Source organism: Cydia amplana, chromosome 18 (genome assembly GCF_948474715.1).
Source record: "Cydia amplana chromosome 18, ilCydAmpl1.1, whole genome shotgun sequence".
Lineage (NCBI taxonomy): Eukaryota > Metazoa > Arthropoda > Insecta > Lepidoptera > Tortricidae > Cydia > Cydia amplana.
The window spans coordinates 14,196,190-14,430,785 of record NC_086086.1 but is presented as its reverse complement, the minus strand read 5'-3'; the positions used below and the strand labels follow the sequence as shown (position 1 = coordinate 14,430,785).

The 234,596-nt window shown below is 39.1% G+C and overlaps 10 protein-coding genes across 13 annotated transcripts; 6 read left to right on the top strand and 4 right to left on the bottom strand.

Moving 5' to 3' along the window:
- Positions 1–9,933: 9,933 nt before the first annotated feature.
- Positions 9,934–77,613, bottom strand: LOC134656341 (tumor necrosis factor alpha-induced protein 8-like protein). Of its 2 annotated transcripts, none has more exons than XM_063511856.1 (5): positions 77,256–77,613; positions 11,763–11,896; positions 11,451–11,609; positions 10,829–10,926; positions 9,934–10,295 (listed from the first exon to the last, which is right to left on the bottom strand). In XM_063511856.1, exons 1-5 carry the CDS (start codon positions 77,332–77,334, stop codon positions 10,124–10,126), a joined length of 642 nt encoding a protein of 213 aa, XP_063367926.1. In that variant the 5' UTR covers positions 77,335–77,613; the 3' UTR covers positions 9,934–10,123. The 2 variants fall into 2 exon arrangements, with proteins under 2 accessions (XP_063367926.1, XP_063367927.1); XM_063511857.1 differs by lacking the exon at positions 77,256–77,613 and adding an exon at positions 48,317–48,373 and having other exon boundaries at positions 9,935–10,295.
- Positions 77,614–80,243: 2,630 nt separating this feature from the next.
- Positions 80,244–121,681, top strand: LOC134656627 (OTU domain-containing protein 7B-like). The gene is made up of 9 exons (XM_063512183.1): positions 80,244–80,468; positions 96,968–97,022; positions 104,236–104,367; positions 109,793–109,943; positions 111,883–112,133; positions 113,554–113,798; positions 115,318–115,523; positions 117,421–117,858; positions 121,381–121,681. The coding sequence occupies exons 2-9, from the start codon at positions 96,980–96,982 to the stop codon at positions 121,679–121,681; spliced, it is 1,767 nt and encodes a 588-aa protein (XP_063368253.1). The 5' UTR covers positions 80,244–80,468; positions 96,968–96,979.
- A 5,904-nt stretch (positions 121,682–127,585) lies between these two features.
- On the top strand, positions 127,586–146,723 carry LOC134656355 (protein arginine N-methyltransferase 5). The gene is made up of 11 exons (XM_063511874.1): positions 127,586–128,085; positions 128,507–128,644; positions 130,294–130,434; positions 131,971–132,150; positions 133,328–133,496; positions 134,531–134,707; positions 135,068–135,221; positions 136,356–136,588; positions 143,117–143,245; positions 145,993–146,121; positions 146,545–146,723. The coding sequence occupies exons 1-11, from the start codon at positions 127,682–127,684 to the stop codon at positions 146,698–146,700; spliced, it is 2,010 nt and encodes a 669-aa protein (XP_063367944.1). The 5' UTR covers positions 127,586–127,681; the 3' UTR covers positions 146,701–146,723.
- Positions 146,724–152,607: 5,884 nt separating this feature from the next.
- LOC134656231 (ubiquinone biosynthesis protein COQ4 homolog, mitochondrial) lies at positions 152,608–154,712 on the bottom strand. The gene is made up of 3 exons (XM_063511733.1): positions 154,190–154,712; positions 152,830–152,992; positions 152,608–152,712 (listed from the first exon to the last, which is right to left on the bottom strand). The coding sequence occupies exons 1-3, from the start codon at positions 154,694–154,696 to the stop codon at positions 152,630–152,632; spliced, it is 753 nt and encodes a 250-aa protein (XP_063367803.1). The 5' UTR covers positions 154,697–154,712; the 3' UTR covers positions 152,608–152,629.
- Positions 154,713–155,169: 457 nt separating this feature from the next.
- Positions 155,170–166,610, top strand: LOC134656381 (mucin-5AC-like). 2 transcript variants are annotated; one of them, XM_063511896.1, is made up of 8 exons: positions 155,170–155,348; positions 155,425–156,360; positions 156,570–156,671; positions 157,626–157,697; positions 159,394–159,500; positions 160,884–160,939; positions 164,689–164,776; positions 165,149–166,610. In XM_063511896.1, the coding sequence occupies exons 1-8, from the start codon at positions 155,262–155,264 to the stop codon at positions 166,506–166,508; spliced, it is 2,808 nt and encodes a 935-aa protein (XP_063367966.1). In that variant the 5' UTR covers positions 155,170–155,261; the 3' UTR covers positions 166,509–166,610. The 2 variants fall into 2 exon arrangements, with proteins under 2 accessions (XP_063367966.1, XP_063367967.1); XM_063511897.1 differs by lacking the exon at positions 157,626–157,697.
- A 1,257-nt stretch (positions 166,611–167,867) lies between these two features.
- On the top strand, positions 167,868–172,636 carry LOC134656626 (V-type proton ATPase subunit D-like). The gene is made up of 7 exons (XM_063512182.1): positions 167,868–168,003; positions 169,728–169,864; positions 170,333–170,571; positions 171,428–171,509; positions 171,779–171,927; positions 172,027–172,040; positions 172,485–172,636. The coding sequence occupies exons 1-7, from the start codon at positions 167,868–167,870 to the stop codon at positions 172,634–172,636; spliced, it is 909 nt and encodes a 302-aa protein (XP_063368252.1).
- Positions 172,637–173,362: 726 nt separating this feature from the next.
- LOC134656307 (uncharacterized) lies at positions 173,363–176,643 on the bottom strand. Its single transcript, XM_063511816.1, has 4 exons — positions 176,304–176,643; positions 174,844–175,013; positions 174,057–174,137; positions 173,363–173,464 (listed from the first exon to the last, which is right to left on the bottom strand). The coding sequence occupies exons 1-4, from the start codon at positions 176,563–176,565 to the stop codon at positions 173,381–173,383; spliced, it is 597 nt and encodes a 198-aa protein (XP_063367886.1). The 5' UTR covers positions 176,566–176,643; the 3' UTR covers positions 173,363–173,380.
- Positions 176,644–177,050: 407 nt separating this feature from the next.
- Positions 177,051–179,292, top strand: LOC134656508 (NADH dehydrogenase [ubiquinone] 1 alpha subcomplex subunit 13). The gene is made up of 3 exons (XM_063512068.1): positions 177,051–177,175; positions 178,298–178,518; positions 179,153–179,292. The coding sequence occupies exons 1-3, from the start codon at positions 177,076–177,078 to the stop codon at positions 179,288–179,290; spliced, it is 459 nt and encodes a 152-aa protein (XP_063368138.1). The 5' UTR covers positions 177,051–177,075; the 3' UTR covers positions 179,291–179,292.
- A 4,112-nt stretch (positions 179,293–183,404) lies between these two features.
- LOC134656330 (very-long-chain (3R)-3-hydroxyacyl-CoA dehydratase) lies at positions 183,405–191,919 on the bottom strand. Of its 2 annotated transcripts, none has more exons than XM_063511843.1 (6): positions 191,692–191,919; positions 191,336–191,467; positions 185,749–185,872; positions 184,863–185,068; positions 184,367–184,506; positions 183,405–183,902 (listed from the first exon to the last, which is right to left on the bottom strand). In XM_063511843.1, the coding sequence occupies exons 1-6, from the start codon at positions 191,884–191,886 to the stop codon at positions 183,578–183,580; spliced, it is 1,122 nt and encodes a 373-aa protein (XP_063367913.1). In that variant the 5' UTR covers positions 191,887–191,919; the 3' UTR covers positions 183,405–183,577. The 2 variants fall into 2 exon arrangements, with proteins under 2 accessions (XP_063367913.1, XP_063367914.1); XM_063511844.1 differs by having other exon boundaries at positions 184,863–185,065.
- Positions 191,920–192,723: 804 nt separating this feature from the next.
- On the top strand, positions 192,724–222,063 carry LOC134656360 (phosphatidylinositol 5-phosphate 4-kinase type-2 alpha). The gene is made up of 10 exons (XM_063511878.1): positions 192,724–193,119; positions 195,392–195,489; positions 197,208–197,318; positions 206,677–206,815; positions 214,662–214,792; positions 215,311–215,479; positions 216,182–216,339; positions 218,460–218,581; positions 219,395–219,465; positions 221,930–222,063. The coding sequence occupies exons 1-10, from the start codon at positions 192,991–192,993 to the stop codon at positions 222,050–222,052; spliced, it is 1,251 nt and encodes a 416-aa protein (XP_063367948.1). The 5' UTR covers positions 192,724–192,990; the 3' UTR covers positions 222,053–222,063.
- The last annotated feature ends 12,533 nt before the right edge of the window (positions 222,064–234,596 follow it).

Sequence of the window (234,596 nt, the reverse complement as noted above, 5' to 3'; positions counted from 1 at the left end):
AAGTAAAATTAGTTCAAGCGGCTGCCGCTAGTACTAATATCGGACATTCCATAAGATTACCTGTGTTTGTGACGATACTCATACCAGTAAACATTATTGGATGTTGACTGTACCAGTATAATTAATTGACTGAGTGGCAAATAACATTATGTGCCATTCTACTTATCGTTGGCGTTTGAAATATCTCGTGGTTGACGAAATGTTGAACGGCCCAAGTTACTCTGTGCCCAAAAACATGTAAAGTTACATATATTTACGTTTTCTGGCCCTTTCTAACTAAAATACAATAATCATGTCATAGCCGATCATTGTTGTCTATGCTTTATGGATGGGTTTAAGAAATGGTTACATAGTTGAGAACTTTCAATGGTCATAAATGCATTCCTTTGTGTTACGAAAGTTACCCATAATACATGTATGATTCCTTGTCGTTATACAAAGGTATCTAATAAATACAATATACTATACATGTATATTAAATACTCTAAAAGGGTTAAGGGTTTTAATACTCTTACGAGGGCTGTTTGATAAGTACCCGTTTATGAAAAAAATTATCAGTTGTTTTGGTTTATATGCATTTATTTTTCTTCATAGTCTCCTTTTAGCTCTATACACTTGTTCCACCTATATTCAAGCTTCAATAAACCATCCAAAAAGTATGATTTCGGAAAGTCATTAAAATAGGCCTCTGTGACGGCAATGACTTCGTCATTTGATCCAAATCACTTACCACCGAGCCATTTTTTCAGGTTGGGAAACAAAAATAAATCGCATGGGGTCAAATCTGGAGAATACGGGGGGTGAGGCAATAGGGCATAGCGTAATTGTGTTAATTTAGCCATCACAACTCTAGACGAATGAGCTGGTGCGTTGTCGTGATGAAACAGCACTTTTTTATTTTTTAAATGGGGTCGTTTGTCCTTCAACACAGCGTCAAATTCATCCAATAAATTGGCATAGTACTGCCCTGTTATCGTTTTCCCCTTTTCTAAGAACTCAATATGTATAATACCCTGCGAATCCCAAAAAACGGTCGCCATGACCTTTCCAGCCGTTGGGACGATTTTTGCTATCTTTCGAGCAGGTTCACCCGGTAAAATCCACTGCTTCGACTGCCCTTTCATTTCCGGGGTGTAGTGGTGAACTCACGTTTCGTCTACGGTCACGAAACGACGCAGAAACTCCTTCGGGTTACGTTTGAACATGGCCAAACACTGCTCCGAAGTAGTCAGTCGGTTCCGTTTTTGCTCCTCCGTGAGTAAACGCGGCACCCACCTCGCCGATACTGTCTTCATACCCAATGTTTCTTCTAATATGTTTTGTACCCGCTCGATTGGAACATTTACAGCATCAACGATTTCTCGAAGTTTAATTCGGCGGTCGGCTAAAACGATATTTTCAATTTTCTTAACCATATCGTCTGTAGTCACCTCAATTGGGCGGCCTGGACGATCCTCATCAAAGACGGTTGTTATCCCCCGCTTTAACTCGTTAAACCAGTATCTGACGGTTGTCATAGAAGGAGCACATTCATGGTAAACAACTTGCATTCTTACTTTTATTTCATCACATGTTTTTCCTTCCAAAAACAAGAATCTAATTACAGACCGATACTGCTCTTTCTCCATTTTCACAATTTTAAGTTCACGCTTTCACTGAATCGCTGTCAAATGAGAAAAAAACAAAAGAATGCTGTTTTTTTAAAAAAAAATCCCACCTCTGAAAAATGGCTTAAAACGATTGTATAGATATTTTCGGCCCGTGATATTAATACATTTGGAAAACGGGTACTTATCAAACAGCCCTCGTATAATTAAAAAAAAATATTGTAATTAAATGGGGCCTCTGAGTCTATTTAAATGCGTTATATATTGAATTACGACTGTTTTTTTTATATAGGTACATATATGTACCTATAATTAATTAGATATAAAAAAATAAGCTTACGATTTATTTTAAGCCGTTTGAATGAATTAAATTAAAATTTCAATGTTAAACGTCCCGTTTAAGCATAGACAACATTTTTATATCTATTTATAATGTTTCAGGACTTTCAGGTAACTACATAAGTACTAGTTTAACATCAATACTCAATACTATCAGTTTAGTCAGAAGGAAATACTATGTATAGAGCTAGGATAGGGAAATCAATCTATTTTATACGTAGTTCGTGGATGTAGAATAAATATTTTACTTCTACAATAATTAAGTGTATATTTGTAAGCTCATTTAAATATCCACATTATAAAAAAAAAATCAATTTTAATTATTATTTAATCATGAATGTAAAAAAGCGTAGATCTGGTTAATAGTGGAAGATTGCAACTCATACAAATGTAAACGATAAACAAAACGGATATTAACAGAATGCCTGGAAATGTTTTAAAACCATTGCCTCATTAGGTAGGTTACGTGTTTACTATTTAGTGTCACAATTTGTCGTAAGTATGGTTAGAATATAACATAAAACAATTATGTTAAATAACTACCTAAACCTATCTAATCTTTCAAACTTAGAACGAAACAATTTGTGAAACAAACATAGATAGTGATGGTAATAGTCATGACCAATTATTTAATTACTTTTTCATGTTGTGACAATAAAATTGCACGATACGCAGCACAGCCAACAAATAGTTCACTCATTCTTAACACTTGATTCTTTTTCTTGATTTTTTTTGTTTTTCTTTATTCATTTGTATTTTAAGTAAAAGTACAAATGATAGGAAGATTATGCAAGAAAATCTTAATAGCTATATTGGTATGGTATGAAATTGAGCTTGATTGAATGTACCTGCCGAAAGCACTAGGTAATCAAAGTTCTGTGTACACGATTATCTTATGCCTGTAACGAACTGTCTTGTATGATACTATTGATACTCCATACTTCAACATTCCTTGGTGTAAATGTAAATAGTCATGCTTTAGTGTTTAATAACCATTGCATTCTAATCGTCATCGTAAGTAGGTACACACTTATGAACCTAAACATAACGAATTCATAGATTATAAAGTAATTATGATTTAAAGCTTGTGACACAAATGAACGCCCTTTTCGAAATTTGATAGATTAATAAAAGTTATTATAATTAACGCCTTAATTATGTCTACTTTTGAATTGGTTCCACTGTGTAACGAAAAGTTTCATATACCTAAATTGTGAGAAACATTTATGTAACACAATGGAACAAATTAAACTGAAGACATACTTGGCCTTAATTACGAGTAAGTACCTACCTATCTATCGTGTTTCTTTAATAACCAATAACGTAATTAGGATTAAATTCGAAATGACCTTAATCGTTATATAATGTGAAAGTTATGGAAATAACTATCTCGTGAACTGCAACGATTGTTTTCTTATTTTTAAAATAAATAAATGTTCGAGTGTGTAGCGAAGCTCTTAAAAAGAGCTAGTCTATGTAATAGTTCATAAGTTTGAAAGTGTTTGGACTTGGAAATAATTAGTAATTCTAATAACTAAACAACATCTTGTATTGTGATTATACTGGAAATGTGACACCAAAGTTATAGTTCGTTTTTTAGCATTAGAAAAAAGGTAAAAAATCGTGACGTGTACTTCTATTGAAAAATAAGTCATGGCAAACATGTAACAATTATGAATAAAATACGATTATTTACATTCTTTTGCTTTCATAAGTAATAGTTACTGATTTTAAAAAAGCGTTTTTCAATTGAAAGACACATCAAGATCGCGTAGTCTTTTTCTAATTAATGCTAAAAAATGAACTATAATAGTACATTATTGTCGAGGTTCGGAAGTAGCTACTTGCTGGCTGAGGATTCGTTTTAAACGGACGACCTTGGGAGTCCGTTTAATTGAATCCGAAGCCAGCAAGTAGCCTTCCAGCCGAGTCATATATAGTGCTTTTCTCAAAAATGGTGCAAGAAATAGAAATATTTTACAGAACTTACAGAAGCAACGTTCTAATTTTCCATTAATTTTCACAGAAAAAAATACAACCATTAAAAAAATTAGCTTGCCGCCTTTAAAAAAAAAAGAAGTGTATTTTTCTGCTGAAACTACGCCAACCTATTTGAGATACCTAAATAGTCGCGGTACCAACATTAAGCCTGTAACAGACTATCGCACCGCACCGCGACCTTGGAGCGTCGCACCCATAAGTGAGAGCGAGAAAGAGATATCTGTTTCTCGCTCTCACTTATGGGTGCGACGCTCCAAGGTCGCGGTGCGGTGCGATAGTCTATTATAGGCTTTATAATAATAAGTGCTGATCATCTGTTTGGCTGTTTAAGGGACCTAAGCCTTCATTTGATATGGCCATTTGAAGTTTTAAAAAGTTTGGAACTCGTTAAATAATGGAATTTGTATGCGACATTGCAGTCCCGAAATCGAGACTGCAATGTTTTTAACTTTTTAATTTTTTGAATGACCATAAACTACGCACTTCGCGACCTATTTTTTAAACGGCAACGTCGACTTTGCCGTCCATTTTTGAGAATAGTACATTATTGTCGAGGTTCGGAAGTAGCTACTTGCTGGCTGAGGATTCGTTTTAAACGGACGACCTTGGGAGTCCGTTTAATTGAATCCGAAGCCAGCAAGTAGCCTTCCAGCCGAGTCATATATAGTGCTTTTCTCAAAAATGGTGCAAGAAATCGAAATATTTTATGGAAGCGACGTTCTAGTTTTCACTGAAAAAAGTGAACCATTAAAAAGATTTGCTTTGCCGCCTTTAAAAAAAAATAGAGGTGTATTTTTCTGCTGAAAATACGCCAACCTAAATAGTCGCGGTACCAACATTATAATAATAAGTACTAATCATCTGTTTGGCTGATGGACCTAAGCCTTCATTTGATATGGCCATTTCAAATTTTAAAAAGTTTGGAACTCGACAAATAATGGAATTTGTATGCAACATTGCAGTCCTGAAATCGAGACTGCAATGTTTTTAACTTTTTAATTTTTTGACTGACCATAAACTACGCACTTCGCGACCTATTTTTTAACCGGCAACGTCGACTTTGTCGTCCATTTTTGAGAAAAAGTATTTTGATTGGTAAGCTTGATTTGCTCTTGTTTGAAATGTCACAACTCTTTGAATGTCACATATATATAAGACGATATTTCAAGAAATAATGTCTTGCTTACTTTTTCAGCGTAGTCCAAGACAACACTTTCGTGCGTCGTAACGGGTCCGGATCCGAAATGTATGAAATTATCCGGATCTGGATTAAATACGCGGATATTGCCATACATTTCGGATCCGTCGTGCAAACCCTAGTTGTATTTTTTTATTCCACGGCATTCAAAGGTAATCCAAAGAGCTAAGCTAGATACAATTTGATGGTTAAAAAAAGTCCAAGTCCGAACACAGCTCGAGTAATGTCCCGCGTTCGCCGCACGTATATTGTATTAGTGTCGATGTCACCCCACGGATATCTACCATGTTTGTATACTAAGAAATTTTAGTGAATAAATTATTGACTGGTGCTTTCACAATAATTGTGCCTTTTATTACCTATTCCACAATAAGTTCCTTAAGTTTAAAATCCCGGTATTCACATACCTGTGAGTGGATGTACAGAGACATACCTACCATACTGTACCATACTTTATGAGGTATGATTGGTGGACTTGGTGGTGGTGAATACGCCCATTGTCCAACCAGATGTACGCCTCCATTCCACCCAAATGTCCATATCCAGCTATCCAAATGGAGTTAGGAGTAGTAATAGTAAAACAAATCACATATCTTATCAATTGTATATTTGATATCAAATCTTAATACATATAACACAGCTTAACAAATTTGAAATATACAGTTAGTTGAGACCAATTTCACTATAGTGACAACTTTTAGATCGATATTCGAGTTTGATCCAATCAAAACGACAAACATATCTGAATTGGTGACAATTTTGAAACGTATTTTTAGAAATATGATGAGATTATAGCGGCACCTTCAAAGTCGCAAAATTTAAAGTGGTAACACACTATCGCGCCGCACCAAGGTCACGGTGCGGTGCGATAGTGTGTTACCACTTTTACATTCGAAAGTACAGTTCACTTCAGTTTCACGCTTTACAATAAACTACCTATTTAACCGAGCAAATTGAAGAGCCTCGTTTCATCTTATGCTTTCATATAGCCTCTACAGGTGTCATTTCTTAACCACTACTCATGAATATGAGGAAACTTTTTTTTTTTTATTTAGTTTTTGGATATTTTCAAAATGGCGGAGTTAAAGAGCTCTACAGCTCAAAGAGACACTTGTAAAAATAGAAGGTAGTGTAACGAAAAATAAAGATACATTCATCCCCGAAATATCCCTAAAGGGACCCACAGATTACCCGCTCGCCGGACGATATCAGCCTGTCAGTTAAACGCAAAAGGTGACAGTTTCGAACAACTGACAGGCTGATATAGTCCGGCGAACTGGTAATCTGTGGACCCCTTTGAAGCAATCTAGGATAGATTTCTGGTGTCACTATATCACAATATCAATCTAATATTTGTACAGTTTTGTTATTCGTGTTTCCGTTTATGCTCAGTGCTTTCTACGTGTTTTCTTATCGTTATTAATGCAAGTTAAAAATTTTGCGACTAGCGAAAACATAAAAAAATTATAAATGTAATATTTAAGATTTTCGCTAGTTGCAATACGAGTACGACAGGTGACGCTATGAAACTATGTTTGTCGACGTGTAAAAAAGCGATTCGTGTAAAATATATGAGATAATAAGCGTTAAAATTACCTTATCAATTACCAATCAGACAGGACAATGATACAAGAGTACTCCAGTCAACGAGACCACTGTATTACTTGATAAAGTCGCTCCGCGACATGTTTATAATAACGAAGATTGAAGTATCTCATTGATCGGAGTAAAGGCCAATCCAGACGGGACAATTTGTCGCCGAATCTGATGAAATTGCCAATTTAATCAGGTGGTGTGGACGCAAAAAAAGGAATTCAAGGACATTTGCTCGCCGATTCCATTATGAAATTGTGTGCATGTGGACGCTGGATGAGATTGACCACAATTTATTTTCTGATCAAACTGTCAATTTCATCAACCCGTCTGGACGTGCCTTAAGATTAAGATACACCACGTAGAGAGTAACAAAACTAAATTAAAGTATTACTACACATTTATATTGTCACTTTAATACAATCCCTACTTGGACGTCTTTGATTTCATCTAGCTATGACAGCTACCTGTAGCAGGTTACTGTGCAGGCGAGTGGGTATTTACAAAAACAATGTTGTAATATTACACGACTTCGTGGACATAGATAGAGGACCAAGTAACTATCAGAGATATGTTATAAAGTAATATGCTAAAAAATATAAGAAACGAGATTTTTTTCCAAGTAGTTTTCTGACACTTACTAGTAACCTAGTGAAAACTACTAAAATAGTAAAACGTGGCAAGATTTTTTGTGCAATAATTATAAATATTTTGAACACTTTTAAATTCTTCCTTCTAAACGGCACAGATATATTCTTTAGAAACGTTTGACTCTTTCCTTTTACTGTATTTTGTGTTACTCACCAATGTAGAATAAAATACAATTTCAATAAAAATGTCTTATTAATCTTTTGCGTGTAATATTCCATTAGTAACACTCCCGTCTACGGTCAGCATAGCAAGGTACAAGCCATGGGAAGTGCGAAAATGTGGACGTTTAAAAATCTACGCCTGGGCTATAACCACGAAAATCGAAGTTTACAAATTGCGGGTATCTGTCTCTCTAATTAGTCTAATTACGCCTTCATTGCAGTAAAAGAGAAAGATTCCCGCAACTTGCGAATTTCGGTTTTCGCGGTAGCCCCTACACACCTACCCCCGGTACACAGTAATTGACACGACCAGGCTACAGTTTGACATAGCAAGTGCTTTAAGTTAAAAGTAGTTTTAAATAAATTAATTGCTCGTATACTGTGATGGTACAAAGTTTAAACACATACACTGATGGACAAATTTAGAGGAACGCAAAAAAGTTTGATGACTAACTTTAAAATTACTTTAGGTGCTGTAATACAGTAATTAACCTTTTGTTCGAGTTCCTTTAAATTTGTCCATGACTATATTAAAACGTGATTTCGTTTACAATTTAATTGGTTCCACTGTGTAACGAAAATTAGTCATGTTTATTTTTCGTTACACAAAGGAATGAATTTGGAATGAAAATTCTGACCTACATCATATTGCATTATATTTTAGGTGTTATCTTTAGCGTTCTCTTGTAACGTCTTAGTATAAAAAAATAACAGTATAATGCCATAAAAATATGCAACCGAAATAAATCATTTCGATTACAGTAAGTTAAAATAATTATTGCTAATACAAAATCAGATATGACTGTTAGATCAGATATGTTGACTGCGTGGCGATATAGTTTTGGTCCGAATATAGTCGATATAGAGAGTATATTGTACACAAAGCTATGGATATAATGATTGATACAATATAAATACATTAATCAGTTCACGCTATTATATGTAGACGTAATATCGAAATATACTGTGTATTATTTGGACAACATTTTTGTATTTGATAACACTATAATTATGACGCTATTATATTTTTATAATTAGGTATTGTTATTAAATTAAAATATACACTTAAATTATTTTCGGATAACTTAGACAGTTTCGTTAGATCAGTTCAGTTTATGTCATGTTTTAGGCTATCTGGTAACTGGTCTTACAGTCTAACATAAATCCGTTAAAACCTACGCTGATATACATTAAAATCACATTTAGGTACAGCTATTAAATGCATTCTAACCTTAATTAACATTAACCCATACAACAAACCGACATCACAACATATATAACTAATAAATTATACAGCATTCAAAACAATTATACCTATTATTAATGTCATTTTATAAACTTATACTACGTCATGTTAGAATACTGGCAAACGATACGGCAAGCCTTGTGTAAAAAAAAATCCTTAGATTTCGTGGTTTTTAGTATATTCCATTGTGTAACGAAATTAAAGTTATCCATAAAAATGTATGACTATACTTTTCGTGATACAATAGATAGATTCAAGTATACTGTAGAAGAATTTCTATACATAAAATTCTTATATAGATTGCTTGAGATTAGCAGGTACAAACTGTTTTCATTTGGAAAGTTTTGAATTGACGAAAGGTGTCAACTTTTAGATCATCGGTAATGAATAAAATACCGAGTAAAGATATGCACTGCTTTTTGCCCTGTCTCGTCTTGGCGGGAGCACGGCCGTGCCCCCAGGTACAAGCCAGATTAGATAAGGTCAGAGTATGACAACCCCTTGATTTCAGCAAAAAAATATTGTTTTTGTTATTTTCGTCCATTAATTAGTTTTACAAGAGATATGTCACAGTGAAACCGTCGACAGAAATTACATTCATCTACCTAAAAGATATGTGTAATACTTATACCAATGTAATACGGATATTACGGATTTCATTTATACTGAAAATAATTCAAAAATGTAATCGGAACAAAATTATTTTGTGCATAGCCTATACCAATGAGACTAAATCGCCTTTTTAAAATATTTTACGAGTATTCAGATTTCATTAAATAAATGCACTCATCATTTCGTCCTAATATTCAATGTTAAAAAAAAACAATAATTAATGGTAAAAATAGTAATTAGTAGTTCCAATTTATATTATAATTAATTTTCGGTCTAAATTACACCTTATTCAAGCAGTGAGTATAAAAATTAAAAACCAACCTAAATTAAGAACACGTGTAAAAAATAACATATAAATTAGTGAGATTAAACTCAAGCAAGATCTATTCAGTGTGGCAATGTTATGTCATCGATGTGAAATAAGCTGCTACAATTTGATTGGTTCTAAATACAATTTGGTAGTTCCCATTCGTCCTACAGACTGTTTTTTTTTTTAGGAATAACTCAAACTCGTACGAAAAGTGTTAATAGAACTATCTAGAGAGAACCTGTCGCAGCGATCTCCACCCGCAACGATACACTACAGTGCAAAAACTTCGCCTTATAGAAAACCAAATCCCCATTTGTGGGGATAACGTGCTCCCACAGACGTCTGAAGTGACGATTCGGGAATATTCCCGCGGAAAATTGGACACAGACCTTTGGGACGGTTGGATTATAGGAGGCCGCGGTCGAGTTCCTTGCGTAGCATGCGTGCTAGTTTGAGGACATCCTCGTCGACTTGGCCAGCGAATAGCGAGTCGAGTAGGTCGGCGCGGGAGACGAGTGCGAATACCCCCGCGAGCCGAGACACGGACTTGTCGGAGAGGTGGCGTTCCACCACGGATCTGGAAAGTGTATAGCATGATGTAGAAACTGAGTTATAGTTTGTAGCCTTCTAGTAGACCCCGAAGGCTTATCCTATTGTCTATTGTTCAGTAAAACCGCACGTGCTACTTACCTGCAAAAAAGGGTCCTAATTATTCTATTTGGCACCTGAGCGCGGGCTAGTCCAACGCTCAAAAAACCAGTGTAGGTGCGCTCTCCGATAACGCGCCTTTGTTACGCATCTCGATGACACATTTTAGACTGGTTCTGTAGCGTTCGACTCGCCGGCACTCAGTAACCGAAGTACCGATTTTTTATGCAGGTGGTTGTGGCACGTGGCACGAGCGGTTTTTCTTAACAATAGACAATAGGATTAGCCTTCGGGGTCTATTAGAAAGCTACAAACTATACTTATTCGTCTATTAGCATCGTTTCTCGACTTGTTATGAAGATTTAAAAGCATTGGTATATTTTGTACAATTAATTTTCGTATAAGTTTGTTTCGACTTATACCAACAGAATTATAATATTTATGATCTGAAATGAAACTCACTTTAGCGATTGATGCGACTCACGGAGGGCGTCCTGAAGGAACTCCCGATCGTAGGAGAACTCAACTTCGCAGAAAGATACCACCGCCATTAGCACGGTCTGCAAAAAAATATAAAGATATCAAGCAAAGCTTTTTTTACGTCTATTCTTCCCTACTTATTTACAAAAAAGTATTTAGTGCTCAAAGTCTGGAAAACCGGTGTTTCCAAAGGAATCAATAATTAAAACCACATCGAAATGTCAGTAAATAGTTGTCTCGATTCCTGACGCTCAGCACCGAATTGCTATAGCATAGCCTCAATCGGTACACAAAAGCTAGACGTGTTGCCTCCCTGTCACACTTACGTACGAATTTACAAGTGCGACAGGCGACAGAGAGGCAACACGTCGAAGTCCCTCTGTACGCTTGAGTTACGAGGTTACGTCATCTGCAGTTTGTCTTCGTCCTGCTCACTAAGAGCTGACTGCATGTTTATTTTCAAACCTGATGTAAGAGGTACATCATGCCTAACCCCTGCTGCGTCGACAAATTTAACGAATTCTGTTATGATATCTTGTTCAATATTTTTTTTAAGGAATGATTGCAGTTTGAGGTTAATTTGTTGGTTGACTTTAAAACTCACGTGGAACTTGGCCCGGAAGGCGTCGAGCGCGCGGTCATCGGCGGACAGCAGCTGAGAGTGCCGCCGCAGCACGCCGAGCTTCACCGCCGCTTTGATCACGTGCTTCACCATCTTCTCCGCTTCGCGCTTCTCCACGCGCGACCGCAGCACGCACAGGAACTGGAATCATAGACATGTTTTTTTTTTCGTCGCTGTCAAACACTATCAAAAAGGGAAGGAACATAAAAAGCAGCGATCGCTGTTTCAGGAGAGCTCTTTGACACTTCAGGATCTTAAAATGAACGCACACACTTTTTGAGGCTTTTCTCTTACCTGGTCGAGGAGCTTGGCAGCATGCTCGTCTAGCACGAGTGCGCGCGCGCTGGCGGAGCCGCCGACGCGCGACAGGAACTTCTTCTGCGCGCGCAGCGATATGTCGCGGGCGCACCACGCGCCGCCGTCCATTGCTGGAACAAAGAATTTGAAAGTTAGTGTCATTAAAATATCTTACCACTATGTGCCAGTTGCACCATCTGCACTTGACAGACTGATCAACGTCACCCGGCGCGCCGCGGCGGTTTACTATGAAACTTTCCATACAATAAAATTTAGCGAACTCTTTAACGGCGACAAACAGTTTGGTGCAACCGACCCTGTGACAGATAAATACATGATCCTGAAATTAGCAAGCCTCTTTAATTTAGAGCATTGTTCTCAAGTTCTGTTTATGTTTTAAAATAGGTAATTCAAACACTTTTCAAAACCAAGTCTGGAAGCCTGCAGTACTTACGATAGGTCGAGAGTATTAATTAAAAGGTTGGCTGTGTAAAAGTTTTAACGATACTGCTAATAATAAATTAAAGGAAAAAAATCACCGCTTCGGCCAAGGTTTGAACATGCGACCTTTTTGAACACCAGTAGCCGTACCACGACACGAGTTGATACTTGACGTTTACGTTAGCGATTCTGTAAACTCGATCGCACTCCATCTCGCTCGCACTGATGGATTGGAGTTCACGCCGTCGTTAACGTAAATGGCAAATGCCAATTCGTGGTAGCCGTGCGGTTTTTGACTGTTGTTGTCGTGTAGACATGTAGAATTTGTGATAAACTTCATTTTATAAATAAAGAAAAGTCACAATTAAATAACACCCACACCCGCGACCCAGAAAAGGTTACGTTAGTTCAACTCAGCCGAAGCGAGTTTAGATAATTGAAGGACAACAAAGCAAAGACAACAATAAATGCCGTTGAACCTTTTAACCGAAATAACCGTGCCCACGCGTGTACTTATACCGAACACACATTGACAAATGAAATTGTATATTGAATATTGAAATGATATAATATTATTTATGGTAATACGATACGATGGAGGTATGTTGCCAAGCAGTATGATGGAAGGTTGATCAAAATGTTGACACGATATTTTTCTAGTAGGACCGAGAATAAAGGGCAAGATTGATTGAACTGAGATTATTTATGCAATTAGGTACATTTGTTGTTTAATTTATCAGCACTCCAATTTATAAAATATGACGGACAACTCTCTCAGACTCCTACTCATATTATTACCTACACACTATCATTTTTAGGGTTCCGTAGCCAAATGGCAAAAAACGGAACCCTTATAGATTCGTCATGTCTGTCTGTCTGTCTGTCCGTCTGTCCGTCTGTCTGTCCGTCCGTATGTCACAGCCACTTTTCTCCGAAACTATAAGAACTATACTGTTGAAACTTGGTAAGTAGATGTATTCTGTGAACTGCATTAAGATTTTCAGACAAAAATAGAAAAAATACAATAAATTTTTGGGGTTCCCCATACTTCGAACTGAAACTCAAAAATTTTTTTTTCATCAAACCCATACGTGTGGGGTATCTATGGATAGGTCTTCAAAAATGATATTGAGGTTTCTAATATCATTTTTTTCTAAACTGAATAGTTTGCGCGAGAGACACTTCCAAAGTGGTAAAATGTGTGTCCCCCCCCCTGTAACTTCTAAAATAAGAGAATGATAAAACTAAAAAAAATATATGATGTACATTACCATGTAAACTTCCACCGAAAATTGGTTTGAACGAGATCTAGTAAGTAGTTTTTTTTAATACGACATAAATCGCCTAAATACGGAACCCTTCATGGGCGAGTCCGACTCGCACTTGGCCGCTTTTAAATTTAGTAACCACCAATTTAATTCCAACTAAAATTCGTCGCGTTCCTAGACATTTACATGTTATAAATAAATACAAGGGAATTAAAGTCTGTGCGGAAAGAGAAGAATCGTGGAATGTATTGAACATTGAACCCCATATATTCCACGACTCTCCTCTTTCCGAACAGACAGAGAATTATATTGTTGATGTTGTGTGTTGACGATTCTTATTGGGAGATATTATTTTATACCTACTCTTATTAACGACTGTTCCAATTGGAAATTAATTGACTTTTATTCATTGTTTTTATTTTTTCTGTTCTTGTATTCTCGCAAGTTCTGACATTGTAAATTTATATTTTGGATTTGTAAGTATTTACCTACTTACTCTCATCCTAATTGTGTTGACAATCCTTATTGGAGCTATAATTTTATTTCATTAGTATTGTTATTATTTTCATTTTTATTTTTAATTTTTATTTTGACGATCATGATAGAAATTCTTATATTTTTGACATCAATTCAAACTTATTATGTAATTGTCTTTCATGAAATAAATCATCTATCTATCTATCTATCAGACTATAACCAGGGGATAAGGTATTTCATTTCATTCCAATACTTCAAATTCTTGCGTCAAAACAGACTCTCAGACACGTCAAATCTTTCAAGCAACAACTTACTTATCCACATGATGTATTACCAAGCAATTAGTAAAACTGACAATTTCAAAATACATAATCAAATCTCCTTATGGCAGCTATCGCTTAAGACCTTACAAGTTACTACCGGTATAAATGTGACTGTAAAACGACTTAAGCGTACGTTATCAGATGGTTTAGTTAGAGGACGGGATTATTGCAATACCGCGGTGTTATTGGAGCGGCGCGTTCCGAACGATTACCTCGAGATGCGATGCGATTTCATTAAATTTCTGTTGAGTACGAGCTGTTTTGTTGCATGCATGTACCTATGTACTATATATATATTATGATGGGTTTGTATAATACTTAAATCGTTGTGTACTACCTACGTAGACATTACTTACCTTGTAAGTGGGAAAAGGAATTTAAAATTGATTGATTCCTGTGTGTTACGAATTGTCTTTAATTTATATCATTTATATAGTAAGTTTCGTTACACAATGGCGTTAAATGCTGAAAAATTAAGGTCCTAAACTAGGGTCATTTTTAATGATGTATTATTTAACAGTAGTTGCGAAAGATTGTTGAATTCAGCTTTATTAAACAAAACGTTGCAAGCCCGCCGGTTTCCAATCATACAGTTTTTTAATGTCTTTTATTTTTAGTTAATATTTTTAATCCTATTTTTACACAACTAATTACATTTCTCAATTAAATGCCTAATGTTATTTGTGTCGTTCGGACCAACAATTGCGAACAAGGCCATAAATATTAATGTCCGAATTGAGCGAAATATGTTGTGTGGTGTATCAAACTCCCAATAGACAATTGTCTCAATTGAACATTTAGCGTGGTGAACTGGGCCAAGCCAGTGCATCATTACATCATCGGCATAAACGTACCATTTTAAACCTTATTGCCAGGGTGTAAGATATAACGATGGTCTATAATTGTTGATGTTAACGTGCATAAGCTAATCATGTCACAAGACGTTTTGAAAATGAGACTTCACGCAAACCCTGGTTTAAATTCGTGTGTGTTTACAAGGGTTTAGGTTTATTCTGATTATCTTGTACCACAAGTACACAAGTTCACAAGTTCATACAGTTGTACCTAAAGGAAATATGTAGAAGTTTTATACGGAAGGAAAATTACAAGTTGTATAACTAAACAAAAATTAATAACATGTGTTGTTCTCATTTTCCGTAAACAATGCAACATGCATTTATCGTTCAGTTAAATTTAATTATATTAAGGAAAAACAGCTTATTAAACAGTAAATTAATGGAAGTAATTTTATACAGTTATGATATATGTAAATCATATTTTAGATATTTATGGGTTGAATCCTTTTCCCTAAATTGCGTCCAAGTAAACATAGATAAGTCCACGCACAAACGACCCCATTAAATTTAAATATGTATCAGTATTTATTTCAAAAAATATCATGATAAATGACGGTGCTTAAGTGTCATAAAGTTAATATCCTACAATCAGAGGTTCAATGACCATGGCACCAGGCGAGGGCCAAAATTAGTCGCCAGCTAAATTTATGTTCGGCGATTCATCTTCTAAACGCCCGACTGATGAAATATGTCTCAACAAAAATGGTGGACTCGAATTGAACTACAGAGGGTTTTGCATTAATACAGTAAATGTATAATATATAGTCCATGCCTTATGATCCGTCTTTTTGAGCTGAGAAAACTGAGGGCCTATATATGTACGAGGGTTACACGAGTATGCCTCTCCATCAATATTGCATATTCGAGCGAAAGAAAACCAGATAACGAAGTTTTCTCTCTGGGGGTTGGCAATAGCGAGTCTCTTTTTATTATAATCTCTAAGTAAGTGACTCTATACGTAACAGACTGCAGCGAATTACACTGCATGCATATAGTCAGCTACAGAGATAGTTGACCCACCGTTTGTACATTACACTGCAACACTGGCGGGAAAAATACTACTTCTTATAACTTATAATATTGTCAGTAAGAGATTACAGGTAAGTAAAAGCAAAGCGCAATTACTTTTTGATACTTACTCGATAATTACGTATTATTGTATCGTATTCCAATCTGAACAAGACCTCTTCCTTGCGGACCTCACGAAGATTTGCAAAAAAATTACATTTCAAATATAATCTGTATGCCGGACTAGCTATAAGCTTTTATAGCTAATCTCTTTGTGTACCTTAACCGTAATGGCTAGATTTAAATAGCATTAACGCAGAGGACATAGTCCCAGTTTCTCATAATTTGTTTCAGCGAAATTTCTATCCTTAATTACAAAATAGTGTCCGGGTCACAACCACTCCTAACTGACCATTTGTATACCTTACGACTTTGAAATAAGGTTCAAAATTTGGCATAAAACTCGGTGGTCGTGAGTATGTGGAACCATAATGGAAACGGCGCGGATTTTCCAGCTTAATGTTCCGGAAAATATGAAATTCGTTTCAGCTAATGAAAGTCTGGATTACGGACGCACCCAGAATGTTTCGGGCTAGACAAATGCCAGTTTATGTTTGTTCGTGGAAATCAGTTTTTCCAGCTTATGTTAATTTCGTCAGATTTCGAGCATTTCGTTTGGGTTTACGTTGGATTTTGGTTGAGAAGTACACTTTGACAAATGTCTTGTAGTTACAAGTTAATTCTGTTCATGATTCTTCTAACAACAAAATAATCTTACTGGCCCTTGACCGAGAAAAGGTTGAGAGCCGCTGGACTACGCAATTTATATATATTTTTATAAGGAAAACTCGTTTCCTCGAAACGGGGGATGAATTGTAATGGTGCTCCTTTGTCGTGACGCTATTTATTTCTGACCATATTTTTACTCCCTTTTAATTTGTGATCGGACATCGATTTTTTTAAGACTTATTTATTTTCTCACTGAAAACATGATACATACAGAAATATCCGAGAGTCATTCTCATTTCTGTTGCTCTTCATAAAGGCAGCGGTCGGACCGGCGCGGCGGCAGGAAAGTGACCAGTGATTATTTTCTCACGCAAGAAAGCTATGAAGAAAAGATAATCATTATTTAATCGGTGCTTAACTGACTGACAAGAACTTCACACTACCGGCGACAACTCTTTCTGTTTGAAGAAAAATCCTACATATAAATAAAACGCTACTCGCTTCTCGAACTGACTTAAAAAGTTAAAAGACCTAGACCGAGAAATCTTAACTTGACATAACTTAATATGACAATGACAAGCTACATCTAAGTATGCTCAATATTGCCAAGGATTATCACTACACCTTAATAAAACAAAGTCCCCCGCCTCGTCTCTCTGTTTGTGTGTTTGTATGTTCGCGATAAACTCAAAAACTACCGAACGGATTTTCATGCGATTTTCACCTACTTATCAATATCATATTCTTAAGGAAGGTTAGGTGTACAATTTGTTAAGGTTTTATGAAACCCGTGCGAAGCCGGGGCGGGTCGCTAGTACATAGATATATATTACATGACAAACTAGTATCACGATCATGTGACGACATTACACCATTGTTTGTCTTCAATGTGTTTAGTAATTCTGCGCGGCAAACAAATCCATCCCCTAGGACCGCCGCTTACAGACGAAATACCTGCTGTGGCGTTTCACACGCTCACCGAGTACTAGCGAACCAGTGGTATGGACTAACAGCGGCATACGTAATTGACCGAGAATCGCGATTTTAGGGTAAATACGGTAGACAAATCCATGGTTTTCTTAAGAGAACCGCAACGAAACCTCTGTCTAGTGTCTTCATCGCGCTAATATGGAGGGATAGAGACAATAGCGTTTTGTTTTCTAAAAACGATTGTCATCTTTGCTAGGCCCCAAAGCCCATGCAATCAAAGCCGAAGACAGGTGACCAAAGCACAGCCAGCAAAGCGAGCCACCACACTACGTTCTACGGCCAGCTGCGTCCACGTGGAGTCGACTGGCTACCAAGCTGTGTTGTCTCATTTAAACATAAAATCCGACGCAAGTAATACTGGAGGGGTATTCGACAAGCGACGTTTGACGTATCGTGTTGAACTCCCGTTGAATCGGAACAATCCTGTATCAAAATTTTACATTAGCAATCCACAGTTAGGTGACAACCAAACCAAACCATTATAAACCTTAAAGTAAGTACTGTGAGGTGGGGATTAAGACAAACAACTGCTTGCTATGATATTGGTATAATGCGCCTCAAATGATACATGTGTAGCCTTATATACTCTAACACTGTATATGTGTGGGTAAGGTATAGCACACACTACACCTTCCCTCCTGGAGAAAAAAAAATAGATTACTGTACCTAAAACAGAAAAACAATAATCTATTTTTTTTTCTCCAGGAGGGAAGGTGTAGTGTGTGCTATACCTTACCCATGTGAGGTGGGGATTAAGACAAACAACTGCTTGCTATGATATTGGTATAATGCGCCTCAAATGATACATGTGTAGCCTTATATACTCTAACACTGTATATGTGTGGGTAAGGTATAGCACACACTACAGTACCTAGTAATAAAACGAAGTTGATTTTTGTTGAATTATTGGTTGTAACAAATTATATTATCCGCAGTTGATGAACATGCGATTCAATCAACTGTTGAATTGAAGTGGACCTGTAATCTGACAGTTGTACATCTCTAATACGGGCCCTGAGCCCCTGAGTTTCATATTCTCTTCCCGTCTAGTAAAACTGACTCGGTTTCGTCAATGTGAATCGTCCAGTATCGACTCACCTCGGGGTAAAGTTATACCGGTTTATAAACTAATCTCGTGCTCGTACCAGCAATAACGATACACGGCGGTGTGGCACGTAGTCTTATCAAGCAAATTGAATCTGGCTATTAGCCTGAGGTCTGAGCCCTCGCCTAGACCTTGGCTTCTAGCGTCGATCAAGCAAAGTCATTGCATATTATATTTTCATAAACGGATATTTTGCTGTAAGTGTTTTTCTTTGCGGCCTGCTCGTATCAAGGTCACCGCTAATATGACGTAAGCTACCTTCGTGATGTTTTGAACATAGAAATTTAAAACATTTTGTATGAACCGGCTTCGATACATATACACATTAAACGGGCCACAGAACGATAAAGGGTCATACTCATTTCATTATATGCTTAATTCGTTCGTGTCTTTCCTGTAGACATCGCAAAGTTTTCTGTATGCTGCACCCCTACGGGCGGGATACATTTTCAGCAGTTGAGACTCAAATAAGAAAAACGCGTTATGTAATAGATATATGAATATGTACAGTCACGCTCCGGGATTGTTACGCTATTTAGGGTTCTAGTAAAATTGGACATTCCATAGGGTATATGGAACAACCAATTTAGCTAGGACCCTAAATGGCGTAGCTTTACTAATGGTACGGTATGGTACTACGGTTTACTAATGAATGGGCCAAAAACGTTTCCCAAAGTATCACATCCCAAACTATGTTTCCCAAATTATCATTTCCCAAAAAAATGTTTGGCAAAACAACTTATCGCAATTTTTCAGTTAGCAATAGTCTTTTTTGGCAAGTTATTGTTTAGCAAATAATTACTTGGTCAATTTTCATTTTACCAAGTATTATTTAGTCAAATGTATCATTAAGCATAACTTACATGTCCCAAAATATTACATGGCGTACAATTTACATACCAATAGAGGGCCTGCAGTATTTTTATTTTTGCTTTCATTTGAAATACTTTATCCCGACCTTGGTTTTTTTTTTATCATTTTGGTTTTTTATGTTTTACGCAAACGGATGTAATTTAATAAAAATATAATTCCTGACCTGTTAAATTGATTTTTTTTTTCAATCCCAATCCACGCCTTTTCTGTTACATCTTTTCTGACATAATCTGGCAGCTTATAATTATACAAACATGGATAAGTTTCCACCTCCTGAACAAAATTAATAATAAAAGTTTGTTCCGCCGTCGTTTTGTGTACGACGCGTATACGACTGGAGTCGCGTGCGACCAGACTACTGTCTTAGTTAGTTAGTTAGTTTTAGTTATTTATTACACAAAAGTTACAACTTTTTTGTTAAGGACAAAGCTCCACAAAACTACATTTGTTTGACTGTGGAGTCGCATTATTCTATACTTAAATAAATTGATGTTATAAGTAATAAGGCTTACATTGGGAGTTATAATACTAGGTAATGTCAAGAATACTCTATAGGGCAACACATTCCCCTATAGTGTATTCAAGAGATACATTTTAAGACTCTTTTTTAATCTACTTTTTTTGGGTTCTTTTACTATGTCTGCGGGCAAAGTATTCAGTAAATAGGGTAACCGTTTCTTAAGTGTCCTATCGCCATAATAATTATACACCCTAGGTACTTCATATTTGCCCGCCGTTAATGCTCTGGTGTTATGACTATGTTTGACTAGATCCCTGTGTTCCTGGCTGCCATGACTGTTTATAGCTGACATATATTTAAGTTTTAATCCCACTGGTAAAATTTTACATAATTTAAATAATTGTCTGTAGTCAGTTTTGCAACTGTGTTTTATCTTTTTATTAACTAGTAGTTTTAGAAAACGGATTTGTAACAATTCTAATTTATCTATGTTAGTTTTAAACGTGAGGCCATAGCAGTCAAGACCATAACTAATAATAGACTCTACTAAACAAGTATAAATACATTTCAACGTGCTAACAGGAACTTTAAAACTAAGATGGTAAAATATGCTTAAAAGTATTCTTAATTTATTACAAATGAAATCTACATGAGTTGTCCAGGAGAAGTTTTCGTCGATTTTCATGCCAAGATACGTAAAACTGATAACTCTTTCTATGGGCTGGCATTTACAAGTTACGGAATCAATACTATGTATACAATGGAAACTATGTGTGAAAATGGACGGGATATCGTTTTTAGGTACTAAGTATGGAGAATGTATTAGCATAAGTTTTGTCTTATCGGCATTTAATACGATTCCATTATCATGAGACCACTTGACAACGGCATCGACGTCCTCCTGTACAAGCCTGCAGGTCTGCTCGAGGTCGGTGCCGGCGCGCAGCACGCACAGGTCGTCCGCGAACATGTGCGCGGAGCAGTGGCGCAGCACGCCGCACAGGCTGTTCACGTGCATCAGGTAACAGAGGGGCCCGCAGCCCGAGCCCTGCGGCACTCCGCAGCGGACGGCCTGCTCGTCACTGAGCGCCGACCCGACCTTCACGCGGAAGGACCGCATGGTGAGGTAGTCGCGGAACCATTGGTTCAGCGGCCGCCCCACCCCGCACTCCTCCATAGCTTTCAGCAAGGTATCGGTCTCTAGGGTATCAAATGCCTTTTTAAAATCAAAAAAGATAGCTACCACAAACTGTTTCTCTGCTAAGTAATTGTTAATCTCATCTGTAAAGGCAGATAATAGAGTATTCGTACTTCTCTGTTTTTGGAATCCATGCTGACGACTATTTAGAATATGATTAGTTTGTAGATAATGTGATATGCGGTCGGTAATACATTTCTCTATTATTTTGTCAACACTAGATAGTATAGATATGGGTCTGAAATTAGAATAATTTTTAAAACTGCCTTTCTTATGGATAGGACGCACTATTGCCTGTTTTAGTTTTGTAGGAAACTTTTGTTGATTAACTGATAAATTAATTAGTTTGGCTAGTATCGGGCTTATTTTATCTATAACTGTTTTTAGGTCAGACATGCGTATGAGATCGCTTCCTGGTGATTTATTACTGTTCATGTTTCTAATTACTCGATTAACATAATCACTAGATACCGGTTGCCATCGCATACACATGCCGGACTCCTGTACATAGTTTTCCCTAGTCATCCATATGTCGTTACATGAGTGTTTTATATTGTCTATTTCTGTTATAAATGAGGTTGCAAATTTATCACATATATGTTTTTCGTTACTTTCATCCATGTTTGTTAATATCTTAATATCTAATGACTGTTTTTCCTTTCCCATCATAATATTAATCCTATCCCATATTTTTTTAATATTTTTATTACAGGCTAAAATACTCTGCTTATCATTATCATTCTTGCTTTTTCGTATAGCTTTATTGCACTTGTTTCGATATTTAGTATATTCTAGCCTTTTTAACATGTTTTTTGGATCCATGCTCCACATATGAAATAATCTATCTCGCTCAGCTATCATCTTCTTTAAGTTGCCGGTTATCCAAGATTTATTATTCCTATTACTATTATTTATTATAACCTGCTTTTTATAACATTCATTGTAAATATTTTCAAATAGTTGCCTAAAAGCTTCGTACAGTTTAATAGGGCAGTCTATTAACATAAGGCTATTAAAATCAGTTGCAAGTAATTTTTCTCTTACTAATCTATTATCTAATACAAGCCGCGTAGCGGTGGCGGGGGAAGCAGGCACGCCGCCGCGAGCGCGCCTTACGCGCGCGCGGGGCTCTTCTTGGTTGGGAACGGTTGCGGCCGTGCTTCGCCCGCCGTCGCCAACACCATCGCGTGTGTGTCTCCACTCCACTGCAATCGATACATAATAGTGGTCCGATAGTTTGTGTTGAATAACAGCCGAGTTGATAGATGCTAAAGGTGCTCTTAGATAAATGTGGTCTAGGCAGGATTCTACTAAGTTTCCCATTAAGACTTCTCTCCGTGTAACTTGAGATATACATCTGGTAAAGCCATATTCACATAAAATAGTTTCGTATGTAGATACTGTTTTATCATTAATATTTAATAAGTTAATATTAATGTCCCCACAGAGCACTGCTTTTGTGTTTTGAGGTATGCTATTAAGTAGTGCTCGGAGCTCTGCAAAAAATTGTGTTAGTTTATCCTGTTTGTTTATTTTAGGTGGCCTATAGATTGCTATAATATTGACAGTCTCTCGATGGTTGGTTAGTGTAATGGAGACGCACTCAGCCGCGCGCATGGCGGCCGTGGTGCCAAGCAGCGGCGCGCAGGAGCGGACCGGGAGTGAGGCGCGAGAGTACACAATCACTCCGCCCCCGCTTCGCCCCGCGCGAATATAACTATTAATATTAAAGCCATCAATCTTATATAAGTTTAATAAATTAAAATGTATGTTTGGTTCCGTAATCACAATGATATCGAGATCGGTAATATGACTATTTAATGTAACTAGTAAATCATAAAAGTTTTTCTTTAATGATCGTATGTTGACATGTAACAAGTGAAACGTGCGATTGATATCAAACGTGTCGTCGACGCGACGCGGCTACTCACAAGCGACGCGTAGGACACGCGTACGAAACACAAATCGCTTGAAAGTAGCCTCGTGAGAGAAGGGCCTAAGAATGGAGAAAGCCACTGATTCTGAGTAGTAAATATTATATAAATTCAAAATTCTAACAGAACGAATTTAGGTTCAAATTTAAATAGAGATGCCTATTTGCCAAATTTGCGAAGTGACAATTTGAGCAAACATCTTTTTGGAATATAATATTAGCCAATAAAAAACGTTTGCTAAATAAGTTTTTGTCCTAATAACATTTGACAAAGTAAAATCATGCCAAATGATAATTTGACCAAATAAGTTATATGCGAAGTGTAACTTTGCTAAAGGTTTCTTTGGGAAATGAAACTATTGCGATAAGTTTGTTGGGAAGTGAAATTTGGCGAAATGTATTTGGGCCAAACGGAAGTACACCGACTGCTACATAATGAGAGGCATTAAAATACGAGTGTGGGTTTAAGAAACGAACGCCAGTGAGAGTGATGTTTTAATGCCTAATTATGTACAGTTACTTACACTACTTTATCTAAACACATATTTAAAAGTAATTAAAAGATAAACTGTACGTCAAATGGCGGTGAATGAAAACTTTTTTCACGCATGTCACGCATCCGTAGTTTTTTTAAATTCCTAGACAAACGAATGAAGACAATGAAGTCCCTATTCTCATGTCACTTGCGATCAAATATCGTGCGGTTTAAATATAAAAAACATACTACATTGACGTTTCGTATTGATAACTGTTTTAATGTCTATGGATACTAGAATAGAGACCCACTTGAGTTTTGACTGCTATTCCAAATTTAAACTCATAACGTTACAAAAAATCTGTATCGTTATAACTACTTATAACATTAAAGTACAGATTTAACTACCACCTACGACCACAGATAAGAAAGTTCTCATAGTAAAATTGGTTGTAATAAAGCTTGTCAATTGCTACAGTTTCTGAACGCATTATAGAGCACTAATGACATGTGTGTAGATAAATAAATATAAGTACCTATAATTAATGTTTGGTTCTAAGGACATTTAATTATTCAGATGTAATTTAATAGAGCGTTTCTCTGGCTCTCGAATCTAGAGCAACTTCATCGGGAAATAAGTAAAATTGCCAGTTAATGCTTATGAGAATCAGCAAACAGCAAACACGTTAAATTAATAAAGAACATTTTATTATCAGACTAAACTGAGTAATTTATAACAGTTTGAAATCAGCAAAGCAGGTTTCGCCAGATGAACACACGCATGGAATTAAACTGCTCCGAAAGCAGACCCTATAAAGTATAAGCATTCATAGAAGGCCCTATAGCCTAGAACAAATCCAAATGAAAGGGCGGAATATAATTTATCAGAAGTCTCAGAATAAACCTTACATCACTAAAGGTCACCCATTGCCTCACCTGCCTATAATTCCACCAAGGCAATACGCGGTGAAACCTACCTATTACCCCTCAACTCAACAACAACAAGTCGTAAGCGTACAGAAAAGTTAATGCACTTACGACTTTTTGAATCGTTAGTATTACTAACTCACTGCGCCATTTTGTACGGAAGTACCCCCCTGGGGAATCATTAACCCCTCAAAAGTGTCTGCCGAATGGGCAGGTTTAACGAGGAACGTAAGTAATGGACGAATGAATGGGATAGGAATGTAGTGTCACTGTTGGGTTATGACTGTTATGAGGTGAAAGTCTCAGACATTTGTTGCTTTCAATGTTTGGGTAAGGTTTTGTGCTTACTACATCGGTGACAAACAAGCGTACGGCCCGCCTGATGGTAAGCAATTTCCTTAGCCTAATGGACGCCTGCAACTCCAGAAGTGTTACATGCGCGTTGCCGACCCTAACACTCCGCACCCTCGTTGAGCTCCTGTTCTTCTTAGGGACCACTAGGTCTGTTTTGGAGATAAAAATAAGTATTTAAAGATTTTCAAAAATTAAAGACATTCAATCGGAAAATCCTAGAAGCTCTAAGATAAGGACGAAGACAATCTAAAGTTTAAGGAATATTGGATATTAATATGGGATGGTACATTTAGATAGGGATATTCATAAAAAAAATCTGAATAACTGATAGTTTTTCTCTAGCCCGAAGATCGGCCTCGATATTTCTTGGAAATGCCTCTATAATTTTTACCCTCAGCAGTATACGTAGAATACACACCCTTCATATCCACGGCAGTGTACATTCGGCCATTGTATTGTGCCTATAAAAACAGAGTGGTCGTTATCAAGATCCAAGATTACCTCAGACCTTGGTCGAAACACTGACATTGCAGGAACTTGACATTGGCCGTGGTCTAATTCCTATCACTTAGCTAACACGGGTCGTAAAGTCAACCAGAATAAGTTCGCTCATTGATAGTTTAATAAGTCAAGATATAGTTTTGTTGTTGTTGATGACCAGTCCGCCGGACGATATCGGCCTGTCAGTTAAACGCAAAAGGTGACAGCTCCGAACAACTGACACGCCGATATCGTCCGGCGCGGCCCGCGCGGCGGACTGATCATCAGTGGGCCCCTTTAGACCGTACATATATATGTACGAAATAGCATTAAGACGAAACAGGAGCTGAGATTTAAATATTTTAGGTAAATATACCCGTCTCGCTAACGGAAGCGGCTCCTAAAACTAGTGCGATAAGGACAAGGCGAAAAATCCTGCGTAAAAATCTCAATAATCGAGGTTCCGTACTCGACTGTTTCCTCCTCCAAAACTTAACCAATCGTAACCAAATTTGGAACTCTAAATGATTATGAAATTATCTGTGTCGGACCGTTTTGCTTCTTTAGCTAATCGATATAAATTTTGAATACCACGCCACACATTGCGGCATAGTCAATTAGGTCATTTTGGCCATTTTTGAAGGGCTCTAGCGCCTTAAAAAACAAAAATATAAAAAAAAGAAAAACGGTCAGACACAGATATTGACAATATTAATCTGTGTTGAAAAAAATCACTGCTCTAGCTTCAAAACCCACGGAGGAAACAGTTGAGTACGTTTGTATGGAGAAATGACCACTCCTGTTGGCTCTTAAATTGCATAATAACTATTAACAGCGTGTAAGCTAACGTTTAAAAGTCACGAGAACTAATTTGTCAGTAGAAAAATTCGCGAAATTTATTGCGAGTTTGACCCTCGCGTCTACTTTTTTCAAAATTACCCCTCCAGCTAGGCTTTCAACGCAGTTCCGACGGTAAATCTCCTGAATGACTCATCAGGTTTATGATACTCTCTAATGTTAGTCTATGTTGCCTCTCCCTGTATAGTTTCCCGATGTCTCATCAGGGTACTGGTTGGGACTCGGCCACTGTCCCGCACTCTGCAATCCACGGGTATTGTCGGCCATTTTGGCAGCCTTCCAGCTAGGCTTTCACACGCGATATGCTAATAATACACGGCTGTCGCAGCCCTGTCAGGAAATTGCCTGGCTGACTCATCAGCTTTGTGTCGTGGACTCTCTAATGTTAGTCTATGTTTGTTCTGCCTCTCCCTGTATAGTTTCCCGATGTCTCATCAGGGTACTGGTTGGGACTCGGCTACTGTCCCGCACTCTGCAAGCCATGGGTATTGTCGGCCATTTTGGCAGCCTCCCAGCTAGGCTTTCACACGCGATATGCATTAAGCATGTATTACACGGCTGTAGCAGCTCCGTCAGGAAATTGCCTGGCTGACTGATCAGCTTTGTGTCGTGGACTCTCTATTGTTAGTCTATGTTTGTTCTGCCTCTCCCTCTCTCTCTCTCTGTATGTTTCCCGATGTCTCATCAGCAGGCATCGCAGTTTTTGTCGCATGGTAAGACTAATAGCAAGCTATGGAGTCGACATTTGCCATAAATGTAAACTCTTATTCATACTCATACTCATTTATTTAATTTATCTTAAAATGCCTTTAGAGCGGTCGGTCGTGTATATTACCTTAATCGTAGTAAAATATTTTTCTATTACATTATGAATTCATAACTTCAACTATTTTAATATACAACTATACAAACTACATCGCTGCGAAAGACCTAATGTCATGTAGGTACTGACCGCTGATAAAATTGATTAGTATTTGTCATGTGTCAATCACTGGTGATTGAAACGTAGTAGTTATTTATATCTAACACGATATCTTCACCATCCACATCGACTTCATCGTCCATTGAAATACGTAATTCATACCTATTATATTTTTATTTTATTTTATTTTATTTTTTATGTATACATTGTTTGTATATCCATAGTGTTTTGTATACATATGTATTAATATTATGTTCCTCTCGTTCTTGTACCAAATCGCACATCTGATTAATCTTTCCAATTTCTCGTTTAAATAAGTATGAAAGTATAGACGGACACATGTTGAAACGTAAAATATCTTTCAAGTAAACAACTAATCAATGACAGTAGTGATAGAATTACCTAATTCATAAGTTTTTTTAATTGCGGAAGGTTAATTTCTTAGGTGACAGTTCCATTCACTTTCGGCTCTATTGCAACAAATGAGGTTTAATAAATAAACTCATATACGTAGTAACTATTTAGTAATCTGTTCTCATTTTAAATAAAATTAATCATGAGTATGAGTATGAATAAGAGTTTACATTTATGGCAAATGTCGACTCCATAGCTTGCTATTAGTCTTACCATGCGACAAAAACTCCGATGCCTGCTCATCAGGGTACTGGTTGGGACTCGTCCACTGTCCCGCACTCTGCAAGCCACGGGTATTGTCGGCCATTTGGCAGCCTTCCAGCTAGGCTTTCACACGCGATATGCATTAGCATGTATTACACGGCCGTCGCAGCTCCGTCAGGAAATTGCCTGGCTGACTCATCAGCTTTGTGTCGTGGACTCTCTAATGTTAGTCTATGTTTGTTCTGCCTCTCCCTGTATAGTTTCCAGATGTCTCATCAGGGTACTGGTTGGGACTCGGCCACTGTCCCACACTCTGCAAGCCACGGGTATTGTCGGCCATTTTGGCAGCCTTCCAGCTAGGCTTTCAGCACGCGATATGCTAAATACACGGCTGTCGTAGTTCCGTCAGGAAATTGCCTGGCTGACTCATCAGCTTTGTGTTATCGACTAGCTAGCCTATTGTTAGTCTAATGTTCAATAGATCTAAAGCATTACAAGATTTTATTTAGCTTCGCCTGTGCCGTTGTCTGTATGTAACAATATGTAACCAAATCTTGCAAGCCTGATAAAACGACGATATTTTGAGGTCCTGTCAGGGTACAATATGAAACTGTAATCTTGGTTATAGCGGCTACAAGTTAAAGATAACGACCATAATTTATGTCCCTTGTTTAACATTAAGATTCTTGATCATATATAAATAAAAAGTAATTAGGGATGTAGCATTTGTAATTTCTTATTCAAATCTGGGAATTGCTTATCTCAAAATTCCCATCCTTACGGTTGTATTACACGGGTCACGTCCTAATCAGAACCCTTGTACTAAAGTTACTGCTATTAACGTCCTGGATGACACGGGTTAGGGTCAATGGCCTCGGCCAATTAATAACCTTTTGTTAATTGGGGGCAACTGAAACTGGGGGAATTGTTAGAGTACTGTTTAAAATGGGACTTAAGTTTAAAGCAATATAATTGGAAATCGAATAGATTAGGTATTTGAACTTTTCAAAATTAAATGTTGTTAGCGCATAGTTGACCGGGGAAAAGCGAATATCGCCGTTTCAGCTTGGGCTAAAATTATTTCGTCCACAGGTCGCATTTTTCAACCGAGTTCGGGCTAAATTTGGTGGTTATATGATAATGTGGAATATGTTGTGTAAATAAATAATCTTTAATCTTTATAAAGTTTGTTTGTCGATTCTGTTTTAGGAAATACTTCAAAATGGCAGAGCTATGAAGTATGAAGATTGGCAAGGTCTATAGCTCAAAGAGTCATTACTTATATTAAGTTGCTTCATATTACACAAAGTAAAACTTAAACGGCTTCCACACGCGCACAGGAACAATGATGAGAACATAATAATAGAACTCTAGGGCAGCGGTCGGCAACCTGCGGCCCGCGGGCCACTTGCGGCCCGCGAGCCTCCCTGGCTATTCAGTATGTAATATTGACAAACGACAATGTCTGATAAAGTCATAAATATTAACAAAGTACGGCCCGCGTGCACTTCGTTAACTACTATGTGGCCCTTGGCTGCTAAAAGGTTGCCGACCGCTGCTCTAGGGCATTTAAAGTCAGACGAAGAGAAGGCTTTAATAAACGTGCTATATTAAAAAAGTTTGCGGCAGTCGTACTTGAGTTGTCTAAGGTCAAACGGAAAAATTATTATTATGAAACATGTCAGTCAATTCTGTCCGAAAAACACGCACCGTAAGTGTAAGGCCTGAGTGGACGCTCGAGTAGGGCGTGCAGCGGGGCGGGGCGTGCGGCGTGCATGTTAAACAAACGCAAACGTATAGGAGCGGCCTTAGTGCACGCTGCTCAAATCACTTGGGAGCTCGACGCCACGCTGCACGCCCCGCCGAACGCTCCGCTTCGAGCGTCCACTCAGGCCTTACACTAATGGGCACTTAAATAATTCCCGACTCTAGATCTGATTTATTATTTAGAGCCACTGCGTACAAAAGGCCGAATGAATTTTTGAAACGTGTCACGGTCAGTTCATGACAAAATTGTATGTAAGCAGATGTTCCAGTGAAAAAAACAAGAACTAATATTCCGCTTATATTTTAGTTCAATGATTTGTCATAATGGAGTATGCTACATTTCGTACCTAGTACCTAAATATTAATAAAAACATTAGGTATTTTATTATATCGCAATAGTTGGAATACGGGCATGTGATGCGGAGGGATGAAAGTCATGTGACGAGAAAGGTATTACGAATGAATGTGGAGGGAGGTACGAGGAAAGGAAAACCGAGGAAAAGGTGGATGGACTGTAGATGATATGAAACGAACGCAAGTGAATGATGAGATGATGAGCGACAGAGAGGTATGGAAGAAAAAGACTTGCTGCGCAGTGCGCAGACCCCAAGTTAATGAGACAAGGGCAACCGAATGATGAGTTGGCATAAATGTTTTTTAACTCTTTTTATAATGTTTCCCAGCTGATGGTTCAAGCTATTCGGACTCGAGATTGTCTAAGAAAAACAAGTATCTAAATATAATAAACTTTTGGTAACAAGATCGGCTACGTCAGCCACATTTAAGGTAGATATTTATTTTATTTTCTTTATTGGAGAAACAATAACATGATGAGCTTTCTGTAAGACTAGCGACCCGCCCCGCCCCGGCTTCGCACGGGTTGATAAATTATACATTTAAATTAAACCCTCCTTAAGAATAACTCTATCGATAGGTGAAAGCCGCATTAAAATCCGTTCAGTCGTTTTATCGCGAACATACAAACACACAAATAGACAGACGCGGCGAGGGACTTTGTTTTATAAGGTGTAGTGACAAGTGACGACGAATCCTGTGCTGTGGGTCTGAATTACGAATTAATTATTTTGTTTATTATATATCAAAATTAGAATAAAATGTAAACCTAAACTTAAAACTTAAAATTAAGCACCTAAATTACATCCCTAAATCCTAGCTAGATAGACAAAGTTTTACAAACTACCCTTCGAAAAGCTGTTCTGGTAATAATTTTCGAAAGTGGTTTGTGATAGTGAATATTTAAACAAGCGACCCTGCATGGCATTGAGGTGTATTTCGGGACGAATATTAAAGTACGTAGTTCGAGTGTTAAATAATAACTAGCGTGGCACAACAGTGCGCAGTGGCGTGGCGTGGTTTTTTTACCCGATTCCGGCAAATATGAAGGGTTCTGATTTAAGCAGTCATGTGTCTATACTCGTACATATGGTTTTGGGCCTTAGAATGTATAAAGAGATAAGTTCTCTCGATAGCGTTTGTCTGTGCCAAATTGGTGGTAAGCCACAAAGTTGACCATTCAACATGAAATGAAACCTTAACTCTGGTATATATGTATGCATGTATGGCAATGTCTAGAGCACTACATTTGGATTGATAGGAGCGGTAAAAATGTGCAAAGAATAAATTTGAAAAACAGGTACACCTACAATTTTATAATTTTTATAATATACTCAATAAATACAGACTCTTTCTTACGACGGCAGAACTGGCAGAAGACTCAATCCAATTCACTTAGCCAAGTTATTTACTGAGCTCGCTACGCCGTAGCGAAGTTTCGTAGCGGTGGCTACGACAGTCTCTTTAAAAGTTGTGTTTACCAGTCATACAAGCCAATCCGAACGTACACTGACATCAGATTGATATCGGAATGATGTTATTTCGTTATCGTTTCGCTCTTACTTGTTCGTACAGTCGCTATCAGATATATCGAAGTGGCCAAGGTGTTCATAATATCTGAACAAGCACTCTAACGCCTTGACAATAGAGGCGTGCTCAGATATTTGTGAGCACCTTGGTCGCTCCGATATATCGGATGGCTACTGCACATGTAATGACGCGGGCGAGACGCACGATAACTTTAAAGGGGCCCACAGATTACCAGTTCGCCATCAGCCTGTCAGTTGTTCGGAACTGTCACCTTTTGCGTTTAACTGACAGGCTGATATCGTCCGGCGAACTGGTAATCTGGTAATGAGGTAATCCCTTAAATAACATGATTCAAATGTCATTCTGATGTCAATGTAAGTGCGAATTGGCCTGATACACTCGAGACCAATCAAAACCGGTTCAAACAAACCAACAACTTTTCTAAACTAGTTAAAAAACGTACAACTTTCAATATCAAACTTATAACCAGGGGTCGGACAAAAAGTGCGGATGACGTAAAAATGACGTAATCTTGCACACAGGATGATGTTTAAGTTTGTATTTAAACTTCAGTGTGACATGTAGTAACAAAGTAGTATTAATGAAGTAACAAAATAATCGTAAATAAATCCATGGAATTAATAATACAGGTGGTAGGGTGATGTAGTGAATAAAATAAATTTCACGAAACTTGCCACAATATTCGAGTAAAGATGACATTTTAGAGCGTTTTCTTTTATACATTAGTAAATATAAATTTTAGCTAAATATAATCGTGAAGATACCATAGCTAAACAATAACGAAGTCAATTTATTGTTCATCTGATTGACAATGTGTCAGTCAAAAACGTACATACTCATTTCAAGTGGCGATATCGTTTAATAAAGAGGTTGATAAATGATAAGTGATAATTGTTTATGAAAATCAAAAATACTATTTGAAATCATCCTATAAGTGGTTTGACGTCATCCGCACTTTTTGTCCGACCCCTGCTTATAACCAATCAAATTCTTCAACGAAATTTATTATACTCGTTCGCAACCTAAAAAATACCTATCAAAATCATTGCCCGATAGTCACGTCACTTTGATATGATATGACTTTAATAAGGTTTCGTATTGAAAGCGTATAGAAAATCAATGAAATCAGGGTCACCTTGACGTCGAGAAAAATATCAAGCTACTGAGACTGATTCTGTTTTTTTGACAATTAGGTAAGGTTTTGACCTTGTTCTGATACGACCTATAGGCATCTCACAAGCACCAATAAGTGGGAGCGAAATGCCTTATGAGACGACTCCTAGGGGCCTCTAGATGATAATCGTTGGTTGACGTCGATCGAAATTTAAATAATGTATGAAAATGTGACTTTTCGTATCACCAGTCATCCCGACACATTTGTGACGTCCCACGGTAAAGGTACCTTATGGCGGTTGGTGCTTACGCTATTATTAACGCCGCTCCAATACTATCGCGGTCCTATGCGACGTACCCGTAACGTAACCTTTACCCGTGGGTCGTCACATTTTTTCATTTGGCGTTTGTTGATGTACGAGTACGATTGTCTTCTTTACTATAGCTCGTTTTTTTTAGCATTAGAAAGAACTTAAGCGATCTTGACATGTCTTTTAATTGAAAAACGCTTTTTAATAATCAAAAACTATTACTTATGAAAGCAGAAGAATATAAATGATCGTATTAGATTCATAATTGTCACATATTTGCCGTAACTTATTTTTAAAATGTGTTTTTCAATTAAAAGACACATCAAGATTGTTTACCTTATTTCTAATGCTAAAAAAACGAACTATAGGCGTGGCAATTCTTAGCATGAGCGTGAGACGCTAACGCTGATAGGTGCTCACGAGTCACGGTAAATGGTCGTATCAAAACAAGGAACCCATATCAAATTGTCTAAACAGAACCGACCTTACTGAAAATTGCGCACAATATTTCAGGGACCCTGACTATTATATTTATAATGGTAAGGTTACCTGTCACATTCCTGTAAGGTTGGCGGCAATGGCAAATGCGAGTTCGGAGAAAGGTTTACGCGTGGGATTATCATTTTTATTAAGGTCTGGATCACGTTTCTATTATTAGTTACAAAAATCGCGTGCTTTCTAAAAGTAATTCAAAATAGGGCCGAATCCGCCGAATAACCGTGATTAAAAAAGTTTCTACAATATTAGGTTGCCATTTTAATGACAGATTTTAATTTCGTATATACTATAATGGAATGAAGCACACATTTGTCCCCTAGGTCCCAGAGATCTGTCCGCAAACACCTCTGCCTAACACCCGCCATACATTAACATATTTGTCCGCCGGACACATCTGCCAGCCAGATCAGATGGTTACGTATATCCCTAGCTAATGACCCATACAATGTGATATCTAATACCTTTAAACGAGCATTTCTTGTTTATTTATATATTTATTTATTTATATTATATATATATTTCGGGGATCTCGGAAGCAGCTCTAACAATTTCGATGAAATTTGCTATATGGGGGTTTTCGGGGGCGAAAAATCGATCTAGCTAGGTCTTATCTCTAGGAAAACGCGCATTTCCGAGTTATTATATGTATTCCGAGCGAAGCTCGGTCACCCAGATATTGTAATCATTATTGGTAGTGTCCAGCCGGTTTCGTCAGGTTTCGGCCGAAGGTTTGGGTTCGATAATGACTTAAGGCAGTCCGCCTTTGTACAGTTGCCGTCAGATATATCTGAGCGCCCGAGGTGTTCAAATCTGAACACGCACTCTAACGCCTTGACAATAAAGGCGTGTTCAGATATTTGTGAGTACCTTGGCCGCTCCGATATATCTGATGGCGACTGTACCTGATAGTCAATTTTTTTATTATGCAAAAAAATTTAAAAAAATATATATATTAATAAATATACAGGGTGCTTCCTGTAACAGGAGCAATAAGTTAAACTGTAGGCTGTACACCTCAAACTGACCAACATTTGTTCAGCAACTTTTGAAAATAACTCATGTTTTGATTTTTATTACACTTTAAAGTTTATTCTAAGACGCAATGTATTGCATATTTTGTTATGTTTAAAGCGTGACAAGCAACGTCAAACACACTGATGTCAGCGTACATTGAGGGTCATATTTATTTTGTATGAAAAATAGGAAGTCTAAAGGATTCATAATTTTTAAAAGTTGCTGAACAAATGTTTGTCAGTTTGAGGAGTACAGCCTTTAGTTTAATTTATTGCTCCTGTTACAGGAAGCACCCTGTATATAACTTAAACAGTTCATATTAGAAGTAGTCAGTAGTTGAATACACTGTAGAATCGTCACGAAACCATGCCAGTGGGCATTTTGTAGCGGCAGCCGTATTTAGTCCGCCAGATCGATGCGCGCGACACGCAACTCTTGTACTTTATTATGCTTTTTAGGGTTCCGTACCCAAAGGGTAAAAAACGGGACCCTATTACTAAGACTTCGCTGTCCGTCCGTCCGTCTGTCACCAGGCTGTACATCTCATGAACCGCGATAGCTAGACAGTTGAAATTTTCACAAATGATGTATCTCTGTTGTAGGGTTGCCAACTATTTTTTGGTAGAATATAGTATTTTCCAGAATAGGGCATCAAAAATATAGTACATTTAAAAAAAATATGGTACTTTTAGATAAAATACTAAACATAAGTGTAACATACGTTTAATCGGAAATATAGTATTATAGCGTACTATATATTTTTCCAAAAGTATATAGTACAGAGAGCCAAAATATAGTACAATACTATATAATATAGTACGGTTGGCAACCCTACTCTGTTGCCCCGCTATAACACGACACTTTTGACGACCGGACTGGCCTAGTGGGTAGTGACCCTGCCTGTGAAGCCGCGGTCCTGGGTTCGAATCCCAGTAAGGGCATTTATTTGTGTGATGAGCACAGATATTTGTTCCTGAGTCATGGTTGTTTTCTATGTATGTAAGTATTTGTATATTATATATATCGTTGTCTGAGTACCCACAACACAAGCTTTCTTGAGCTTACCGTGGGACTTAGTCAATTTGTGTAATAATGTCCTATAATATTTATTTATTTATTTATTTATTTATAACAACAAATACTAAAAATAAAATAAAATAAATATTTAAGGGGGGCTCCCATACAACAAACACGATTTTTTTGCTCAATTTTTTGTTGATGGTGCGGAACCCTCCGTGCGCGAGTCCGACTCGCACTTGGCCGGTTTTTTTGTTTATTATTATTACTTTAGAGAATAGGGTCACAACTTCTTTGTGGAAGGATATTGTTTTTGTATCTTAATCTATGATTAGTATGCTCATTTGTATTTAAGTATTAGCGGGCCAGTGTCTGCAATATTGCAATTTCCTTATCTGCCCTGCGGTCGGAAAACGACAACTTTCGTCTCGCTGCGCTTAACGAAATTGCCACTTTCCGGCTCCATCGCGCAGAAAAATAGTATACAAAACTCGGGCAGTAAATAAGAAAGCCTCAAATCACATGTTTGGCGACCTCGGATTCGTTTCGGCCGACAATTACCTACACGTAATCTGAGACATTTCTTACTTTACTACCTAGGTATGTAATATACTAATTTCATACTATTTCACTTCGTTCCAATCACAACAACTGTCAATAGTAATGTCATTTAGTGTCATTACTTTAAGTGAATACTTACCGATTACCTACTTAAATTTGTTTGGCCACTGACGTATACTTAATATCTAAGGACGGGCTAATGGGGCACTAAAAATCGTACTAGTTCAGCGGTGTTACTCACGAATTCCAGCCAATCGTGCAGTCTAACGCAACTACTAGTTGCGACCAATAGCGCGTGAAATGGCTCCTCTACACGATGGGCCAGCGCCGGCCACTCCAAGGGACGCAGCCATGCGGTAGAATGAGATAGCAATATCACTTGCTCCCTCTAACGCATAAATGCGTCCCTTGGAGTGGCCGGCGCTGGCCCATCGTGTAGAGGAGCCATAATGTGAACTCGTCAACCAATCGCGCGCGTGATGCGAACTCATCAACCAATCGCGTTGTACCGGTTTCACACCGCTGTACTGGCCCCTGTCATGCCTCATTTTTATTACCCGTAAAGCCAGTCCCTAGATATCTATGTCAATGTGTTCGGCACGCAGTTATCGTACCATCGCCCACACTATTAACTGACAGTTCGTAAACCTTATTACAAAAGGCATAAGGTCTACCGATGGACAGATGAGTGTTGCTGTTTGTCCGACGACATAATTAAGACGCTATTTTTCGTGTCTTGCTTCATTTTCCTGCTAAATATGTGATGCAGTTACCGAGTAAATAAGTACATTTATTACAATTTAAAATAAATACAACATCACGTTGGCAAATAATAACAATTTTGACATAGAAGTAGTTCGTAGGTACCTACTATGGGTAGGGCCGTGGGCCTTAAGGGACCACATTATGGTTAATCATCAATCAACCATTGGTAGGTATTTATGTAATTAAAGCGTCCTGGCTATAAAGGGCCCGTTTATCGCGGCAACACAGTAAGTCCGGTAGTAATAAAGACGATCGTAAACGTATTAACGAGCAGGTGTGTGCCGCTGTGTTTGAGCAGCTCATATGACGGGCACGTTCGTTGACTTGTTCTTACCTAGCCTAACCTACCCAAGCCTAGCCCTAGTCTAGCCCTAGTCTAGAAATATAGTAAGACAAGAGTGCTCAATCCATACATCAGTTTTGGTACCATCACAAAGCATCTTATGCTCAACAACATAAGACAATCCGGTCGCGGTCGGTGCTACATCTATTGTCAAGTAGCAGTACTGATAGTTCCGCTACTCGATGCTAGATGTAGACACTGAAATTAATAGTCTTTTTGGTACCAAAACTGATGTATGGAGTGAGCAATCTATGTATTTTTTTTCTCTATGGCCTAGTTAACTAGTGTACAGTTGACGTCAAATATATGTTTAGATTTCTTGCCGTATCAGGCCCACGATACGGCAAGAAATCTACCTCACCTCACACAATCTACCTATTGGATACCTCAAACGGAATTCTATAAAAATAGTAGGTAACAGTGAAGGATCTTTTGAAATTCATCCCCTAAGTGGGTGATAGTGCAATAGTGGGTTGAAAGTTTTAACTAAGTAATTCTAAGTGTACATGGACGAAGACCAATTTTAAAATAACAGACAAATAACATGTTATGAAAAAGAAAACAATAATTATTATCTCACATTTATAGACGGGTCTATCGCGAAATTCCTTTTACTACCTTTATTTACCGACGTTTTGACACAGGTTTCACTGGTCGTGGTCGCGGCTAACTGATGTCCCAGTGTCTGGGAAGTGGGAACCTGTGTCGAATTTCGCGATAGACCCGTCTATAAATGTGAGTTAATATGTGTTCAAAACGCGAAAGTTGTAAATAAGAAGAAAACAATAGACCAAGAGCTATCTGTTCGTGAACTTTATGTGCCAAGTCACAGGTAAATGTCAAGTCGCTCATTATTCAGCCGCGAGGTGTAATGAGGTCGGCCGAAGCTTGTAGAAAATTGGATCAGCTTTTTTATGGGACACTCAATTTATCGGAATCTTTTTTTTAGGGTTCTGTAGTGAGCGGGGCGCGCCGCTTTATATATAAAACGCTCACGCCTCGCCCGGAAAACGCGCCTGTGTGACGGAACCTTAATTTTAATTGATAAAATTGGCCAGACTAATCGTGCGTCACGTCCGCATGTTCTCGTGTTGAGACTCGTTATGCCGGCTACACATGGAACTGTATACTCGTCGTGATTAATCTATGCGCAGATTGATCTATCGCGATATGTATGACAAATCGTTCTAGATTATCCTTCATCGGTGGCACTTTCAATTTATATTAAACCTTCGATTTATCTGCACAGACTGAAATCGCTACGATTTAAAGTTACGTGTGTAGCTGGCATTAGAAGGGCCCGATGGCACTTGATGAAGAAAAAACATATGGCAGCCAAATTACGGAGCGGTTTCTTGGACTATGCTGAATTGGGCCAGTAAATACACGAGTTAACACTTATTTTGTTTACACGGGGGCGTAGATCGCGGCACGCGCCGAGATTTGTACGGCTTTATGAAATGCGCGTCACCTTGGCAACTTTAACTACAAAAATAACCTAACAAAAGAGGAGGAAAAGACAGATGGTTACCAAAATATGCAACGGTTTCTCAGGCTACATGGAATTGGGGTAATACTCGTAAATACAGTGAGTTGTCAATATCTTGTTTACACGCCGATCGAAGCACGTGCCGTGATTTGCTTTGTGCTTTTCGAGTAGTAATAAATTATACCTGAAGGTTGGGCGCTCATGGCTCAGCGCCACCCGCGCATTTTATTTTAAGACACATCGATTTCCTTTCTATTACAGTAATCACTAAGGTACACTCGTAACCTTATCTACTCGTATATATAGGTATCGTTGGAGGTAATTTTGGGACACTTTTTTTCTTCTATTAGGATCAAAAGGGCTCATTCTGAGTAGAAATACCATAAAAAAATCCAATTTTGAAAAAAAAGTGTAGGGGACAACTTTAAATAAAATGGCTCCTATATCTGTACGGATATATGATGGTCGTTCTTGTCTACGTGACAGTGTGAGTCACTTTCTATCTCGCGGTGTTAAAAAGTGACAGTTATTTTATCACGTGGATAAAACCATCCATAATACGCCGGCAGTTGACTAAAGAGGTTGACAAATGATTTATTATAACGAAAATACTAATTAGAATCATACTCTATGTAGCGTGACGTCATTTGTCTGTTATCGGCATGAAATGTACGCGGGCCCTGCAGTTATAAGGCCCAATATACACTTGTAAGTTTTACTTACGTAAATAGGGACACAGCTATACTACAGAATGAGAGATGAATATTGTTATCTCATTCTAACAAATAGCTTTGTCCCTATTTACGTAAGTATGGCTGTTAACTAACAAAAAGTTTATATGATTTAAATTAATATTTTATGTACATAGACAATTAATCGTTATGATGTTATTGTTATTGTTTTTTTTTGCATGCACTAGGTTAGTTTATAATTGTATGCCCGAAATGGGCAAGCTGATGGACTTCTGTGATATTTATAAGACCTAGCTATGTACCAACACAGTTTGACAATAAAGAAATCTTATTTTATCTTAAGTGTATCTCAGGCCTAACGTTAGGTTCAAAGCAAGCACTGCATAGTGCATATTGCATTGCAGTCTAACCGGCCTTAGTGCTAATCCAACGGCCAAGGATCTCCGAAGTGGGCCAAGGATCTCTGTAGCAAATCGTTCATGAAGCTATGAGCGCGGCATAGTTCATAGGAAAGTCAATAATGTAATTAGTTCACACAGGCTACAGACTAGTATCACAGATTATATAATAGTTCCTAGTATAAGTACACAGTGTTTTTTATTATTTCCGTTAATTTAAAGGGTGCATTCCTGAGCTTAGATGGCAGGATACGTATTAACAATTGTGATGCTTACAAGTTAGAGTACTTGCACTCCACTGACACATATACATTCAACAGAAATGTACAAGTCATGTGACTCAGAAAATCAGGCGAGGCGTATGAATCATGGAAACAATTAGCCGAACCGTTTAAAATAACTGGACAATGTGCGCGATGATTGGTATTAATTGTTTGAGAACAATACGGGCCAGTTGTTAAAAATATACTTGCAACTAAACTTAAAACTTGTTAGGTTCCAAATATACTTGTAACTGAAATAAATGAACGTCCTGTTTTTGAAGCCAGTTAAAAAGAAATTTTCAGACTCATAATCCATACTAATATTATACGAAAGTGTGTCTGTCTGTCTGTCTGTTACCTCTTCACGCTTAAACTGCTGAACCGATTTAGTTGAAATTTGGTATGGAGATAGTTTGAGTCCCGGGGAAGGATATAGGGTAGTTTTTATCACAAAAATCTCCCTTTATGGGGGTGAAAAGGGGGGTGGAAGTTTGTATGGGGAATCGTTAAAAAGCAGATTGGGTAAAAATAAGCTACCCAAATTACTAACTCCACGCAGACGAAGTCGTGGACAAAAGCTAGTTCCATATATATTTCCGATGTCAATGCAATAATATGTTAACATGGAGCTGATCTCATGATGTAGTCGGATCGGAAGGTAGCCAAAGGAAATCTTCCATTGAAAAAACATAAACACATTGACTTCAGGCTCATTTGAAAAGTCTCGAGAAGTACTTGATAGACATGCATGAAAGTTAAGAAAGTACAGTCGGCAATAAAAGTGTGTATCAAAAATATTGTATATATAATCCCACTTTTTATTAAAGAAAAGCTCACTTTACAACAACTAAAGCAAGTAACAATGGCAAAGATAACGAGCGAGTTTATTTTAATCTTTAAACATAATTATGCTCATAGCAGGAAGTTGACTAACTGCCGCTCTAAAATGAACTTTATCTTCATACAAATAAAGATCGTATTGTCTGAACAGTTTACACCTCATTATCATTTTTCGAGACAATCATCTACGTAATCTTGGATTATAAATTATGCCTGTTAGAAAATAATTTATGTGAGAAATGTCAGTAAGTTATATCGTTAAGAAAACTTATGTAAACGGCAAGTTTGTGCTTATGTTTAGCAAATAAATGTATCTATCGTTCCATGAACAAGGACTGTTCTTGCGTCGTGACACTTTTTAGAGCTTTGGGTTGACCTTAAGAAACTTAAGTTTATAATTAAATAAAACGCCTATCACGCATGGAAGGATGAAAATAATGATTTCCCTTACGTCAGATTGGGATCATTTGGGCCCATGGAGCATCCCTCGTAGACTCCACAATGTAAACCATTTACAACTCGCGGTAACATACAGTCACCACACGGGATTGTTACGCCATGTAGGGTCCTAGCTAAATTGGTTGTTCCATACTTTCGCTATGAATGTCCAATTTAACTAGAACTGTAAATGGCGTAACAATCACGGAGCGTGACTGTACCATAGGCGCTCTTTTACTCGTCAAAGAATCGCGAGCCGCATAACTCTGTTGCATTCTACACTACTTTACTCCGCAAAAACTCACGCTTAATGCTAAAACTCAATTTAAATTATAAGTAAAATGATTTACTTAAAGCTTAGAATAAATTTAAAAGTGGAAAGTTACTGTCTTGTGTGAGACTTGAACTCACGGCCCCCTTGATTCTGGATTGTCTGGGTCTGGCCCAAGACAGTAATTTTTCCACTTCAGACGTTTCTGCCTGTTAAAAATTAAAATGATTTTGTTTGTGGCCAGATAAAGGACAGCAGGTGCAAAGTATTGAAGTTAAATACTTGGTGAGCTGTTACATGAACTACCTATAGTTGTTAAGTGCTCTATGTTCGGGCCCTGACAGCTCGTTATCACGTATTTCCCTTCAAACGGAGCCTGATGGGGTCAAAGAACGCATTTTCCCGATTTTTCCAGCAAATTATGTTTCGACGCCCTATCTGTGAGTGTTCTGTACAGTGTACCAAGTTCATTATAGGCTACCTATAATGATGACTCGTGAACGTGAGCTGCCGCTACGTTAGTAGGTTGAGGAACTTTACTGTAGCACTCCAAATACGCAAAAATAAATAATATCTGGAGGCAATTCCCAATTGAGAATTTAAGTACCTAACTGTATGTAGATTAAGAAGTTACTAGTAGTTTATAGTTGGTAGTTAATTCAGTTGATTGGTAGAAAATCTTGCAAAAGCTCCTAACTATGGTCCAAAACTAACTCCCATATATCTTCGTTCAGGTATGAATATTGTTTTAATGTCGTAGTTATACGGCAAGACATTTTCACGAAAAGAAGGTAAAACTCAGACAAAACAAAAAACCGGCCAAGTGCGACTCGGACTCGCGCACGGAGGGTTCCGCACCATCAACAAAAAATAGAGCAAAACAAGCAAAAAAAAAACGGTCACCCATCCAAGTACTGACCCCGCCCGACGTTGCTTAACTTCGGTCAAAAATCACATTTGTTGTATGGGAGCCCCACTTAAATCTTTATTTTATTCTGTTTTTAGTATTTGTTGTTATAGCGGCAACAGAAATACATCATTTGTGAAAATTTCAACTGTCTAGCTATCACGGTTCGTGAGATACAGCCTGGTGACAGACGGACGGACGGACGGACGGACAGCGGAGTCTTAGTAATAGGGTCCCGTTTTTACCCTTTGGGTACGGAACCCTAAAAAGAACATTAGTATCAATACTTATTAGTTACGTGTTGAACTTGTGGACCATAGTTGTAGTACTGTGGCCCGTTTATCAAAAGCTTGTAACTGGTAATACAAGCGGAAGTCCCTTTCTAACAAATGCTGTCAAAAAGTGACATCCGCTTGTATTACAAGTTACAAGCTTTTGATAAACGGGCCCCTGGACTATATAGCTGAGTGGATTCACGGTAAGAAAGCTTTTATGTGAGTTCAATTACATTACGTATTCTGCGCAGACGAATTTGCGGACAAAAGCTAGCATACAAATAAACCGCCTTACACATGAAATGCCTCGAAAAGTGATTTTCCCTAACGTCAAAATCGACATCATTTGGACCCTCACGCCTCGTAATCACGTTTGCTTCAAACGGATGGAGGCAACGACCGAGCATATTTGCGATTTTTCTACTCAATATTATTTAGTCTTTCAGTAATATCATGATTCGAGACCATACTTAAACTGGGTAATGTATCCCACCAAAAAGATTTTCATGTAAAATGTTGCCAAGACGAGATCATGTGGCGCGCACTGTCAAAAAGTTATCAGATCTCTTGTAGAGCCAAGCTTAATTCTAACTCTACAAGCCTGTACTTCACAAACTCTACACCTTAGTCAAAATAAGTGTCTTTGCCGTTTCGCTACCGTCAGTACCGTCACATGGCGTAAGGTGTAAAAATTATTCACTGTTTATTACTTGTAGGTACATATTTTAACTATACAATAGTTCTTGTATAGTAAATAGAATACTTATCATTCAACTAGCGACCCTCCCCGGTTTCGCACGGGTTAACCAATTATACATAAACCTTCCTCTTGAATCACTCTTATCTATTAAAAAATAGTTTGCGTAGTTTTAAAGATCTAAGCATACATAGGGACAGATAGACAGCGGTAAGCGACTTTGTTTTGTACTATGTAGTGAAGTCATCACTTAAAAGGCAATTTCTACCAGCCAACATGAGGAAACAACTCAAAATATGCATCAAATTACTTTGCTACTCTTGTGGACAAAATGCGATGGTATCATCAGTTTTTGAAGAATAAAAATAGGTAAATTCAAATGGGAAAAGCTGAACCCACGGGACCTTACTTTTTTGGGTTTTCCTTTCAATTTGTCTAGCGTTAGAAAATACTTTTTGCCAATCCAACAGCTACGAATTCAAAGGTTTGTATTACCAACCAAATAAATAGTTTTGATATCTCATCCAAATTCATAATCCGCTTTAGTATAATCGGGGCTAAACTTACTGAAATTTCAAGCATCTTAGAGGATAAATCGCAATAAATTGGGTTCTTTATACCGTTGTGTACTTCAGCGGCCAAATGAAAACCGCCTAAGCCACTTTATGCCGTAAGCTCTCAGTATTACATAGATCTTGCAGTGTATTTACCGTGACAAAGCCGGATTACTTCTTTAAAATATTATACCTACATGTTTTAGGTTATTTCGTCATGTTTAATCTGAACTCCCCGAAACTAACAAGAAAGTAGGTTAGCTAATACGGTTTCAGGTGACTGGTTAGATCATTTTCCCAAAATCATAATTTACCTGTAGCATAATTTCTATTCGCATTTTTTCCTATTCTTAATTTACACCAGACGCATTAATTCCTAACATGATTTTTCCATTCGCATTTTTTCCTATTCTTAATTTACACCAGACGCATTAATTCCTAGGTTAAATTTTTCTCACAATTAATATTTTCCAAGTCGTTTTATTCGCATTCTTTTTATTTCTTAGGCGATAATATTACCATGGTCCCACCGCACTGTTTCTTTAAAAAAACATTTAGTTTACAACTTAGCTAGACGGAGCCCCGCTACTCCTATTTCTGGGCGGTTTGCCCTTCGGGCATCTGAAGCTACCTAACGAACCTAACCTACCTACACTTTTTTCCCCAAAGTGTAATGTTTTCATGGACGTCACACTAAATTAATAGGTTAGGTAGGTTAGGTTCGTTAGGTAGCTTCAGATGCCCGAAGGGCAAACCGCCCAGAAATAGGAGCCCCGCGAAGCGGGGCTCCGTCTAGGTAAGTTGTGAACTAAATGTTTTTTGAAAAGAAAGTGGGGTGGGGTAATCGATTTTTTGATTATAGAATAAACGCCGTAAGAAATATTTGTGAGTTGCTAAATAATTTGTCTAATGGGAAAATATGCGAATGGAAAAATCATGTTAGGAATTAATGCGTCTGGTGTAAATTAAGAATAGGAAAAAATGCGAATAGAAATTATGCTACAGGTAAATTATGATTTTGGGAAAATGATCTAACCAGTCTTTCAGGTTACGTTCCGTCCACGTGACTGTGTCATAATTGATTTCTAGAAAACTACAATATGAAGGAATTAAGTAGCAATTTTTGAAAATGTTAACCAAAATCATATCCACGCCTTAAATCCGGAACGAGTCAAACCAAAAACACTTCCCGTTACGCATCATACACGCTTTGTCAACTGTCACTTCCGGAAGTTTATTAAATACAAATACATGTGTAACCATGCCGGTCACGATTGTAAACTTTCCAGACAAATATTATTGCTTCTATTGTCGTTTTTCCTGTTACTTCTTGGAAACATTCGGTATAGAGACTAGAATAAATGTTCCTTGAGTGGTGTCACAAGCGCACTTTAACCTTTCGGACGCACGTGGACCGAAGTGTCAAAATTGAAATTGAACTTTATGCATGTGCACGTAGGTCTATGTTGCTCTGTGGTATGTGACCGATTAATCCGTCTTTGGCGTTGGACCTGCGGTGCTGGTACGAGTATATCCGTCATTGGCGTCCAAAAGGTTATGCATTCAGTCAGCATTCACCATTGTCAGTATGATCACTGTATAGGTACAGTCACCATCAGATATATTGGAGCGGCTAAGGCTCTCACAAATATCTGAACACGCTTCTATTGTCAGGGCATTAGAGTGCGTGTTCAGATATTGTGAACACCTTGGCCGCTCCGATATATCTGATGGCGACTGTACGAAAACTGTGCCGTCTTTAAATTAAGGTGGTTGCAAAAACGCCCCTTCAACGCCACGGCACGCCCCATAATGGAATATTTTTTAACAAGCTTTTATTAGGTCGACCTGTATGTAACTATGTAATGGAATCTTGCAAGTTAAATTTGATCCACTTCCCGGTTTCCGATTGACATGTAAGTCGGGTGACAATGCAATATTATGGTACCATCAAGCTGATCTGATGATGGAGACAGGAGATGGCCATAGGAACTCTGTGATGAAACAACGCTACCTAATTGTGTTAGGGGTTTTTAGAATTGTCTCGATGAGTATTAGTTGTCTGTCGTAAGAAAAGTACAGTCAGCGATAAAAGCTTGAACCAAAAATGAAATTTTTGCCAAAAACTTATTTATCCCAATGATAAAATATGATTACGTGAACTTACTATTACTTCCTGTTGTCCTTGCTATGTCCTAGGGAATCCTCGCTTCCTGAACAAGGACGTCGCGTCGCCATGGGAGCGCGATCAATATTGCAACGTTTATTAGGGACCCGCAACTATTTGCTTATACGACCTCAGAACGTATGACCGTTTTTAAAATAGGCCGCTAATAAATATATATTAGGAGACATCTTACACAGATCAACCTAGCCCCAAACTAAGCAAAGCGTGTAGTATGGGTGCTAGGTGCTAGGCGACGATATACATACTTATATATGTATCTAAATACATACTTATATGTATACATAGAAAACACCCATGGCTCAAGAACAAATATCTGTGCACATCACTCAAATAAATGCCCTTACCCTTAAGTAGGTATACATACTTCAAATAGTTCAAATCATAGATGACAAATGATAGATATATATATTTATTTGCAAGATTTTCAATTGGGCGACACAGAAAACTGTGTTCCCATTTAGAACAGCTAAAAAATGAAATACCCAACATACCTTCACGTACCAAAAATATCTATTCGTGGCACAGGCGTAGAGACAAAAATAATGGCCTGCCAACTTGTCGAGAACCACACCGCTCATTCCGCTATTTGAAATGAGATATATCTTCAATATTCCACTGCCTTGGGCCTTATTCTTCATTGTGTATTTTATCAAAATGATATCGTGAACGCATTGGGGTGTCCGCTAGCTGGCGCGGGTGCCATTCTGCCTTTGTAGGCGATGCTCATACCATTTTTCGTTACCCGCTCACCCGCGCCAGCTAGCGGACGCCCTAACAGCTCGGCCACGACATTGAGCGACTTGCGACGGCGGCAGCGACAACCATAGGTGGGAACGAAAGGTCCGATCGCTGTGTCTCGCTCCTATGGTTATCGCTGCCGCTGTCGCAAGTCGTTCAATGTCGTGGCCAAGCCGTACGTCTCTAGTCGTTTTTGACGTTGACGATAATGACGATATGCAGCTACCGTCCACGGTAAACTGCAAACTACTGCTAATCTCATGTGAGCGGGATGTCGCTATAATGCGTGTACAGCGTTGTCTCGCTCAAACATCGGAGCGACGTGCGAATCGTATCCAGTTTGCTAAGCACGTTAAATTGTATTATATTGTGCACGGTTTTCTTATTCTGAATACAACCCGTGTATTGGAACTGGAAAAGATATATCTACCGGGCATTAATGTATCCGAGGTAACCGATATCTCCTTCGTCGATACGAGATATTGTAGACCTTTACAGTTGATTATCATGCAGCGGTATCATGGTCGCATTTTTATCACCTGTCACGCCATGCGTCACTTTCGCACTTACTACATATCTATTAGAACGTGACAGGCATGGTGACAAATGATAAAGAGCCGACCATCTTAGCCCTACTGGAGTTTGTGGAAATTGCTTACGGGTTTCTTTTGTAAATGTCGCAAGGTGAATGAAGTTGTAGCAGATGTTTTATGGGGAGTCGTCCCTTTAAAGTGTCATTCTATGAAACTTGCTAACTATGTAAACAAACCGCCATATTAAAATTGTCTCTGAATGTCAATTTACTAGTGACTTTTGTTTACATAGTTAGCAACTTTATGGCGTCTACTAAAATAAATAGTTATAGTCATTCGAAGGGCGTTGGCTGGCGCGGTTGCAATGCAACTACTATAGAGTTAGACCAAGTAAAGTCTGCAACGATTTTGATAGCATACGCAGAGCAAGTGTTATTTGTACTTCATAATTTCATCGAAGTTTGACGATTAAAATAACACTTGCACTGCGTGTGCTATCAAAATCGTTGCAGACTTTTCTTGGTCTAACTATACATACTTACATGATAAAGAGTGCATCGCTGGTTGACTTCATTTCGTTCACATATTTCGTAAATTGTATAACATATGCAATAAATCAATATAAACAATAGCGCACAGAAAAATAATAAAACTAAAAGAACCAAAAAGAGAACTTACAGGTAGAAACCATGGAGGAAAGTCAAAAGTAAACTTCGTAGCGATCAACGAGAATCGGCCGCTCCTGTAAAAGAGAGAAAGTAAAAGTTGTAAAAAAAAAGAGAAAAAAAGAAAACACGAAAACACGAAGAGATACGTAAATCAAAAACAAAAAGAGACGCAAAATTATAAGTATAATGCAATGTCAATCAGCAATGCTATGCCCATCAGCGGCGGATCATGGTGGCATTTTTATCGCCTGTCACCATGACTGTCACGTTCTAACAAGTATGTAAGTGCAAAGTGACAGGCATAGTGACAGGCGATAAAAAATCATCTCGATGGTACCATAATCTCACTCGACGGTACCAAGATTCGGGCCTTGTTGTCTGATTCATATTTTAAAATAAATAAATTAATAATACTGCATTGTCACCCAACGTACATTACATATGAAGTTTCAGCTCAGTCGAATAATAGAAAGTGGGTGTAATTTTTCAAGATTTAACCCAAGCATACCTACATACACCAAACATTGCAAGTTAAAAAAAAGGCTTGTAAAATCGTCGATCGTGTCTCCAGCGGGCGCAGCGTGGTTCCATTTTTATCAACTGTCACTATGACCGTCTCTTACGCACTTACATACTTGTTAGAACGTGACAGGCAAGTTGACAAGCTATAAAAATACGACCGTACTACCGTCACAGGGGCGACATGTTAATCATCAAAAACATGATGGTAACTCAATATTTTTATTTTTTTACGATAAAAACACGGAATGTCCACATCTCCGCAATCTAAATTTAAATCCCTTTCATCTCTGCGGGCGACGATGCGTCCGGATGCCATGGGGAAAAGAATAAAAATGAAAATGTCCAACCACATGTGGTGCATGAACGCGTAATGCTATAATCCTGCCATCTCGGCTACTGAGACGTAATAAAGGAAATAAAATAACGCTTGATATTGTACGTATTTACGTTTGTCGTGGTTTTATAACAAAAAATATTCATGGTTTGATTTTGACTAGATTTTTGTAATATCTACAACACTTTGTCTTAGGGCACAAGTTTTGTACAAATATAATAAAGAATAAATAAATAAACATTATAGCCCATTCTTACACAGGCGCGTATTGGTGGCCTAGCGGTAAGAGCGTGCGACTTGCAATCCGGAGGTCGCGGGTTCGAACCCCGGCTCGTATACCAATAGCAAGAGATCTAAGGTCCACCACCTTGCATTTTGGAGACAAAGCAAACCGCTTGGAACAGGTGTTCCTGGGGGTGATTTGAGCTGATTTACCCCGGTTGCCGAGAGGTCCCCCCCAGCAGGTGGGCAGGGGAGGGGGGGCAAAAGTGCCTCCGGCGCGCATCACTCTAAATTTTATATCTGCATACATCTAGCAACTATATCAAGTTTGGTGTCTTTTTCGTATAATTCGAGGATGGAGAATTCATTTCTGTGACTAAACTTTCACTCACCCATACAAAAAAATCGAGAAATTCAAAATTCAAAAAAAATCTTTACACTTTTTTTTTTGAAAATCCTCTACAAAATTAAAACTACGAGGATTTGCTCTACAAAAAAAATACCTGTCAATAGCCTAGTTATCCTTATATATAGAATAGTAAACTTCTCAATCATTTTTCTTTTATAACTCTGTAAAAAAAAATATTTATGTCGCGCGGCGTACCTGCATTGTAAGAGCAGTATGCAGCTTTTAGGATTTTTAAGTATGTTTTGATGGTTTCTTATAAGTTATTATGCTTCTTTTTGTAGATTACATTAATATATTACTTCTGGACGTGATATATATGCAAATATAAATGAAATATATAAATAATAATAATAAGTGGCAGCACAATTCCAACAAGCCCTCGAGCTTGGTTCTCTCCCACCTTCCTTAACAACTGGTGTCACCTTCCTGCTCTTCAAGTCCGGTAGTACCACGGAAGCAAAAAACTACAGACCCATCACATGCTTGCCTACACTCTACAAGCTCCTTACATCCATTTTGAGAGCAAAAATCAATGCGCACATTGTCGCAAACAATATTTTGGCTTCCGCTCAAAATGGATGTAGGGTTGGGTCCCGTGGTACTAAAGAGCTCCTCCTCATAGACATGACCATATGCCAACAAATCCGGCGGAACAAGGGGGCCCTCTCTGCCGCTTGGATTGACTATAAGAAGGCCTATGATTCGGTGCCTCATTCATGGCTGGGGAGGGACTTAGAGCTGTATAAAGTTGATGCAGCTTTGAGAGCCTTCCTAAGCGCGTGTATGAGGCAGTGGACCACAGTCCTTCGTCAACCAGGAGGCGGGGATGACCGCTCTGGCCCGCAGGATTTTATAAGGATTGAGCGAGGAATCTTTCAGGGTGATAGTCTGAGTCCCCTGTGGTTCTGCCTAGCTCTGAATCTCCTCATGAACCTCACCCTGCTGAAAGATTTGGGACTAGGTTGCCGGCTTCGGTGAGGGAATGAATGAAGGGTGAAGTCATTTCTCACCTTTTGTACATGGATGACCTCAAATTATTTGCACAAAATAGCCAAGACTTGTTGGACCTACTGAAAACTACCGAAGTCTTCAGTAGTGCCATCAACATGGAGTTTGGTGTCGATAAATGTGCGGTTATACATGTAGAGCGGGGGAGGGTTGTAAATTCAACAAATTTACAACTCTCTGAGACAATGGATTTCAGATCTATCTCTGAATCAGAAACCTATAAATACCTTGGTATGTCACAGTTTCTGGGTATTGAGGACGAGGGTATTAGACGGTCGGTGAAGGAGCGCTTTTTCAGTCGGCTCACAAAAGTCCTTAACAGTCTTTTGTCAGGAGGCAACAAAGCGCGTGCCTTCAACGCCTGGGTAATGCCCCTACTCACATACTCCTTTGGCATACTAAGGTGGACTCAGACCGAACTGGACGCCCTAGATCGGAGGGTCCGATCACTGCTCACCATGCATCGCATGCTACACCCACGCTCGTCAATTATGAGATTGTACATCCCACGGAAGTGTGGAGGCCGAGGCTTCCTAAACGCTAAGGATCTCCACAACCGCCAGGTGTACAATCTCAGGAATTATTTCCTTAACAACGAGTGTGGGATGCATCGTGTTGTGGTGGCAGTAGACAGGAACCTCACGCCGCTCTCCTTGGCAAACGAGAACTGGCGCAAACCTGTGGTATACTAAGTACTGCGGATCGCAAGGCGGCATGGGAGAGTAAGGTGCTACACGGGCGGTTCTACAAGGCCCTCACGGGACCCGATGTGGACCTGCTCGGGTCGGTGAACTGGTTACGATTCGGGGATCTCTTCGGAGAAACCGAGGGTTTTGCCTGTGCAATTGCGGACGAAGTAATGATGACGAACAACTATCGGAAATATATCCTGAAGGACGGTACGGTCGACATTTGTGGGGCATGCCGCCGTCCCGGAGAGTCACTCAGGCATATCATTTCCGGTTGTTCTCATCTTGCTAACGGGGAGTACTTGCACAGACATAATCTGTGCAAGCTCGTAGCCAGGATTATTCACCAGCAACTTGCTCTTCTATATGGTCTTGTGGACCGCGAAGTACCGTACTACAAGTATTTACCTGCGCCTGTTGTCGAGAATGGTCGTGCCACTTCTATTGGGATCGATCTATCATCACTGACAGGACTATTGTAGCCAATAAGCCTGACATTGTGATAATAGATCGATCGCAATGTCGGGCCGTGCTCGTTGACATCACCATCCCCCATGATGAGAATCTCGTGAAGGCCGAGAAGGACAAGTCCAGTAAGTACTTGGCTCACGAGATAACCGCCATGTGGGATGTTGATTCGACGATCATTGTCCCGATAGTCGTTTCAGTGAACGGTCTAATAGCGAAGAGTCTCGACCAACATCTTGAGAGACTCTCGCTAGGTGGTTGGATCAAGGGCCAGAAGGCGCCAGATGCAGAAGGCGGTGATATTGGAAACGGCGCGGATAGTCCGCCAGTTCCTCTCTCTGCGGCCCTGACCACCGGCAGCTTGGGCCTTGCCCCGCTGCTGGCGGCACCCTAGGTTAGGTTTTTTTATAATGTGTTTATATGTATTTTTTATTGTTTTGTAAGTGTTTTTATATTTTACTTTTATATTCATATTATAAAAAACCTAACTTAAGATGAAAGATAAATAAAGTGAATAATAATAAAATGCTTTATTGCACACTACAAAAGAAATGTTACAAAAGTATGAACAGGTACAAAAATGTAGGTAACAACAGGCGGACTTATCGCTAAATAGCGATCTCTTCCAGACAACCTTCAGATAGTGAGACGGCGGAAAAGATTCAAGTTAACGGAAGTTAAATAAAGATGTTGGGAACTACTACCAACGGTCCCTGAGCGCGAGCGCCGCTGCACTGCACCGCATTCACCTCCGTTTAGATACCTACACTACACGCAAATTTAGTATAATTTTTATGTATACATAGATAAGTATCTCAAAAGACGTAGAAGATAAAAGGTCACAATAACTAAATAAAAAATTGATCTGTCGTGAAACTATCCAGTAGGTAGACAACTCATTCTGCATAGGATAATCCAATATTCAGTTATATCGTACTTATTGTAAATTCCTTTATTGTTTTAAATATTTACTTTCTGTGCCTACTTGCGTTATGCTGAATAATGTTTTGAAGTAAATGCGTGTCTAAACTAAATGCGTGTAGGTATACCTACTTCAGCACGGTTCGCCGTGCGACACAAAACATTTTTTTAAATACAATCTATATATATAAAATTGAAAAACCAGAACGGGATAAAAAACGAGGGAAGAAGCGAGATGGCGCCTTACAAATTTCTAAAAAAGTTTTTGACACGTTTCTCGAATACCACGCACGTATGATAAGAAAAAATTGTTTAAATCTATTATCTAAATATGAGAATAGAACTAGAGCATAAAAACTATCGCTTTCGATGCGTATTTAATTTACAATAAGCAAAAGAAATTTTCATAACAATCTTCATTTTACGATGATCGGCCATTTTCGGCAACTCTCGGTTGGTTTCGTTTCGGTGGTGCTACAGACAACATTATTTGATGTGGTGCTACAGACATACCAAATGATTTTGTTTGTCATGTTGGTATACAGTTATTGCGGCGTTTTATTACATGAAGTAAAATAAAAAGTGATGTCAACCTCAACCTTAGTCTGGGCTTACCATACGAGTGACTTATGCCATATATGACTTATCAATAATATCAATCAAATTAGTATTATCGTATGATTATCGTGTTAATAATTTGTATTTAATTGTTATACATTTCTTTTTGAGTTATATTATTCAGATTGACTTTTCACGGCTTCGGCAAACATTGCCATTCGTCCGGGGAACGGGCTGCGGCTGCCGAGATGGGCCAAAAATACAAAGTTGATAGCAATTAAGTTATTTAATATGAAGCCCATCAGTTTAAGGGATGGTGCCCGTAATAATGTGTGTATGATAATTATACTTTAATGACTTTACAGATATAACCAATTCGGGAACTGTTTTCTCGCGTAATACGATACGACTAGACCAGGTAGGATTTTTTCTTCATGCTGAACAGTCACCATCAGATATATCGGAGCGGCCGAGGTATTCACAAATATCTGAACAATGTAAATTATAATGTAGTTAAAGTGCATGTTCAGATATTTTTGAGCGACCTCGGTGGCTCCGGTATATATCTAATGGAGACTACAAATTCATGAAGCAAATGTACAGTCAGCATCAAATAAATAGTGAAGGCTAAAGTAGCCAAATATATCGTAATATAACTTTGTTGCATAGAAATAAGGATGTGTTCCGTTATAGTGGTGATGTATTTGGGCGTTGGAGAGACCAAAGCGGCTAAGCGCTCAGTGGCTCGGATACGAGAGAATGGGAGAGGATAGTGTCGTGAAGAGAGCGTACCTACTTGGGACAACGAAATGGGAGACGCCCGATTGGACGTCCTACAGGTATCGCTGGAACGACGTAGTTGCTAAAGATCTGCTCAACCTCGGCCATGGCGACTGGCGAGAGCTATCGCAAGACCGGGAAACATGGCGTGATCTGGTGTCGGAGGCCAGGACTCACTTTGGGTCGTTGCGTCACCGTAGCCGTCGTAAGTAATGTCAATATCCAGACAAGGAAATGGGGACTACTTACGTTTGTATGAAAATACGATTTATGGGCGGTGGTTTTTGCAATTGGGCTTATAAAAATAAATAATAATTTTATGTTGAAACAAGTTTTAAATAAATACCTACGTAGATGAAAAAATACAATCTTGCCTTTTATCAAATCACATCATTTTTTGAGAAATTTGCGAATAAAGTTATCCAAATAACGGTTATAAATAAGAAGTCCCTATCACAGTTTTATAACTGTGATAGGGACTTCTTATATAGGGTTTATACCCTGGCAGGGTTCAATACATCATAATATCGGTATCTAACTAAACATAAGACAAACTCTTTACTTCATTTACGCGAGCGGAGCTGCGGGCCCGTCTAGTTATTAGTTAAAAATGGTTGATAAGTTTATTATTCTATATAGTAGAATAACTGGGCTATTCACATGTAATTTTTTTTAGAGCAGATCCTCATAGTTTTAATTATGTAGAGGATTTTCAAAAAAACAAGTGTAAAGATTTTTTTTGAATTTTGAATTTCTCGATTTTTTTGTATGGGTGAGTGAAAGTTTAGTCACAGAAATGAATTCTCCATCCTCAAATTATACGAAAAAGACACCAAACTTGATATAGTTGCTAGATGTATGCAGATATAAAATTTAGAGTGAGGCGCGCCGGAGGCACTTTTCCCCCCCCTCCCCTGCCCACCTGCTGGGGGGGACCTCTCGGCAACCGGGCGAAATTAGCTCAGATCACCCCCAGGAACACCTGTTCCAAGCGGTTTGCTTTGTCTCCAAAATGCAAGGTCCCCTTAGAAAACGGGATCTTAGATCTAGTACTACCAATGAGTTTTTCGGAACTTATGTACGAAATATCATTTGATATTTACCAGTCGCTTTTCGGTGAAGGAAAACATCGTGAGGAAACTAAGGACTAATCCCAATACGGGCCTAGTTTACCCTCTGGGTTGGAAGGTCAGATGGCAGTCGCTTTCGTAAAAACTAATAGTGCCCACGTCAATTACTGGGATTAGTTGCTAAGCGGACCCCAGGCTCCCATGAGCCGTGGCAAAATGCCGGGACAACGCGAGGAAGATGATAATGATGAGGCCATTCTTACACAGATTGACTAAGTCCCACAGTAAGCTCAAGAAGGCTTGTGTTGTGGGTACTCAGACAACGATATATATAGTAGGTATACAAATACAGAAATACATAGTAAACACCCAAGACTTAGAAACTAATTTATGTGCTCATCACACAAATAAAAGCCGTTACCGCGAATAATATAAGAATAATTTGTAATTTAAACACATTTTGTTTACACATAACTTTTATTACTAAAAAAGATATAAAAAGGTTTAAAGAGATTATACGATCCTAAAGCCAGCTTAAAACAAATTTACTCCAAGTGTAAACAGTTGAAACAAACAAACAAAACAAGACCCACATCAACTGACAAATATTTGCGCATTTACCCAAAGGGGTTAAGTACCTCTACATAGCGACTTACGAATGGCTTTTTTAACCTTCTGTATTGAGCTCGCTCGAAGACTAGTCGACTACACGCACGCACACACACACACACACACACACACACACACACACACACACACACACACACACACACACACACACACACACACACACACACACACACACACACACACACACACACACACACACACACAAACACACACACACACAAACACACAAACACACAAACACACAAACACACAAAGCTACACTAGTGCCTTACTGAGCTGTAGACATCGCAAACCCCTCCGCCATTTTGAAAATTTTCCAGATAACGAATCGACAAATACTTATAGTTCGTCAAAGGACTGTCTCATTTCAAACATAGACATAGAGAATCATACTATCTTTGTCTTACACTAGTACTACTACTAGCACCCAAAAGAAAAGGATGAGTATAGTTTTTTGGTCTTATTTACTGACAATTTGGTTAGACCAACTATATTTTCACAAAATTTCACGAGACCCGATTGAGAAATGCGACCTGCCCTAGTAGCACGGTCGCATTTTTATCGTTTATCACCATATTCACCATGCCTGTTACGTTCTAACAAGTATGTAAGTGCGAAAGTGACGGGCATAGTGATAGTCGATAAAAATGGAACCGTGCAGAGCCCGCCAGACAACTTTAACTGACAGTTGCCAATTCGAGTTTTAGTTATTCGATCTGTTTCCGATATGATTCCGATCTGTCTTTGGCAAAAGTGACATTTCTTCAGCCAATAACGTCGCTTTCGACACTGACAAATCAGTATCATATCGGAAACAGATCGAATATAACTAAAACTCGAATTGGCCTATGAGAGTAGGTACAGTCACCTGCAGTAATATGTTACTCTTTGAAGGCCGCAAAAATATGTGACACGCTTTTATGGCTCTACAAATAAGATCGTGTCAGATATTTTTGCGGCCTTCGTTGTGTAACATATTATTGCAGGTGACTGTACGATGGAACAATGCAAACACACCCACATTCAATCAGAAATTTACCATCGACCCAGTAAGCTGATCAATTGTGAATCTTATTGCTATATGATAAGGTTAATTATTATGGTCAGTGTTGAAGTTATATAGTAATAAAATATGTATACACTTAATGCTTACTCATAGGTGTTTGTTCAAGCTTCATGTCTTGTTTTTGCGGTTAGTCCGTCTTGTTACATGGTTATAATTAGATTCTAGTCGTAATATGACCATTTAATTTTATTTGCTCATTTCCTGTTTAAATAATAAAATTATTTATTAATACTGGAACAAAACAGGAAATACTAAATATAGCCACATTATCTATATAGGTAAAGGTACCTAATGAATACCTGGTCCACGAGCCAGGCGCAAATTTCGTCAGTCATCGCCTCCCGGGTGAAAACTCGTATACTGGTTAACGGCCATATATGATGAACCCTCGTGGACGTCAGCTGCCGCTACGTTGGTGGGTTGAGGAATGGCAGCCACCGAAACACGTAAAAAAAAATTTTTTTTTCAGTCATCGCCTCCCGTTTGATACTTAGTCAGATGAAAGTTTAGGTGCTATTGTTAATAAAAACAATCGTCAGCCGGTTGTATCGCGGTGGAATCACCGTCAGCTGTACACATGAACATGTAAAAAAAAAATTTTTTTTCAGTCATCGCCTCCCGCTTGATACTTTGTCAGATGATAGTTTAGGTGCTATTGTTAATAAAACAAATCGTCAGCCGGTTGTATCGCGGTGGAATCACCGTCAGCTGGTCACATGAACATGTAAAAAAAAATTTTTTTTTCAGTCATCGCCTCCCGCTTGATATTTTGTCAGATGATAGTTTAGGTGCTATTGTTAATAAAACAAATCGTCAGCCGGTTGTATCGCGGTGGAATCACCGTCAGCTGGTCACATGAACATGTAAAAAAAAAATATTTTTTCAGTCATCGCCTCCCGCTTGATACTTTGTCAGATGATAGTTTAGGTGATATTGTTAATAAAAAAAATCGTCAGCCGGTTGTATCGCGGTGGAATCACCGTCAGCTGGTCACATGAATTTATAAAACAAATAAATAAATACAATCTAAAATTTAAAATAATTGGTTTCAGTCATCGCCTCCCGTTTGATACTTTGCCAGATGATAGTTTAGGTGCCATTATTAATAAAAAGAATCGTCAGCCGGTTGTATCGCGGTGGAATCACCGTCAGCTGGTCACATGAACATGTAAAAAAAAATTTTTTTTTCAATCATCGCCTCCCGCTTGATACTTTGTCAGATGATAGTTTAGGTGCTATTGTTAATAAAACAAATCGTCAGCCGGTTGTATCGCGGTGGAATCACCGTCAGCTGGTCACAAGAACATGTAAAAAAAAAAATATTTTTTCAGTCATCGCCTCCCGCTTGATACTTTGTCAGATGATAGTTTAGGTGCTATTATTAATAAAAAGAATCGTCAGCCGGTTGTATCGCGGTGGAATCACCGTCAGCTGGTCACATGAACATGTAAAAAAAATATATTTTTTCAGTCATCGCCTCCCGCTTGATACTTTGTCGGATGATAGTTTAGGTGCTATTGTTAATAAAAGAGATCGTCAGCCGGTTGTATCGCGGTGGAATCACCGTCAGCTGGTCACATGAACATTTTTTTTACATGTTCATGTGACCAGCTGACGGTGATTCCACTGCGATACAACCGGCTGACGATTATTTTTATTAACAATAGCACCTAAACTATCATCTGACAAAGTATCAAGCGGGAGGCGATGACTGAAAAAAAAAATTTTTTTTACATGTTCATGTGACCAGCTGACGGTGATTCCACCGCGATACAACCGGCTGACGATTTTTTTTATTAACAATAGCACCTAAACTATCATCTGACAAAGTATCAAGCGGGAGACGATGACTGAAAAAAAAAATTTTTTTTACATGTTCATGTGACCAGCTGACGGTGATTCCACCGCGATACAACCGGCTGACGATGTTTTTTATTAACAATAGCACCTAAACTATCATCTGACAAAGTATCAAGCGGGAGGCGATGACTGAAAAAAAAATTTTTTTTTACATGTTCATGTGACCAGCTGACGGTGTTTCCACCGCGATACAACCGGCTGACGATTTTTTTTATTAACAATAGCACCTAAACTATCATCTGGCAAAGTATCAAACGGGAGGCGATGACTGAAAATATTTTTTTTTTTTACGTGTTTCGGTTGCTGCCATTCCTCAACCCACCAACGGAGCGGCAGCTGACGTCCACGAGGATTCATCATACGTAGCCGTTAACCATTATAGGAGTTATCGCCTGGGAGGCGATTGGTCATGGAAACCTGTTCGTGGCTCGCGGTCTAACCGTTAATTTGAATGCAAGTATATTCATATTTATATGCCGCGAGGCTTTGCTTGTACAAGTTTTGACTTGATGAATTAAACTTCAATTTAGTTTGTATTCAAATGTTTGAACTTTTACCTCAAATACTGAAATCCCGTAGGTAAGTAAAATCTAACCATTACAAACGAAATGTTTGTGGAAATATCCAAGATTTCGCATTTACTCAACTCCAAAGATCAGCCACAGATTGAAATTCCATGTCATTCCAAGCTTTACTGTCTCCAACAATTAGATTTCTACAATAAATGAACAATTTCAATTATGTTTTTTTAATAACCAGCTTTAGTGTCCCACTGCTAGGCAAAGGCCTCCCCCCTTGATCTCCACAACTCCCGTTGTTGTGCTTTTTTCGGCCAGTTATTGATGAAGGCGTCTAAGTCGTCCCGCCATCTCTGTCTGGGCTTGCCACGTCCGCGGTTTTTTTGCGGTATCCAGTGGATACTATCCACTTATATATTCAATTACGTAGGTACCTATATTTAATTAATGATTACAGAAACAGACCTAAAAAGTGATGGCGGGACGACCTTGACCATGCAACAAACCGTCATAAGTGGCGGAGGAAAGGTGACGCCTTTGTCCAGCAATGGGTCACAAAATTATCTATTGGTTTAATGTGACTGCTGTCAAAACATTACACAGGAATATAACAATCTGCCTGATCTTACGATCGGCCGCCGACTCGAGTACTATGTTACATTTGAAATTTAAAGAATTTTTGGGATGCCCGGATTATATGCACTTGTCTCCGAAGTTGGCAATTTAGCGGTTGGGACACTGAAGCCCTAACCTTACTGGCAGTGCATTTCTGTTTTGTTTAAACAATGGTCTTGTCAACTCAGTTGTTATGTTATAAAAGTATGCGATATTCGCTAAACTGCGTCCAGTTTAAATTGTCATTATTATAAGTGTATAATTGCACCGGCTTATCAACGGAAACGATACACCGCACTCGTGATGTAATATCAACATCCAGTCGCAATGCGTTGGCTAATCCGAAGGTAAACAACGCATGAGTATTGTCAAACATTCTCGTAATGATGTCAATTACTCACCGACCGGCTATGAATAATTGTGTATTTAAGTGTGCAAGCTTAGTGGACGCTCGGCGGCCATGTTTTACCGGCTGTACAGTCCCCATCAGATATATCGGAACGGCCGAGGTGCTCAAAAATATATATGTAAGGCCTTGACAACAGAGGCGTGTTCAGATATATGGCTAGGTCTGAGTTAAGCTAGTAGTTCCGGTTTGTTTTATGACTTCATACGTAGCGTCATATCATGAGTGCTTCTACAGAAGTTAGGCTTAGGTTATGGTGCCGTCTCCTGCCGGAGGTTGGCTATCATTAGCGCTATTTTGACTTTTGACGCTGCAGCTCGAAACAGCGAGCTGGTGCTCATCTTGAACCAGCGCCTGAGGTTTTTGAGCCACGAGATACGTCTTCTTCCACGTTTTCGTTTGCCTTGGATTTTCCCTGTCAATCATTTATTTGCACATAAAAAGGGTTTTACATAAAAGGTTTTATAAAAAGTTACACCTTCGTGATTCTTCAACTCCTAGTTATTATCTATTATGCCACGACGTGGATCCGCGATATCTTAATGAATTCAAATAAATTAGATTACATACTAGATGGATCCACGTTCTCTTAAAGATGTTTGATTAGAAGATATTTTTGTTGTCTTTTACACTAAGTCGGTTAGCGAGCTCTACGAGTATCTCATTCAAAAAGAATAGTTATTTGTACAACAAGAGATCAAAGTCTGATATTTCTTCGAGTGCTTATTTTGAGTCCCGTGCAAGCGAAAGATTCTATAGTATTTTAGAATCTTGAGCGTAGTAAGGGACTTAAAAGCGCACGAGATGTAAATAACTTTGATCTCGTGTAGTTCATAAAACTTTTCACCTCAGCAGTGAGAACATTTAGACAACCCGAAAAATGTAATCCTTCTTCATCACTTATCTATTTAGTCATGTTTCTCAAGATATACTAACAATTAAGTATAATTACCACAATCAAACACAAAAACAAACAAACAAACGTAGTAAATTTCAGTAAAATAGGTAATATATGAAAACAACGACCATCAATTGATTGACATTTGAATGTGCAACTTTTTTTTGTAAAAAAAAACATTGTAAGATACGGTCCGAATTACGGATACTTACTATTTGTAAACTATTGTAGAGATTCTTAAAAGTATAATTATTTATTTTACGTGATATACTGTGTATTTTTTGAGTTCATTATTTTAATAGTACAATAAATTACGTAAAATATAGTGTTTTTATTAGTTTTTATCAAATCTGAAACTTTATTTTCATTAATTACATATTAAGAATTCATACTTGTATGTGTTTTGGAACGATGCGTTCTGACGTTTTTCGGGGGTCTATTATAAACCGTCAATATACCGTTGAATGTCGTTTGAAAATTTTTTTGTCTCTTTCTTTTTGCTAACGACGTGAAAGGGACAGAGATAATAAAATCCAAGTATTTCGAACTTGTATTAGACCCCGCATGTTGAAATGACATTTGAATATTAAGGTCAGTTGAATGTCATTTTGTCTCACTCAGTGAGCAAAATGCGATTTTGCTCAGTTTTTAAGTAGCAAAGTACCCTTGTTCGAGCTGCTGAGGTGAAAAATGTATTTTTGCTACCGTTTTAATCTGTCTAACGGGCCTATCATAAATAGCATCCCAAGAGTTAATATATTCATCAGCGATATCCATAACGCATTAATGTAGCCGATGGTAGATAATTAGCAGTTTTGTTCGGTACTAAAACTGGTCCAGCCGGTCGACTGTATTAGGATCTAGTCTCCTTTATAAATATACATACTCGTAAGTATGTATAAAGGGGATTTTTAATAACCTGCAATATTTTACGACGTGTAAAATAAATACATACATACAGTTTATAGGTCATATTGAATTAGGGCTAGGCTTGCACTGGCGGAGACTATTTTTCATTATTTTCTGACAGGCTAACGCGCAAGTGGAGCTTGTTTACCGTTCACGTAAACAAATTTAATGTGAAATGTAATTACGTTTGTCACGTAACTTTTTTATTTAGCTGGAACTTTGTGTTCAATTTAAACTGGAGTAGGTACCAAAAGCTGAAGCTTCTATTTAACTAGAAGTGTTCGGACTTCGGATAGATCTGGGGGCACGGCAGTGCCCCCGCCAAGTCGAGCGCGAAGCAAACACTGCCGTACCATCCTTTACTGGAACCATTTCGCCGCAATTTCAGGACCCTATTTGAGAACCTCTGTATAAGACCAGTAAGCTATAATCACATACTTAAAATTCAAAATTTCAAGTCTGTAGGTCATTTAGTTCCGAAGTTAAGCGAAAGCAAAGTTTCGCATTTATGACACTCATTCATTCACTCACTCATGATCATCAGAGTAGAACTAGTACTTCCCATAAACTCAGAGAGCTGAAATTTGGTACAGAGTTAGGGTTTAATGGCCACATAAATGGAAAACCTAGAAATATTGCAATATCAGTCACGTTTTAAAGATCTAAGAACTGCATAAGTAAGTTTGTAATCCCATATAAATATATGATGTTACAAAGTTACTGTTGCAGTTCCTACAAATAGTAGGTAAAGTAAAGGTACACTACGATGTACGATGTGAGTATGAATGAAGATATGTTTAGTTATGATATGTGTATACATAGTATGGGTATGAGTACCCGAAAAGAAGGACTGCCTACAAAAAGAGATGAGATCCCATCAAAAACATTACATGTAAAAAGGTGCAGTTCTCGCAACTCTTTTACTACAAAAAAGTTTTGAGATGTAATGTGAAACCAAGTCGGTTATTTTAATCAGTGCCAGGGGGTGTTAAAACCGTATCAATAAGATATCTTTAATTTGTAATACATATAATGACTTGGCAATCGCACACAATGCTTTACTCGTACCGTACTCGTAAATATGTGTAATGCTCAAACTGCAATTAGCGGTAGCGTTATGTTCAATTAGAAATATTTTTAATAGGTGACGATGATCCTTTTGTCATTATGCAGCCGTGCGATGGCCAAGTCATTATACGTATTACAAATTAAATATATCTTATTGATACGGTTTTAACACCCCCTGGCACTGATTAAAATAACCGACTTGGTTTCACATTACATCTCAAAACTTTTTTGTAGTAAAAGAGTTGCGAGACTTGCACCTTTTTACATGTAATGTACCTTATTTGAATTTTCTCGTTTAAACGTAAAATGTTCAGATACCAAAAACAACCGCTCTACTAAGTTTTTTTAAAGAACTTTTTTATCTTTGAAAATCTGTTAAAATATGGCCTTTGTCATCCGGGTCATGAAGACGTATCGGTTGACACCTCATTCATCATATAGATGGATCAGGGAATATGTACAAAATATACACACACACATAAGGGAAAACCCTTTACCCTTAGCTTATTTTAACAACAAAACTTCCGTGAGACACAGACATATTGACATATTATACATACTAATATCAAACTGGGTCACTCACGTATTTTAATTCGAAAATAGCTCGACATGTTTCTCTCTATAACGAGTAGCATCAACGCGAGCACGCGTTGGCGGACTGATACAGACTGAGTCGCGCAATCTTTGACTTAAAAATACGTGAGTGACCCGTTTACTCACGGAAGTTTTGTTGTTACACTCTGGCAGACCTAATTTGTCAGTAGATAAAGGCGCGAATTTCAATTTTTCTACGGGAGGGAGGTCAACCATTCGCGCCTAAATTTTTAAAATTTTCCGTCTTTTGTACTGACAAAGTGGATGTGCCAGTGTATAAAATCGCCTAATCATATTTTTTTAAATTAATCCACCAAAATAGATACGGAAGCACCGGACATGGCCAATTAGCGGAAACATCTTAATTAGCGACAAGCCTAAATAATAAATGATAAGTGATTCCCGCGGCTTTCGAAGTAAAATCGTGAGAGTCATAAAACAATAACCGATTTCAAGCGCGCGTGTCTAACGAAATGGCGTTACGTGCTGTGGCGTGATGCTGTGCTATCACTCGGGTATGGTATGGTAGGTAAGGCAATATGGGCCCGATTCGGATTTTGAAATAGACATCTATTAGATATCTTTTAGACATCACCAAGATACGATAACGATATGTTTAAGATCTAACCTGTCAAATTTGACATTTGCATGATTCTGGAGATACTCTTGAACGATTTCCACAGGATATGACTTAGAGATCCAATTCACATCTAATAGATATCTAACTCTATCTAACGTAATAGTGACATTGGTTGCCCGAATTGCGCTGCAAAAGAGAACTAGTTGATATCACAACTATAACGTACCTATCTAGAATGGATCTAGTACGTGTCGTCTCTTGTGAATATCTTGAAGTTCGAAAAAAAGCAGTATGGCTATACATATATACATGACAGATATTAAGATAGGTATCTATATCGGCAGTAGAACCTCGATTATCCGAACTAATTGGGACCGAGACAGAGACCGAGACTAGTTCGAGAAAAGTTCAGATAATCGGAATGGGGGGTTTTGGGAGCAAGACCAAACAGAAACCACCCTTTATACGTTAAAAATACAAACGAGTACTAGATAGAAATAAATAATTATTGGACATTCTTATTCTTACACAAATTGCCTAAGCCCCACGGTAAGCTCAAGAAGACTTGTGGTGTGGGTAGTTGGGTACCCAGACAACGATATAATAATATGTAATATACAAATATTTAAATACATAGAAAACATCCATGACTCAGGAACAAATATCTGTGCCCATCACACAAATAAATGCCGTTACCGGGATTTGAACCTAGGCCCATCGGCTTCACAGGCATCAGGGTCACTAAAACCACTAACTATGAATACTATGATGATGCTTTATATCGACATAGAGAACCAAAAGTAAGTTAAACAGAATTCAATACCAATCCCGGCTTAATGAATAAAGTCCTAAACAGACAAACAGGAAACTGGGCCATTGAAATGATAAAAGGGCGCGTCATTATGTGTTAAATATAAAAAAGCGGCCAAGTGCGAGTCGGACTCGCCCATGAAGGGTTCCGTATTTAGGCGATTTATGACGTATAAAAAAAAAAACTACTTACTAGATCTCGTTCAAACCAATTTTCGGTGGAAGTTTACATGGTAATGTACATCATATATTTTTTTTAGTTTTATCATTCTCTTATTTTAGAAGTTACAGGGGGGGGGACACACATTTTACCACTTTGGAAGTGTCTCTCGCGCAAACTATTCAGTTTAGAAAAAAATGATATTAGAAACCTCAATATCATTTTTGAAGACCTATCCATAGATACCCCACACGTATGGGTTTGATGAAAAAAAAATTTTTGAGTTTCAGTTCGAAGTATGGGGAACCCCAAAAATTTATTGTTTTTTTTCTATTTTTGTGTGAAAATCTTAATGCGGTTCACAGAATACATCTACTTACCAAGTTTCAACAGTATAGTTCTTATAGTTTCGGAGAAAAGTGGCTGTGACATACGGACGGACAGACAGACGGACAGACGGACAGACAGACAGACATGACGAATCTATAAGGGTTCCGTGTTTTGCCATTTGGCTACGGAACCCTAAAAATGGCGACGTATCGCTACCACGTTGATTGTTTACTCGTAACCCGATAAGCGTATCGGCGTATCGTTCGCCGCAACCCGTCCTGTCTGTGATTGAGTTACGAAGGTCCCTCCGACCTAGGCCGTTAATCCAAACACGAGCGAATCGACGGCTCATGGAAACCAATATAGTTTCACAGTCAGTTTACGCTTTGTTACGGAGCCTTAGGTCTTGTTAGAATGGTTCTGTCTGGAACTGAGATAGTGCATTCTTGCAAACGAATCCCTAAGGGCATGTACTGGCCGTGACACACTTATCAACAACGCCATGGGACATTCGGGATGTCACTTGCAAAAATAATATCTTCTTGTTGGGGTAAAAACTAAAGAATAACTCGTCTACGTACAGTCGAGTTCATAAATATGAATACGTTTCTTCACCTTAATCAATTGCGAAAAGCATGGGCTCGACTGTACAGGGGTTCAGTTGGGAACGATTTATGACTAAGCCTATTACAAATAGGTATGGAATGTGAAATTTTAAATATGTTTCGATAAAAACTCGCCATACTCAAACATCGGTGTTTAGCAGGTAAAGGCATACCACATACCTGTTTCAAAGGAATACCTATCAATAAACTAAAAATACTCAACTTCGATGATTCACGAATGTATGCGTGCCAATGCCGCATGAATTCATTCTTGCGGTTTTTAACTTACTTGCCGCCGTAGCCACCGTCTTATTTTATTACAAAAACTGACCAGCGATTGACCCTCTTACAAATAGTATTTAAATAACCTCATCATCAGCATCATAACTTAAGAGTTTTGCTCTTTTCGGTGAAGTAATCGCCAATCATTTCTTTCCTGTACCAGTCTTTTCATTTCCGCATATGACGCATTATTTTTTATAACCTAATATGAAGTTTATTATTTCTTTAACAGAGACCTAGATCGTATCTGTCAGGAAATGTAGACGACAGGAGACAATTCCATTTCATTCCTTAGCCTCGATAAATGGCATGTCGACAATATTATAAGGATGCGCTTCCCACGTACAGGTCTGGCGATGGAACGGGGAAGATGGAATGTGCCAGTTGCACCATCCGCACTTGACAGACTGATCAACGTTACCCGGCGCGCCGCGGCGGTTTACTATGAGACTTTCCATACAATAAAATTTAGCGAACTCTTTAACGATGACAAACAGTTTGGTGCAACCGACCCCTCATGACATCATAATGTATAGATTGTCTATAGATTGTCAAGCAAATCTTGTCAGTAGAAAAAGGCAGCAAATTTGAAAAATGTATAGGCGCGAAGGGATATCGTCCCATAGAAAATTTGAATTTCGCGCCTTTTTCTACTGACAAGATTTGTTTGACCATCTATAAGATTCAATTGCCTTATTTTTATGGGCTTATTAATAATTGTATGTTAATTTATTGAGACAAAACCTTTAATTATCAAGAATGTAAAATTATAAAAAAACAATATTAATAATTGTATGTGATGTTAGACCTTGTTAGCCATAGAAAAATAAAGTTAGTTCCGCCTTCCGACAAGCGAATAGTATTTATAATTGCATCAAGATCAAGAATGGCTGTGGCTTTATATTTCCTGATAGATGGTTTATAAAACAATTTATGTCGCTGGATATCGACATAAATTGTTTTATAAACCAGGAATACTTAAATTTTGAATCTTTGACAATAGGTATATTCTTGGAACGTTAGCTTGAATAATGTTTGTGAAACCGCCTGTAGGTACCTCAAATCATATCCATATTTCCGTATCTGAACAGGCCTCCTGGGCCGTGAGTCGAGTGACTCAGTGACTCAATTAACGGTGATACCCGTCCGGCGAGATGCCATTCCAATCATCCGCTTAAATTAATCGCTGTTCAATTGTCAACAGTTTATTGAACCTGGGTCGTATATTGCAAATTGCAATTATACCTTACATCAGCGCAAAATGGATACCAATTTGTTTTCTTAACGATATTTTTACTTGTATATTTGTTTTTTTTTTGTGATCTTTATTAATATTATTCCTTTTGTGTATTTTTGTAATGTTTCAAGTAATATGTATGTTTATGTGTTATCTGTCGTGGCATCACCGAATGGGCTCTACGGAAGACCAGCGCTGGCTTTATAGCTAGCATTATGCTGAGTTTGACGCACACTTAATGATGTCTTCTTTTCTTACTTTTGTTGTCTGTACATGTCCGTACATGTTCGTGATCGTCACGAATAAATTACTTATATTTTTTTAAATCTTTATCAAAATGTACCGAGTGTGGCCTGTAACAAGAGCAAAAAATTAAAACTGTTGGCTTTTAAAAATAAGTTTTTCCGTGTGATCAGATAAAAGATAAAGGCGTGTCCAGACGAAGACAATTTTGATTAAATTGTCCGATCAAATCAGGACGTGCGGACACAAACGCCAATTTGGCTCGCGATACTAGCGATAAAATGGGGTGCGGACGCAAGAATACCAATTTGTGACGCGGTTTTTATTTATTTAGAGCGGTAATTTGGTAATAGTGGCCAAAATTAGCGTTTGCGTCCGTATGTCCTGATTTGATCAGACAATTTAATCAGATTGGAGTAAAATTGTCTTCGCCTGGACACGCCTTAAAAGTTCTAACTTAGCAGACTTGGAATAAAAGTAAGGGGATACGAAGAAATCCACAAGCCGTTGACCCCTCCCCCCCACTGCGCCCACAGTAGCTCTGACCCTTCTAACTTCACTGAACATCCTTGTATTGTTAAGTTTAAGTGCTAGCAACATGTATAAAGTTGAAGTAAACTAATGGAAAATGGAAAGAAAGCAGAAAACCGGAAACCAGAAGGATATTAGGAAGCAATAGATAAGTAAACATATAGAATGTAGCCAGTAATTATTACTAATCCTTTAGTAAAACGCATTTATCAAAATTAAAATTATTATTGAAAAAAGCGCTGGTGGCCTAGCGGTAAGAGCGTGCGACTTGCAATCCGGAGGTCGCGGGTTCGAACCCCGGCTCGTACCAATGAGTTTTTCGGAACTTATGTACGAAATATCATTTGATATTGACCAGTCGCTTTTCGGTGAAGGAAAACATCGTGAGGAAACCGGACTAATCCCAATACGGGCCTAGTTTACCCTCTGGGTTGGAAGGTCAGATGGCAGTCGCTTTCGTAAAAACTAGTGCCCACGCCAATTACTGGGATTAGTTGCCAAGCGGACCCCAGGCTCCCATGAGCCGTGGCAAAATGCCGGGACAACGCGAGGAAGATGATGATCAAAATTAAAATTATTATCTAAATATATTAGACACATTTTCGCCCATGATACCATATCAGTTAATTTTATGACAACTTAGCCTTACTTATTGACCTCATTATACTATAAACAATATTGTCTCCAAGTGTGCAACGAGCTGCAAAAGTGCATACCCACTTTATGAATGTGCATTCATTCAAAGTGGGTAAAGTATGCACTATTGAAGCTGTGTGTACAGACGAGTTCATAAATTATGTATACATTTTTCACCTTTTATATGAATACATAAGTTTCCGACCCATTTCGTACCTTACCTTGTCACAGTGACAATCAATATGAAAGTCGCTAGAGACCTCATACTATTGTCTCTGTGATAGAACAAAATGGATAGGAAATAATTATTTGATTGTACATATCGATATAGAAACAGATATAGGACAAAAGAGACGGAGAATTCTTCGTTCTGCAGTTATTTATCACTTAATTAAACAATAAATGAACACTCAACAAAAGCATATTTGTAAGTTATCCTATCAATAATTCATTGCACAATACTCAACTGCGTGCCAACGAATGTATTATTCTAATGTGTCGCAGTTTTAACTGAACCCGTGTCTATATTGTCTGTCCGTAGAGGATTGTACAAGTATCATTAGACTTTATATCATATAAACAATTATTATATCATCATCACGAACATACCTATATTATTAAAAGGCGACTGATAGTTTTGGTGCGTTGTTTAATCTACTTAATTTAATATTACGTACTAGTACTAAGTACTAAGCACTTTCAATGTGGCATTTGTGTCGGTTCCTGACAGCATCAAAGTATTTAAATAATATACTTAGATATATATACTTTGTAACTACCTTCCTTAATTGGCTTCCCGTTTTTAATTAATCTTGTTGTCTATTGTAACTTGTAAGTTTTAAAGCTGTTGGTTCTCCTTAACATAAATAAATACTTAAATAAATATAGTTGTACTGATTCCCTTTTTTTTTTTCAATTTAACCAAAAAACATGCCACTATACTAGTCTAAATTTATTAGACAGACGTTTTTGACAGACCTCATGCGCCGGCCGTTACAAACATGGCGGCGAACAGCTGTGCACCCACCTGCCAGCGCACGCGCATCCTAACACCGACCTTAGAATATAAGCGTTAAGGATTATTATAACTTGCCTGTATCAATGCCTTATTCTTACAATACTTACGAACACGGGCCTTACAGGCCAATTCGAGTTATAGTTATTCGATCTGTTTCCGATATTATACTGGCAGTGTCAAAAGCGACATTTCTTCAAACAAAAACGTCACTCTTGACACTGACAGATCATTATCATAACGGAAACCGATCGAATTACTATAACTCGAATTGGCACATTATTCTTAAAAGGATCTGGTAAGGACAAGGACTTTAAAGTAAGGTGGTAAGAGCTTTTTTTGTAAAGCAACTTGAGCGAAGGGAGCGTATAACTCGTGCAAGTAAAGTGCGCAGGTGAGACAAATTTAACCTAACCAATGTTACTTTGACCTCAAGATTTTTAAAATCTACGAGTACCTAGGTGACTCTTCGTAATGTGATATTTACATGGTTATTTTACAAAAAATGGCCTTTTTGTTATATTTTTCTTTCTTAAAATACCTAAATTCTACAAATAAATAATCACTTGTTTTGAATTATGAAGATTAAATAATAATAAAATTATCTATGTATATTTGGGCTACCCCATATAGCTCAATCTATACGAAATGTACGTATATTTTTGAAACTTAGTCTGTTCGGAAAGAGAAGAGTTGGTGGAATGTATTGGAGTTTCCCTGGACCTGCTCTGCCCTGATGAACGCAGCCCAATGGGTGAAGAAACTAGATGTTAAACTATAGTACCTAATATCTACCTATTCAATAAGCTATTAATTATTAAGCGACCAGTTTGTAGCCATACGATTAAATAAATTGGACGACTCTTAATTAATATTTCACGACTCTTCTCTTTCCGCACACAGACTAACTCAAATACTTGGAATATCACCAAACACAAAATATCTGCATATTTATTGTTTCCTTCATTACGCATCCCTTAATGAAGTACCAACCCCCGTAAACGAGGAATGCAAGGCCACGATATACGACATACGTACTCGTTATACCAAACACCGACCTTGGCCTTCCACATATCCATATCCTACATTCCGATGCCTGGGGGAGGAGTGCCTTTAATAATAAAATTATTTTGCAGCGTCCATACATATAGACAGATGAACCTTTATAGTGTACTAGCGACCCGCCCCGGCTTCGCACGGGTTAACAAATTATACATTAACCTTCCTCTTGAATCACTCTATCTATTTTAAAAAACCGCATCAAAATCCGTTACGTAGTTTTAAAGATCTAAGCAATAAGCATACATAAGGACAGACAGTGGGAAGCGACTTTGTTTTATACTATGTAGTGATGGTTGTTATTGATTTTTAAGCCGTATACGTATTACCATAAGCTGCAAAAGTGCATGGCGACTTTTTCAATGAATTCATTCATAAATTCTCCATGCAATGTCGCAGCTCACTGTACTGTACGTTATTTTTTATACACTCCTAAACCAGAAAAGATATAGCCAGCCTTGTGTTACTAAACGGCCTCGTATCTTTCGCCCTTAAATCCCACTCTTCAATTTTATTTCTGGAGCCTTATAGTGTACTATTACTAATGGTCTTAGATAATACTTCAATAGTATGGTATGACGTGATAGAGTCCAGACGATCATTGCCGTAACGATGTTATCGAATCGATTTATCAAGTGGTTATGATTGTGGGCAAACTAGGGCACACGCTTCTCAGTTCTCACATCTTACGTCAGATTGGTCATCGCTTGTTATAGGTGTTCCCGCCATCACCGACTTAATTACAAGCTTTTACTTAATTTGCATTTTATGTAACTATGTATATTTTCGTAATTGAATCGTATCGTATATAATGTATATTTTAATCTGTGTATTCACGCGGCCATATTGGAATTCTTCCATTACTTACACCGACTGAATTAAGAATGTCTGTTCCGTCAAGCCCCCAATCCGAAGAGGCAAACACTTATCCGAAATGAATTGGAAATCTTGCAATAATAGAACATTTGTTGGTTTCGACGAGTGGAAATTGGGTAAGTAAGGATTTAGAGTAGTGTTGGTAAAGGGTCGAGTCTTGGAAGCCCTAATGAATAAGACTTTCAATAGCGATTGATTTTTGCCGTAAACTTCCTAAACATTTCCTTACAAGCCAAACATAGTGCGTTTTGAAAAAACTGCGAATCTCCATCAAATACTTTAAAGCAAAGCAAGTAGATTCAGATTGAATCATCAAACAAAAGTAGCAAACTGACTAGGAGATTTACACTTTACTTATAAGTATTACCTACTATTTTTTAATCACGCCGCGGCCACTGTTTAGTCCGTTATCCCTCCCAGATCATATGTTTGTCGACCTCGGCTTTGCCTCGGCCAACAATTCCATTAGATCTGACTTGATCTGAGACATTTCTTTCTTTACTGCCCCTAAGAAAAATCTTTCAGACTTTCGGTCTAGTTGGTTCCACAGCTTCCAACAAATTGTTTATGATAATTCAAAAATTTGTCTTAACAATTGACACAAGATATTACCTATACTCAGCTAATTTTTAAGAATACATATTGATATAGTATAAAGTAATACCTATTTCTTTTTTTCAAATTGAGACATTTCATTCCGTGTGCCTAAATCTGGTGCCCCTTAGATAAATGCTTTTATTTGCAACTTGATTTATTCCCACATACATAGGTATAATAGTCAAAGAATTTAATTTCCTACCCATTTTAGACTTTGTCACAGTTACAATAGTATGAGGTCTCTAGCGACTTTCAATATTGATTGTCACTGTGACAAAGTACGAAGCGCTGGTGGCCCAGCGGTAAGAGCGTGCGACTTGCAATCCGGAGGTCGCGGGTTCGAACCCCGACTCGTACCAATGAGTTTTTCGGAACTTATGTACGAAATGTCATTTGATATTTACCAGTCGCTTTTCGGTGAAGGAAAACATCGTGAGGAAACCGGACTAATCCCAATACGGGCCTAGTTCACCCTCTGGGTTGGAAGGTCAGATGGCAATCGCTTTCGTAAAAACTAGTGCCCACGCCAATTACCTGGGATTAGTTGCCAAGCGGACCCCAGGCTCCCATGAGCCGTGGCAAAATGCCGGGACAACGCGAGGAAGAAGAAGACTGTGACAAAGTACGAAATGGGTCGGAAATTAAATTCTTTGACTGTACTAATCCCAAAATGTATGAATATTTTACTAAAACATTAATGAAATTTGAAACAATCATCCTTTACCAGAGGGCCTACCGCGAACCACGTTCGACGTATTACCACCCTGTCACACTTAAGTAGGTACGAATTCACAAGTGCGCCAGAGAGGCAACACGACGAACGTGGTTCGCGGTAGACCCTCAGACCATACTTTGATATTAATGAATCCATAAATTAAACATTTCTCTCTGGAAACTTGTGAAAGTGGAGGTTCTCGACCTTTATGAAACTTTTCTTATTAAATCTATATCAATACAAAATCTTTTGGGCACAAACTAAGTAACAGTCGACGTTTAATTGTTTACATTGTTCGCCTTATTACAAAGGAGTAAGGTGCAAAAGTGTACACATATCTTTGACATCGCCTGAAGTTGCTAAGCGAACGAGGTGTTAAAATGTACATACATAACTTTACATACCTATTCAATTAGGAAATTAATCCATTTTCACTACATAGTATAAAACAAAGTCGCTTCCCGCTGTCTGTCTGTCCCTATGTATGCTTAGATCTTTAAAACTACGCAACAGATTTTGATGCGGTTTTTTTAAATAGATAGAGTGATTCAAGAAGGTTTACTTTCTAGGAAATAATGTATGGGGTAGCTATGTACATGTAATAGTTGTTTCAGAAGTTTTTCATGATCTTTCGGGTATAAATTTTGTCATAATCAAATTATGAAATTATCACTAATATAAATCTGTGTAAGCAGATGTTCCGCGAGCGGAACGTGGAAGAACATTCATTTCAGCGAAGTTTCATAACTTATGAGGTCGACGAACTGCAAAATCATGAATTTGTAATAGGGAAAGTTGAAATTCTGCGAAAAGGTATTTGCTTGTATTAACACAAGTACATGCAGTAGCAATAGTTGCTAAGCGGGCGAGGTGTTCAAAATTATCTTGACACGACTTTATTGTTAAGGGAATAAGAGCGCGTCAAGGTAATTTTGAACACCTCGCCCGCTTAGCAACTTCTGCTGCTGACTGTACAGCCGATTTAAATTAAAAAGGAAGCTTTGAAAGTACGAGTATTTGTAAGTAAAGCCTTATTGCAAATACTGTGGGACTTGTGTTACATTTGTTTAAGAGTTCCCAGCAAGCTCGGCCGAATTTCACCTTCCCATTCAAACGGAGTTTCAAATTTCAATCTCATTTTAAAACTACGTGTTGGATTGTAATGAAACTTTGCACATACAATGACAAGAGGGAACTGTCCTGTAATCACTAGTAATCAGTTTGTATAGCCAGTTTATAAAATAAACAAAATAGAGCAAAAACAAGTTTTGTATGAAAAACTTAAATTCGCCGTATTTTTGAACTATGGTATCTGAAGCTACATAAACTAATTACAGGACTAGATATACCTTATCCTAAAAGTTACTTTGTATGTAAAGTTTCAGAGCAATCTAGCTTTAGTCATTTTAAAATGAAAGCGTAATAACTAAGTCTGTTCCCCCAATACATTCCACGACTCTTCTCTTTCCCCACAGACTCTTTGGAGAACCAAGCTTGCCGGGGCTCTTAAGATTTATGTACGATTGATTTTTAAAATATGTAGGTATGTTAAAACCAAACTGATCAAGCTTGAAAATAAATGGGAACATTAATTTGAATGTAAAAACACAAACAGAAAAATCATAAGAGCCGCTCCTGATACCGTGTATAGTGTTTATACTTCATTGACGCTGAACAGACTAACACCAACATGTGGCTAATGATTATTAAGAAGAAACCATTACGTTAATTGAGGGACTGTTGAACTGGTGTGAAAGGGTCGCAGTTATGCGTGAGAGCGAGACGAGTTCTTCGAATCTTCGTACCATCCATGTTGATTGACATTTCGTAAACCTTATTACTAGGATACAAGGTCTACCTCCGCTATTGCAGCTGACTGTTTTGAATTTGAACCAGGGATGTTGCGGATGCCGATTTTTGACATCCGCGGATGCGGATGCGGATGCGGATTTTTAAAGGCTGACATCCGCGTCAAGATAGTACCATAAAAACATCAAATATTACATTTTAGTAATTTTTATTTCTTAAAACCGGCCAAGTGTGAGTCGGACTCGCGTTCCAAGGGTTCCGTACATTAAGTCCCACTCACGCTTGGCTGCTCATTTCTAATAAGTTTTTTTGGTTAATGACTAAATTACCTAGCAGTCTAGCACTTATGCCGATGCTAAGACGTTCCTGTACCGACCTGTTCCACATCCGCATCCGCATTAAATCCGCATCGATTTTATGCGGATGCGGATGCAGATGTTGAAAATAATGAGGAAGTTCCGCGGTTGCGGATTTTCGCAACATCCCTGATTTGAACAAGTGCGTACAGATGTAGTGCATGATTATTTTCCATCGTATTTTCACGGTAACGAACGAACGGTGTCTTGCTATTTCAGTCGGTCTCGGTACAAAAAGTACTGAGGTTGACTGAAGTAGCATGACAAATACGAACGTTTCCCCGAGAAAGTACGATGGAAAACAATTATGCACCACATCTGTACATTTTATTGTGCTTGCGTCACTTAACTTTTGAGGAAAACCACGATCTTTTTCGCAAGAAAGAGCAATACTAAAGGCTTCGTCGCACAGGCGCGTTTTCCGGGCGTGGCGTGAGCGGGGCGCGCCGCTTCACTCCATCACTATCACTACAAGTATAAAACAAAGTCGCTTCCCGATGTCTGTCTGTCTGTCTGCTTAGATCTTTAAAACTACGCAACGGATTTTGATGCGGTTTTTTTTAATAGATAGAGTGATTCAAGAGGAAGGTTTATGTATAATTTGTTAACCCGTGCGAAGCGGGTCGCTAGTTTACATATAAAACGCTCACGCCCCGCCCGGATAACGCGCCGGTGTGACGGAACTTTAAGTCTTTTCTGACCGAAAAGGCCTCAGCATAAAATTAATGTTTCGGCTAAACGTTCGGTCTCGGCCAAAAACCTGTAGAAACTTTTGGCCGCGCCGAAACTGTATTTTCGGTAATGTCCGACCGAAGTTTCAGTTTCAGTTTCGAGCCTATATTAGTTTCGGCAAAAAATCCGGATTCGGTCGGACACCAGAAGATAGGTACGTAACGTAACGTACTTAAGTATGTTTATGTAGTTTAGGTATTCGTCGGGTGTGATGCACCCGACGAATACCTAAGTTAGGCCTAACGGCTTAACGGATTTTAACGTAGGTACTTTTTAAGAGGTGCCATCAATTTTGTCTTTAATTTCGACATTAATATTTAGTCAATCTTACACAGAATTCCGAGACTGGTGGAATCATAGGAGATTGAAATGAAATTACCCCACAATGCCCCACATTCTTCGGAATTAACTGAACCGAAGCGTCTATTATTTTGTAGGTATACCAACGGATCAACCTTTGCTTTGTTGGATATGGATGTAAATAAATAATGTTATTATTTATTTGTTTAAAAGTAAACTTCTATCTTTAATTGGTTCTTGAGCTAGTTAGATAGATGTTGTAATAGGTACGTAAACCTTCTAAACGTTGGTACTTACAACTAAAATTATTTATAAGTATGCGAAAAATGCGAACGAAAGGATATTCCAAATTCATGTACTCTGTATATATTTGTGAAAAAATTTAAACTTAACCGCTATTTTCCTTAACAGACGTATTTGGTATTAAAAATAATTTGAATAGGTTTAGATACCTACCTAGTACTTCGGGAAACAAGTGGCGGAAGTTATTTTTTTCTAACTACAATTTTAAATATTATATGTTGTACTTACAGCTAGACACATGGCACTCGTTCAGGACACACTGGTAGATAATCCAGGATTCCAGTTCAATCATCGTAGAGGCCGTCATTTTCACGAAAACTCAATAATATCAATATTTAAACACAATCCAATTTGATATTTTCACCACCGAATGTCACTGTTATTCACAGAACACTATTATCTGCTAATAAATAATGTAAGCCGTTAAGTTTCAGTCAATTTTTTTAAATATTGTAAATACATGAGGTACGTTGTGTTTTGGTATCGCCCACGTCCAAAGCAAAGTCGAGTGGTTGTGCTTTCAAACGATTGGAGGGGTGTCCGTCCGGCGATCATCTGTGACAGGCGGGGAGATATTAACAATGTTGCCAGCAACCAAAATAATTTACCCGGAATTGAACGAATACAATAAAATATTTTAATCCAAATAGATATATATATAGTGTGTCAAAGGTCTGTTTGATTTCAAACATAGACAGAGAGAATCATACTATCTTTGTCTAACACTAGTACTAGCACCCAAAAGAAAAGGATGAGTATAGTTTTTTTTGTTCCTATTTACTGACAAGATTTGGTTGACCCAGTATAAATCATTTATAAAAATCATATTAAAAAGTCATTGATCAAAAGACATTTTTTTAATACGATTAGGTATAACTAGTTAGTATAACAGAGTAGGTATAAATGTTGATGTTGATGTTAATATTCATATATTTAATATAACCGTTTAAAAAATCACATTTTATAATAATTTTAATTAAAAAAAAGGCAGGCTTGATGCTAAAAAACGAAAAACAAATCACACGTAAAATTCAAAATTCAAAATTCAAAATGTTTATTGCATATCACATTACACATTATTAGGTGGAGCTTATGAGTAGGTGGGTTTACATGTGACACCCTGCAAGGGCACAGCAACATACTTAAGACTAACATGCATATAAAGTCCGTCAACCAAATCTTGTCAGTAGTAAAAGGCGGCAAATTTGAAAAATCGCGGGTTAGCAACACTGTGTTCGAATAATTCCAAAATGCGTGTCATCTGTGTTTTATCTGTGGAATGTGGATCGTGAACGACAGCCGTCACCTTATTTGTTTTCATTTGGTTTTCATTCTGAATCGTTTCTGTTTCAAGAGATATTTCTGCTGTCACCATTAAATACCAATACATTAAATAAGAATAAGCAAAGCTAAGGGGCCTACAATGTACAATCATGCTCGTTGACGGTAAACATTACTAAAAATTGAGGTTATGACAAGTACATACTGGAAGAACTCTTTCGAACTTTTAAGATTATGTTCAGTTTTTTTGTTTTAGGGTTAAAAGGCATAAATAAAATTAAAACGTATGCCTAAATCTATCCAACAAGACCATAAATTGTGCCCTGGAAACCGTCCATAGGCCCACATGTCTAATACATATTTTCAGCAATCACTTGTAACTATTTACAAAGATGCAATAATACTACAGAGTATTATGCTTGGTTGAAGTGACCCGGTAACATTGGTAACTTCATTATATTTTTTCAATTAATGACCTGAATTATAGTGTAAGCTAAAGTGACCCTTATCTTATTTACCTTTAAATTAAATAAACACCCAAATATCAGTTGTTTTATTTTTAATATGTAATCCTAATGTACAATATATACCAATCAAAAAAATTACACAGGTATGTCATATTCATCCAGAAGAGTACACTAATTTACATTAACAAGTGGCATATTATATTGTAAATAACAAATATATGCACTATCTAATTATCTGCATTTTGATATGATTTTATTTTAGTAAACATAGAAGACATAGATAGGGAACAAAGAGAATATAAGCACTACGATAGGCAGTTGTTTTTGATATCTTCAAATTTGTTCATCATTTTGATTAACATTGTTTTAACATCGCTTTTAAATTGTCCGTCCATGTTTCAAATTTTTTCAATAAACCGCGAGTGACAATTTGAATTAACGTACGCAGGGCGCGCTCAGCGGAAAAAAAAATCTTTTGGTTCGATGTACATTGCTGCTATTCTTAGCGCAATACTGCTCTTTGAGTGTTGCCCTACTTTAGTTTGCTTTACATTGCTACTGACAAGATTTGGTTGACGGACTATAAATTAACATTATGTGCGTATGTGCGGTAATTTACCCGATTGTGAGTAATCAGATTCAATAACGGCAACATTTATACCATAGACAAACAGTAGTGCTTTCATAAATTATCCAGTGTTTATCAAAGATGTCGATAATAAAATATACTTGGTCAACCAGATCTTGACAGTAGAAAAAGGCGGCAAATTTGAAAAATGTAGGCGCGAAGCGATAGCGTCCCATAGAAAAATTGAATTTCGCGCCTTTTTTTACTGACAAGATTTGGTTGACCAGCTTGTAGCATATAATCGATTTTGGTAAAATCCATGAACATATAAATTTTTGGTTAAATTAATTAAGTACTTAGGTGTAATACGACTTTCCCGGCTCCCGTGCCTTACAAAACTCACTCACTGGAATATGTACTAGATTAGTTATTAAATAAAACGTATTTTTAACAAATTATTCAAATTATATGTTGTTTAAACTTTTGTATGTTCAATTCAGACATATAGCCCCCTCCACACTCGTGCGCGAATCTACACAAATTTAGTAAATTTACACAAAACTGATTGTACCAATTTTGTTTTATCATGTATTTTATTAGGGATTAAAGTATCTTGACAGGTAAAATATAGTTTGACAAAAGCATTTTTATTCTACTGTTGCTGATAAGACTAGTTTCTTGTATTTTAGAGTAATCATCCAAACTAAAGTTAATAATTTAAAAGTATAACTGTTTACCAAAGACCTAATTTATTATAATTGTAACACTTTTTTGCACGTTAAGGCTTTCTAACTATTGCCTGTAAACTGATAATCATAGTTTTATTTAAATAGCTATTAAATATGTTCGACAACGTCGACAAAAAAATCAGCTATCGATAAATTGATCGATAGTGGAAAACACCGACATCACTATTATACCTGTCCCTTTCTTGCACTTCCGTCAATCATCTGTTTAGTCTATAGTTTTTCACAAGTGTCGCGCTGTGTAGAAAGTGGACTATTTGTAAATATTGTATAATTGTAAATAATCCGTGTTTCATGTTTTCAAATTATTAATTTACATATATAATTGTTCCTGTGAGTGCTTAATGGATGTGAAGGTGATATAAAGCTGATAAACTACGTAAGTGCTTTTTGCGTAATTATTTAAAACACCTGTCGCAGTTATTTGGTTGAAATGCATTGTCTAATTCCGTTTTTTTTTTGCGAAATGTGATTAGCAGCTTCGTAATTGGTGTTCTTATTTCGAAATGCGTTCTGGAACATTTCTGCTGCTCTAGTTGCGTGAAATCCTCGTAACCTTGGAAAATAGTGATGAAGTGTCATCGTCTAAAATTGGTAATCTAATACGGAGTTCGTATTCATAACCGCAGTGGGAATGTTATTTGCGCTAATTAGGACGTTACGCCAACGCTGAAAACGTTCCATACGACTTTAATAACGTTGGCTGAAGGCTGGGAAGTATTGTTTGTATTTTGTTATACTGAATATTGCATAAATATAGCAGGATTATCTAAACGATTGAGGTGTTCTTAATTAAGTCCAAAGTTGTCCTAAATTAACTCTAAAATGTCATTCAATAGAACTTGCTATAGTTCGTTTTTTTTAGCATTAGAAATAAGGTAAACAATCTTGATGTGTCTTTTAATTGAAAAACACATTTTAAAAATCAGTTACGGCAAATATGTAACAATTATGAATCTAATACGATCATTCATATCCTTCTGCTTTCTTAAGTAATAGTTTTTGATTTTTAAAAAGCGTTTTTCAATTAAAAGTCATGTCAAGATCGCTTACCTTCTTGCAAGTTCTTTCTAATGCTAAAAAAACGAACTATAACTATATAAACAAACCGCCATACTCAATATGGCTAAATACTTTTATAAATGGACGAAACAAGTCAAAGTACCAAATAAAAATGCACTTAACCTAGTGGCACCAGTGATCAACAGGAAACCAGTAACCTGCTGGTTCTCTTGTCGGTCACTGCCGTCACTAGATAATTAAGTTAATTAATTATGACATAATTAACTATCTTTAATAGATGCAACTATCATCTGCAAAGATGCTGTGGCCAATGATGAAGGTGTAGACCAGGGTTCACCAATTAGTCGGTTTCTACTTGAGTTTATTAAATAAATAAATAAAATATAGGTTGGCAATCCGGACCGTGGTCCGCCATTTGGTGACCCTTGGTGTAGGCCATAGTTTCTTTATCTATCATAGTTAAGTACATATGTTTCAGACCACAAAAAAAATTACTTTATAAATACCACATTCTAGAAGCATCCCACCCACAATGTAATTCAATACACAATATGATACCCAGTGTAAGAGATACTCTGTGGTTTTGCAGTTGACTCGTAATACATACAAATTGTTCATGCATTAAGAGTCACACAAACATTTTAAAGTAAAAAGTGAGTAATAATCATGCTAACTAATATTATTTCATTGGAGGACTGAGCTTTGCTCGGAAAACATATCACTCGTGAAACTCAAAAATGCGCGTTTTCCCAGAGATAAGACCTAGTTAGATCGATTTTTCGCCGAATCTGAGGGCTGTAAGCCGTTTCCGGTATCCCCGAAATGTATAAATAATATACAAGAATTGCTTGTTTAAAGGTATAATAAATATGATTGACCAAGCGAAGGTCTCTGTTTCAGCATGGGCAAAAATGCTTTATGTTATTTCTACTCAGAATCACGAGCTCTTTCTATCCTAATAGGGCAAAAAAAGTGTCCCAAAATCTCCATGCATTTTTCGGTATTTCCATTCCGCGACCGCCATACAAAGTCTATGAAAAATGGTGACGGAATGGAAATAAAAACCTTAGGACACTTTTTTTCTCCTATTAGGATAGAAAGAGCTCGTGATTCTGAGTAGAAATAACATAAAAAATCCCAAATTTGAAAAAAAAGTGTAGGAGACAACTTTAAAAAAATACGCCCTAGTATGTCCAGATGTTCAGTTATGTCCAGACCTGGAGTGGAAGGTCGTAATTCTCAACCAATTTTTGTGAAATTTTGTGTGCAGGTTTTTTATTTTGCTTTCCTATAGAAAATGGGGTTTACAATTACATGAGCATAGAAAATGTATCTTATCAGTTAGTCATAACAACAAATTACAACAATCTTTACAAATAGTTTGATAACAGTTATCAACTTATCAGTCAGCTATAGTTACAGTCTGTATTAATGTACAGTCAGCAGCAAAAGTTGCTAACCGGGCGAGGTGTTCAAAATTACCCTGACACACTCTTATTCTCTCAACAATAAAGTCGCGTCAAGATCATTATGAACACCTCGCCCGCTTAGCAACTTTTGCTGCTGACTGTATCAGTGTGTGTAATGTATGCTTAATGAATGAACAAAAAAAGGTCAGATGTGGTAAAACAAGACATAGTTTATTTTACTCGGGGCAAGAGTATCAGAGCGGTTTCGCATTACGTCCGATCCGAATCCGTGAAAATATGGTCCGAAGTACCCGCAGAACTATTTCTATGGTCATTTACGCACTCCGTCATCCGATTTCGGAAAGAAATCTGACGGATCTAGTGCGCAAATTACCATAGAAATAGTTCTACGGCTACTTCGGACCATATTTTCACGGATTCGGATCGGACGTAGTGCGAGACCGCTGTCAGTATTGGCAAGGTGCGAAGTCGGTGGAGGGGGAAGTGGCGCTGATCGTCAGAAACACAGGTAATCTTATGGAATGGCCGCCATAAGTACTAGCGGCAGCCGCTTGAACTAATTTTACTCCATAAGATTTAACGTAGAAAGTCTGCCAAAATGAGGGCAGCACCAGTCGTGCACCTAGCGAATAAGGATTCCCTACAAGTGTCACTCTTGTCCCAGCGTTTGTCTTACCCCGTCTGACCTTAGCAATGAATAAATAAAATAAAAAATACCTGCAACAATTTAACTACCTATTTTTAATTGTGAGGACAGTTACGATGGTGCAATAAAGGTTAATTGAGAGCAGTATATTGTTTAATGCATTGTATACTTGTATATGTATACTTGCCCTTTTATAATCATTATCCACTTTTGTGTTAGTTAAATGCAATACAGACACCTGGAATAATATTGCACAATGGTTTTGTCATAAAACTAAATTTATTTTGTCGAGCCATTATGTGTTAATACATATGGATGATATGGATATTTCTGTACTGATGACAAAATTCATAAAGAAATCAATCATAACTTCTGTACCGCCTTTGTCGCGAAAAGAGTCTCACCATATACGTCATATTTTCATAGAAAAACGTTTATGGTGACGCTTCCACACGTTATTACAAAGTCTACAGAGTTAGACTGCCTTTCCACTCAGGTGGAGAGTGGAGAGGAATCTACCAATAGCATTGGTTGTAAGACATCTCTTCTCCGCTCCGCTGGATTACAACCAATGCTATGGACGCTATATGGTTGATTCCTCTCATCTCCGCTCGTCTTCGCCTCAGTGGAAAGGCACCCTTAGTCCGACTCTAACACAATGCTGTAGTAGCTACATAATTTAATCGATTCGTAAACAATAAGCGACAGCAATCGAATCATAATTCCCGACATGTAGTCTGTAGTGAAAGTCGCCGTAAGTGTTTCGTTGAACTCTGGCCGTTACAGGCGGAATGTTATATGTGGCGTTCCACGACATAAGGTACCTTATTGCGGTCGGCACTTATGTCACAGAATAAATAATAGTACTAGGTACAGAAGATTCACTCTCTAACAAAATGCGTTTATACGACATATATGACCGCTAGGTGGTGCAAGCGCAAGCGGTGCGCGGCAACTAGACACCAAAATTGGTGTGGGCCTCATACATGAGGCATGAGTACATACATGTACTTGTAGCGGCGCGACGAAATCGCGGAGTGAGTCACGCCTGAAGGGTTACCGCGAAAACCGAATTTCCCAAATTGTGGGGATCTTTCTCTTTTACACCAATGAAGGCGTAATTAGAGTGACAGAGAAAAATGCCCGCAATTTGCGAAATTCGGTTTTCGCGGTAGCCCCTCTGCAGGTCATTCACCCAGCCGTACTTGCAGGTGGAATGCTAGTACAGGGCTTCGTCTTCTGTGTTTTGACAGCAAGTCTGGATTTGCCTTTATGCAGAATTGCAGATGTAGGTATTTGCCACTGACGATGTATACTAATGAATGGTGTTAGGGCTTATGTGGCGTCTTATTTTGACCCTTTTTAGTTGTTTTTATGAACATAGTGCGGTTCCACACAGGGCAGAACTGACGCAATAAAAAAATCTAATAGATCAACATTGTCCAAAGCTAATAAGCAAATATGTAGGTATGCTTTAAAAATATGAAAAAAATGTGTAGAACATTAGAAACGTGTGCAAATTTAATTTAATTTTAACCGGTATGATATAATGGTGTCTATATCAAGCAAGATACCAAAATAGGTAGCCGCATAACTAATTTGTGTTTTGTTTTTATGGAAACGACTTACGCTTTAACCATAAACAATCACGTGTGTTCGCGAATCTGCCCACACAGTTAAACTACGCAGTATTACGCATCTCAGAGTCAGCCCGTTACCTCTTCTACTATACATGGGCCATATCACTCATATCTTAATCTGACACACTCGAGTAACTTCATAAACCTCCTGGGCACCCGTACCAGTACTCCTCCTTTCGGGCAAACTCGGCTCTATTCGGCTCAGCATTGCTCCGAGCAATTATAAGGGTTGGCACCACTTTACGTCCTTTTGCGTGCACGACCACAGATAAGATAATGACTTGAATTTTGACAAGCCTAAATAGCCGAAAGGGATAGTGCCTACATTAGAAAGGGAGCATATTTCGTCCCTGAATCGCTACAGGAGCAATAAATTAAACTTAAGGCTGTACTCCTCAAACTGACCAACATTTGTTCAGCAACTTTTAAAAATTATGAATCCTTTAGAATTCCTCTTTTTCATACAAAATAAATATTGTCTTCAATGTACGCTGACATCAATGTGTTTGAGTGGTTTGATGTTGCTTGTCACGCTTTAAACATAACAAAATTTGCAATACATTGCGTGTCAGAATAAACTTTAAAGTGTAATAAAAATCAAAACATGAGTTATTTTCAAAAGTTGCTGAACAAATGTTGGTCAGTTTGAGGAGTACAGCCTACAGTTTAATTTATTGCTCCTGTTACAGGAAGCACCCTGTATATCCCACATGGTGATGGGGTCAGCTTTCTGCGTCTTTCGGTGCCACTTCGCCCTATCCTCGACGTCGCTTTCGGATACTTTGTTTGTACCCTAGTATCTATCTACAGGCTGAAATGTTAACCACCAGCCAGACTCAGCGTTCACTACGCATAGTATCGGGTGGTTAAAATTTCCCACAGAAATCAGCGGCCACATCAGCCGGAATGTATGAAACAGTCCATTTTTTTTGCGATATCGGCATTGGTCCCAGTAAAAGTTGTTCAGTATGATTATGATATGACCTATAAATTTACGCAGAGTATGGTTGGTGAAAAAAAATTCAGCCTGTAGGTCTCACTTGATGTATTACCAGACCCAATTCGCTTGGTATGCGGTTCCTCCTTTCGGGCATTCTCGGCTGCGTTCGGCTCAGCATTGCTCCGAGCAATTATTAAGGTTGACACAATTTGACGTCGCTTTGCTTGTACGACCACACAACCCGATAGCCGAAAGGGACCGCATGATTCGTCCCTGAATCGCTGTCAAACTTGTTTTGTAGGAAGTGTCCTTTCTGTAGGTACATACTATTACATATTTATTCTGTGGCAATATTATATAAAATCCATAGGGCTTCCCAGTGCTTGTTACTATATTAGCACTGAGTGGCTAATCGATGTCGGTGAGAAGTGTTTACATATTTTTTTATCGCGGACGCAGTTAAGTGACCATTCGTATGTCTTGGGGCAAAGAGTTAAAGAGCTGTTGCGACCAACTTGCAGTTTGTTTAAATTTAGAAATCCTAAAGATTCGTAATAAAATATGTGATCACATTGAATACCTAGCTGTCCTTAAAACCCTCCATTACATCACGCGTAAAAAACATTGACAAATAAATAATGCGTAACGCAAATTGACGTGTTCTTAAACTACATACTAACATCAACTTACCTGACCATACGTATACCTTAATCCCTTGAAATAAGGTTCACAAATGGCCAATTAACAATGGAACCTATAGAATTCCATCGCTGACTCATCTACACACCAAGACTGTCTGGCGCTACCTTCGTTTAAACTAAAACAGCCTTTATGGACTCGTGTGTTCAAGCTAGGGTTGCCAGATGGTCGGGATTCGGCGGGATTCTCCCGATTTTTAGCATGTGTTCCCGAGTCCCGACGAAGTGAAAATTGTCCCGAAAAACAGCTTCACGTTATAAAACAATAATTTCAAATTCCGAACTGTCGTCGAGCGAGCAAGCGACCCGCGTCGAGCCCGTCAGCGCGCGCGCGGGGAGCGCGTGGCGAGATTGGGCAGAGCAGCTGACGTAGTGCCAATAATGTAAAATATCGTTGTTTTTAATAAGTACAATTAATTTAACTTGATAGGGTTTTTTTCCCGACTTAAGGCCCAAAATCCCGAAAAATTGATATTTTTTCCCGATAATAGCGGCCTTCGATCTGGCAACCCTAGTTCAAGCACATAGGCCATTATAATTTTAAGCTCGTTAAAGTATGTTATCGCGCGTTCCGTTGATAAGAGTTACTCATAAAACGGGAAAACAATAGTATATTGATATCTTAATTCTGTTGAAGGCTTTTGAAAGGTCTGATTTCAAGGAATTATAGTACAGTGTACCCTTCTTACTATATTACCAAGGAATTATTATAGTAGTTAATACCCCTATTGTTATTGTTTAGGTATTAAAGTAACCGATAATTCTTGATAAAAAGATCGACCAGAAGGCAAAAATCTTGCCTTACATAAGGCAGGGTTACTCATCCGATCAATCCGATCCGCTTAAAAAAGCGAGGCCTTCCTCAAAAATCGAAAATGGCAACAATAGGGCAAAATGGCAACAAATCTGCATATGAGCAATAGGGAGGCTGATAACGAAATTTCGATTTTCGCGGTAGACCTTATGATGTGGCCTTATGATTCGCGGGCATCTGCTTTTTAGGTAGAGACATATTATATTTCGGTATTGAGTGAGCTGATTAATATCAAAAATAGCAGCGCTATACTTCTAAACTCCTTAGTAACAGTTGTAATCCTGTCGAATCCCTACTAGAAAACTAGGGAAAGTTGAAAACAATAAAATAGTTATTTACGATACATGTGCGGAAAAGAGGAAATTCGAAACGTGTAGCGATAAATTAAAACACGACCGAAGAGAGTGTTTTAAATCGACACGAGTTGAAAATTACATTTGGCACTTTAAACTTTGGACATACGCACGGAAAGTGATCTTTCCCGCACTAGTTCGGGAAAGTAGCACCATTTGTACTGTAATAAATATTTCCTGTGTTCACGAAGACTAGAAGAGCATTTAATCGTAAAAACGTACACGTGCCGTTGTTCTTATGAAGGTATAAAACGAATACTAAATTTTATTATTTTGAAACAGTTTAACCCATTCAGGGCCAGCGACTCAGCGTATGGGTCATGCTCAAACAGTTCCGCAGGGCCAGTGACTCACATGTGAGTCCTGAATAAATTCTGATTTAAACTTAAACGAAACTTAATTTGATGTAATAACGTAAGTAACATATAAGCTAACAATCATTTCTATAAGGCATATTAGGATAAAAATTATAGACACGTTTTTTTTAATGAAAACAGGGTCTCGAATATTCAAGTTTGGTTTACTATCAGTGCAATATAGTAAATATACTGAAATTCTAGATACATAATGCGATGCAAGCAAACAGAAAAATCTATATTGAAAAAATACAAAAAATATATATATTTCAGAAGTTATTGACAGGGCTCAAGGTATGGGTCACCGTGGCCTGGCGCTACTTGTAAAAACTGCTAATGTTTCCGTAGCAGGCTAAAATAAACTTTATTGGCTGGTTTTAAAGCTTATTTCATGTTGAAGCTGTTTGATATTGTACCATTTTACAACTGATTACTGTTTGGATGATGGTAAGCAACAATTTGTAGGAACCAAGCCGTAGTATAATAATATTTTGTTTTGTATGAGGGGTAAGGCAACGAGGGTTTTTTACCACTGTACTATTATGTCATAATATTTGGTGATCGTTGTATTGTATCTTAGGCAATTACCTACTAACAATGATGTTAAAGTTAATTTTTATTCGTTTCAATATAGAACAAGGCGGTTGAAACAGTCACCACTAACTAATATGTATTGTATAACAAATAGTTTGTGACAAATATTTACAAGTTTTTTCAAACATCGTGGTTTCTACGGCAGATTAGAAAGTAAGTACTATAATACATTTTAAGTTCTCTATTGTTACTAATATAATGGCGTTTACCAAAACAAAGATAATGACCGACCAGGTGTAAGCTTATCGGACACAATTGGACAATAAACAAGGAATGCATCCGAACGGCGGCGGCGGTATTATCTTTCATGTGGTATTTGTCACAAGAGTTCAAGATGTGATTCATCCCATCCCCCCTATTAGAGATGTATTTTGGAGTAACATGGAAAATATTATTTAGTCACGATTTATTCGTTGGCGACTTTATACTCCTCCTGTGCTGTTTAGTGATTTCGTATTTTGTGACCATGGCTATGGATTACCGGAATTTGAACCCGCCTAACCTGACCGACTGTGCTATGAACTGGACCCCGAACCTGCTTCATCCGAATGACCTAGCTACGAATTCTGGAACCCTGAACTCACCTTTGTTGAATTTAATCTAAATCGGGAAACGGTTCTAATTTAACTTCCAAGATTTGCCCCAAAAAACAACAACAAAAAACACGGCAAGTTAAATAGAATCAGACTAAGCTAAGTTGGCAGCGATTTTGATAGCACAGGCTGAGTACCTAAGTGTAATTTAAATGTCATACTTATATGAAATTATGACGTTTAAATTAACACTTGCACAGGCTGGGCTATAAAATTTGCTACCAACTTAGCTTGGTCAGACATTAAACGCTTGTAGAAAGTAAAAATATTCACTCCTACAAACTGCAATAATTAGTTTCTTTTTTGATAGGCACAGAAAATCGGTGGTTAGTAAAAATGTTGCATAATGCTGTCCAACTGGCCGGCTTCATAAGCGGCGATTTATTTACCGTTCGCGCCAGGCTCGAGACCCATAAGCTGAGTCATGCGTTTTAGCTAAAAACGATTTGTATGGTGGCCTGGCGTATTGTGTACGCTCGGCGGTTCGTGGCCATGAATGGGTTAAATACGAAGTAAAATTTTGCTCGCCTTTTGCCAATTAGATTAGAGCTGTAAACAAGGACCGGAAAACCCCTCTTTACGCTTAATCCTATCCATTCGGTAACCCAATCAATTCGGTTACCGTATCATTCGGTAACCCTATCATACTGTTACCTGATTGTAACGGTAAGCTTATTGAAACGGTAACCTTAACCTTTAACCGAGTTAATCTCAAAACCCCATCGCGTTAGGGTTTTTGTTAGGGGTTTTTAACCGGTTTTTATTCAGTTATGGTAACCTTTATTATCGGTTGCTTATTGGTTTGCTACATTCGTATTTAGTGATGTGCCGTCAGTCAAATACCTACTAAAAGAAAAAGTTAATTTATTAATAGAACTAATAGTTTATTTTGTTATTTTTGTATTTTTTTTTTAATTTTGCATATTTTAATGTTTTTGTTTATTTTACTTATTTTGTCTATTTTTTTATTTTGTTTATTTTACTTATTTCATTTATTTTATTTGTCATTAATTTTGTTAATTTTATTTATATAATTTATTTTGATTATTTTGATTATTTTATTTATTTTGTTTATTTTTGTTTATTTTTTTTTATTTTTTATTTTATGTATTTGATTTACTTTATTTACTTTATTTACTTTATTTACTTTATTTACTTTATTTACTTTATTTACTTTATTTACTTTATATACCTTATATACCTTATATACCTTATATACCTTATTTACCTTATTTACCTTATTTACCTTATTTACCTTATTTACTTTATTTACTTTATTTACTTTATTTACTTTATTTATTTATTTTATTTATTTTATTTATTTTATTTATTTTATTTATTTTATTTATTTTATTTATTTTATTTATTTTATTTATTTTATTTATTTTATTTATTTTATTTATTTTATTTATTTTATTTATTTTATTTATTTTATTTATTTTATTTATTTTATTTATTTTATTTATTTTATTTATTTTATTTATTTTATTTATTTTATTTATTTTATTTATTTTATTTATTTTATTTATTTTATTTATTTTATTTATTTTATTTATTTTATTTATTTTATTTATTTTATTTATTTTATTTATTTTATTTATTTTATTTATTTTATTTATTTTATTTATTTTGTTTATTTTGTTTATTTTGTTTATTTTGTTTATTTTGTTTATTTTGTTTATTTTGTTTATTTTGTTTATTTTGTTTATTTTGTTTATTTTGTTTATTTTATTTATTTTGTTTATTTTATTTATTTTATTTATTTTGTTTATTTTATTTATTTTATTTATTTTGTTTATTTTATTTATTTTCTTTATTTTGTTTATTTTATTTATCTTATTTATTTTATTAGGATAAAGTTCATTTATTTAACTTAAAAGGTAATAATAAAAAAACATTACAACTAACTATGAAATCTATAAATTAAAAATTTAAAACCTAAACTAAAATTAAAATAAACCTACTTAAAAATTAAACTAATACTTATAATATTATATAAAAACTAAAATGCAATACTAATAAAATAGATGTCAATAATATAATTTATTTGTTTTTTTTATTTATTTCATTTATTTTATCTATTTTATTTGTTTTATTTATTTTAGAAACTTACAAAATTAAAAGTAGTAGTATGTAACTACAAAAGTTAAATTAATTCAGAATAACATTCTAATTGAATAAAACGTTATTTAGTATAATCCTACATCTGGAATAAATATTCCGTTTTGTCTTTTTCATTTAAAATAAAAGTGTCATGATTTATTCACTTTCTATTTATTCTAAAATAACGAGTGCAAGAATTATTCTTATTCAAATCGATTGGAATAAGAATGAAATTTCTGTTTTTATTCTTATTCTTATTCAAGTTATTTTTTGCCCAACTCTGCTCTAGATTACTCTCGTGTTGTTGAAGGTGACTATTGAACAAAATCTGCAAAATATCTTTCATGTATGAAGTCAATTATTTGCACTTCCTAGTACCTAATAACATGAAGATAATAAATATACCTACACGGGCGAAGCAACATGCGTATTTAAATCGAAACGCTGCGCTCCGCTGGCACGCGCTACAACGCAAGTGCACCGAATGTTTAAAGGTCGTGGTATTTTCTATTGTATTAGGATATTTAGGATTAAGCAGAATGCGGTGAGAGTCATAGTGACAACAATAAAGCCTTATTATTGTACTACACTACAGTATTGTTATCAGTACTCTGCCGTGTCATGACTAATTGATGTAATTGTAGATACATGAGTTAGTGGTAACAAGGTTAAATGGCATTTATTTGGTCATATTATATGTAGTACAATGTATATAGATAGTAAAATGAATTTCACCCCTCTTTTCAATGGTCGGATTGATTTGAATTTTTTGAAGCCTTCGAAACGGTGATGATAATTTTATAATGAAGCTACATAGAAAGTAAACTGCGAAATTATAATTATGATGGTTCAATGTATATTTCTTTGCGTATTAAGTATGTATTTTGTTTATTATTCCTACCAGCCTTGAGGTCTTACGTATGCTATCTCTTTCACACCTACGGAAAGTGAATGAGATAGTAAATTACTGCAGGTAAGAAAAGAGTCCTACGCTTATCACTATAATTAAATAGATTTGCAGAAAGTTGCAGGCGTGTTTGCACTTGAGACCGTCATTCATTACTCATTGGCAATAACAATAGGATTAAGTCGTGGCGTAGTGAATTCTTTGTCAGCATTTGCTAAACACGTGCGGCAAGCGTTGTGTCAAATATACCTGTTAATTTCCGTCTAAATAATAAATGCAAATTTTAAATATCAGAAGAGCTTTTAAAAACACCATAAGTCTTGGTAGTAACTCGGATACTGAAACCACATACTATAGTTCGTTTTTTTTTTAGCATTAGAAATAAGGTAATAGTACATTATTGCAGAGGCCGGGAAAGGGCAATTCGTGGATGAGTTTCGATTCGTTCGAAGAAGACGAATCCACGAATTGCTATTCCTGCCGAGGCATATATAGTGCTTTTCTCCAAACATGCGAGGAAATAAGGTAAAATAATAATTATTTAAGCAGCAAGCATCACTCAAATCGAACCTTCACATCAAAAATGTCAAAAACAATTTCCCTCTAAAATATTTTTTTTTTAAGTTAAGGGCACAAACTTATTCTGCCATTCTACTGAATGGCAGAATAAGTTTGTGCCCTTAACTTAAAAAAAAATATTTTGAATGGTACTCCATTCAATATAATTGTGCAATATAGTTGGTCAAACCAATTTGTCAGTCAGTAAGAACCAGGAAAACTATACCCATCCTTTTCTTTTGGGTGCTAGTACTAGTGTAAGACAAAGATAGTATGATTCTCTCTGTCTCTGTTTATGTACACGGATGAGATCCTTAAAAAAATATAAAAATAATCTTTGATTTTATTAAGCAGTATTTGCACGATCATACACGAGCACAACGGTCTTGTAAGAACGAGACAAGTAAGGTCGTTTATCTTACTATCTCACTCTATCCTATAGTTTGAAATGATAGCTGATCGGGTCGTGTAGACGCGGCTCGCGGCTACAATAATTGGCTGTTTGCGTTTTTTATTTTTAAAAAGTAAAAAACACTACAGTAATAAGTCATTACTGTAGTGTTTTTTTCATTCCCGTCCGCTAGAACAGGACAGCGATAGTTTGATTTTTTTTAATTAGAGTTTGACAATAACGTAGAACTTCCCGTACTATTTTTGCTACAATAAGGTGAACATTTCCGAGCATATTGGAGAAAACAATCTTGATGTCTCTTTTAATTGAAAAGCACATTTTAAAAATAAGTTACGGTAAATATGTAACAATTATGAATCTAATACGATCTTTTATAGTCTTCTGCTTTCATAAGTAATAGTTATGGTTTTTAAAAAGTGTTTTTCAATTAAAAGACATGTCAAAATCGCTTACCTTCTTTCAAGTTCTTTCTAATGCTAAAAAAACGAATTATAAACATAATTCGAAAACAGAAAAAAATCATGAGTATTTTCCCCATTTGTTCCTGCCCAACGTGATCGCCGCGATACATGAGGCGGGGACATATGGGAATGATTTAACTGAAGCGCCTATTCCCATCTGTGCCCGGCGGGGAGAAATAGGAATACACCATATCAAGCCATTCCTTATCCTACCTTTAAAAACATCTTTTTTAGGGTTCCGTACCCAAAGGGTATAAACGGGACCCTATTACTAAGACTCCTCTATCCGTCTGTCTGTCACCAGGCTGTATCTCATGAACCGTGATAGCTAGGCAGTTGAAATTTTCACAAATAATTAATTTCTGTTGCTGCTATTACAACAAATACTAAAAACAGCATATAATAAATATCTAAGTGGGGCTCCCATACAACAAACGTGATTTATTTGCTGGTTTTTGCGTAATGGTGCGGAACCCTTCCTGCGCGAGTCAGACTCGCACTTGGCCGGTTTTTTATTTTTTACATTAATTTAGGCACAGTGAGCCATTGAAGAGTTTCGCTATCCACCATCCGTTCAGAGCAGCTGAATTGTACCTGATGATTTAGTTATCACATTAAAATAAATACGGGTATCGTCCAATACCAAGACTATGCGGCAGTAAATTAAATTTGTAAGATTTTATTGCATAAAATCAGGTATAAATTAGTCAAGAAACATAATAGTTTCTTGTCTAATTTACTTCTATCTATACGTAACGCCTATACGGCACCCATACTACATGTTTAATCCAGGAATATTATTTAGAATATAAAATCATGATTATATTTATTTGATTAAGAATGAGATGATTCTTATTCAATTTTTTCACATACGAATTATTTCCGATCAAAATTATTTGAATAATTTTGACGGGAATAAAATCAACATGATTTTATTCTTAGGAATTCTTATTTAAATAATGATTTTATTCTTGAATGCCCAACACTGCTTACTAAGTATGTATGTAATGTATGTATCTATTTAATTTAATCAAAACTATTTCACCTACCAATGTTATAGATACCCAATGAATATGTATAATGAATTCTGCCCTAGTAGCACGGTCGCATTTTTATCGTTTATCACCATGCCTGTCACGTTCTAACAAGTATGTAAGTGCGAAAGTGACGGGCATAGTGATAGTCGATAAAAATGGAACCGTGCTGAGCCCCCTGGTATTAATGAAAGATTTGTAGTATTAAAATAAGTTTATAACTGCTATAGATATATATTTTCTGATCGCTGCATTAAGCGGTACAAGGTAAATTACGACTTAGCTCATACAATACAACTCACCGCATCTGAAAACATTTTAAACTAAAGTCTATTTTTTATTCGGTAGACTAAAATGACATTTCGTAGTATGAACATCATGTGTCATTTCATTTCATACTATGAAATGTCATTTTAGTCTACCGAATAAAAAAATAGACTTTAATTGCTTATTATAAAATAAGCTCATAATAACTAGTACATATGTCATTTGTTAACAATGGTAAAATATCTACCACAATCCGCTAGCGCATGTATCTTTATCACAAAGTGTTTTTTTTTTAAATCACTTAAGATAAATTATACCTAACTAGGTACCAGTAAAATTACTAGTTAGGTGAAAATTTTTCTTTAAATCAGTCTTTAATCTGTAGGTACATATCAAGTGTGAACCCGAAAATAAAAATAATAATCTAAGTAGCATAAAATATATCTAAATAATAGCAGATATTACTAGGATAGGATGTTGTTTACTTGCAACCCCTTTTCTAAAAATTTCTAAACTAGAATTGACAAAAACAATAGGAACACACAGGTATAAAGATAAACAAAGGAATGGCCGCGCTGCGCCGCGGCTGTCGCTCTAAAAATAATACTGTAATCGCTCACTTGTTTTCAATTTTAGCTTAAGGACTCAAAGTGCAATATTGTTTGAATTGACAATAAGCGAAGTTACCGGCAAAAAAACTTGTTTGTGCTGGAGGCTTCATAGACCGCCCATGCCAACCACGGTTATTCAATAATAAGTTGAATTTAAGTCTGCGTAAAGTTTACAATCGTTTGAACTGGTTCAAAACCTTATTATGAGGTAACAGCATAGACGGGGTTTTTATTTCGGTTACCGGTAACAGGGGTTAACTCGATCTGATACGGTTACCGAATCAAAGTGTTACCTTATCAGACGGTTACCGTTATGGTAGGGGTTTTTATAACCACTTCTAAAATAACCCTATGAAAAACCCCGGTTAAGGTAACCGGTTCCGGTCCCTGGCTGTAAACAAAAATGTATCCTCTCAAAGGAGTCTTTTAATTAAGATATTATATCTGTATTGTACTGAAAACTTCGTCTAAATTATTAATTAAGGAAGATAAATTTCTCTTCTTTCGCGTCATAAGTTGTCTAGCGCTATATTCGCTCGTAGAATTTGAGTTCCTCTGTGTTTTGCTATACTTCAAGACGTTTATAACTCTATTTCGTCTGCGTAGATATAATGATGATTTCTGTGATAAACACTAAATGGTTTTTCTCCAAACATAATCCATTTCCATTCTGCTCATTACCTACACGTTATATTTTCATATCAAGAAGAAGATATCAAACTGCCACATCATACCGAATTTGAATATGTATTATAATTAGCTGTACTCATTCGCAAGTGGGCGGTAAAATTGTAAACAACATGTCCAACATATCCTGAGCTTTTTACGTAGTTTTAATTAACAAAATCCTATAGAAGAAGCCCGTTGACCCGGCTCTCGAAATTCTGGTGTTACGATGTGTTGCATTACTTGCATCCTATTTTAGCGTAGTGTAGGATGCATTTAGTCATTCGTTGCGTGTTGGGTTGAAAATTAAGACATAAATGTATATGAGTGGGTGAGTTGGTTGTTATAGCGTATTAATATGTGAATTTATTATTGTTATGTCGACATTCTTTTTGAGTAATTGTTCCCATTCTGGCCTTCTCCACATTGACCTTATATTCATTTTACGGTTTAACTAACGGATTTGTAGTCACTCGAGCCACATGTTTCGGAGAGCATACGTCTTTATTTTTAAGCACTAAAGGGGCCCACAGTTTACCAGTTCGCCGGACGATATCAGCCTGTCAGTTAAACGCAAAAAGTGACAGTTCCGAACAACTGACAGGCTGATATCGTTCGGCAAACTGGTAATCTGTGGGCCCCTTAAGAAAATGAATGTACCTACTTAGGTATGTTTAATGTTAGCGTCACGGCAGTTAAAATGCTGTTAAATATGTTGTTTTAATTTTGGCGTGTCTCAAATTTCTTTTTACAATTATTTCTTTGGTTTCAGGGTGAAATCGCAATGGTGATGGAAGCCGATCCAATTCCTGAAAAACACACGGACGGTAAATACTAACATTCATATACTACCTATACCTACCTGTAGAGTCCTATGACTCTATAGCCATTGACGGCGATGCAGGACCCCGTATGGCTCCTCTACACGATGGGCCATCATATTGGCCCGGCCCTCTAAGATGGGCAGTGGTATCGGATGCCTTATGGCGCGGCGGGATGGTGATGGGATGGCCACGGTGTCGGTTTTTCGTCCGCACATCAAAAGGTAGTGGGCCAGCGGTGGTGCGTACGCATCTACACGTGGCTCATTCCATAGTGCGTGCTCTCAACCATCGCATGGCCATCTCGCTGGTCCAGCGCTGGGCCATCGTGTAGAGGAGCCAGTAAACTCACAAGCGCCGCAACAAACATCTACAACAGATGCTGTGGCCAACGACGATGGAATACTTGTCCAAATAGATACGGGCCAGGCACTATCATGAATAATGACATCACTTTTATCTAACTTTTAACCGATTTTCGGTACCTAACTCCAACAAAACATTAATAAAACGCATTTCAGAAGGTATGGTGCAACTAGAGTCAGTCTTAACTAACTCTGTAGAGACTTTGACAGAACAAAGTGTAAGCGTCAGAATCTCATAGAAACTTTACGTTTCACTTTGTCACTGCAAAGTTAGCTCGGTCTGACTGAGCGTAATAATTAATAAAGAAACTGTAACAGCACACCCCTTTAGCATTACCCCGCAAACCCACAACCCCATTCATCTTAATAAATCCAATATAAGGTTACGAGGCCGTTTTCCAAGATTATTACGGGACTAGGTCACTAACGCTCCATGCAACATATCTACTCGTAATACATATCTCCAATACATCCATACATTTTGTACTTGATTGTGAGATAATTTTATAAGTAAAGAAATTTGTTTGAATACAAATATGTACAACATTTTTCGCCGAAATCTATCTTCATTTAATAATAACATAGCTTCTTAATAGTGAACTACTTTATATTTATACATTTAAATGGGCCGATTGTATCAGTGTTTAATAGTATACGTACTTAACGGACGTCCTGCAAACTATTTGGCTCAAATTTCAGGAAGCACAATACAGCCGGGCCATTCAATGACACTCTTCAATGTTGTTACCGTGTCTTTGTCAATGTCATACAAAAACGTTCTTTACATCTTGTGTACTGGATGTGTTAAAAATGTAAATCATAAAAACTTAATCCTTCCAACAAAGACGTCAGAAAACCGAGTCCTTAATCAACGACCAATATCCTCAACACGTCAAAACAATGCATTACGCTACTCGAATGACTGATGCGTCCCACGCGTCATCACTATGACGATTCGGTCTTTATTCGTCCCACCATTTTAATGTGATCTTCAAATCAGTAAGAACTATACGTAATCTTAGCTCTCACTTGTATTGGACCTGGTTGGAATGATTAGAACATTCCCAGATGGCAGATACCTAGTTTCACGTGGTGTAGTTGTGTATTAGTCTTTCGTAAACATCCCGTGAGTGTTGTTGTGCGATTGTCTTTTGTTTTACTATTGCAAAAAGTTGTGGTTGGTGGTTGTAAATATGCTTGTGTCTTGTAACTGAAGAGTCGCCAGATTTCGTTGTTTGCTGTTTTCTAAGGATCTTTATGATGGGTAAGAATTTAAATAGCGCGCTTCGTTTGTGTAGTATTAAGCTAACGTTTATTTACACGCCCGTTGACTGATAATACGTTGTTGTAACCGTAAATATCTTGGAAATTTCGTTCACAAATGAAGAAGAGCTGGTTGCTGGAAGAGCTGTAGCCAAAAGAAAAGCTTAGTGCCAGTTGCACCATCCGCACTTGACAGACTGATCACCGTCAGCCGGCGCGCCGCGGCTTTTTACTATGAAACTTTCCATACAATAAAATTTTGCGAACTCTTAAACAATGACATACAGTTTGGTGCTAATGTTTTACATATTTCACAAAAAGTGATCTGTCAAGGACCTCGAGTCAAAAAGTTTGGAGACCCTGACCAATGTAATAATTTTGGCTAGCATAGCAATATGCTATTTTACAAGCTTTTAGAGACAAACCAAAGAAAGTCTGCAGCGCAATCATTTGACATCGAATTAAAAAACTACATATGGCAATGTTTTTAAGCAGTCAGTAAACGTCATGCACTATGGTATGTGTTTGTCAAAATCGTTTAAATATTCATTGTGTTTTGTGATGAATGGAATAAACATGGTGAAACCTTACAAAACCGGCGTGCGGGAGTTACTTTTCCGCATGACGAATAATTTTACACTTGTAAAAAGTCAGCACGAAGCGATTCAAGCTGAAAAAGGACAATGTTTACAAAATTTGGAGTTGATGACGGGTAAGTGGAATGAAACATCTTAATACTTCACCATATGTAGGTACATATGGTGAAGTATTAAGATAGATAATATAATATTGGTTTAGACAAAGGTTTCACAGCAAATTGAACACACCTAATAGGTAAATATAACCATACTTATGAACTTCCTCTAACATTTCGAGAAACTCATTGGTACTAGCCGGGTTTTGAGCTCGAACCCACAACCTCCATGCTTATGCTCACGGCATGGGTACCTACTAGTTAAAGCTAAAATTAATTTTTAATATATGTTTATTGTTTTAATGGTTTATTTCGTTTTTCCGAAAACTTTAGTTCGCAAATTGCGGGCAATTTCTCTGTCAATCTAATTACGCCTTAATGGGAGTAAAAGAGAAAGATGCTCGCATATTGAGAACTTCGGTGTTCGCGGTAGGCCCTCTGTACCTATTTACCGCCGTCGCGGATATTACAAAAGCTTATTAATTTTGATGAAGCCAAATGTCACATTCTCCCAATATTATTTATCAATATTAGTATATGTCTACATATTAATAGTGACATCTATTGTTGGAATGAAATTTATTTTACCATAAAAATTAAGCTGTGCATACAGCTTAATTTTTTCATAGACGGTAAATATGGTAGAAATTTCACAAGTATCAAGACTATTTAATCCATTTTCTGTGGTGTTGTCGCATACTGATTTTTAAAAACTACTTTTAATCTAGCGCTGCAGACTTTCTTTGGTTTGTCTCTATGTAAGTATATGTACGGGTCAAATCTTGCAATTTTTGACCCACTTCCCGACTTCCAATGAAGCTGAAAATTTGCATACATATGTAAGTCGGGTGACAATGCAATATTATGGTAGGTACCATCAAGCTAATCTGATGATGGAGACATGAGGTGGCCATAGGAACTCTGAATTGTACCTATGTTTTCACAAATAAAAAGATTCTGATTCTGTAATAAAACAACGCAACCTAATTGTGTTTGAGGTTTTTAGAATCGTATCGATGAGTATTAGTTGTCTGTGGAAAGAAAAGTACAGTCAGCGTTTTATTGGCATCGTTCTAATTGTGATATGTGGACGAACCTAACAAAATTCAATACAAGTCGTTAACCGTTATTTTATTGCAATTGCCTTGGGTTAGATTCGCGAAGTGGCTCTGTAGGGTGCTATTCATCATCATCAGCCGTGTCTACTGCTTTGATTATATGTATTAGTAAGTCGGGATGGTATTACACATTTTCCAAGATGGCTGCGATTCCTCGAGGTCCCCAAATGTCAAATAGTGTGGACATGAAAAAGAAACCTTTAATTACTATACATGCATATGAAATATCAGGATTTTCCTAGAGATTTCGAGGTTAGACCTAATCCGATTGTGCTAAGAGCTGGCTTGAGATTTGTACTGAACTGTCAATATTGTCAGAAAATCCGCGCCAGCTTTCGTGGTACGACCGTTCTTCCATGGCCTGCCACTGCCGATCTTCATATAATAGTACTAAGTTCACTCTCTAACAAAACGCGTCTATTATGACAGATATGGCCGCTAGGTGGCGCAAGCGCGAGCACTGAGCAGGCGTCCGTTCCGTAGCGGTGCGCAGCAACTACTATGGCTAGACACCAAAATTGGTGTGGACCGCATGTACTTGTAGCGACGCGACGAAATCGCGGATTGAGCCACGCCTGCTTCAGGTCTCCTCCAGTCGCCGCCTAGTTGCTGGGTACCAAGCGCTATTTGTTTCGGTTACCACTAAAAAACCAGTTACTTTTGCTATCCCCTAAACGTGACAAAAAATCGTCGTTTAAATTCGATTGGTGACAAAAAGCACTTAAGATTTACACGAACCCGCCGTTAAAAGCAATTCTCATACAATTGAAGTTACGCTCTTATTTTTTTAAAGACATGTCAAAATTACATGAATTTTGGCATGAACAGTTACGTAACATATACCGATGTCTGGTACTAGTATCCGTTGCTAAAAATTGTTAAGGGGCCCACTGATTACCAGTCCGCCGGACGATATCGGCCTGTCAGTTGTTCGGAGCTGTCAACTTTTTGTTCTAACTGACAGGCCGATATCGTCCGGCGGACTGTTATAAACCAGTGGGCCCATTTATAGCGCTTTGTGAAGAGGAGGTTCGTGTTACTCTAAATACTCTATGCTTACGCCCTATGTATGCAACCACAGAACAAGTAGAATGGCGATGCGAGCAGGGTACGTGTCGCCGCCGGTTATGAGCAAACGCTCGCATGCTAGTACTCGCCCGCGCTGACCGAAAAACGTAAACATGCCTTTTGCGCCACAATAACGTTCAGATTAAGAAGCCAGACATCAAATCTGTCTAAAGGAGGCGTATCCATTCACCAGGCACACAAGTTTTTACTACCGTTGCGCGAGAAATGTGGAAATGTGCAGAGGAACGAGCGGCGACACCGGTTCCGATACTAACTGCGCGCGATAGCCGTTCTAACCTCTTTAATAATGTTCTGTGTATGCAACCTTACCTAACCCTAAAATTATCAAAGAATCGTTCTTGAATCTTAACAATACTTACAATTAGGCTAACTTATCTGACTTCAGGCCATAACCGGCTTCAACTTATTATGTTTCCTTAACTTACATCACAATGATTTATTTATTATTATTCTGCCCGAGTGACACAAAAGGCAGTAACGTATTGAGTATTGTGACCATTGATTGCCGGCGATGCGCTCCACTACATCCATTGTTGTGCCTATATACACCTATTTAGTAATATTTACCAATAGTACTGTACTTAAATAAACTACTATACGGATTATCATCATTCTCCTAATGTTTGTCTTGTATTGTTTGTCGATTTCGATGACGGAGACCTCAGCAATTACTGCTTGAAAAAAATTAAGGTCGAAAAAGGAAGGAAATTTTGTTGACCAGATCCTTGGAAATATGTGTGTTGAATATTTACTTAGCATTACCTTTTCAATGTGTCTAGCTTTAGCTCAAAAGTCATTGTTCCGTATGTTACCGTAATAACATAACAGCGATAGCAACAAGAAACTGGGCATTATAGGTACAATATACAATAAAATAGATAATACAAATAATTTGTTGTTCGCTAATTGGTAACATATTCATTATCGATGTTTAAAAGTCGTTGAATTTTGTAATCACACGTTTGTTCAGACAAAACATTCAAATATACAATACCGGCCTGTGATTTCGTCTGCGTACATTGATAATTTCCGTGATAAAAAGTTAAAAACTAACTTCATGTCCTTCCCCGGGGCACAGATTAACTCCATACCATAATCTAAATCGGCTCCACAGTTGTTGATATGTGAAGAGATAACGGACAGAAAAACAGACGGAGTGACTTTCTGTTATGAATGTTATGATATTACGAGTAGTAGGCATATACCACTGCTGGGCTAGGTATCCTAAGTGCCCGTGATCTTCCGAATGTCGTCCACCCAACGAGCTAACGGACGCCAGGCGCTTCTTTCATCCGAAAGCGGCCACCAACGCACCCACACCCACATACACACGATTTCAAGCTCCTTGTAAATATACATTTGTAACTATACGTAAAACAAGTCCAAAGCTAACGTCACAAGTTTGGCCTTGTCACGTCACATCACGACCTAAAAAATAGAAGCGCGTCAGTCAGACCTCGGAACTGCACTTTAACAAAACAAAGCGGTGCCAAAAGGCATCCTTTGCTAATGCCGGCGGCATTGCCAAGTCATTGTTCGTGAAGGCTGTAGAAATAGAAATGGCTTCGGGGTTGCGTCAGTCTATATTGTTTACATTTGTATTGTGTGATGGCTACTTTTAGCCTAGTTGGTAATGGCGCTAATGGCCAATGGTAGTGACCGTCCAAAGCTGATGGTTCTGGCAAAACATTTATAAACAGCCAGCTTTAGCGTTAAGGGACCCACTGATTAACAGACCGCCGGACGGTATCGGCCTGTCAGTTAGAACAAAAAGTTGACAGTTCCGAACAACTGACAGGCCGATACCGTCCGGCGGACTGTTAATCAATGGGCCCCTTTAGAGACAGCGTTGTAAGGGTAATAGATCGAGTAATCTTAATCAGTATTGTATTCCGAGTGCATTTTTTATATTGGGGCAGATAATTTAAAAACGAAAACCCTCGTCAATATTTTTGTTAACCGGTTAACCCCGGGTTAATGGAATGGTGCGAGTATTTTTTCGCCACTCTGTCAAATAAGTTTAGTCAGGTTATTACATTATTTGCACACCTACTCTCCTACTCCAGTTTATTCTCGCTAACAATGGTGTCTTCGCCACATTAATAATCACACAGACGTCACAGACATACAGATAAATATGATGAGTTGATGACATATTTACACGCAATCGGATAAAAAAATACAGTCACGATCTAATCTCGTGTGGAAATATAATATGAATCATACACTGCGAAATAAAAATATCTCACTGTTTATTTATATTACACTATTAAAATTTCATCGCGAAAGAAAGTATCTGAAGATGAAGTTTTTATTGTACATATTTAGTTGTTTACACCATGTCGATTAGGTTTCCGGGCGATTATTTTTCCGCAAACCAAATTGACCGTGCTTGCATGGTCCTAGCTTAAAAAGATATTAGTTTCTAATGGTGGCTGAATAACGCTTTTGCGAGCCGAGGATGTATCCTGTTCCTGGGAGCTCTGAAGCAAAGAGAACACAGTCTTAGAGAGGCCCACTCTAGCGTCTATTGAGCATCGGTGTCTAGGTAGCGCTATGGAAAATGGTGTCGCTGCGCAGTTGCGTCAACATTGCGTCGAGCAGTGGCCATAGAGTTGACTAGACGCCAAAGCTCGCTGGTGTGGGCCCTTAACAGTGCAAAGTCTATAATTTACTCATACTTGTTACAGAACGCGTCCTACCGCCGCTGAAACCCCGCGCGGGCGGCGACGTCAACGTCATCCCGGAGCGTTCAGTCAGCTCTCTGGACCTCATGTCGTACTCCACGCCTTCAAACCTAGTTCTCACACCTGCTCCGGAATGTAAGTCGAGACACTTCTTCATGGCATCGGTCTGCTGATAACAAGGCGGCGACCTCAACGTCATCCCGGAGCGTTCAGTCAGCTCTCTGGACCTCATGTCGTACTCCACGCCTTCAAACCTAGTCCTCACACCTGCTCCAGAATGTAAGTCGAGACACTTCATGTAATCGGTCTGCTGATAACAAGGCGGCGACCTCAACGTCATCCCGGAGCGTTCAGTCAGCTCTCTGGACCTCATGTCGTACTCCACGCCTTCAAACCTAGTCCTCACACCTGCTCCAGAATGTAAGTCGAGACACTTCATGTAATCGGTCTGCTGATAACAAGGCGGCGACCTCAACGTCATCCCGGAGCGTTCAGTCAGCTCTCTGGACCTCATGTCGTACTCCACGCCTTCAAACTTAGTCCTCACACCTGCTCCGGAATGTAAGTCGAGACACTTCATCATGGCATCGGTCTGGTGATAACAAGGCGGCGACGGCAACGTCATCCCGGAGCAGTTAAAAGTTATTATAATAGCTCGTATATTTGGTATAGAACCCGATATTTCTTGAAGTGGTGCTGATGAAGACCAGAAAACGGTGCCTTATATTATATACATACTGTTTTGTGTTGTCGGTTCTTTTTTTGTAAAGGTTATTAGATATTCCAGAAGAAATATCATGTTCCAATTCCAACCTCAGTAGCCAGTACCATCACCCACACTGTTAACTGTAGTACATCGGTGGACCTTATGCCTTTTGTAATAAGGTCCATTTAAAGTAAGGTGTTGCCGTTTGTACGACACGCCTTTAATTTGTTTTTTAATGGGTTTGAACTCCCACAGTTTGGACCCACGCCAAATAGTCTGACGGACATATTTTATTTTTAGTTTTTACTTTTACCTATTTTAGTTTAATGCCTACGCGAGGAGCGTAGAAATAGCCGCATGAATAACATTGCTATTAAATGTCAGGTCGCTTTTCGTCTAAAGGCCACTTGCACCATTCACTAACCCAGTACAATTTGACACTGGGTTAACGGTTTAACCGATTAACCCCTGGTTAGTAGGTTGGTGCAAGTGGCGCTAAGAGATTTGTAGTTATAGTCGTCTAGGGTTAGACCATGAAAAGTCTGCAACGATTTTGATAGCATACGGAGTACAAGTGTTAATTTGATGTTTAAAATCAATGGCACTGCATGAGCTATCAAAATCGTTACAGACTTTTCTTGGTCTAACTCTATTTAGGTAGTAAAAACATAGACTAAAAATTTTGTGACGACTAGATTGTCAAACGTGATAACTCTTTCGGACTCATTTTCCATGTTTTATGATATAGGATATAATTAAACGAGCACACAAATCGTGTGAAACGAGCACACAAATCGCGTGATAGTAAGCAATTCCTGTCGCCCATGGACATCTGCAACACCAGAAACATAGCAACTCTTTGACATACGGGTAATAAGAATGGGGCCAGTACAGCGGTGTCACGCAACGAATTCGAGCCAATCTTGCAGTCTAATGCCACAACGTGATTGGTTGATGAGTTCGCATCACGCACGCGATTGGTCGCAACTAGTTGCGTTAGACTGCACGATTGGCTCGAATTCGTGAGTGACACCGCTGAACTAGTACCGTTCTTAGTGCCCGTAAGGCCCGTCGTCAGGTATATGTCAATGTAGAAAGTGCGTTGCCGGCCTTTAAGAGAAAAGAGTTCGCTCTTTTCTTGAAGGTCGTATTCAGGAAAGTGCAAAGTAATAAAGGAATCAAACATAATTAGTATAATTACTTAGCAAAGTAATTGCATTTTAAATTGAGTTTGACCTCTTCCGTTTGAAGTCTCAAGAACGCAGCGAGGTTTGTTTGATGTTACCCGTATCAAGCCAAAATGTCGCATCTCCATACTAGATTCAAATGACATAAGGCTTAGGCTAAGGCCCCTAAGCTTCACAAGGGTGCTTCTATTAATTTGATACTTTGACGTTCGACACCGATGTCGCTGGAAAAATAACTAGCGGGTCGAGAAAAAAAGTCCACAAAACATTGTTATTTACAACATTTTTACTTCAAATCGACTCGCCTGCTATTACGAGTAGGTAGTTTTGTTTTTTTAGTTTTTGAAGCGCTGGTGGCCTAGCGGTAAGAGCGTGCGATTTGCAATCCGGAGGTCGCGGGTTCAAACCCCCGCTCGCACCAATGAGTTTTTCGGAACTTACGAGGGGTATTCAAAATATTCTCGGTATGAGAATGAAAACAAACAAGTACGAAAAGTTTGATATTTTTATTTTTCAATATACTCCCCCCCTATGTTCATACACTTAAAAGATCGATCAATTATTTTTTTTAATCCCTCGTAAAAATATTTTTTATCTTTCGTGTAAAAATGCTCCTCCACTGCCGCCTTCAATGCTTCATCGTCAGAAAATTTATTTCCACGCAGATCCTTTTTAAGATTGGGGAGCAAAAAGAAGTCGCTGGGGGCTAAGTCCGGACTATACGGTGGGTGAGTAACAGTTTTAAACCCACGTTCAACAATAGCTGCCTTGGCAATATGAGCAGTATGGACGGGGGCGTTGTCATGCAGAAGCAGAATACCTTTGGTTAACTTTCCTCGCCTCTTTTCTTTAATTACATCCTTTAATTGACGTAGAATGTTAGCGTAGTACTGTCCTGTGATATTTACACCTTTTTCTTTATAATCGATTAGTAATACTCCTTCACAATCCCAAAATATCGTGGCCATGACCTTGCCAGCTGAAGGGATGACCTTCAACTTCTTGGGATAAGCTGAACCCTTAATGTGCCACTGCATGGACTCTTGTTTACTCTCTGGGTCATAATGATGAACCCAGGTTTCATCTCCAGTAACTATTCTTTGCAGCACCTCATCAGGATTTTCACCGCACAGGTCAATAAAATCGGAACAACAAGCTACACGCATGTCTTTTTGAAGCCGAGTCAGCATTCGCGGAACCCATCTTGCACTTACTTTTGACATATTAAGATGGTCATGTATAATATCATGTACGGTACCAATAGAGAGATTGGTTACTTGTGCTATAGATTTTACCTTCACTCGACCATCTTCCAATATAAGTTTTTCCACTTTATCAATATTTTCTTGTGCAGTAGCTACTACAGGCCGGCCAGGTCTAGGGTCATCTTCAATACTCTCCCTTCCGCGTTTAAACTCGCTTGACCACTTTTGAATGGTAGATAAAGAAGGAGCAGACTCACGGTAAACACAATCCATTTCCTCTTTTATGGTTTTTTGATTTTTACCCTGTTTTGTCAAGAATTTTATCACGCATCGATGTTCTAATCAGGGATCGGATACCGGTATTTTTTGTATGGGAACGGAAACGGTATTTTTTCGTTCTTTGCTAATTACTTCATTTCTAATTGGGCAATCTAATAATACGAAGTCGTAACCTAAAAACACAACTGAGTGCTACATTTGGAGTATAAAATAATTCGAAAAATATGGTTATTTCTATGTTTTTGCAAAAAACCGGTTCCGATCCCTGGTTCTAATTTAGTTAACATTGTCAATTCGCACAGGATGTTCATGTTTGTTCAGCAATTGCAGAAAAACAAAAGACTATCTCGGTTCGAATTATACTTTTTTTTAATGTCAATGAATAAACCTTAGCGGCCAGTAACGAAAGAAATTTTAGAAGAGGTCGTAAGATATCAATACCGAGAATATTTTGAACGCCCCTCGTATGTACGAAATATCATTTGATATTTACCAGTCGCTTTTCGGTGAATGAAAACATCGTAAGGAAACCGGACTAATCCCAATACGGGCCTAGTTTACCCTCTGGGTTGGAAGGGCAGATGGCAGTCGCTTTCATAAAAACTAGTGCCCACGCCAATTACTGGGATTAGTCGCCAAGCGGACCCTAGGCTCCCATGAGCCGTGGCAAAATGCCGGGACAACGCGAGGAAGATGATGAGTTTTGTTTTTATAGCGCACATAAGTACTCGCGTTTTAGCGTAACGTGCGTACTTTTCCTTTTCGGCCATATTTATACGGTAATTAGACACCTTATTTAATGAATAAGGCGCTACTTTGCGGAAATAATGATTAATTTAATCATTAATTTCGCTTACACTACCAATTTAAGTTAGTACTTGTGCTACTACCACGTTACTTACGTCTAAAACGCACAATTTGCACTTTATTATATCGTGGATTAGCAATACAGCAGTACAGCGAGCTGCAAAACTGCATATCCTCTTTATGAATGAATCCATTTATAAAGTTGGGTACATATATGTCTCTTCCATAGACATTTACTTAACCGTAGGGTAAAGAAATGTTAAATGGTTCCTATCGTGGCTCTTATCAAGTTGTCGCAATAGACAATACCTCTATCTAGTTTGTTTAGGTTAAACCAACCGGGCATATAATAAAAGTCGATAAGTTTGCTAAAAAGAGTTCAGCACACACGATGTCTCTGTCGTTGAACTCTGTAGGTCGAGCTGTAAACAGCTCCACGATTTTAGTGCTTAAACTTTTTATGTCTATCCTCATACCTATATTCAGGGCCACTCCCATTTTTGAGCGTCGGCGTCTAGTAAGCGCTATGAAAAATGGCGTCGCTGCGCAGTTGCGTCAACGTTGCGGCGAGCAGCAGCCATAGTGTAAGGCCTGAGTGGACGCTCGAAGCGGAGCGTTCAGCGGGGCGTGCAGCGTGTGGCGTCGGGCTCAGAAGTGATTTCAGCAGCGTGCTCTAAGGCCGCTCCTATACGCTAAAATACGCTTGCATTTGTTTCATGCACGCCGCACGCCCCGGCCCGCTGCACGCCCAACTCGAGCGTCCGCTCAGGCCTTACACATAGAGTTGACTAGACGCCGACACTTGGGAGACGCTAGCGGGGGGTGGACCTTAAACACGGGATCTAAAAACTTTACGAAATATAATTTATAAAATCACATCAAAATCTTTTGACATTGTCTGAGGTAAATTAGATTCAAAGTTATAAAGTTACTTAAAGTAACTTAATGGAGTTAGACACATGATTGTTACGTTGGAATATTGCAATTTGTTGTAAAATAGACAATGGCATGTTTTTCTTAGACGCTTCTTTTCTCATCAGACCTGCTAGCATGAGTTGCGCGCGCGCGACTCCATACATCTAGCTAGCGCGACTTCAAGTATGAACTCGCGCGCGAGAACGCAACTTATGCTAGACCGCTAACCGCTTCTTTCCGAAGCTCCATTATGCTCAGAGGCTACGATGAAAAATTGTCTATGTCCAATTCTATCGCACTTTCATTAGTGCTAGTTAATAGTACCTTTAACCTGTCGAATCCCACGATATGACGTCACCATAAGCGTTCTGGCTCATATATGAGCCGTGGGAGCTGACAGATTAAGACCTTAATTTACAGAATAAATACAAGTATATGTATATTTTTTTATGTTGCCCCAGGCCGCAAGCTGTCCCGTGGCATATCCCGAGCGACAGATAATGAGGGTCTGGTTTGGGCGCTCCGCAGCAACACAGAGCCTGACCTGCAGACCCTGAGCTCCGAACACATATTGCTGCTGCCAGACATATCTATATATCCACCGGAGTTCAGGTAACTTTATTATGCATATGGATATTAAACAATTAAGGGTCGGTTGCAGCAAACTGTCTGTCACCGGCTGATTGCCGGTGATCTGTTTGTCAAGTGTGGATGGTGCAACGGGCCCTAATTGGCCTGAGTCCATAAAATAATAATTTAAGGATTTGCTGTGGCGATGGTACTGTTTTTTTTTACTATCCGACTACGAGGCAAAATTAAAGTAAAGGAAAATCTAGAATACTTCGCTGACGTTAACAGTACAAATACTATAAAACAAACTCCTATACCTGTTAATCTTCAGAAAATTTACGTTTGTACCATCGCCCACACTCTTAAATGTCCATCGGTGTATCTTATGCCTTTTGTAATAAGGTCCACCAATAGACAGTTAAGAAGTGTTGCTGTTTGTACGGGACAACGGCAGACAAATTCGCGTTTGTACCATCGCCCAAACTCTTAAATGTCCATTGGCGAACCTTATGCCTTTTGTAATAAGTGTTTTAATAATAATAAATAACGGGTTCCAGCAGGCGTTCTACATGACATAAAAGCTCTCCAAGGGGCCTCTGTGTGTTGAATCTATATCCCCACGCAAGCCTATCAAAAGACCGGGATTATAGGCCCGTGAAATCTAAGGAGATACAAATAATAAATCATTTAATTCCGACCAAGTTCGATCCATAGTATGTTAGTTACAGAGGTATCTTAATAACTATGTTAGTGGCACAATACAAAGACAAAAAATAGACTAATATAAAATAAATTAAATAAAAAACTAAATATAGCTGGTCAAGCAAATCTTGTCAGTAAAAAAAGGCGCGAAATTCATATTTGCTATGGGACGATATCCCTTCGCGCCTACATTTTTAAAATTTGCCGCCTTTTTCTACTGACAAGATCTGCTTGACCAAGTATATATTACTTACACCTACACGATATAGGTTAGCCATTGCCAGGAGTAAGCAAGGCAGTCTGGCAGACCATCTGCCCTACTTGGCCCTGCCAATCGCCACAACAGTAAACAAACAAATTTAAGTGAAACCATAGAGAAATATAGTAAGACAAGAGTGCTCACTCCATACATCAGTTCAGACTATTAATGTTAGTGTCTACATCTAGCATCGAGTAGCGGAACTATCAGTACTGCTATTTGACAATAGATGTAGCACCGACCGGAAAGTCTTATCTCAACAGCATAAGACTTTCCGGTCGGTGCTACATCTATTGTCAAGTAGCAGTACTGATAGTTCCGCTACTCGATGCTAATAGTCTTTTTGGTACTAAAACTGATGTATGGAGTGAGCACTCTATGTATTTTTTTCTCTATGGTGAAACAAAGCACCGAAGTCACCTGTCCCGCCACCTGTCCATTGAATCACCTAACGGCACCCGCACGTGACGTATCGTCGCGTTCCAAAATATAGTTTGGCATAAAATCAATTTAGGCGGGCACGCGACGACCGCCGCTGAACTTTGTGTTTTGTCTTTAGTAAACAATGAGGTATTCATGAGTCAACATGATGACAACGTTTTCTTTTTTATGTTTGGCCTTAGACAACACTGGCTGGTGTAGTTTTGAAAGAGTTCGTTGTATTGAGATTTTGAATTGATTCTGTGACAAAAAGTACAAGGCCCCTTTGTTTATTATTTATTTTGCTTATTAATTGCGACGCTGGGTATTAATTTTAACATAACATTTTATTTAGCCTCGTATAGTTCATAAGATATGATGATACACAAGCTTGTAGTTTGTAAAAAATACTTACCTACAAAATAAAACTTACTTGTTTTTAAGTATGAATATTTTAATTTATAGAGGTAATATTATAAAGAGGCAAAACACTTTGCTTTGAAGGTCAACAAGGTTAGGTCCAAATTGTTTTGTTTTATGACCCTAAAAATAAGCTAAATATTTCCAAAAAACATATCCAAAAAATTACATTTATTCCAGAACATTTATCGAAAAGGACCTCCTCGAGACCGCCACACTACACACATTAGAGTCTTCCTGTATACTCAACTGGTGGAGGCAAGGGCGCGTCCCCGGTGCCCCTAGACTTTTACCACTAGCTACGTCAGGAGATGGGAACTGCCTGCCTCATGCGGCGTCATTGGCAGCATATGGATTCCATGATAGACTGTTGGCGTTAAGGACGAAAGTCCAAGCGTTGCTGTGTGGGGAAGGCGGAGATGCGCTCACAAGTAAGTACCTAAACTGGTGCCGCGGGTTCTACCACTAGCTACGTCTGGAGATGGGAACTGTCTGCATCATGCGGCGTCGTTGGCAGCATATGGATTCCATGATAGACTGTTGGCGTTAAGGACGAAAGTCCAAGCGTTGCTTTGTGGGGAAGGCGGAGATGCGTTGACAAGTAAGTACCTAAACTAGTACCCCGACTTCCACTAGCTACGTCAGGAGATGGGAACTGTCTGCCTCATGCGGCATCATTGGCTGCTTATAGATTCCATGATAGACTGTTGGCGTTCAGGACGAAAGTCCAAGCGTTGCTGTGTGGGGAAGGCGGAGATGCGTTCACAAGTAAGTACCTAAACTGGTGCCCCGACTTCCACTAGCTACGTCAGGAGATGGGAACTGCCTGCCTCATGCGGCGTCATTGGTTGCTTATGGATTCCATGATAGACTGTTGGCGTTAAGGACGAAAGTCCAAGCGTTGCTGTGTGGGGAAGGCGGAGATGCGTTCACAAGTAAGTACCTAAACTGGTGCCCCGACTTCCATTAGCTACGTCAGGAAATGGGAACTGTCTGCATCATGCGGCGTCGTTGGCAGCATATGGATTCCATGATAGACTGTTGGCGTTCAGGACGAAAGTCCACGCGTTGCTGTGTGGGGAAGGCGGAGATGCGTTGACAAGTAAGTACCTAAACTAGTACCCCGACTTCCACTAGCTACGTCAGGAGATGGGAACTGCCTGCCTCATGCGGCGTCGTTGGTTGCTTATGGATTCCATGATAGACTGTTGGCGTTAAGGACGAAAGTCCAAGCGTTGCGTTGTGGGGAAGACAGAGACTATACGTTCACAAGTAAGTACCTAAACCGCTTCCTAAACTGATCCCCGATACTTCTACCATTAGTTACATCAGGAGATGGTAACTGTTTGCATCATGTTATTCGCTTATGGTTTTATAGATAGACTGTTGGCGTTCAGGACGAAAGTTCAAGCGTAACATCAGTGGGGTAACTGGGGACAGGAGGGTTAACATTATAGATACAGGATATATCCCCAATAATATGAACCAAAAAGTCCTTGAGGTAAATTTTTCAAACAGCTAGATTAGTAAATAGCTTAAAAACTGGCCAAGTGCGAGTCGGACTCGCGTTCCAAGGGTTCCGTACATTAAGTTCGTCTCACGCGTGACTGCACATTTCTATAATAGCTTTTCCTGTCATTTATATAGGTAAAGAACTATTTTGTGTATAATTATAAATTTTTAGATCCGATAGTTTCGGAGATAAAAGGGGGGGAATGGTCGGACAGACAGACAGACACACGAGTGATCCTATCCGTTTTTTCCTTTTGAGGTACGGAACCCCGGAACCCGGAAAAAGTCTAGGTATATGTCCCCAGTTACCCTACTTGACAGTACTCTGTCGTGTTTCAGACGCCATAAAGCGTCGCTGGCGCTGGTCCGAGAGCCTCTCCCTCCGCAGCGCCGGCCTCACCCCCTCCGAGGCCGAGTGGGAGCGCGAGTGGCAGGACGCCGTGCGCGCCGCCTCCGCGCAACCACGCCCCAAGCCCGCTCCTAGCGCGGCCCCGCATTATGATGGCCTGGAGCAACTGCATGTGTTTGCACTGGCACATGTTATGAGGAGACCTGTTATAGTGTTTGCTGATGTCGCTTTAAGGGTGAGTTTATTAGTTACTAGACTATCCCGAAAGCCTCTCCACAGCGCGGGCCTCACGCCCTCCGAGGCCGAGAGCCCGCTCCCAGCGCGGCCCCGCATTATGATGGCCTGGAGCAACTGCATGTGTTTGCACTGGCACATGTTATGAGGAGACCTGTTATAGTGTTTGCTGATGTCGCTTTAAGGGTGAGTTTATTAGTTACTAGACTATCCCGAAAGCCTCTCCACAGCGCGGGCCTCACGCCCTCCGAGGCCGAGAGCCCGCTCCCAGCGCGGCCCCGCATTATGATGGCCTGGAGCAACTGCATGTGTTTGCACTGGCACATGTCATGAGAAGACCTGTTATAGTGTTTGCTGATGTCGCTTTACGGGTGAGTTTATTAGTTAGTATACTATTCCGAGAGCCTCTCCCTCAGCAGCGCGGGCCTCACGCCCTCCGAGGCCGAGAGCCCGCTCCCAGCGCGGCCCCGCATTATGATGGCCTGGAGCAACTGCATGTGTTTGCACTGGCACATGTTATGAGAAGACCTGTGATAGTGTTTGCTGATGTCGCTTTACGGGTGAGTTTATTAGTTACTAGACTATCCCGAAAGCCTCTCCACAGCGCGGGCCTCACGCCCTCCGAGGCCGAGAGCCCGCTCCCAGCGCGGCCCCGCATTATGATGGCCTGGAGCAACTGCATGTGTTTGCACTGGCACATGTCATGAGAAGACCTGTTATAGTGTTTGCTGATGTCGCTTTACGGGTGAGTTTATTAGTTAGTATACTATTCCGAGAGCCTCTCCCTCAGCAGCGCGGGCCTCACGCCCTCCGAGGCCGAGAGCCCGCTCCCAGCGCGGCCCCGCATTATGATGGCCTGGAGCAACTGCATGCTGCACTGGCACATGTTATGAGGAGACCTGTGATAGTGTTTGCTGATGTCGCTTTACGGGTGAGTTTATTAGTATACTATCCCGAGAGCCTCTCCCTCCGCAGCGCCGGCCTCACCCCCTCCGAGGCCGAGTGGGAGCGCGAATGACAAAATGCCGAGAGCAGCAGGCGTGGCTCACTCCGCGAATTCGCCGCGTCGCTACAAATGCCTACAAGCACATGCGGCCCCACACCAATTTTGGTGTCTAGCCATAGTGGTTGCCGCGCACCGCTACGGAACGAACGCCTGCCCGCACTTGCGCTACCTAGCGGTCATATCTGTCGTAATAGACGCGTTTTGTTAGAGTGAATCTTCTATGAAGAGTGAATCTTCTGTGAAGGTGCTAGATTACCTAGTACCATTATTTATTCTGTACCGAGACCTAGCTAAGAAAATCAATCATTGAGTTAACGCGTGACTATCATCATAAAGCTCGGTATTTTATTTAGTATCCAGTGCGGCAAATATCACTGGGTTTTGACCACGCTTACTTTTCACAAAATTGGCAGTATGTAATTATGAATGAAATAATGGTCCCACTCTATAATACGAAACATTTGAGCAGTAGTGACAATGTCAATCATATAAAAATGTAATTAACAATTTTCAGGATTTCCGTGGCGACCCAGTAGCCCCCATCCCGTTCGGTGGCATCTACCTCCCGCTCGAACTCGAACCAGCAGCGTGCAGCAAAGCACCCATATTGCTGGCCTACGACGCGGGCCATTTTTCGGCGTTGGTTCCCTGCGAGCCATTACCCACCGACGGGGCCAGAGTGCCACTTGAAGACAGCACGGGGACCGCGATGCCTATCAGGTGAGGCCGGGAAATAAGAGAATACTGACAAAGTAGTTTAAAGACAGCGCGGTTTCCATAAGCATCATACAAGCCGCCGTATTGTGGCGCACGTGACGTGCTGCGAGGGGTCACTTTGCCGACTTAGGCCGGAAATGTTGTATGAGGATCCATTGCCGGCACATTTCCTTGAAACACTTCCAACGTGTTTCGTATTATATGTATTATCCTGTTTATTGTCTAGAATATACTGCATGCAAAGACATCTTTATATGAGCAATATTTAACTGTAATGTTTTATTCGGTGCATACAATTAAGGCTTATTATTAACCGGGCAACTAAAAATACTAAAATACTAAACAGGAACTTTCATTGAGCATATAATAATATAATTGGGTTGTGCATTCATATTTTAGCGCCAATAAATTTATATTAGCCTCAAATATAAGCATCATACACTGACTTAATATAAAAGAAATAGACACACAAAGCAGAACAAAAACGTCAAGAAATGTGGATCCCAATGACGTTTCGCACCATTTGCATTGATGATAAAAACGCTTACGTAAAATTTGAGTCAAGATAAATGTTTCGTACAGAAAAGAGCTTAATGTCGTAAGCATTAAGTGTCAAATTTGCAAACATAAGTACCAACACTGTTAAAAAATTTAGTCCGATGGCACTACGTAACGTATGTACGTCAAACAACGTCAAACGAGAATAATGAACGAATGGAGTCACTTTGGTACACTTTAATATGTATGACTGTACAGGAAAACCAATTGAAGTAATAAATAAAACAAATTTAATTTAATCGGGAGCTCAAATAAAATTAATTCGTGGTTCAAATTCAAACAAATCAATTTTTTAATTCGTAAGTATACGTCTTTAAATACTAATTTCCTTGAAATAAATTCTACTTATTAAATAACTGTGTATTTAAGATCTACATTTACTCATAGCGCGGGTGCACGGGGACATTTAGATACTGATTGGATTTTTTTTATAAAGTCTACCTATACTTTATAAAAAAAATCCTGTGGTTGTCACTGTGTTCCGACAGGTTTAGCATTTACAGTTAGTCGATATAAGCCCTTATTGGTGGTGTATATGTCGGAAACAGGGAAATGGGCCGAACACACAAGTGCCGTTTTGCCTTGTTTAAAACTGCATCACCCCTATCTCTTGCTATAATTAAATAGCAGTCCACTTTGCACGTCGCATAGGTTTTCTTGGAAATCTTGAATTTAAACATAATATTATTTCTTATGAATTCCATATAAAAATATAAAAAAATATTGACCTCACATCGACTCATTAGATTTTTGTTCCTTAACATCCCTTCTTTGGTACTAACAAATTAATTTATTCAAATCCATAAAATTACCACCAGATTACATAAATTATGTAATGCTATCCAAAGAACTAACCGAAAGAAATACATTCCATCCTTTTTCCTTGTTTTATCATTGTTATTTTTACATATTTTAACGGCACATTTCGTAATTGTTGACAACTTCACATTTGAGCGTTTCAAACAAGACTAAACGAAAAAGTAATGCATGATCTGTTTTGACATCACTTTTGTGGGGCCATTTTTGGCGGCTGATTGGGTATCCAGTTCTTTATACTATATCAATGGCATCATATCATTAATCTGTCAGCTCCCACGGCTCATATATGAGCCAGAACGCTTATGGTGACGTCATATCGTCGGATTCTACAGGTTAAATTAAAAAAAAACTGACAGCAAACCACCCAAAAAAAATATAGGGAACTTGAAGTGATAGGTAGTAAAGCGATCATACAATTTGGTTGTCATCTACTTGTTAGTACGCCTCTCAATTAATTATATTGCCATGTTTGGTTGAACGAGACAGACTATTCAAACGTCTATTTCACTATCCGTATTTTCAGATTCAATGTCGACCCCGGCGAAGATTTCCGATGGGACACCGAACCGGACCAGAAAACCATAAACAACCTCCTTCCGGACGAATACCAGCGTTCCGCCATGATGGCGGCCTACCTCGACCTAGAACGTGTCGAATGCCTCTCCCAAAATCCTCCGCCGGAAGAATTAAGAAGATCACTAGACGCACTATCAACAAAAAGCTCAAAACAGTTGAATTCCGTGGCTAAACAGTTCGGGAGTATAGGACGTTCTATGAGTAGTAAATTGAAGAAGAATTTCGGTTCGATGGCGAAATTAACGGGGAAAAGTCAGAGTAATCCGGAGGAGGGGTTGATGAGGAGGCAGAGTACGTGTGAGGTGTTGTGCTGCAGGGTTCTTGCGGCTAGGGCTCCCGTGCAAGAGGAGATGGTGAAGAATTATCTTAATGAGACTTGGATTAGGTGAGTTTTAATATCATTTTAATATAGTAAAACATTCTGAAGGGATTAGGTAAGCCTTCTAAGATCATTTAACAAAAAGCTCACGAAGAAAGGATCTCTCTCTTTCTCTCTCTCTCAAAACAGTTGAATTCCGTGGCTAAACAGTTTGTGAGTATAGGACGTTCTATGAGTAGTAAATTGAAGAAGAATTTCGGTTCGATGGCGAAATTGACAGTGAAAAGTCAGAGTAATCCGGAGGAGGGGTTGATGAGGAGGCAGAGTACGTATGAGGTGTTGTGCTGCAGGGTGCTGGCGGCTAGGGCTCCCGTGCAAGAGGAGATGGTGAAGAATTATCTTAATGAGACTTGGATTAGGTGAGTTTTAATATCATTTTAATACATTGAAACATTCTGAAGGGTTCAGGTAAGACATCTAAGATCTCTCAACAAAAAGCTCACAACAGTTGAACTCCGTGGCAGTTTGGGAGTATAGGACGTTCTATGAGTAGTAAATTGAAGAAGAATTTTGGTTCGATGGCGAAATTAACGGGGAAAAGTCAGAGTAATCCGGAGGAGGGGTTGATGAGGAGACAGAGTAGGTGTGAGGTGTTGTGCTGCAGGGTGCTGGCGGCTAGGGCTCCCGTGCAAGAGGAGATGGTGAAGAATTATCTTAATGAAACTTGGATTAGGTGAGTTTTAATATCATTTTAATATAGTAAAACATTCTGAAGGGATTAGGTAAGCCTTCTAAGATCATTGAACAAAAAGCTCACGAAGAAAGGATCTCTCTCTTTCTCTCTCTCTCTCTCGCTCTCTCTCTCTCTTTCTCTGTCTGTCTCTCTCTCTCAAAACAGTTTAATTCCGTGGCTAAACAGTTTAGAAGTATAGGACGTTCTATGAGTAGTAAATTGAAGAAGAATTTCGGTTCGATGGCGAAACTAACGGGGAAAAGTCAGAGTAATCCGGAAGAGGGGTTGATGAGGAGACAGAGTACGTGTGAGGTGTTGTGCTGCAGGGTGCTGGCGGCTAGGGCTCCCGTGCAAGAGGAGATGGTGAAGAATTATCTTAATGAGACTTGGATTAGGTGAGTTATTTTTTTTAATACAGTAAAACCCCTTTGGAAGATTCTGAAGGGACCAGGTAAGATCTTTAGTCGCATTATTCCACGAAAAGTTCAAAACAGTTGAACTCCGTGGCCAAACAGTTTGGGAGTATAGGACGTTCTATGAGTAGTAACTTGAAGAAGAATTTTGGTTCGATGGCGAAATTAACGGGGAAGAGTCAGAGTAATCCGGAGGAGGGGTTGATGAGAAGACAGCACAATACTTTAGACTTGGATTAGGTGCGTTTTTAATTTCTTTAATACAGTAAAACCGCTTAAGAAGATTCTAAAGTAGGTAAGGTCTTGAGTGGCATTATCTACAAAAAGTAAATCAGTAAGTAAGTCAAACATTTGGAAATATGGGGTGGTCTGTGAGTAGGAAATTAAAGAAGAATTTCGGTTCGATGGTGATACTAACGGCGATGAGTCAGGGTAATCTAGAAGAGGGGTTGATGAGCGTTAGGTTTTTTCATATTTGTATTTTTTTTCTACCTCGTATGAATGTATTCAAACTTCTAAATTAGTGATAAGGTGCAACATCGAACGTGACAATGGCATTCTATCGATAATGTGGCCGGTTGTTAATTGATGATTTTTAAAATATAGATTTGGGATCGTTTGCACCAAACTGTCGTTTGTCACCGTTACAGTATTTGCTAAATTTTATTGCATGGGAAGTTTTATAGTTCCCTGCTGAGGGACGTCGACGAGTCGGTTAAATCTGGTCATCACAACCGGCTCTTAACACATTCAGTGCCGAAAACCCGACTATCGGGTATTTTATGACGTCGTTCCCGGGCCGAACGACCCGATAGTCGGGATCGTGGGACAGTCACCTGCAATAATGTTTTACTTTTCGAAGGCCGCACAAATATGTGACACGCTCTCGTGACAAATAAGCTCGCGTCAGATATTTTTGCGGCCTTCGTCGTGTCACATATTACTGCAGGTGACTGTACTACGGCCACAGGGTGGACACGCTATACATCGAAAATCATTGGCGTTTATATGTGTGAACGGCACGTCTGTACACGCGTCATTGTGTGAGTAAGTCGCTTAGGGCTGACTCTCGTGCGGCGCGCGGGGAAGGCTAAGCCGAAGCTTGCCAAGGCCGACCGAAGTGACGCAACGAGCCGCCCGCTGCGTTGGATAATTCAACCGAAATATGTTAACTAATGTTTAAGTTTAATTACGCTCCAATTGTTTTGTTACGTCATTATTATATTTATGTTATTGTTGATCAGGGATGTTGCGAACATCCGCATCCGCAACCGCGGAACTTCCGCATTATTTTCAACATCCGCATCTGCATCCGCATCCGCATAAAATCGATGCGGAGCTTATGCGGATGCGGATGTCGAACAAGTCGGTAGGTACAGGAACGTCTTAGCATCGGCGTAAGTGCTAGACTGCTAGGTAATTTAGTCATTAGCCAAAAAAACCTATTAGAAATGAGCAGTCAAGCGTGAGTGGGACTTAATGTACGGAACCCTTAGAACGCGAGTCCGATTCGCACTTGGCCGGGTTTTTGAAATAAAAATTACTAAAATGTAATATTTGACGTTGTTTATGTACCTATCTTGACATTCGCATCCTCATCCGCGGATGTGAGCCTTTAAAAATCCGCATGTAAATGTCAAAAAATCGGCATCCGCAACATCCCTGTTGTTGATACCTACCTATTGATTTTATATAACATACATACCTAATGGAAAAATTCAATAGGTATAGGTACCTATATTAATAACAGAGATAGAATAACAAAATAAATCAAAAATCTAACCCTAAATTAGCCTGAGGCAGTTCCCACGATACTGGCCGCGTTCCCCCTCTGCACAGTGAGGCTGAGTTTTTCGGCAAAATACCTAATTAATTGTATTACAATAAAAAAAACCATCTCTTCTTAATCTCTTATTAATTTGGGATACTCTGTATAAATAGCTGTTGGATCTCCAAAATATAAATAAATAATTCAATAAAAACGCGAATATTCCGAGAAATTCTTTTTTGTGAAAAGAGTGTAAAACTAAAAATAGAACATTTACAAGTAATATCTGTGTAGGTATTTACATTAAAATGTTAACTTAACATTCCTAAATTAACACAAAGATAGTATGAATCTCTCTGTCTATGTTTGAAATGGAACAGTCCTTTGACACACTATAGCACAATAAACCGGCGTTTTGAACGTTCCGTCCCTCATCGCGTCGCTAACCGAACTGAGCGCGCGGCTAAAACTCGGCTAACTGCTGTCGAGGGGCGAGGTAATCCGAGTCGGGGCGGGGCGGTGCGTGTCCGTTCTGTATGATAATACTATTACTTATTCTGTGCTACGGCTTTATATGACGAAATTTTTGTGGCCCGGCGCGGATCTTGTTTGGCTGGGTGGCTAATGTGTTAATAGTAGCAAGCGAGCTGACTTACACCTGTTTTCTATTCCAGCTTCACGGCGGAGAAGAACCGCCGCGCCCAGCCTGCGTCCCCCCCCTCCTCGGGTCCGCGCTACGGCACGGGGCGCTCGCAGTTCTACGCGGACGCGGGCGCGCCCTCGCACCAGCTCGCACGGACCCTGTCCAACAAGCCCGCCAAGCCCGCGGACCGGACCCTTTACCTCTCCAGGTCCACGTTCTACGACGACCGCCCGCCCGAGCCGAAGCCCTGCAGGGCGCCGCTGTGCATGTACTACGGGAGCCCCGAGAACAATGATTACTGCTCGAGGTGCTCGAGACTGCAGTATGATTGAGTGCGCGTGGTGCGAGGTAGGACTGTTGAGATAGTTTCGTAGTAAAAGTTTAATTCATATGCTACGGCACGGGGCGCTCGCAGTTCTACGCGGACGCGCCTTCGCACCAGCTCGCACGGACCCTGTCCAACAAGCCGCACCAGCTCGCACGGACCCTGTCCAACAAGCCCGCGGACCGGACCCTCTACCTCTCCAGGTCCACGTTCTACGACGACCGCCCGCCCGAGCCGAAGCCCTGCAGGGCTCCGCTGTGCATGTACTACGGGAGCCCCGAGAACAATGACTACTGCTCGAGGTGCTCGAGACTCCAGTATGATTGAGTGCGCGCGGTGCGAGGTAGGACTGTTGAGATAGTTTTGTAGTAAACGTTTAATTCATATGCTACGGCACGGGGCGCTCGCAGTTCTACGCGGACGCAAGCGCGCCTTCGCACCAGCTCGCACGGACCCTATCCAACAAGCCGCACCAGCTCGCACGGACCCTGTCCAACAAGCCGCACCAGCTCGCACGGACCCTGTCCAACAAGCCGCACCAGCTCGCACGGACCCTGTCCAACAAGCCGCACCAGCTCGCACGGACCCTGTCCAACAAGCCGCACCAGCTCGCACGGACCCTGTCCAACAAGCCGCACCAGCTCGCACGGACCCTGTCTAACAAGCCCGCGGACCGGACCCTCTACCTCTCCAGGTCCACGTTCTACGACGACCGCCCGCCCGAGCCGAAGCCCTGCAGGGCGCCGCTGTGCATGTACTACGGGAGCCCCGAGAATAACGACTACTGCTCGAGGTGCTCGAGACTCCAGTATGATTGAGTGCGCGTGGTGCGAGGTAGGACTGTTGAGATAGTTTCGTAGTAAAAGTTTAATTCATATGCTACGGCACGGGGCGCTCGCAGTTCTACGCGGACGCGGGCGCGCCTTCGCACCATCTCGCACGGATCCTGTCCAACAAGCCGCACCAGCTCGCACGGACCCTGTCCAACAAGCCGCACCAGCTCGCACGGACCCTGTCCAACAAGCCGCACCAGCTCGCACGGACCCTGTCCAACAAGCCGCACCAGCTCGCACGGACCCTGTCCAACAAGCCGCACCAGCTCGCACGGACCCTGTCCAACAAGCCGCACCAGCTCGCACGGACCCTGTCCAACAAGCCGCACCAGCTCGCACGGACCCTGTCCAACAAGCCGCACCAGCTCGCACGGACCCTGTCCAACAAGCCCGCCAAGCCCGCGGACCGGACCCTCTACCTCTCCAGGTCCACGTTCTACGACGACCGCCCGCCCGAGCCGAAGCCCTGCAGGGCGCCGCTGTGCATGTACTACGGGAGCCCCGAGAACAATGACTACTGCTCGAGGTGCTCGAGACTCCAGTATGATTGAGTGTCACCAACGTAAAAAAAAAAAGTATGATTGAGTGCGCGTGATGGTCAATGATATTATATAACCATAGATAGGTTATACTCATACTTGAGGAGCACAAAAAATACTTTTTTTTTATGATATAGGAGGCAAACGAGCAGACGGATCACCTGATGGTAAGCGATTACCGCCGCCCATGGACACCCGCAACACCAGAAGGGTTGCAAGCGCGTTGCCGGCCTTTAAGATGGGAGTACGCTCTTTTCTTGAAGGTTTGAAGGTCGTATCGGTCCGGAAATACCGCAGGCGACAGTTCATTCCACAGTTTGGCTGTGCGAGGCAGGAAGTTTCTGGAGAAACGCACAGTTGAGGACTGCCAACCATCTAACTAACTTCCATATTTATTTCTGGGCCTACGACAAAAATCTGTTATTTTGGATTCATTTTTTCATTCCATCCATCTTTGTCACACTCGTTGTTAAACATAAGGTCGTCTCTTTCGGTGTGCGGAAGCTCGTTGGCACGTGCACATTTCTCGCTTGTCCAGCCGCGACTAAAGGCAACTTGTCCAATTTGTCACAAGGTAAGCGCTTCAATTTTGGAACGCCTATAACCTATCTTGAGTTATAAATCATTGGTGATGGTGCGGGGTGAAACTGTCTCAAGTTTCCTAGTAAAAGTTTAAATTCATATGTGTGAGGTTAAGAATTCCCAATATATAGATAAAGCGGTTATATTTTTATGAGGCAAACTATTTTCGTACATTAATAAAAATTGATCTTAGTTATAAGCTCGTTGTAAGATTCTAATAGAATAAGTTTTCAACATTTCAAATCATAATAATATCATAATAATATCGTGATAAGATAACCAATTTGTTAATAGTTTTTTATTTATTTTATAAAATCACGTGCTAAAATGTTAATGTGGATTGTCCCATCCACATTACTATTTTAACCGCTATAAGTATAAAGAGAGAAAAAGGTGGGTTTTCTATTTTTTTTTTAACGACAAAATATAGCGGTTACAAAATTAACGTAGTAACATAAGTCATGTGATTTTAATTCCTTATGTTATATAAAATTAAAAAGTTATTAATTGTACAGGAAGTGTTTGTATCAAGGCCATTTAAATTTTTTTTATGTTATTTCTACTCAGAATCACAAGCTCTTGCTGACCTAATAGGAGAAAAAATGCGTCATGAGGCTTTTATTTCCATTCCTTTAACCATTTTTCATAGACTTTGTATGACGGTAACGGAATGTAAGGATCGAAAAATGTATAGATATTTTGGGATTTTTTTTCTCCTATCCTAAGATTGAAAGAGCTCGTAATTCTGAGTAGAAAGAAGATATAAAATTCCCAAATTTTAAAATACGTGTAGTGTAGTCAAGTGTAAAAATATGGGGGCACAAATCATACTCAATAATATGTCCTATAGCTCTTATGTCAGCGAGTTAGGGTACATATTTTTGAGTAAGTTATATTCACCCGTATTTTTCCACTTGATTATACAACTTTAATTAAAATGGCTCATCAAATTTGAAGCACGTTTTTTATTAGATGTTAAACCTCTTCCACTATTAATTAACTATGTATTTTATAAAATGCAAGTTATGCAACGTTTAACCGACTGGTTATGGAACTAGTGCCAAAAGTGGCTTACAATATTTAACTAGCAATATCAGTGCTTAGAGAGACAGAGAGATGATCACAATGAATGTAGTGAGCGAGAAAAAAAATGTTAACATTACACTTTTTTTTAATTTGTGTTTTTTCGAAAGCTGGCTAGTTCGACGGTACTGAGAAGTCATTAAATATGAACCGTGGAACCTTATCACTGCAACTTAACTATGTATATTAATATTAAACTCTTGTAGTTTTATAGTTATATTATTGTGAAAAAGTTATAAGTATTATGTTGAGGTGATTTGTTCACCATTCTACCTCAAGCGCAGCAAATAATATAAACAATATAACTGTTAACGGTTATTGTTATTCAGAATATATTCTATTGAGTCTTGTTATTGTATAACCAATAAACCACAGATTAAATCTATACAATTTTCAACCATGTTATCTTATAGAAATAAAGTACGAAACGAAATTGTGTACAGTATATGTTAATACTGATTAGGGTTGCCATATGGAAAAATGGACGTTATCCTAAAAATCCTGACATTTTCTGGACAGTCCCCGATAAATCCTGAGTCCTGACACATCAGGGGAAATCCTGACGTATGGCAACCCTAACTGTTATGCCCGCTACACACTTCGCTATGGCATTAGCACAAATATGGCTGCGTTACTTTTCTTTACGATATTAAGGGAAGATATTCAACAAGAATATTTCGACGAATATTGCGAAGTGTGATGGCGTGTTGAAAAGTATATATTTCATTTAATGCAGTCCATTAAAAAATCTTGCATAAAAGTTGGTACTTATTTCAAATTCTATATTATCTAAATTATCTTGAAATTGTTCAGTATCAGGGTAAACTTGATGTTGTCATGTATTAGACTTTAATTCGATACTAGAATCAACGAGCTTCGATATACCCGTCCTTGTTTGCCTGGTTCGAAAATGTGAAACATAATATTGATCTTCTAGTCTTATTCTTAGAATAGATAATATATGCGAGTGATCTAGAATAAGTACTTTTAAGTATTATACAGGTTAACCATTTTTAAAATGCACGCACCCTGAGAGCTACGCTAAGTAATCAAAAAATACGCAACTCACACTAATACAGCGGGCTTCTTTAATTTACTCGGAAGGTCCCAAAAAATTTGAAATCTGTAGTGAACGAAATATGGTTGAATTACTTTTGTTTTGAAATCGAACGAAACAAAATAAATGCAACTCTGTTCCAATTGAAAATGGTTTAAATTACATTGAAGTAATATGTACTTTTTATTTTATTGAAAGTTAAAGTTTGGAAACTTCTGCGTTATTTCTCCAATCAAGTCCACCGCCCGCAACTAGAAGTGCTTGCTTCTTCATTTTGGTCCTTCGAGCCGGATATAAGTGAGCGTTTTCCAAAAAAAAAATGTACATTTCATTCATATCTTCAAAATATTGACTTGTTGGGCTCATTTTACTCAGAATCATTTGTACATTCACGCCTCATACATGAAAAAATGTGTCCCAAGATTTCCTTTCCAGACCGTCACATTTTTGTATAAAAAAAAAATATTTGTATGAACGTGTCGCACTGGAAAAATATTTTTTCATACAAAATTTTAGGACACATTGTTTCATGTATTAGACGTGAATGTACAAATCATTCTGAGTAAAATGAGCCCAAGAAGTCAATATTTTGAAGACATGAATGAAATGTACATTTTTTTTGGAAAACGCTCAAGTGCTCTGGAGGGGCGTGCATTTTTAAAATGGTTAACCTCAACAGGTGTAATCCCTGTATAATTTTAGATTTTTATTGTTTGTCATTTCGTTTTTATTGTTTTTTATGTCATCTCCAGTTTTGTTATCCATTGTTAATCTGAGTAAAAAATATCTTAAATAGCGTTAAAGATCTATTTACTACTTATGGTGAGATCATGACAATGCCTTTAATTAAAATCCTGTTAGTTAAGGGTTCATTCAGATGTATACTACTTAATCTATCTAATAAATAAAATTTAAAACAGAGATATGTAAATGTTATATTTTTTCATGTAACAATAGAGGCAGCATATCATGTTTTGTAGAAATACAATAATTTTATGACTACGATTTGTTTTATTTTACCAGGAATTGTAGTAGCTTTAGATGTATATTATAGCGACCCGCCCCGGCTTCGCACGGGTTAACAAATATAAACCTTCCTCTTAAATCACTCTATCTATAAAAAAACCGCATCAAAATCCGTTGCGTAGTTTTAAAGATCTGAGCATACGTAGGGACAGACAGACGGCGGGAAGCGACTTTGTTTTATACTATGTAGTGAAGAACATCTGAAAATCTATACCCGTTAGTCCGCACTGGTAACAAATCGGAGAAAGATACAGTCTCGCCTAGCTGTTAAACCTGGGAACATACATATGTAAGAACAGGTAAATGCCTTGATCTTCGTCCGTAGCAAATACGGAGCACAAAATACTGGACGGATATCTCCGGCCGGGGTAGATAGAGGAGTGCTTTTTTTTGACAAGTTAAGCAAAATGTGAGTTGCTAATACACATTGGACCAAGATATTGGAATACCACACTAAGTGTGATATGATAACACACTATCGCACCGCACCGCGACCTTGGTGCGTCGCACGTCGCTCCTATAAGTGAGAGCGAGAAAGAGATCTGTTTCTCGCTCTCACTTATGGGTGCGACGCACCAAGGTCGTGGTGCGGAGCGATAGTGAGTTACGACTTTAATCCGTAATCATCATAAATAAACTAAAAATAGTTTTCGTGTGATCCATTTTGAAACTAAATAATCAAAAAACAGAAATGGGGTAAATTATTTTTTGCTGGTGGCAACTTTTTACCGCTGTCACTCGACCATCCCTAAAAAAAACTAACCGACAGACAAGACAGCGCCATAGCGGAAGGTGTTTTGATTTGTTTGGTTATTTTCTCGTCGCGTGCGTGTTTTTAAAGGAAAATTACATTTTAACTGTAATTAAGGCTTATTTAAAGTGCAACCATGTCGCAACAAGAGGTTTCGTGCGGTCTGGAGTACATAGTGGCGCCAGATTTGCAAGGAAGTTTAACTGAAGCATTTCACGCAAACTACTCGTTTATCGTGACGCCGGTTGTGCACCCTAGGTTTCGGAGACATCATATAGCCGATGGGACTAGAGTAGGAGGGTTCACGCGGTCGGACATGATCCTTTCACCGCAAGATTGGACGAGTAGGATAGTGGGAAGGTTGTCTCCGTATTTAAACGTAGATAGTCCGAACGACGTAGTCCGACAGAGGCATGAAGACTGTATGAACGAGGAACTGTCTTATTCCAAAGGGCTGGGGCTGCCGGCCCTTCTAGTGACGGTGCATGGCGAGAATAGCCACAACTTGGCCAGGAATCTGTTCAGTTATTTGGAAAACAGGTTAGAAAAGTACAGTTTCGTAAGTTTTTTATTTTATTTCTATCTTAGTTTAAAGGTAAGGTAATTTTAAAGATTCAAAGATTTATTTGTTCAACATTACAAGTTGTTAAATAAATAATTCAGTATACCAAACTATGTTGTTAAATGAAAGATCATCTGCTTGCAGATTAGTTTTTACATCATATTTTTATGTTAGTTCCAATTAAGAAACACATTGAATATTAATCATTATTTGTATAATACACCCTTGTGACCCTTGTAATCTCAAGATTATAACAGCACAGTCAACATCATTTTAAGAGGTGGGTCCCGAATGTGGCAGTATTTGTTAAGTGGGTCAGAGCCTAGTCAACATTGGGAACCACTGTTCTAGGGACTTTTTTGTGGATTTAAAAAGGCTAAGAATATAATTGTATTCCAGTCATCACACCACATTGATATGGGCTCAAGTCCCCATGCAGTGCAGCCGGACCTTACGGGACACTGTAGCCCAAGGCCTAGATGATGACGAGGAGGCATGGAACGAGCCATGGCTGTGGTGGTCCAAGTTTCATGAAAGGTATGTCTGTACGGTAGGTGGGAATTCTGGAAGCAACAGATCATCATCGTTCAGCAGATGACCATAGTTTGTCCGTCTCTATGGCATAACGACAGATAGGGACAAACAACGATCATCAACTGATTAAGTTAGCAGCCATTTATGAATAACACCATAAGTTTGTAAATATTTCATATTTATGTTGTTACCCAGAAATGAAAGGCTTAAAATAATAATAATAATAATAAATAGAGTGAATAATAATAATAAAAGACGTTTATTCAAAGAGTTTGAACATAGGTACATAATAAAAGTACACAATAATGCTTACAAACTAATTGAAAGGGAAGGTGGCTCAGCTAATGTCTGTGCCAAAAGACTACAGGGCATAGCGGCCCTAAAGACTTCCAGCAACGGACGCTGTTATTCTGCCACCGCCGTATTTATATCTAGCTAATAAAATAATAATAATAATTTGAGCCTATATATGTCCCACTGCTGGGCACAGGCCTCCTCTCATGTGCGAGAGGGCTTGGGCTATAGTCCCCACGCTAGCCCAATGCGGATTGGGGACTTCACATACACCTTTGAATTTCTTCGCAGATGTATGCAGGTTTCCTCACGATGTTTTCCTTCACCGAAAAGCTAGTGGTAAATGTCAAATGATATTTCGTACATAAGTTCCGAAAAACTCATTGGTACTCATTGGTAATGAAAGGCATATTTATTTTTATTTACATCTGTAACTGACATCAAATTTTCATAGGAAGAGGTTCTTAGCAATTTCCACAGGCTAACCATCAGACACCAAGTTTTGAAGTGTTGACAAATAGTCACCCATAGGTGTACTTAATTTTGCTTTTAAAAAATAAAGCCATAAGCAGTATAACTGTTGCACATCCTTCACCATTTTATAGTAGGAAGAGTGCTTATATGCTTGCAAAGCCCAAGCCATTACAATGTACACCAGACCTGCTAGCATGAGTTGCGTTCTCGCGCGCGACTCCATACATCAAGCGCGAGAACGCAACTCTAGACGCTAGACGGCTTAAACTTTTCATAAACCAAATAAAGTAGCATTTCTTTTGTTTCATTGCTGTCTCAAACAAACAAAGGTCATCCTAATTTACTATAAGGTAGACATGCTTTTTAGACTAAGCTCGTTAAATAAAGATTAATAAGGTAGACGTACTGGTGCTCGACGCGGCCCCAGTACATGTCATCTTGAAACTTAAGTCATTGTCAATAGAGGTGACAGCAGGGGCATTAGCATGTCGAGCTCTAGTACGTTTACCTTACTATGTTACAACAATGTTTAAATTCAAACTAGGATTATTGTGCCTTACAACATTGTCGTATAATATCTAAGGACGGGCTAATGGGGCACTAAACATCGTACTAGTTCAGCGGTGCTACCTACGAATTCCAGCCAATCGTGCAGTCTAACGCGACTAGTAGCGACCAATAGCGCGCGTAATGCGAACTCGTCAACCAATCGCGCGCGTGATGCGAACTCATGAACCAATCGCGTTGTAGCGATTTCACACCGCTGTACTGGCCCCTGTCATGCCTCATTATTATTGCCCGTAAAGCTAGTCCCTAGATATCTATGTCAATGCCTTACAAGGATAACCCATAATATTAACCCATGATGATGATGTTTGTTACAGACTACAATGGGACAAGCGTGTCGGTGTAGTCTTGGAGCTTTCTGCCGACCTTCCATCTGAGGAAATCATGGCGAGGTGGCTCGGGGAACCTGTGAAGGCTGTTGTACTTCCTACTAATATCTTCCATAGCAACAAGAAAGGGTAAGTTGACTGCCTGTCTCACACAGCTATACTTCCCTTCGAAGAGGAGCTATATACTAACAACGCCAGTATCGCGTTCGAGTGACGGACTGAAAGCTGAGCCCGGAATTGCCCTGTACACAACGAACTAGCCTGTACACAAGAAACTAGCCTGTACACAACGAACTAGCCTGTACACAACGAACTAGCCTGTACACACCTGGAGGCACAGCGCAGAGGATAAGCTGCGAGCCGTAGGACTGAGCTGGAACGAGGCTAAGGGTCTCCCCAAACTTATCGACGCGGAATCGGCAATGCCAATAGAAATGAAACTTTATGTCCACGCAATAAGAGCGAAAAAGACGCCGACGCGTCGGCCGTCGACGGCCGAACGGAGCCGAACCGAACCTTACCTGTTTATGCTGTTTACTATCGGCTTTCGCCGAATCCGCGTCGATAAGTATGGGGAGACCCTAAGACGGTTGCTCAAGACAGGAAATCGTGGATGGATCTTGTGGAGGTCCTATGCACTTTCGGGGTGCCCTAGGACAAACACTACAGCTAAACTGTGGGCTGCGGTATTTCGGCAGGAACTGTTAACCTTAAGGGCTGATTTAGACGGCGCGCGACCTCGCATGCGATTTTAGTTACATTGCGGACTGTTGGTTACGTCCAATTCAACCGACCGATCAAAACCCGCAATGTAATGAAACTCGTATGCGAGGTCTCGCATCGTCTAAATGGGCCCTAAGGGTAGCATACTTTAGATACTTATAATTATGTTAGGGCACTAACTGGAGGTACCTACATCAGAAATATCAGAATCTTATTTTTTTTTCTACGGTTGATAATTATAAAGATGCTTGTAGTGTACTTCTCTCGCCACTTGCATCATCTCACTAACCTGGAGTTAATCGGTTAAACCTGGAGTTACGAGGGTTACCAGCACAATTTGACAATGGGTTAAAGGTTTAACTGGTTAAGCCCGGGTTAGGGGGATGGGGCGAGGGGCGCTTAGAGTTTGTCACTACGGATCACCTGATTAAGGGTCGGTCGTACCAAACCGGTCGTTAAAGAGCTCGCTAAATTTTTATGTATGGAAAGTTTCATATTAAAGCGCCGGGACGCGCCGGTTAACGTTGATCAGTCTGTCAATTGTGGTTGGTGCAACTGGCCCTAATTTTCTTTTTTAGGGTTCCGTACCCAAAGGGTAAAAACGGGACCCTATTACTAAGACTCCGCTGTCCGTCCGTCCGTCCGTCCGTCTGTCACCAGGCTGTATCTCACGAACCGTGATAGCTAGACAGTTGAAATTTTCACAGATGATGTATTTCTGTTGCCGCTATAACAACAAATGCTAAAAACAGAATAAAATAAAGATTTAAGCGGGGCTCCCATACAACAAACGTGATTTTTGACCGAAGTTAAGCAACGTCGGGCGTGGTCAGTACTTGGATGGGTGACCGTTTTTTTGCTTGTTTTGCTCTATTTTTTGTTGATGGTGCGGAACCCTCCGTGCGCGAGTCCGACTCGCACTTGGCCGGTTTATTTCTGCAGCTACCCGGTGCTGTCCCGGGCGCACCAGCAAGTCCTAATAAGCTTGGTGGAGCGCGAGGCGCAGGTAGTGATCCGCGGCGCGCGGCGCGCCAGCGCGGACCACTACCGCCAGTACGTGGCGCGGCTGTGGCAGCGCCGCCCCGCGCCCAACCAGGACCCCATGATGGATTACGCCCGAGGGTATGTATAACCTGTTTTTTTTTAATGATTAACTGATCGGCGATTGGCTCTAGTCAAATAGTCACACCTGATGGAAAGTGAAAACAGAGCCTAAGATGGAGCTCACCGGTTCAGTAATTTATTTTTATTTTATTTTATTTGAAAAAATGTTTACATGACCTTACAGACAGATCCAATGCGCCATGAAACTTAACATTAACATATACCAAGCAGGTACATATAACTATTACGAATAACAATCAGGTACAAACAAACAATTACAAATAACACAATTACAAATCACTATAGTCCCTTATCACATCCACAATTACACCTTAACGGATGTAGGCTTCGCATCCATCACCTCACAGAATCTCTGGCATTCATTTCTCACAGACACCCAACGCCACGCAAACAAGTCGCACTCGGGTGCTGATGCCAAGAGTGCATTCAACTGTGTGAGGGCACGGACCAGCGGAGAGTTCAGTCGTGACACGGTGCGTCCCGCTGGCAAAGCCAACAGATCGCGTCGTCAGTAATAGCCTATTCATTGTGTGTGTTACGTGTGGGTTCAACATTAAGGGGCCCACTGATTACCAGTCCACCAGACGATATCGGCCTGTCAGTTAGAACAAAAATTTGACAGTTCCGAACAACTGACAGGCCGATACCGTCCGGCAGACTGGTAGTCAGTGGGCCCCTTTACAAACCGATCTGCCATTGCCTCACTTCCCGATTTCCGATTGAGCTGAAATTTTGCATACATATGTAAATCGGATAACAATGCAATAATGATGACACGGTGCTGATCTGATAATGGAGACAGCAGGTGGCCATGGGAACTCGTGTGATAAAACAAAGCGTACTAGGGTTTGGGGTTGTTATTGTCTCGATGAGTATTAATTGCCTGTAGAAAGAAAAGTACAGTCAGCGTTAATAGCTTGTACAGTCCACACTACCTTAATATATGGGCAATAAGACCCTATATACAGTCAGCAGCAGAAGTTGCTAAGCGGGCGGTTCAAAATTACCTTGACACGCTCTTATAATATTCTCTTAACAAAAAAGTCGCAAATTTTGAACACCTCGCCCGCTTAGCAACTTCTGCTGCTGACTACATATTTTTGGCACTTTGTCCTTTTCTAAAATGAAAGTTTTGCCAAAAACTTATTAGGTAACTTTTCTGTTATCCATTCAGATGGGAGGACTACCTCCAGACCCCGCTGCAGCCCCTAGCGGACAACCTGGACACGCACACGTACAACGTGTTCGAGAAGGACCCCATCAAATACGACCAGTACCAGAAGGCCATTACTCAGGCGCTCCAGCACTTGCTTAAGAAACGGGAAAACAGCACTTGTGAACAGGTAACACATTTATCCCCCTAAGGCCCAGCCTTACAAATGAATTATCCAAAATTTGCCACTGAAATTTGAACCTATAGTGTACGAAATAGTTGTGTTTGCGTTGTTGGAAAATTGAACGAAACAAAGCAAAAGCGACTCTGTTCCAATTGAATAGGATTTAAATTTCATCGAACTGAAGAGGACGCGGTGGTAACGTTGAAAGCAGCACGACACGCACGAATGAGGGTAGACCGAGCGCGGTCTACACAACTTTGACACCCGCCCGCTATCTTCAGTTACCCGTGAACAAGACGCATGTAACTGCGTCGAAATATCGGGAGCTCAAAAGCAATACAAAAGGTAATCACGGTTCATATCCCGGTCGATATAAGTCTAGTGGAACTGAAGAGGTAGTATAGGTGGACTTGGGCCTTAGGAGGATATAGGTATATCACTAGTGGCTCTGTGAGCTGTAAACCTTGCTATAAGAAATATCTAAAATCAAAATGCTAACTTCGTTATCACAGTGAACTCACAATTGTTTTAAGTATCATAGACCGGGCGCTTAAGTCCTTTTTGCAAATTTTGCCCTATTTTGAACTTTTTCAAAAAACGAAACGTCTGGAAAAATTATATTTAACTACCCAACCTGCTCACAAAATTTCACGACAATCGGTTGAGATCATAGACTAGGAATCCTCTAGACTGAGCTTAGAACAATTATTTCATGAAAGCGATGCTGCCAAAAATACGGGGGTGCGGGGGGACGAGGTGAGCGAATCCCGTGCCGTGATTGGTCCGTGTCTTTGAACGGACCAATCACGGCACGGGATTCTGACACTTGACTCGAAGATGGAGTAAAACTACCGTATATTTGTGGCAGAGGGGGTAGCGTTACTATGCTCAGTCTAGAGGATGTCTTGTCTGTGGTTGAGATATGCGACCTGCAGAGGAGAACATCTGGACATACGAAAGCATTTTTGTCCAAGCTGCTACGGATACCTTTCCCTCTCGCTCGGTCAATATTCAAATTAAACAGATTTCCCTTTTTTCAGAATGAAACCAAGGATCTATCAGATGTGATCAACCGCCTGCAACTAGGGTCAGGGGACAACAAACAGTGTGCAGAAGAAAAAGATGGTCCGTTCGTGGTGATGGTGCTGGGGGCGGGCCGCGGGCCGCTCGTGCGGGCGGCGCTTAATGCCTCCGATATTGTGCAGACTAAGATAAAGGTGGGCACAGAAATCACCTCTATCGATTATTTATATCTAGGTATTGGATAAGGAATAAAGATACCTTGATCTAAAGGTGATCCTTGTGGTACGCCAGACGTGATTTAATCGCAATGTGCGCGCAGGCCTTTGAAGTTTGATATTGACTAGTTGGCTTCTGTACTCTAAGTAAGACTTTCTCCTTTTCAGCAGATTATCGTGGACCCCATAAGTATTAATTTATTTCGTTTTCTGATGAAAATAGAATGGTCAAACATGTCGAACGCTTTGGATAAATCTGTGTATACAATTTGCATAAAGACTTAAAGCAGCTTATCTTAGCCTATTCGCTAGGTTGAAATCGATTAATATTTGTTCTAGGTTATAGCAGTAGAGAAGAATCCCTGCGCAGTCGTAGTGTTAGAAGCACAAGCACGGGAGTTATGGGGCTCCCGAGACGTCACTATAGTCCCCGGCGACATGCGGAGGCTGCAGCTGGCGAATAAGGCGGATATCATAGTTTCAGAGCTACTTGGTATGTATATGTAGACTTATACTCAGATTCAGTGGTGGAGAGTAATAGACAAATATTGCTGTAGAGAAGAATCCCTGTGCAGTCGTAGTGTTAGAAGCACAAGCACGGGAGTTATGGGGCTCCAGAGACGTTACTATAGTCCCCGGCGACATACGGAAGCTGCAGCTGGCGAATAAGGCGGATATCATAGTTTCAGAGCTACTTGGTATGTATATGTAGACTTATACTCAGATTCAGTGGTGGAGAGTAACAGACAAATATTGCTGTAGAGAAGAATCCCTGTGCAGTCGTAGTGTTAGAAGCACAAGCACGGGAGTTATGGGGCTCCCGAGACGTTACTATAGTCCCCGGCGACATGCGGAGGCTGCAGCTGGCGAATAAGGCGGATATCATAGTTTCAGAGCTACTTACTACTAGACTTAGGGCTCATTTAGACGACGCGCGAACTAGCATGCTATTTTAGTTACATTGCGGACCATTAAAGTTACAGCAATTCAGCCGACCGATCAAATGACGCAATGTAAAGAAACTCGTATGCGAGTTCTCGCACCGTCTAAATGAGCCCTATACTCGGATTCAGTGGCGGAGACCAGACAAATATGGCCAGACAAGCACTACACAGTTTTGGGGTTCACTACTTACATAAACTGATCCTACAATATTGAGAGTTTCTGTTTTACCCTATGGTGGACTGGTAGAAAATGCCTTAACGCTTTAAGTCCGCCATTTGTAATTATTTTCTATTATGCATCATCTTCCTCACGTTGACCCGGCATTTTGCTACGGCTCATGGGAGCCTGGGGTCCGCTTGGCAACTAATCCCAGTGATTGGCGTGGGCACTAGTTTTTACGAAAGCGACTGCCATCTGACCTTACCCCCTTACCCAATACGGGCCTAGTTTACCCTCTGGGTTAAACTAGGCCCGTATTGGGATTAGTCCGGTTCCCTCACGATGTTTTCCTTCACCGAAAAGCGACTGGTAAATATCAAATGATATTTCGTACATAAGTTCCGAAAAACTCATTGGTACGAGCCGGGGTTCGAACACTTCGAACCCGCGACCTCCGGATTGCAAGTCGCACGCTCTTACCGCTAGGCCACCAGCGCAATAAAGTTAAAAAAACTTGTTCCAGGCTCGTGGGGTGACAATGAACTCTCCCCCGAATGCTTGGACGGGGCCGCAGGTCTCCTCAAACCAGACGGCATATCCATCCCACACCGATACACTTCCTACGTAGCACCCATCTCTAGTCCGAGACTGTGGGCCGCTGCCAAAGCAGCCGTAGCTTTGACACCGCATAAGAATAACCTGGAGATGCTGTGGGTCGTTTATATGCAGAATAAACACGATATCGGGGAGACGAAGGTAAAAAATGTTTTTTTGTACTCCCGTACTTTTATTTGTCATTTAAAGGGTCGTGCACACACCTTTAAAACCCTATCTTATAGTTGTCGAGACAAGTCTTTAGTCTATTCCCCAAAAAAGAATTTGTGCATACACGCAGTATCTTTTTGGCGATTTTACGATACTTCGTGTAATGACCAGTTTAAAAATATTGAATGAAATACAGTGTTGCCAACCTTATTTTAAATGTCATCTCTGACAAATAAGTGAACCATAGACATGTTTTTTTTATTTTTTATTTCATTTATTCATTCGTTCTTTTCCCGCCCGTAGCCTCCATTTTTGCTACTTCTTGAATTAAAAATATTTGTTATATTTACAATTTTATTTCAAAGTAAGTGCTTGGTCGTAGAAAAAGTATTGTATGCAACGTTGTTTAACTGAGTCAAAAAATGCTCGTGGCGTTTTTATTAACAATTTTCGGCTTCGCCTCAAATTGTTACTCACGCCACTCGCCTTTTTTGACCTCTCTTAAACAACGGTTGCATACATTAAATTAATAATTTCACAAAAGGATCGTCAAACATGAAAAAAAATTGTATAAAAAATATTAGTCTAGAATGTTTCTAGAATAAAATCTAAATGTCAAATAAATAAATAAAAAACACAAAAGAAGTATGTACATCGGAATATCAATTTCCTCATCATTAATCAAATATACCTAAAAAATAATTTTATCATTCATGTAGTCTTGTGGTATACAGGGTGGATTTTCTTTTTGGGTCAGTGAGGGCAGCTACCAGATCCCGTGCTGCTACGAGAAAACGGTCTAAGAAGACCTTCCCTCGATTTCAAATTAATGAAGATTGGCTTTTACAGATTTTGGAAAAAACATACAGGGTGCGAGAAAAAGGTCATTTTTGACAAACTTTTTTTTTGATGCCAATCGATCCCATTCCTATTAAGGATCAAAAGCTTGTATGGAACCAAAAAAAAATTTCCGGCTAGAAAAGCCACTAATCGAGGAAAACTTTTCCCATACAATTTGTATGAAAATGAAAACTTTTATTTTTCACATGCTGTTTTTGTATGCCAATCGATTCCATTCCTATCCAGTATCAATAGTTTCCTAGGGGTCAACTTACGGTAATGTACTAAAAAGCCACAAATTAATAAAAACTTTTTCCATACATTTACTATGGGGAAAATGTGAAATGTTATTCTCAATTCTCTATCTCGCCCATCAGTCCTACAGCAATGTCTTCATACAGTATTATGGTCCTTAAATGTAACAGGACTGATTGGCCAGATAGAAAAATGTGAATTAAATTTCACATGTTCTCCATTGTAAATGTATGGAAAAAGTTTTCTTTAATTTGTGGCTTTTTAGTACATTACCGTAAGTTGACCCGTAGCGTCGTTTTCTCGTAGCAGCACGGGATCTGGTAGCTGCCCTCACTGACCCAAAAAGAAAATCCACCCTGTATAGTACTAGGTACAGAAGGTTCACTCTCTAACACGTCTATTACGACAGATATGACCGCTAGGTGGCGCAAGCGTGAGTAGGCGTCCGTTCCGTAGCGGTGCGCGACAACTACTGAGGGTATGCCGCAAACGAGAGTCGAAATTGTTTAATCACTCTTGCGAGTGATAAAGAGGCAGATAGTTGAGTTTCGATTTTCGCGTTTCTCGGGAGGCCCTTTGTAAACAAAGCGCCTTGATGTATTAATGTGAAAACTTATCAAAATACAGTTTAAGGCACATTATGTATAAGTTCTTCTATGGTATACGATAGGTGCTAGTGCTGCATTCTAGCGGCAGAACATTGCAGTAATACTCCCTGTTGTAATGTTTGTATTGTTACGTCTATTAGGGTTCCGTACCCAAAGGGTAAAAACGGGACCCTATTACTAAGACTCCGCTGTCCGTCCGTCCGTCTATCACCAGGCTGTATCTCACGAACCGTGATAGTTAGACAGTTGAAATTTACACAGATGATGTATTTCTGTTGCCGCTATAACAACAAATACTAAAAACAGAATAAAATAAAGATTTAAGTGGGGCTCCCATACAACAAACGTGATTTTTGACCGAAGTTAAGCAACGTCGGGCGGGGTCAGTACTTGGATGGGTGACCGTTTTTTTGCTTGTTTTTTGTTAATGGTGCGGAACGCTCCGTGCGCGAGTCCGACTCGCACTTGGCCGGTTTATTTATTTCAAATATCAAATATCAACATTTATTCAGCAAATAGGCCACAAGGGCACTTTTACACGTCAATATGGAATTTACATACAGCAAAAAAAAACACATCAATAATTATAAAATACAACTAAGCCGTAAATATCAAATCAAACTAACATAGAGATGTATAAAGCCTCTAAATGTCGAATTACAAAAAACGCAATAACAATAGTATTGCAAAGCATAAACTGGATAACAAACAGCACAGAGTAGTCGAGCGTCGCGTTTTTAACAAAGATTCAATTGGATTATTTTACTTTGACATTGCAAATTACAATTTTAATTTTATATATGATAATACGTTGGACATTAATTATAAATTTAATAAACTATTTAATATTTTAAAACATTACATTGACATCCATTTTCCTATTACGAAGTTTAATTGTAAAAACAATTCAAAGGTGCCGTGGCTGAGTGATGAATTGGCGGAGTTGATCGGTAAACATGTCGACCTCCATGAAATTAGACGTCAGTACCCAAACAATCCAATTCTAACAGAATGTATTGACCATTACTCCAGTCTAATTAAGACAAAAACATTACAAACACGTCAAAAGTTTATTGAAGGTAGGCTAATGGACAGTGGCAACAAATCAAAAGAAATTTGGAAAATTGTTAACGAAGAAGTCGGAACAAAAATGAAATCTCAAAATATATCCTTACGTGACCCTTTAACGAGCTTAACAATAGAGAAAAGGGACCTGCCTAATACATTTAATTCCCATTTCCTTAGTATAGCGTCCAAGTATGCCATACAAGGGGACTTGTCCGAGTCTATTAGGCACCTACAGACGCATTTAGGTATGACTTATGTACCCACTTTCACTCTGCCGGTGGTCACTCGCGATCTGTTAGATCAGGCATTACACTCTATGATGAAGAAGCGTAGCACCGTTGATGCTTTTGATATTTCACCCAGTATTCTTTTTTGGATATGGCCGGTTGTTGGCGTGCTCATAAACCTTATGTTTGAAACTGGTACATACCCCGCCGTTTTAAAAAATGCCAGGGTGTGTCCAGTTTTTAAAGGAAAGGGCGACAGGTGCGACGTCAACAACTACAGGCCTATTACAATAGTGCCAACCATATCCAAAATAGTTGAGTCTGTCTTGTCATCCCACCTGATGACTCACTTGGAATCAAACAAACTGATTACGAGTAACCAATATGCGTACCGACAGAAAATGTCTACAACCACCGCGGCGTACAGGATGTTTGATTCTATAGTGACTGGGTTAGATGACAACAATAAGATGGCAGGAGTATTGTGCGACTTATCGAAGGCATTTGACGTCATCAGTCACGTGCTACTGCTCAAAAAACTACATCTGTATGGTGTCCAAGACAAAGCTCACCAGCTGTTTACGTCCTTTTTATCGGACCGCAAACAAGTCGTAAAACTGCTTGCCGACGGTAAACCATTACAATCCGACGCAGGGTCTGTAAATATCGGTATTCCGCAGGGCTCTGCTCTCGGAAATACGTTATTTCTTCTCTTTATCCTCGTAAGTCCCCGCGTACTTGTACAAGTACAAATTAAGGATAGCACTTCAGACCTGACATTTTAACTACTTAGATGGCGTAACTGCCTAATGTACTTACTCAAGTACAAATTTTTCATTCCCCATTTACCGGGTAGTTTTTTTACAACGGCAACACTGACACGGTCATTCTCATTCTATATTCTATGGTCAATTTCGCCATGTTTGACAGGTAAAGTCAACTGTCAGTGTCAGTGTCACTTTTTCGCAAGATGGCCACACAGTCAGGTCGCTGGCCAGCACGAGGTAAGATAATCGGTTTATATTCAAGTAATCACTTGTTTTTTCTGTTGTCATACGAATGTATTAGTATATTGAAATTATAAATATTGTAAAATAAACAATATTTCAAAGAAACCTGTATATTTAAGGAGGGTCGTGATTGGTCAAAATAATTTGTACTTACGGTAGTACGTTCGGTCTAACTTACAAGAAAAATTTTTTCTTATTCTAGCGTTTGATGAAATGCAAATATCACAACTTCTCAATAACTATGACTTCAAGGACTCGGATAAAGAAGATATGTTTATATCTGAACCCGACCAAGAATCAAATAGGGACTTTTCTTCGTTTTCGGAATATGAAGATGGAGAAATAGAAGTTGCAGTACGCGGACGCGTATCTAGTCATCGTTTACAAAGTGCTCGTGGTCAATGAGGTGGGCGTAACCGTGGTAGAAGCACAAGTGCACAAGGGCGCGACGTGGGCAAAGTGCAAGGGGTAGATCTGGAGATCTAGTCCAGATTTTGAACACCCAAATCCAACCTTCGTGGATGTAGTATGGTATTAAAATAATGAAAAGAGGTTTTTTAATTCACCTTTATATAAAAAGAAGATTAGTTATGTTGTAATAAAGTAAAAATTTTACTTTAGTCATGTTTAGAGAAAATATATGATTTAATTTTAATATTAAATAAATCCTTTAACTTTTTTTATTATACTGTGTAAAAACCCAATGTACTCACACAAGTACAAAATATTTTCAATAATTTCCTTCTTAAAGAGGTGCTATACATAATAAACATACCATAAAAAATACTGAAAATAAGACCTCACTTCAAAAAATCTCTAAAATCGACATTTTTTGTTTCGGTCTGAAGCACTATTCATGGTTTGTACTTGGTATAGTACAGCCGGCAGATATGACTACTGCTGTTGGAAAAACACAGGACTTACGAGGTTATAAACGACCTGCCGTCCAATGTTGCAGCTGGTTTGCCTGTATTGTTTGCGGACGATACCACTGTGTTGGTTAGTGCAGAATCTTACGACCAGCTAAGCCTAAAGATAAGTGATGCTTGTGCGCAGTTACAGACCTGGTTTTCAGCAAATGGGCTCATACTAAATTGTTCTAAGTCAAACGTGATGCTATTCTCTGGTCGGAAGATTCCACTCCCACCATCATGCATTGCCAATAGTCCGATGCCTGTGTGCAATGAGAGTAGGTTCCTTGGGTTTATAGTTGACAGTAACCTAAATTGGAAGCACCATGTTGACTATGTCTGTGACAGGTTGGGTAGTGCAGTCTTTGCGTTGCGAAAGATGAAGCCTCTTATCTCGAAGGAAGCTCTAAAGCAGGTGTACTTTGCTCACTTCCATTCTATCATGTCGTACGGCACGCTCATTTGGGGTAACTCCACTGATGCCAGAAGAGTCCTGATAGTTCAGAAGAGAGCAATTCGTACACTTGCTGGAGTAAAACACAGACACCCTTGTAAGGAACTTTTTATTTCGGAACGCATAATGACTCACTACTCACAACACCTGTTTGATCTAATAATGTATGTCAGAAACAATATTGCTCAATTTTCTCGTGTAGATTGTCCGGGAAAACAACTGCGTAACACAGGTCGTCTCAGAACAGTTCCTCGTCGCTTGGTGCTTTCAAAAAAGAACCCACGAATCATCGGACCTACGTATTTCGAGCACCTACCTGCCGAGATAAGAAACGAGCAATGCGACGTAATATTCAGGCGTAAATTGAGAAACCTTTTGTTGGAAAACCCCCTGTACTCAATAAATGAGTTCATGGAAATGACATTTTAATTCAATTTTTTTTTTTTTTTTTTTTAATTATTATTGTTTTCTTATTGCCATTGTTTCCGTTATCATAGACTATCCTTATTGGGAGATACTAGGTATTTCATTGTTTTTTTATATTGTTGATGTTGTGTGTTGACGATTCTTATTGGGAGATATTATTTTATACCTACTCTTATTAACGACTGTTCCAATTGGAAATTAATTGACTTTTATTCATTGTTTTTATTTTTTCTGTTCTTGTATTCTCGTAAGTTCTGACATTGTAAATTTATATTTTGGATTTGTAAGTATTTACCTACTTACTCTTATTTTAATTGTTTGACAATCCTTATTGGAGCTATAATTTTATTTCATTAGTATTGTTATTATTTTCATTTTTATTTTTTATTTTTATTTTGACGATCATGATAGAAATTCTTATATTTTTGACATCAATGCAAACTTATTATGTAATTGTCTTTCATGAAATAAATCATCTATCTATCTATCTATCTATCTTGAAAAAAAAAACACAAAGATACAAAAACTATAATCTAAAATTATTTAGAGATGTAAATGTCTCTAAGTGTCATCATAACTAAAAGATTACAATATATAGTAGTTAATCAAATTATCCTTAGAGATGTATAGGGTCTCCAAGAGTCAAAATCCTGTATACCTAATTAAAACATTCATTAAATTAAAGAAAATGATAGTAAAAAAAATTATATGTCCTGTCAGCCCGTGTTCACATTCGAGCACCCCGCGAGGCGGGTGCGCGACCACGAGGGCCGCGGCGTGTCGGACCACCGGGGGCTCCCCGCCACGGACAACAGGAGACAGTGCACTCGCACGTGGACCGCACAACAGGTCAATATCTCATCTCAACACACAACTAGGACACAAATAACTTGTTGAATATTGGTGTCTACCGCGTTGCCGCGTATGCAGAAGACGCTGGTTCGACCACAGCGCTGAAGACTATAAGTTAAGAAAATGTATTAATTAAATTTAAAATTACGATTAGGGATTAGGAATATTTCTAATTTTCATACCTAGATGTAAGATTTATTTGCAATGCCCTAACAGGGTGCCATGTGTTCTCACAACATTTTACTGTAACAACTATATGTAACCATGGTTTTGCAATAATAAATTCAATTCTATTCACTATAGTTCGTTTTTTAGCATTAGAAAAAGACTACGCGATCTAGACGTGTTTTTTAATTGAAAAACGCTTTTTAAAAATCAGTAACTATTACTTATGAAAGCAAGAGAATGTAAATAATCGTATATGATTCATAATTGTTATATGTTTGCCGTGACTTATTTTTCAAAAGTGTTTTTCTCAATAAAAAAAACATCAAGATTGTTTACGTTTTTTCTAATGCTAAAAAAAACTCTATAGTTCTATAGAGGCTTTTGGCCAATATTTCTTTCGTATATGACATCTATTTCTGTTTATTATTCTCAACGCAAGCAACGCAATTTCCCAAATATAGATAGTCAAGCACATCTTGTCAGTAGAAAAAGGCGGCAAAGGGTATAGCCGGGTAAGCATGGCCAAACTGCCCTTAGCAAAAAAAAACAATTTCCTTTTACTGGATTATTAACCTATGTATGCCTTAAATGCTTCAGATTTAAAAAAAAATGCAAAAAAAGAAAAATCATTTTTATTTTATTACAGCCAAAGTACTAATCCGATTTCTTTGTAATTTGGGTATGTTGTATATACCATTAAGGTCGCTTTCTGAAAAAATTAATATTGAATTATCTCTTAAAATAATAGTAAAAAATTTAGATGAAAATTTTCAGAAAAATAAAAAAAAATATATGCGAGATAGCGACAGTTATCAAATTTACATATTTCATGTAGAATTTAATAATGTTTAACATATATTTTTTTCAAAAATTAAAATCGGGATTAACAGTGTTAAAAACTCGAATTTGTAACATCCCATAATACCTTCTCTTCATACAAAATAACTTGTACGTTATACTAGAAAGTTATATTCCCAACGCAATTTGAATTTAGAACGCGACTTATTTCGCTGAGCGCGGACCTTAAACTCCGTGGCTGTATGCGGCTAGGGCGAACGGCATTCAGAGATTTAAAAAGCGGCCAAGTGCGAGTCGGACTCGCCCATGAAGGGTTCCGTATTTAGGCGATTTATGACGTATAAAAAAAACTACTTACTAGATCTCGTTCAAACCAATTTTCGGTGGAAGTTTGCATGGTAATGTACATCATATATTTTTTTTAGTTTTATCATTCTCTTATTTTAGAAGTTACAGGGGGGGGGGACACATTTTACCACTTTGGAAGTGTCTCTCGCGCAAACTATTCAGTTTAGAAAAAAATGATATTAGAAACCTCAATATCATTTTTGAAGACCTATCCATAGATACCCCACACGTATGGGTTTGATGAAAAAAAAATTTTTTTGAGTTTCAGTTGGGGTATGGGGACCCCAAGTATGGGGACCCCAAAAATTTATTGTTTTTTTTTCTATTTTTGTATGAAAATCTTAATGCGGTTCACTGAATACATCTACTTACCAAGTTTCAACAGTATGTTCTTATAGTTTCGGAGAAAAGTGGCTGTGACATACGGACGGACAGACAGACGGACAGACGGACAGACAGACAGACATGACGAATCTATAAGGGTTCCGTTTTTTGCCATTTGGCTACGGAACCCTAAAAAAGCGCGGGAACAGGAAAATAGGCACGAATTTTATACAGAGCGTTAACGATTGAAAAATGTCTGTTCCTTTGATGAATAAAATACGTCACATTCTAAATTCAAATTCGTAAAGACTGCGTTCACAATATACTTCATTCGTTTATGACTACTTAGCTTTGCTTGTATGAAGAGAGAGTATTATGGGATGTTACAAATTCGAGTTTTTCACACTGTTAATCCCGATTTTAATTTTTGAAAAAAATATATGTTAAACATTATTAAATTCTACATAAAATATGTAAATTTGGTAACTGTCGCTATCTCGCACGTATTTTTTTTATTTTTCTGAAAATTTTCATCTCAATCTTTTACTATTATTTTAAGAGATAATTCAATATTATTTTTTTCAAAAAGCGACCTTAATTGTATATACAACATACCCAAATTACAAAGAAATCGGATTATTACTTTGGCTGTAATAAAATAAAAATGATTTTTCTTTTTTTGCATTTTTTTTTAAATATGAAGCATTTCAGGCTTAATATTTGGTGAAAGCACTACATATACATAGGTTAATAATCCAGTAAAAGGAAATTGTTTTTTTCGCTAAGGGCAGTTTGGCCATGCTTACCCGGCTATACCCTTTGAAAAATCTAGGTGCGAAGGGATATCGTCCCATAGAAGATTTGAATTTCGCGCCTTTTTCTACTGACAAGATTTGCTTGACCATCTATAGTTTTTTTTATTCGCAATTTTTTATTTTTTTCAAGGAGCATTTTTTGTAATAATTACTTTTATTTAGTCTCAAATTAATGTGATGTTTTTGACCCAATGCCTAATTGACATCGCCTTCAATAATTTTGACCCTTCTCTGAATCCTTTATGTGACGGAACTATAACTTCAAAATTTAACAAGGCATTCTTTTTTTAGGACAACGTGATGCATGGTTTCGGCGGGTATTTCGACTGCCAGTTGTTCGGCGAGGAAGAGATCAGCATAGTACCAGCCACGCATAGCAACGGCATGATATCCTGGTTTCCCGTCTTTATCCCTATCAAGGTATTTTCTAATAATATTAATTAATACCAAAATATTACTCTGCAAATCCGCGAAAATATAACGTGCTAGTCAATCAGTGCTAACCCGTTATACTGTACCCGTACTAGACAAATTTCATAGTTCTAGGTCAACGGAAAGCCCTATAAATTTTGATCCCCTTGCGAGTGTCGAAATATACTTTCAGTTAGCTTAGAAGTTTGATTTTTTCACTGCTTCAAGGGACTATATATGTAGACCTGAGTAGGTGGTTTTAATTTCAACTCGATACCTCCACGCGTTTCCGAGATAACACTCTCAGGTCTTGACTGATAGACGGACGGACAACAAAGTGATCCTATAAGGGTTCCGTTTTTCCTTTAAGGTACGGAACCCTAAAAATATATAAATAGCAGTAAGATAACACTAACTAAAATGTTATTCCAGTCGCCGCTCCGCGTAAGTGCAGGCTCCGTGATCACGGCTCGGTTCTGGCGCTGCGTGGACCCTCACCGCGTGTGGTACGAGTGGCTCGTTGAACTTGACGGACGCTCTACCGAGCTACATAACTCTGGCGGCAAGAGTGCAGAGATGCTCTTATAATGCCACACGCTCTACATATGACTCTACGCCTTGGAGGATACAACTAAACGGAGTAGCCATTAACAGGCTTTCCCCTCTGTCGAAAATAGGCGGCCAACGGTCATACACAATGTATGGACTGACGTTTATCTGACATGGCTATTTTTACGTTACGCATACATTTGACGTTCCCCTCCCCCGCAAAAATCGGCAGACTGTTTTGTACAGAAAATTACAGACATGGCGTCTCCGTTTGATTATATCCTCCAAGCTCTACGCGCCTCGTCACTAAAGGGTCTATCATCACGACTCGTGCGTGGACCCTCACCGCGTGTGGTACGAGTGGCTCGTCGAGCTCGACGGACGCTCTACCGAGCTACATAACTCTGGCGGCAAGAGTGCAGAGATGCTCTTATAATGCCACACGCTCTACATATGACTCTACGCGCCTCGTCACTAAAGGGTCTATCATCACGGCTCGTGCGTGGACCCTCACCGCGTGTGGTACGAGTGGCTCGTCGAGCTCGACGGACGCTCTACCGAGCTACATAACTCTGGCGGCAAGAGTGCGGAGATGCTCTTATAATGCCACACGCTCTACATATGACTCTACGCGCCTCGTCACTAAAGGGTCTATCATCACGGCTCGTGCGTGGACCCTCACCGCGTGTGGTACGAGTGGCTCGTTGAACTTGACGGACGCTCTACCGAGCTACATAACTCTGGCTACAAGAGTGCGGAGATGCTCTTATAATGCCACACGCTCTACATATGACTCTACGCGCCTCGTCAGTAAAGGGTCCGTCATCACGACTCGTGCGTGGACCCTCACCGCGTCTGGTACGAGTGGCTCGTCGAGCTCGACGGACGCTCTACCGAGCTACATAACTCTGGCTACAAGAGTGCGGAGATGCTCTTATAATGCCACACGCTCTACATATGACTCTACGCGCCTCGTCAGTAAAGGGTCTATCATCACGGCTCGCTTCTGGCGAAGTTTTTTTTTAAAGAGTTGACAACGGACATGTGACATCTATATGCTACGTTTACCTCTCACCTTACACACCAGGTGGAACTGTTATATACAGCCATGCTTAGGCCCATTTGTACAGTACGAGTTTCACGCCTCATATTCAAAATTATAGCCACAACAGAAAATAATTATAATATGTGGCGTGTTCAACCATTTTGTCGGTTGGCCATAAGGTTGGTTTCAAATTAAAGCTATATGGAAACAGCGTTATTGACAACCGACAAGAAGCACCCTGTTGGTTGAAAATGGCACATATAATGATAATGATTGATACATCATAAGCAGAGATGCGATTTATTTGAAATACTTCTATTTAAAATGCAAATACAAAATGCAAAATACCTATTTTGTATTTTGCATTTAAATGCCTTTTACTAAAAACCATTTTGTATTTTATTTGAAATACTTTTCGAGACGTATTTTGCATTTTTAATATTCATTTCAAAATGCAAAATACTTTGTGATTAAGTTTAGCCAACATTACCAGTCAAACAAAATGAAATGAACGAATGACGCTTGTATTGCCGAATTTGACCGATAGAGGCGCCTGCTAGCGCCTGGCGCCAGCGCCAGGAGGCCGATTTTTGAAATTCGACCGCTCGATTTCGTGTATTTCGTTCAGTAATATCTCCACTACTAGGCATGTAAATTCTACTAATAGAATCAAAAACTAGTGGTCAATACCACTAAATTCACAATTTATATCGCTCGTATTTCAAAAATCAGCATCTCGCCGTTTTCCACCGATTTTCGAGTGACGAAATCAAGCGATCGAAATTCAAAAATCGGCCCCCTGGTATTGTTAAAAAGCGTAATAAATAAAAACTGATGTTTTTTTCACTTTTTAACAATACCAGCGCAGGCTCCTCGCTCTCTTGTACTCCATGTCACGGATGGGAAGTGACGTGTCTAGGAACTGCCTGTGGATATACCAGTCCAGTTGTTATTAATAAAAGAAAAGTGTAATAATAATAAAATAAGAACTAGATGCACAATCAACCGAAATATATGGCCACACAAGTCACAAAATGGAGCCATGGCTCTCTTTTCGTTAGTCTAGTTTTTTACATTATTTTAAGTGAGTATTATTTCCTTTATTTATTTATCTTCTTATAGTTAGGGAGGCGAGGTAGCTAAATGGCGTAATTCAACGGCGCCGTCGAGACCTATCAAAATCGAAAGATAAAATAATTTCGAAAAGAAAAGCTCGTATGGCAAAAACCATTTTAGCGGTGGGTTTGGCGTGTACGGTTTTTCAAAAATGTTAAAAAAAACAGTTACTTGGGCATTCTCGAGCGCGTCAGATATTCATACTACGTATGCCCCGAGTGCCTCTGATAACAACGGTATACTAATCTGCCGGTTTGCGTGGTGGGGGTAGGCATATAAAGTAGTCAAAAATGCAAAAAAAAAAAAATTTACTCGAGCGCGTCAGATTTTCGGAAGGGGTGTTAAGTAGGCCCCAAGGAAGCTTCTTTTAAAAAAACTGACGATTTCGGCGTGACGATAAGTTACGATGAATTTTTGAAAATGCAAAAAAAAAAAAGTTTTTTTGAAATACTCGAGCGCGTCAGATTTTCATAGGGGAGGTTTATCTCGGTATCCTGAAAGCATATTTTTTTAATCTGACAAAAATGTTGGTGGGTTCTCTTAATCTGACCGAAAAAGGTTTTTTGGTTCAAAAAATTCCGTGGCCGCGCTTTTTATTTGGACAAAAATATAAAGAGACCTTTTTTGTGTAAAATAAAATTACCTTTTTTGTTTATTTAAACTTTTTTTTTGTAAAATGTATCGTTCGCGACTTATATGCCGCAACGCGTTCTTAGGAAGACGAAATGGCTCCTCCACACTTCCGGTCATGCGGAAACCGGCAGATTTTGTATTTTTAGTAAGTTTTAGATTATATTCTTCAAAATAAAATAAAAAAAAATCGCGCTTGAGAATGCCGGATTAACGTTTTTTTTTTACAAGTTCGCGACCCTATATCTCGGCGGCGTCAAGGACTTATCGTCAGATTAGTTAAATTTAGTCTTTACACACTAAAATCAACCCCCAATATCTTAATCTGACGCGCTCGAGTATTTCAGACTATCCATTTTTTTTTACTAATCTGATCGTCTATCCTAGGCGCGCGTCACTACATATAGAGCTAAATACTTTACAAGGTTGTTCTATTAGGTCTAAGGTATCTCTCATATCTTAAACTGCCACGCTCGAGTATTGCCGAAAATTCCCCTATTCGCCTCCCTAACTATTAGGTTGGTTTTTTACAATATGTATATAAAATTAAAATATAAAAACACTTACAAAAATAATATAAAAAAATATTATAAACACATTATAAAAAACCTAACCTAGGGTGCCGCCAGCAGCGGGGCAGGGCCCAAGCTGCCGGTGGTCAGGGCCGCAGAGACAGGAACCGACGGACTATTATTAATACCATAACAGAATTTATTGATACGCGTACTGATAAATATGACCAAAATGTCATGCATAAGGTGCCATGCCATGATATTAGACGTTTTTGTTCGGCTCGGCATTGTGTCTCTATTTCTCATGATCTTCTTCAACCTAGCGTTTTCCCGGCCTAGCGCCAGGGTCCGCTTAGCGCCAGGGTCCGCTTAGCGCAGGGTCTCTATTTCTCTTGATAAATACCTAAAATAAATAAAAATATCTGAGATTTGCTCAAAAGGTATTTTATTTTGAAAAAGTATTTTGAAAATACCTATTTTGCATTTAGCATTTGAAATACAAAACGCAAAACTATTTGGTATTTTGCATTTGAAATAGTAAATCTGAAAAGTATTTTGCATATGCTTTTTTAAAACCATTTTGTACATCTCTGATCATAAGGTAGGTCCACACAGGACGAGCTGCTTCGCGCGGCAATTTCCTTGCGAGGCGACTCGTTCTGTGTGGACCAGCCTATACACGTATGATATCACATTTCGGCTACCTAACATTATGTCCGTTGGAGAAACTCTTACCATGTAAATTTGTTTTGTAACGTTTTAAATGCTGTTATGGTGTAAGTCTGCTGTTTTGTTAAAAATTTGGTGTAACACCAATAAAGCGCACAGCGCAATTAGTTTATAGTGTTTATAAACAGCTAAAAATTCTGGAATTTAGTATCTTACTACATAGCAACAACAAAATTGTATTTCTTTTTTGTGATACCACCGATAGTGTATAAAAATAAGTTTTATATTTTTGCTTTTTGAGCACTTTATCTCTGTTAAAAACACCCACGAAACTTTTACGAAGTGACATAAAGCAACCTTAATGTTACTAATAAAATATTATGTATGATTATTGACATTATATGTTTTAAAAAAGCGGCCAAGTGCGAGTCGGACTCGCCCATGAAGGGTTCCGTATTTAGGCGATTTATGACGTATTAAAAAAAAACTACTTACTAGATCTCGGTCAAACCAATTTTCGGTGGAAGTTTACATGGTAATGTACATCGTATATTTTTTTTAGTTTTATCATTCTCTTATTTTAGAAGTTACAGGGGGGGGACACACATTTTACCACTTTGGAAGTGTCTCTCGCGCAAACTATTCAGTTTAGAAAAAAATGATATTAGAAACCTCAATATCATTTTTGAAGACCTATCCATAGATACCCCACACGTATGGGTTTAATGAAAAAAAAAAATTTTTGAGTTTCAGTTCGAAGTATGGGGAACCCCAAAAAATTATTGTTTTTTTTCTATTTTTGTGTGAAAATCTTAATGCGGTTCACAGAATACATCTACTTACCAAGTTTCAACAGTATAGTTCTTATAGTTTCGGAGAAAAGTGGCTGTGACATACGGACGGACAGACAGACGGACAGACAGACAGACATGACGAATCTATAAGGGTTCCGTTTTTTGCCATTTGGCTACGGAACCCTAAAAACATATAAATATTGATGTACACCAAGAATTTGTTATCTCTTTCATTAGCCCCTAGCATGTTACATTTTATCATAAAACTCGAATTTCAACAAGACCATAATATTGCCTAAGACTTACAAAAAAGCTAAGTTTAATAAGCTAAGTTTGTAATTCGTTTTTCTTTTTCTTTTTTAAGCTTTGCGTACATTCATGACCCTGACTCAAAGGCACTGCATGTGATGATTTGAATATTCCATGATAAAATTTACCACGCTAGGAACATTTCGTATATAAGTGATACAAAGATGTGATCTTGTTAAATGTTACATGTTAATGCAAAGATTTAATTTTAAGTATACTTACGAAATATAAGAGTAATTATTATGGTTTTTGTTTTTTTTAATCCCATTGTTTCATATCATTATCATTGGCCACAGCATCTTTGCAGATGATAGTTCATGATATTTGCAGACTTGCAGCGACTAAGGAGATGTTTTGAGGAGGTAGTCTTGGTAGACTGGTGCCTATTTTAAAGTGTCATTCTATGGAACTTGCTATGTAAACAAACCGCCGTATTGCAAAATCTTAATCGTATTGTAAATCTTCTCGATGCAGAGGTGTAGGGTTGGAGCCGGTCTACCTAGCTTTATTTGACGTTCATAAGCGCATTGTAATTATGCCTACTTGAATAAACTATCTTTATTGAAATTGTCTCTGAAATACTCTAAATGATGAATTTACTAGTGACTCTTGTTTACACAGTTAGCAAGTTCCATTTACGTTTTTGATACAAATAAAATAAGGTCCTATTAGAAACAAATTAAACGATATTTTTTTCAACCTACTTTTTGGTATAAAAGGTATGTTTAAGTAAGTATGTATCTGTTGAAATAAGCAACACTTTCTGAAATAATTATATAATTTATTAATACCTTTTAAACTTTTCCTGATCTGTCAAACAAAACAACTATAAACTACCTACTACATATTTACAATAACGCCTTTACAGTTTTACAATACCTACAGAATATGTATTACTTCTTGAGCAACGGAACAATGTTCAGCTCCTTATGAAATTCGTCAATATCTTGGTCCCATCTCTTTTCGAAGTATATACCTGAAAACGAAAATAATACCTAATTTATACTGGCACTTGTCTAACCTCGTGCTGCCCAATGTACATTAGGATGTAGATGTACACTCCAAAGTAGGTAGCATTTCATTATAACATTACCTTGCAGAAACCTAGCATTATGTCCAGTCCTTACAGCCCAGGGCAGGTAGCATTTGAGGTACAGCTGCCGATGCTTCGGCTTAAGGCGAGCCGCGCCCCAGATACCACCACTGATGCACATGGGGAGTTTCGTCTGGATTCCTTCCACCCATTTTACAGCTACCTGCAAAATGTTATACATTCTGGATTCTTGAAACCTCGAACAAGATGGGAGGATGAACTCAAACTCACAGCGGGCCCAAACTGGAGAAGAGTGGCCCACGACAGACCCCAATGGAAAGAACTGGAGGAGGCCTTTGCCAAGCGGCACATTAAGTTAAAAGACATACTCTAAGTCAGAATAAAAGGGCTTAATAGATAGATACATTCTGGAAACATCTTCCTCGCGTTATCCCGGCATTTTGCCACGGCTCATGGGAGCCTGAGGTCCACTTGACTTAATGCCCAGAATTGACGCATGCACTAGTTTTTACGAAAACGACTGCCATCACTGCCAACTCAATCGGTAAATGAATTTAGAAATAAATCTTCTCTTATATATATTTTACCCTGTACACATGTATCTTACCCTGCATTCATACGGATGTGAGACATGGGCACTCAACAAAGAGCACCGAAACAGGCTTCAGTACTGCCAGAGGTCTATGGAACGAAGTATGACGGGAACACGCAGACTAGACAAAATGAGAAATGAAGACCTGAGACAAAAAACAAAAGTGACCGACATACTCACTAAAATAGACCAGCAGAAGTGGAGATGGACTGGCCACATGTTGAGAGACAAGCAGGAAAAATGGAGTAAGATCGTAACGGATTGGTACCCAAGAGGTTGCACACGGAGTCAGAAGAAACCTCGAACAAGATGGGAGGATGAACTCAATCTCACAGCGGGCCCGAAATGGAGAAGAGTGGCCCACGACAGACCCCAATGGAAAGAGCTAGAGGAGGCCTTTGCCAAGCGGCACACTGAGCTTAGAGACATACTCTAACTCAGAACAAAAGGGCTTAATAGATAGATATATATTTTGAGCATGACTGTATATAAAATTAATATCTTTTTACTAGTGTTGGAGTTTTCAAAACTATGTTTCCTAATCTCCAAAAAATAATTAAACCTAAGGTGCCGGGGGCAATTTTGACTGCGGGATAATTTCAACTAATCGAAATATCTTCCATGTTTTACATTATTAACGAGAGTCACAGACAAAACATCTTTTTCGCTATTTGGACATATATGGCACTCTAGTTATGAATGTAAAACATGGAAGATATTTCGACTAGTTGAAATTATCCCGCAGGCACAGTCGAAACTGTCCCCCTGCACCTTATGTCAAAAATGAAGGAATTTTGTAAAATCTACCTCTCCCAGCATATTAGTCTTCATAAACAAGGAGGCGTGTACTAAATCATGCACTTCTCTATACCTCTGCATCACATATGCCATTTCTGGATCTTCAATGAACTGTACAGGCATCCTTGAGTCTGCTGTGATATTGTTCTCCTTCATGAAGTCCGCGTATACCTTTCCTAAAGTATTCTCAGGCATATTCGCAAGCTGATCGAAAGAAACCGTCTGAGAATTTATACGAGGCATCTCACTTAATATTTCTTTTCCTTCTGTTGTCTCAAGCATTTTTTCCTTCATGTATCTTATAGCATTGCCGCCCGTCACTTCACCCAGGCAGGCGATCATGTCCCCCCGCCATGGATTGAAGAGGGAAATTGCAGCAGATCCCGCAGAGAGAAGCGTTCTTTGGAATTGGTTCGTGGGTATGAAGTTTTTGTGAAGTTCCTCCGCAAATGTGTTACATTTCGTTGCCGATATAGAGAACCTTCTTATCGCTTTAGACAGGTTTGTTGATTGCATTTTGCAAACTTACGATATGTTGTTAAACTTACAAATATTTTGAAATTCTATTCTATTTCTATTTGTTTTGACCAAATCTGTCACTTTGAAATGTGTTTTTTTTTTGGATTTTACCCTGGCTACGAGATCTTTAAGCCAAAGAAGTTTGACCATTTTTAGCAGCAGCGTTTCGGCACAAGCTTTAAGCCCTTGCTACACGGTCGCCGACAAGCCTTCTAACCGTCTGACCTTGGTCTGTCCTTGATCAGTTTTGGTCAAATTTTGTTGGAAACAACTGTCTACACGGTCCGTCCAAACCAAGGCCACGCGGTCTGAGGGGCTTGTCGGCGACCGTGTAGCAAGGGCTTAATGCGATAACAATCGCCTCCATGCGACTAAAAATATCTGCACAGCGCTTTATATCGTTTGTCTCACTATAGAATAGAGTTATCTGTGGCAATGCGTTTGAGAATTTAAAAAAAACTAATGTCAATTTCGCGTCAAGTCGCGTCCGCTTATTTTCTGAAAGATGCTTTCTATAAATTAAGAATATTGAAGTGAAATATAAAAATTAATTGTTAAAACTATGTCTGGAGGATTAGTTGAAAAAGTATACATAGGTTTGGACAACGCGCCAGCCGCCTTCGACATAAAAGGGCGTATTCTTGGACCAGTATGTTACAGCTTTCATCTCATTAGATTTCTTGTATATATGAAGGCGAATTCTATTAAGACATTTTGTATTTCAGAATGGAACCAACATAGAATATATCCGCTCAGAAACGGGCGTGTTAGCCGTGCTGAAAAGTGAGAAATTCGAGCCGCTGCATTTAGCTCTGCATCACACGAGATCTGAGGCTTTGGCGGCCGCTCGGTCGCTAGCGCTGAACCTGATCGAGACTATTCGTGCTGAATTAGCCCAGTGGAGCGCGCAGCAGGCTGGGGGCCCTCCGCCGCCGCTGAATGTGCCGCCACCGACGTTGGCCACGACAACTGCACCTCCGCCCGTCCCGCCCCCTGTAGCCACCGTGGCGCTCTCAACTCCCTCAACACTAACATCCCCAGCACCCCAGACGGTCAACCCACCTGTTGTCAGTGTAGCTCAGTCCACAACTCCTTTAATGACAGTCCGGCAACCGACAGTCTTACAATTCCTGCAACCGCAGCAACAATATGTGCTTAATCAGGAGAACGGTCAATTAATACCCATAGTGCAACCTGGGATGCAAGTGTCTAATGCGGGAAACTTTACTCATTTGCCAATAGCGCAACATTTAAGTTCACTACAGCAGCCTAATTTTGGTGGGACCCAGATTGTGGATTTATCTAGCATGCAGCCAGTAAACGTGACTCAGTTACGGTTGAGTGGTGGGCCGTCTTCCATGTCAATGATATTGCCGAACGGGTATTCGTTTCCTCAAGCTAGTTTAACATCATCTGACACGACAACAGTGAGTTCGGCGACAGCTACTCCTGTCGTTTGTGCCGCTCAGAGTACAAATGCCTCCCAGAAGATATTGTACAGCACGGACAAGGGAGACAAGGATGTGAAGTACCACATCCAAGGGGACACCGTGCAGTGGGCGATGCCGGGCTCGCAGACCATGTTGATCCCGTACCAGCAGTTACAAGATCTAACGGCTAATCAGGGATTGTCTAATTTACAGCATCAACAATTTGTTTCAGTAAGTATTAGAAATATAACACACTAGTTAATTAAACCCGTTTCTGACTCCTGAAGAAACAACCTGCAGAGAGTTTTATGGTTTATGTATCCTTAAGCTCTTATATGGTGAATCATTGTTTATTCCTATATATTTAAGATTTCTTTCAATGGTTGAATTAATACATACACAAAGTCAGAATATTTAAAACAAAAACCTTGCATCAACAGATAGCACCTGCCGGTGGCTTGCCTCAAACGTCACTCCCGCTGAGTGCAGCTCAGTTCCAGCAGCTTCAAGCCACGGGAACTATTATGCATCTTAATCAGAAGGTAATATTATTTACTTCTTTCCTTATTTCTCATACATAAATAATAATTGATTAGCGGTTGAAACAAAAAATCGTATATTATGTGTGATTTTTCTATAGTCTGTTTTCAAATTTGCCGCCTTTTTCTACTGAAAAGGTTGCTGTGCCAGCATTTCAGAAGAAAAAGTTCATTACCACTACTTTTGAGGTTAGAAAAATTCTTAAAAAGACGAGGTATATAGAATGTTCCTCTATAAGAGTCAGACCAAGAAAAGTCTGCAGCAGATTTGATAGCCCACGCAGTGCAAGTGTTATTTTAAACGTCAAACTTCTATGAAATTATGACGTTTAAATAACACTTGCACTGCGTGGGCTATCAAATCCGATGCAGACTTTTATTGGTCCGACTCTAATAAGACTGTCTTCATACTGGTACCGCAACTGGACTTGTCAACGGCGTGCGAACGAGACAACGCTATAGACATGTATGGCGCTTTCTCACTTGCACATCGTCTCCGTATCCGGTTTCGGCGCCACTGTCATAACTGCCGTAAAAGTCTAATGGCGTTATTCATAAACGCGTTACTGGCCTGAATTAGCTATGAATCGTTTGTCTATAAAACATAATTTAACTAAATTAGGCCCGTAAAGTTTTATGAATGAGGGGGTGAATTTAAGCCATACATAGTCTGTTCGGAAAGAGAAGAGTTGTGAAATGTATTGGGCCCCATACATTCCACGACTCTTCTCTTTCCGCACAGACTACAATCTACAACAAAGATTTTCTTAAACATATTCTTGATTGTTTTATTCTAAGATTGATAAAATGGAAAAGTTGAAAATATTGACATTCAATATTCCTACTTAATGCCATAGATATAAGATGTGTTTTCCTTTTGTATGTATGAACCATTTGTCAATATAGCAGTAAGTCAGTTTTAATTGTATGGACTACATTTGTATGAATTCCCTACAGCCAATAGTGAGCAGTGGCTCACTGATAAATATAATATCAACTGGGCAAGCGTCGTCACCTCAAGTGTTATCTGTGAGCATAATAATTACTACATGTTGTGCCAACCCACAAGCTTACTCTAATTTCTCTTATAATATTAATAAATATTTCTGCTGGTGGTTTTCATTTTCACACAAATATTAAGCAAGTAATGTCTGTTGGTTATTTATATTTTCTACACAGTTTTAACAGCTTTTTGGTGTATTTTCTTAATATTTTTCTTTTATTATTGTTTTATTCAATCACATTAACTTATTTGCGCCAAGTATAAGGCTGCCTTTCCACTGAGGCGGAGAATATCATTGATTGTAATCCAGCAGAGCGGATAGATTTGGATTGAAACAAATGATACTATTGTTTCATTCTATCTAGGTACTGCTTTATGGCGCAGATCTTTAATTTTTGTCCACCTCAGTGGAAAGACTGGAAGGCCTAAACATTTATAGAATGATCGCGAATATTGAGATTTCCTAATACCTCTTTTTGTGTCTAAGATTTTAATACGAAAACAAACTAAAATTTACACAAAATGCTAGTTTGCTATTCATACAAATAAGTTACCGTAATAATTAACCAATTATTACAGTTATATTATAATTATGAAAATGTTACCCTAAATACTCCAAAAAGCCGTAAATAAATTTTAGTGTAAAAATTTACCTGCACACACATCCACCATAATGAATAGCCATTCTAAAAACTATTTAATAATGGGGTTGGCCGGTCGAAGTATTTAGCAGATGGCGCCATCATAGCTTGCCCTGTCAATCCCTAGACTTTTGTCATATTTTCGTTTTTTTTAATGCCCTGGATGCCAGCCGTTTAAGCCAAATCTCATAGAAAAAGGGGCAAGCTATGATGGTGCCATCTATGCAAACCTTTGACAGTTGCCAACCCCATTTCTTATTCACTTCATTTCGCTTCACGGTTGAGGTCTGTTGCAACATAGTTGGTTTACAGGTTATACTAATTTTAGTTATCCTAAGTTCATAGGTTAGTGCTTGAGCTCACAGTCTCATTTCGGCTTTAGATGTGTCACTGTTTAGTTTAACCGTTAGAAATCTTTTAACGCCATGCCTATCCTGTGCGGCGCGTCATAGTGAACCTTGTCGGAATGCACGAAGGTTGATATTGGGCTGTACCCGCGCGCGTCAGTTGACGTCTTTGGCGGTGAAAGGTTTTATATATGCAAGAGTAGCCATGTAGAACATACACTGTCTTTTCCTGCAGAGTGAGACTTTTGCAAATCTTGCAATTATTGACGTATATCTCAGGACAATATGAATGGGGCCAGTACAGCGGTGTGACACCGCTACAACGCGATTGCATGATGAGTTCGCATCACGCGCGCGATTGGTCGCAACTAGTTCCGTTAGACTGCACGATTGGCTCGAATTCGTGCCATCGTGCATTCGTGCCACCGCTGAACTAGTACCATTTTTAATTTTTTAGTGCCCGTAAGGCCCGTCCTGAGATATACGTCAATGCTTGCAATTCTACCAAATTCCATTGAATGTAGCTTATGTAGCTATTAAATTAAACCACATTCAAGTGAGTCACACTGAAAACGAGTCAGAGTATATACATGTGTGATACCGTTCGAATTTCCACTCTTCACTCTTGTTCTGCGCGTATATTCCATAATTATAAAAGGTTTTTGCTTCTCATTTTTAACTTTCGATGTTGTTAACAAAGCATAATACTGAAACACTCACATCGACTTTTCCAGAATTCATCGACACCAACTAAAAATATGAATCAAGAGAATCGTGGGCAAAAGAGACTGTCTGATGGCACGCCAAGTCAGTTGCAACTACGGCCTATTGCACCCGCTGGGTATGTCATAACTATAAGTGTAAGGCCTGAGTGGACGCTCGAGTTGTGCGTGCAGCGGGGCGGGGCGTGCGGCGTGCATGTTAAATAAATGCGCACGTATAGGAGCGGCCTTAGTGCACGCTGCTCACATCACGCGTGAGCCCACAGCCACGCTGCACGCCCCGCCGAACGCTCCGCTTCGAGCGTCCACTTACTAAGATTCTGAAAAATGTGTTTACTTTGTGTTACTAATACAACTTCTCTTTCAGATATTACGAAAGACATGAAATCGAAATAATCATTGTTAAATATCGGTACTACTTTGATAAAAACTCGTATACTGTTATGTGAATCAAAAGGAAAATCGAAGTCCGCAAATTGCGGGAATTTTTCTCTTGTCACTCTAATTACGCCTTCATTGGACTAAAAGAGAAAGTTCCCGCAATTTGCGAATTTCGGTTTTCGGGGTAGCCCCTTTGGTATATATGTATGGGATGCATACAGAGTTACTGCCTTTCTATTTTGAGTAGGAGTGTGAGATACGAGATTTTTTCAAAGTAGTGCCGATATGTAGTAGAGATTACGTCTTGAAATGATTTTGAGTCTTTCGTGAGATAATATTTGCAGAGATAATCCTTATACAATCGAAATTATTTTCAAACTACAAAAGCATTTGGCGTTACTATTGATATTGAAATTATTTCTGAAAATATCAAATATAATTTACAACGGCTGCGGGAAGAAAGATTTTGCGAAACCTCGGTTTTGAGTCGTCTTGTGCTGTTCTGGAAACCGCTAAAATTATTCTAGTCTATAAATTTAGCCTCCGGGACGAAATTAAAGAATTTATTTGGGCGCCAGTTCTGCAAATTTCATGGGAGAATCTTGGGAAAAATTTCGCAGCGCCATCTGCAATTATTTTGAAGAACTTTCAGGCGCCGTGTTATGGGAGAAAATTTCGGAGCGCCATCTACAAGATTTCTTGGGAGACTTTTCGCAGCGCCATCTGGAAGTTTGTTTGAACTTTCGGGTGTCATCGAAATGTTTCTTTGGGAGTATTGTGCATGTGTACGATGTGTATTGAAAGTTGTGTGTAACCATAGAGAAAAAAAAATACATAGAGTGCTCACTCCATACATCAGTTTTAGTACCAAAAAGACTATTAGCATCTAGCATCGAGTAGCGGAACTATCAGTACTGCTACTTGACAATAGATGTAGCACCGACCGGAAAGTCTTATGCTGTTGAGATAAGACTTTCCGGTCGGTGCTACATCTATTGTCAAGTAGCAGTACTGATAGTTCCGCTACTCGATGCTAGATGTAGACACTGAAATTAATAGTCTGAACTGATGTATGGAGTGAGCACTCTTGTCTTACTATATTTCTCTATGGTGTAACGCAGATCGCAGGGGCCGGACAAGAGCTCGGCCAGAGACTCTCGCACGTGGACGACCGCAGGTATTGATGATTTCTAGCCGGGACCCGCGATAATGTGTCTTTCACGTCTATCTGACTCATAGACTAGGAATCCTCTAGACTGAGTTTAGAGCAATTATTTCGTGAAACCGATGCTGCCAAAAATACGGGGGTGCGGCCGGTGCGGGGGGACGACGTGAGCGAATCCCGTGCCGTGATTGGTCCGTTCAAAGACACGGACCAATCACGGCACGGGATTGACTCGAAGATGGAGTAAAACTACCGTATAAGTGGCAGAGGGGGTAGCGTTACTATGCTCAGTCTAGAGGATTCCTAGTCTATGATCTGACTACTAGTCAAATCAGTTTCTTTTTTCGACCTGTCAAAACGACTTGCCACTATGGACTTTATATGAAACACTAGCATGTGACGTCACAATCAAATAACTTACTCTTTATAGTTTTATACGGGTTTAAAAATAGAAATTGTGTCTAAAAATAACTGCTGTCTACGATTCTATATTAATCTTCTGATCAGGCGTGGTGTAATTGGCGTAAAATAATTTATTTTATGTACAGTCAAATACCAAAGTAATAAATTTAAATTTATTTTAAATATAGTAATATAGGTATGCATTTTTGAGTAATCCTAAAGAACTGCAAGATGTAAAAAAATATTGCTTACATTCGGAAAACCTGGTACAAAAAAGACCTCGTGAGTCGTACCTATTTTTCTATCTGTAACAATCCCTTAGTAATAATTATTTGTTTATCTGCCTTTAAATAAACCTATACGACTATCTGATTCGTTGATTTAGACGTGAAAATTACACATTATTGCTTTTATTTCAAATTTTAAGCTTATCGAGTAGGCGTAAATTCTGTTCCACTTTAGTCCTCTAATTTACTTATACTTATTTTTTGGCGTAATCAATAATTTCTCTTTGTGCATGTTGTGCGTAAATGTACCGAATACCGACTAATTATTTAAATTCTAAATAAGATGTTAAATGTAATCGCGCGCAATGCGTAAATGTGCTTTTTTACAGTTTACTGTTCCAGCATTATTTTCTTTCTTATTCCTGTTCTAATTTTATTCATGCTTTCTATAGTGTCTAACCTCACACAGGTAATCTAGACTTGATCCAGAGTAATCTAGACTAACGTCTGTTTTATCTCAGCTTATCTCATTCGATGCATGTTTCTGAGCCCAGACCTACCATTTATTATGATTTTTTCTTCTTATTTTATGTATGACAGGATGTACGTGGTCTTCAGTTTTTACTTCAATAATCCAGTCACAAACATCAGGAAACTGCGGCGTGCTTCTGTTAAATGAATTTACCCATTTCAGGTCTTCAACTGAATCAACATTCTGCTGCTCTGGAGATTTACTTAGAATTTACCGAGTACTAGTAACTGACGATGAACTTTTTTTCATATGGGCTACCGGAACTACGGTTTACTTTTGCCAGAGAATGCACCAAATCATAATCAACCTGCTGAGATCGTATGCTTTTAAATTAGGGCTAATTTTGGCGTATAGCGTACGTAAATGCGTAATCTACTTTATGCAGTTGGCTTGGTTAAAATAAGTTTGCAGTGTGACTGAAAAGTCTTAGTGAAGAATCTTGGCGTAATAAATTGCATGGCGTAGTGTAAAATGAAGGCCTACAGCGTAAATGAAATAGCATTGAGCGTCTTCATCTTACGGGCTTCCTAAATTGAACATATCCCGCAAACGCGTAATTGTCGTTATCATTACTATCATATATTAGCAGCAACTACGCAGCGAGAAATAAAATTTATTTATTTAATGGAGGAGACCATAAGAATGTAGCATTAGTGTATTAGATACAATTTTATAGCGGTAGCGATGCGCCACAGTATTTAAGTAATAAGTGCCAATACAATACCCCATATCATAACTCCATATTACAGAGACAAGTAAACATAAGCAAAGTAGATACTGGCATGCAGTGTCATTAAACACGTAGCCTCAACCGTTTTTGCTCCTGTACTAATCTCTCCCGACCGATTTCGGTCACGGCGACTGCTTCAGCTGCGTTGGTAGTGTTTATTGGCTCACATGTGGCTTGTAACCGATCTTATTTAAGATCCGAGACAAAGACAAAGACACATCACAGCATCACACTTCGGACACTGGCGATCAAATGTATGAAACAAACGCGTTCCTACGCACACACACACAGCCTAAGCTCGTGTAAGTGAACGCGTACCATGCTTGTCTGAGTGAGATAAGACATTGTAGGGTAACTGTGAGGAGAGCGGGTGGGCGGCACTTTCAACGGGAGGCAGGGAGTGTCCATACTGTACGCTAGTACTCTTTATTATACTGTGACAGCATTGTCTATTTGGTGATCGGGGTTTTCAGCGCATCCCGTTAGTCTTCTTCCTTAGGGGTTTAAACTCATCAGTTTCTTAAGCGAGTCCAATGCATGAGACGATGTCTACGTTAGCTACGGCGGTTGTTAATCCTTTGAGCGCCATGCCTATCGTGGTCGGCGCGTCATCGTGAACCTTATTGGAATGCACGAAGGTTGATATTGGGCTGACGCCGCACGCGTGAGTTGACGTCTTTGGCGGTCAAAGGATTAAACGGGTCAGACTGAAGCCGGGCGTCGAGTAGTTTTAATCCTTCTTCATGGATTACTTTGTCGCATGCCTAATTAAGACTAAGCCTTACAGATTGCGGATAATCTACATCCAGGTTCAGGGGATTCAGGCCTTCAGAGCCCAACCAGCGTGCCTGCAGGTTCCTGTTTATGCGATTAGCAGCGATATTAACTTAACTTAAATGTAGTTTAATGCATGTTTTTATTTTACGCGGGATATTAGAGTAACCAGTACCAGGCGTGGCTCACTCCGCGATTTCGTCGTGTCGCTACAAGTACCTACAACTCCTAGAAGTACATGCGGCCCCACACCAATTTTGGCGTGTACCCATAGTAGTTGCCGCGCACCGCTACGGAACGGACGCCTGCTCGCGCTTGCGCCACCTAGCGGTCGTATCTGTCGTAAAAGACGCGTTTTGTTAGAGAGTGAATCTTCTGTACCTACTGTACCTAGTACTATTATTTATTCTGTGCCAGTACAGATAGCAAGCTGCAGGCGACCGGACATATCTGCATTTAATACCTATAATAGGTCGCGCGTGCAGTCTGAGGATGCCGAGGCTGAGGACTCGCACCTGAGGCAGAGAAGAAAGGCATTGGGGGTTTATTTTGCTTCCTCAGAAGTCGTACGAGACCATACCAGCATGCGAACCTTTTCACTTAAGTCTTACCTTTGTAGCGCTGCGCCGACCACGTCTAAGACTCCAAAATACTACCTAATAACAATTTTTCCTCAGCAAGTGTTCCTGTTGCACGTGCCATCGCAGTTGTCTGACAATTTTCAAACCTTATTGCATGAACATAAGGTGCAGCGATGGTCAATTAGAGTATTGCTCTTAGTTCAGGCATTGCGAAGCTAATAGCATTCAGTGACAGTAAAATCTTGATCTCAAATTTTTACGAGTGTTTAGAACAGTACTCATTTCGCTATCACTTTTGCTAGTTTTTTCTGAAGGCTGCGTTTCCACTTCGGCGGAAATGAGAGGAATCAACCATGGTAATCCAGAGAAGAGATGAATCGCGACCAATGGTTAATTCCTCTCATCTCCGGTCGTCTTCACCTCAATGGAAAGGTAGCCTAGCGCTAGCGGCATTGCGTAGTAAAGCGTTGCGTGTATAAGGTAATGGAGGTTGTTGTAATAGTTTGTTATTGCAGCTAGAGACAACACGGTGGTCAGTATGGGGATGAAGATTAATCCGGCACACGGCACCATCATACACGTGTCGTCTGGACAGCAGACCAAGTAAGTAAAGTTATATCCAGAGAAACATACCTAGGTATATACATTTTTAATAAACAGACAGGCCCATACTAAGCATAACTATTTGACGATGCGGCGTCGATTTACAAACATTCTCACTCGATCATACATAGGAAACGTCCATTGATTAGGAACGAATATTCATTAAAAAAAACACTAGTAATTGCCCTTCCCGAGATTCGAACCCAGGGCCAACTTATACAGGGCTAAACAGGCCGGTATATAAAAAGACACGATATATGAATTAGAGTTATCCATTGTATATTTTTAAAGAAAATAATTACAATGAATACTATATCTTGATTTTCGCAAACCATCTTGATTTGTATTAATGAGCATCTCTTCCTTCCCCAGCGTGTCAGCCGCCGGAGTAACGCAAGAGAACACCGGCATGTACATCCGGCAAATGGAGCGCAGCGCCATCCAAATACAGAGCAAAGACAAGCAGGACCCCAACAAGCTGCAGAACCAGAACGTGCAGATGATCACCGTGCCCCAGGGCATGACGGTCCTGCAGAACCCCCTCAACATCGGCCAGATGCCCATGATCGGCCAACAGAACAGCCAAGTCTACATGATCCCTGCCAACCAGCACAACATCGTCCAATCAGGCCTACCACCAGGCCTGATTGGTCAGCAAGTGCTGCAACCGGGACAGAATGTCACAGTCATGCAACCTAACCAACTGATGCCTAATGGCGTCCAATACAATATGCCTTTGATGCAAATGAATTTGCCACCTAATTCACATTACATGCCTGCGGGAATTAATTTGAATACGCAGCTGTCAGCACAGCAGCTAAACGCAGCTTTAGCCGGTCAGCAGCTAAGTAACCCTAACATGGCTGTGTCTGGAACTATTCCTTTAGTACAAGCGCCTCCGCCAGCCTCTCCAATGCCTCAATCTAATCCACCGACCCAACAACCGGTCCACCAAATAATGCCTCAAAACTCCACCTTCATCACCCCCACGTCTCAATATGCCGGTATGCCAGCTCAATACATGATGCAGTCTAACTCGGGAGCTATAGTTCCAGCCAATAATCCAGTGCAGTACACCGTCCCGGCCAATCAGAGCGCGAATCCACCGTCAAACAACGGTAACGGCCAATCAAATACGCCCACGGAGAATGAATCCACCAATGGCACGAATCAAACCAATTACATAACCTCATCGTCGCAGGAAAACTATGCTATGACTCAGAGCCAACAGCAGATAATGACCAATGATGGAGCAGCGACGCAAACGTTGACCAATCAGCAGACTCAACAGAGTTACACGACCAATGGCAGCAACCCTCAAACGTATAACGTAAATCAGACAACAACCACGCAGCCTCCAGCCACGTACCAGCCTACAAACGGCTCGAATCCCCAAGCTAACACACAGAACTACACCTCTTCTACACCTATATCGCAAGCGCAGTATTCACCGTCAACCACACCAGCGCCTAACCAAACTTATCCAGCAACTAATCTCCCAAACATGCCTAATGCATTCCCACCTACCCAAACCCAGAACCCATATCCCAATGCGACAGGGCAAAACATGGCAGCGTATGCTAACAACCAGTATCAGTTCACTAGTCGACCATGGTTCAGGCCTCGGTACGGGTCTCCGCAGGGCTCCCCGTACGGCGCCGGAGCCCCGACTGGGCCTCCGATGCCGGTCCCGCCGCCCGCTGGGAACTACAACTATTGGCAGGACAGCTGAGAGTTGGAAAACAACGTCTGGGAAGAGGGGCAATCATTACTGTGATTTGATGCAGTATTAACGTAAGGATTACGTATAGAAACTCTTCAACTGTTTACAAATAAAATGGGTCACATTATATGGCCAAAATGTCCACTGCTGGACAAAGGACTTGCCAGAATCTCTATAAAAAGCGGAGCATTGCCTTTAGACAAAGTGATTGTTTATAGAATTGTACATTTCTGTGTACTTAAGGACGCTTAGCACGACAAATTTCGTAGTAGGTACAACTAGCAACACAACTGTACATCGGTGGACCTTATTACAAAACGCATTAGGTCCATCTATGTATGTACAGTTACCAGTGTGGGCGATGGTACATCAGTATGATGCTACCCCTTTTTGAATGAATCCCAGGCTGGATCTTTCGCTTCTTTCTGTATATAAGTGAATCGAACCCCTAAAATATATGAGTGGACTGAAAAGATATATATATCTAGAGATTCTATACGGAGTATTAATGTACCCTTGACTCAGACGTTGAAAATGTTCCACCGATTGTAAATACATCGAGTACCTATTTGTAGTTTTAAGAATTGGGACACTAACGTAAGTTGTTACGGCAGACTGCTTTAATAAGGAAAATGTAAATTACATTTATGAAATGTAAAGAGAACGTGTAAATAGAAATAATTATAATTATGAAGTATATTATTTCTTAAATGGTGTTTTTTTTTCTAACTAAGCATTGGTTACCTTGGACCACGCTTACTTTGCACAAACCGGGTTGCAAGAATGCATATTTTATCCTCATAAGCTCCATACTTGAAGTAGCACTTGGCATGAAAACTTATAGCGAAAAAAAAACTAGAATGCTCAGCACGAGGTATTCCGTACATTGACCCGCCTATTTCTATCTTTATTACACGCGCTTGATCTTATTGCTGTCCCGCTCGCACAGTGACATTGACAGCCGGCATCATGGGCGAGACAGCAATATAATTACGCGTGCCGTAGAGATAGGAACAGGTGGGACAAGGACAATGTACTGTATTCACATATCTGAACAAGCACTCTAACGCCTGGACAATAGAGGCTTTTCAGATATTTGTGAGCACCTTGGCCGCTCCGATATATCTAATGGCGACTGTACCTCGTGATAAGCGTCTCTTTTTATTTTGTTAATGTTGATGATTATATTCTCTTTGCTGTAAAATATTACCATAGATTTTACATTCTATATGATTCTATAGACTTGCTAGGTATAGACCATGTATAGACGCTTTACCTATTATTGTCACACTGACATTGTATGAAAAACCAAATCCTGCCAAATCCTCTCCCCCATCATAATACCTAGTGATTATATTATCTTTGATCATGAGCATGAACACAACGGACCGGTACCCGGCCACGGCGTCGCAGTTCATGTTACGTGAGATCAAACGGCAACAGGAGCTGGTCAACCGAGGGTATCAGCTCCTGAAGCGGAAGGCCGAAGCTCTGCGGCTTAAAGGTAGGCTTGGTACAGTCGGCAACCTTACATAAGTAAAATTAGTATGCAGTGTTGCCAGAGCGCTTCCAGCTTATGTACAGTCGTACGTCAAAAAAGGTACGATTTTGATAAAAAAAGGTACGGTTTTTTTATTAGTAAAATTTTCTTACAGAAACAATATTTCTATGTGGGTGGGGGGTATGGTGGGTGGATGAGTATAGTTTTCCTGATTGTTACTGACTGACAAATTGGTTTGACCAACTATAAGTGTAGTGTACACGTCATAGTTAACCAATTTTGTTTGCATTGATATAGGTACATGAAAAATAAAATTTGTCAAGCCATTTCCGTTAGTTGAAAAAGCGGCAAATCTAAAAAAAAAATGGTGCGAAGGGTTATGGTCCAATAGAAAACTTAAATTTCGCGCCATTTTATACTGACTAAGTTGTTTGACCGGCTATAAATGGCTGGCTGAATTTTGACTACCTGAGTTTTGTAATCTGGATAATAATGCCAAATAAAACGAAATACACTCAGATGACTATAGCTGGTCAAGCAAATCTTGTCAGTAAAAAAAGGCGCGCAATTCAAATTTTCTATGAGACGATAACCATTCGCGCCTACATTTTTCAAATTTGCCGCCTTTTTCTACTGACAAGATCTGCTTGACCAAGTATAAGTAACTTTTTACTGGATATGCAAATGTACATAAGTATATAAATTAAAAAGAAATGCATTTGAATAAGATTGGTAAGATAAACAAGTTGGCAGATAAGTAACAATAATTATGTAACTTCCCTTTTTAATAATAAAAGTAGGATTTAGGTACGACAGCCCGAGAACAAATTCTTTATCATTTTTTAACTTCTTTTAGCGTTTTTATTATTCCTCGAGCAACTGCATTAGAAGCAATATGAATAATATTACACATAAATTATTTAATGTAGTTTTATGGATAATTGCCAATAACCTATCAGGGTGCCATGTCATCTTTTTCCATTGTAAGATCTATTCTATTGTACCATGGTTTGCAATAAACGATATTACTATTACTATTAGCAAAGCACAGGTAAGAAAGACACAACTGCCGACTGCAACTAAAGAAACGTGTATTTTCTATAGTATATGGTACTTTTTTATGGTGGCTATTGTTGTCAGATTAGATATTTTGCCCTGAACAAACCATCCTGAACCAATATAACGAAAAAAAAAGTTGATAAACAATTGTACATCAAAAGGTACGGTTTTAGTACGATGTACGCTGCGTACAAAAAAGGTACGCAAGGTAAAAAAATAGTACGTAAAACCGTACTAAAAGGTACGATCTGGCAACACTGTAGTATGGCAACTTGGGTAATTAAGTTGGGGCCTGTCATAGAGAGGCCATAGAAAGGTACTTATATAGATAAAGAAATTTAGATTATTAGGGTAGGACCTCTCCCCATCTTTATGAATTCAAGCCTACTAACTTTTTAGAGTCTCTTTGGGTTCATTTAAACTTTTCAAAAATAATTTGATGATTTTTTTTCCAAAATCGAACCCCCGTTTCTCTATGCTGATGCTGACCACATTTTATCTCTCAAACCAATAGGGCCTACCATGAACACCGAAGTTCGGAAATTGCGCGCATTTTTCTCTGTCACTCTAAAAACGCCTTAATTAGTGCTTGCGTAACTTCAGTGCTTGCGGTAGGCCCTCAGAGGGCCTGATTCGAGGTTTATTAAAAGAACACTCTACTATTATAGGTCGACAGACGGCGTCCGACTTATCAGTGACGCAAGCGGTTCTGGGCCATACTCTTAAAGAGGCCTACATATCGTTGGCAGCGGTGAAGTTCACTAATGGAGAGTCCAATGCATTGGTGCTTGAAAACATTGAGGAGGTACGTAGCTGTTGGACTATAGTTTATCTTTAATAGGGTACTATCTAGATATGACTGGAGAAAATCCGACGTTTCACGGATCAAGAAGTTATAATTGCGTATAAAACCTTGATTTCAGTTGGATGAACGTCCAGTCGTTCATCTCGCTATATACATACTTAGACATTCTAAAGAAATGAGAGGCATGCTTACACAGCGTACTGTCTAAATATTTAGACCAAGACCTACAAGGTCCAGCTGGCAAATTGTTGAACTCTATGTCTAGCATTCCAGCATTTGTGCCCCCAGGCCCACAGCTCCTAGGATAACAGTAGGTACCTATAGCTGACAGTTACGCACCTATACCAAGTCTTTCAATTCATAGTAGGGCTAAATTCGTCCTCAAGTAATTATCAAGATATTGGCTGTTGAGAATCGTTCTGCGTGTTTGGTTTAAATGGTAAAACCATGAATCTTTTTTTTGCCTAGGCACAAATCCGTGTCAAACGCATACCGGAAAACATCTCCGGGGTCTCAACCGTGACCCTCCACGCTATCGAAGAGCTGGGGGCCAGCGACGCCCTCCGCTACGCAGGCCTGGGGGCCGGCGGGCACCGCACCGGCGAGGCCAAGAGGGCCTTTCGCGCGGCCGTTCATATTCTGATCAAGTTCGCGTCGCTGCGCAACACTTGTATTCTGTTGGATAATGCGATTAGATCGACGCTGAGGTATTAACTAAAGTAATCGTGTTTTATAATAGGTAGCCAGTAGCCTAGGTAGGTAGTAGTACCTGCTCAACCTTATTTTACCGTCGATTTTAGTTTACTAAAGCTTTACTATACGTGACTAACGAAGATTTCAACGGTCTAAAGGCTTCGGCACACATGCGCGTTTTCCGGGCGGGGTGTGAGCGGGGCGTGAGCGTTTTGTATGTAAAAGCGGCGCGCCCCGCTCACGCCGCGCCCGGAAAACGCGCTTGTGTGACGAAGCCTTAATGTTGCCATAACTTTGGTCGGAATTGGAATTCAATAGGTACAATTTGGTGGCAAACCAGGTGGTTTTCAGTAGGTCAGTAGGTACTATACGGTCGAAAACTAATATGCTCACATCGATCACATTAGCCGCGGATTACGCGGATACCTCGTTTCCAATTCCGACTGTGTAGTGGGCGCTTTACCAGTTAAGCGTACTTAATTAAACCTGGTAACACCGTGACTTATCGAAAATCCCCCACGCTAGCCGGTAAGTGTTGCCAGATTTATTTAACTTTAGGAAACCATTCCTTTATTTCAAATGGCATTTACAGTTTGGCCAGGGACTGTCTCATTTCAAACAGAGAGAACCATACTGTCTTTGTCTTACCGCTTGTACTTAGCCAGCAATTATCTAAATCACATGTTATTTATTTGATTTATGCGACTGTGGACTTAAAGGAAAAATGACGGTTTATAAAAATGTTCACTCGAATAATTTCCTTCCTGTATAATTTTGACTAGATATATGTTTGTCGAAGTATAAAAATGTAATTTATTTGTTGTAACGTCTGTAGAATACGTCAAAAATGATACAAATATGTTTTTACAGAAAAGTTAACGGCATAGAGAAGGTCATTATGCCTAAGCTATCGAACACAATGAAATACATTCAAGTGGAACTAGCGGAGCGGGTAAGACATTATTCTAAATAAAATCATTCTTGTTTCACGTGGTCGTGAATTCAACTCGAGTTGCTAGAGTTCATTTCTTTCGCTCATTTAGATACAGAACTGGAGAGAGCTGCATTAGAAAAACCTGAATCCTGAATATCCTTAGTTATTTTATTACATTTGCTTTGCTTGCTTGCTCAGCGCTAGAGTTGGGCCGGGTGCTGTTTGCCACTGCAATGTAAGTTACGAACTAAGTTCTACTAGTTCTTTATCGTATTTTATTTAATCAGGAAAGAGAGGAGATGCACAGGCTGAAGATGGTGAAGGCAAAGAAGATTCGAGCCAAGGCTCTGGCAGCAATGCGTCTCGAAGATTCCCAAAATGGAGACAGCGGTGCAGGCGGTGAAAGCGGTGAAATTGGTAGGCCGATTTATTATTAGCAGGTAATAGAGACGGAATAATAGTCTACTTAGTAGTAAGTAGCTATATAAGTATAGTTGTTAGTTAGGCAACTTAATTTAAGGAGTTGAATCGTTAGCTACTATAGAGTCTGTGCGGAAAGAGACTCGAGAGACTCTACCTACCTCTACCTACCTAGTCTCAAAACGTAAAAAATCTCTGCACGACTCTTATTAAAACTCGTTTGAACCATTGACATAGATATCATGGGACTGGCTTTACGGGCAATAATAATGATTAAGTATGCCCGTATCGGCATGACAGGAGCCAGTACAGCGGTGTGAAACCGCTACAACGCGATTGGTTGATGAGTTCGCATCACGTGCGCGATTGGTTGACGAGTTCGCATTACGCGCGCTATTGGTCGCAACTAGTTGCGTTAGAGTCTAACCCAACTAGTTGCGACCAATAGTGAGAGCGAGAAGCAGATATCTCTTTCTCGCTCTCACTTATGGGTGCGACGCACCAAGGTCGCGGTGCGGTGCGATAGTGTGTTACGACTATTATTTTGGCTTTTTCAACAACCTCTATTTCTAGATCTCCGTTCTGCAGCCCGTATCCGCTCTCTCGAATGTCTCACGAGCATAATCTGCGCCTGCAGGTCGCTGCCCTCCACAGACTCCGTCGAAAACTGCTCCAAGCCCGTCTGCCAGCCCGCGGAATGGGACGATGAGGATCTCGTCTTTTAACCTTTGAACGCCATACGTCAGCATTAAAAGCCGTAACAGACTACCGCACCGCACGGCGACCTTGGTGTAGTCAAAGTATCTCTTTATCGCTCTAACGTATAGCTGCGTCCTTAACGCACGTACGGTGACCACCGTACACACTATCGAATTATCAAAACATGCGCCGCACCAAAGTCGCGGTGCGGTGCGGTAGTCTGTTATGGCTGCCTTCACTCCCGCGCCAAGAAGGCGCCAAGAGCAAGGATGCAAGCCTGCCAATATAAATCTCACTTAAAAGCAAATACCGTGACGTAACTGTTAAGGCCCCAGTACACAATGGGCCATCGCCGGCAACTCCAAGGGACGCAGCCATGTGGTAGAATGAGATAGCAATATCACTTGCTCCCTCTAACGCATAAATGCGTCCCTTGGAGTGACCGGCGATGGCCCATTGTGTACTGGGGCCATGTACTCATGGCCTCTCATTTGAATTGAGGCCCCTCTCGGGCCAGGGGCCCCGTAATTTGCCCACTTTTTTCGCTTTTAGCGGAGTGAGTCTTATACGCATTTAGAGGCTGCTTATGTTATTTGTAATTTATTTTTTATTCATAATTAAGTGGGTAATTACAATTTAGTTTCCTTTATTCCTTATTTTTTTTAAAGAAATATAATATAATTTTATTTCAGCTAGTTTTATTATATGTAAATGTAATCAATAGAATTTTGGACATCATTCAAATTATAAAAAGCTTCCTAACTGAGAATCTACAATACCCAACCATCGTCCAATCTCTCTTCCATGGGCTTGGTAAAATACTGGCATCTTCGGAACTTTTCCAGAATTTCACCCTATAAAAAACGAAGAATAATTATTAACACGTTCACTGTCCGTGCCCCGTATATGGGTCAACGTAAGCCTCTATTACAAAGCCGTAAGGTTAACAATCCAGATTGGGACAGTGAAGGAAGGTGCCGTTTTACTGTTTCTCTAGGTCCTAAGAAAGTTATATGCACCCATATTTTAACACTTTACTGTACATGGAGTGAAAGCCACACGCCATTCCGAAGCGTGCAGTGGAATCGAGCTGGGCCCATAACCTGCTTGTTTAGGGCCTAAAGGGAGATGGCAAATGACCTCATGAAGACATTGTCTGGCTTTTATACCAAGATAGACCATTTATCGAATTGAAAGCCTGAAGGGACTGTGATAAAATTGGTGCAGTGCAGGAACAAAAGATTGCACCGGAATTGACTGCTAAAAACTGGGATGTGTATCTAATTTAACAGACTACCGCACCGCGACCTTGGTGCGGTGCGGCTGCTCAGGTATCGATATCGTGTGTAAGGTAGTCCCCTTACGACGCAGCTATAAGTTCCAAGGTCACGGTGCGGTGCGGTAGTCTGATACGGCTGTAAAGACCATCACCATATAGGTACTTACCGGCCCGGTCTTCTGGGTAGTCTCACTGTAAAAAGTAACAGCACTAGACCCGGTTCCATATAAGGGATACTTTAGGTGCATCTGTGAACAAAATTTCATTTCATTTATTTATTTCAGCATATATATACTGGGTCAACCAAATCTTGTCAGTAAATAGGAACAAAAAACTACACTCATCCTTTTCTTTTGGGTGCTAGTACTAGTGTTAGACAAAGATAGTATGATTCTCTCTGTCTATGTTTGAAATCAAACAGACCTTTGACACACTATACTTGGTCAACCAGATCTTGACAGTAGAAAAAGGCGGCAAATTTGAAAAATGTAGGCGCGAAGGGATATCCTCCCATAGAAAATTTGAATTTCGCGCCTTTTTTTACTGACAAGATTTGGTTGACCAGCTATATAAGCATTACAGTCCAAAAAAAAACTTTTACAAAGCCCCCTCCACACACGTGCGCGAATCGTGGCGCGAAGCCGCGAACACGAGTGTGGCGTCGATTTCGTAGGTATACTTGGTCAACCAGATCTTGACAGTAGAAAAAGGCGGCAAATTTGAAAAATGTAGGCGCGAAGGGATATCGTCCCATAGAAAATTTGAATTTCGCGCCTTTTTTTACTGTCAAGATTTGGTTGACCAGCTATAAGTAGAAAATAGTTTACTGCATTTTACTTTGTCCAGGGACGCGTTTTGGGAGGGAAAACTGGGAAAAGTATTATCAAAATTGGCCATATGGTGGGTGTCCCAATGTCTGGAATGAAACAGATAAATATTGTTTAAATATCTTACGTTTTTGTCCAGAGGGATTTCTAAGTTGCGAGGCTCGAAATCATCCTTCACATAGTTGGCATCGTATTCGGTGCAGTACTCGGTGACAGGAGTAGTCATTTTCAATTCGTCTACCACTTCCTCTAACATTTGCTCCCAGAAAAAGTCTTTTAACATTTGCTTCCGAATACCTGAGAAGCGACGAGAAAATGTATGACTAGATTAAAAGAAACAAAATAAAGGTATATTTAAACAATGTAAAATACGTAATAGACTACCGCACCGCACCGCGACCTTGGTGCAGTGCGGCGCACCTATCGATAGTGTGTTAAGCTTTGGATTCCTCCGAAAACGGTGGCGTCATATGACGGCCGTCATATAGCGGCCGCAAAAGACGGCCGTCTTTACGGTGGCGACATGTGGAAAGTACCACGGCGTCATAACACACCGTCATCCACCAAGGTCAAAGCGGCAAATTTGAAAAATGTAGGCGCGATGGGATAACGTCCCATAGAAAATTTGAATTTCGCGCCTTTTCCTACTGACAAGATTTGCTTGATCATCTATACTTTACTTGGAGGATGAAATATCATCAGAAGAGGAAAATAATCGTAGTACGGAATCATTTATTCAAATCTCGTGTCATTTATTCAAAATGGCGTCACCGCTATCTAATAAAACGTTCACGAAACTATCGACACCGTCATGACGGCCGTCATCTTACGTTACGTTGACAATCAACGTAACGTAACGCCGTCTAGGAAACCGCGCCATCTTGTTTACATAGGCAACGTTCTAGTGACGTCAGTCAACGCTATATAGCGGCCGTAATATGACGGCACCGTTTTCGGAGGAATCCAAAGCTTAAGGTGGCCGCCGTAAGACGAGAAAGAGATATTTTGACCGCACTGCGACCTTGGTGTGGTGCGGTAGTGTGGTAGAGCTTTAAGTTGAGTTTGCACAGCATCATAGAGAAAAAAATACATAGAGTGCTCACTCCATACATCAGTTTTAGTACCAAAAAGACTATTAGCATCGAGTAGCGGAACTATCAGTACTGCTACTTGACAATAGATGTAGCACCGGCCGGAAAGTCTTATGCTGTTGAGATAAGACTTTCCGGTCGGTGCTACATCTATTGTCAAGTAGCAGTACTGATAGTTCCGCTACTCGATGCTAGATGTAGACACTGAAATTAATAGTCTGAACTGATGTATGGAGTGAGCACTCTTGTCTTATTATATTTCTCTATGACAGCATGCAAGGTATTGTGATATGAAGGCTTCACATATAAACTCTCCAGTATGGAAGGTACATGTACTCTCCGTATCGGACATAGGATATTTTCATCCCAATAATCATCTCTGAGGAGATGAAATCGCGGGACCATTTTAGGTACTATGGAAGTGGGACACACTAATTCTACGCAGATGAAATCGCAAGTAAAAGTTAGTTTTAAATGTTTTTTACTATTTGCTTACCTACAGTACGTGGAGGTTTTTTTGGAACTTTATATTGGTTTCTCATTTCGCTGCCTTTAGCAGGCGCTTCCCTGCCATCCTGCAGAATCCATGGACGACTGTAACTCTTTCCTTTTCCATAAGCAGATGGTTCTGGGGGAACTTTCGGGTGTAACTTGATACGTTCAAGGGGTCTTATTTTTAATGATGTGTCCTCGACATCAGGCTCTGGGATATCAGCTTGAGCTTCGGTGTCAATGCTGCTTGGTTCTACAGCATCCATGGTTTACAAAAAATACTAACTAACAAAGAGTGCCGAAATCGCAGAAATAAATAAGTTGCGTTGCTATGGAAACATTGATTGATAATGATATAGTTTGTTAAAGGACTGTCTCACTTAAAACATAGACAGAGAATCATACTATCTTTGTCTTACACTAGTACTAGTACCCAAAAGAAAAGGATGAGTATAGTATTCCTGGTTCTTACTGATTGACAAATTGGTTTGACCAATATGCTCACCTCTCCAAACATTACCGATAATCGCATGGGATTGACATACATTATACATTGCGGTAATTGTTCGATTAATTGAATTAGTTGCTCCTACTTAGCCAGCAATTATCTAAAATCGCTTGCGATTTGTTGCAACATCTGTAGAAGCCTTTAGCCAAAGCAATTTCAAAACGCAAAGCTTCGTGTCTCTCTGTTACTGTCAAGTTGATGTTTGACTTTTGTGACTTTTGTTTTGTCGTTTACTTGTGTCAAAAACAGTCAGTCAAACGAACGCAAAATGTCCTGCAGTGCAGTGGCCAGGAAACAGGATCTGCCTCCTCCAGGGGGCTATAAGCCCATCCCGTTCAAGAGGATCCCGGCTAAGCAATTCTTCAGCGGTCAGTTCTCGTCATCTTTCATTGTTTTGGTCAATAAAACGTATTATGTAACTTAGTAGAGGTTAGGGCAGTTTGTTATTTATATTTATCGGATAAATAAGGATAGTTTAAGTAATATCAGCAATATATAATCAAATCACATTAGTAATGTGATTTACATTAGTTTTAAACTACTGTAATATTAAAAACATTAAAAATTACTTATTGTAAAAATAGAAAAGTTAGGAGCATCTACAATTCTACGGTAGGCCTGCCAGTCACTAACTTATTATTGTGAATATCTAACTTATTATTCTAACTTTGTCCTACTTTTAAATAATTATTCTCATTAAAAACACTGTTGACTTTCAAAAACTGGCGACTTTCTGTAAATACAAAGCCACGAAAATAATATATGGAACACTCTAAATCAATATCTTGTTCCTTTTTATTTCTTGTTCTATCAGATATACCTTGAAAAAGTTGTATAGCATGTTTTGTATTGTACATTTAACCAACCTACCGTACCATACCGTAATGTATAACTGCATTAATGATTGTTAGAATCATCTGCCTTTGATTTTGCCAAGGTCTTGATTGTTCTTATAGTAGATGTAGATTTACGTTTGAAAGTACAGAGCCTTGGTACTACTTTTTTCCTGCCCATATTAGCAAGATCCTGTTGTATATTCTTTACTTGTTATTGGCCCCAATTGCGCTTCATTCTGTGCCACTTTGTGGCTAGTTATAGGTATATAGAATTTTTAGAGGTCCATGTTTATATTTTTCGCCTTATTACAAAGGAGTAAGGTGCAAAAGTATAAACATATCTATGTTGTTGACTGTCCAACAATGAAAAATGTGTAAATGATGCACAATACACACAATGATTACTTAAAGGCTTGGTAGATTTTATAGATATCAAAAATATCATGTTATACACATCAACATTGTCATTAACACATTTAGTGCCGAAAACCCGACTATCGGGTATTTGATGATTTCATTCCCAGGCCAGATGACCCGATAGTCGGGATTGTGGTACTACAGTTTTATATGACGGAATTGTTGTGGCCTGGTGCGGATGTTTTGTTTGGCTGGGTGGCGGCGAAAAAAAATATAATTGCTGTAATAACACTTCAGGATATGCTATGTTTGCTGGCTACATCGGCATGACCACCGGCGCCTGTTACCTGTACTACCTGAACTATAAACAGGTGAAGAAGCATGAGATCGAGATGCGCTCAGCCAAGATGGCTGTCTACCCCATGTTGCTTGCCGAGCGGGACCGCGAGTACTTGAAACAGCTGCGGAGGAACAGGGACGCTGAGGCCGAACTGATGAAGGATGTGCCTGGATGGGAGGTTAGTGACCTAGTTTAAGCTCTTCTAATAAATAAATAAATAAAACTACTCCAGATTTCATGTAATCTTTGATCTAAATATTTCAACAAACTATCTTTTTGACACATTCATTGCCACAACAAGACATCCGCGCCAGGCCACAAAAATTTCGTCATTTAAAGATGTAGTACCACGGGTCGTCCGGCCTGGGAACGAAATCATAAAATACCCGATAGTCGGGTTTTCGGCACTGAATGTGTTAAGTTGACACTTTTTTAAGAACATTGTTAATCGTTTCAGGTGTCAACCAGTGTAGCCAGTTATGTTGTTTTTGTAAACATCCCTTCAATTACAATTAAAATACGATTGGACCCTCGGTCATCAGTAAATCAGGAAGATATAAATCACATTAATGTGATTTTTAACTTGACTGTCATGTCCATAATGTAGTGTGGTGAACACGGGATTGTTACGCAATTTAGGGTCCTATCTAAATTGGTTTTGCCATACTTCTGCTATGCAATGTCCAATTTAGCTAGAACCCTAAATGGCGTAACAATCACGGAGGGTGACTGTATATGCCAACATCACCAGAATTTATTTTGAACATTTTTGACATGTACATAATTTTCATAACATACCTACCTTTTTCCAGGTCGGCACCTACTACGGCGAGAAGGTATACAAGCTTCTGCCCCCGGACACGCTCGTGGAGCCGATCTTCCATGAGTACTACGCCCACACTGATCCCATCGCGTGGTACCAGCGCGCCTACATCAAGCTAGTCAGCTAAATGGACCAGGCCCCGTAGACAATATGCCAATCGCTAACGCTACGTAGCGAACGAAACGCAACTGTCACTGTCACCAATATGGAAGATTGATAGACAGACACAAAGCGATTCGATGGCGAAGCGGTAGCGATTGGCACCTTGGCTAGGCCGCCTGTTCTGTGTGGGACTATGGACTGAAAATATGTTGTGAGCTTTTAAGATCTGTTTTTTATATCCCAGACACTAAAATGAGGTGTAAAGTCTCATTCTATGGAACTTGCTAACTATGTAAACAAACCACCATATTGAAATTGTCTCTGGATGTCAATTTATTAGTGACTTTTGTTTACATAGTTAGCAAGTTCTATAGAATCAATAGAATGACACTTTATTCCCATTTGTCCCTGTCGGACATAGATGGGAATAGGTTCATATGAATAATTCCCATCTGTCCTCGCCTCGTGTATGGCGGCAGTCACTTGGAGCGAGGACAAATGGAAATGCATCTAAAATTACAGTTTTTTTTATACTTGGTGACAAACAAGCATATGGCCTGATGATAAGCGATCACCGTGCCTATAAACGCCTGCAAATTCAGGGGTGATACATGCGCGTTGTCACCCTTTTTTGAAGTCCTGACTATCTCTAAATGCCGATTGATTGGTCTATAGTCATCACAGTCGATGTAGGCTCTAGACTACCTTCTCAAAATACCTCTTTAGCCACTGCAACTATCATCTGCAAAGATGCTATGGCCAATGATGAAAATGATGACTGTCTCTCAAGAAAACCTTGGCATGGAGCTCATTCCATTGCCGGAGCGTCCGCGGGATAAAATTCCCAATCTGTCATGTCAAAAGTATACCATTTGTACAAAACATAATCAAACTATGGGCACAGGGCGGACACGCCATACATCAAAAATGATTTGCGTTTATATGTGTGCGCGGCACGTCTGTACACGCGTTATTGTGTATGTGTGCGTAAGTCGCTCTACTGAGAACATGCCAGAAGTCCGTCAGATTCATGTCGCGGGGCGAGGTAATGCGAGTCGGGGCGGGGCGGTGCGTGGCCGTTCTGTATGATAATATTATTACTTATTCTGTGCACTGGGTTTAGTATTTGGGATATTAAAAACAGAGCTTAATAACATAACTTTTCTAAAGATATGTAATTTAATCATGGTCCATGTTATATCTGCGAGTGTCGGAGTTAGTTCAAATGGATGAGGATGTAGATTGACTGCCACTGATTTCCGTTTTTAAAACTATTTTATTTTAGCTGTTAATTTACAAATAAATCAATATAAGCAGTCTTTTGAAGTTTTTTTTGTGTATTGTAGTTAGATTTAGATTTATAATGTTTCTTTTCTGAATCTGAAAGTTATGGAAATTGGTGAAACAAAGATTCATAGGTAACATCTATCTTAAGTCCCCGAGTAGGTACGTACAGTCAGCAGCAGAAGTTGCTAAGCGGGCGAGGTGTTCAAAATGATCTTGACGCGAATTTATTGTTAAAATAATAAGAGCATGTCAAGGTAATTTAGAACACCTCGCCCGCTTAGCAACTTCTGCTGCTGACTGTATTAACAAGTTACAAGTTCAAAATGTTCAAATTCAATTTAGGTTTTGACCTCTTATTTATAGAAATAAGTAAAAGAAAGTTTAACAGCGCAAAGATGTACCTACGGGGATAAAATGAATTTTTAGTATCCACAATTTTCGGAAGCAGAAGGGATTTTTGATTTGGGTCATCCCTCTGTTTATCGCAAAAATACTCTTAGCGCCACTAACCATGGGTTAACCCGTTAAAATTGGAGTTACCATGGTTACCAGGGTACAATTTGACACTGGGAACCTAAGACCCCGCGTACAATTTTTTGTACAATATTCCACAACATACTTTGAACTTTCATTGAGTAACTAAGGGTTCCAAATTCAAAAACAAAACAAATGCTTCTGGATCTCAGGATGTTAACGGTTTAACCGCTTAACCCCGGGTTAGTGGGATGGTGCAAGTGGGCCTTAGGCATTTTACAAGTTAAAACATAAGAGGTTTTTCAAAAAAATCTTTATTTTATTTACTGGTATAAAGTAAATAAAAAACGGTTGACGTAACAAATAATCACTTTACCTAGACTTCTCTGTAACAAATCTAAAATTTAAATCACAATTTAATATCAGTAAACACAATATGTCATTTTGTCATTATAAATGCGGCACCTTCACCAAAATCATAATTATAACTCTCGAAACCCAAGCTTAACTTTTTTATACAATACTATGCTATTTATCTTTAAATCGTGCTTAACATATAGTTTTATACATTGGATTTTGTACCTTGCTGTCTGTTTTCTACTGACGGAAATGGCTTGACGGACTATATTTTAAAGTTTAAACTTTAGATAAATTATCAGTACGCCGAAGCAAAGTTTTGTTAGTTATGATGCAAAATATAGTGGTTAAGCGTGGTTTCTAATCGAGTTTATCTTATCTTATCACATACAACACAAGTCTTATTCAGTAAAGGTAGGACTAGCTAGAACTAGTCTAGGATACCTAAGGTAAACCTAGATACTAAAAATAAATGAACCATATTCCCATACTACACACTGATTCTACTTGACTAACCATTGTACCTATATACCTACCCACTACACTACATTTATTATTCTAATACTTAATAATAAAAAACCGGCCAAGTGCGAGTCGGACTCGCGTACGGAGGGTTCCGCACCATCAACAAAAAATAGAGCAAAACAAGCAAAAAAACGGCCACCCATCCAAGTACTGACCCCGCCCGACGTTGCTTAACTTCGGTCAAAAATCACGTTTGTTGTATGGGAGCCCCACTTAAATCTTTATTTTATTCTGTTTTTAGTATTTGTTGTTATAGCGGCAACAGAAATACATCATCTGTGAAAATTTCAACTGTCTAGCTATCACGGTTCGTGAGATACAGCCTGGTGACAGACGGACGGACGGACGTCTTAGTAATAGGGTCCCGTTTTTACCCTTTGGGTACGGAACCCTAAAAAAACAATATTCATTGAACCTGAAATTGAACACAGTAACCATCTATTAACAAAATGTTTGGTATCATAATAAGAAGTGTTCAACGATAGAATCATATTTATCTATGTTGTAGATAACATATGTAATATGTTGTCATTTTATTATAGATATAATAAAATAGTTGTACCTACTATTCTGCTACTAACTAAATATTGCGTTTTGGGTAAGTGAAATTCTTCCCAGGATCATTTTATAGACCTCAAAATAAACAATTCTAACGTGTATGTATTTTTATAAATACGACCATTAGTAATACAAAGTACAAATTTCCTATTTAACGCCGATTTTCACATACCACACAAGTACAAAGATTTTGTGTCAAGATTTAAGATGAAATTTTTGTATTTAAATTAAAAATTGATTTTAATACCAATTGATCGATCAATTTTGTATCGAATCAGTCGATTGTATTTCGAACGACGCAACCGAAATATACTGGGTCAACCAAATCTTGTCAGTAAATAGGAACAAAAAAAACTATACTCATCCTTTTCTTTTGGGTGCTAGTACTAGTGCTAGACAAAGATAGTATGATTCTCTCTGTCTATGTTTGAAATCAAACAGACCTTTGACACACTATAGTAATTTTATTTTCAAGGATTATGAAATGGACCTTATTTTAATACACGAAGGATCCGGAACAGTCAGTTAAATGTCAACTTTCTCTTATTCTTGTTTACGTTAGGGGGTATTACTGCAATGTTCTGCCGCCTGAGTGCAGCACTAGCGCCTATCGTAAAATATAGAGTAACTTATACATACTGTGCCTTAAAATGTTTTTGACAAGTTTTCAAAGATAATACAATATGACATTGATGCATCAAGGCGGTTTGTTTACAAAGGGCCTACCGGGAAACGCGAAAATCTAAATTTAGTTATCTGCCTCTTAATCGCTCGAATATGCGAGAGTGATAGAGAGGTTAGAAAACGAAATTTTGATTTTCTTGTTTCGCGGTAGACCCTCAGATTGTGGTAGTGGCGCCCCCTACGCAGAGTTTCGCGTAATATTCCCTATTGGCCCGGTTTGTCTGACCAATCTGACATTTTAATATCTCGGATACTAATTTTACTTACTTAAATTGCATTTATCATCAACACCCAAAATTTGACAAACATCACGATAAAATGCCGCCGTTATTTTAGTAAAGACAAAGTCCATACCTGTAATATGTGCTATCCAAAGTACAGTGCACAATTTCACCAAATCTGACGCGGCCTTACCTAAGGCGTTATACTATTTAGTCTTCTTAATAACTACTTTAGGTTTCAGCTTGACGGTTCTTAGCTTATGCATATGGCTCATAACGAAGTATAAGCCAGGACACATGAGCAGTAACAAATATACTCTTAAGGCAGTTGGCATATGGAAAGCAAAGTTCCAAGCGTTGGGTAAAGATATGGTGAATTTTTGAGTTTCCTCGAAGTAAGGTATGTTTCTGATGAGCACAATGGCTTCGCAAACGACCCCTATGGGGTAGAGAGGGATCCACATGGTGTATCGGAGCCAGGTGAGGATGTATATCTCTTTTTTGTAGAGTTGGGTGATGTAGTATGGATACCTGGAAGATTGATGAAAATGATTAAAAATGACGCGCTGAAGAGACGTGTTAAAACGGAAAAAAATAATTGATAAGTGAAATTAAAATTATATTAAAACGGGTCGTGAAGATTGCTCACGTTTCGCTCCATAATGAGGAGCTTCAACTGGAACACACATTGGCAGACCAAAGCAGATTTGCTTGAGGGTCGGTGTGGAGCGAAACATCTTCGCAATCTTCGACTTAAACTACGTAAGTGATCCGTTTTAATATATTTAATATATCCGTGTATATCACGGAAGTTTTGTTATTAAGTTTAAGTTTTTAAAGTCTTTATAAAGTGGCGTTTTAGCTTTGTCGTGCTGCTAAGAAATTAAACAAACGAGCCTAACACAGCTCCTTGTAGGATCCCGCATATAATGTAAGGTTTTGCTTATCAAACGCCTCTAACAGTTCCCTGAAACCCTGGTGTTGTGTAAGCTTACCTGACAACCTCTATAAGACTCCATACTATGAACAGGTAGAAAACGACGGGTTTCGTCTGCATGCGAGGCTCTGCTTCGATCATGGCGAACAGGACCATGGCGCGGCCACTCACTTGGAGGAAGGGGACTAAAACGCCTCCCTGGAATCAACGTTGTTGCTTTTAAATTAAGTTAAAAAAAAACGATATAAGTACGTTATAAGTAAAATTGACCGCAGTCCTTTTCAGATACTTTTAACGAACCTAATTTGCCTTGACTGCAGAATTCTTACAGATACTTACCTCCAGTCTTCATCACCAGGGAAAGAATGAGAGTAACACCGAGATTAGGCTAATAGGTCTTAAATCAAAATTGCAATCAACAGTGTCGGTCGACAATATACGATAAGACGACGTATTGGAACAGGAAGAGTAGCGGACCTAATACACCTCCTTGTGGCATCCCGCTTGTAATGTGAGTATTTACTAGTCAAAAGCCTATGACAATTCCACAGTACCTTAGTATATCCGAACATGGGATGCATGACTTCTAGGTACTGCATGAGTTGTAGGAACTTCATGGCGGGCCCCACATGCTCGTAAGTGTCGGCGATTGAGAGTCCCTCTAGCTTCATGTAGCGGACCGTCATGACCGCTAGTACGTAGGAGAAGCCCACGAATTGGAACAGGTTGTAGAGGATGAGGTAAACTTTCTTGTAGTCTTCTGAAATATAATATTACTATTAACAAACATGGGACATTCGGTTCTCGTATGTTTCTTTTCTCTTAATGAATGTGTTAATCATACAGGGTTCTGACTCTTGGAGACCCTATACATCTCTAAGGATAATTTGATAAACTATGTTATCTTTTAGTTCTGACACTTAGAGACATTTACACCTCTAAATAAGTTTAGATTTTTTTCCATGTATCTGTTTTGTTTTTATTTTAATATTATTATTATATTTTTTTTTATGTAATTCGACATTAAGAGACCTTATACATTTCTAAGTAATTGTATTACGTTAGTTTGATTTGGTAGTTGCAGTTGTATTTTATAATTGTATGTTGTAATGTTGATGTATTATTATTATTTTTTTGCTTGTATGTAAATTCAATGTTGACGTGTAAAAGTGCCCTTGTGGCCTATTTGCTAAATAAATGTTGAAGTTTGAACTTAATGTCGTGTAAATAAGCTTGAAAATACAACAAACACTATTGTTATTGACGTTCTAGAATTTAGAAGTTGAAACTACATATGTGCTAGTCGCGGAAAGTTTACAAAAAGCTGAAAAAATCCCGGAAAATTCAGGAAAATTTTACAGGGAAGAAAGGTAACTTATGTTACTATACGAAATTTCGCAAATTGGAAACCGTAGATGTCAGTCGAAAAATAGTGCTTACCTTTCCTATAGCCAAATTCCTCTTTTTGCAGCTTATCATACATCCCGGGGTAGTCCTTCATGACGTCCCGGGTCTCTTCCTCACTGTCCAATCCATCCTCTGTGGTCCAAAGGTCGAAGTTTATCTGCAATTAAGTGTTTGTCAAAATACAAGTATGTTTCGATTCCTTTCGTGGGTTGATATCGATACCGTAATTTATCCGCGTTTGAAGTTAAGCGACTCATATTGCTTTGTCACCGGTTTTACAGAATGCTAAAGGGTATAGCCGGGTAAGCATGGCCAAACTGCCCTTAGTGAAAAAAACAATTTCCTTTTACTGGATTATTAACCTATGTATATGTAGTGCTTTCACCAAATATTAAGCCTCAAATGCTTCAGATTTAAAAAAAAATGCAAAAAAAGAAAAATCATTTTTATTTTATTACAGCCAAAGTACTAATCCGATTTCTTTGTAATTTGGGTATGTTGTATATACAATTAAGGTCGCTTTCTGAAAAAAATAATACTGAATTATCTCTTAAAATAATAGTAAAAAATTTAGATGAAAATTTTCAGAAAAATAAAAAAAATACATGCGAGATAGCGACAGTTATCAAATTTACATATTTCATGTAGAATTTAATAATGTTTAACATATATTTTTTTCAAAAATTAAAATCGGGATTAACAGTGTTAAAAACTCGAATTTGTAACATCCCATAATACCTTCTCTTCATACAAAATAACTTGTACGTTATACTAGAAAGTTATATTCCCAACGCAATTTGAATTTAGAACGCGACTTATTTCGCTGAGCGCGGACCTTAAACTCCGTGGCTGTATACGGCTAGGGCGAACGGCATTCAGAGATTTAAAAAGCGGCCAAGTGCGAGTCGGACTCGCCCATGAAGGGTTCCGTATTTAGGCGATTTATGACGTATAAAAAAAAAACTACTTACTAGATCTCGTTCAAACCAATTTTCGGTGGAAGTTTACATGGTAATGTACATCATATATTTTTTTTAGTTTTATCATTCTCTTATTTTAGAAGTTACAGGGGGGGGGGACACACATTTTACCACTTTGGAAGTGTCTCTCGCGCAAACTATTCAGTTTAGAAAAAAATGATATTAGAAACCTCAATATCATTTTTGAAGACCTATCTATAGATACTCCACACGTATGGGTTTGATGAAAAAAAAAATTTTTGAGTTTCAGTTCGAAGTATGGGGAACCCCAAAAATTTATTGTTTTTTTTTCTATTTTTGTGTGAAAATCTTAATGCGGTTCACAGAATACATCTACTTACCAAGTTTCAACAGTATAGTTCTTATAGTTTCGGAGAAAAGTGGCTGTGACATACGGATGGACAGACAGACGGACAGACAGACAGACATGACGAATCTATAAGGGTTCCGTTTTTCGCCATTTGGCTACGGAACCCTAAAAAAAGCGCGGGAACAGGAAAATAGGCACGAATTTTATACAGAGCGTTAACGATTGAAAAATGTCTGTTCCTTTGATGAATAAAATACGTCACATTCTAAATTCAAATTCGTAAAGACTGCGTTCACAATATACTTCATTCGTTTGACTACTTAGCTTAGCTTTGCTTTGTATGAAGAGAGAGTATTATGGGATGTTACAAATTCGAGTTTTTCACACTGTTAATCCCGATTTTAATTTTTGAAAAAAATATATGTTAAACATTATTAAATTCTACATAAAATAAGTAAATTTGGTAACTGTCGCTATTTCGCACGTATTTTTTTTATTTTTCTGAAAATTTTCATCTCAATTTTTTACTATTATTTTAAGAGATAATTCAATATTATTTTTTTCAGAAAGCGACCTTAATTGTATATACAACATACCCAAATTACAAAGAAATCGGATTAGTACTTTGGCTGTAATAAAATAAAAATGATTTTTCTTTTTTTGCATTTTTTTTTTTAAATCTGAAGCATTTGAGGCTTAATATTTGGTGAAAGCACTACATATACATAGGTTAATAATCCAGTAAAAGGAAATTGTTTTTTACGCTAAGGGCAGTTTGGCCATGCTTACCCGGCTATACCCTTTAAGCTTAATTGAATTCTAACAAGTGACATTTTTAAGGGCAGTTTATATAAATAGATTCTTTACATATATAGATTAAGAGGTAACAAAAGCCTTTAGGTATGTAATTGATTCACTCTAGGTATATCTAGACAGTCGCTTGCAAAATCTATATTTTGATTTGGATGATATTTTTAAATAATGAATGACATCCTACGGTCAAAAAGTTGTGTCAATGACTGTTCCATGCGACTCCAGTGTGTAAAAAATGTTTTGAATATTCGTAATAAGTTAGTAATTAAGTATTTCTAGATTTGTGTGAAATTAACATAAAGTAATGTCGTTGTTCGATAACAATGGATGTAATCGTTGCAAGTAAAATTTCGACAACAAACGTTAGGTCAGTAGGGGAATATATTTAAATGTAAATACTCGTAATGTAAGCCGATGTAATAAATAAATATAATGGGAAAATCTTACACGATTCGAACGTGATTCGAACTAGTCAGAGACATAACGTCCAATGTCCATCCAGCGATCGTAATATATGAAATTCCTAGGCATATCGTGAAACGTGAAAATCATTGTCTCATTCCCTGAGTCGACGGAACCCCGCAATGCGGGGCTTCTATTTCTGGACAGTTTGCCCTTCGGCAATCTGAAGCAATCTGACGAACCTATCCTACCTATCTATCGGTTTTATGTGACTACCGTCAAAACATTACACAGAAACTTTTCGATCGTTATTGTTACCCACCACGAATAATTTTGTTGGATTGGATGTCACATCCCAAAATTTAACTTCTTGTAAACCAAAATAAAAAACAAACTTTAACTGACCAAAATATAAACAACCTTCTCATTTTTAAATTCAGTTTAAGTAGGTGGTGCAATCACGCTCCGTGATTGCTACACCATTTAGTTCTAGTTAATTCTGTTAATTGGACATTCCATAGCGTAAGTATGAAACAACCAATTTAGCTAGGACTCTAAACTCTAAATAGCGTAACAATCCTGTGTGGTGACTGACGACTGTAATATGAAAAAAGGTCGTTAGCGGCATATTAAACGACAATTTCCAAGTAAGTTCAATAATGATGTTACCAGGATTCGAACCCAGGCCTCCTACGTCGAAGCACAGTATAATAAAGAGTACTAGCGTACAGTATGGACACTCTCTGCCTCCCGTTGAAAGTGCCGCCCACCCGCTCTCGGTTACCTCACAGTTACCCTACAATGGCTTATGTCACTCACACGAGCATGGTACGCGTTCACCTACACGAGCTTACGCTGTGTGCGTAGGAACGCGTTTGTTTCATACATTTGATCGCCAGTGACCGAGGTGTGGTCGAAGGCTAGGTCACTACCGACTAGGCTAGGAGGCCGCCCCGTCATAGAAATAGCAATTAGAAACTTACATAATGTAAAGGTAAACTGTAAGACATGTTGCCTAAAATATCACTGCACAAATCAATGAAAACTTTATATTTACTTATCGTCTTTTATTAGTCATAAAAGACCTTGTGGTTAAAATTTATTAAATCTTGAAAAGCACGTGTAGCACCTTTTGCATAAAATATAAGTCTGATTTCGTATTACAATATTTCAGTATTGAGTTTACATTTACAGTAATTAATAAATGATGTACTTAGTGCGAGAAGATTTGTGCCACGAGGGTTCTGTCATGGTCATGTATAGTATGAATTATCTGAAATGTTTTTTTGCCTCAAACCATAAGCTGTTAAACAAAAGGCATTGTTTCTTTTGTGCACCGCGGTGGCTACCAGCTACCGTAATTTCTCATTAGTGTTAATTCTCAAGCCCGTTAGGCAATTCTTGTAACCGTTTTCAAGGTTTTCAGGGGTGAGGATTCTTGAGGAAAATTATGTCCATTATCGCATCCAAGATGGTGGGAGTGCATTTTTGTCCGTTTTCATGGTAGTCGATTATGATGTTTACAAACAGGAGTATACTGTGGCCCTAGTGAAAAAGGGTACAAGTCTCATGCAGCTTGGGTGTAAAAGGGCATAAGTGTTACGTGGAACTTACGCCCTTTTACAACTGCGCTGCCCGAGACTTGTACCTTAAGGCCTATCCAGACGGGAACAATTTTTTGCCAATCTGATTCAATTGTCTGATCAAATCCTTGCGCGAGTCCGACTCGCACTTGGCCGGTTTTTTCACTAGGGTCACAATATACTTCGAATAAGATGTTTAAAATCGTAATGACAAATGTTACAACATTGTAATTTCAAAATCAGTAAGCAAGAACCCTAAGTGAATATTACACTTAAAACTGGAATTATGCATACAAAACAAATACAAATAATATATTATTTGCTCAAGGTGAATCATAACTGCGAAGCAATGGCCGGGGTGTCAGTAAAGTTTTTCAAAGCGGCATGCAAGTGCTAATTTGTTATGCATTTTTAAGGACCTTTAAAATTCTACTAATATAAAGGGGCCCACTGATTATCAGTCCGCCGGACCACATCAGCCTGTCAGTTAGAACAAAAAATATAATATGGGCCTTGTTGCCTGATTTAAATTTCTAAATAAATAAATAAAAAAGTTGACAGTTCCGAACAACTGACAGGCTGATATCTAAGCTTTTAATGTGGGAACTAGGCGACAATATATTCACTATAAAATTATGACATATAGGTAGGTAAATAACCAGTGATCGGAATTGGTAGTGCCATTTCACGGGACTTCGGTGCGTAAGCTTAGTATGGATATACCTTTTTACCCCGGGTTTTCATATTACCTACTTCAATAGGGATGATGACAAATGTTGAATTTTGTAACAAAATCTAGTAAAATAGATAGCAAATGAGCAAAATAAAATACGGAAATGTTACAAAAATACAGGACCTGAAAGTTTCAAAATTTAAGTTTTTTCTTCCAAAAACGATAAAAGTTTATTTGGTAGACTAAAATGACATTTCATAGTATGAACATCATGTGTCATTTCATACTATGAAATGTCATTTTAGTCTACCGAATAAAAAAATAGACTTTATATACATAAACGCAATATTTCACGGACAAAAACGCAATTTTCTTGTTTTGTCCGTACTTCAAGATGGGATCTCAATGACCTTGACGTCACGTTCACTTATCCTTTTGTGAGGGGCGTTTCGCGAGTGAAGTGCGACTGTCGGACTTTGACTATAATTTCTGACTTTTGTGTTGCTTTAATGCAATGGGTACCACTACCATATAGACGTTTGATCCTAAAAACAAACCCGATCGATTGATACCATAAATGAAAATTAGTCATGTAGCCTATTAAAGACATGCCAAGAAATATTTTCGTGAAAAAATAAGAGTCTTGGAATCCCGAGTCTTATCCATGTTAAGTACAATGTTTGAGGTCATTGACCCCAAATGGCACTACCTATTCCGATCATTGTAAATAACACTTGCACAGTCTGAATGAACCAATGAAATTTGTCTCAATTTACTATACAATTTACAAGGTTCAAATTACTAACTGGCAAATTTTGAAAAGTAGGCCTTGCTAGTTAAACTTTTAAAACTGTGTTACCTTCACCCAAGCCGGCTTTTGTGGTTGTGCTGTCAGACGGGGCCACCATGATGGTTTCTCCTTCACCAGAATCACTTCCACGCGGTTGTCGAATATGCGCACCGTCGTTGGGTACTCGCTGTCAGATTCAATCTAGAAAAAAACATTAGGTTTGAGATTATTTTTAAAGTAACTTTTTAAATTTTTTTTCTCAATTTAGTGAAAGCTTCAGACAGTGCTTAGCACACAGAAAACCGCCTGGGTCTGCGGCGTAGCAAAGATCAAGACAAGTGCGTTAAACTGTGTTTATAAAAATACCGGCACGAAACATCGCTACCGCTGAGTAGTGTCATAGACAGTACTAACTTGGTACTAACCGATTTTATGGGAGAGAACAAGTCTAAACTAAACTCGTAAAGTGTTTTGCCATGAGCACCTATGCCGTCGGCGGAGAACTTAATCTTGCTTTCCAAAACATTCACATCGGGTTTTACAACATTTTTCAAGTCGATCTTTAAGGAAACCTCTTTCTCTGTTTGCGCCCAATAGACGAACGGGCTGGGTATCACCATTTTGTGACTCTAATTGACCACTTAGCACATAATACTTTAGAAGGTAGAACGAGAAAATTATGGAATATTTTTTTAATGACGATTTCTGTAATTAATTTCCAAATTCGAACCAAAATCCGTCGTGAAACTCGTCAAGGGAAAGGGAAGGCGTCAAATGACACTTCGATTCGATTATCTACTGTCACTGTCAATATTTTTGACATTTAACTTTCGTTCGGAAATTCCCTTTCCACCATGCAAAGCGGTGCGAGCGTTGGGTGCGAGATTATGCGAAATCTTGTTTTTATTTAAAGCCTCCTCCACACTCGTGCGCGAATCGCTTCGCTATTTTTGCTGATTTCGCTGTTTGCGGAAATCGCGCTCGAGGTTTCGCGCCGCGATTTACGCACACAGTCTGGAGGAGGCTTAATTCAAATTCAATAATATTTATTTCGTGTGGTTTACAGTTTACACACACACATAGAGTCTGTTCGGACACATAGATATTATAATAGTGGTAGGCAAACTATAAGCTAACTATACTTGGTCAACCAGATCTTGACAGTAGAAAAAGGCGGCAAATTTGGAAAATGCAAAATGTAGGCGCGAAGGGATATCGTCCCATAGAACATTTGATTTTTGCTTTTTTTTTACTGATAAGATTTGCTTGACCAGCTATATGATAAATCAACAATTTTTATGGCTCCTCTACACGATGGGCCAGCGCCGGCCACTCCAAGGGACGCAGCCATGCGGTAGAATGAGATAGCAATATCACTTGCTCCCTCTAACGCATAAATGCGTCCCTTGGAGTGGTCGGCGCTGGCCCATCGTGTAGAGGAGCCATTATAATCAACGTAAAAACTATTGTCACTGGCGAGCGGTACTTTATTTTGAGGACCTATGTTTTTGTCTATGATTACTTTTTTTATCACCCGCCGTCGTCCTTCTGTCAAAAAGCCGTTTGCTCTTTATTGATGGGTGTCGTATTTCTGTAATTAATTTCCAAATTAATCACCTTCATTCATATTTCGACATCCTTCCCGTCAATTGAAAATGGTTTAGCCAGGGCCGTGTCAAAAAAAGCTCAAGTATCTGACCGTATTTAGTGTAAACAAATCCAAAATGTCCGTTCCAAGCACTGGATTGAGCAAGTTGAAAAAGAAACACATTCGTGTGAAACATCAAAAAGTCAAATTGTTTCGTGCAAATGAGCCCCTTCTATCGGTGTTTATGTGGGGCGTGAACCACACGGTGAGTACCTGAGTGGAGGATATTTACAACTTAATTGGAATACGGCAACGTACGCCTAATAGGATTTGTGGCGATTATGTAGAGGCATCTCGCAACAGCATTATGTCATTTCCTTCGGTACCGGATTGTTGTGGTTCCGAACTGTTTACTAATCGTATTGATGGCTGGCGCCTTGCTAGAGGTGAATGCTAACTGGTGGTCACCTGGCACTTGATCAATATCTCCCGTGTTTTTGTCGCACTGTTATCGTAGCATTTAGGGCTCTATAAATAGAGATAACATGCGTTATAACCGGCGACAGGGTCATTCTGAAGTTGCCAAAGTTTTATTGGCTGTTTGCTAAAACTTTGCCATTAACAATTTGTATATCATGATTTGCAAAGTGATTAGATATTAACAACCTCTGTGCTTAGATTTTATGCACATATCCTAGAATCTGAAAGACTGAAAATCTACAGAAAGACTGAAAACAGCTAGGTCTTAACAGCCCTGTTATACATTAGCATACATACCGTCAAACTCGAGTAAAAGAATACTCGTGTGGCGACCATGGGGAGAAGAACGTCCTCCAAGTAGACCCAATATGCGTTGGGAAGACGACATCAAAAGGGCTGCGGGGATGAGATGGCTCCAGGTTGCACAGAACCGTGACGAATGGAGAAGAATGAAGGAGGCCTACACCCGAAGGGTAGAAAAGGGCTAAAGAGAGAGAGAGAGAGAGAGAGACCGTCAAACTCGCCAACTTTACCTCCAGGGGAATCTTAGCAAAAAGACAGACTTAGGATGGGAGTTGGTCGGTCAAAAGATAATCTGAGATGGGGAATTAATCTGTGTTCAACTATGTGCACTGAGGAAGATCTCCCGAGAGCTACACCCCGAGGGCTAGAAGTGGCAAAGCATTGGCAGACAAAAATTTAGTTTTGAAGTTTAATCTGTTTACACGAACAAGAAGAATAAAATTTGTTTATGTAGCCAAATGTATATAAGAGGTATTATAGTAACACTACTATTATTTTTAGTAAAAAATGGAGTATAATTGTAACACCACTTGACCACTATATAACACACATTGTGTTTAACTTGGGAATTTCCAGCGAGTTGTCTATTGCTTGTTTAAATTCTAAATTCCCAGATTTCCAATACATATTTTATTTTTAAACATATTAAAAAAATAATTAAAAAGCGGGCATATTGTTGTTGTGTTTATTGCATGCACAAGACCAAGCGTGTATCACATAGACGACACAACATGATTGTGTGAGAAGCCCTCTATCTTATTATCAACATGATTGCAACTATAACCGTCTAAAAAGGCCATATTCTGCAATTTTCAAATAAGAATCCAATTAAATATCCAGTTCGAATTTATCAGAATCTAATATCCCGTAGAATACTTAATTTTTTACTTCTTGTAATGATAACTTTGAATTTAATTTTTTAAATCCGATAAATATCCTGACAATAATTATCAGGCATAAAAATCACCATACTTTCGCAATAATTATCAACATAACTATCATTGAAATTATCCTTTCGAACCCTGCTTAAATTTGATAATAAAATTGACTATAGTGCTCCCACTCCTATGGGTAATAAGATTAATAAGGTTCTTTCTCTCTTTCGTCATTCCTTAATGCTTTCTCCTCTGGGTTGGGTTGGATGTTCAGCTGGCAGTGAACATAACGTACGAAGTGTTCGTAAAAACTAGTGCCTTTGCCAGTTCTTATGATTAGATTGCCAAGAGGACCCCAGGCTCATTAATGCCTTGGGAAAAATCCCAGGACAATGCTGAGATGATAAAATGCTGAGATATAAAATACTCATCATGGGCGTTTTCCAAATCAACAACCATGACTATACTATGCCAAATGACTATTTTAGGGTTTCGTACCAAAAAGGTACAAAAGCAACACTTATGGTGCGACTCTGTACGTCCGTCATATTGCTAAATATCAAAAAAGCTCAAATTGAACATTTCAAAAGTTTTTTTTTCATAGTTAAGAAAAATGTTTTTTCGTGTCCTGACATAAGATGATGACTTATGTTAAGCCCCGTCTCCATATCGCGCGGCAAACCATCGAACAATGGCTCGCGCGGCAGCCGCGCGCAATGGATACCGGGCGCATCGAGTTGGCTCGCGCGGCAGCCCGGTATCCATTGCGCGCGGCTGCCGCGCGAGCCAATGTTCGATGGTTTGCCGCGCGATATGGAGACGGGGCTTCAGAGTGGTTGTTAAAGGTGTGTAACAACTAATAAGATGAATTCTTTTCAGATAAATGAACTGAGCCATGTGTCGATACCGGTCATGCTGCTGCCAGATGACTTCAGAGCTTACTCCAAGCTCAAAGTCGACAATCACTTGTTTAACAAGTAAGTATATATGTCGCAGCCATTCTTATCCACATTGAACTTAAGTGTTCTTTTACAAGATTTTACTTAACTTGCATTGTATGTACCCCTACGAGGGGCGTTCAAAATATTCTCGGTATTGATATCTTACAACCTCTTCTAAAATTTCTTTCGTTACTGGCCGCTAAGGTTTATTCATTGACATTAAAAAAAAGTATAATTCGAAGCGAGATGTTCTTTTGTTTTTCTGCAATTGCTGAACAAACATGAACATCATGTGGGAATTGACAATGTTAACTAAATTAGAACATCGATGCGTGATAAAATTCTTGACAAAACAGGGTAAAAATCAAAAAACCATAAAAGAGGAAATGGATTGTGTTTACCGTGAGTCTGCTCCTTCTTTATCTACCATTCAAAAGTGGTCAAGCTAGTTTAAACGTGGAAGGGAGAGTGTTGAAGACGACCCTAGACCTGGCCGGCCTGTAGTAGCTACTTCACAAGAAAATATTGATAAAGTGGAAAAACTTATATTGGAAGATGGTCGAGTGAAGGTAAAATCTATAGCACAAGTAACCAATCTCTCTATTGGTACCGTACATGATATTATCCATGACCATCTTAATATGTCAAAAGTAAGTGCAAGATGGGTTCCGCGAATGCTGACTCGGCTTCAAAAAGACATGCGTGTAGCTTGTTGTTCCGATTTTATTGACCTGTGCGGTGAAAATCCTGATGAGGTGCTGCAAAGAATAGTTACTGGAGATGAAACCTGGGTTCATCATTATGACCCAGAGAGTAAACAAGAGTCCATGCAGTGGCACATTAAGGGTTCAGCTCATCCCAAGAAGTTCAAGGTCATCCCTTCAGCTGGCAAGGTCATGGCCACGATATTTTGGGATTGTGAAGGAGTATTACTGATCGATTATAAAGAAAAAGGTGTAAATATCACAGGACAGTACTACGCTAACATTCTACGTCAATTAAAGGATGCAATCAAAGAAAAGAGGCGAGGAAAGTTAACCAAAGGTGTTATGCTTCTGCATGACAACGCCCCCGTCCATACTGCTCATATTGCCAAGGCAGCTATTGTTGAATGTGGGTTTGAAACTGTTACTCACCCACCGTATAGTCCGGACTTAGCCCCCAGCGACTTCTTTTTGTTCCCCAATCTTAAAAAGGATCTGCGTGGAAATAAATTTTCCGATGATGAAGCATTGAAGGCGGCAGTGGAGGAGCATTTTTACACCAAAGATAAAAAATATTTTTATGCAGGATTAAAAAAAATAATTGATCGATCTTTTAAGTGTATGAACATAGGGGGGGAGTATATTGAAAAATAAAAATATCAAACTTTTCGTACTTGTTTGTTTTCATTCTCATACCGAGAATATTTTGAACACCCCTCGTATGTAACTACATATGTATGTTTGGACCTATTTCCCGGTTTCCAATGAAGCTGAAGATTTGCATACGTGTGTAAGTCGGGTGACAATGCAATGTTATGGTACAATGGAGTTGATCTGATGATGGAGACAGGAGGTGGCCATAGAAACTATGTGAATATGTGAGAAAACAACGCAACCGATTTGTGTTTGGGGTTTTTAGAATTGTCTCAATGTGTATTAGATGTCTGCGGAAAGAAAAGTACAGTCAGCGATAAAAGCTTGTACCAAAAATGATATTTTTGCCAAAAACTTATTAATTATATTCTTGTTGACGTTATCTTTTTCTTGCAGAGAGAACATGCCATCTCATTTCAAAGTGAAGGAATACTGTCCACTAGTGTTCAGGAACCTTCGGGAAAGGTTCGGTATTGATGACCTTGACTACAAAGAGTCGCTCACGAGGTAAGTCTAGATTTACTCACTTATTCATAAACGTCTGCTAAGTTAATCAGCTGATGATCGTCGTTTGTCCCTCTCTATGGCATAACGACAGATAGGGACAAACGACGATCATCAACTGATTAACTTAGCAGACGTTTGAGGAGTGTCTTTTCAAAAGGGTTTATTTTTTTCTTAGCGGTACTTCTAGAGAGAACCTTGCTCAAGAAAACTTAAGGTCCAATTTAGAAATAGATTCCCAGAAAAAATAAACCCTTTTGAAAAGACACTCCTCGTTTATGAATAACGCCGTTAGTCTTTATTGCCCCTCTCATAATGGACTTGTGGAGCGAATTAACCGGACACTCGAAAAAGAATAAAGCGCATCTTTGAAACACGTTAAAAAATAAGAAGATAAAATCGCCATCTTTTTTTTCCCCTATAATGGCTTTTACTCCTCGCTAAATTTAGCAAGGTGGATTCTGCCAATATCGATGTCTAGACTTTTGACTTGTGCAACGAGAATCTTCGCTCAAGTTTCAGTATCGTCATCTGTCAAGGCCCTAATTATTAATTTGTCCCTTGACAGTGACAATTTTCCATACAGCCCTTTTGATAAAAACGTTTCGAAATGACGTTATGAATAAGATCATAAAAAATCATTATATTGGATGATTTCTAATTTGAAATTGTTTTACTGTGGCCTACGGTTCGATTTCGTTGAGTAAGAGAAATGTAGAGGCAATTGTCAATGTCAGGTAACAATTGTCAATTGTCAAGTCAGTATGCGACTACCAAACAAACCCATAAGAGTCGTATCATTTCTGTCTGGAAGACCATCGCCCATAGTGATGGGTAGGACATCAATTTAAAATGAGTATGTATGAGTACCTCATTTTCTAAAATGAGGTGTTGCAATGTCTTACTTCAAATGAGGTGAGGTACTAGCATATTTTCAGCCTCGACTATTCCATTAATTCCAACAGCGACAATTTTTTTTAATGTATATACATATTTATGTATTCATCACTTCCTTTATAAATAAATAAATAGTAATATTTAATTGGAGTGCAATTCTGGAGGTTAAGAATAGAACTCTTAGGAGAAAGCTTTGAACGGCTAAGAGTTTTTTGAAATTTGAAGTGTGTGAATGATTTGTGTGGCAAGAGGTGTTTGTGATGCGCGCGAGTAAATGAGTGAAATGAAGAGAGGAGTGAAGTAAGACATTTTTGAGGTACGAAGTACTGCGACAAATTAACAAAATGAGTGGTACAAATGAGGTGCCTCACGAGTGAGTGACTCAACACTAATCGCCCACACTGTTAATTGACACCATGTAAACCTTATTACATAAGGCATAAGGTCCAGTCCAGTAAGTTAAGAGTGTTGCTGTTTGTAGGAGACAATATTAAAAGACCGCGCATGTATATGAGTCATCTTCACGCTCATATTATAATACGCGAAACGAATCTATCTAAAGTTGATATATTTTTAGATAACCTTCTAAAAACACATAGATACTTTGACATGCGTCCAAATCCCTTCACGATAGAATACCTGTATTATCTATTATCTATATTTGGCTTGATGCTTGTTCTGATTTGGGCGTCCGCTTAATTCGTTATATTATAAAGATGAAGTGCGTTTTGTTGCGACTAAATATGACCTACGTAGACCTCAGCCTACTATGCATTGCCAAAGTCTGGCAGTTCCACTATAAACGTCATATTTTTATACGAATTTGACGTTCATAATGGCGCTCCTACACTGACACTTGCGAAATCGGTGCAGAGTTATTTTGACCGTAGTTATTTTGAGTGTGCATTTACAGCACAATTGCTAGATCAAAGTCTCTTTTTTGATCGAATTTAAACTGTTGTGAGACATGCTAACATTGAATAATTTTACGGTTCTCTTTTTTGAGTATTAATAAAAATTGGTTTATGATTTACTCAGATATTAAATATAATTGGTTCGCAAGAAAACGCACGCGACGAAAAGATATATTTCGTCGCGCTGAATTTAAATGCAGGGACTACATTTGGAGCTTCAATTGTAGACCTTAACGTACGAGAACAGGGTATACATTTGAACCATTTGTGAAACTGCAAAGCGAGTTTACTATATCTGCTCACGGCCTCACGTGTGCGCTAATTTTTATTTCAACATTTTTATTTTCCCCAACCCATCCCGCTCCTTTAGGTTTAGAAAGCCAGATTCGTACCTCCGTCCGCGGCAGAGGAAGGTTATGAGCAAGCTCAGAAGATCGGCCACAGCCCCCACAGCCGTAGGGGACTGTACGGAACCGAACCTGTTCCACGATGCCACGGCTTTTATGAAACGGGGCCTGACGATTAAACGACTGAGGTCAGCGGAGTGCTGCTGTACGATTTTTTTTCATTCTTTTTAATTTAACCGTATTGTAGTGTGCTGTACTGACACGTCATTAGAGCCATGACACTGGGTGTTTGGTTGCGTTGTGCCAGGAATTGTCTCAGTGTGACTATTTCAATAAATACGATTTGAAAATTACACAGAGTTGTAAAAAATACATGACAAATATTACAAACTAAAACAAACATGTACATAAAAAACAAAACCAATTTAAACAAATACAATAAAACTAACTCTAGAAGTTAACTACATTACCTATACTTTACAAAATTGACAATTGAAAATGGCGCCCAACGCCCATATTTACTTGTTGACATTAAAATACGCAGCGCATTGTCGTTGTCAAATGTCGCAAAATGTAATTTGTCACCTGACAATGACAATTTACCTTGTATGTCACTTTGGTTAACACCTAACAATGGCGTAGGTACTTGGTGATCTCGATATGGCGAATTGTCATTGTCAAATGACAATTCACATTTTTTATTGGATAGTCCAATCAACTATCACGGATCACCTTAATTAAGTATATCATGAGAATGACATATTTGATAAGTAATAAAAAATATAATGATATACGTTTTCTGTCTAGTCGCCTAAGGCAGCGGTCGGCAACCTTTTAGCAGCCAAGGGCCACATAGTAGTTAACAAAGTAGACGCGGGCCGCACTTTGTTAATATTTATGATTTTATCAGACATTGTCGTTTGTCAATATTGCATACAAAATAGCCAGGGAGGCTCGCGGGCCGCAAGTGACAGGTTCACGGGCCGCCGGTTGCCGACCGCTGGCCTAAGGTATAAAGTGTCATTCTATGGAACTTGCTAACTATGTAGACAAAAGTCACTAGTAAATTCAATTCATCATTCAGAGACAATTTAAATATGGCTGTTTGTTTACATAGTTAGCAAGTCCCATAGAGTGACACTTTAGGTATCTATTGTTTTTTTATGGCATCCATAAAAGTATAACTCGTTTTTAACACACAAACAATAATTTTGAATACCGTATGCGACACACCTACATGGAACGTATAAAACAAAAACATTAATTGGCAATGACCGTTGTGACCGTGACTTCTAGTTGGTTCCGTTTGGGCTTAATAATAAAATAAAAATAATAAAATAAAAATAAAATTTGTTTATTTCAGACCATGAGATCCATATTTTTGTTAGTTAACCAGAGAAACTTACATCCTATGTTAGTACTTACATAAAAACATATACTAATATTTACTACCTTAATATTACTGCGTGCAGAGAGGAACACGGGGCAAAATGGGTTATTTAGCCCTGCCTATCACCACCTCTACCCAGTATTTCGTGAGGCGGCAGTCCAGACGTTCGGTTAATATTCCCAGCGCTTATGTTTCTGACAGTTGAACACTTAGGAAAAACGATGTAACTGGACTCCTGAATATCTGTCACAAGTGTGTAATTTAGTTCCTAGACATTTATTGGTTTTTTCACACATTTGTTTATTTAGAAATTATATTATTATTATATTGTTTAATACACTAGCAGCTGAAAGCTGATGCGTGTATATCACTGCACTTGTTTTTTTAACGATTAATGTTCATTTTTTTGTTGTTTTAAGTGTTTGTCAAGTCTGTTTTTAAAACAGTTCACTGAAGGAACACATATCACTGTTTCTGGTAACTTATTCCACTCACGTACGACGCGGTTCGATAGAAAGTGCTTCCTAGGATTGCTTGTACTGGGAACTCGAATAATCTTTGAGCTGTGGCCTCTTAAACGATGATTATTGCTCATAACAAACAGGTCCTTTAGTTCAGGTAAGTCATAATAATCATGTATGATCTTGAATGTTTCAATGTAACAATTAATTAATAAAAATACGGTAAAAAACCGGCCAAGTGCGAGTCGCACTCGCGCACGAAGGGTTCCGTACCATTACGCAAAAAACGGCAAACGTTTGTTGTATGGGAGCCCCACTCAAATATTTATATTGTTTTTAGTATTTGTTGTTATAGCGGCAACAGAAATACATCATCATCTAAGAAAATTTCAACTGCCTAGCTATCACGTTTCATGAGATACAGCCTGGTGACACTGGTGACAGACAGACGGACGGACAGCGGAGTCTTAGTAATAGGGCCCTGTTTTTACCCTTTGGGTACGGAACCCTAATAACCTAGTTTTTCAATTATTATTCAAATGAGGTACAGGAACTGTCATACGGTTCATCATTCGCCGCGTCACGTATAGAGTCTGTTCGGAAAGAGAAGGGCCGTGGAATGTATTGGGCCCCATACATTCCACGATTCTTCTCTTTCCGAACAGACTCTATTGCATAACGAGACATCCTCTAGCTAGAGGGCGCACTGCCTCTTAATTAATAGTATGTCAAACATATCGCTACTTGAGTCATGCCGTTTAATGCGTTGATTTAATCATATATCATTTAGGTTTTCGCAAAACAAATAAGTATGTTGAGTTGTACCTACAGGTATTTATTGTTTCCTGTGCGATAGAGGAAAAAAAATACGTTTTGATACATTATCAAATCTGTAATATAAATGTATAGGTACATACCAAATTCAAACTTATAATATAATAGTTATAATATTTGATGCCTTTGGTACGATTTATTACAAGCGTTCCTTACAACCCAAAAGTTTAATAGCTGCCGTTTAACAGGTCTTAATTATTAATTGAGATTTTAATCGAAAAAAAGAACAAGGCAATGTTTAATTAAAATATCCTAATTAACAGCCTACAACTCGGTTGCCTACATTTAATTAATGCAACTGGTAAGTGGTGTATTCCTATTTGTCATCTACAGGAATAGAATGGACCAAAATTGACCAAATGTATTCCCATTTTTAGTATTTTTTTAGTACTTTTAATGTAGGTGCATACTTACCTACTATAAGTTTTCTATGCAAGGGGGGTCAGTTATCTCTGCAGCTTACTGTACGTAGGTAGGTAGTTTCCCATTCGGCACTATGACAACTCCATAAAGGCACAGCGTATATCAAACGGCCCTGAAATCAGTATCATCCGTCTAACCGCTTGACAGATCACCTGAAGACGTGACTTTGGTTTTCTACGAGTTTTTTTGAAGTGTGGAAGTCTCCCTATCCTGTCCTTTGTCCATTAAACCATCAGTCCTATGCCTTAAGCCATCAGGCTATGCGTGGTATTGGGAGTAGGGACCCCATAACATACTAAAAATTGTTATCGGTTTCAAGCTCTCAACTATCTCTTCGACCATTTCCCTGTCAGTTGTTCGGAGCTGTTAAGGGGCCCACTGATTACCAGTCCGCCGGACGATATCGGCCTGTCAACTTTTTGTTCTAACTGACAGGCCGATGCCGACCGGCGGACTGTTAATCAGTGGGCTTAAGACTCGAGTATAAATCGCTTCTGAGCGATAAGACCGCATTCTGATTGACCGTTTTCGTTTCAAAGTTTTTTCTTTTTAGTTAGTAATAAATGCTGGGCTATAACCGTAAAAATGGAATTTCCCAAATTGCGGGCATTTTTCTCTGTCACTCTAATTACGCCTGCATTGGAGTAAAAGAGAAAGATCCCCGCAGTTTGCGAATTTCGGTTTTCGCGGTATAGCCACTCTGTATTGTATAATGTTTTCTGGCACCCTGCCGTAACAAATTGAGACCATTTAAGCACCCAATATACACCGCAATTGCACTGCAAGCAATATTGTCAGACACATTTGGCACTATATGGAAGTTATAAGGCACTTCGTTACAGTAAAATAGAACTTGTGCTTTAAAGAATAAGGTGCAAATTGCTTTGGTAATAGTTTCGCTAGAAAATACATTACCGAAATAAAGGTAAGTACTTATTGTTTCTTGATATATTGAATATTGATACACAACGACCAAGGCACCTTTTTGTGCATAGTGTGATCGGCCATTTAACCTCCATACCCAACCATAGAAACGAATCATCCAAAACTTGCCACTGAAAAGTGAACCTAACCCGTAGGAAATAGTTGATTTTGCGGTGTTTGAAAATTGAACGAAACAAAGCAAAAGCGACTCTGTTTCAATTGAACATGGTTTAACTTACATCGAACTGAATAGGTACTATAGTTAGGACCTTGGGCCTAGGAGGCTAAAACAAAGTTCGGTTATGCGAGCCATATACGTGCTCATCAGAGTTATAAAGGTCGTCGTTGTTGGATGGGACAGTCAGCAGCAGAAGTTGCTAAGCGGGCGAGGTGTTCAAAATGATCTTGACGCGACTTTATTGATAAGAGAATAAGAGCGAGAGTCAAGGTAATTTTGAACACCTCGCCCGCTTAGCAACTTCTGAAGTTCTGACTGGAAATAGTTGACTAAGATACTATACAGATACAGGCTATATCTTTGTCTGAAATCAGTTGCTGCGCCGTTATCTCGTGACTCAGAGCAAATATTGAAATGCACTTGTCATTTTATTTACTTACCTATGTTTCCGCCAAAGATATCCCCGTAAGTCCCCGCGTACTTGTACAGTCGAGTGAAAAAATATGGGTGCATGTAACTTAAAAAATATGTCCCATTGTTCTTAACTCATTCATTGCCACCCAGCCAAACAAGACATCCGCGCCAGGCCACAAAAATTTCCTCGTATAAAGCTGTAGTACCACGATCCCGACTATCGGGTCGTCCGGCCTGGGAACGAAATCATAAAATACCCGATCTAGTCGGTTTTCGGCACTGAATGTGTTAATTCGCTGACATAAGAGCTATGGGACATATTTTTCAGACTGATGTGTGTCCCCATACTCCCCATATTTTTACATCATCATATTCATCATCAATATTTAAGAGCTATGCTCTTGTCGGTGAAGTATTTTTACACTTGTGAAAAAATTGTCCTGGGTCAAAGATAAGCACAAAAGTGAATTGATCTCTTATTTTTTCCGTGAACCTGTATAGTTTATTTATTGAAAACAGATATTACCAAACTAGAAAGGTTTCGTTAATGCCGTTTTGTTTCTGGTACCCAAAAAATTGTGGCAATTTTTTAGTGTTCCGCGTTCCGCACCAAACTGTTCGCGGAACAATTATTTGAGCCGTGCGTATTTAGAGCTCTTTTAACCAAATCATGTTTTCAGGTAACTAACTATAGGTATACACAATTACACATACCTTACACCTTTATACATACAATAAGCAATAAGAAAAATCTTAAAAGCTATAAATCATTTGGGCGAGACAGTTTTTTGTTGTGTAGGAATCGCCAGGTTTCCACGGAACCGCCGAAATACCACCCTGAAGTCCGCTCTCGCCATGGTTTCCAGCAGAGTTGCTTATATTTTCATGTAGCCTATAAAGAATACGATTATTCTCAATTATCTACGACTGGTTGAGTCCGGTTGATTGATTCACATCACGCAACACGGCTGCAGCAAATCTTAAATTGCTCGTTAGCAACATTGTATCAGCCGTGTAACAATATTCTATTGTCAAGGCTGCGTGTAATTAACCGTTGAACTTTTACGTACGATGTCAGAAGTTCTAGCCAAGATGACGATCGATGATAGACACGTCACTCAAAATAGAAATAATGTATGGTAATGTCACGACACTTCGTAGCAACTGTCATTCCATACATTTTTACTTTTAGTTTGTCGATGTGCGATTGGCATCTTGGCTAGACACCCAAGCTTTGCAGTTGTGGTTGTGGTGTTTGACCTTTTCTAAGTGAGAGATGGGTTAAATTTTCAAATTAAGACGGTAGTTTAAATACATACGTATTCGAATTTAAACTGTTGTGAGACATACTAACATTGAATAATTTTACGGTTAAGTTTTATTAAGCTCACTTGTTTTATTAAGTCACTCGCGCGACATGTTTTGAGAAAGGAGACCTAGGCTCTCCGAAACGCGCGGGTTTTAACCGCCTCATTTCACGCATATAAATAATTGGCTTTAGATTTTTAATGATATCACATATGTACCTACCAAAAATGTAAAGCCCCCTCCACACTCGTATCGAATCGCGCACGAGTGTGGAGGGGGCTTAAGAGCCTGCGCGGAAAGAGAAGAGTCGTGAAACGAATGGGATTCAATACATTCTCATGCCGCACAGACTCTAGTAGAGGAAAGGTGTTTTATCCCAGTCTAAATCTCTGGTGATTGTATTGCATTCTGTACTTTTAGATCGCATTTTCTTTTTAACAATACATTTGCATAAAATGTGTGTTTGAGTTTTACCTTAAATCTACATCTAGGACACAAAACCATGCCTACATTGCATCGTCAACCTCTATAAAGGGACCCACAGATTACCAGTTCGCCGGACGATATCAGCCTGCCAGTTAAACGTAAGAGGTAACAGTTCAGAACAACTGACAGGCTGATATCGTCTGGCGAACTGGTAATCTGTGGGCCCCTTAACATCATCGAAACCATCCATACATAAGTATATTCGCATTCGCACTTACCTATACCTACAATCAAATATGTAGGTACGTAAGCCTAATGGAGCGCCAAGGTTCTCGATAATCACTGAACACGCCTCGTTTGTCAGATATTTTTGAGCACCTTGTTCGCTCCGGTATAAAGGTATGTGCCGACTTTACACTTTCCATCTTAGTGGTTTGCTGTGTTTGGGTTGAGATGGCAATTCAGGACTACTAATACTAGCGACCCGCCCCGGCTTCGCACGGGTCACACAAAACCTTAACAAATTATACACCTAAACCTTCCTCGAGAACCACTCTATTGATAGGTGAAAACCGCATGAGAATCCGTTCAGTAGTTTTCGAGTTCGATACACACAAACAGACAGACGCCACGGCGGACTTTGTTTTATAAGATGTTGTGATTTAACCCTTTATAGGGCAAAAGGGTCTCAAAAAAGAACACCCTATAACATCATCTTTTTGTATTTTTTTCTTGTACAACATTTTTTGTGCTGTAGATTGGCGATGAGGCTTGAATTGAGGATTTTTTTGAGCCTTGCCCGCTAAAGGGTTAAGATATAATTTGACGTTACGTTTTGTTCGCAGGTCACAGCCGATTCCGGACGATTCGTCCGGGAAATCCGGAGCCAAGTTCTATCAGAGCTACGACCGGCTGTTTATTCTCAAGACCCTAACTTCAGAGGAGGTGGAGAGGATGCACTCCTTCCTTAAACATTACCATCCGGTAAGCAAAGTAGACTACAGGGGCCTATTTCTCAAACGACATTAGTCTAATATTATTAGTGTGTTGTCATGGCAACCCATACGATTTGACAGTTCGTGGACAAATAATATTAGTCTAATATCGTTCGAGAAATGGGCCCCAGATACGTATTTTCTCGGAAACGTTCGTATATATCATGTTAGTTTAGTCAATGTCAGTACTTTTTGTGCCGAGACTGACTGAAATGGCAAGACACGTTCGTAAGTTTCCGTGAAAATACGAAGGTAAATAATTATGCACTACATCTGTCTGTACTCAAATACCTACGGCTACCACCTGGGGCCTATTTCTCGAACGGTATTAGACTAATATTATTAGTCCACGAACTGTCAAATCGTATGGGTTCCCATGACAACATACTAATGATATTAGACTAATATCGTTCGAGAGATGGGCCCCAGTTTGACACCGACATATTTGCTAACGTGAGCGTAACTTACTTTCTATACGTCTCGCTCGTACTGGCATATTAGTGCAAAGTTTTTTTTTTTTTATCTTATCTTATTATTTTCGGGGGCCCTTACGGATACACTTCGACCCATAGGGATCTTTTCTTGCATCTTGCAAAGTAAGTTACTCAGACGTTTATTAGCGAATATGGCAGTTAGACACTGCTAAGGTAGTCGTGGTAATAGGCTACTAATATAGTTATGTCACCTGTACACCTAGTTAGATACTATATTGTCTATATTGCTATATTGAACTATTCATCCAGAAGTTATTTTCGCTTCGAAAGGTAAGATAAGTTAATCTGAAAACGGATTATGCTATCAATTTTTCCACGAACGGATCCTAACAATAGACTGGTGATAAGGTTATCATTATACTACGAAAACTACGAAATTTAGATTTTAATTTAAATTTAGAAATTTAGATTTAGAAATTTAATTAGACTACGAAAACAAGCGGGTAGCTCGCCGCGCGCGCAAGCGCTGGCTCCGTATTTTAATTTATTTTAATATGTTTAAATGCATTATTAGCAATCAAAAGTACCTTTAAAGTCAAGTGCTTAACAGTGTTCATTACTATAAGTGTTCGCAACTAAATCGGATATATAGTTTCCTGGATAATAGCGTGCGAAGTTTTTAAATAGTGCCGTCGTACTTAGAAACCGACCGGACAGCTGACCGCTTCGATCCCCCGTACCACGATAGTAGTTTGTATACCTGTGACGGCTAATTGCAGATACAAAATTATCGAACGATCGCTCGTCAACCGGTATCGTGGTACCGGCCAATCATTTGTTTACGTGATTGTTTTTGTGTTATTGACAATGTCGAAGTTCCAAAGATCTACAAGGGCGGCTAGATCATGCTCTGGGTGCCACAACACCATCTTAAAAGGCTCGGAAAACAGCATTGTGACCTGCAAACTTCCCGCCTGTGGGAAGCCATTTTGTAACCTCTGCAGTGGTTCGGCCAACCTCACCCCGGAACAAATAACAAATTGGACGTGCCCGGACTGCCGAGCCGCCGCAAAACGAGGTGGCGACAACACTTCAACACCAGTACGGCCTCAAACTCAAACTCCGGCGGACAACCCTTCGGTCCTTAAAAAAGAGATACAATCACTACCGGAGGATAAGATGGACCAGACAGAAATCGCAGAATTAACTGCCGAAATAAGGAACCTACGAAGCGATGTTTCTTCAATGAGATCCCAGATCGCGGAGGTGTTGAGTTCACTTCAAAAATGCAATCAGCGGTTGGACACTGTTACAGGTCAGATAAGTGATTGTGAACAAAGAATTACATCCTTAGAACAATTTCAAACAGAAAATGCAAATTTAAAAGCAATTGTCACAGAGCTGCAGGACCGTTTAACCACACAGTCGCAGGCGGCTTTACAGACCGAGGCGACATTTGAACAATTAAGATGTGATTTGAATGACAAGGAGCAAAGCCTGTTAGTAAATGATATCGAGATAGTGAATATACCGGAAACAAATAATGAAAACGTCTACCACATAGTAAGCGTTCTTGCCTCAACTTTGGGAACAAGTTGCGAAGAGACCGACGTCGTGGAGGCATATCGGGCCGGCCCGCGGCGCCTCGTAGTGAGCGACGCTGGCGGGCCCCAGGCTCAGCCGCGCCCTCTGGTGGTGCGCGTGACTCGCCGCGCCGTCAAGGATCGCCTGCTGCGAGCGGCGCGTGTACGGCGCAACGTAACTACAGCTGATATGTCTCTGCCAGGGAAACCCACTTCGGTGTACGTAAATGAACGATTGACAAAAGAAAATCGTAAGCTCTTCAAAAAGGCCAAAGAAGAAGCGAAACGGTTGAGTTGGCGGTATGTGTGGACGAAATATGGAAAAATATACGCTCGAAAATCTGATGGCTCTCAGCTATACACACTGCGTTCAAGCAAGGATATAGAAGAGATATTTCCACGCGAAATAGATGGCATTGATTCCTCAGTTGACGGCAGGCAGAATAATTTTCAGTTATGACTTATTTTTCTTGTGCCTAATCTAAGCATGTTATATTCTAAGTTACTTTTAATAATAATTTTAGTAAATAGTTATTATGAGAGAATACTTTACAAAAATTACTATAAAATCCATAATTATCTATTAAATACTTTTAGCACAGGACACCGTGATATGAATATATCTTCAAATGTAGGTCATTTTTGTTTTTATAGGCGGCGCGACAAATAAACGGAAATCGCATTTGTTATTGGGACTATTAAACGTGAGGTCACTTAATACGGGTAAAGATGAGTTTTTATTTGCAATGACCAGTTATAAACCAGATTTATTAGCTCTTAACGAGACTTGGTTAAAACAAGGCGAAGAAAAGTGTGCACCAGTAGTACCGGGTTACGTGTTCAAGCATAAACCTCGTGCAGGCGCAAGCAGAGGCGGCGGGGTGGGGTTCTATGTGCGGCGCGGGTTGCGGGTGCGCGTGCGCGACCACCCTGTATCGGCGCTCGAGCAAATGTGGCTCGAGGTTGTCTTGCCTGGCGGGTTGCGGCTGGCAGTGGGCACAGCCTATAGGCCAGAGTCGTTGACAGTGGGCAAGGCTATAGATGCGCTGAGTGAGTCGGTAAGTGTTTTCGCTTATTGCAATTATGTGTTCGTATTGACTGACTTTAATGTTGATCTCTTACAGCCAAATAGGAACCATGGGTCCGAATTATTGACTTTCTTGGCACAACAGAACCTTAAACAACTGGTTCAAGAGCCGACGCGTGTAACGGAACATTCTGCTACGCTTTTAGACTTAATCCTGACAGATGCTCCTGAATTATGTAAACAAACCAATGTGTATCACAATCCGTCCTTAAGCGACCATGCGATGGTTATTTCAGAATTTCTCATCAAGAAGCCAAAAGAGGCACCGCGGTTAATAACTTGTAGATCTTTAAATAGGATAAACGAGGCGGAATTTCAAAGTGACCTGCATGCCGTACCTTGGTCAGACGTTTTGCTGGCGGGCGATGTTAATGAAATGGTAAAACGTTTTGAAAGTTTGTTGACAATATTGTTTGATAAGCATGCACCAGCTAAACGAGTTTGTGTACAAGAGAGACCGCATCCTTGGCTGACTGATAACATTAGGCTTATGATAAGTTTACGTAATAAAGCACTTGTAAAAGCAAACTCAACCAGAACCGAATCACATATAAAATACTATAAAGAAATGCGTAACTATGTAAACAGTTCTATTAAACGAGAAAAAAAAGCTTATTTTAATTTTTATGTTAACAATAATATCAAGACGCCTATTAAAATGTGGCAGCATTTAAAACGCTCTTCAGCGTTAGGTAGCGAAAATGTTATGATAATACCTGACCATCTGAACAATCCCGATGACATTAATGATTACTTTTTGGATGTGCCAGGTAATGGTCACCTTGATCTAAACACTTATAGTTATTTCATTAAGAACAGGTTTGGAGACAATACTTTTGATATTCTAAAATGTTCCGAGGATCAAATTTTAAAAATAATTACTAGTATTAAAACGAATGCCTGCGGTAGTGATTCAATTACTATTCAGATGATTCGTATGACCCTGCCGCTCACGCTGCCAATAATTACGGCTATAATAAATATGTCAATTTCTGAAAAGGTATTTCCGGAGGCATGGAAGCTCGCCAGAGTTAAATGTCTGCCCAAAAGTACTTCTGTAGAATCTCACAAAGACTTACGACCAATAAGCATCCTGCCGGTCATGTCAAAGGTTCTTGAGAGAGCGGTTTGCATGCAGCTGACTAACTACGTGGAACAAAATAATATGCTACCGAGCGTACAGTCCGGGTTCCGTAGCGGCCACAGTACGGCCACCGCGTTAGCCCAAGTTACGGATAACATAATATCAGCTACTGACGATGGCAAATGCACTATATTAGTATTACTTGATTTTTCACGAGCATTTGACTGCATCAGTAAGGAATTGTTAATAGCAAAAATGGCTTACTACGGATTGTCAGTATCAGCACGGAAATGGTTTATGTCGTATTTGACAGATCGTAAGCAGTATGTTCTTACAGAGGATGGTCAGGGACAGGAGATACGGTCGACAGTAAAACTAGTCAAAAGAGGCACACCACAGGGCTCGATTCTCAGTCCGTTGCTTTTTATTCTGTTTACTGCTGACCTTGGCAAACTACTCAAGCATTGTAGTGTTCATTTGTATGCCGACGATACGCAGGTATATTTTTCATTTGACCCAAAAGACACAAAATGTGCTATAGAGCAAATAAATGAGGATCTGGATGCAATATACAAATGGGCGTATAACAATAACCTAGTTTTAAACCCCTCAAAAACTAAGTACCTTATATTTGGATCTAAGTTACAGCGGAGTCGGATAATTAATTCTGATCCTAGATTAGTGATTAATGGTAAAAGGATTGAGAGAGTGGATACAGCCAAAAACTTGGGATTGATTATAGATAGTGACATGCGCTACATTGATCATATCAATACAAAAATAAGAAACGCATTTTACAGGCTAAAAATTTTGTATGGTATTCGAAATTACCTAACGGAAGAGGTGAGGCTGGTTCTGGTTGAGGCGCTAGTGTTGTCACAGTTTAATTATTGCGATATCGTTTATGGACCACGTCTGCTGGCTAAAACCGCGCATGCAATTCAAAGAGTCCAAAATGCTTGTACTAGGTTTTGTTTCTCGGTGCCAAAACGAGCCTATATCACACCGTTTCTTAACGAGAGGAAAATTCTAAAGATGGCAGCACGTAGAACCTTGCATATGTCTAGTATGGTTAAAAATGTAGTTTCTAGTCAAAAACCAGAATATCTTTATAATAAGTTTCAATGGATGAAAGACATTCACGGTCGAAATACTCGCAGTAAGTTTCTAAATAAAATGTGTGCTCCGAAACATAGAACAGCTGGTTATCGTGGCAGTTTCAAATACTCTGCGTCTAAGATCTGGAACGACCTACCACCGCCATTACGAGCTAAAATGTCCCTTCCAACTTTTAAACGCAAACTGAGCCTACTTTTATTAAATCACCAAATTTCGACAGAGGATATAATTACTTAAAATGGTGTTGTGCTATACTTATATAGGGCACTTTCTTTTCCTATTGTTTATAATTTTGTTTTTTTTTTTGTTTATTATTATTATTTATAAGTATTCTCTCATACAAAAAAGTACTTATTATGTTTACTTACCTATTTAGTAATAAACTTAAGCACTTATAAATTTAACCAGTAGTTAATGTCAAGCTAATTCGTAATTTAACACATTGTAATATTCATTTGTAGTAAAAATAGTCCTACAAAACGATTTTTAACATACTTCTAATAATAATGTCGGTTTTTTTGTTTTTCTAACTGTTAAAAAAGTACTTATTTCTGATAAATTGCAAACTGTAAAATTAAGATAAGACTTATCCAATAACAAGACTTAAACTATTATTACCTACTTTAACTAGAGATCTTTGTAGTGGTTTTTTGTTTAGAATTTTTTTTTTAACCCGCATAAATGTCAATGTGGTTCAGTGAAGGGGACGGACTGAAAATCAGCGCTGCGCAGGCAATTTGTAATGAAATGACTGACGCAGCGTATGCTGAGCCCGTTCCTTTTGCCGCACAATTATTCTTATTTTTTCAATCCTTATGTTTTGTAACCTGTATGCTTTTTGTGTTGCAATAAATGGTTTCTTATTCTTATTCTTATTCTTATTATATATGTAAATTCGCGATAAATTGATGCATTTTGGATAACTTATATCTAATCTTGTCATTCGCATGACATTTTCTTTATTTTTAATTCAGGATAAATAAAGTTCACTGGATGTGATGTTAAATAAAGGTGACTATGCAGCACCTTTTCCAACCCTTTTTCCAACTGTCCCCGTCTCTATTAAACCGGGACAGATGGGCCATTTTATTTAAAGTTGTCCCCTACACTTTTTTTTCAAAATTGGGATTTGTTATGTTATTTCTACTCAGAATCATGAGCTCTACAAAAAAAAGAACAAAAAGAGCACTTTTATTATGGCTATCCGTATTTTCAACCATCTCCCTCTAGACATGAAAGCGCTAGACGGAATTATGTTCAAACGGAGGCTCAAGAACTGGCTAATAGACAAAGTATTTTATGATGTCAATGAATTTTTTGCAAGTTAACAGATACCAAACATATACAGATAACAATGTTATTATTATATTTATTATAAGCTTAGTTTTAAGATAGGTAGGTTGCCTACCATAATTGTACGCCCTAGCAGGCAACTGTTGATACTCATTTTGTAAATTACCACCTTTGTATGTACACAGTTATACAATAAACATTTATTATATTCTATTCTCTTTTGATCCTAATAGGAGAAAAAAAGTGTCCCAAAATTTCCATACAAATTTAGATCTTTCCATTCCGTGACCGTCTATGAAAAATGGCAACGGAATGGGAAAAAAGTCTTGGGACAATATTTTCTCCTATTAGGATAGAAAGAGCTCGTGATTCTGAGTAGAAATAACATAGAAATTCACAAATTCAAAAAAAAAGTGTAGGGGACAACTTTAAATAAAATGGCCCAGATGCGAATTAACTCACTTTGATCTCTGCCGTGAGCGTTTTGAGAAGCTTGTCCTTCGCAGAGTCTCCTATGTAAAAACGGACGCCCTGCTTGAAGTGATTGTCTTTGAGGTAGCCGTTTTCCATCTGTCCCCGTTTCTGTTAAAGCGGGGACAGATAGGAATAAAAACTAGATTTTTAGGGTTCATTACCAAAAAGGTAAAAAGCCCCTTATGATGCGACTCTGTCCCTTCGTCTGTCTGTCACATCGCCAAATGTCTCGAGAATTACATACTCTATGGATTTGAAATAGTTACTAAATAACCGCTGCTATTAGATGTTACATCATACGTTGGTTCAGATTTTATTACTACATAGTATAAAACAAAGTCGCTTCCCTCTGTCTGTCCCTATGTATGCTTAGATCTTTAAAAATACGCAACGGATTTTATACGTTTTTTTTTAAATACAGTGATTCAAGCACTGACAATCCAACCTCTAGACTGAGCTTAGGCCAATTCTTTCATGAAACCGATGCTGCCAAAAATACGGGGGTGCGGGGGGATGAGGTGAGCGAATCCCGTGCCGTGATTGGTCCGTTCAAAGACACGGACCAATCACGGCACGGGATTGACTCGAAGATGGAGTAACGCTACCGTATGTGTGGCAGAGGGGGTAGCGCGACTATGCTATGTCTAGAGGTTGGATTGTCTGTGGATTCAAGAGGAAGCTTTTAAGTAGGTATAATCTGTTAACCCGTGCGAAGCCGGGACGGGTCGCTAGTATTCAATCATATTTCAATTTATTTCCAGTATATTGTGGAGCGGCATGGCAAAACGCTCCTGCCACAGTACCTCGGCATGTACCGGCTCACAGTCGATGGGATCGAGCACTACCTCGTCGCCACGAGGAACGTGTTCTCCAACCATCTCAACATACACAGGTATATAACCTACACCGATTGCCTACTCCACAGTGTTGCCGCATTAATGCTTGGACCACATGGGCGATAATCTGGGGGTACGGCCGTGCCCCCGCCAAGACGAGACAGGGCAAAAGGCAGTACATATCTTTTCTCGGCACCTTTCGTCGTATTTTCGAACCTTCGTAGTTTCGGCTTGGATAATGCCAGAGAGCTGATTTTTTTAGTATATTTGACACTTTTCATACGGCCACACTGGGATTATTGCGATAATCAACGGCGTTTCCCGTTAGTGTGGCCCAGGCATAAGAAATCGGCTTCCTACCCTTATTTTCTTGGATAAAAATTGAAGTGTCGGGTTACTGGTCACAAAGTACACGCGATCAGACTGAAATGACAAGCGCAGATAGGAAACGCCAATAGAATATTAAACAATGTTCATCTGGCAATAGTCACGTGACTTCGTAGCATCTGTCATCCCGATATATATTTTTGGCGGTTAAAAAATGGCGGTACTCACTTCTAACTTTATTTCGCAGAAAATACGATCTCAAAGGCTCGACAGTGGACCGCGAGGCGTCCGAAAAGGAGTTGGAAAAGGAACTTCCAACTCTTAAAGACAACGATTTCATAAAACAGGGTGTGCGTATCGACATAGGAGATGCCGCGAAGGACAAACTTCTTGAAACGCTCACGGCAGATGTCGAGGTAAGACATGTTGTATTCCCAATTGTCCCCGCTTTGACAGAGGCGGGGACTGATTGGAAATGGTTGGAAAAGGAACCTCCTACCCGCAAATACAATGATTTCATAAAACAGGGCGTCCATACGGAAAATTTTTGATTGACATAGGATATGCGGCGAAAGATAATCTTCTCGAAACGCTCACGGTTGGTGGCGAGGTAAGATCTAAAACTAGTGTATTCTCTACTGTTCCCGCTTTAACAGACACGGGGACTGATGGGAAATTGTTGGAAAAGGAACTGCCCACTCGCAAAGACAACGATTTCAAAAAACAATTGATATATTGAGGTGATACTTAAACTAGTGTGTTACCATTTGTCCCCGACCCTTAAAAATTGAAAAAGGACTTAAGACTCTCAAAGATAACTTTATAACCTCGATTGCCCGTTTCCACTTAAAGTGCTGAATATTCACCGTTTAGTCTGTCAAGCTGGATGTGTCAGTAGCAATGTAAAGCAAACAAAAGTATTGTATCCCTAGGAAACGAACAAAAAGCAGCAGTGTACAAAATGTAAACAAAACAGTTCCACAGAATAAGATATAAATGACACGCGATTTTCGAACAAATTCAAACGTAGTGTTACTAACCCGGGATTTTTTCAAATTTGCCGCCTTTTTCTACTGACAAGATTTGCTTGACCAAGTATCCATCATATTTGTCGACAGTTTCTAACGAAGCTCCACCTGATGGACTACTCCCTCCTCCTTGGGATGCACGAGTGCGGTCGCGGCGAGGCCGAGGCGGAGGCCGCGCAGCAGGCCGAGCAGGACTCCGAGCCCGAGTCCGAGACGGACTCCGACACCGACAACAGGCACGGGGACAGGTACTGTACCTGACTACCCCCTCCTCGGCGTGCACGAGTGCGGTTGCGGCGAGGCCGAGGCGGAGGCCGCGCAGCAGGCCGAGCAGGACTCCGAGCCCGAGTCCGAGACGGACTCCGACACCGACAACAGGCACGGGGACAGGTACTGTACCTGACTACCCCCTCCTCGGCGTGCACGAGTGCGGTCGCGGCGAGGCCGAGGCGGAGGCCGCGCAGCAGGCCGAGCAGGACTCCGAGCCCGAGTCCGAGACGGACTCCGACACCGACAACAGGCACGGGGACAGGTACTGTACCTGACTACCCCCTCCTCGGCGTGCACGAGTGCGGTCGCGGCGAGGCCGAGGCGGAGGCCGCGCAGCAGGCCGAGCAGGACTCCGAGCCCGAGTCCGAGACGGACTCCGACACCGACAACAGGCACGGGGACAGGTACTGTACCTGACTACCCCCTCCTCGGCGTGCACGAGTGCGGTCGCGGCGAGGCCGAGGCGGAGGCCGCGCAGCAGGCCGAGCAGGACTCCGAGCCCGAGTCCGAGACGGACTCCGACACCGACAACAGGCACGGGGACAGGTACTGTACCTGACTACCCCCTCCTCGGCGTGCACGAGTGCGGTCGCGGCGAGGCCGAGGCGGAGGCCGCGCAGCAGGCCGAGCAGGACTCCGAGCCCGAGTCCGAGACGGACTCCGACACCGACAACAGGCACGGGGACAGGTACTGTACCTGACTACCCCCTCCTCGGCGTGCACGAGTGCGGTCGCGGCGAGGCCGAGGCGGAGGCCGCGCAGCAGGCCGAGCAGGACTCCGAGCCCGAGTCCGAGACGGACTCCGACACCGACAACAGGCACGGGGACAGGTACTGTACCTGACTACCCCCTCCTCGGCGTGCACGAGTGCGGTTGCGGCGAGGCCGAGGCGGAGGCCGCGCAGCAGGCCGAGCAGGACTCCGAGCCCGAGTCCGAGACGGACTCCGACACCGACAACAGGCACGGGGACAGGTACTGTACCTGACTACCCCCTCCTCGGCGTGCACGAGTGCGGTCGCGGCGAGGCCGAGGCGGAGGCCGCGCAGCAGGCCGAGCAGGACTCCGAGCCCGAGTCCGAGACGGACTCCGACACCGACAACAGGCACGGGGACAGGTACATGTTCTTTTTACCATTATTCTTTGAAATAAGTTCTTGGAAGCGCTGGTGGCCTAGCGGTAAGAGCGTGCGACTTGCAATCCGGAGGTCGCGGGTTCGAACCCCGGCTCGTACCAATGAGTTTTTCGGAACTTATGTACGAAATATCATTTGATATTTACCAGTCGCTTTTCGGTGAAGGAAAACATCGTGAGGAAACCGGACTAATCCCAATAAGGGACTAGTTTACCCTCTGGGTTGGAAGGTCAGATGGCAGTCGCTTTCGTAAAAACTAGTGCCCACGCCAATCACTGGGATTAGTTGCCAAGCGGACCCCAGGCTCCCATGAGCCGTGGCAAAATGCCGGGACAACGCGAGGAAGATGATGAAGTTCTTGGCAAAAATTTCATAGGAGCTTAGGATTAGACGGCGCGCGAACTCGCATGCGATTTTAGTTACATTACGGACTGTTGGTTACGTCCAATTCAACCGACCGATCAAAACCCGCAATGTAATGAAACGCGCATGCGAGTTCTCACATCGTCTAAATGAGCCCTTAGGGCTTAGGCACAGTACACTAAGAACAGTAGTGAATCTAAGGCCGCTCGGCAAGTTATTCACCTACTCTTGCGTTGGCGCTTAGGGTTGTCACTTTTATTTTTACTTAAATATTATTTGCGTATTATGAGTAGCACTAGGTTTCTATTTATATAATATAATGAAAAGTTCTATCAATTCATAAATGAGGTATAAATTAAGGCCGGTAAGAGCAGGCAAATGCAAGCGTACTCGAATGCGCGCGATCACAGTCGCGGTACGGCCCGCACTGCCGCCACCGTATTCCCCCGTATATTATGCGAATGTGTGCGTGGCAGCGCGTGCGTACACGGCGCCCGGCGCGCACGCACACATTCAAGCCGGCAGCGGCACATTTCTATGAAGATTCACTACTGTTCTTGTACTGTGGCTTAGAGTATCAAAGACATGTTTGTAATATTACAGATGGGGCTTCACGACGCCACCGGATAGCCCTCGCGGGGCCGGCCCGGGCGGAGTCGGGCGGCGAGCACTGTATGCGGGCATCATACCCGAGATCGACATATACGCCATACCCAGCCAGGAGGGTCAGTTATAGTTTGTAGCTTTCTAATAGACCCCGAAGGCTAATCCTATTGTCTATTGTTCAGTAAAACCACACGTGCTACTTACCTGCAAAAAAGGGTCCTAATTATTCTATTTGGCACCTGAGCGCGGGCTAGTCCAACGCTCAAAAACCAGTGTAGGTGCGCTCTCCGATAACGCGCCTTTGTTACGCATCTCGATGACACATTTTAGACTGGTTCTGTAGCGTCCGACTCGCCGGCACTCAGTAACCGAAGTACCGATTTTTTATGCAGGTGGTTGTGGCACGAGCGGTTTTTCTTAACAATAGACAATAGGATTAGCCTTCGGGGTCTATTAGAAAGCTACAAACTATACCTGTAACTATATTAGTCGCACGTTCTCTAGTATTTCAGCGGCTGTAGCACGATCGCATTTTTATCGCTTGTCACCATGCCTGTCACGTTCTAACAAGTAAGTGCGAAAGTGACGGGCATAGTGACAGGCGATAAAAATGGAACCATGCTGCGCCCGCAGGACCCGGGATAAGATTTGAAGGTCAGAAAATTCCGCTTTTGAATATAAAAGCAGTCACTAATTTGAATCACTCCATATTTACTCGACATAAATGCTTCCATTTAAAGTGTCATTCTATGGAACTTGCTAACTATGTAAACTAAAGTCAAGTAAATTCATCATTCAGAGAATTTCAATATCGCGATTTGTTTACTATACCAATAAGTTAGTTGTCAACATTACAATTGTAGGAACCTCCACAGAAGCTAAATTTATAATTAATTGCATTTATATATAAGAAACCGTTGTGCTGTTTTCAGGTGCACCTAAGAAGGAAATATACTTCGTTGCGCTCATCGATGTATTGACGCATTACGGAGTTAAGAAACAGGCAAGTTCCATCCAATAACAAACGGTCATTATATGTACATTTAAATAAGTTAGATAATGAACACAAATTGGCTTGCCGGTCCAAAATAAGGCAATCTTAAAAAACCTTACTTAGTAATAAGTTATTGTAATTACTAGCCTAAGTCCAGAGACCGTATACAAGAAATAAAACAAACTTAACACATTCAATGCCGAAAACCCGACTATCGGGTATTTTATGATTGTCCCGACGAGTCGGGATCGTGGTATAGTTTGTAGCTTTCTAATAGACCCCGAAGGGTAATCCTATTGTCTATTGTTAAGTAAAACCGCTCGTGCCACGTGCCACAACCACCTGCATAAAAAATCGGTACTTCGGTTACTGAGTGCCGGCGAGTCGAACGCTATAGAACCAGTCTAAAATGTGTCATCGAGATGCGTAACAAAGGCGCGTTATCGGAGAGCGCACCTACACTGGTTTTTTGAGCGTTGGACTAGCCCGCGCTCAGGTGCCAAATAGAATATTAGGACCCTTTTTTGCAGGTAAGTAGCACGTGTGATTTTACTGAACAATAGACAATAGGATAAGCCTTCGGGGTCTACTAGAAAGCTACAAACTATACTACAGCTTTATATGACTATTTTTTTGTGGCTTGGCGCGGATGTCACGTTTGGCTGGTTGGCAATGAATGTGTTAAAATACGTGAGTGTCCCGTTTTAATATATTTTTCTACTCCCGTACTTTTATTTGTCATCTAAAGGGTCGTGCACACACCTTTAAAGTCCTATCTTATAGTTGTCAAGACAAGTCTTTAGTCTATTCCCCAAAAAAGTATTTGTGCATACACGCAGTATCTTTTTGGCACTTTTACGATAATTCGTGTAATCACCACTTAAAGAATATTGTATGAAATACATTGTTGCCAACCTAATTTTAATTGTCATCTCTGACAGATGAGTGAACCATAGACATGTTTTTTTTATTTCATTCATTCTTTTCCCGCCCGTACCCTCCATTCTTTGCTACTTCTTGAATGAAAAATATTTGTTAAATTTACAATTTTATTTCAAAGTAAGTGCTTGGTCGTAGAAAAAGTATTGTATGCAACGTTGTTTAACTGAGTCAAAAAATACTCGTGGCGTCTTACTCACGCCACTCGCCTTTTTTGACTTCTCTTAAACAACAGTTGCATAAAATGCTATTACGGAATCAACGTTTGTAATTCCTACATATTTATCTTAAAAATAATAAATCAGTAAATAGGTATAGGTACAAAAACTTGTCAAGCGACAACCCCGTGCCGACACTCACAGCTCGGTCATAAAACTGCGGCGCGCAAAGGAGATTCACGGTTCGTGCGCGGTTATAAGTTTCAATTTTGCTTGCAGGCGGCGATATAGGTCTAATTAATTTGAATGTTTTTCATGAACTATATTAAATATTGTAAGTCAATATTTTGACGCATATTTCACAATTAGACTTTTATATTTATACATTTTTGTAATTACTTATTAAACTTTTAATCAAGTTAATATAAGTTAATATTATTTGCACCAAATTTTAATGTTATATGTTAATTTTTTTTAATTCAAGAATAGTAGTATCATGTAAATTATTAGATATAAGATATAGTTATAAGATTGCTATGCCCTAACAGGGTTCATGTTTGATCCAGAAATGAAATACCTTAACACCTTGTAAAAAACAACATGTAGATGCAATAAATATACTGAATACTGAATAGGTATAATTTTAGTAGTAAGGTCAAGTGAGGTAAATGCAACTATGGGATTATTGCGTCTCTCCGTTCTTTCTCGAATACGATTGGTCGAAACGGCCTCTACTATGCAACGTTTCATTTCCAAGTAGCTCAGGCTTTATTACTAGACGACGGGAGGGCGTTTCGACCAATCGTATTCGAGAAAGAACGGAGAGACGCAATAATCCCATAGTTGCATTTACCTCACTTGACCTTAGTAGTAGTAATCACTTTATTGTACACAACACAGGTTTACATAATGTTTACAGAAATAAAGGTACAAAGGCGAACTTATCCCTGTAAGGGATCTCTTCCAGCTAACCTTCGAGTAGATGAGGGGAGAATTCAAATTAGATAGACAAACTTACGGAATAATAGACGACCGGTCTGGCCTAGTGGGTAGTGACCCTGCCTGTGAAGCCGATGGTCCCGGGTTCGAATCCCGGTAAGGGCATTTATTTGTGTGATGAACACAAATATTTGTTCCCGAGTCATGGATGTTTTCTATGTATATAAGTATGTATTTATCTATATAAGTATGTATATCGTCGCCTAGCACCCATAGTACAAGCTTTGCTTAGTTTGGGGCTAGGTTGATCTGTGTAAGATGTCCCCTAATATTTATTTATTTATTTATTTAATAATTTTATACCTAAATCTGACTTTTGTGAAGGAGTGAATTTTCTTTACGATAGTAACTATTAGTTATTCTGTGGTAATTTGCAGGCGGCGAAAGCGGCGAAGACTGTGAAGTATGGCAGCAATGTGGACGGTATATCGACGTGCGACCCCGAGCAGTACGGCAAGCGGTTCATAGAGTTCGTCGCCAAGGCTATAGAGGGCAACTGAACAGGTCCCCCCCCCCACTACTTACATAACCTCTTTACTTTGAAGGAAACTATACAGGGTGTAATCTAAAACGTGATACAAGATAATCAAACCTGAATCTTTTCATGATTTCGAACAACTTTTACTATGGGGTCAACTTTATAAATTAACAATAAAAAAAATCTTTGCCATACATTTTTGTCTACCTCTCCTTGACCATTTCTATGGAACAGCTCAATTTTTTTTTAATATTACACAATTGACCCCATAGTAAAAGTTGTTCAAAATCATGAAAAGATTCAGGTTTGATTATCTTGTATCACGTTTTAGATTACACCCTGTATATTTAGTAATATTTACCATAGAGAAATATAAGTAAAGAAAGAGTGGTAACTCTAAACATCAGTTTTCTTACAAAAACGCGAGTTATTTCGTAGTCGACATCTAACGTCAAATAGTGGAACTATCAGTACCGCTACTTGACACCAGATACCACGAGTGTCGCTACTAACGAAAAATGTACTACTAGAACAATTTACAACTAATATTATAAGCAGAAGCAGTTGAAAATAGACTTCTGGTAATAAAATTAGCTGAAAATTGTTGAGCATTAAAGTTTTACTTTGCCGCGACATCTATTGTCAACTAGCGGAGCTGATAGTGTCTGCTACTTGACGCTAGATGTCGACTACGCAATAACTCGCGTTTTGGTAAGAAAACTGATGTATGGAGTGACCACTCTTTTTTACTGTGGCGCCCAATTTTTTACATAATATAATCTAAATTCAAATATGTGATCTGGTGAAGCTAAAAAACTGATATTCGGTGGTTTGATAACGTTATAATATTTAAAACTTTCGCGTTTTGAACACATATTTAACTCACATTTATAGACGATATCGCAAAATTTATTTTGTTACATTTATTTACCGACGTTTCGACACAGGTTTCATTGGTCGTGGCGGCTAACTGATGTCCCAGCAAAATGTCAAAACAGAGATTTGTGCAACTACCCGACGAAAAGTGTATGAGAAAGTTTGGGGTAGACATCACATTTTAAAACCACTCACTACACATAATGTTCATTATTGTCAATAGTCCGTCACGCAACACACAATATCCACGCACACATCACACACACGACACATCATATAACGTCGGTAAATAAAGGTAATATAATAAATTTCGCAATAGACCCGTCTATAAATGTGAGTTTGATAGCGTTGCTTTAAATTGAGGGATATATTCTATAGATTTAATCATTATGTTTTTAACAAAGATCTCGCTATCGTTATGTACAAAGAATTAAATATCACAGTGACAATCAATATGAAAGTCGCTAGAGACCTCATACTATTGTCACTGTGACGAGGTACAAAATGCGTCGGAAATTACATTCTTTGACTGTACCATAGAGAAAAAAATACATAGAGTGCTCACTCCATACATCAGTTTTAGTACCAAAAAGACTTCAACTTCAACTTCAACATTTATTCAGCAAATAGGCCACAAGGGCACTTTTACACGTCAACATTGAATTTACATACAAGCAGAATAATAATAATTATACATCAACAATTATTAAATACAACTACAACTACCAAATCAAACTAACGTAATACAATTACTTAGAGATGTATAAGGTCTCTTAATGTCGAATTACATAAAAAAACTATAATAATAATATTAAAATAAAAAAGAAAACAGATACATGGAAAAAAAATCTAAACTTATTTAGAGGTGTAAATGTCTCTAAGTGTCAGAACTAAAAAATAACATAGTTTATCAAATTATCCTTAGAGATGTGTATAGGGTCTCCAAGGGTCACAATCCTGTATGATTAACACATTACGAGAAAAAAAAAAACATACGAGAACCGAATGAGGCGTCTCACTGCAATTAAATTAAAAAATAAAGTTACTGAATATATTCGTGTTAGCTTAAACAGACCCGTCTCCACAAACAGCACCCGTTCACGAGTACGACGCGTATCTCAGCCATCGCCTCCCTCAACCTTCATTCGGGAAAGTGGCGACCCGATCAACGACGCCACCGTAAGCAAAGACTTTTAAGCGAGCATGACATGTTCAAGCTACCGGCCTATATTAATATTAAAATAGTGATAACACTTAGCTGTGAGACACAGCATTTTGTGCTCGTATGTTACATAAAAGACGGTATAGCTTTACATAATTACTAGCCTAAATTGACTTAGAGATGTAAAGGTCTCTAAGTGTCCGAATCATTAAAAATATAAGTATGTACAATAAAATAAAAATAATAAAATGAATAAATACTTAGGGATGTAAAGGTCTCCAAGTGTCAGAATCATTAAAAATAAAATAAATAATTACTTAGAGATGTATATGGTCTCCAAGTGTCCAAAACTAAAATTAAATTAAACAATATAATCAAGCGAGAACATGATTGTCTCATGTGTCAATTCTACTGGACACTAGCATATTTAATTTACAATGAAAAAACAATATTTATTGAACTCTTATCATACTATCGAAATCAAGCTACAGGCTTAAAGGCATCTCTATCGTGTATAAAATCATTTACAGTGTAGTACGCCTTACTTGACAAGGAGCGCTTAATGTGTGACTTAAATTTGGTAAGTGGTAAATTCGCTATGTCAGTAGGGACTTTGTTATAAAAACGTGTACAGTTCCCGACGAAAGACGTACTAACCTTACGGAGGCGGTGGGCGGGCACAGCAAGTTTATGTTTGTTTCTAGTGTTATAGTTATGGATGTCACTGTTAAGCTTGAATTCGTGGATGTTTTTCCGAACATACATAATATTCTCAAGTATGTATTGAGATGCAATGGTAAGAATGTTAACCTCTTTGAATTTCTCTCTCAGAGATACTCGAGCGCCCAGTCCATAGATGGAACGTACAGCTCGTTTTTGCAGCACAAATATTGTCTGAATGTCTGCCGCTTTTCCCCACAACAGAATTCCATACGACATAACACTATGGAAATAACTAAAGTATACCAGCCTGGCCGTCTCTACGTTTGTTAGCTGTCTGATTCTCCTCACTGCATAGGCTGCTGAACTGAGTTTGCCGGCTAGAGTGGCTATATGTGCATGCCATTGCAGTTTTGAGTCTAAAGTGACTCCCAGGAAAACAGTTCGATCTTCAAATTCCAGCGTATCACCTTTTATTTTAATCTTGCTGTTAGTTACCTGCTTGACGTTAGGTAGCGTAAACTTGATGCATTTGGTTTTCTTGGCGTTCAAAAGCAAATTGTTTGCCGTAAACCAGTTTACTACGGTAGATAGCGCTTCATTAATGCTATCGAAGCTATTTTCCTTTCTGTCCACTTTAAATATAAGGGAAGTGTCATCTGCGAATAACACTATATCATGTCTATCTTGCACAACTTTTGGTAAATCATTAATGTATACCAAAAACAGGAAGGGACCAAGAATTGAACCTTGAGGCACTCCGAGGGCTACCGGGGACCCCACTGATTGAGCTCCATTAATAACTACTCGCTGAGTTCTATCCGAAAGGTACGATGAGACTAGGTCAAGGGCACTAGCCTTTATCCCATAGCGGCTTAATTTTCTCTTTAAATTTTCGTGATCAACGCAATCAAATGCCTTTGACAGATCACAGAAAATTCCCACAGCATCTTGAGCTTTTTCCCAAGCGTCAAAGATGTGTTTTAGAAGTACCGCACCGGCGTCAGTAGTAGATCGACCTCTGGTAAAACCAAATTGATTGCTATCCAGCAGTTTATTTCTGTTGAAATGTGACAATAGTTGATTCAGAATAAGTTTCTCGAACACTTTGCTTAATGCCGGTAGTATTGAAATTGGTCTAAAGTTCGCTGGATCTGTTTTCGTTCCTGATTTAAACAGCGGGATGATTTTACTATGTTTCATAATATCTGGAAAAATACCAGCATCAATGCATCTGTTGAAAATCTCAGCCAAGTATGGTGTAATCGATTCAATAATGGAATGTAATACTTTGACTGACAGGCCCCAAAGATCTTCTGTTTTCTTTAAATTTAATGACCTAAAAGTCTTAAGAACAGTGTCCGGAGTGACATATGAAAATTTGAAGATTTCTGTACATGCCGCCACATTTGTCTTCAAAATTTCTTCAGCGAAGTCTGGCGATGAATTAAGAGCCTTTGTCGTTTCTACCGGTATATTCGAGAAAAACCGCTCAAAATGATCTGCCACTTCACGATCGGAACTTACTAAAGTGTCAGCAATTCGTAGGTTGTAGTGCGGATCCTTCATTTTACGTTTTCCAGTTTCATTGCTGATTACTTGCCATACAGTTTTAACTTTATCACTAGAATTTAGGATCTTTTTGGACAAAAAATCAGCTTTCGCGGCGACACACATCATCTTAAAAGATTTAGAAAAATTCTTAACGTACTCCAGAAATTCCGGCCTTTTATCAGTTGCTTTTAAATCATATAAGTCGTAGAGTCGGCGTCTTTTCTCGTGAATATCCGGCGTAGCCCAGTCGCTAAATTTAGTCTTGGCCTTACCTTGAACCTTCTTCTGAATGAAACAGGCATCAAATTCCTTTTTAATACAGTTAAACAACTCGGAACTCAAACAATCGGGGTCTTCCTGAGTACATGAAAGATAACATAATTGTTTAGTGATATTACGATTGAATAAATCTAGGCGCCTTTCGGAAATCGGCCTGCACATAGTATCTTGAGGAATTTCTTCAGTTTTCCCGCTGAAAGAAGCTTTTAGTCCACAGTGGTCAGAACTTAGGTTGTTAATAACAGATTTACTAATCGCATCCCTGTTACTAAAGATGTTATCTATACATGTAGCACTGGTTGCTGTGATTCGAGTGGGCTCACAAAATAAGTTATCTAAATTAAAAGATTTGAAAGTATTTAGTAACCTTCCACAAGTTGGCGAATTTTCAAGCAAGTTAATATTAAAATCGCCACAAACAATTATAATTTTCTGAGTTCTAAAAACACTACTAAGTACTTCATCTATCACAGATTCCAATAAGTTATAGTCCGCCGAAGGGGGCCTGTACACGCATACAATTATAAATTGTTCCAACTCAACACAGGAAAGTTCTATATGCCGTTCCACAGACATGTCAACAATGTCTCTACGCTCCTTACATTTTAAATTATGTTTCACTAATATCAATGACCCGCCGCGATTGCCGCGACTATTAGCATCTAGCATCGAGTAGCGGAACTATCAGTACTGCTACTTGACAATAGATGTAGCACCGACCGGAAAGTCTTATGCTGTTGAGATAAGACTTTCCGGTCGGTGCTACATCTATTGTCAAGTAGCAGTACTGATAGTTCCGCTACTCGATGCTAGATGTAGACACTGAAATTAATAGTCTGAACTGATGTATGGAGTGAGCACTCTTGTCTTACTATATTTCTCTATGACTGTACTATGTACCCAAAGTTGCTGTACAGATGTAGTGCATAATTATTTTCCATCGTATGTTCTCGGAAACGTTGGTATTTGTCATGCTACTTCAGTCAACCTCAGTACTTTTTGTACCGAGACTGACTGAAATAGCAAGACACGTCGTACGTTACCGTGAAAACACGATGGAAAATAATTATGCACTACATTTGTATCTGCATATCTGCTAATGAGTTTTTCATATGCAATGATCGGAATAGGTAGTGCCATTTGGGGTGAATGACCTCAAACATTGTACTTAACGTGGATAAGACTCGGGATTCCAAAAATATTTCTTGGCATGTCTTTAATAGGCCTCATGCATGAAGTTTATATTTAAACGAAATATTTTTTATTACGATGTTTGTTACCGTTATATCATGTTACAAATGCATTTACGTTATTAAATTATCATTTAATTGCCTAAAATAATAAATAAAAAGTACAAAACTTTGCCCGCGTGAAGCTAGTGAGCGAAACGCAACGCCATTGGTCGAAACGTCACGTGACGTCACTCGTTTCAACAAATTGTTAAGACCAACCAAGAGTGAAAGGGATGGCATTATTATCTGAGTAGCAAACGGCATACGTCAGTTGCATGCAAAAGAGCCGCGTGACGTCATCACACGCGTCGAATTCACGCCAAAAATTATGAGCATTTCAACCGCTCAAAAATGTTCAACATTTTAAATATTGTTTAATAAAATAATGGGAAGGTTTATAAAAGTATTTTAATTTTTTCCGGTGTTAAAAGATTTAAATAATTATAAAAAAACATGCATGAAGCTAATTGAAGTAGGTAATATGAAATCCCGGGGTGAAAAGGTATATCCATACTAAACTTACGCACCGAAGTCCCGTGAAATGGCACTACCAATTCCGATCACTGTTCATATGTCAACTAAGGATTTTAATTTGCGCTATGTTACAATTATATCAATGAGAGCTATAAATTGGTAATAAAAATCGACTTTTAATCATGTTTAAAAAAAAAATGTTTTTCGTCACTGATAAGAGGTTAAGAAAGTAGTCAAGGCAAGATGCTTCTTTTAGTACATTCTCTGAATAAATTACATGATCGTGTCAAACAAAACTAGACTCTATTATCAAAGTTCCAAGACCGACATGAGCTTTCCACTTTTTTTCCTCTAAATATACCTTTATCAAATTTTTGTATTAAAGTTAATTTATTCTTAAGGCCCCAATACACAGTGGCTAACGATGGGCCACGCCAAGCCACTGCCATGGGCGATTGAACACCACAGGCCACGCTACGCCACGATTCCTTTGAAGTGTCAAAAACCACGATATGGACCGTGTGCGTTGTAGGGTCTGCCATCTTGTGCCCTGAATCGGAAACATAAACATGTACATTGCCAGAGCAAGTGCTGCCATCTACCGTTCTAGTACGTTTTGTGCATAGTACGTTCTGCCATCTTGTGGGCTACATCGGAAGCCTTAACTTCACTTTTACGCCAAAAATCTAACGGCGCCTGTGCTGCCCCCTATAGTTCACGCTCTCTATAGACATGAATGGCCAGTCGTCCGCAATTGTATACCATTGCCCCCTGTACACAATGGCGATGGCTTGTCATGGCCCATCATTGACCACTGTGTACTTGGGCCTTTATATAAATGCGCAAATATATGCAAGCCTAGCAAACCTAATGGTCAGCTTTTAGTTTTTTTATGGAATGAACAGGGTCGCTATTTTCGTACTATTGCAATGCTATAGTGCTTGCCTGAAATCTAGACTTTTTTAGAACCTAGCCTGCGATTTTTTTAGATGGTGATACTAAAAGAAGCACTTATTCAAGTTATACGCTAAGCTAAATACAAATAAAATGCAAAATATGTAAAATAATTGCGTTTAAATCTCAATTATCGAATGTTTTCTAAAATGACTCGAAAGTTTGTCTTCTTGAATTTTTAAACCGCCATATTGAAAATCTCAACACTAATTGTACAGATGTAGTGCATAATTGTTTTCTATCGTATTAGTAGTAGTAGTAGTAAAACACTTTATTGTACAAAAATCAGAACAAAACAGGAAAAATAATATTCGTCATTAGTACAAAGGCGAACTTATCCCTTTAAGGGATCTCTTCCAGTTAACCTTTGAGCAGTTGAGGAGAATTGGAGACGGTAGACATCCGTACTTTACCAACGCCGCAAAAAAGGAAAAAAGAAAAGAAATAATAAAAAACGAAAAGTTTCTACTTATAATATTAGTAGTAGTATTTTCTCGGAAATGTTGGTATTTGTCATGCTACCTCAGTCAACCTCAGTACTTTTTGTACCGAGACTGACTGAAATAGCAAGACACATTCGTACGTTTCCGTGAAAATGCGATGGAAAATACATATTTAATTACACAAACGGGTCTACCGCGATATAATTTAATTGTTTTTACCTTTAATTCCGACCAGGGATGTTACGTATATCCGCATCCGCAACCGCGGAACTTCCGCATTATTTTTAACATCCGCATCTGCATCCGCATCCGCATAAAATCGATGCGGATTTAATGCGGATGCGGATGTAGAATAGGTCGGTACAGGAAAGTCTTAGCATCGGCGTAAGTGCTAGACTGCTAGGTAATTTAGTCATTAGCCAAAAAAACCTATTAGAAATGAGCAGTCAAGCGTGAGTGGGACTTAATGTACGGAACCTTTGGAACGCGAGTCCGATTCGCACTTGGCCGGTTTTTTGAAATAAAAATTACTAAAATGTAATACATATTTGACGTTTTTTATGTATCTATCTTGACATCCGCATCCGCATCCGCGGATGTGACCCTTTAAAAATCCGCATCCGCATCCGCGACCGCGGATGTCAAAAAATCGGCATCCGCAACATCCCTGATTCCGACGTTTCAGCTGAGTTGCACCAGCTGTGGTCGCGGAAAGACTGACGTCCCAACAAATGTCAACGGAGATATTAATAAATCACCACTAAACTACCCGAAATTCGTTTATAATAAAACCGGCCAAGTGCGAGTTGGACTCGCGCACGGAGGGTTCCGCACCATCAACAAAAAATAGAGCAAAACAAGCAAAAAAACGGTCACCCATCCAAGTACTGACCCCGCCCGACGTTGCTTAACTTCGGTTAAAAATCACGTTTGTTGTATGGGAGCCCCACTTAAATCTTTATTTTATTCTGTTTTTAGTATTTGTTGTTATAGCGGCAACAGAAATACATCATCTGTGAAAATTTCAACTGTCTAGCTATCACGGTTCGTGAGATACAGCCTGGTGACAGACGGACGGACGGACGGACGGACGGACGGACAGCGGAGTCTTAGTAATAGGGTCCCGTTTTTACCCTTTGGGTACGGAACCCTAAAAATGTTCGGGGTAGACAAAGAAATTGCAGCTACCCGTCAAAGTTTAATGTTTATGTTTAGTTTTTGTTTTGTGTAATTAAATATGTGTACAAAACGCGAGAGTTTAAACTTTTAAAGTGTTACGATGGAAAATAATTATGCACTACTTACATTTGTAAAGATTTTCGTTTTTGAACATAGTTTAATTCGAGAGGACAAATTATTGAAGAATTACGCACCATGTCAATAAGTCTTGCTCTTTTCAATATTTATGGCGAAGTTAGTAAAAACTGTTTATAATGTATAACATTACGAACTATTAAAAGTACATATTAAACATACTAGAATTCGCTTGGGGGCTATTCATAAATTACGTCATTTCAAATTAGGGGGGGGGGGTCTGGACATCGGATGATGGTAGCATGACGTAGGAGGAAACGGGGTCATTCGAATCATGATTTTTGGATGATTTTAGGGGGGGGGGGATCGACGTAATTTATGGACAGCCCCTTGGCAGCGATTTTGGCGACGATTCTTATCAACTGTAGAAAATGTTGTAATATTGGTGATGTAACTTTTTAAATCAGTTTCGTAAGGACCGAGATACACTTGTATGTTTTACTTGTAGGGACAAATTTGGGAGCTATTTGTTAGAATGAGATAGCGATATTCATCTCTCATTCTGTAGTAAAGCTGTGTCTTTACGTAAGTAAAGCTTACAAGTGTATCTTGGGCCTAAGGCTCAATTTTGGCGGCAGTCCCTAAGAATCTTAACGGTTGTATGTCGTTAGTCCGAATTTGCATTAAAAATATCAACAACGCTATAGTTCGTTTTTCTTAGCATTAGAAAGAAGGCAAGCGATCTTGACATGTCTTTTAATTGAAAAACGCTTTTTAAAAATCAATAACTATTACTTACGAAAGCAGAAGAATATAAATAATCGTATTAGATTGATAATTGTTACATATTTGCCGTGACTTATTTTTAAAACGTGTTTTTCAATTAAAAGACGCATCAAGATTGTTTACCTTTTTTCTAATGCTAAAAAAAACGAATTATAACACTTAATTACGACTAATAAAAGCCAGTGAGAAAATATCTATACCTTTATCATCTTCCTCGCGTTGTCCGGGCATTTTGCCACGGCTCATGGGAGTCTAGTCCGCTTGGCAACTAATCCTGGCGTCGGCACTAGTTTTTACGAAATCGACTGCCATCTGGGGCCCGTTTCTCAAAAGCTTGACAACTTGTAATACAAGTGGAAGTACTTTTCTAACAAAAGCTGTCAAAAAGTGACATCCGCTTGTATTACAAGTTAGCTTGTGACAAACGGGCGTCTGACCTTCCAACCCAGAGGGGAAACTAGACATTATTGGGATTAGACCGGTTTGCTTATTAGGACTAGCCCGGTTTTCTTAAAGGATTAGCCCGGTTGGCGTATTTGGGCTAGCCCGGTTTTCTTATTGGGATTAGCCCGGTTATCTTATTGGGATTAGCCCGGTTAACATCACAAGAGAAGTCAGTTTGGAAGCGAATACCATTCGGACTAGCGACACCGCCCGAACGATAGCAATACGACGCGTCACCCCACTTGGCCTTATCACATATTGCAATAATATTTCCTGTACGTTACTAGCTTTTATAAAGTTCCGCCGTAGAGTAGTACTGACAAGTTAAAATTGTTAATATGTGATGTTATCTATGAAAAGGGACCTTATTGTCGATGGCGCTTACGCCATTATTAACGGTGCTCCGATATAAATACAATGCCGCGCGACGCTGTGCGACGTAAGCGCCATCGACAATATGGTCCCTTTTCATAGATAATGCCCCATATATCATTGGAGTTGAATTAGTGATGTTCTCGTGTTAATATTGGATTATTGGCTGAATTATTAATATTAAATCTCAAATTTAAACTTAGGTAAGGTTTTGGGAGCGCTGGCTTTGGGAAATTGCAGTTTACGTGGTCTAATCAAATACTAAAATAGCGTGACGAGAGTTCCCTTTTGCGTTGTATCTATTTTTGTATGGGATTTTGAACAGCGCGCCAAGCGGAACGTTTTGGAAACTCAATCATACAGAATGACACTTGACGCAAACGCGTAAGTCACGTCACGCTATCGAATGAAATTTACACTAGGGGTGCAGATAAAAATTTATTAGTACATTGTAAAGACAACCCTTAAGTTACATCTGAAATTTGTATAAAAAAATAGATCACGTAAATTGAACCACTGATGTGGCAGCGTCAGATATATAACGACGATTTCATAATCATTTGTATACGTGACGTTAACCGTTAACGTAAGGCTATCGATGTGTACCATCACGCTCCGTGAGTTACGCCATTTAGGGTTCTAGCTAAATTGGACATTCATAGCGTAAGTATGGAATAACCAATTTAGCTAGGACCCTAAATGGCGTAACAATCCCATGTGGTGACTGTATAGCTGACGTCGACCTTACTTTGTAATGCGATATTAAGAATGTAAATTTTAAAGCTACTTTCCTATTTGTTCTATAAAACTTGACTACAAGCACGAAAAATACAATTAACATTTCTATCAGTCGTAAAAATTGCTTAAGTCTTGTATCCAAGCAAAAAAAAAAGATACTGTCTAAATAGGCAGTATGGCCTATTGTTTTAGCCAGTCCATCCGGACTAGACTGAATAGTTAGAAAAAGACGGGTAGACTATCTCGCCGCAAGATACTGTCGCGCCAATCATGTGGCCTACAGAGAGGCGAAAATAAAAGCTGTCAAAAAAAATGGGCTGCACTCCGGGAGTGCCGGCAGAAGTGAAAACTCAATCACTATTGCAAAATGTCTGCAGCACTATGTATAATTGAGGTTAACGCCATCTAGCGTTATTTCGTCGCATTACTTGAAACCCGTAAGCACATCACTGTTAGTACTCGAGTTATATTAATACCAGTTAGAGGGAAACTCACTAGATGGCATTTAAATCAATAAAGAAAAACTAACACACACAATACATTGAAGTTTGAAGTAACAGTTTTTCGATCAGGTCACGTGTCCGTCTTACGCCTTACGGTCACGTGACACCTGTTACGAGTTTAACATTTTTTCCCCATCACAAAAAGTGCACAGCGCCGCTAAAGAAGTTTTCACTTCAAAAACTCCGTGTTATATTGCAGTACTTTTGGGTTTAATAGAGCAATTGAGAAATACCTTGTAACGGAACATATTAACCGACTAAATATCTGGATTTGAAGGTTTTGCCAAGCAAAATGATTGTCGTTCCGCCAATAAATAGATCGCTTAGTTTCTGTGTAGCGTAGTAACTAGTACGGTGTAAGATTTTGTTATTTATTATTCTATGTCGAGATAAGACTTGGATTGTTATATGAATTGTGATTTATTAAATACTTAGAATAAATTTAAAAGTGAAAAATTTACTGTCTTGGGTGAGACTTGAACTCACGGCCTCTGGCCTCTTTTTTTCCACTTTTAAATTTATTCTAGGCTTTATAGCATCGGTCGCAGACGTTTCTGCTTGTAAAATTAGATTATTAAATACTGTCACGTCTTTTTGTATTCTGAATACTATAGCACTAGGATTTCGGCGTTCGAATTAGTTTTTTCACGTTTTTTAAATGTTTCTACTTACCTCGATCGCGTAGTCAGTATTTTGGTTACATGATAGATTAACTCGCCAATTGTTTTTGCCGAACGAAGTTCCATTTTTGTGGTTTATGTAATGTATTGTTTGTTCTAAAATTATTAATTAAATTTAACTAAAATTTAATTAAAACCCTGTTGTAGAAAGTCAA

Coding starts and splice junctions, on each gene's coding strand:
- LOC134656341 (XM_063511856.1), bottom strand. CDS start 77,334: ATGACGGCCTCTACGATGATTGAACTGGAATCCTGGATTATCTACCAG. Junction 11,610..11,762: donor CTGCCAAGCTCCTCGACCAG/GTAAGAGAAAAG, acceptor CTATGATTCCAG/TTCCTGTGCGTGCTGCGGTC. Junction 10,296..10,828: donor GAGTCGCATCAATCGCTAAA/GTGAGTTTCATT, acceptor TACACTTTCCAG/ATCCGTGGTGGAACGCCACC.
- LOC134656627 (XM_063512183.1), top strand. CDS start 96,980: ATGGTGATGGAAGCCGATCCAATTCCTGAAAAACACACGGACG. Junction 109,944..111,882: donor ATATATCCACCGGAGTTCAG/GTAACTTTATTA, acceptor CATTTATTCCAG/AACATTTATCGAAAAGGACC. Junction 115,524..117,420: donor GGGACCGCGATGCCTATCAG/GTGAGGCCGGGA, acceptor CCGTATTTTCAG/ATTCAATGTCGACCCCGGCG.
- LOC134656355 (XM_063511874.1), top strand. CDS start 127,682: ATGTCGCAACAAGAGGTTTCGTGCGGTCTGGAGTACATAGTGGCGCCA. Junction 128,086..128,506: donor TTCAGTTATTTGGAAAACAG/GTTAGAAAAGTA, acceptor ATTGTATTCCAG/TCATCACACCACATTGATAT. Junction 130,435..131,970: donor TTCCATAGCAACAAGAAAGG/GTAAGTTGACTG, acceptor TTATTTCTGCAG/CTACCCGGTGCTGTCCCGGG.
- LOC134656231 (XM_063511733.1), bottom strand. CDS start 154,696: ATGCAATCAACAAACCTGTCTAAAGCGATAAGAAGGTTCTCTATATCG. Junction 152,993..154,189: donor AGACTAATATGCTGGGAGAG/GTAGATTTTACA, acceptor AACATTTTGCAG/GTAGCTGTAAAATGGGTGGA. Junction 152,713..152,829: donor TAATGCTAGGTTTCTGCAAG/GTAATGTTATAA, acceptor TTTCGTTTTCAG/GTATATACTTCGAAAAGAGA.
- LOC134656381 (XM_063511896.1), top strand. CDS start 155,262: ATGTCTGGAGGATTAGTTGAAAAAGTATACATAGGTTTGGACAACGCG. Junction 156,361..156,569: donor AGCATCAACAATTTGTTTCA/GTAAGTATTAGA, acceptor TTGCATCAACAG/ATAGCACCTGCCGGTGGCTT. Junction 164,777..165,148: donor TCGTCTGGACAGCAGACCAA/GTAAGTAAAGTT, acceptor TTCCTTCCCCAG/CGTGTCAGCCGCCGGAGTAA.
- LOC134656626 (XM_063512182.1), top strand. CDS start 167,868: ATGAGCATGAACACAACGGACCGGTACCCGGCCACGGCGTCGCAGTTC. Junction 168,004..169,727: donor CGAAGCTCTGCGGCTTAAAG/GTAGGCTTGGTA, acceptor CTACTATTATAG/GTCGACAGACGGCGTCCGAC. Junction 169,865..170,332: donor TGCTTGAAAACATTGAGGAG/GTACGTAGCTGT, acceptor TTTTTTGCCTAG/GCACAAATCCGTGTCAAACG.
- LOC134656307 (XM_063511816.1), bottom strand. CDS start 176,565: ATGGATGCTGTAGAACCAAGCAGCATTGACACCGAAGCTCAAGCTGAT. Junction 175,014..176,303: donor AAAACCTCCACGTACTGTAG/GTAAGCAAATAG, acceptor GTCGCTTCTCAG/GTATTCGGAAGCAAATGTTA. Junction 174,138..174,843: donor AAATCCCTCTGGACAAAAAC/GTAAGATATTTA, acceptor TTTTGTTCACAG/ATGCACCTAAAGTATCCCTT.
- LOC134656508 (XM_063512068.1), top strand. CDS start 177,076: ATGTCCTGCAGTGCAGTGGCCAGGAAACAGGATCTGCCTCCTCCAGGG. Junction 177,176..178,297: donor GGCTAAGCAATTCTTCAGCG/GTCAGTTCTCGT, acceptor ATAACACTTCAG/GATATGCTATGTTTGCTGGC. Junction 178,519..179,152: donor AGGATGTGCCTGGATGGGAG/GTTAGTGACCTA, acceptor ACCTTTTTCCAG/GTCGGCACCTACTACGGCGA.
- LOC134656330 (XM_063511843.1), bottom strand. CDS start 191,886: ATGGTGATACCCAGCCCGTTCGTCTATTGGGCGCAAACAGAGAAAGAG. Junction 184,507..184,862: donor CCATGTTCGGATATACTAAG/GTACTGTGGAAT, acceptor CGTTGATTCCAG/GGAGGCGTTTTAGTCCCCTT. Junction 183,903..184,366: donor AGTCTTATAGAGGTTGTCAG/GTAAGCTTACAC, acceptor TCAATCTTCCAG/GTATCCATACTACATCACCC.
- LOC134656360 (XM_063511878.1), top strand. CDS start 192,991: ATGTCCGTTCCAAGCACTGGATTGAGCAAGTTGAAAAAGAAACACATT. Junction 197,319..206,676: donor TACAAAGAGTCGCTCACGAG/GTAAGTCTAGAT, acceptor TTTTGTTCGCAG/GTCACAGCCGATTCCGGACG. Junction 219,466..221,929: donor ATTACGGAGTTAAGAAACAG/GCAAGTTCCATC, acceptor GGTAATTTGCAG/GCGGCGAAAGCGGCGAAGAC.